General features: G+C 40.6%; 2 protein-coding genes and 1 long non-coding RNA gene across 4 annotated transcripts; 1 reads left to right on the forward strand and 2 right to left on the reverse strand.

Moving 5' to 3' along the window:
- Positions 1–2306: 2306 nt before the first annotated feature.
- dhx30 (DEAH (Asp-Glu-Ala-His) box helicase 30) lies at positions 2307–15293 on the reverse strand. Of its 2 annotated transcripts, none has more exons than XM_061979305.2 (18): positions 15086–15293; positions 14823–14959; positions 14643–14753; positions 12059–12304; positions 11841–11984; positions 11620–11772; positions 8480–8929; positions 7436–7871; positions 7261–7365; positions 7013–7188; positions 6725–6931; positions 6553–6634; positions 4830–5023; positions 4591–4750; positions 4351–4508; positions 3092–3195; positions 2881–3020; positions 2307–2810 (listed from the first exon to the last, which is right to left on the reverse strand). In XM_061979305.2, exons 1-18 carry the CDS (start codon positions 15279–15281, stop codon positions 2545–2547), a joined length of 3465 nt encoding a protein of 1154 aa, XP_061835289.1. In that variant the 5' UTR covers positions 15282–15293; the 3' UTR covers positions 2307–2544. The 2 variants fall into 2 exon arrangements, with proteins under 2 accessions (XP_061835289.1, XP_061835288.1); XM_061979304.2 differs by having other exon boundaries at positions 11841–11990; positions 15086–15292.
- A 17700-nt stretch (positions 15294–32993) lies between these two features.
- Positions 32994–177725, reverse strand: LOC133618706 (uncharacterized). Its single transcript, XR_009817329.1, has 4 exons — positions 177334–177725; positions 173577–173693; positions 54325–54423; positions 32994–33523 (listed from the first exon to the last, which is right to left on the reverse strand). It is a non-coding gene; the product is annotated as an uncharacterized lncRNA (long non-coding RNA).
- On the forward strand, positions 44694–102798 carry wnt9a (wingless-type MMTV integration site family, member 9A). Its single transcript, XM_061979303.2, has 4 exons — positions 44694–44824; positions 86789–87048; positions 89911–90173; positions 97579–102798. Exons 1-4 carry the CDS (start codon positions 44733–44735, stop codon positions 98104–98106), a joined length of 1143 nt encoding a protein of 380 aa, XP_061835287.1. The 5' UTR covers positions 44694–44732; the 3' UTR covers positions 98107–102798.
- Positions 177726–288358: the final 110633 nt, after the last annotated feature.

A 288358-nucleotide genomic window follows, 5' to 3' on the forward strand; every position in this document is an offset into this window, starting at 1 on the left:
ATACCACTGTTTGAATATAAGAAAATAAAACTAGTTTACTCAATTGATTATTTGGCGTACCACAAGATGGAGCCTGCATACTACCACAGTTTAAATATCATATTTAAACTGTGGTTTGGCGCCACAACCAAGTTGGTCGCAGAACTCGAGCAGAAGAGGGTAACCACCAATGCCTTGCCCATAAGTACTTAGGACACAGTTAACATCCTCCTTCATTCGGAAGGAGATAAACACGGGAACAACTGCTGACTCATGCACACATAACGCAGCGAGAGATTGGGAAATGCAAGTGGACCTAAGCCAGAGTCTTACATTCCCAACCGAAGTCGTAGTGACCAACATGCGGCCAGACTTGGTCCTCTGGTCCAATGCTTGTCAAGTGTCCTCATCGTTGAGTTAGCGGTCCATTGGGAAGATGCCATTGACGAGGCATACAAAAAGAAAAGGCTATGCCAACTTAGCAGCCGAAACAGAGAAGCGAGGCTGGAGCGTAAGGGTGCGCCCAGTATAGGTGGGCTGCAGAGGCTTTGTAGCCAGCTCCACCACAAGGCTCCTACAGGAGGTTGGAATCAAAGGCCAGGCCAAACGGAAGGCATCAAAGATATTGCCATTGTCGGAAAGAGACAGTATGGGCTGCGAAAAGACCACAGGGAGACACCAGTAAACACATACCCAGGCCTGATCAACCTGTGGAGGGTCAGCCTTGGATGAGGATGTATTGTGATAAAAGGCTAAAACACCCAATGAGTCAAAGGCACACAACTTATGATGTGTGGTTTGGCGACCCCCCTCGGGGTCAGTGCCAATCCCACTAAGAATATCACCAACCCCACTTAAAAAGATGTCCCTTCAGTATGTACTGATGTCATCAGGGATTGTAAGAATCAGTCAAATTAAGCAAAAAGCTGCTCTCGTCTGTAGACCCAAAACAAGAATATCAGTGTTTGTTTGTGGTGGCCTGCTATGAATAAATCTGGACCGCCAATAATAGATGTTTATGTGGACTCTTATTTTGAAACCTTTTACTTTAAGTGACACAACCGCTTCTGCCCATGTTACGATTTGCAGCTTGCTGTTGGTGCAAAAGTAATTTCGACTGAGTTTAAGAAATTTACCGTATTTTTCGTAGTATAAGTCGCCCCGGAGTATAAGTCGCACCGGCCGAAAATGCATAATAAAGAAGGAAAAAAACACACAAGTCGCACTGGAGTATAAGTCGCATTTTTTGGGGAAAACCCAACACCAAGAATAGACATTTGAAAGGCAATTTAAAATAAATAAAGAATAGTGAACAACAGGCTGAATAAGTGTACGTTATATGAGGCATGGTATGTTAACGTAACATATAATGGTAAGAGTCATTCAAATAACTATAACATATAGAACATGCTATACGTTTACCAAACAATCTGTCACTCCTAATCGCTAAATCCCATGAAATCTTATATGTCTAGTCTCTTACGTGAATGAGCTAAATATTATTTGATATTTTACGGTAATGTGTTAATAATTTCACACATAAATCGCTCCTGAGTATAAGTCGCACCCCCGGCCAAACTATGAAAAAAAACTGCGACTTATAGTCCGAAAAATACGGTATTTGAATTATAAAAAGTGTATGTGAGTTTTTTTTGAGGTTTTCATATCATTACAGTCAGATGACCGCTGTTTTTATTTAGTAGCTAGCATCGGTCTGCTAAATAGTTAGCTATTATGGCTAATTTGCACAGGCAGATCTAAGACTACAGTTTGACACAAATTATGTTATTTTAACAATACGTTGTACCGTATTTTTCGGAATATAAGTCACAGTTTTTTTCATAGTTTGGCTGTACACTTGTTCAGCCTGTTGTTCACTATTCTTTATTTATTTTAAATTGCCTTTCAAATGTCTATTCTTGGTGTTGGGTTTTATCAAATAAAATTTCCCCCAAAAATGCGACTTATATGTTTTTTTCCTTCTTTATTATGCATTTTCGGCAGGTGCGACTTATACTCCGGTGCGACTTATACTCCGAAAAATACGGTAGTTGTGTATTTCAGATACTAAAATGATTTTGAGTCAGTTATGTCCAGTTATCATAGTTTTCAGGGATCCCTGTCACACAGCCTGCAAGACGAGTACAGTCCTGTGGAGAAGACTGAAAATGATTAAAATGTTAGCTAATAAAACAGATTTTTGATTGATTCCCACTGTAAGAGAGGTATTAATAATATTATTATCGTGGTACACTGGCATTAGCTCTAAAACTGTTTCAGTGTACATAATGATATGATTATATTTAAATCATCATTTATTAACAATATTAGGTCAGTCAGATGTAATTTTATTTACAAATGAACATCAACACACTTCTGCTTCTAATAAAGCAATACATATGGGGCTGCATAACCCAAGTTCATGATTTTTTTTCTTCAGACTGGACAATGTGGAGCCCTGAATAGTTCAATATTTTAAGTACCCATCCAAAAGGGTACCGGTACTTGCATTATCTCAAAAGCTCAATAAATACGACGACGTCACCTTCTGTTGCCTGTCCGTCCTCAGTCCACCTCAGTGGACTGAGGACTGCTGTTATTATGAGCCCACGCGGTCTGGTCGGTGTTGTTGAGCAGATCCACCAGCAGTGAGACAAGCTTGCTGTCCTGGTTCTGGTGGGTGGCTGCGTTCCTGGGGTTGCTGAGGTTGCGCAGGAGCATGGCCTGAATAGACGTGCGCATCTCCCACAGAAGCTCCCACGTGTCGGCCGGCAGCTGACAGCGCACGAGCGAGCGCCCATAGAAGGACACCTCCACCGTGTTTCCACTTACTGCCATGTAGAAAAAAACAACATATTTAGGAGAAAATTGATAAGAGGATGGCATTCAAGCTGCGCTCACCTGTCTCATTGATGTCACAATCTGTGAGCAATAACAGGGCGAGTGGATGCACTGTGGACGAGTCGCGAATGAAAACGCAGTCGCTGGACTTGACAGCGCCAAAGAAGGTGAGCCATCGAGAAGGCAGCTCCTTGCTTCCTCTAAAAACCCACAAAAAACATGTTAGGGAATGGAACATTTAGTCTCAAATTTCTTTAAGAGCATGTCTCACTTGTTCACGGAGGAGCGGTGAAGCACGACTTGGCCACTAAGCGTGCGGAAAGACAGGCGGTTGGGACGGAAGCGCCCCCCTTGGTCCACAATGCCCTTCTTCACCTTCAAAGTTCACATTTTACACTTAATTCTGCATTTTGTCAATAACAGTTTTTAAATACCACTAAACCGCAATAAGTTGTTTATTTTTAGCTTGCAACTTTCACCTGACATCACAGTGTAAGCAGCTATCTTCTTTCAAGTTTTATTTTTAAATTGGTCTGTTTTTTGGTGTATTATTTAACGCTACAAACAATTGTGACAAAGTAGTACAGTAAGCTAACTTCACAAGAAGTTGTATTGCCTTTATGCTTGATTAGCTATGTCATTGTGCCTTTTCCAGGAATAGCTTTCTTCATGTAACTAATTGGTACTGCCTGATTCATCAGCGCATGTGATGCTGCAAACATAGCATGGACTTTCTGCCCCGCTACTACGGTTTTATGACTTTGAGTTGTAGAGAGTATTACAACAATACAAACATATGTGCAATTGAAGTGTTTGGACTTTGAAAATTATTTGTGAAAAATAATATAAGGGTACCTCAACTCGGAAAAAGAGGCTTATTTAGTTACGACTATGTAACCCTTAAATATGTCACCCAAGTTGCAAAGCTAAGATGAAAAGTGCAGCTTCAAATTTCAATAATGAACAATGTAGATGAATAAAATTTATTTTTAATGTGTTTTTAAATTAGAGGTGCCCAAAGTTGGGCTTGCGGGCCAACACCGGCCCGCCAAGTCGTTTTGTTTGGTCCGCCAAAGTTTATTACATATTCATACGCTTAAGCTCACACAATCATTTATTAGATGTCTGCAAGGCTAACAAGTTGCCATCTATCGAATGTGATGATCTCCACCACCTTAAATAATGGCTGTATGGGATTGAACTACTTATTGTGCAGCTGTACACTTAAGATCGCCGTGTTTGGCACATTTTCACTTTGGCCCTTGGAGGCAAAAAGTTTGGGCCCCCACAAAAATTGCCGTGAAGTAGGGAACCGAAGTGGCTGACTTGTGGCGCATGCGCTGACAGATCAGGAAGCTCTGGAAATTGGGCAGTAACAGGCCCCTTTACAGTTAAGAAATGCACGCGACAGCCTCTGTTTAAAAAATGCATGTTCACACATAGCCCAAACACTTCTATTCATATTTGTTCGTTATTTGCATTTAAGGCTATTAAGTAGGATATGATTTCATTCTACAAGGTTGTGGGTACCTGGATGAGGTTGGGGTAAAGTCCAGCCAGCAGCAGCGCTTTCAGAAGCTGCTCCTGCTTGCTGTGCTCGTTGAGGCGCGAAGAGTAACGCTGACACTCGTTAGCATGGGACACCAGCTGAGCCTCGCGGAGGTTGTCGCTGAACTGAGAAATCAAGCCTGCAGCACAGATAACAGAACATTTAATGCAACCTTTTGTGTGTGTGTGTGTTTGTCTGTATGCCGCATGATTTTCACTGACCATTGATGAATCGGAGGCTGGGCCTTGACAAGATGTTCATTTCTAGATAATCGTCTCTTTCCTCGCGGTCGCCCTCTTGCTGAAGCCGTCTCCATCCCAACACGGCTCGGCTGAACACTAAGTAGTCGCTACAGCTGGAGCCGCTCAGTTTGGCTTTGGCCTGATAAGAACCAAACCAATTGAGTAGTAGACAAAGACAACAATGTTTATGAGGTTGGATGTCTCCCTATGAACCTCACCTTGGTGACCAACGATCGGTTTTGCAGGCTGTTGTAGAAAGGATCCCGGGTCAGACAGGCGGCTATAGACAACATGGGTAGGACGCATCTGAACATTGTGCTCAGGACCAGAACTTTGCCCAGACGTGGGTCACATGACATGGAGGCCACACGCTCTCCTAAAGGTGTCAGCGTTTCGGACCTGTCAAGAACTCCTGAAGACAAAACATGAAAGAACCGTTTTAAATAAGTTCATACGTATTTGGGCTTTTTCGTCCATTTATAAAACGTGTTTTGGTTCGCTTTTAAGGGACTCAAGGATCACTTATCACACTTTTAAAGAATTATACAAATTGAAAAAAATATTGTGTTCATGATATTTCACAATCTAAAGTGTTGCACTTTTTAATCTAAAGTACTTACCATATTTTCCGGACTATAAGCAGGTAGGGCTGGGCGATATGGCCTTTTATTAATGTCTCTATATTTTTAGGCCATGTCACGATAGACGTGCTACGGTATTAGATGTAACAGCTAATTACAGCAAGAGTTAAGTTAGCTTTTACAACACCACTGTGATACGACACTAATTTGTACTGACTGAAAAACATTAACAATCATATTACAGTATCTGTAAAGTATTAGCCCACATTTCATGGTTTGTACACAGCTAAGGTAACCAGACAGCATATTGTAGTGGTACTAACACACATGGTGTGCTGCGTGTATCATGACCGATTTTAAAGCTACTCATTCGATGGACAGTTGTTCGTCTGGTTCAGCTGGCCTAGGATGTTGATTTTGTTTAAGCAATCCATTTATGTCAAAATAGTTTAGCTCCAAGTTCCATATTTGTAGAGTCAAAATCTCTTTCATTCCACTTTCCAGGCTTCCGTCTGCTCCAACGTCTCACTCTTCCTTCGTGCTTGCTTCTATAAGCAGCAGTATATTTAGCTTTAAAAGTATCAGGTTATAAATCCTCAATTGTTCAAAAATAGTTGTCTGTTACAAAGTCTGCCATTATTAGAAAAAACACTTGTTTGATTCCAGAAGTAGGAACACACACGTTGCCAGAAGTCTGATGTACGCTGCTATGGAAACAGAAATCAATGCACGTATAAAAATAATTCCCGGAAATGATCAAAATAATCCAAATACAGTACATATTGAACATGTTACATATTGTTATAAACGTGTCTGTTATAGACTTGCACTGTGTAAAACAATGCTGAAGGTTTTTGAAATTGTTTTAGAGGGCTTTGAAGGCTACAACGGTGACTCCAGTTAGCCTTGTCTTTCAAGCGTTTATCTTTAAAATCGTAAAAAAAAATAAAAAAAATACTTCTTGTCTCTAATGATTGTGAACGTTAGACAAAATAAAATAAATAGTAGTTCCCCTTTAAAAAAACGGTGCGCTCTATAGCTTGGGAAATACGATAATCTCAAAGATTTTTCTCCATCAATAAAATCTGACTATTAATGTTTTTTTCTTAAATTACATCTTTTTTACAGATTTATTTTGTCATTTTTTAATGTAATAATGAAATGCTTCTCATTAGAAATATGTTTCTTGTTTTATTTTCAAATATGCATTATTTTTAGTTAATCTACTTGGATTTTTTTATTATAAATGTATTTTTTTTTTTTACACTGAAACAGAAAAAATTATAATTTCAACATAAAAACTTTTAACTCAAGTACAATTCAGATGGATATTAATGACAAAACAATCGATAGCACTTACCGATGTCTTGCAGAGTTTGGACAGCGTCTGCCACCGCTCCCTTCTCTGGGCTGTCTAACACTTGCGATAAGAAGTCTACAGCCTCCAAAGACACAATAAGATGCATCAATCAGAGTCCATGATGGGCTAACGGTATTTAAAAAAAAAAAAATTAACAAGTCTCTTCAGGTACCTTGCATTTTGGACTGTGAATCTTGGCCTGAACCACCAGGTTCTCCAGGGGAATGCGCAGGATCTCCGGAATGGGGAAAAGGGTCATAGAGTCCAGATGTTTTCGTGGGAACAGATGATACGACTGCCCCGGTTGACAGCGCCCAGCTCTTCCTTTTCTTTGGGTGACATTGGATTGAGATATCCACACCGTGTCCAGACAAGACACCTAAAGGGTAATCAAGAAGAGTGATTTTACGAAATGAACCCAGCAAAGTCCAAAACAGCCATGCATTTTTGTAGGCTTTACTTTAGTGCGTGGGTCGTAACTATGCTCTTTGTGGGTTCCTGCATCCACAACATGCACAATATCATCTATGGTGATGGAGGTCTCGGCTATATTGGTGGCCAGAACAATTTTCCTTCGGCCATCTTGGGGGTGCTGGAACACCGCCTGCTGATCTGCCACTGATAAACTAGAGTGCACTGAAACAAAAAATTGTTAACGTGGAGGTCATTAAAATGTGTGTCTTCAAAGACAGATATTTGTGGTCTTACGCGGCAGGATCATCTGAGAGCCAAAGGAAAAGTGCGGCTTCATCTCGAGCAGCTGCTGAACGGTCCTAATGTCCTGCCACCCGGGCAGGAAACACAACACTGCACCTATAGAAGGGCGCACAGTTGTTATCTAAAATTTTAATGCAAGCGGAAAGCCAGAGAGTGACTTTGGTACCTGGTTGTCCATGTCTGTCAATGTGTTCAATGACATCAGCAACAAGATCCAGATCTGGAGAGGCCTCATCGCTCTTTTCAACAGGCAAGCGGCGCCCCATTTCTCTCAGGACGTCCTCCAAATATTTCTCTTGAACAGGATGCATGAATCCAGGAACCTTCACAATAACACAGTCCCCGAAATAGCGAGCCAGCCGCTGGTTGTCTCCGGTGGCGCTCATTAGCACCACGCGCAGGTCAGGGTTTTTTTTCATGCTAGAGCGCAACAGTGCCAGCAGCAGGTCTGTGTTGACGTCACGCTCGTGCACCTCGTCCACCACCACGTGGCTTATTCCCTTCAGAGTGGGGTTGGACCGCAGCTTCCTCAGCAGGACGCCGACTGTAAGGAAGAGCAAGGCTCCGGCGCTCTGTTCTGGTGGTCTGCTTTCCAGTCTCACCTATGAAATGGGATAATGTGTATTGATTATAGTTTAATTGGGACAATTGAGGCAAAATGGAGTGATCTGGTTAATTTAGGGCCAGTCTCATTACACCCATCGTTCTACTTTTTAACCCAAGTATCCCTACAATTTGCGCATGAGGGTAGTGGTGTCCCGATTACTCTTTGCATATAGCAGTAGTTGGCATAACGAGGACTAGGGGGTATGAATCTAGCCCTTCAGACCGAGGGATTCCAGATGCTGACTCACCCAGGTAGGGCCAGAGAAAATTCCCCAAATTCTGCATATGTTATAAAATACATTACATGTTAGTTTGTAACGTTAGCCAGCCACGCTAACTGAAATTAGGCTAAAAGAATGAAAAAGCTTGTAAATGTGAAAACATTGACGTTCCATGCCTTTATAAATTCACAATAGGCAACAGTAGTCAATGGCGGCTTCTTTGCCGTGTAGTTATTCATTTATTCATCAGCCGAAGCATGATGGAGTGAGTACTTGAAATAATTTAATAATCAGATAGAAATACAATTATTTCAAGTACTCACTCCAGAAACATGTGAAAACCTATATTAAAATCATAGGGAAGGATGTAAATTACTACCTACCTGATATCCCACAGAGCGTTGGAGAGCAGGGCCCATCTCCTGGACAACGCGATGGGCGACCGACACAGCACTGATCCGGCGAGGTTGGGTCACCAAGATGTTGCACTGGGCCCCCTGCCCTGCCATCACGCGCTCCTCCAGGAGGAATCGTGGGATCCGTGTGGTTTTGCCGCATCCGGTCTCTCCGGCAATCACTACCACCCTGGAAGATTGCACGGCCGAGATGACGCGCTGCCGATGGCTGTCGACTGGCAGCGCCACGCTCAGGCCGGGGGAGGCGCTCTTCCACTTGTCCTGCAGGTGGTCGTTGAGGTACTGGACCTCCTGTGGAGACAGCGGCCTGTATGGCTTTCCTGTGATGGCGTCTATCACCAAGTTGTCTTCCTCCTCTGCTACCAGCTCTTCTCTCTCTTCCTCACAGAGTTTCTGCACCTCTGCATCTACTGGGTACTGCCAAGAAGACATCACAAAAACATAATTAGGTTAAACTACCAGTAGAGTGGAAAACAAATTGCCTCTATATTGAAGCTATTATCATATATATCTGATTTATGACACCTAAAGACTTCCAAAGTTTACAAATAAATAGATTTGATCAAAATAATGTAAATCTCATAGAGGTTTCAAAGCTATTTTCAGAGATAGAGGAAGCTAATTAGTGATTGCGTGACGTCGCATTAGGAACCAAAGATCCCTTCCAAATCAAGAACAATGCTAATCAAGCAGACTTTGTGAGAGCCAACGATTACTTTGGGAAAATTATATTTTTGAGCCCGAACACAAAGAGGATGAGCAATAAGTTTTAGAAGCCGAATGCTACCCAGCGGATGCAACTTTATTGTGACACTAGCATCCGCAGCATTGCCCGGTGCTAAACATACAAACTAACAATTTTAAACCATAATAAAACAAACACTAATATTTCTTGCTGGGATGCCGACCAACAGGATGCTCACATAATCCTGTTTAGATGAAGAATTAATCGCAATCCTCACGGAGGGTTAAAAATAAGTTCCCGCAGGAATCGTCTTTTGAGGTCTTTTTCGTCATCTTGCGGGGATGTGAAAGTTGACCAACCTGTCAGACAATGGCCACATTTGTCTACTACCAGGTGAGAGATGCATGAATTATAATTTAGAATGTATTTTTAGTAAGTTTGAGTAGTAGAAGTAGAAGAAGCGCTCGGCTTACAGTGTGTCAACAACAACAGCGTAAGCTAACATTAGCTCACTGCTACCAATGCGCGGCTAAAATAGTCCATCTGCGTTGGCTCTCATAATAACAATATCACTCATATTTGGTTAATAATCAGGTCGCAACATGTAAATGGAGTATGGTTCGCGCTTTCTAGATGTTTTTTAGAGAAAGCGCAGCAGAGCACTTTCAATCTGTTGACTCAATTGTTAGCTATTAATCTTCAATTTTGAATGCATAAAAAAGCGAAGCACATGTGTTCTTGACTTACATAAGGATTGTGAATGATAAACACAACATCTCTTTCCATTTTTTGCGTGTTTCTAGTATGACTGATCTGATAACATGGTCAGAGTGCAGAAGTGTTACTCTAGTGATCTCCAAAAATAGCTGAAAGTATAGCATAATTTTAATGGCTAACTGAATTTGTGGCATTTTGTGATCTTTAAACAGTGTTTTCACATACTTTGACGGGTTGTAAATACAATTGGATATGGTTTAATGCAGTGGTCCCCAACCTTTTTGGAACTGCGGATCGGCCAATGCTTGACAATTTTACCACGGACCAAGGAGGGGGGGGTGTAATAATAAACGTGAATCCACTGTGTACTGAGCCCATTACATAAATAAAAAATCACGTGGAAAAAGAACCAGCAATTCCACACTTCTTTCTTTATGAATGTTATTTTTCAACACTTGAAATAAAGTTGCCAGTTTGAACCGTCAGATAAGCCTCCTGCATGTTTGTGTGCCCGAGACTCACAAGCTCTCCTCCTCTCCTCTCCCTCACCTCCCTTGGTTGGCGACCGCTGCCCTAACCTCGCTGATTTTGGTTGTTACGGTAACGTTTACATGCCTTCAAGATATAAGATGCAGATACAACATTAAAAACTACCGTAATATAAAGTGCACGAGAATTTTAACTCACCGTAACACTAAATCAATGGGAGCCCTGAGCTTGTTTCTCTGCAACGAGACGGTCCTAACTGGGTGTAAAGGGAGACAAAGACACCCGAAGTGTGTTGCTTATGTCTAGTCTGCTTCGTTGTTTTGTTTTGTTGGCTGTCACTGCAGAAAATCCCGCTTCACACAGATAGGATGTCGGAAATGGCGACAGGGTTTTCAGTGCTGTGGTGGCGATCTCGGGGTATTCTGCCATGACTTTAATCCAGAACATTGTTGTCGCAAACACACTTTTAAGGCGATCTCCAGCAGTTGATCTTCTTCTTTCAGACATGCTGGATTCAAATAGGTTTGTTGACAAATGGGTCGCTGATCCATTCCTCTGCAGTTTGTGGGTCCTTTGAAGTTGGGAAGTAGCGCTCGAACTCTTTTAAAAGCGCAGACAGGTGATCCTGCACCAGCTTGGTGAACGAAGGTGCAGGCTCAGTCTCACACAAAATCCCCGCTAATGTTTGAGAGCATGTTATGCAGAGCGGGTTTGGTGCGTGGGAATCACCTGTTGCGATAAATCCCTATTTCAAGTAGGACTCCTGGTATTGTCTGTTAAAAGCTTTCTTTTTGTTGAAAGACGTAGGCTGTTCTTCTTTCTCTTTACTGTGCCTTTTCCCCTTCACAAAAAAAACTTTCCAAAGACATCTGTTTTTTTTACTAATTTTGCTAGCTGGGTTACATTTTTGCGCTCGAGTTACCAAGATATAACCGAGAGAATCTGGTCATTTTTCAAAATAAAATACTTTTCAAAATAGAAGATCGTTCGGGCTCAGATTAAATAAAACAGAAATAACTAATTATTTATTGTGCGGCCTTGTACCAATCGATCCACGGACCGGCACCGGGCCGCGGCTTGGGGACTACTGGTTTAATGGATACAATGAATCACAATTAAGCATATAAAGTCTACTTGTTTTTCCACTCTACTGGTACTGACAAAATATTGGGGCTGCTATCGTTGCAGTGGAAATAAACAACTATCTTCAACATACCTGTGCGAGATAGTCTCTCATACGTTCCTTCAGGTAGTCCGGGACTTGCACCTGAAGAGGACGCCGCCCACTCTCTGCTGCTTCCCTCACCTTTCCCCTGTGGTACCCGGCATGAGTGAGTGGATTGTTGTTCTTATCTAGAAGCTGGAGCTCCTACACAGGATGACATGTGATGCAATCTACAGTTCCATCAAACGTGAGAGAAGACCGGGGCTCCTCACCTTCAGTTGCATGCAGGCAAGGGCCGCTGCCCGCTTCTTTGCTTCAAACTTGTTCCTCGCCCTTGCTGTGAAAGTCATTTCCTGCGGCCAGCGCAGGGTCAGCTCACAACTTTTGAGCTTCCCTCCTGTTATGTTGTACTCTATCTGCTCCTTTCATCAAAATATAATGAGTAACACAGCATTCATAAGCCGGATGGCTAGCTAGGAATGCTACATACTTTGGTTGTGTTACCGCCAATGGCCACCTGCACCACCTTGTTTAACAGATTTACGGGAGAAGGGAAGAGAGAAAGAGCTTTGGCAAAATCAGACGTGCTTTCGGGGAGAGGTGGCGCCAATTCTGTTGTAGAATCTTGGACCGAGCCAGTCCGGGGGTCTGCATCTACATCATAGAGAGATGATTTCACTCCTCGGCTGGAGCTCCTTCTGGGAAGCTGATTATTTGGGCCGATCACACCCATTTCCTGCGCAGGAACGTGATAGTTAATGGTGACGGCGCTATAAGGCATACTTGCCAACCCTCCCGATTTTCCCGGGAGACTCCCGAATTTCAGTGCCCCTCCCGAAAATCTCCCGGGGCAACCATTCTCCCGAATTTCTCCCGATATCCACCCGGACAACAATATTGGGGCCGTGCCTTAAAGGCACTGCCTTTAGCGTCCTCTCTCACTTGAAACATTCACCCCTTAATGCTGTCCAGGCATCCGCTTTTCCACCATATATACAGCGTGCCGGCCCAGTCACATAGTAATGTAGCGTTGGACGGGTTTAACAATGGTCTTTACTTGAAGATGTCAAGAAATGCTGACACGTTGTATGATCTTTTAACTGTTTTAATGATGACGCTAATTTCGCACGCACGCAAGGCATACTTGCTCAAGAGCCATACATGTCACACTGACGGTGGCCGTATAAACAACTTTAACACCGTTACTAATATGCGCCACACTGTCAACCCACACCAAACAAGAATGACAAACACATTTCGGGAGAACATCCGCACCGTAACACAACATAAACACAACAGAACAAATACCCAGAACCCCTTGCAGCACTAACTCTTCCGGGATGCTACAACATCATCTACGGCTTTTGGAGCTCAGTGCACAACTGCACACACAACAAGAAGGAGACGAAGCAGAAGAACGAAGAAGAGACATGGCGACGACGAGTAAGAAGAAATACGCTTGCAAGTAGGGCTGGGCGATATATCGATATACTCGATATATCGCGGGTTTGTCTCTGTGCGATATAGAAAATGACTATATTGTGATATTCGAGTATATGTTCTTACATAGTTGCTTTTAGCTGCGGGCGTAACACCACATGCCTTTCTCACTCTTTCTTGTCTCTCCTTCTCAGAGACTTAAAAAACAAGCGCACCTTCTTACATACCTCACGCGTGCAATGTCACACGCCCTCCCCGAGCAGAGAAGTAGCGACATGGGTAACATTAGCTGTGATGCTAACGGTGCGTTGAGAGTGGTAATACAAGAGAGAGAAGGTGCGAATCTGGTAACAAATGGAGGAATAATTAATTCCCAAGAAAAACAGCACAGGGTCCATCGTCTGGCGGTGGTTTGGCTTCAAGCGGGAATATGTTGAACAAGTATGCGGCAAAAGCGTTGCCACAAAAAGTAGCAGCACTGCTAATTTGTAGCATCATTTGAAAAGTCACCCGCTAGAGAATGAAGAGTGCTTGAAACTTTGCAGGTCAACATCTCCGTTCGGTGCCACACCCACCAAATGCCGAAGCAACTATTTCCAGATCAACACTGCATGAAAAAAAAAATCAACAACAGAAGGCAATAACGTTCGCAGGAACCTACCACAGAACGAAGGACATATACTATTTTAGTTCCTATTATGCAGCTCATTTTTATTCGACAGTTTTTGAAATATCTTGTGTGACATCATGCACAAAAGTGCACTTTATTTTTTTTAGGGACGGCGTGGCGCAGTGGAAGAATGGCCGTGCGCGACCCGAGGGTCAATCCCCACCTAGTACCAACCTCGTCATGTCCGTTGTGTCCTGAGCAAGACACTTCACCCTTGCTCCTGATGGGTGCTGGTTAGCGCCTTGCATGGCAGCTCCCTCCATCAGTGTGTGAATGTGTGTGTGAATGGGTAAATGTGGAAGTAGTGTCAAAGCGCTTTGAGTACCTTGAAGGTAGAAAAGCGCTATACAAGTACAACCCATTTATCATTTATCATTTAATCTATTGTAGTGGCGTTCTGTACAAAAAGTGCACTTTAATTTAGTGTTGTTTTGATATGTCATCTTAGTGACATCATGCACAAAAGTGCACTAATAGCTTGTTTTAAAATGTCTCTGACAATCCTGCACTTTGTTTTGGAAATGACATGAATGTTTGTGCCACTGCTTAATAACTGGTTAATAAATAGTTTTGCTAAATTGACTTGTGATTTCCCTCTCTGCATGAAAGCTTAAAATGAGCATATATTAATGCAGTATGAACAAGAATGTTTTAATGTAGACACATAGAATCATCCTACTGGTGTGATTATATGCATCAAGTGTTAATTCAAGGCTAAGGCAAAATATCGCAACATATATCGTGTATCGTGACATGGCCCAAAAATATCGAGATATTAATAAAAGGCCATATCGCCCAGCCCTATTTGCAAGTTCCAAAATAATTGGAAAAAATAATTGTATTTCATCCAGGACAGCTCGAAGGGGAAGGGGCATGCTGCCAACACCCCCACCCCTTCCCCCGAATTCGGAGGTCTCAAGGTTGGCAAGCATGCTATAAGGTGAACACTTTTATCAAATCTTACTTTGAGCTGTTGGCAAGCAGCAGCCGCAGCAAATCTCTCTGCATCTACTTTCCTGGAGGCGAAACCTTCTTTCTCAAACTCGCAGGGCCAAAGTACGGTAACAGTGGCTTTCTACACAAAAAAGCAACACCACATGTAACGCGACAATTCAACAGGCCAAGTTGTGGTTAGCGTTCTTGCCTTGACGCCCTGTTCCTCGGTGCAGGTGTACTGGATGAACTGAGACAGGTCGCTGACTCCCAATGAGCGAGAAACCGTGTTGTGTAGGAGACCTTTAGGGTCCGGAAAGTCATCCAGCAAGTTGGAGTTAATGTTCTCTAATGAGTAAACAGAAAGTCATACATATGACGTCAGAAAAACATTACGTCACGCAAATTAAGTTGCGATGATGCCCTTGACATGTGAAGCTAACAGATTGTAGCTAGCATGGCCCTCTCACTCACCTTGTTCATATTGGATATGTGACACGCTATAACCCCTAAAGCTCGCGGTAGGAGTCCGACACCACCGCATGTGCCTGCCCCAGTTTGAGGCCGTTGGTCCTCCCGTTTGAAGACATTTGCTGAGGCGACACAGCCCTCTCAAACACACGAGTAAAGCACCGGGTTGCGCCATCTTTGAATTACAAAATATCTTCATCGTCGGTGTGGCGGCAGCGGCGCCACGACGGTGCCAACAGCGCCTCCTCTGGCAGGAGATCAACATAACAACGCACTATAAAGCTGCCACGTGGACGTATTGTCATCTTTTTGGGATTGTTCGCAATATGTTAGGATGTTGATATTTAATCTGTGTCATTTATATTGCTAAACATGATGTGACTGACCAAGTTAAACTATTCAATAAAGGGAACATAAATGTGTTCCATTAAAAGTCAAACAGTACCACTAGATAGCAGCATTGTAGTTTTACAGCTGACCTGACTCCGCTCAAGATGGTCCCACTATGGACTGGACTCTCACTATTATGTTAGATCCACTATGGACTGGACTCTCACTATTATGTTAGATCCACTATGGACTGGACTCTCACTATTACGTTAGATCCACTATAGACTGGACTCTCACTATTATGTTAGATCCACTATGGACTGGACTCTCACTATTACGTTAGAACCATTATAGACTGGACTCTCACTATTATGTTAGATCCACTATGGACTGGACTCTCACTATTACGTTAGATCCACTATAGACTGGACTCTCACTATTATGTTAGATCCACTATGGACTGGGCTCTCACTATTATGTTAGATCCACTATTGACTGGACTCTCACTATTATGTTAGATCCACTATGGACTAGACTCTCACTATTATGTTAGATCCACTATGGACTGGACTCTCACTGTGGACTCTCACTATTATGTTAGATCCACTATGGACTGGACTCTCACTATTATGTTAGATCCACTATGGACTGGACTCTCACTATTATGTTAGATCCACCATGGACTGGACTCTCACTACTATGTTAGATCCACTATGGACTGGACTCTCACTATTATGTTAGATCCACTATGGACTAGACTCTCACTATTATGTTAGATCCACTATGGACTGGACTCTCACTATGGACTCTCACTATTATGTTAGATCCACTATGGACTGGACTCTCACTATTATGTTAGATCCACTATGGACTGGACTCTCACTATTATGTTAGATCCACTATGGACTAGACTCTCACTATTATGTCAGATCCACTAAGGACTGTACTCTCACTATTATGTCAGATCCACTATGGACTGGACTCTCACTATTATGTTAGATCCACTATGGACTGGACTCTCACTATTATGTTGGATCCACTATGGACTGGACTCTCACTATTATGTTAGAATCCACTATGGACTGGACTCTCACTATTATGTTGGATCCACTATGGACTGGACTCTCACTATTATGTTAGATCCACTATGGACTGGACTCTCACTATTATGTTGGATCCACTTTGGACTGGACTCTCACTATTATGTTAGATCCACTATGGACTGGACTCTCACTATTATGTTAGATCCACTATGGACTGGACTCTCACTATTATGTTAGATCCACTATGGACTGGACTCTCACTATTATGTTAGATCCACCATGGACTGGACTCTCACTATGGACTCTCACTACTATGTTAGATCCACTATGGACTGGACTCTCACTATTATGTTAGATCCACTATGGACTAGACTCTCACTATTATGTTAGATCCACTATGGACTGGACTCTCACTATGGACTCTCACTATTATGTTAGATCCACTATGGACTGGACTCTCACTATTATGTTAGATCCACTATGGACTAGACTCTCACTATTATGTCAGATCCACTATGGACTGTACTCTCACTATTATGTCAGATCCACTATGGACTGGACTCTCACTATTATGTTAGATCCACTATGGACTGGACTCTCACTATTATGTTGGATCCACTATGGACTGGACTCTCACTATTATGTTAGAATCCACTATGGACTGGACTCTCACTATTATGTTGGATCCACTATGGACTGGACTCTCACTATTATGTTAGATCCACTATGGACTGGACTCTCACTATTATGTTGGATCCACTTTGGACTGGACTCTCACTATTATGTTAGATCCACTATGGACTGGACTCTCACTATTATGTTGGATCCACTATGGACTGGACTCTCACTATTATGTTAGATCCACTATGGACTGGACTCTCACTATTATGTTAGATCCACTATGGACTGGACTCTCACTATTATGTTGGATCCACTATGGACTGGACTCTCACTATTATGTTAGATCCACTATGGACTGGACTCTCACTATTATGTTAGATCCACTATAGACTGGACTCTCACTATTATGTTAGATCCACTATGGACTGGACTCTCACTATTATGTTAGATCCACTATGGACTGGACTCTCGCTATTATGTTAGATCCACTATGGACTGGACTCTCACTATTATGTTAGATCCACCATGGACTGGACTCTCACTATGGACTCTCACTACTATGTTAGATCCACTATGGACTGGACTCTCACTATTATGTTAGATACACTATGGACTAGACTCTCACTATTATGTTAGATCCACTATGGACTGGACTCTCACTATGGACTCTCACTATTATGTTAGATCCACTATGGACTAGACTCTCACTATTATGTCAGATCCATTATGGACTGGACTCTCACTATTATGTTAGATCCACTATGGACTGGACTCTCACTATTATGTTGGATCCACTATGGACTGGACTCTCACTATTATGTTAGAATCCACTATGGACTGGACTCTCACTATTATGTTGGATCCACTATGGACTGGACTCTCACTATTATGTTAGATCCACTATGGACTGGACTCTCACTATTATGTTGGATCCACTTTGGACTGGACTCTCACTATTATGTTAGATCCACTATGGACTGGACTCTCACTATTATGTTGGATCCACTATGGACTGGACTCTCACTATTATGTTAGATCCACTATGGACTGGACTCTCACTATTATGTTAGATCCACTATGGACTGGACTCTCACTATTATGTTGGATCCACTATGGACTGGACTCTCACTATTATGTTAGATCCACTATGGACTGGACTCTCACTATTATGTTAGATCCACTATGGACTGGACTCTCACTATTATGTTGGATCCACTATGGACTGGACTCTCACTATTATGTTGGATCCACAATGGACTGGACTCTCACTATTATGTTGGATCCACTATGGACTGAACTCTCACTATTATGTTAGATCCACTGTGGACTGGACTCTCACTATTATGTTAGATCCACTGTGGACTGGACTCTCACTATTATGTTAGATCCACTCGACGTCCATTGCACCGGTCGCCCCTGGGGGGCACATCTGCGGTCCTCTCCAAGGTTTCTCATTGTCCCATTGGGTTGAGTTTTTCCTTGCCCTGATGTGGGATCTGAACCGAGGATGTCGTTGTGGCTTGTGCAGCCCTTTGAGACACTTGTGATTTAGGGCTATATAAATAAACATTGATTGACATTGATTGATACAGTATGTTACAACGAGGTATAATTATGGTAGTAGAATTGTCTCACATCAACTTATATATATCAATATGTGATTCGAAATATAAAATAAAAAGAACATATAAAACACATACAGAAGTAGTAAAATAAAATAAAACAACCTCAATGTAAATACTAATTTATAATAATAGTATTTTAAAATGATTTTGAGTTGAGTTTGAGTTTATTTGGAACATGCATGCATACAACATCACAATTTCCAGTTTCTCTAAGCAGAGCTTATTTAATCCTACCCCTTTTCCTTTGCATAAAAGTTGCTAAATCTTTTGTTCACTTCCTGTTCTCAATTTATTCACAACATACTCCATAAGTAATAACAATTTAAAAAAATAAAGAAATAAAGAATAATTAGTGAAGTAAGTTATATTTCATATGGTGAGATGAGATTTTAATGAAATGTATTTTATTAATTAATTTTATATTACAATATTTATTGTGACTATCCTAGATTTTGATTTGTTTAGCACTGATGAAGATTGTGTAAGTAGCTTGTGGTTAGTACATTTGTATTTGTCCGAATACATTTTTATAATGATATGAAATTGAAAAATAATATAGTTTAAAAAATGTTTTTTTTTCTTTTTTAGTTCCTAATAACTCCGGTGTTCCTGCATGTGTAGTACAAGCACGTTGACAACGAGAAAGGACTTCTAACAAAAGCTTGAGCACTATAGAAATTAATTAAGATTTTTTTTTAATTTAGATAAGTAAACATCTCTGAGAGAAGTCCAGCATGCCTTGAGGGTGACATGCTCTATTTCCTGCATGGGAAAAGAAGGAAAGGAGTTCACACCTGGAAATATCTCATCACTGTTCCTCATGCTGGCGGTCCATGCATGAGAACCAAAGGGTACGCCTTGGCTTTGACATTATCTTCAGGATGGGCATTACCAAAAGGCGTTGACACGTATATCTACCTCAGCCCTCCTGGCTAAGCAGGGTGTAAAAAGACTTGTGATAAGACAAATAATGGCAGACAAGGTCCAATCTTAATGTCGACTGTTTGTTGGCGTCTTTGGCCAGCAGTAGTCGGGGTGTAAAAACAAAAATTTGACTCACTTTAACTATATATTTTGTTGTTTTATACCTAAAAATGTACTGACAGTATTTGTCAGTACCATTCATAAAACACGCAGATGAGGTTACTTTGATCTAATGTCCAGTAGTCTGCTTTTATTTTGACAGTTTAGGACCACCATATTGTTTTACAGAACTGAAGTAAGAGTCAGGGTGTTGAATAAGAAATATTATTTTTGTTAGTGGTTGTCTGTCTATTTACATCTGCACTTAAATCATGTAAACGTTACCCCAGACCGGGGGTCAGCAACCCGCGGCTCTTAAGCCGCATGCAGCTCTTAAGCCGCATGCGGCTCTTTAGTGCCGCCCTAGTGGCTCCCTGGAGCATTTTTTAAAAAAGGATTGAAAATGGAAAAAGATGGGGGGGGGAATAATTGTTTTGCTTTAGTATGTTTTTTGTTTGAGGACAAACATGAGACAAACCTTCCCAATTGTTAGAACGCCCACTGTTTAATATGTTTGTGTGCATGCTTCACTGATGAGAGTATTTGGTGAATATCGTTTTGTCCTACTAATTTTGGCGGTTCTTGAACTCACCATAGTGTGGACTGTGACACAACAGTTTGTGTACATGTAAAATCTTCCACTCCTTTGTCTCATTTTGTCCACCAAAAGTTTTATACTGTGAGTGAATGCACAAAGGTGCGCTTTGTTGACGTCTTGATGACTTGTTGGAGAATCAGGCATATTTGGACTGCAAGCTAATCAATGCTAACATGCTATTTTGGTTAAAAGTTAAAATACCAATGATTGTCACACACACACTAAGTGCGGTGAAATTTGTCCTCTGCATTTGACCCATCCCCTTGTTCACCCCCTGGGAGGTGAGGGGAGCAGTGGGCGGCAGCGGTGGCCCCGCCCAGGAATCATTTTTGGTGATTTAAGCCCCAATTCCAACCCTTGATGCTGAGTGCCAAGGAGGGAGGTAATGGCTCCCATTTTTAGTCTTTGGTATGACTCGGCCTACCGATCTCTGGGCGGACACTCTAACCACAAGGCCACTGAGTAGGTTAATAGGCTAGCTACTTAGTATTATGTATGTACATATTGCATAATTATGCCTCATTTGGTATATTTGAGCTCATTTAATATCCTTTACTTTGATCCTCTTTGTATATAATTTAGTTTTGCATGTCTCATGACACATTATCTGTATGTAATATTGGCTGCATTTCAGATAGTTGTTTGTGGGTCATGTTGTTCCAGACCACAGCAAACATTACCTAGCTTGCCAAAGATTGTAATAAATCTATTAAAAGAATCAAATCAAATCAAATCAACTTTATTTATAAAGCACATTTAAAATTTACCACAGGGTTAGCCAAAGTGCTGTACAATGAACAGGTTAAAAGATAAAACGAGTACCGAGCAAACACAACACAACACAAACAGAACACGATAAAAAATAAATAATTAAAATAGAATTAATAAAAACATAAAAACATAAAAACAGGATCACAGCAGGTGTATTATGGGGCGCCATTGCTTGAAGACAGCTTGCTGTTTCCTTTAATTTGGACACATACATCTATACCTTTGGCCATTAAAAGCCAGTAATTTCCAGGAGTTATCTCACCCTCTGAGTAGCCTCTGATTTACTAATGTTTTCTAATGTTGTAAAAATGTGTAGAATAAATATTACATTTCAACATTTCTGTCAACGAAGATTTGCTTCAGCCTGCAACACATAGTCATTTTGATAGTAGGCTATTATAGCTAATATGGACACTTAAGTCATGTGTTGCCTTCAATATAACACTTATATACTGCTTTTCATTTTTTGCGGCTCCAGACAGATTTGTTTTTGGTATTTTTGGTCCAATTTGGCCCTTTGAACGTTTTGGGTTGCCGAACCCTGCCCTTGACAGATAGGGACAGGGCTATGAAGATGAGGCAACAAAAACAAAGACTGTTCCTACTTGGAGTCAAACTACTATAGAGGGTATTTTCTGAGTCCAAATTATATAAAATAAATTAAGTAATTAAATATGAGCAAATGAATTAAATTGTGCAACATGTATTCAACTATCCACTAATGCATTAGATAATGACATAAAATTGTTGTGAATGTTTTTATTTATTTCATGACCGATACATTATTTCATGCCTGATTTATTAATTAGATTTCAGATGTATTTATTTGGTTGCCCGTTCATTGATGATGAATGAACATATGTCGTTAACTCATTTATTTATTTCATGACTAATTTATCTATTTGACAATTCGTTACTATAAATTTTCATTTGGCCATGGCCAATTAATGGTAAATAGTAAATGGTCTGTATTTGTATAGCACTTTACTATATCTACAATGATACTCAAAGCGCTTTACATGATACATCACATTCACCCTTTCACACACTGATGGCAGAGGCGGAAATTGTCACGAGGCGCCAACCATGACCTATCAGGACAAACAATTTACTCCATTACAAGTTATCTACTGCTACATATTTACATATTGATTGATTTATTTTCTTACCAACTAACCAGTACGTTTATTTACATATTTAGTCGCATACTTATTTATTCACTTGCATATTTATATATTCCACAGACAATTTATTTATTTAATAACAAAATGTTGTTGATGTATTGTTAATGTATTTATTTATTTTATTCCCATTTATTTATTTTTTTCATGGCAGATGTATAAGTACTTTTACGACCAATTAATTTATTCAATGACCAAGTCTAATTATTTACTTTATCACAAACCAATTGACTAATTAATTCATTTATTTCATTGCAGATATATATTTATTCATTTCATGACCAATTTATTTATTTCATTTTTTATAATTATTGTATTTATTTATTTGATGACTTAGTTGTTCATTCATTTAATTACAGACATAATAATTACTTTTATGACCAAATAATTCACTCAGTTATTATTAATTAACTCTAATTATTTATTTTATCATATAACTAACTACCGGTAATCTATTTATTTGTTTAATTGCAGATGTATTTATTACTTATATAACTCAATGACCAAGTTTATATATTTCTTTTTATGACCAACTAACTAATCAATTAATTGATTTAATTGCAGATTGTGTCATTAATTTAATGACCAATGCATTTATTTGATGGTTGAGTTATTTATTTATTCATGCCAGATATATTTATTACAGTACTTCCTGATTTACTTTACTTGACCATTCATTTACTTCATGACCAAGTTAGCTGTAGTCCATATATCTATACCCTCGCCCCATCCTTGTTTGTGAATGACTGAGCATTTCATGGAAGCTGCTTTTATACTCAATCATGGCACCCACCTGTTCCCAATTAGCCTGTTCACCAGTGGGATGTTCAAATAAGTGTTTGATGAGCATTCCACAACTTTCGCAGTCTTTTTTTGCCACTTGTGCCAGCTTTTTTGAAACATTTTGCAGGCATCATATTCAAAATGAGCTAATATTTGCTAAAAAATAACAATATATATATATATATATATATATATATATATATATATATATATATATATACATACACACACACACATATATATATATACCGGTACACACACACAGTATTTATGCATTTATTCATGACTGATTCATTTACCGTATTTTTCGGACTATAAGTCGCAGTTTTTTTCATAGTTTGGCCGGGCTCCAGTGCGACTTACATATGTTTTTTTCTTTTTTAATTATGCAATTTCGGCAGGTGCGACCTATACTCCGGTGCAACTTATACTCCGAAAAATACGGTACTTCATAATCAATGAATGTCTTACTGTATGTATTTATACACCCAAATTGTTTTATATTAATTATTTTTTAATTACCAACAAAATTATTTATCTATTTAATTGAAGATGTACATACCTATTTCCTGACCAATTCATTTTCTTCATTACAAGTGTATTTACTTATGCATCTATTTCTATATTTACTGTTTATACATGTCACGACTGCTCAATATTTTCTTTTTAAATATATTTCTTATGCATACAGTTTTTATTGATACACAGTCATATTTTCTTTTTTCCCTGCAAGTGTGTTCAAAAGTAGACAAAAGTTGTGACCTCAATGCCATCTAGCACAGTAACCAGAGTAGCTTTGTTTCTGTAATATCATAGAGAGCAAATGTGTCCATATCATAGCAATTGTGTATTATGAATGTATGTAGGAATGTATATGTCATGTTTCTTGCAGCAGCAGTGCTACTTTCGATGACTCTACTTTAGGAGCAGACAAGCTGCTGCACGCTCACATGCAATACGTCTCACACGTGTCACAACACTTCACTAGAAAATGTGCACACCACCTTTAGGTTAAATGCCCTCAGTGAAGGTGGATTGAGTTGCACTAAAATGCTTTTTAATGTCCTCCAAACGCCACTGGAGTGTGCATTTTTCTATGCACTAAAAAGAATGCTTGATTAATAATCAATGCATAAAATTTGTCAGCTTATTCTATTGGAATGTATGATGTTGACATGCGGTTTAGTCCATGCGGTGCAATCAAACCTTTGCAGAGCTCGTGCTCTGATTTCCTCTCGGGGGTCCCTGCGATGGGACTTTTCCCGACTCTTGAGAAGTGCTGCACGTAGCGCGGCCGACGCCTGAAACAGCAGAGTGGCGCAGACGCACCGTCAGCCTCCAAAACCTTAAGCCGCAAATTATGTCTGGAACATGGAAAAGATCATGTGGCCCCGCCGAGCCGAGTAGGGGCGGTGAGAACGAGTCGTTTGGCGGTAACGGGGTTGGGATTGTACGGATACGATTTACATTCCTTCTTTTCCAAGGGTGTGATATCGAGACAAGGTCAGAGCGAGGCTAATGCACGAGACGCCGAGGAGGAGAAGGAGAAAGGAGGGACGTGAACCTGGCAGCGCTAAACTCAAAGAGTATTGACACTTTGACTTTGAAACCACGCAGTTGAAAACTTGAGTGCAAGACACAACCTGCATTGATAAGCCTATTAATCATAGACATGTTTACTTAGACGCAGTATTGAGCGCTAAATCATACATCAGTGTCGCCGCCATATGGGATGTGGCAAGAGCAAATGGAGAAGATGCCTCGTTCATGTTGGTGGAACTGTGCCGACCGCTTTACAGTCCAGACGTTAGTTTACGGGGAAGGATCTGCTAAATCCAACATGGCATACACCCCAACGTATCGCAGATCTGCCGCACCCAACATGGCGAATACACTAAAGTATCGCAGGTCTGCCGCATCCAACGTGGCGGACACGCTGAAGTATCGCAGGTCTGCTACATCCGACATGGCAGACACGCTGACGTATCGCAGATCTGCCACATCCAACATGGCGGACACGGTGACGTATCGCAGATCTGCCGCATTCAACATGGCGGACACGCTGACAGATCACAGATCTGCCACATCCAACATGGCGGACACACTGACATATAGCTAATGGTACTGTTACATACAGATAGGGAGTAGACGGCGGCACAGACACAAGGGGGCGTAATAGCACTATGATTTATTATCTATATAAACACTATATATATATATATATATATATATATATATATATATATATATATATATATATATATATATATAATAATAATAAACAATACTAATATGAACTAGAGAATGTAGTGTGACAAAAATCCAAAGGTGTGTATGATGTGTGGAATTAACTGTTGTGTGTTACCGTGAGTGTTGAGCGAGAGGCTGAAGTCCTGGAGGAGAAAGGCAAGCTTGAATGTCCGTGAGACAGGCAGGTTGTCAGGGGGGCTAGAGCAGGGCGTAGAAGGTCCGTGTCCAAGTGAGAGGACGAGATCCAAGGGGCAGCCAGAGAACAATGAGGAAGATGAGACGCACAGCTCGTCACGCAGGAACGGGGATTTGCTGCAGGAACGACACGACACAGGAAAACGCACAATGACACACGGAGGGGAAAACACAGAGAGAGCAGGATTGCATCAAGCAAGGATACAGCTTACTGTACGCGAACGGATGGTTATGTTCCGGCCCGGGATAGCAGGTTGTGCAGGCTTTTGAAGGCAGGACCTTGGATCAACTTCAGGTGTGCTGATAACCGGTGATTGCAGCAGGTCTGACACGCGCAGTTGCGCTCTTGGAGGCACAATCAGCAGAGCGCACAGATGAGGGCGCATTGTTATGCGCCCTGGCTGTTACAGGTACTGTACCATAACTCACAATTCACCAAACACAGTGGTGGGCCGTGCATTTCTCACCTAGGCCTTCAGTGATGTCCTACTTAGTCCGACTTCACCTCTCAAAATACCGTAATTTATGTCACCACATGGACCCGGCAGGAGATACTATACAGAAACACACTTGCACACTACTATGCATTGAATCCCCTCAACAGTGTACAAAACAGTCTATTTTTCGGCGCATTTAACATTCAATAAACCCGCAATTAAAACATATCTTACATGGTACTGTCAAAATTTTAAGAATTGTATAAAACAAATGAAACATGAAAAAATTAAGAAATAAAATATTTGAACTCACAATTTGTAGCACCCATTCGACGCTGTATAAGCCAGTGGTACCGCTTGTAGTAGGTAGTTGGTTGTAGTCGGTTGAGTCGTGTGAAAGTGGCGGGCAAACCTTTTCATCGCCGGGATAGCTTCCAGTGTCGACCGACCTTGTCTCACAAGATGTAGTTTCTCTTAAGTATCCTTCTTGAAAATGGCCTTGCAAATATATATCTGCCACCTAATCAACATTTTGCTGTCCTTCTTTGCGAGTACCGATGAGTTTTCTGTGGCTTTCTATGGCTCGTATGGCTCCAGTGTCACTTCCTGTTTTCGCAACTTGTGATTGGTATCCAATCACAGGCCGTCAAGTTCAACGTGAGGCCAGCTAGAAGGCCTTACTGACAACAACTCGTGATCTGATTGGCTATTGCAATTGTCTATCAACTATATGTGACCGTTCACTTACAGTGTACAAATGCCCACATTGTTGATTCTGAAGGCCCCGGGCAGATTTGGTACAGCATGGCAACATAAGCTAGCTGAATTCTGACTGGCTAAAAACTCTAACCTAAAAACAACAGCACTGGAAGGAGCATAATATAACATGAAGATAATATTAATATTTTTAGATATTTAGGGAAAGTAAATGAAAAAATAATTTTATCTTTAATTATGATCATGATTTCTGGTTATGTTCGGCCGACAGAGAAGGCCTTGCTGGCCCTGACAGCCCACCACTGACCAAACAGTACATTTCGGTTCGCCACAGTACCGGTAGATAGTGTTGGGGTGGCTAAGCGTCAGGAATCCCTGGCTGAATGAGCATGTATCGGACACTTCGGTGTGGACGGATTCCGGTTCATCCGCACGGACCGGACATTGGCCGAGAGCTGGTGGGCAGCCTAGGATTCCTTTGTTGGGTCTGTCTTGAGCACCGCAGAAATCGCTGAAATCGTGTTTTTGTTTTGTCGTTTTTCTACGCATGGTGCAATCGTATGTGTGCAATATGTATTCTTTATTGCTCGTTTTTTGGTTTTTCGTAGTGTTTTACTTTTGTAGAAGTGTGTAGAAATAGCAACACTGGTTCGTTGCATCAGCTCTGTGCTCTTTTTTTGTACTTGGTGTTTTTTGATGTATCCCTATTTTTTTCATGTGTTTTTTTACCTTTTTTTTGGTGGACTTTTTCTATTTGCAACCGCATAATTTCCCCATTGTTGGATGAATAAAGTTGATCCTATCCTAGCCTATAAGAAAATAAACTGAAACATACTGCTTGGCAGAGACCCAACTTTTAGCTTAAGTTTCAGATGTTTGGGTTGGTATCCAGGCTGGTCCACAGTTTTTTCACTTTCAGCTTTTCCCTGTCAGGTTGTTTCGACTTAGTTTTTACAATAGATGCTCTTCAAAACGCAACCCTGGCCATGAATTGAACCCATGCCTGTGTGTACGAGGTTGGGCCACATCCATCCATCTATCCATTTTCTACTGCTTGTCATGAAGCAATAACGAGATGCTATTTTCCTTATTACATTCTACTATATAGCCTAGTGGAGTGGACATTTGGGTTTTGCATAACAGGGCTACTTTATTCCAAAAATGTTTAACTTACACAAAATAAATTCACTGAAAACAAACGCTGGTTCTCAGGAAGCTATCTAGAGGTCAAGTAATTTCATATCTCTGCTTTAATTTGTCCCAGGTTGTGCAATATGGCTACAAAACAAGATTTTTGACGCCAGTAGACAAAGCAAAAATATTAAATTTCCTTGACAGAGGCAGCATAAAGTAAGAAGGCGTTGAAAAGTCAAATTTCTTTCAGCGTTTTCACATTAGTTTTTTATTTCTGTGCAATTACAGTGGGGGACCTTTGGGCTTTGAGGCTTCAGGGCCGCTCAAATGAGACGGAATGTGCAGTTGGATGTTGGGTGGTGGACCTGGAGGTATTTCACTTGAGAAGGGTAACAAATACTGTTTAAAAAAAAAAAAAATTTAAACTTTTGCACTGTGATCAAAGCATTTCCTCATAAACTTTTTAGAATTTATTAGTGCCCCGCGAGCCAAAACCGGCCCATGAATGAATCTTTGACTTGCATTTTTCAGTAGGTCGTTAAAAAGATCTGGCCACTCTCTCACATTGAGGAGCTTTGACTAGCGTTAAAAGGGTCAAATAGACAATATTTGTCTAGTTTTTTTTTTTAAAGAGCCTTAAAAATAACAGAGCGCTTTGACGTGTATTTTTGACAAAGATCTGAAAACCTATCAGAGTGCTCCATCTTTAAAAAGCACTTTTGCTGTAGATCAGGGGTGTCAAACGTATGGCCCGAGGGCCGGATCAGGCCTGCGAACAGGATTTATCCGGCTGGCGGGATTAGTTTGCTAAATATAAAAACGTTCCTGAAATTTTTGAATGAATGAAACAGCTGTTCTAAATGTGTCCACTGGATGACGCAAAAGCAATTCTTTGTATCTTTGAAGATGATGCTACATATGTACAAAATAAACCACATGATGTTAGTACATCAGTCGAGGAAAATGATCAAACTACATAAGTATTATCCTGTAATTTGATATTGATAAACATTTGTTATCTTGATAGATTGAAAATTGACACCAATGAGTTGACTGATGAACATTATCACATAATTTATTCAGAAAATATAAATAACGACAAATAAATTATTAACCGCAACATGTAAGTGTAAAAAAACCCCAATAACATTATGATTTGTACATTTGTTCTTGTTCTAGTTTTAAACAAAGAAAACAATCTGAAGTTGTCTTTATTTTTAAGTTATCGTGCCGTGATTTTACCAGTCCGGCCCACTTAGGAGTTGATTTTTTTCCATGTGGCCCCTGATCTGAAATTCGTTTTTTTTTGTTTTTTTGTCCTGTCCAGCTTCTCAGGCAAATCATATAGTTGATGTAGATGCCCATATCGGCTGTTCAGATTTACTTTACAAAAGAGAAGTGAAGGATACTTCTCTTGTTGCCTTATTTGTATTTGACTTTATTAAATGTATTTATATTATCATTTGGTGCAGCCGGGCCGGAGCAGGAGGGGATAGAAAGAGAGAAAAAAGAAGACAGAGGGGGAAATTGTGGGGACAAGAGGGGGATTAGACAGAGAGACGAAAACAACAACAGCAAACACAACAACAACAACAATAGAGCAACATCAGCGGTATAGCTCGGTTGGTAGAGCGGCCGTGCCAGCAACTTGAGGGTTGAAGGTTCGATCCCCGCTTCCGCCATCCTAGTCACTGCCGTTGTGTCCTTGGGCAAGACACTTTACTCACCTGCTCCCAGTGCCACCCACACTGGTTTAACTGTAACTTAGATATTGGGTTTCACTATGTAAAGCGCTTTGAGTCACTTGAGAAAAAGCGCTATATAAATGTAGTTCACTTCACTTCACAAATACGACATGTACAAATATGATGGTAAAAGTAATAGCAATTAAGCAGTTAGCGAAAATAAAAAATAATACAGAAATGACACTACAAATGGAGCAATACAAATACCAATAGAAATATCACTATTGATAATGAACAATACCGATACTTTACCTTTATTATCAACAATACAGTTGTTGAAATGCAACAATACATATACGTAATGATAACTTGAGATACGAAAGAATGCAGACAAATGGAGGGGGAGAAAGAGAAGCAACCTACATTAACCTTGTAGATTGTTATAGTAACAATAGGTTAAGCTTTGTCAGTGTGCCATGTGTTATACCCAGTTTACCCTAGGGCAACAACGTTAATATATGTTTGATGAAACGTGATTATGTGCATGAGTGTATGTATGCATATGTACTTGTATATGTACAGAATGTGTATATGTGTTTGTACAGTGAATGTATATGTACAGAAAGTGTATATGTGTTTGTACAGTATGTGTATGTGTATGTTTGTATATTGAATGTGCGTGTGGATGTACAAACTTTAAGTATGTAAATATGTACTGTATTTGTGTATGTATGTGGGAGTGTAGGTACCTATGTATGTATGTGAGTATATGTGAATTTGTATGTACAATATATTCGTTTTACACCCCTGCTGTAGATCTTAAAAACAGCAGTAGCAGTAGATCCTTAAAAAAATACATTTACGACTTTATTGCTTAATTCCAAGTTACCGCTCGCACTCCTCTACAGCCTCCTGGCTTTGGCCTGTTTACTTCATGACGCTACACCACTGCAACTCTCTCATGGTTGTGTTTCTAATGTGCCCGTGTGTTGTCATGAATAATTTGTGGGACTGTGAGAGTGAAGCGTAAGAAAGCGCGATGCGAGAGGAGGCTGGTATGTCATCAGTGAGGAGGGAGACACACTGGAGAGATTAGTGTCCATTACCAAAAGCCATTTCTGCTACAACACTTATGACAGCGCAGGAGCTCGTTAAGACCACACGCTTTTAACCCTCATCGCTGGCGTGGAGCGGAGACGGGGGTGAGCTGGAGGGACTGTTGTGCTGTAAGTAGGGTGTGGGAATCAATTATCCCACTCCAGAGACACGCAGGGCCCGTTGGGTATTGCCCTGGATTAGTGTCCATTCTTGTCATGTACTGACAAACCCTCCTGCTGATCTCCTTAGAAGCTGGCGTTATTAAGCAGCAAAGGCCCTTACTGGGCCCCCCCCCTCCCCCCCTTTTTTTTCAATCCCTGTGTGGGAGTGAGTGACAAGCTCATAATGTTGGAGGAGGGGAAGGTGCATTCCTGTGCCTTCAAGTGCTCACCTGTGTGAAATATCCAATGAGAAATCATGCAAATCAACAACTGATATGACCTTGACTGTTTTAAATAACTGCATGCCACATGTGTCCATGGAAAAGTTAGCTTCTTGATCCTCTACTGCAGAGATATTCAAATAAACTGCTTTGACAGCCACATTTTCAGGAAGCTTCTCCCTTAGTGAGGTGTGATACCACTATTTTCCTTTACTATTCGATAATGAGTAAAATTCAGGCAGGTATCGCCAATACCGATGAGATACTTACTACTCTGCACTAAATGCATTATCTTATTTATATTCAACTCGCTGTGTGTAGTGTCACTAAATAGCCTACAAGAAATGGATACATACGCTTGTTGTTTTATCGAATTGAGTGACTCATTTTGATTGTCAAAAATTTTCTTAGATAAACAAAGTTTGCAATGGCTGTTTTATTGCAATTGCTATATAATGGGTGTCAAACTCATTTTAGCTCAAGGGCCGCATGAAGGAAAATCTATTCTCACGCGGGCTGGACTAGTAAAATCATGGCATAATAACTTAAAAATAAAGACAACTTCAGAGTCTTTTCTTTGTCTTACTTTGGCCAAAAATAGAACAAGTACATTCTGAAAATGTACATTCTACAACTAATCCTCTTGGCAAATCACTAGATGTACGTTGAAAACTCTGAGGAAAAAAAATGGTGCAGTTTCAAAAACAACACGAAGAACACAATGAACTTAGTCTCAGTGTTTTTACAAAGCCATTAAACTTTAAGCACTTCCTGTTTAGCATTCTAACGTTGGCAGTTTATTAAAAATGTTTGGGGCGTAGTTGGTAGAGTGGCCGTGGCAGCAATCGGAGGGTTGCTGGTTACTGGGGTTCAATCCCCACCTTCTACCATCCTCGTCACGTCCGTTGTGTCCTTGGGCAAGACACTTCACCCGTTGCTCCTAATGGCTGCTGGTTAGCGCCTTGCATGGCAGCTCCCGCCATCAGTGTGTGAATGTGTGTGTGAATGGGTGAATGTGGAAATACTGTCAGAGCGCTTTGAGTACCTTGAAGGTAGAAAAGCGCTATACAAGTATAACCCATTTATCATTATTTATTTGGAAAAGCAACCGATTGTTTCCACAAATCGCCGCATTGGTGAAATCCGCATACTGCCACAACACATTCATTTATCATCCTTCAAATATTACAATTATAATTAAACATGGTGTCAGTTATCAAAAGGACACCATAGCTTTGTGATGTGGCTTTTGTGAACAGAGCCTGCCGAGACTTAAGACTTAAGGTTCCCGGAACCCTATCAGGGGCAGGCTGTGCTTTCGAACGCTGATTGGTTGAACACAGTTGGGGGAGTTCCTAAAACTTTTTTTTTTAAACACACGATTGCGAAGTATCTGCGGGGACTTCCATCCATCCATCCATCCATTTTCTACCACTTGTCCTTTTTGGAAGAATGAAAGCTACTTTCAAATTGCAGCAACGTTTGTGTGGCGTCTTGGTGCTGAAAATCGCTGATCAGTGAAACTATCTTGCAGTGTTTTTAATCAGCTGGAGTCTTTAAAGTAAATTGCGTTTTATTATTTTTTCAAACTTCATTTTGATAAGCGAAGTTACGAGAAGTGGACGGATTCTTGTAAACATATTTATGCTGGAATATGAAGCAAGACTCGAAGCAACGACCTCAGGTGCTTACTACTCTGACTTTGTTGGGTTAATGTGAAAAAAACCCAGAGTAAGTACAGGAGTGTAACGAAGGTAAATTACATCAAATACTAACAGTAATGTTTAGCCTCAACCCGAGTGAACAGGGTGCTAATGCTAACAAGCTAACGCTAAAGCGAATGTGTTTATGTTGCCGGCGTGAGATAAATACTGATATTTAGTCTTTATATATTGTTATTTAAATGATTTACTGAGAGGACGACTTTTGGACATTGCGGACAAAAGCCTGATTTTTTTATAAACAATTCAATACACTTTATTTTTTAAATTACATCGTTTTATATAAGATTGCTTTGTATTTCATTTACTAACTTTTTAGTAAAATAACTCTGACCTAATGTTGTCTGTTTATTTACGTGCTATCAGTGTAGAAATATACCAAGCCACTCTTCCATACGTCATCAGCATGATTTGAATAAACTACCTGAACCTATAGTTCCAGGAACTAGAGCTTCTATTGTGTTCCTACCTCTTCAGCTGAGACTCACGGGTACAAGCGGACAAAATGAATTTTCTCCGTCGGGTGGCGGGCCTCTCCCTTGAGAAACGGTGAGAAGCTCTGTCATTCGGGGGGAGCTCAGAGTAAAGCCGCTGCTCCTCCACATCGAGAGTAGCCATGTGAGGTGGTTCAGGCATCTGATCCGAATGTCCCTGGCTCCCTGGGAAGGTGTTTTGGGCACGTCCGACTGGTAGGAGTTCACGGGGAAGACCCAGGACACAATGGGGAGACTATGTCTCCTGGCTGGCCTGGTAACACCTCAGGATCCCCTGGGAAGAGCTGGACGAAGTGGCTGTGGAGAGGGAAGTCTGGGCTTCTCTGCTTAGGCTGCTGCCCCCGCAACCCGACCTTGGATAAGCGGAAGAAGATGGATATATAGACGGATTGTGTTTCTGTTAATGATATGCATTATCTCAAATAACAAAAATATCATAAGTATCAATATTTTGATTTCGGTATCAACTTTATCGATATTTCAGTATCGATCCGCCCATCACTACCCTTCACTATTATTCCTATGTTGTCTCTTCCTGAGAACCAGCGTCCTATAAAGTCAGGGGTGTCCAAATATTTGGACTGGGGGGCCGCATTGGGCTAAAACAATTTGGCCAGGCTTTTGCAGCCTGGCCAAATATATATATATATATATATATATATATATATATATATATATATATATATATATAATCCCCTGAAGAGCAGAGAAACTTGTGAAACAGGCTTGTATACTGTATATATAATACAGGCCAACAGTTTGGACACACCTTCTCATTTCAATGTGTTTTCTTTATTTTTATGATTATTTACATTTTAGATTGTCACTGAAGGCATCAAAATTAGGACCACTGTGAAGTGAAAGCCATTTCAGGTGACTACCTCTTGAAGATCATCGAGAGAATGCCAAGAGTGTGCAAAGCAGTAATCAGAGCAAAGGGTGGCTATTTTGAAGAAACTACAATATAAAACGTGTTTTCAGTGATTTCACCTTTTTTTGTTAAGAACATAACTCCACATGTGTTCGTTTATAGTTTTGATGCCTTCAGTGACAATCTACAATTTAAATACCATAGTCATGAAAATAAAGAAAACGCTTTGAATGAGAAGGTATGTCCAAACTTTTGGCCTGTATATATATATATATATATATATATATATATATATATATATATATATATATATATATATATATATATATATATATATATATATATATATAGTTACTGTGCATTCATGTACCGTTCATCATTTACGTAATGCAGTGTAAAAACAACAATCTTAGATTTTACGGGAAAAAATGAAAGCGCAGTTGCCACAATTTTACAGTAAACATAAGGATGGTACCGTTTTTCAATTTACAGTCATTCGGTGTAAAAATCACGGTACATTTTACGTTGAAATTCTGACGTCAAAATTATGTTTCTAATTGTAAAATCTGCTGTTTTTTTTTTTTTCCACGGTAGTAATTTTAGAAATATGCTGCAAAATGTTAGTCTCTCCCAGTTTCAACTGAACTCGCAGGCTGGTTCGGTGTCATTCCCGGGCCGGAATTGGGCCCGTTGAATAGCCCTCCTCTACTGCAACTTGTTCCATAAACGTAGATTTATGAGGGGGTGACAAGTATTGCAGTCAAGACCACATGAACCAAAACCAAGGCAATTTGAGAGGGAGTCAAAGACAAGGCAAATCCGGTTAAACATACCATAATATTATGTTTATTTTCAACAAAGTTAGTAGGTCTCAATAGTGTGTTGGAATTGTGTAGTCCAGAATCTAGCTTTGAAGTACTAACATTGTGGGAACAAGTTGTTTTGTGTGTCTGTAGCTTAAGCGCTAATGTGCGATTATTGCCCACCCTTGTCTCTAACAGTGTGTCTCCAAGAAGCGCCATGGTGAACTTGATCCACTTTTTACCTCTACCTGCTAACTCTGAAGTCATACAGTCATGCAGTTGTCAAAGTCAATCACACAGGAGACATAAATGAAACAAAATGGGAGTCCATAAGTGTGTGCAGATTTGAAAGCTACAGAGATACAATTTGTCACTCATCTGTGGTTGTGTTTTCTAATTTGGACAAAATGTGCATGACAAGTAGCGAATGTGTTTTTATGCGATCACCTTTTTCATAACATGTTATTCCAACAAATAACAGGAGTTAGAACAGAGGTGTCAAAGTCGTTTTCACTGATCGCAGTTATGTTTGACCCCAGAGGGTCGCTTCTAACAGTGAACACTATTATAACACAATTTGTTTATGCATTTTATTAGTAGATTAAAACTAAAATGAAAAAAATATATATGGTAAGTTGCAATAGTTTCATCTCAACATTTTGTGTATATTACTGTAAATGGAAAAAGAGCACTGCTGTTTTTATGGTGAAAAAAATAATTTTACTGTAAAATTTACATTACTTTTTTTTACTGTAAATCAAAAAAATGTTACAGTAATATTTTGGCACCTGAGCTGCCAGTTTGTTTGTTTTTCTTTAACTGCAAATCAACAACTGTAGATTTTTCGGTGTATTACTGTAAATGCCAAAACGGCACCACAGTTTATTACAGTAAAAAAAATACTGTTTTTTAGAGAAAAATGCTGTAAAAACCACAGTGAATTTCACAATTTTACCATGAAATCTATTGCTACTTTTACATTGCACAATTTTTTTGATGGATAACTTGCTTTAAAATCATTATTGTTAGTATTTATTTCTATTTGAAAAATGGTTTGAATGTTTGATGATATATTTGTGCATAATTAGACAATATTTAAGTCAACATCATTTGTGATTACATGGAGTACATATATATTTTTTCTCCCAAAATAGAAAGAAAGAATACATTATAACATAATACATAATAATGGGGGAGGGAGGTTTTTTGGGTTGATGCACTAATTGAAATTGCATCTTGTGTTTTTTTATGTTGATTTAATAAAAAAAAGAAAGAAAGAAAGTATACATTCAGTAAGAAAGTTACAGTACTTAATTGATGCATATTATTTCCAGGCTTTCGAGGGCCAAATTAAATCTGGCCCCCGGGCCTTGAGTTTGACACCCGTGAGTTAGAAACATTCTGGTCACAAAAGGTGTGCCATTTGTGCCATTTGTTTACAACTGAAGGGAATGCTAACTTGGGTGATTCCGACTATTTTGGACTGGTAGTAGTCGATCCACAGCGACCTTCCACAATACCTCGATGCTAACGAAGAGAAATCACCCTTCAACGACTGTCGTTGGCTTTGACAGTAGGATTGTTTGGTTAAATCAAAACAGTTGTTTTTTTCACTATGATAGGACAAAACCATCCTTGCCCAGGCACACCCTCCTGGTTTTGGAGTATAAATATTTGGGGTTTTGGCACCAGCCGCTTGACTAGATCTGACCAATCTAAGTCTAAAACAAGATCTGACCAATCTAAGTATAAGACTAGATCTGACCAATCTAAGTCTAAGACTAGATCTGACCAATCTAAGTCTAAGACTAGATCTGACCAATGTAAGTCTAAGACTAGATCTGACCAATCTAAGTCTAAGACTAGATCTGACCAATCTAAGTCTATGAGCATGAACTGATGAAGCCTACTCGGATTAGAGGCGAAACGTCTTCGAAAACAAACCAAACAGTCCAGTGGCCATCGATTGAATGCCCTGAGATGACAGTGACCTGGATGAATGAGAACATTCATAGACACTGGTGAAAAGGAAATGTTAATTTTTTTGAAAATATTAGTATTAATGTTCATTAATTTCTGCTTAGGAGTTCTATTTTACGACAGTCTGAGCTTGTAAATGCAACATGACTATACTACTATAGTACTGATAATAAAGTCAAGATGTTGGTAGACAACAGCAATTCCTGGGAGTCTTCCGCTGAATTGAGAAGAGTCTGAGAATGTGGCTGAGAAGCAAGTGTTTCCCAGAATGCCTTGGTCGTTTAATGATAATTTTTTTAACTGGGTTATCGTACATCCTTTTAATGCATTTTCTACAAAACAGGTTTAAATAGATAAAGTGGAGGTGTTTTTAGTCGTGTACCATTTTGGTGGTAATGTGACACTCTTAGTAAAAATGGTTAGTGCAATGCATCCTATTAATACAACTGTCAGTCTGCTGTGTATGGAATGGTGAGGCTTTTGGTGAGATGTACAGACTGGCAGAAACTGTTTGATTTTTAATGGGCCGGGAGTTTGACACATTACCTACAACAACGTAACATTAGCAACATTAACATAGCAATGTGAGCTACAATGCTAATGATAGTGTCACATTTTAACAGTAACATTATGTAAGTTTGGCCTGTTAGCTGCAGAAAGGCAAAATTACCAAAAAACTTACAGCTGTCCGGACTGCCAGCTTTTATTTTAGGATGTGTAGCGAAGCATGTTGTTTTACAAAGCTTTCCTCCGCAGAACGGTGGGAGCAATCACATCCGGGACGGTGCCATGTCTGTAAGAAGGGCAAAGTGTCTCCTTCTTGGGGTTATTTACAAAACTTGAAGGTTCAAAAAAGCGACCTTTTAAGAGGCTCTTCTCTCAAAAGTTTTTTTTTTTAAAAGGAAAAGCAAAATCATGTCAGCATTGGGAAGTCAAGCTACATCCATGCCGACCTCGGTTTGACAAATGTTCACTGCAACACTGTCATGGAAACAGGAGTTCAGAACCCTTACAGAAGGTAACCTGATGCCCAACACCGCATAAAAAGGACAAGACGAGTCGGTAGGTTGCCTTATACATATTATAAGGCAAGTGAATCACTAATGTGCATATACTGCACAGCTGTTTGGCCCGTCATTGTCATAAACTACAAATGGGCAATTGAACTCCTGAAGCCCTAATTGTGGCAGTCGAGCGCAGCCCAGGCGTGTCTGGAGCGCTTCCAAGTTTGCATACAACCTGCCTGTGTTTCCGCGCCAGAATTCAAGGTGTGGCCGCACACAAAAGATGTCAGGTGCAGGTTACTGAAAGGTGTTTACGCAGGAGGACATGAGGGGGTTGAATAAAGCTGGTGAATTCATGTACAAAACCCAAAACCAGTGAAGTTGGCACGTTGTGTAAATCGCAAATAAAAACAGAATACAATGATTTGCAAATCCTGTTCAACTTATATTCAATTGAATAGACTGCAAAGACAAGATATTTAATGTTCGAACTGAGAAACTAAAACTAAACTTTTTTTTGCAAATAATCATTAACTTAGAATTTAATGGCAGCAATACATTGCAAAAAAGTTGGCACAGGTGCATTTTTACCACTGTGTACATGGCCTTTCCTTTTAACAACACTCAGTAAATGTTTGGGAGCTGAGAAGACCAATTTTTTAAGCTTTTCAGGTGGAATTATTTCCCATTTTTGCCTGATGTACAGCTTAAGTTGTTCAGCAGTCCGGGGTCTCCGTTGTGGTACTTTAGGCTTCATAATGTGCCACACATTTTCAATGGGAGACAGGTCTGGACTACAGGCAGGCCAGTCTAGTACCCACACTATTTTACTATGAAGCCAAGCTGTTGCAACAAGTGGCTTGGCATTGTCTTGCTGAAATAAGCAGGGGCGTCCATGATAACGTTGCTTGGATGGCAACATATGTTGCTCCAAAACCTGTATGTACATTTCAGCATTAATGGTGCCTTCACAGATGTGTAAGTTACCCATGCCTTGGGCACGAATACACCCCCATACCATCACAGATGCTAGCTTTAGAACTTTGCGCCTATGGCAATCCGGATGGGTCTTTTCCTCTTTGGTCCGGAGGACACAACGTCCACAGGTTCCAAAAACAATTTGAAATGATTGTGTTATACCCAATCATGTCACCCACCTGTTCCCTATTAGCCTGTTCACCTGTGGGATGTTCCAAATGAGTGTTTGATGAGCATTCCTCAACTCTCTCAGTCTTTTTTGCCACTTGTGCCAGCTTTTTTGAAACATGTTCCAGGCATCAAATTCCAAATGAGCTAATATTTGCAAAAAATAACAAAGTTTTCCAGTTCGAACGTTAAGTACTTTGCAGTCTATTCAATTGAATATAGGTTGAAAAGGATTTGCAAATCATTGTATTTTGTTTGTATTTACGATTTACACAAAGTGCCAACATCACTGGTTTTGGGTTTTGTACATCATTAGTTAGTTCTCATTAGTTCCTCATAGTCTGTTTATTATGAAAGTAAATGAATAAAAAAGTAAATACGTGTTGCATTATTCATGCCTCAGAAGTTGCACGCATCATTCCGTTAATCCCCAAAATCGTATGTATTGAAAAGCAGTGGCAGAGGCTAAATATTTTTCATGAGCGGGCCTGCCAAAGTGTTCAGGTTACTCGCCAAGGATGATTGATAGCTGGCCAGTGGGTCTCAATGGCTCTCAGTGTGTGACAGCTTTGCAAAGTGATTACCAGCTTTTTGCTCTCTTGTGAAATTGACCTACAGTCGTATTTGCTGACAACATTTTAGCTCGTCTTTCCTCGCCGGGAATTGAATGTGAACCCGCCTCGTTCTCACTTGCTCACAGCGACAGGAGTGGACTGATATTTAACCTTCGCCGCCAATCTTTAACCAACATCAACAACAACAAAAAAATCCACCTCAACTCTCTGCAGCCTGTGATGTCTTTGGGAATGGCGACAAGGAGTTACAGGTGTTTGACATACAACTAGAGCGCAGCGAAGTGCAGGAAAAAGTCAGGCCCACGATGGTTCGAGTGGAGGTCCTGTCTGTGATACTGTAGTATAACAAATATTGAGGTGTACCTAATAGAGTGACCAATGACTCCCACATATATTAACTTTTGTTTTGATTTAACACACACATTTTGTCTAATAATTTAATTGTACATTACATTAATTGGGCTTCACTAAGAAAGCTGTCAGGCTTGCCCCTGACAGTTTGGTTGTGTTTTAGTTTTTCCTCTGTGTGTGTGTAGTATTTCCTGTCAGGGCTCTTGTTTTGGTTCTGTTTCCTGTTTGTCTCCCTGAGTGCTGTGGCTGATTGGCACCTGGCCACACCTGGTGTCAATCAGCCAGCTGCTATTTATACCTGCCCTACCCTCCAGTCACTGCTGGATTATTGTCATTGTCATTGTTGTTGTCACTACTACCTGTCATAATAATTGTTGTTGTAGCTCTGTCTACTTTTGTTCACTCTGCTCATGTCATAGTTCCTTCGTGTCACAGTAAGTGTTTTTGTTTCTTGTCCACAGTTAGCATTTTTGCTATTTTAGTTCATAGCCAAGTTTGTTCTCCGCCTTGTGCGCGCCTTTTGTTGTTACCCTTTTGTTTGTTTTTTTGCCATAGTGTTTAATTAAATCATGTTTTCTCGCTCAATGCCTGCCGTCATCTCTGCATCTTGGGGTTCGTCACCAACAAACTCTGACAAAAGCGTTTGTAACATGGCAGCAACATATTTATATATAGTTCAAACAAGAGTAATTATTATTTCCATCAAATTCCCACACATATACATCAGGGCTTTGAATCTTTGGGCATCACACGATTCGATTTGATTCGATTCTTGGGGGTAACAATTTGATTTGGAATCGATTCTCGATTCAAAGCAATTCTCGATTCAAAATCAATACTTTTTTAATAACATTTTGCGCCAGTTCTACGATTAAATTTCTCCTTTTTTATGGAGAAATTTGGAGAAAACTAATTTTGTTTAATAAAATTCGACTCAAAACATTTAATAAAGTCAAATACAAATAAAGCAACAAAAGAAGTATCCCATACTTCTCTTTTCTAAAGAAAATCTGTATAGCAGATATGGGTATCAACATCAACAATATAACTTACATGAGTGGCTAGATGAGACAGATCAATAAAAAAACAAAAAACTTTTTAAAACCAATTAAGAATCGAAAAATGATGACAAAAATTCGAAAATGTTATTTTTTTGGACACCCCTAATATACACGTATATATCAAAATAATATTTATTGGCCAAGTATATAATGTACAAAAAATTTGACTTGGTACAGTGCTCATTTTAAAAAGGCCCAGAGATGATGCAACGAACCTACACTTCAGAGGCACTATATATTCAGACAGCTACAAAACAAAAACACAACGAAAAACTATTTGCAATAACTAATACATGCTGTGCACATATGTTTGCACCATGCATTGACAGACAAAACCAAACAGCTACACCATTTCAACACCCACATACACCACGGTGGCCTCTACTGTGCTCCAGGCCATTGCCTGATATGGTCGGGGGGCAGCACGGCCAGAGGCAGGAACAGACACAACAAAGCAATCAAGACAGCTGACTCCATCCAAGGCTGCCCACCAGCTCTCAGCCAATGTCTAGTCCGCGCGGATGAGAGAGAATCCATCCAAGGAGACAGGCGTGTCCTATACATGCTCACTCAACCAGGGCTCCGCAAAGCTTATCCGTTCCGACGGCCAACGCTTATAGCTCCGCAGACCTATCTACTCCTCCACATCTACTCCAGTCTCTCCACACGGACTCCGGTGTGGCCGAGAGCCAGCAGCCAGTCTCTGGCGTAAGCATGACCATGGCACCCCCCCAAGGCAAATCCAAAAGTTCCTGAAAAAGCACCCCTTGTTGCGTAACCCCGAAGGGCGGATCCAAAAGGCAAAAAACACACGAAAACGAGGGAAACATCACAAACATAAAGGGGAAAACACAATATATATATATATTGTGTTTACACATACATATATATATATATATATATATATATATATATATATATATGTATATATATATATATATATATATATATATATATATATATATATATATATATATATATATATATATATCCAAAAGGCAAAAAAACTAACAAAAACAAGAGGGAGACATCACAAACATGAAGTGGAAAACACAATATATATATATATATATATATATATATATATATATATATATATATATATATATATATATATATATATATATATATATACATATATAATATATATATACATATACAGTATATAATATATATATGTATATATATACATACATACATACAATATATATATATATATATATATATATATATATATATACATATGTATATATATATATATATATATATATATATATATATATATATATATACATATGTATATATATATATATATATATATATATATATATATATATATATATATATATATATATATATATATATATATATATATATATATATATATAACTTTTTGGTGGCGCGTTGATTTCACAGAGCACACCAAAAGGTTCACTGTGTCCTTAAAAAACAACAACTACTGTTAATTATGGCAAACTTCATGAGAGCCAATAACTAATTTGGGACAAATGATGATCCAGAACCTTATATTATTGATCCATAATATAAAGAGGATGAGCTACAAGTTTTAGAAGCTGAGTGGGAGGCAGATCCAGCTCTAGTAAAACACTAAGCATCATGTATCAGTACTGCTAAGTGCTGAGAAAAAAAAATACAAACCATACTAAGATAATAAAACAATCACTTACTGCACAATGTCTAGATGATGAATTATCACAATTGTCACTCCTCAGGTGACAAATGCTGGGATCAATGGAGCAACTTGTCACGTCTACCTAGCAATGTCTTCGGGTCTAAATTGAATTTCAAAGTTGACCATTACAAGTGAGAAGCATGATTTATGATCCAGAATTAACTTTGACGAATTTAGAGGCGATGCAGCAGCAGCAGCTCAGTATATCAACAGTTTCAGTAGTTATGTTACCTCTGTGATCACGGCGCCGTGTTTCTAAAAGTAGTTCCTCCGTGTAAGCTCTAACAATAACAATGTCGCTAATACTTGGTTGATATGCAGGTCACGGCATAAAAATTGAGTATTCTCTGTGTTTTAAAAAAAAAAGTTTTTAGAGGGCTTTATAGTCGGAATAGATTAATCCCATTTACTACATTGTTAGCCACCTCTTGCTTGCAATTTTTTGCTGCAATAAGGAATGCATGAGACAGACGTGTGTTCTTGTCTCACATAGGATTTGTGAAAGATAGGCAACATTTTTTAAAAGTGCACTTCCCCTTTAAATATGCACACCTGTTGGCATGTTATATTTTGACTCCCTTCACACATATAAATGTGTCTACAGATTTTTTACTAGTTATATAATTAAGCATAAAGAATATATGGACATAGTCAAACTATTATTAAATAAACTGTATGTAATATATAACAAATAATCATATTAAATATAATTATAATACATTGAACATAATATGGCACAGGGGTTAGTATGTGTGCCTATGTGTGATCCTGGGCTCAGGATCTTTTTGTGTGGAGTTTGCATGTTCTCCCCGTGACTGCGTGGGTTCCCTTCGGGTACTCCGGCTTCCTCCCACCTCCAAAGACATGCACCTGGGGATAGGTTGATTGACAACACTAAATTGGCCCTAGTGTGTGAATGTGGGTTTGAAGTACCACCAGCGATGTCTCCGCAAGATCCTCAGGATCAGCTGGGAAGATAGGCGTACCAACATTAGTGTTCTGAAGGAAGCTAACATGCCCAGTATCACTACAACTGTCAGTCGGCACCAGCTGCGATGGACAGGCCATGTAATTCGCATGCCAGACAGTCGCCTTCCAAAACAGATGTTGTACGGACAACTGACGGAAGGACAACGCACCCAAGGGGGGCAGAAGAAGCGGTATAAAGATAACCTCAAAATCCATCTGAGGAAATGCTGCTTCAACCTCAACACCTGGGAGGAGACTGCCCACCAGAGGGTTTTGTGGAGAAGGATGGTCCATGAAGGCACAGCACGGTTAGAAAAGGACCTCCACCGTGCCGCGGAAACCAAGAGGCAACAAAGAAAGGAGAGATCCACTACCAAAACAGCTCCTCAGACCACCACCACAACCACCACTACTACCACGACAATCACGCACATATGCCCCCACTGCAATAGAGTCTGTGGATCACGGATTGGCCTCCACAACCACCTGAGGACCCACAGATGACTAGACTCACCAACAGGAGGACTATCATACTCGCGTCGAGTGATCGCCAATGAATGAATGAATGAATGTTGTCTATCTGTGTTGGCCCTGTGATGAGGGGGTGACTTGTCCAGGGTGTACCCCGCCTTCCGCCAGAATGTAGCTGGGATAGGCTCCAGCACCCCCGCAACCTCGAAAGGGATAAGCGGTAGAAAATGGATGGATGGAGATTTATTTGCATTATTATTTATTTTGTTGTTTTTTTAACTTGTCCGAAAATATACGACTACCATGTTGTAATATTTAGAAAATAAATAAATAAATAAACATGCCATTCAATTTATATTAGTGCTTATTTAAAAACTCTGTTTTGCTGTATTAGTAGGTGACGATGTGATCTGTGGAATAACTAAAAAGTGACATAATAATCTGTGGATGTTGCTCAGATATACTGCAGCTCTCTCTCTCTCTCTCCCTCGCCCTCTCTCTCTCTCTCTCTCTGCAGCTGGGAGGAGCGCGCCCCGCGCCTCGTCTCCTCTTAGTATAAGAAGCGTGGAGCGTCCAAGTTGGGACTCTGCGCAGCTACTCAGGAGCAACGAAATGATCTGCCCTGGAGCCGCAGCAAAATGCTGGATGGACACCTACTCCTGGGATGGTTATCGTTCACACTCCTAGTCTATGTCATCCACTTGCCGCCACCCAGCGCAGCCTACTTCGGGTAAGTCCACCCCCCCTGCTAGATGCATGCTGCTCTTAATTGACTTAATTGGAGTTAGGTGTGTGGATTAAGTGTTGTGGCCTAACTTGTTTTTGCAGGTTTTTAGCAATACTGTTGCTTTTAGTTTTGTTTGAGTGCATGGCAGAAAGTTATTTTAACTCCCAGAAAAAATAGCATATGATCATATCCTGAGTGCAGAAAGGTGAGTGTACATACATGGCCCACAAGCAACAGCTGGTAACAATAAAGCCATCTGACTGACTGGACTGGACTGGTGGCCCAAACGTCTGCTGCTGCTGGGCTTGCATTAAAAAAAGAGAAAGAGAGAGAACTCCCCCACCCAATTCAGCATAAACATCACACACCTCAGGCAGCAGAAACTATTATTTTCTTTTGTTTCCATCTCAAACTCTCGCGCGCACAAATGTAAAAATAACACCGGGAACACGTGCATTAATGTGGAAATTGTCAATGTTTGATCGGACGGAGGGGCAAAGGTGCGCGCCCGAGCAAGTGGAAAAGAGAAAGAGGTGTGACCCCCCGTGACCTTAAATCTAACACTGAAAAAGTACATGATTGTGTACTGTTACTACATCACTCAGACTTGAATTGTGGAAAAGGTACAATTATTAAAGAACGTGTGCTATTTCTCACCAGAAATCACCTAAATCCCTCCTTAAAGTAACAGCTAAACCCTCACACGTGTCAAAAAATACAAAATACAAATACCATTTTAACACTGGTTGTACGTGGGCTTCATCTTGTGCTACTCAGGAACACCAGAGATTACATTTTCTCAAAAAAATGAAATATAACAGACATTAACATATGCAATAACGGGACATATACACCATAATATAAGTTATTAACTATACGTTAGGTCAGGAAAAAACACAGAGGCTATTTCATCCCTACAAGCCTGTTTCGCAGGTTTCCCTGCTCTGCAGGGGATTTTATAATATAATCCCTTGAAGAGCAGGGAAACCTGCGAAACAGGCTTGTAGGGATGAAATAGCCTCTGTGTTTTTTTTCCTGACCTAACGTATATTCCGCTCTACCCCGGTATTGAGCACTCTATAATGGATAAACCACAGAAACCTCGACTATAAGTTATTAACTATATATTTATTACCTTAAGACTGGTGTTTAGGTAATTTAATAATTATTGGAAGCTAAACTGAGATAGTACTTGCAAATGAAGATATATAGTGCACCTCAGAAAATACCTGGCTCTCAAAGTACCACCATAATGACCAACAGTAAGATACAGGAGCTTAGTAGGTCTAAGTATTTGTTAAAAACAAGACATAGATTTTATTTAACAAGTATATTTATGTTTTGGCCACTGTAGCACTACACAAAGTTTGAATAGTTGCACTGTGTTTGAATATAGGAAAATAAAACACTGTACTTTCATCAAGTGATTCTTTGGCGTACCACTAGATGGAGCCCAGCCACAAGCCACCATAATGACCAACAGTAAAATATAGGAGCTTAGTAGGCCTAAGTATTCGTTAAAAACAAGACATAAGTTTTATTTGATAAGTATATTTAATATTTTTGGCCACTGTAACACTACACACAGTTTGGATAGTTACATTGTGTTTGAATATAGGAAAATAAAACACTGTAATTTCATCAAGCGATTCTTTGGCGTACCACTAGATGGAGCCCAGCCACAAGCCACCATAATGACCAACAGTAAAATATAGGAGCTTAGTAGGCCTAAGTATTCGTTAAAAACAAGACATAGGTTTTATTTGATAAGTTTATTTAATATTTTTGGCCACTGTAACACTACACACAGTTTGAATAGTTACATTGTGTTTGAATATAGGAAAATAAAACACTGTACTTTCATCAAGTGATTCTTTGGCGTACCACTAGATGGAGCCCTGCCACAGTTTGAGAACAACTGATCTAGAAGATGGAGACCTCAGTAATGTATCCCCTGTAGAGCATCCAGCAAAGTGTTTGGGTCAAAACAGTTACAGGTAGTTATTCAATGATGGGGTTTCCAAGCTGAGGTTCAGGGCCCAAAAAGGGTCACCAACTGTAAGAATAGAGTTTTCTTTGTCTTGACTGTCAATTTGGCAAATGTTGTTGCATTAACTTGTCTATAAAGTTATTTATCACTTATTTATAAGTATACATTAATGATAAGAGTGGTTGGTATTTTTGTCAGTTTGCATCCTGGATTTCTATTTCTAGTGACTTGCTTTATTGTGCCAACTTTCAAATTGGGCTGTGCAATCATTTATTGATTGTGAGGTAGGGAAAGCGGGAATGATAATTGATTAGTTGAATTTTCGATTAATCGTGTTAAGTGCTTGTTAAGAGCTAAAGAAGGGCAACGGTTTTGTAGTCAGCTATAGAATGTGAAGCTACATCCGCGTCTGGCACATTTGCATCACAACAGAAGTTCAGAATACTCAGAAATCAAGAAAAATGTCTTTAAGATTGATGCACTAACATGCCTGTTGTTTTCTTAAGCATGACATTTCGAAATATACATCCGTTTTACGGCAATATGTGATGTATGTTTGTCAGTTTGCATCCTGGATTGCACACAATATCATGTCTTCTGGCAGCCAACTTTGGAAATCGGCCAGCTTAATACTTCTTGGAAATTATGGGGGGAAAATGTCTGCATAATTATCAATTGATTTATCAATTAATTGTCGATTAATCGCAACTTGCAGCAAAAGCGTCATTACCAACCGAGCTCGGTATAGCTCGGTATAGCCAGCAACTTGAGGGTTCCAGGTTCGATCCCCGCTTCCGCCTTCTTAGTCACTGCCGTTGTGTCCTTGGGCAAGACACTTTACCCACCTGCTCCCAGTGCCACCCACACTGGCTTAAATGTAACTTAGATATTGGGTTTCACTATGTAAAAGTACTTTGAGTCACTATCAATCAATCAATCAATCAATCAATGTTTATTTATATAGCCCTAAATCACAAGTGTCTCAAAGGGCTGCACAAGCCACAACGACATTCTCGGTACAGAGCCCACTAGAGAAAAGCGCTATATAAATATAATTCACTTCACACTTCACTTCACTTTCCGCAACCAGCGATTACTTTGTCAGCTGTTGGATATTAAGCTACATTTATGCTTTGGCACAACATTTGCAATGAAAAAAAGACTTCAGAGTATTCAGAAATCGAGGGAATTTGGTCAATATTGATTTATCAACATTAGGGCGGCATGGATTAATCAATTATTCAATTAGAAAAAAAAGCTTTGATTTATATTTTGTTGCTTCGATTAATCGTTTAATGGAAAAAAACCCAATAAGAAATGACCAAATCTTGACCACATGGAGTACCTGGAACCTTAAATACGCAGAAATAGTTTCCCCACGGCTGGTACTGTGATCTCTGTGGCAGTGGACAGCATAGAGTTTTAAGACATGTGCACATGTTGAAAGTGCTGTTGATGATGTGAATTTATTAGAATTAAAAAAGAAACAAAGTTATGGCTAGCAGAACAATTGTTGTTTATTTGAACTATTTCCCCTAAAATACACGTCAAGGCTATCAAGTGTTTTTTTTTTAATCCGATTACACAAATAATCGAACAAACTGATCGATAGATTACTCAATTACTAAATTAATCGATAGATGCAGCTCTAACCAACATGTCCGTTGTCCTTTGTCGTTACCTTTAAAAGTATATGTCAGCGTCATGGTGATATGTTGTGGCTTATGCAGCCCTTTGAGACACTTGTGATTAAGGGCTATATAAATAAACTTTGATTGATTGATTGAAGTTTTCATCTGTTTGCGTCCTGGTTGACCCTCGAGTGAGTTGCTTTATTGAGAATTTCATGTCTTCTTGGGGACGTTTGTGAATAGTAGAGAATGGGAATAATCATTGATTAATTGATGAATTAACTCTCGATTAATTTGCATCTTGAAGCAATTGGGGCACTTTTGATATTGTCAGTTTCCGGTGTGAAGAAAGACAGCATGACGTCATCTATGGGGAGTTGGGGTACATCTACGCCAGAGGTGTCAAAGTTGTTTTCACTGAGGGCCACGTCGCAGTTATGTTTGGCCCCATAGGGCCGCTTTTAACAGCAAATACTATTATTACACAATTTTTCTATGTATTTTATTAGTAGATTTTTTCAAAACTAAAATGTAAAAAAAATATGGTATGTTTTTTTTACTGTAAATGAAAAAAACTGCAATTTTACAGTAAAATTTTGGCACCTGAGCTGCCAGTTGGTTTCTTAGTTGTTTTTTTTACCGCAAATCAACAACTGTGGATTTTTTGGTGTCCATCCATCCATCTTCTTCCGCTTATCCGAGGTCGGGTCGCGGGGGCAGCTTACAGTAAAATAAGTACTGTTTTTTTCATTTAGAAAATAATGCTGTAAAAACCACAGTAAATTTCACAATTTTACCATGAAATCTATTGCTACTTTTACATTGCACAATTTGATGGATAACTTGCTTTGAAAACATTATTATTAGTATTTATTTCTATTAAAAAAATGGTTTGAATGTTTGATAATATATTTTTTGCATAATTACACAATATTTAACATAATTTGCGATGACATGGAGTACATGTATTTTTTTTCTCCCAAAATAGAAATACATAATACATTTAGTAAAAAAAGTTACAGTACTTTATTGATACATATTACTTCCAGGCTTTGGATGGCCAAACAAAATGACGTGGCGGGCCACATCTTGCCCCCGGGCCTTGAGTTTGACACTCCTGATCCACGCTATGACACAACTATCGCATTGAAACAGGAGTTCAGAACATTCATACATCAGGGAAAAACATTGCATGGAATTGCTCTATTACGCTACGTCACTGTCTCAGAGGACAAATATGAACCCAGATTCCTGAAGCTTGGCTGGCAAGCTAGTTGGCACCTGCCTCACCACTGCTAATGCTAATGTATATTTACTTTCTCTCTCAGCGTTTGTTTTCAGAGTAGCTGTATCTGCACCACGTGGCGTTACAGCACTCCAGATTTACGGGTCGCGGCCCCGGGTGAGAGGAGAATATGAATGAGTTTTTCTTTTTTTTCCTGAGGGGGGGTGAATGATTGAGCCGGGCAGCCGAGGAACATGACGTTCACTAAAAGGTGACTCAGACTGAAAGAAACTCCACACTGGTGTCACTCCGGCTCAGACCTGCTGGAAAGTGGCAGCACAAACAACACAAACAAACCTGCCAGGATAAAGATACACACCAGGGCCCTGCCGGGGGCCTCCTGGGTATTGATTTACTCAAAATAAGAGGGTCGACGTTGCATACCCAATTTCCAGAGTGCGGTGGAGCGTAAGTGAAACATAAACACAATCGTCTCCCCGGCCCACGGTCTGCACGGCCGAGGGCGGGGTGGGATTCCTGGCGTAGCCGGGCGCCCGCTTAAATTGTCATCCTTCGCCACAAGAATGCAAGCCCTGCTTTTCCTTCCCTCCCGCCTGTTGTGGCAGGTGCTGCATCTTCGCGTTATCATTTCGCGTCAAGGATTGGGCCCAAAAGACGTCTGCTGCTGGCTTAAATGAGAGGAAGGTGTCTCATTCTGTGGTCTTGTGTCTCATTCTGTGGTCTTGTAAACGCTTGCCAGATTGCGAGGAGGCAACGGTTTGTTTTTATTGAGTTCATGTGAGAAGCAGCTGGAATCTCCAATCATGGTGCGCCAGGAGCAAAAACAGAGCCGTCTACAACGCTACAATGGATCTGTCGATTGATACTGGACACTATATGTACAAAGTATTTATTTTGACATTACGTCTGTTGAGGCTCGGAGTGCTCATAACATATTAGTATTTTGTTTTGTGTCTACAGAGAGATGTTCTCATCTTTGTCATATTCAAATAATGCACTGGTTTAAGCTGACCACAGTAAGGGACAGTGAGTTAAAGCAACAATAGTTAACATCCTGTCTTCTAAATACTACCAAGAAAGAGCTGGGATACACTAGCTTGCAACAAGGAGAATATCATCATCTCTGTCAGTATAGGTGGACCAGCCTGGATACATGTGTTGTTAGCATTAGCATCACTGCTACTGTTGTTGTGTGTACAGTTTTGTTCGCGTCTGGCACATATACCGTATTTTTCGGAGTATAAGTCGCTCCGGAGTATAAGCCGCTCCGGAGTATAAGTCGCACCGGCCGAAAATGCATAATAAAGAAGGAAAAAAACATACATAAGTCGCATTTTTTGGGGAAATTTATTTGATAAAACCCAACACCAAGAATAGACATTTGAAATGCAATTTAAAATAAATAAAGAATAGTGAACAACAGGCTGAATAAGTGTACGGTATATGAGGCATAAATAACCAACTGAGAACGTGCCTGGTATGTTAACGTAACATATTATGGTAAGAGTCATTCAAATAACTATAACATATAGAACATGCTATGCGTTTACCAAACAATCTGTCACTCCTAATCGCTAAATCCCATGAAATCTTATACGTCTAGTCTCTTGCGTGAATGAGCTAAATAATATTATTTGATATTTTATGGTAATGTGTTAATAATTTCACACATAAGTCGCTCCTGAGTATAAGTCGCACCCCCGGCCAAACTATGAAAAAAACTGCGACTTATAGTTCGAAAAATACGGTACTTATTATATTTTCTTTTTTACAATTTCACTTTTATCCATGACTCCACTTGCCATCGATGCATTTCCACTGGCCAAAGCAGGTATACTAGGCACCATTTCTACTGCCTGTCAGTGAGGATACATTGTGTGTTCGGTTTTGTAAAAAGAAAAGAGCTGGGTAAGCGTTTAGCGTGTATAGTCATTAGCTTTACTTTTTTTGAGCTGGTTACATTTCCCCATTTTTTTTCATGACTGATCGCCTTCAATGCGTATCCACTGGGAAAACGGGTTGTCCAAGGTACCACATTGCTACCTGTCAGTACGTCAACACTGCGAGAGTATATAATCCCGCCCGCCAAAAATTTCTGTAGGCTTCTATAGGCTGGATGAAACCATTAAAACTAAGGTTCCTCTTGTATGCAGCACTCCCGCCACCCCAAAGGGGGCAACAGCGAGGCGTTTGTGTCACAATGAAACAGCAGTGGAGTGAGTAGAAGTCAAAGTTAAAGTTAAAGTACTACTGATAGTCACACACACACACTAGGTGTGGTGAAATTACCCTCTGCATTTGACCCATCCACTTGTTCCACCCCCTGGGAGGTGAGTGGAGCAGTGAGCAACAGCGGGGGCTGCGCTCGGGAATCATTTTGGTGATTTAACCCCCAATTCCAACCCTTGATGCGGAGTGCCAAGAAAACTACTCATTTAACCCTGAAAAACAATCTAAATAAATTGCGAAAATCTGACTTATGACAACATGTTCTGCCCCGAGCAAGTGCTGTACCTGTGTGTGTACCTTTTAAGCGACCGATAAGGTGTTCTAAACAAGCAGCAACAACGGTAGAAATCCACTCGTGTAAGCTTTATTACCAAGCTTCTTTTAAAGTAGATATTGTACACAAAGATATTTAGTTGGTTTTCTATTGGAATTGCTGACTTCGTTATGTCTTTTGTATTCGTGGTTGTGCTGTTTTTGTCTGAGAGTAACCCTGTCAATCAAAGCTCATTTGATATTTGTAGTGCTAACTTCGACCTGTAGAGGGCGATAACCCTTCACCTTAGGTTTAGTTGTGATGCGTTACAGATACATACATTGCGTCCAATGTTTGATTTGGATGTTGTTTAATTTCTGTATGCGTGAACATCTGTAGTTTATTGAGTGAATGCATCAACATGAAACCTATTTTATTTATGTAAAATACACACTGGATATTATTTATGTAAAATATACAATTGACGTAATACTTTCATAATGTTTATGTTGATATGTTTAGTCTTACAAACCTAAATGAAGGAGGAAGTGTAAAGAAAAAAAAACTGAGGAAGAAAAATAATTTAAAGAAAAAGGAACATCAATCCTCAACAAAACTTCTGGAGCTTCTTTTTCTTCATGCTGTTAACTATCTCTCTAGCTGCACACGCTGGAAACGAGTAGTGAGGGCAGAATAATGAATTCATTGACAGTATAGTGTGAAAGCCGATGTGTTTACTTTGTAATTAAGTAAACGCAGTCTCAAAGGAATATTACCTGCGAAGGTACTTTCTGACAAAACATCCACATTTCGATGTCCGGCCCCTGAGCCCTTGGGCTCCTGAAACTGCAGCCCTCTATATCATATACCGTATTTTTCGGAGTATAAGTCGCACCGGAGTATAAGTCGCACCTGCCGAAAATGCATAATAAAGAAGGAAAAAAACATTATGCAACTTTCACAAACTATGAAAAAAACTGCGACTTATAGTCCGAAAAATACGGTAGTTGAATAGCCCTGGTCTATGCAATTTATAAAATACCTTGTACTGTTAGTGGGGATGGTGCGTATGATTTACTAAGACTGTGTGTACAACTGAAAAGTGGTGCAGACCGCCTTATTTAAATTAGGATTTTGTGTGCATGCGGGACTTTTACCAAAGAGACACTCTTATTTACTGCACATTCATGTTATCATGCTCTTACCTGCGGCGTTTTGCTATGTTTTCAAACATAGAGGAGACATTTACTACTTTTTATGGGCATTTTAGAAGCAGTCCTGCAGTGCATCTACATTGAAACCAAGTTTTTTTTTTTAATCGCTTGAGGTGAGTGAGGCTGCACTTAAGTAGTCCGCTCAAGACACACAAAAATGCATATTTAAGGAAGTTTTTTCATATAAGAAATATTCAAACAATATATATTTTATGTGGAAAAAATGAATGTCATTAAAAAAAATACTAAAAGACACCAAAACACATTAATTTGTTTTAATCAGCTTTTAACCTCGCAGCTATACCATTTTAAAATCATGTTGTTAAATAGACGACATGTCTAATATTTCTTATTTCAGACCATCTAAATATGTTGACACACACACACGTAGGACGGAGGATTCTCATTTGTCCATCGTCTGTCTGTGCAGCGCGAGCACTGATCCTGCAGCCGTGTGTGGAACTGTCAGTTTGCACGCCCACTTGACACTTGCTAAATAAAACGCAAATTAGTGCTAGCAAAACGGTGATGAGTGTTGATAAATTACATTGCATGCACTAAATAATAATATTTGCATATAGTCCTCCCAGCATTGTGGGTATTTTGATGATCAGCACATATTTTGCATCTCCATGAAGACAGCGACACAAAATGGATGCACGCCTTATTCTGCTCACTTAAAATACTCAATCCACTTTGCACGTGTTTTAGTACACGCAAACCTTTAGTAAATCAGGCCCTTTGTGTACTGTTTGGTAAATACAAATGAGCTACTGTAGGTTAGCGTATAGCATGTATTGTCATTAGCTGAACTGTTTCATAACGACTGCTTCCCATTAATGTATTTCCACTGGAAAAAGCAGGTACTACAGGGTACTACTACATGTCAGTGAATCAATACTGTGAGGATACATTGCTACAAATGACAAACATAGCTTACCTTGTTGCTACAGCATGTATACTCCACAGTCTCCAAATGGTTGCACTTTGCCCTCGGTCTCCTTCTGGATAACATGTGCCTCCTCAGTGTGGCAAACAGCTGTATAGTGAAACAAACACAAGGGACACATTACCCCATACTTGCCAACCCTCACGGATTTTCCGGGAAACTCCCGAAATTCAGCGCCTCTCCCGAAAACCTCCCGGAACAAATTTTCTCCCGAAAATCTCCCGAAATTCAGGCGGACCTGAATGACATGTCGACAGCCTGTTTTCACGTCCGCTTTCCCACAATATAAACAGCGTGCCTGCCCAAACACGTTATAACTGTAGAATGATCGAGGGCGAGTTCTTGGTTTCTTATGTGGGTTTATTGTTAGGCAGTTTCATTAACGTCCTCCCAGTGCGGTAACAACACACAACAACAGCAGTCACCTTTTCGTCTACCGTAAAGCAGTTTGTCTGCCGTAAACAGCAATGTTGTGACACCCTTAAACAGGACAATACTGCCATCTAGTGTACATGCATATGTAACAATAACATCTACGGCTTTTAGAGAGTGCAGTGCACAACTGCGCACACAACAAGGAGACGAAGCAGAATGCATCATCAGAGAGGGTGTTCAGCATGGTTAGAAAAATATTGACAGAGAATAGAACAAGGATGGACAATTCAACCCTTAACTCAACAATGAGTAGATGAGTGTTATGTGTGTGTATATGTGGAAATAAATGAACACTGACATTCAAGTATTTCTCTTATTTATATATATATATATATATATATATATATTATATATATATATAATAAAATAAATATAAATAAATATATATAGCTAGAATTCACTGAAAGTCAAGTATTTCTTATATATATATATATATATATATATATATATATATATATATATATATATATGAAATACTTGACTTTCAGTGAATTCTAGCTATATATATTTATTTATATTTATTTTATTATATATATATATATATATATATATATATATATATATATATATATATATATATATATATATATATATATATATATATATATATATATGAAATACTTGACTTGGTGAATTCTAATCGGAGGTCTCAAGGTTGGCAAGTATGCATTACCCGCAGTTTGTTAGCATGTTTATTCTGACTGATGCGTTTAAGGCAGCTTGGTTTTCAGAGTCTCCCTCTTGACGCTAAAACGCTTCTTTACTACTAATTTAAACCATCACTTGTTTCTGCCTTTGTTTGCCCGTTGTCACGTCAAATGAGGCATTTTGCTAAAAATACCACGCTAACAAATGGGTAAGAAGATGTTTTTTTGTGTTGCCATTTAGGAGCCTACATATAAACATTTCCCGGTGCCCTTGTGGCGGTGGTTTCACGGAGAGCTCCTGGATGATTACAACTCATTAGGAGTGTTGCCGGGCAGACGGTGGGTGCAGGCGGGCGTCCCTGATTGTCCCTGGCGGGGAGTAAAGATGATACGGAGACATTTCCACAACTTCATAGGATATCCTGTGACTCTGAGCCCCGCCTCGAAGGGATAGGATTCTCTCAGCACTTGACCTGAGAGCGTGTTTGCTTTTTATGATACATGATTTGGACGTGGCAGCCTGCCATACCTAAGGATGCCACTAGGCGAAGCAGCATTGGGTGCACCGGGTGACCTTTTGCAGTAACACAAGGAGAGTGGGAAGCAAAGTGTGAAAACAGCCAACCTAAAGGCAGCCAACGTTGTGTAAAAGCAATTAAGAAACCCTCAACTTCAACTTGCAAAGCACAAAAGAATCATGTGGGAGATGCTTTCCTGTTGAGTTTCAAGATTAAGTTATGTAAAAGTGTAAACATTGGTACACACTTTAATTTTTTTATGCGCCATGTTAAGAGGGAATAAATGGCGGAATATTTCTGACTCTATGACATGACTCGGGAGGGCTTGTAAAATGTGTTCACATCAGAGCAACACCAGCGTCATCGCTGCACCCAAGAGACTGCGGCGAGTACGTGTTTTCGCCTAGAAGCCGTCAGCGCCAGTTTTCAGCGGCGACGCGAAGAAACCTCTCGTTTGGTCCCACGTTGGACATTTGTTGGTCTTTGCTAGCCAAATACTAAGAGTTATGGGCAATTTGCACAACAGGATGACTAATGAAGACTAAGGATACTTTGAATTGTCAAAGATATGATGGTCGTTAGTGTTTTAATGGCTCGCTTTTCCTATTCGAAGAATTTGTACAGTGGAAATTTGAAGTGAAGAGAAGTGAATTATATTTATATAGCGCTTTTCTCTAGTGACTCAAAGCGCTTTACATAGTGAAACCCAATATCTAAGTTACATTTAAACCAGTGTGGGTGGCACTGGGAGCGGGTGGGTAAAGTGTCTTGCCCAAGGACACAACAGCAGTGACTAGGATGGCGGAAGCGATGATCGAACCTGCAACCCTCAAGTTGCTGGCACGGCCGCTCTACCAAACGAGTTATACCGAGGTTAGAACACAATCCACGCAGTCGACCTCGGATTTGTTTTCAAAATAATTTTCCTCATGAAAATAACGGAGGTAGTAGGAATAATATCAAACCGTAGCTGACAGGAATTTTTTTTTTAAAGTTTTAAATCACATTTTTAACATTTATAAAGGTGTAAAACATAAGTGAATTACTGTTTACATTGAAACATACAAAAATAGTCCAAAATTAACTGTATTTGCTGAACCAGATATCTATAATAAATACAAAACAAAAAATAATGATCATGAATTTTATACATATTGAATACAGACACTAAAAGTCACATTGAATTGACATTCAACATAGAAAGCTAATATTTGTATTTCCTGTAAGGCAGGGGTGTCCAAACTACCCCCCCCCCCCGCACCAGCGTCCAAAATCTGGCCCACGGGAAGTCCCAAGTAAAAAAAAAAACATCCATCCATTTTTTACCGCTTGTCCCTTTTGGGATCGCGGGGGGGTACTGGAGCCTATCTCAGCCGCATTCAGGCGGAAGGCGGGGTACACCCTGGACAAGTCGCCAACTCATCACAGGGCCAACACAGACAGACAGAAAGTTAAAGTTAAGGTTTAAGTACCAATGATTGTCACACACACTCGGTGTGGCAAAATTATTCTCTGCATTTGACCCATCACCCTTGATCACCCTCTGGGAGGTGAGGGGAGCAGTGTGAAAACATATATATATTTTTTTAATTATTATTTTTTTAAATCTGTCCTCTCTAATCCATTTTCTACCGCTTGTTACTCTCGGGGTCTCCTAGTCACTCAGGCAAATCATATTGTCTAAAAACGCCTTTTCCCATTGATAACGTGACATCGCGCTTGCGCCACGGTGTCGGGGCGAGCACGTGAGGAATATATATATAGGCCAAATTTTTTTAACCCAATGCGGCCCTCGAGTCAAAAAGTTTGGGGACCCCTGCTGTAAGGGGTCAATCGCAGGAATGGTTTAGACTTAGTTTTTACACCGGATGCCCTCTCTATCAAACCCTGGCTGAGAATCGAACCCAGGACCTCTCCATGAGATGAAGAAGTGTGTACCATTAGCCCACCCGTAATAACATAGGAGGCTACTGTTAAATTGGACACTTTTCTATTAAAACTACTCATAATCATGTAATTTCACACTATTTAATTAATTATAAGTTTTTAACTCATTCAAATGTTTTCATGTTTATTAGACTGGGAACACAATGTTGTGCATTTAAGGTACTACACATTGACCTTGTTCTCCTTACATTGTATTTCTCACCTAGGCCTTCAGTGATGTCCTACTTAGTTCGACTTTACCTCTCAAAATACCGTAATTTATGTCACCACATGGACACGGCTGGAGATACTATACAGAAACACACTTGCACACTACTAGTATTGAATCCCCTCAATAGTGTACAAAACGGTCTATTTTGGCACATTTGACATTCAATAAACCCGCTTCAGCAATTAAAACATATCTTACGTGGTACTGTCAAAATTAAAAGAATTGTATAAAACAAATGAAACATGAACAAATTAAGATATAAAATATTTGAACTCACAATTTGTAACACCCATTTGACGCCGTATAAGCCAGTGGTACCGCTCGTAGTAGGTAGTTGGTTGTAGTCGGTTGATTCGTGTGAAAGTCACAGGCAAACTATTTCACCGCTGAGATAGCTTCCCGTTTCGGCCGACCTCGTCTCACAAGATGTAGTTTCTCTTAAGTATCCTTCTTGAAAATGGCCTTGCAAATCTATATCTTCCACCTAATCAACATTTCGCTCTCCTTCTTTGTGAGTACCGGTGAGTTTTCTGTGGCTTTCTATGGCTCGTATGGCTCCGGTATCACTTCCTGTTTTCACAACTTGTGATTGGATACTCACTTGGGACTCCCAAGTGAGTATCCAATCACAGGACGCGTAAATGTCAGGGCCAGCTAGAAGGCCTTACTGAGAACAACTTGTGATCTGATTGGCTACGGCAATTGTCTATCACCTATATGTGTCTGTTCACTTACAGTGCACAGACATGACATGATTGTTGATTCTGAAGGCCCCAGGCAGATTTCGTACAGCATGGCAACATAAGCTAGCTGAATTCTGATTGGATACAAACTCTAACCTAAAAACAACAGCACTGGAAGGAACGTGGATCCCAAGTTGAAAAACGTATTCGGGTGTTACCATTTAGTGGTCAATTGTACGGAATATGTACTGTACTGTGCAATCTACTAATACAAGTTTCAATCAATCAATCAATTCAACATGACATGAAGAGATTATTAATACTTTTAGATATTTACGGAAAGTACATTAAAAATTACTTTTATCTGTGATTACGATCATGATTTCTGGTTATGTTAGGCCAGCAGAGAAGGAAGGCCTTGCTGGCCCTAACGGCACACCACTGCATTAACCAAATATTGCACATAAAAAGATCAACCTGAACTAATAGAAACAATAAAATCTTCAACATCTTAGTGCCTATGAATCAGTTTTAGTGCTCAAGAGTGGCATTTGATGTTACTTTTGTGTGGGTTCACCTATTAAAAAATGACTAAATCTTCAAAAAAAAAAAAAAAAGATAACACTAAGCTAATAATGACAAATGTGCTGTTCATTTTGTTTTCATACACATTTCAGTCTGATTTGCAAGTATGCATTCATTTCAGTTTGTTGTAGGTGTTTTGCTGTAGTCAGGAAGTAGTCTTTGCAATTAAGGTTGAATGTGCCAATCTAGTCTTTTGTTGAGTGCTACAAAGTGTTTGTACTGTAAGTATTGTACTTATTACTGGTGTCGGTAATAACGCTTTTTGGAGTATACTGGCTTTACTAACGCCATCATTTTTTTCAGTAACGAGTAATATAATTAATTACTGTTGCCATCGTTGCAAAGCCGTTGCCGTTACTGAGAAAGTGGAGTGACGCGTTACTATAGTTTGGTTGAAAGAAGCGCAAAGTGTTGGTTTCGGCACGCATTATCTGCATGCAGAGAGCAAGGGCGGGGATGACAAAATTATCGGCAATAGCGAAGAAATCCGCCACCCCTCAGTAAACCAGTGTCGACGAAAATGTTGACTTCCACGAAATACAATCATAGAACATGGATGGATAGAAATACGATCATATTTAATTTAATCTTATCGATAGGTGTGACAAATTCGGAATATATCCAATCACAACTCTTTAAATGATGAAGTAGTTTGAGAAGAATGTTTTTGTATTATTCATTAGACTACTACTTTTCAGTTTTGTAAATATTGATATGTGTTATTGTTAAATTCAATTTAAGAATTAGGCCATCAAGTTAAGATAAATGTTGTGATGGTTGATAAAATGTGAATGAAGGATACTTTATTTTATTAATTTTACTTGTATATTTTATTGCACTATTTAAAGACGAAATAGTCTTTTGTGTCTTTTTACCAAACTTTACCTAAAATATTTAATGTTGTTTCTTTACTTATTTAAAAAAAAAAAACATTTCTATTTCTATGCATATCAAATGGCACACTGCAATCTTTTGAGTTCAGGTAAATGCCGAATGTTCTAAAATACTGTACACAGTGTTTTTATTTTTCAATCAGTTAGTATAAACATATTTGACGGTAAAGATATCATCAAACGTAATAGCGTATAAAATAACGAAATGAAAAATAATGTCTCAGTTACTTTGCTGAGTAACTAGTTACAGTACTCTTACAATGAGGTAAGTGAGTTACTAACTCAATTACTTTTTGGGAGAAGTAATTTGTATCTATAACTAATTATTTTTTTAAGGTAAGATGAGCAACACTGCTTATTACACACCAGCTCTTTGATTGTAACGTGCATATACAGTAGTTGCCGTTTTGATTCCCAAATTTGGAGGTGTCAAATCGCCATGTAAAATCGCTAATGCTAATTAGTAGCATGTACAGCATATAGTATAGCAGAATCAGAACCAAAATCAGAATCAGCTGAATTGGCCAGGTATGTTTAACACACAAGAAATGTAAATTAGCATCAAACTAGCACATTTTAAAAAGTGGAGCCATACTTTTGAGCGCTTTACTAAATTGCAACATTACCTACAAAGCTGAAACTGTTAAATGATTCATTTGATTTGGAAAAGAGCTTTGATTTATATTGTATTGCTTGGATTCATCTTTTAATGAGTGCAACTAAGATGTAATAGCGCACATGAGAGGTGTGTGGGTGCCATGAACTGCAGAGAGTGTTTTTTATAAATTAATACACACATTTTAAAAGTGCAATTTTAATGTTGACGATGTGCATTTATGAGAAAACATTGCGAATTCATGGCAAGCAGCAAAAGTGTTGTTTATTTCAACTATTTTGCCTGAAACACACATTGAGGCTACAAAGTGTGTTTTGTGGGATTTCTCAGTTAATCGAACCAACTTATTGATAGATTACTCCCAGATAACTAGCTAAAAAGCTAGCTCAAAGCAGTTGTCTTGCAACATGAAGCTATACAGCGAGACTGAGAGTTTGGATACACTTAAAGAGTTTCTGATTGATTGATTGATTGAAACTTTTATTAGTAGATTGCACAGTACAGTACATATTCCGTACAATTGACCACTAAATGGTAACACCCGAATAAGTTTTTCAACTTGTTTAAGTCGGGGTCCACGTTAATCAATTCATGGTAAATTTCACACAAAGTGATCTCTAAGACTGACTGACACAGCTCTGACCGGCACTTCAAACATTGACAAAAATTGGAAAAAATCAAAAGTAGTACATTGAAGAAGCTCTGTTTTGGGTCATTTAGACCAGGGATGTCAAACTAATTTTTGTGCACACGTGGGCCGGACTATTAAAATCATGGCATTAAAACAAAAAATAAAGACAGACTCAGAATGTTTTGTTTGTCTTACTTTGGCCAAAAATAGAACAAACACATTCTGAAACTATTACAATAAAAATATAGAAAAAAATACAGGCAGCGGTAAAGTTTAGATCGATGAAGGATAGAAGAAAGTGAATGAATGTTTATAACTGAATACGTTTACATATGCATAAAAATGTGTTTTCTTTTGTATTATTATATTTAATTAATTAAGTAACGTTTATGACAACATTTTTCCAAAACACAATATAGAATGGGAGATATAACAGGATAATGCATACATTTATCATTTGTTTTCAAAACGGTTACAAAAAAGTAGGATCCCAAAAATGTTATGTGGGACCCCCTTTTTATGACTTGATGGGGTCCCTGGGACCCCATTTTGAAAATTTCTAGCGCCAACACTGATGGAGTATTGATGCGTGCAAAACAGCAGCAGGCAGCCTGCGGGCCGGTTCTAATACTAATCAAATATCATCCCGGGGGCCATAGATCATTCATTATTTTGACTTTCACACATAGGCTTTAGGGGTGTGACTCATGGAATTGTATTGCATTTATAAGTCAAATAATATTTTTTTCAGCAAAACCGGCCTAGTTCGGGTCTCGCGTGGGGCCCTGTTAGCGTCAGTGCCGTGGTATGCAGTGCATACAGGCCCGCCCCTGTGCCATGGCGTGCGCTAGAACACATCCCCGGGTGGGGGGCGGCGCTAGTCACGCGGGAAGCCATCGCTCGGCCAATCTGTGCCAGTCACACAGTGACCATAACAGAGCCGCTGACCTTCCAAGGCACAGCACTTAAACCTCTTACTATGCCACACACTCCCATTCCCGAACCACTCTCTGCTCTGGATTAAACAATTAGACTTTAAAATAATGAAAAATGGGTTGTCCAGCAGAGGTTTGTGGGGGGGCGTGGGAATTTCTCTATGTAGCATGAGTGGGTTTTTAAATGAGCAGATGACATAACGCCGGGTCGCATCCTGTTAAGTCACAGAAGATAGTGGACTTCCACCTCCCTCCTTAGTGACATCCTCACCATGACTCAACAAGTCACGGTGCTACTGTTCTGTGTCACTCCACAGCTCATTGCTTCATTTGTTCCCCTTCTTGCTCACTCACTTTGGAGGAAATCAATCAATTTGAGCCGCAGAGCCCACATTCCTACCACGCTGGCATGGCCTGTGTGGGCAGGGTGGTCTAAAGTTCAGGCATCATTCTTGTAGCCACCCAAAAGGAGTGTTTCGTCGCTACACATGAAGGAGCAGCGCAGCGGTTTGTTGAGTTAATGAATAGAAGCACAAGTAGTTTGTGTTCCAGGACGTCTGTCCTTGTTTTTGCAAAGACCACCTTTTTGGTTTTGTCTGGAAGGAGGCTTCGTGTGGAGCCGACAGCTGGGCGGAATGATTGGCATTCGTTTAGAGTAATTGACCAGAGGGAATGGGGGAGAGCAGGAGACGGAGGAGGAGGAGGGTGGTTACTTGTGATGAAATCTGATGGGGAGACTGGGGATTGTTTTTTTTTTTTTCAGTGTGCACGTGTGTGTTTGCTAAATTGGCCCGAGTGTGTGAATGTGAGAGTGAAGTGCAGCTGGGATAGGCTCCAGCACCCCCCGTGACCCCGAAAGGGACACAGCGGTAGTAAATGGATGGATGGATGGACGTGTGTGTTTATTGTGAACACAGTCATCAGACAATTCAGTTAGCGCCACCAAAATGTACAGCATGTTCAAAATAATAAAAAATCTTACGAATAGTTATTAAAACACAGTTATATTTTTTTAGTTTAACCAAAAAAATATTACGTTTATGCAAGAACATTTATATTATGTTCATTGGCTTGACCTATTGATTAATATTTTAATAATTTGTCCTTATTCACATAATTTTCTGTTATTTGTTTTTGTATTGGATACTGTATTGTTTATGATATAATATACATTATTACGTGTTTATTTTTTCACACATGCTAACTGTTAGCATACCAATGTTAGCATGCTAACATTAGTATGGTGGGTTTTGTAGCTAATTTTACAGGTATACAACTTAGAGTCATATATTTTGGTACTTGAGACATGCTAACTGTTAGCACTCTTACATTAGCATTAACTTGCTAACATTAACATGGTTGCTTTTTTTTTATCTGATTTTGCTGATATACAATTCAGAGTCAAATATTTTGGTACCCAACACATGCTACCTGTTAATATGCTACCGTGCCAACATAACATGCCAACAGTTTGCATACTTGCTTTTTTGGATAACTTAAGTTAAAGTTAAACTCAAACTTAAACAGTAAAGTTAACTTTACTGGTATACACCTCAGTCATATATTTTGGTACTTGACACGCGCTGACTGTTAGCATACTTACATTAGCATCTTAACTTGCTAACATTAACATGATTGCTTTTTTTTGCTGATATACAACTTAGAGTAAAATATTTTGGTATCCGACACATGCTACCTGTTAATATGCTATTGTTAGCATGCTACCATGCCATAGCATACTTGCTTTTTTGGATAATTTTACTGGTATACACCTCAGTCATATATTTTGGTACTTGACACGTGCTAACTGTTAATATGCTAATATTAGCATGCTTACATGCCAACATTAACATGCCAACAGTTGGCATACTTGCTTTTTTGGATAACTTTACTGGTATACACCTCAGAGTCATATATTTTGGTACTTGACATGTGCTAACTGTTAGCATACTTGCATTAGCATCTTAACTTGCTAACATTAACATGGTTGCTTTTTTTCGCTGATTTAGCTGATATACAACTTAAGAGTCAAATATTTTGGTACCCGACACATGCTACCTGTTAATATGCTAACGTTAGCATGCTACCATGCCATAACATACCGTATTTTTCAGATTTTAAGTCGCAGTTTTTTTCATAGTTTGGCCGTGGGTGCGACTTATACTCAGGAGCGACTTATATGTGAAATTATTAAAAACATTACCGTAAAATATCAAATAATATTATTTATCTCATTCGCGTAAGAGACGATGCAAATGGCAGCAATCGTCACTCACACGTCAACCAATAACAATTTGGCGGGGGAGGGTCATGGCAGAAGTGCATTGTGGGTCATGGGATGCTAACTGCTATATGCTACTGCCGTAGCTATTAAAATGGATCACATCAACATTGGCGGTAACTTATAAAAACTGAGAAGGGCTGAACAAAAATGGCACCGAAAAGGAAATCATATACTGCAGATTTCAAGCTGGACGTAGTGAAATATGCAGTAGAGAACGGCAATCGAGCAGCAGAAAGAAAGGACATACCAGAGGCGACACCGGGGAGGAAGATTTCATGGGATTTAGCGATTAGGAGTGACAGATTGTTTGGTAAACGTATAGCATGTTCTATATGTTATAGTTATTTGAATGACTCTTGCCATGATGTGTTGCGTTAACATACCAGGCATGTTCTCAGTTGGTTATTTATGCCTCATATAACGTACACTTATTCAGCCTGTTGTTCACTATTCTTTATATATTTTAAATTTCCTTTCAAATGTCTATTCTTGGTGTTGGGTTTTATCAAATACATTTTCCCCAAAAATGCGACTTATACTCCAGTGCGACGTATATATGTTTTTTTCCTTCTTTATTATGCATTTTCGGCCGGTGCGACGTATACTCCGGAGCGACTTATACTCCGAAAAATACTGTACTTGCTTTTTTTGAATAACTTTACTGGTATGCACCTCAGAGTCATATATTTTGGTACTTGACACGTGCTACCTGTTAATATGCTAATGTTAGCATGCTACCATGCAAACATTAACATGCCAACAGTTAGCATACTTGCTTTTTTGGATAACTTTACTGGTATACAACCTCAGAGTCATATATTTTGGGACTTGACACGTGCAAACTGTTAATGTTGTAATGTTAGTATGCTTACAATATTAATATTCTATGTTAATTACCCCCCCATATCCCACACCCCAGATTGTAAATAATGTAAATAATTAAATGTATATACTCGGATGATTATCTTGTGCGATGACTGTATTATGAATATAGTATATATCTGTATCATGAATCAATTTAAGTGGACCCCGACTTAAACAAGTTGAAAAACTTATTCGGGTGTTACCATTTAGTGGTCAATTGTATGGAATATGTACTTCACTGTACAATCTACTAATAAAAGTTTCAATCAATCAAAAAACATGGTACAATTGTCTCTACATTTTTATGGTCGGTTAGTTCGCCCTCCAATTTGTTTGGATTGACTCAGATGGCGAATCCGACTGGGTAAATAGTATGCATGTGTAAATTCAGCTTGGAATTCCACAATCTCCTTCAAATTGGCAGCAAGATCTATGTCATGTGTGCCCGCTAACAGCATGCATGCATGCACGGGGGTCCGAGGGCCCTTTCAGCGCTGCTTGCAGCTTTATTTATTATTATTCACATCATTTTGTGTTGTTCTTTGGTATATTTTTTATTATATACTGCAAGCTGGGATAGGCTCCAGTGCCCCCAAAAGGGACAGGCAATAGAAAATGGATGGTTGGATGTATTATATATGTCAGTGATTCTTAAACTGTGGTAGGTGTACTACAAGTGGTACACTATCTCCATCTAGTGGTACCCCAAAGTACCACCTACTTAAATATTCAAACACAGTGTTACTGTTCAAAATGTGTGTAATGTTACAATGGCCAAAAATATTGAATACTTGTTAAATAAAACCTCTGCCTTGTTTTAATTAATACTTAAGCCTACTGCGCTATTGTTGTTTTTTTTTTATTGGTGGCCCTTGCTTTGTGCACTGGTGCACAGTCATGTTGGAAGAGAAAGGGGTCCGCTCCAAACTGTTCCCACAAGGTTGGGAGCATGGAATTGTCCAAAATGTTTTGGTATCCTGGAGTATTCAAAGTTCCTTTCACTGGAACTAAGGAGCCAAGCCCAACTCCTGAAAAACAACCCCACATCATAATTCCTACTCCACCAAATTTCACACCGTTCTGGCAACCTCCAAACCCAGACTTGTCGATCAGATTGCCAGATGGAAAAGCGTGATTCGTCACTTCAGAGAACGCGTCTCCACTGCTCTAGAGTCCAGTGGCGACGTGCTTTACACCACTGCATCCGACGCTTTGCATTGGACCTGGTGATGTATGGCTTAGATGCAGCTGTCGGCCATGGAAACCCATTCCATGAAGCTCTCTGCGTACTGTACGTGGGCTAATTAGAAGGTCACATGAAGTTTGGGGCTCTGTAGCAACTGACTGTGCAGAAAGTCGGCGACCTCTTTGCATTATGCGCTTCAGCATCTGCTGACCCCTCTCTGTCAGTTTACCACTTCGTGGCTGAGTTGCTATTATTCCCAAACTCTTCCATTTTCTTATAATAAAGTCGACAGTTGACTTTGGAATATTTAGGAGCGAGGAAATTTTACGACTGGATTTGTTGCACAGGTGGAATCCTATGAAAGTTCCACGCTGGAAATCACTGAGCGGCCCATTCTTTCACAAATGTTTGTAGAAACAGTCTCCATGCCTAAGTGCTTGATTTTATACCCCTGTGGCCGGACCAAGTGATTAGGACACCTGATTCTGATCATTTGAATGGGTGGCCAAATACCTTTGACAATATAGTGTATATTGCATGTTCTGTTTGTTACATTACAATTTAGAAAATATGATATCGCAATGTTTTACAGCATATTCACATTTCATTAATAATAAACAAACATATATTCCTGTTATGGGTCTGTATGTGGCATGAACTACAGTCATCCCTCGTTTATCGCTGTTAATTGGTTCCGGACGTGACCGTGGCAAACTATTTATGGCAAAGTAGGAATGATCAATTATAAATGGAATATTTTCACAGATAAAGCAAACAAATAAAAAAATGCAACCTCTTAAATAGTTTGAAAGTCCTCTACATATGAAATAACCCCGGCATAGTCACCTTTCACTCGTTTAATCTAATATAGTTACAGTTATAGACTGTTATAGATAATCGTAAGGGAAGATTAGATGTTTATGATATTAGGGAATGTGATCATTAAGCTTTTATTTCAAGACAAACAGTTGAGCATCATTTCCAAAGAGGGAGTGATGATTGTTGAGGACAATGATTCTCACTCTTGAAGGATCGTCTTTGAGGGAGTGGAAATGGAAAATGTATATTAAGTAAACGTCATGGGCAATGGGAGGTGCTGACATGCGGCGAGAAAGAACCAAACAAACTGCACTGCTGTTGCGAGTGATGGGACAGAGGTGGGGCGTGAGAGCCTGTGTGTGTGTGTGTGTGTGTGTGTGTGTGTGTGTGTGTGTGTGTGTGTGTGAATGGAAAAACAAAGCTTCATGTAGCACAATCACAACTTTTATACGTCGGTGTTATATTCCGTGTCTGTGGAACTTGCGTTGCTGGGCCAACACCTCAAACAAAAACAACACCTTACGGGGAAAAACGGTCCAGGATGTGAAAACACTGTGAGATGTCGTGAAGAGCGAGCAAACAGACAGCACTCAGCTCTCCTCTAATCACATTAACATGTCTTGATGGAGGTTGTATATTGTACATTTCATTTTAGCTGTCAAGCATTGACGTGTGGTGGCCCGTTGCTCTTTGTCCTCATAATGGGAGTCCTGTGTGATGATTTGGTTTTATGGAAGCACGCCTGGAGAAGATGTTATTTTAAATGACACGCTTGTTTTTAGAAGTAAACTCACGTTTAGAGCATCCAATTACACCTTTTGGGCCTACATTTATATTTAGCAGTACGAGCTAGTCACAAGGGTGACGTTCTGCTGTTGTTGTACACTGGACTGTTCACTTTTACAGGTCAGGAACTTGCTTTTTCTGTGCCTAGAACAGATACAAATGTAATATTTTAGAACAATAAGGGTACATTAGTGTAAATCACCTAAATCGTTTTGGGCGCCAAATTCCAGAAAGCTAAGGACTTGAGGGCCAAACTTCTCCCTTCACTATTAGTTTTTATGTTGTATATTCCGTAGAACCAACCCAACAGACACAAGGCATTAAAACAACGTTGAGAACTTGTTGAATTAAGTCCTGACATTGAGAAACTCAAACATAACGTTGAAACAACATGCTTTTTGACGACATTTAATTAGTGTTGGGTTCTTACGTTGAATTTTGGTCATTTCCCAACCAATATTGTACAACACAAATACAACGTTGAAACAACATACTTTTTGACAACGTTTATTAGGGCTGTGAATCTTTGGGTGTCCCACGATTCGATTCAATATCAATTCTTGGGGTCACGATTCGATTCAAAATCGATTTTTTTTTCAATTCAACACAATTCTCGATTCAAAAACGATTTTTTTCCCGATTCAAAACGATTCTCCATTCATTCAATACATAGGATTTCAGCAGGATCTACCCCAGTCTGCTGACATGCAAGCAGAGTAGTAGATTTTTGTAAAAAGCTTTTATAATTGTAAAGGACATTGTTTTATCAACTGATTGCAATAATATAAATTTGTTTTAACTATTAAATGAACCAAAAATATGACTTATTTTATCTTTGTGAAAATATTGGACAGTGTGTTGTCAAGCCGGAAAAGGGTGGAGTGCCATCTCCGGGTTGGGGAGGAGATCTTGCCCCAAGTGGAGGAGTTCAAGTACCTCGGAGTCTTGTTCACGTGTGAGGGAAGAGTGGATCGTGAGATCGACAGGCGGATCGGTGCGGCGTCTTCAGTAATGCGGACGCTGTATCGATCCGTTGTGGTGAAGAAGGAGCTGAGCCGGAAGGCAAAGCTCTTAATTTACCGGTCGATCTACGTTCCCATCCTCACATATGGTCATGAGCTTTGGGTTATGACCGAAAGGACAAGATCACGGGTACAAGCGGCCGAAATGAGTTTCCTCTGCCGTGTGGCGGGGCTCTCCCTTAGAGATAGGGTGAGAAGCTCTGCCATCCGGGGGGAGCTCAAAGTAAAGCCGCTGCTTCTCCACATCGAGAGGAGCCAGATGAGGTGGTTCGGGCATCTGGTCAGGATGCCACCCGAACGCCTCCCTAGGGAGGTGTTTAGGGCACGTCCGACCGGTAGGAGGCCGCGGGGAAGACCCAGGACACGTTGGGAAGACTATGTCTCCCGGCTGGCCTGGGAACGCCTCGGGGTCCCACAGGAAGAGCTGGACGAAGTGGCTGGGGAGAGGGAAGTCTGGGCTTCCCTGCTTAGGTTGCTGCCCCCGCGACCCGACCTCGGATAAGCGGAAGAAGATGGATGGATGGATGGTAGTTGTCAAGCTTATGAGATGCGATGCAAGTGTAAGCCACTGTGACACTATTGTTCTTTTTTTTTATTTTTATAAAAGTCTAATGATAATGTCAATGAGGGATTTTTAATCACTGCTATGTTGAAATTGTAACTAATATTGATACTGTTGTTGATAATATTAATTTTTGTTTCACTACTTTTGGTTTGTTCTGTGTCGTGTTTGCGTCTCCTCTCAATTGCTCTGTTTATTGCAGTTCTGAGTGTTGCTGGGTCGGGTTTGGTTTTGGAATTGGATTGCATTGTTATGGTATTGCTGTGTATTGTTTTGTTGCATTGATTAATAAAAAAATTAAATAAAACATAAATAAATAAATAAATACATTTAAAAAAAAAAAAATCGATTTAAAAAAAATGAGAATCGATTCTGAATCGCACGTGAGAATCGCGATTCGAATTCGAATCGATTTTTTCTCACACCCCTGACGTTTATTCAATGTCAGGTTGTGACGTTGATTTGACCACAAGATTTTGGTCATTTCCCAAACAAAAACATGAATCCAAAGTTGGACATCATCGTCTCAATTTACAAATACAACTATTTTGCATCATTGTTTCAAAGTCACTTTTAAAGGACCTGTATGTATAATCAACGTTGTATCAATGTCTTGTGCCTGCTAGGAGAGTCCTCTCGAGCAGGGGTTCTTAACTTTTTTTACAGAGGGGAACATATTAACACTGAAATAGTAATCTTACTTTATAATTGAATCATATTCAATGATTATATCTAACCTTTATACAGTTTAACAGGTTAACTACTTTGTCAAATGATATGAAACCTTGAGTTAATCACTCCTTTTTTTTTAATACATACACCTTAGATTAGGTAAGGCTGATTCGAATAATAAATACAAACCAAGTATTATGCATTAGAAGAGACTAAAAAAAATGATGAAAAATACATTTATATACAATTAATTAGTGCTAAAATAAATCAACTAAATTATTAATACTATGCTTATTCACTAAACTGTCAACAAAAAGTCCATATAAAAATACTGTTTTACCACTATAGTCATATTTTTTGCACTTTAAAACACCTCTATGACTTTAGCTGCAGACTTTTTCTGTTTGTTTGAGATTGTCATGACTGTCACAAGTGGTAAAAAAGTGTATTACAACTGAGTTTGATATGTTTTGGCGGCCCTTTAGGGTGCGCTTGCGGACCAACAATGGGCCCCTTTGGTTAAGCAACACTGCTTATTTTTGTCAGTTACAGAAGCGCTCTGCTGTTTTTAAGGGACCTTCTACAAATATATTTTTCTCTCACAATTTTTTTAACTTAACTGCTGAATGCTCAAAATTCAATTTTTTAAAACCTAAAAACATAAGAACGCAACCACTGGTGACCGATAGTGGTTTAAGACAACAGATTTAACTAATAAATGTCTATATTTCTCGCTATTAGAAGTTTGTAGGTTAGTTCACGGCTGTCAAGCACAGCTGTCTCACGCTCACATATACAAAACAGATCTTTTATTAAAAATGATTTCAAAACGGATGCAATGATTTTTGCTATATTTCTGTTGAACCATTAAGTGACATAACAGTCTTTTCGAAACACTGCTGTTGTAACATAACGTTTTCGTTCTGTTGTGTGTGTTTGAGGGGCGTGGCTTACATTGTCGGAGCAGGAAGAGGTTCGGGATTGCAGCTCGTTCGAATGTGGCACTATCTGCATACTTAACTTTTGTCTGTTTGTTTGTCTGTAAGTTTGTTCGTTTGTTAGCAACATAACTCAATTATTTATAGGTGGATTTCAGGAAATGTCCACAATTGGATAAGGAACTGAATAGATTTTGGGCCTGATTTGGATAATTTCTATTATGTTACAAGCTTTAACTTTAGTGTGTGTTTGCTAGCATCCCCGTCTCCACCCACAGAGAAGAAGAAAGTGAATGACTGACAAAAGGCTTCACTCCATTGATTTTATTCCGCTATACATAGCTCAAAAAGTTCTAGGAATAATGTCAGAAATTACATAAGGGACAAGTGATTACATTTCTGTGATGATCTGGATCACCGTCTGGATTCAAGACTTTTACTACTGGGAGGTTGGGTCTTTTTAAGTTGTATTACTGAAAACCCACATGCAGAGGATGAATTTATGACAGGAGTCCTTCAATCCAATCATTTTCTTCAGTGAAGTGCCATCTCACAGTAGTGCAGGGGAGTCAAACTCATTTTGGATCGGGAACCACATGGAGATAGATTCAGATGGTAAAATCACGGCACGGTAACTTAAAAATAAAGACAACTTCAGATTGTTTTCCTTGTTTAAAAATAGAACAAGCACATTCTAAAAATGTACAAATCATAATGTTTTTTTTTGTTTTTTTACACTTACATGTCGGGGTTAATAGTATTCTATCTTTATTTGTCGTTATTCATTTTTTCTGAATAAATTATGTGATAATGTTCATCAGTCAACTCATTGGTGTTATTTTTCAATCTATCAAGATAAAAAAAATAATATCAAAATCCAATAGCTCATTTTCCTCAGCTGGTGCACTAACATCATATGGTTTATTTTTTGTACATATGTAGCATAATCTACAAAGATACAAATAATTGCTATTGCGACATCTAGTGGCCACATTTAGAACAGCAGCTTCTTTCATTCAATAATTTCGGCTCATTTTTATACTTAGCAAACTCATCCCGCGGACCGGATAAAACCTGTTCAGCCCGCGTGCCGTACGTTTGACACCCCTGCAGTAGTGTGTGACCAGCATGAGAGTCACTACAATGTTGTTGAGTATTTAACTCTGAGACTGGTTTGTTAGGATACTGACCACGTTGGGGTTCCGGTCAGAGAACACACGGTCATCAGTTGGACTCGTCAAGCTTTAACGGTGCATATTTGAGTATACACAGCGGTACTTTGGGTTAGGTTAGTATCTGTAATACACAAGTAAAATACTTATTAATATTTCTGTTATCTAATTAAACAACTAGCTGTGTCTTATGCCTATAGATACGTTTAAAGTATATATGTACTAGAGACATAATATAACGTTCAGAAAACATAAATGCTCAAACAAGCTGTCAATATATTTCAGTTTCACAATAGCATGTGTGAACTAGCCACATTAGCAGCAGCAACGCAATCCTTAACAGTGAGATGTTAGATGGTAGCTTCTTAACAACACAGCACCAGTAATGTTCCTAAAACACCACAAAACATTACACAAACACAGTAATGTATATTAATAATCTAAATGAGTCTTATACGATCATCAGTATACTCACATTGTCAAATACCAGAGCAGGGATCCCCAAACTTTTTGACTCGGGGGCCGCATTGGGTTAAAAAAAATGTGGCCGGGCTGTAATTTATATACATATACATATATACATACTGTACATATATATATATATATATATGTGAAGTGAAGTGAATTATATTTATATAGCGCTTTTCTCTAGTGACTCAAAGCGCTTTTACAGAGTGAAACCCAATATATAAGTTACATTTAAACCAGTGTGGGTGGGCACCGGGAGCAGGTGGGTAAAGTGTCTTGCCCAAGAACACAACGACAGTGATGGCGGAAGCGGGGATCGAACCTGCAACCCTCAAGTTGCTGGCACGGGCGCTCTACCAACCGAGCTATACCACCCCATATATATATTTATATATATATGATAATTAAATATATATATATATATATATATATATATATATATATATATATATATATATATATATATATATATATATATATATTTATGCATATATACATATATATGTATATATATATATTTATGCATATATACACATATATATGTGTATATATATATATATATATATATATATATATATATATATGTATAGATATTCCTCGCGCACTAATTGACTGAAAGAGCGCACACTTGCCCCGCGCTCGCCCAACACTGCAGCGCAAGCGCGATGATGTCACGTTATCATTGGGAAAATGCATTTTTAGACAATATGATTTGCCTGAGCGGCTAGCAGACACCGAGAGTAACAAGCGGTAGAAAATGGATTAGAAAGGACAGATTTAAAAAAAAATTATAATAAAAAACTTTTTTAAAACTTGGGACTTCCCGCGGACCGGAATTTGGGGGACCCCTGGACTAGAGCACCGATTGAACGTAGCAGAAAAGAAGAAGTTACCACACATTAACACAAGTCAAAAAGGAAGCGGAAGTGACACCTACAGGAAGCAAGCAGAAGTGACAACGTCAAGAAATGCTTCAAAATAAAAGTCTCTGGAAACGTACATAAAAACGGAGAATTCTTAACAGTTGTGTATGGTTCTTCCACACGCTACAGTTTGTTAAAAAATATATTATAATTTTCCAATAGGTCTAATATGTTTTGTAGGCAATGAAGATAAGGCACATTTGACATTGGTTTCGTACAAAAGGGGTATCATTTACATACAGTAAAAAGATATGGGCTCTGTACCGAGGATGTCGTTGTGGCCTGTGCAGCCCTTTGAGACACTTGTGATTTAGGGCTATACAAATAAACATTGATTGATTGATTGATTGAATACACAGACAACAAGATGAATTGTTATGTTACCCTGCAGAAATAATCGACCACAATACAATGTTTGTTGTTGAAATACGCCAAAGATGTGTTATATGGAACGTTTAGTTTTAGGTGAAAGTGCCCCTGCTTATTTTGATACATGCTTTTCCTAAGTATGCCGGGAGAGCGGCAAACGTCAACACACAGCTTGCCAGGTTTCCATTTCAAAAATCTATAGCTGTCAGACGAGTTAAAGAAAAGGCAAACAGGCATTGTAAAAAGGAAACCGTTTGACCCAATCTGAAAGCGGATCCTGATTCCTCCGCCACCGCGTTTGATTTGGACTGCTTGCATTCCCAGGCATGCGGCACACGCACCCTTAAGACAATATCACTGCTGCATATGGAAGCCATTAAGGCCGTCGGCATGAAAGCGAGGACTCCGGGGGAAACACTTCAGTCGGTTATTTGACTTAATAAAACAAATCTCTTGTTAAAGAAACCTGGTGACTCTTGCCCGAGTGCTGTTAGTCTTGTCTGAAAGGCGGTAATGACATTGGAAGTGGATGGTCAACATTTTGATCAATCAAAGTGTCTAGCTAGCAGAATTTTTGCTTAATATTTGCTGGTGATTGATTACAAAGATGATCCTTTGAGGAGATAGAGGTGGCAGTGAGGGGCATGGTTTAGATCAGGGGTCCCCAATATTCCGGGGCCGCATTGGGTTAAAAAAATTTGGCCAGGGGCCGGGCTATACATACATATACATATATATATATATATATATATATATATATATAATCTGTCTCATTGGAGATCACCTGACACTGCGTCGTGATCAAGATGACGTCACGCTATCAATGAGAAAATGCATTTTTCGACAACATGATTTGCCCGAGCAGCTAGGACAACCTGAGAGTAACAAGCGGTAGAAAATGGATTGATGGATTGGCTGGGAAGGATATATTAAAAAAATTATAATAAAAAAAAAAAAGTAAACAATTTTTTTTTTTTTTTTACTCGGGACTACCTGCGGCTCGGATTTTGGACGCTGGTGGGCCTTATCTGGCCCGCGGACCGTAGTTAAGGGACCACTGAAATAGCTTTAAAAAAGCATAAAAAAAACAACAACAAAAATTTTTTATTTTTTTTTTTACGTCGGGCCGTAGTTTGGGGACCACTGGTTTAAATAAACACCCCAAGATTATAAACAACTATGGCCATCAAAGAGATTAGCGGCAAGAGCAGCATTTTTATCAGAATAACATGTATTTGCTTCTAAATTTGCATAGAACATCTTTGAACTGCCTTCATGCATTGTGTTGATAATTGTTTTGTTAGGTAGTTAGCATGCTAACTTTTTTTTTTTTTTTTTTTTTTTTAAGCTAATTTTACAGTTATACAGCAAAGAGCCATATTTATTTTGTTAGTTGACGCTATCTTGGTAGCATGTTACCAATTAGCATGTTAGCGTCCTAAAGTGAACATGCTAACTCTTAACAAATTTTGCAGATGTACACCTAAGAGTCATATATTTTGTGACTTGAAGCTATCTCACTCGCATTTTCTCTATTAAAAGGGTCATATTTGTGATTTTTTTATTTCTATTTTTAAAACACCTCATTTTAGTCTACATAACATGTAATGATGGTTCTTTGGTCAAAAGTTTGCATATATTTTTGCTTTAAAGACCTATCTTTAAGCGACTTTTGGACTGTCTCTAAATCTGTTCGTTTTGAAAGGGGCAAATGAGTTTTGAGTTGTTATCTTTCCAATGCTAAATCCTAGACATATACATGTCTATATTGACCATGAAATGCTTTTCTATTCTATGTCATATCAATACTTATACAGTAAGCTATGCTACGATCTACATCGTGAACGTGATAACGGATTATAATTACGGATGGGAATTGATACGATTTTTCTGGTTCCAATTCCACTTACGATTCTGCTTAACGATTCGGTTTCTTAACGGTTCTCTTATCGATTCTTATTTGGCAAAAAAGAGAAAAAAAAGGGTGAAAGAGCGTCAATGTTGTTTGGTTTAGAGGTAACATAACCATAACAAGCCTACAAGCAAGGTTTCAAGAGGCAGCAGCATAGAAAAGCATGATAGCATAGAAAAAAAAACTTTTTGGAAACAAATATATAACAAATTAATATTTCATTGTGAAAATACTGTGGTTGAACCTACATAAATTAAAAATGGTTGACTGGCGGAAGAATGGTTGGGTACATTTCTACCATGTATGGATAATCCGCTGACAACGTCACAAAAGAGGCAAATTCCAAATGGACAGTTTGGCGGAAATAGGAAGGAAGGCAAGATTATTTTATAAATATCTCTGCAATCTTTCCACGGTTTCATTTAAAATTTTCTGGACTTATGCAGATCCCAAATACACATACACAGGTACCAATAGGTGAGAGAAGTTGGTTTTGCATAATAAGGCTCCTTTATCGTGTCAGCATGCTAATGTTAGCGTACTAACATTTTTAGCTAATTTTGCACATATACACCGAAGAGTCAAATATTTAGTGATATGCTATCTTGCTAATATGCCGTTTTGCTTGAATGCTAAGCTAACTTTTTAATCTAATTTAACAGATATACACCTAAGAGTAGTGTTGTCCTGATACCAATATTTTGGTACCGGTACGGTACCAAAATGTATTTCGATACTTTTCAGTAGTTTTCGATAGTTTTCAAAATAAAGGGGACCACAAAAAATGGCATTATTGGCTTTATTTTACCAAAAATCTTACGGTACAATAAACATATGTTTCTTAAATAAAATAGTGAACATACAAGGCAACTTGTCTTTTAGTAGTAGTAAGCAAACAAAGGCTCCTAATTAGTCTGCTGACATATGCAGTAACATATTGTGTCATTTTCTCATTCTATTATATTGTCAAAATTATGGTCAAGTGGTAGAAAATTAATTATTAATCTACTTGTTCATTTACTGTTAATATCTGCTTACTTTCTGTTTCAACATGTTCTATCTACACTTCTGTTAAAATGTAATAATCATTTATTCTTCTGTTGTTTGGATGCTTTACATTAGTTTTGGATAATACCACAAATGTAGGTATCAATCTGATACCAAGTAGTTAAAGGATCATACATTAGTCATATTCAAAGTCCTCATGTGTCCAGGGACATATTTCCTGAGTTTATAAACAGAATATATATATTTTTTAAATTAAAGAAGATGTAGCGATGCCAAAAAATATCGACGCAATCATAGTAGTATTGACTAGATACGCTCCTATACTTGGTATCAATACAGTGGATGTTAGGTGTAGATCCACCAATGGTGTTTGTTTACATTGTGACGCCGGTGAGCTACGGTGTGTAGTGAAGCATGTTTAGCTATTCCTCATCCTGCAGGGATGATACTTGTAAGAAACTTACTTTATTTGTCGCCATGGAGGCGAAGATTAGTGATTTAGAAGTAGCTAAAACACTGCCGACAGCGGCTAGACTTTAGCCGCTAGCTAGCTAGCCATGTCTTAAAGCACCTCTTCCTGAGGGCGTTTCAGTGTTATAACTTCACCTTTATCGTTAGTTTTTAAGCCGAAATTTGTCAATTATCCCTTTTCGGTCTACACATTGTGTCTGCTTGTAAGTACTCCATGATTGTGCGCTGCTGAACATGCTCCTATGCTAGTAAAACCAGCAATGACACGACGTGAGGACGACAGGGGGCGGGGGTTGGGGAACCGTTACTTTTTAGAGGCGGTATAGTACCGAATATGATTCATTAGTATCGCGTTACTATACCAATACCGGTATACCGTACAACCCTACCTAAGATTCATATATATTTGGTTAATTTAAACTATTCTAACACACATTTAACATTTCACGATTCATTCTGGATTTCAGTACAGATCCTGCTCTTCAACATCCAAACCATTTCTACATTCGTTCAACTTATTTCAACATGCGTTCAATATTTCACCATCATTTCAGTTCATCTTTAGCATTGGAGCGTTCACACGCAATTTCTACAGAAATTGCTTCATCTAGTTTGCAAAGGCTCTGTGACAATTTGACACATGAACAGGTTATTTCTGTATCCGTTATTTTAAATGGGGAACATCTGTAAATACAAACAGATGGGAACAGCCAATGGAACAGCTTGTTCCACTGAACAATGCGGATCATAAAACTTGTGTTTCCATAAAAACGTGTGCCTTTTGTGACTCCTCCGAATCAGTTTATTTTTTGGTTTCACTCTAAGGGTGCAAAAGGATGCCAGAGATTACACATAATAAGCAGCTCGGGTGCCAAGCCTGTCAGTCATCGTGACCAAAGTGGTCACAGGCTGACTGTCATGTCCCCTGTGTGTGTTTACGCAAGTAGCTCCGCACTCCCGGCATCGCACAGCCTCAGAACGCTGCTCTTCGGGGGGGGCCCTGCCAGTTCTGTGGCAGGGGCCTGGCTTGTTTGTTTTTGTATACGCTTCCCTTAAATAAACTGAGGAGAGACGAGTGTGAGTCCAACCACATGTTCACCATGCAGCTGTGAGCTAAGCGGCGTTAAAAACTCAAGTACCGTAAATACTCTGTGTTTGTATAGGGATATCTATAATGAGAGTGTAAATCCTGCGGTATGGTCTACACAACACAGCTGTAGTTCGATTTGCTCAACAGGTCAGTGTCAGAGTCGCGTATAAAGAGAGTGCGGCCAACACGGTTTCAGGCGATCTCCTCAATGATTGGTCAAAAGGCACTCATGTGACAACAGGGCAAGCCTGGGCAATTTTTTGACCCGGGGGCCAAATTTAGAGAAAAAAATGTGTTTGGGGGCCGGTATATCTATTTTTAGAAATACTAATACAAAACCTCACAATAATGTCTGATTGAATGCTAAAAACGTTTTTTAACTGAATGAGACACCCAGAATGTACATGAAAATAAAGAATGTGAGATTTACAATATTAACTATGAACCATAAAACACTGAATATTGACAACATATGAACAACACACCCCCTCTCGATCGACATATTTTAAAATCAAGCGAAACGCAACAAAAATGCAACAAACACAGCGAAATATGAACGCAAAGGGTAAAAAAAAACCCACCTAAAATCTGATACATCACTAAGCTTTAGAACTTTGTTGTAAAAATCTCCTTCCACGTCTGTCCCAGACACCTGCATTTCAGGCTGGCCGCCCTGGAAACATTCTGTGGAAACGCTCCCCACCCACACTGCTTGGTGCCTCGTCTGAGCTGCTGTGACTTATATTACCATAGTAACTAGTACATCATGCAAAAGCGCAGATTCCAACCATTGAAATACTTTGTATAGTTCAAGACTTACGGTCATTTAAAAACATCATTGCACATCATAATGGCAGCTACAGTTTCCATCTTAAAGATCTAAAAAATATATTTGGGAATGTCTGGCGGGTAAGATTGAAAAGTTTAACGGGCTGCATGCGGCCCCCGGGCCTTAATTTGCCCAGGTCTGCTATAGGGGAACCATGACTGCTGCCAACTTTAAGTTGATCTGATGTATTTGCGGTGCTTCCTTGTTAGTTTTTTCGATACATAGAAATGCCCTGTTGTGCAGCACAGGGCTGCTCCACCCGCAAGAATTGTGGAAAGCTTTTACATCGCCTTCCCAACAATCCGGAAAGAAGACAAGTATGGGAAGTGAAGGTTCGCCATCAACACTTAAGAGCCACTGATTGCAGCGTCTTGTGCGAGGTAAACACGCGACACAATGTCTGCGTTTTGTTCAAGAGAAAATACAGAAGATCATACCATTAATAACAGAAGAAATGAACAAATTAAAGAGATGGTTTGACAAAATCAGACTATCTTTGAATCTCAGTACACACTAAAAAATGCTGGGTTATTTTGATATCCCAATTTATGAGTTGGGTTATCATTTTGGAGTTATTTTTATGAAGAGCAATCCATTTTTTGGGTTATAAGGGTATCATTTTAACAACATTTCTGGGTTTTCCAAATTATGAACAATTTTTGGGTTGTTTTTCATCGAGTAACGTATTTTTGGGTAAAAGGCTTTTTTTAAAATTAAAAAGTTACTTTTTTCTTGAAGGGAATTTTATTATGGAGTATTCTCATTAACATTATTTTCAAACAACCAACATTGAGTTAGCATAACTCAACTTTTGGGTTGAATAATTCAACCCAATAGTTTGGTTGGGAATAACCCAACATTAAGTTATCATAACTCAACTTTTTGGTTAAATAATTCAACGCAAATGTTGGGTTGACAAAATTAACCCAAAATGTTGAGTTAAAGTAACTCAAATAAGGGGTTTGTCCTTTTCTGAACCAGCAGTTGGGTTAAAATTGGGTTATTTTTTTAACCCAACATTTTTAGTGTGTAAAACCAGAATAATTTAATTCGGTAACAATAAAAGAGAAAGTCAAACAAAAATAGACAGACATTAGAAGAGTAAGAGTAATTTTAGACTTAGACTTAGACTTAGACTTCCTTTCTATTGTCATTCAAATTTGAACTTTACAGTACAGATAAGAATGAAATGTTGTTGCATTAGCTCATGGTAGTGCAGGATAAAAAATCAATAAAGTGCAGATATAAATAAATAGATTACTGTACAGATAAATATATTGCACTTTTGCATATGCATCCACGTTTATGGATGCATGTTATATTGTCTTTATATTCCAGCGAGTTAATCCATTTTTGGGGGGAATGAGGGGATTATTATGATGCGTTCAAGAGTCTTACGGCCTGAGGGAAGAAGCTGTTACAGAACCTGGAGGTTCTGCTACGGAGGCTGCGGAACCTCTTTCTAGAGTCATGATTTGGATGTAATATTAGATGACAAAATGAACTGGAAATCTAAAAAAATATATAACATAAAGTGGCAAGAAATATGCCAATAATGAATAAAGCAAAATATGTTCCGGACCAAAAATGTTCTCTACTGAGCACCAGTGTTAACATATCTGAGTTATTGTGCAGAAATATGGGGAAATAACTGCAAAAATACAGTTATTCACTTAGCATGTTACAGAAAAGAAAGATCAGTTAGAACAAAACATAATGAGTGATTACAAATAGATTGGAGGCAGACACCACAGTTGACATACTTCACACAAAAGTCACATTTTCTCCATGATTGTTGGCCCAAAGCTAATGAAGATTTTGGCAAAATGAGGGTAATAAGTAATTTTTTTTAGTCGTTCTTTTTTTTATTTTTAACTTTTTTTGCGGGTGTGTTTTAGAGTGCCTGCTGGTCACGAAACGCTGCAGGAATGTAGCAGCAGAGCAAAATCGTACTTTCACGGGAAAAAAAGCATGTTTTTTTGTACGTTTATGAGCTGAAGTATGTTTAGAACTATATATCGACATATTATTTTTTGTTTATTTTATCAGAAAAACTAAACTTGGTAGCAATCATGGCGCCTGTTGTTTAGTCGGCCATACTCTCTTTATACACGGCTCTGGTCAGTGTGTCGGATGGGCGCCCCCTACTGACGGAATACTGACGCCAACACACTGTTTTCATTCTGTTAAATTCTTAAAGCTGCCATGATCATTATGAGCTGCTGTCTTCCTGATTCGAAACATCCAAGATACGCCACACCCGTGCTCAATTTGCAATATTTGAAGTGATTTATGGTCTCGCTCACCTGTTTAATAGCAGCACATTGCATCTGTTTTTTAATCCTTTTGTTTGCGAATATCTTTCCTGTGGGTGTTACAGCCTTGATTAACAGCTATGAAAGCCAATCATTTCATTTGGCCCGAACAGCAACGTTTACAAAGTTTAACTTCTCATTGTGACACATTTAAACATGTATGTGTTAAATTTGTTCTTTTAAAACACTATTGGTAACATATGTTGGTGGTGTTCTTATATTATTCGGCTTGAAAAAGTGTCATCTTGAGCCAGTGACATAAAGCATGTTTAATATTGAACATTATTAAATATAATGGATGGATGGACAGTACCACTAGGTCAAAAGTCTTAAAAGGGGAACTGTACTTCTTTTGGAATTTTGCCTATCATTCACAATCCTTATGTAAGACAAGAACATAAGTTTTTATTTTTTTGATGCATTTTAATTTGTAAAATACGGCAAGTAAGAGGCGTCTAGCAAAGAAGATAATGGGAGTACGCTAATGTGCCCATAAATCCCTCTAAAACATACAAAAACTATCAACAATTTACATGTCGTGACCTGAAAATTAACCAAATATTATCATTATGAATATGGGGAAATAATAACAAAAGCACACTTTATTCACTAACCATGTTAAAAAAGAGGTCAGTTAGAATAATACAAAATATTAGATATAGAGAACATGCATTCATTCATTGAATCAAAAATATTAAAATGTGATGATTTGCAAACAGCTAAAATTATGTACAAAGCAATCCTGCTAACTAAAAAATTACAACAATTCTTCTCAACAAAAGAAGATAAATATAACCTTAGAGGAAAATGTAATTAAAAAAATCTGGATGCATGTAGAACACTTAAGACCTGTAGTATATCAGTATGTTGAATTGAATTATGGAATTGATTAGGCAAAGTAGTCAAACAATGTACTAATATGATCCAGTTTAGGAAGTGTTCAAACTCAAAGTGTTTACAAAGTACAAAGAAGAAGAATATTGATGAACATCTTGAACCTCATTGAAATATGATATAATCCTATTCATACCATTATTTGAATCAACATTTTCCATAATTATATATTTATGAGAACTTTATCGTTTATTTATCCATCCATCCATTTTCTAGCATTTGATAATTATTTACTTACTAATGTTTCTATCTATTTATTTACTCATTTATTTATTCATTCACTGTTGTGTTACACACTGAGTACAAACAACATTTGTTAAAATCTGCTATGATACAAAAAGGGGTAGGATTAAATAAGACATGCTGTAATGGGAAACTGGAAATTTGTGATGATCATATTGTAGTTGTATGCATGTTCAAAATAAACAATAACCATAAACATATTGTTATTGTAAGCGCTAACGTAGACAAACTATTTTTAGCGGCGTCGTGATCACATGGAGGTAACTAGCTTATGCTGCTGTATTGATATACTGAGCCGGTGAGCTGCTGCATCGCCTCTGAGTTGGTCAAAATTAACGGGGAACTGCATTTTCCGTGTCGTCCTCACCAGTTTCGGGGCCTAAATGGCTGTCAAAGTGTACCAACTTGTCGAAACATCTACTCAGACCTCTTCTGTCCAGGTGAGATGCAAGATTTTATGATCTACAATAAACTTACAGGGAGCAAGGAAGCAGCAGACCACTCAATGATACAAGGCTGTGATCATGGCGCCTCTGTAAATAGTTTGTCTGAGTTAGGGCTTATAATAACAATATCAGAAATACTTGGTTAATATTTAAATCACAAACTGTAAATGGAGTGTTGTTGGTAGTTTTTCAACGGTTATTTATCGGATTTTATGGGCAAAATAGTGGAGCTCCCATTGGCTACGACTTTTATTTACGTTTATTTACAAGTTGGAATGCATTAAAAAAAATCCATCCGTCGTTATGTCTTTCAAAATGATTGTGAACGATAGGCAAAATTCCCAAAAAACTTGCATTCTTGATTATAAATCATGCTTCAACATTTTAAAGTAGAAGGTTTGGCCATAAACGGACAAGTTGGTCAACTTTGACATTCAACTTAGACCTGGAGATTGCAAGGAAAACACGAAAAAAAAACCCGCTTGTTTGCAGCCACCTTTTATGATTAATTCTTCATCTAAACAGAAAGATACGGATAGCCCATCAGTTGGCATCCCAGTGAGAGCAGATATTGTACAGTACGTGATTGTTTTATCATTTTCATACTTTGTAATTCTTATTCAGCGCTGAGCAAAACTGCTGCATGAGACATAGTGTTTCACTAAAGCAGGATCTGTATAGCACACAGTTTCTAAAACGTGTAGATCATCCTCCTTATGTTCAGGCTCAGAAATATAAGGTTCTGGATCATCCTTTGTCCAAAAGTAGTCGTTGTTGGTTCTCATGATGTCTGCCATGATTAGTGGTGTTTCTTATTGTTGAGGGAAATAGCAAACTTTGTCATGCGTCTGTGAAATAATATATCGCCTTATGCTTAAAATGGGCAAACTATGTAAATATAACACGTTATTATAAATGTGAACGTTATTTTGTGTATATATATATATATATATATATGTGTGTACTTACAGTATTTACAGTATATAAAACATTAATGGAGGTGTTTGGGTGTTTTGTACAGCGCTTTATAAGTGAAATATAGCGACTCCCATTGGCTCTGCAGTTAGCTGCATAAAAGAAAAACAATATATGTGTGCTTGTCTTACATAAGGATTGTGAATGACAGGCAATATAAAAAAAAGTGCAGTTGCCCTTTAAAGGGGACCTGTTCTGCAAAACTAACTTCTCTAACCTATTAATACCTGTTTTTGTATATTTGGAATCTGCATAAGTCCCAAAAATTTGAAATCAAACCATGAAGGCATTGCGGATATATTTATAAAACAATCTTGCCTTCCCACATTTGGAATTTGCCCAACTTGTTTTTCCATTGGTGATGTCAGCGGATATCTCCATATATGGCAAATATATATCTTTGCACGAGTCTGCCATTGTAGTCAATAAGCTCCATTTCCCTCTATCCTCTTGTTGTGGGGCAGACTAGCTCGTACATGCACATGCATCCTCCGCTGTTGCCATTTCTAACACTTAGCATCGTACAGTTGTAACTTATATCTGTCAGTAGACTCCATATGGACATGGTGCTGGTAGTGCAGGAACCGGCAGCATTGAGACTGGAAGGGCAGTACCCCACCATGTTTCTGTCTTTTATACTTAATACAGAACGTAATGAATGTGTATGAATGAAGTGTGGGATACTTCTCTTATTTGTATTTGACTTTAATAAATGGATTTATATTATTATTTGGCGCAGCCGGGCCGCAGCAGGAGGGGATAGAAAGAGAAAAAATGAAGACAGAGGGGGGAATTGCGGGGACAAGAGGAGGATAAAACAGAGAAACAACAACAACAGCAAACACAACAATAACAACAACAACAACAACAGAACAACATCAGCAAATACGATATGTACAAATATTATGGTAAAAGTGATCGCAAAGAAGCAGTTAGTGAAATGAATAATAATACAGAAATGACAATGAACATTATTACACTACAAATGGAGCAATACAAATACCAATAGAAATAGCACTATTGATAATGAATAATAACAATAATTACCTATATTATCAACAATACAATTGTTCAAATGCAATAATCCATCCATCCATTTTCTACCGCTTATTCCCTTTGGGGTCGCGGGGGGCACTAGAGCCTATCTCAGCTACAATCGGGCGGAAGGCGGGGTACACCCTGGACACCTTATCGCAGGGCCAAATGCAATAATACATATACATAATGATAACTTCAAATACAAAGGAAAGCAGATAAATGGAGGGAAAGAAAGAGAAGCCAACTATATTAACCTTGTAGATTGTTATAGTAACAATAGTCTTTCCACATTCTAATCGACATTGTATCGTAATGTTTGTTTGTTTCAGACTTAAATTACATCACGTGGTTACGTTTGCACAATTCAACATGTCTGCAAAATAGGAGGTAGAAGCACAGTTTGTTTAATTGTACTTCTCCTCCTGCATCTATTAATAATCATTCAATATTTTGTCTGTTTACGTTTTGACAATTCAGCTTTGTTCACTCCCTTTTTGGAAAGAAAAGAACGTGTTGGGGGAAATAAAACATCATTAAGCAATTGGGAGTTTAAAAAACTACATATTATATAGTTTATGCTGTGTTAAGGAAAACTATAACAAAAATTAATAATAAGGATAAAACAAGATAAAAGTTTTTTTTTATAATACTGTAAATAGAAAATTATTAAGTGGAGAGTGTAAACAAAATCCAAACAACATCAAAAACATTAGGATAAATATATAAATGCTAGAGTAACAATAAAAAAAACATATTGCATAATATTATTGAATGATGCGCGAATGATTGTCTCCCAGGAATTCTGCCTAGCAACAAGAGGGGGAAACTAATCCAAGCAATTCGGTTGATTTACGAAGCTGCATATGTGAGATGGTTAAAATTTTAGTTCGGTAGTGAACTTTTATATTGAATCTTGAATGATTTGTGTTGTTGGAAATAAAATACGCAGTAAGACTGTATTTCAGTATCCCTGGTCTGTTGCCCACCTATCATTTCTTGCATATAAAAGTGCCACTAACAGAGACTAGGCCTGCTCTAAATCATATCCGTGCTTTGTTGTTTCTTTAGGCTGACAGGTAATGAGCCGCTGTCTATCCTGCCACTGAACTCTCTACCGGATGAGAACGTGGGCCGGGCCCACTACAAGCTGTGCGACCGGCTCAAACTGGAAAAGAAGCAGCGCAGGATGTGCAGACGTGACCCGGGCGTGGCCGAGACCCTGCGAGAGGCCATCACCATGAGCGCCCTAGAATGCCAATACCAATTCCGCTTCGAGAGGTGGAACTGCACCTTGGAAGGGCGCCACCGAGCCAACATACTCAAGAGAGGTACGGAAAGGGTTCCTTCAAGGCCATGTTTTAGTTAGTAGAGACTGTCCTCGTGAGAATTTTGCAGGATTCTGCACAAAAGGTAATGTAATTAGTAAAAAAATATGACATTTTGGGATTACACCCTCACAGCTTTGTCATAATGTCAGATTGTAACATTTTCTTGGCAAAATATAACGTTTTCACAGCTGGATGTCCACCATGTTTCTGGAAATGTATTGCTGTACATGCAAAATGAAAAGGGAAATAGCTGTGTGATGTGTTTTGTATGATGCTAATCCAAAAACCAAAAACATGACATTATTAACTATTAGTTTAATGCTATTCTGAGCAATTAAACCTGCAAGTGTAGTCTTTTTTTTAAGGATTATTTGGGGTCAAAATTAACAGCAGAGGGCACATTTCCAAGACTCTTCCAGCTCAAGACAAAAAAAAAGAAATATTCAAACATAATTAAAAACTAAAATATACAATTTAGGGAGAAATTGCATGTGAATGCTGAAAATCTGAAGCTGAATTGACGTTAGCATGCCAACAGTTAACATGTGTCAAGTACCAAGTTATATGACTGAGTTGGAGGCTTGTAAAATGAACAAAAGAGTTAGCGTGCAAATGTTAGCATGCTAGCATGTTAACAGTTAGCATGTGTCAAGCACCAAATTGTGTGACTCTGAGGTGAAGACCTGCAAAATTTGTTATAAAAGTTAGCAATCTAATGTTTACATGCTAGCGTTAGCTAATATTAACAAGGAACTTTTTGACTTTGCAACAATTGAAATTGGGAAAACCGGGAATTTTAGGCAATATGGAAAATTGCCCAATTGCCCTAAATCAGCTAAATGGATCTGTGTTGAATTTTTTTTTTGACTTGTTTGAAAAATGTTGAAGTAGTAAAATTTTTTAGTGGAGAAAAAGTGTTTCGGAAAAGCGGGAAATCTGGGATTTTTTTTCCGGTATAAAAAATAAATAGCCTGTCCTGACCAAGTGGAATATATTGATGGTGGAACGGTTGATATAGGCTGAAAAATGTTGGAGTTTCGATCGGATGTAAACTGTGGAAGAAGAATGCGGACAGAAGAAATCACACTGAACAATAGTAATAAAAACTAGAAAATTCCTGCGGAAATTTTGATGGGCATGTTATCTGTGCCCTGGACCTCTGGCCGGGGGTCGCCGGAAGCCGCCATACTTTGAAAATGGTGCCGAGTGTCAGAATCCGTGAGTTTAAGGTATAACTGTACAAAAAGAGCTACAGAGCTAGCCTAAAACGTTAGCATGCTTACATTAAAATGCTAACTTTTACATGTGTGCTAATGACGGCGTGCAAACAGTTAGCATGTCTCACATTTCGAGTAACACGGCTGCAAGGTGTATGGCTGCGGAAATAGAGAAAAAAAGTGTAAAATTTGATTAAATAGTTAGCATGCTTAAGTTAGCTTGCTATCATGCTAACCGTTAACAGCTGTCTCATACCAAGTTATATGACTAATCACACTGAACAATAGTAATACCAATAAATAGATGAGTTGTTTTGCTCTTCAGCATTCACACAATATAACTGTAATATCAACATATACTGAACATAAACTACTCTAATGTTAACGAACACAACAGACCCGAAACAAAAAGACCTTACCGTATTTTCCGCACTATAAGGCGCACTGGATTATAAGGCGCACCTTCAATGAATGGCATATTTCAAAACGTTGTTCATATATAAGGCGCACCGGATTATAAGGCGCACCTATGCATCCATTTGATGGAGCTGCGCTAAAGGGAATGTCAACAAAACAGTCAGATAGGTCAGTCAAACTTTATTAATAGATTACAAACCAGCGTTCTGACAACTCTGTTCACTCCCAAAATGAATAAACAGCTGTTTTATTATTTTCCCCAAGGTAAATTCAGTGACGTGGTGTTTTGTTTATCTTTTAACAACAGCAAAGTATAACATGTAGTGCAACATTTATATCACATAATGGAGGGGAACTTTTCCCTGATTCAATAAACACGTAAAAAACAGTTACAGCCACTGTTACGGTAAATCAAACGTTAGTGCAATCACAATATAGTAACACTCGAAATAGTGCAGAGCAATAACAATATCAATAACTCAACGTTGCTCAAACGTTAATGTCACACAACACAACACACAAAATAAACATGTAAAGCTCACTTTATGAAGTTATTCCTCATCCACAAATCCCTTGAATTCTTCTTTTTCAGTGTCCGAATTAAACACCATTAATTTGTTTATGTTAAATTCTCTCGCTGCTGCTCTATTCCCGTGTTCTACTGCGTGACTGATCATCTTAAGTTTAAACTCTGCGTCGTAAGCGTGTCTCTAAATAGGAGCCATTTTTGGGTTAGAAGCGCTTCTTCTTCTACGGGGGAAAATGAAGTTGGCGGCTGCTTACCATAGAAGAAGAACTTCTTCTTCTACGGGGGAAAATGAAGTTGGCGGCTGCTTACCGTAGAAGAAGAAGCGCTTCTTCTACGGGGGAAAAAGAAGTTGGCGGCTGCTTACCGTAGTTGCGAGACCTAAACTTTATGAAAATGAAGTTTAGGTTTGTTGTGGCTCAATATTGGTCCATATATAAGGCGCACTGGATTATAAGGCGCACTGTCAGCTTTTGGGAAAATTTGAGGTTTTTAGGTGCGCCTTATAGTGCGGGAAATACGGTATTTCTTGATTATCAATACACACAAGCTGACATCATTTTACATTAAAACATTTAAAAAAAAATCCACGACTAATTTTAGGAATCCACCGTAGTTTGGAAAAGAACTGCCCCTAAAAGCTAGAAACATTCATTCAGTCCATTCTATATCCTTAATCTACAAAACTGTTTTAACTCCCAGGATTCAAAGAGACGTCTTTCTTGTACGCCATCTCCTCGGCGGGTCTGACCCACGCCATGGCCAAAGCTTGCAGCGCGGGGCGCATGGAGCGCTGCACGTGCGACGAGGCCCCCGACCTGGAGAACCGCAAAGCGTGGCAGTGGGGCGGCTGCGGGGATAACCTCAAATACGCCAACAAGTTTGTCAAGGACTTCCTGGGCAAACGCTCCAACAAGGACCTCCGCGCTCGCGTGGACATGCACAACACCAACGTCGGCCTGAAGGTGAGCTTCCATGCTGGTCTCACAAGCGCAAACCTTTCTCATGAATTGAGGTTACGGAGTTTAAACGCATCAGAAGACTGTAATCACTTGTTCCCATCTTGTTCTAATCCATCGTGTTTTTGAGTGTCGTAAACTCACACAGGCACACCCCTTCCATATGTTTCCCGGCAACAGTGATTTATTAGCTAATAAGATACACAATCATTATTCTGCTATGACTTAATTTAAGTGGCAGCAGATTCTATCTTTTGTTGAGGAATGCTTTAAATCAGCATAATGAAACAGTCAAACAACAATTTTACGACAATCTGTCTCACCTTGCGATTCATTAAAGAACATGATGAAATTAAATCCATCCATCCATCCATTTTCTACTGCTTGTCCCTTTTTGGGGTCAACATTCAACATTCACACTCACATTCACACACTACGGCCAATTTAGTGTTGCCAATCAACCTATCCCCAGGTGCATGTCTTTGGAGGTGGGAGGAAGCCGAAATACCCGGAGGGAACCCACGCAGTCACGGGGAGAACATACAAACTCCACACAGAAAGATCCTGAGCCCGGGATTGAACCCAGGACCAACGTTCCCTCTAAGGTGCGCGCCTGCGCAATTGCGCACTGCTCAAGCGTCCTCTGCGCACAGCAAATATATGCCGCGCACCAAATCAAATCTCATCTGAATTCTAAACAAAATAAACACATTTATCCTGTGTAATTTTGCAATGCAACCCTGAGTGACAGTGACAACAAGCGGCCCTAACGGTGTTCGTCAACACCGTTCAATTGAACACCGTTCAATTATTGTAACGTCTATCGAGATGCTTTGAGGACAGGAATTATATCGATCACTTTATTGAGCAAAATTGTATATATTCGGCCATAACCACACCAAAAACATGAATAAAAAACTTCTATCTCGAAATACTAGTAATTTTCTGCCGTACAAACCAGGCCAAAACCAACTTGTCATCTGTCATCAACACGCATACCACTAAGCCACTGGTGCGTTTATGGCCACACAAAAAGTCGGACAACTCAAACACCACACAAAGTTACACTATGACTCTTCAGTCATACGTGTGCTTATTCTACTGTCATTTATTATTAATGTTAATTTATTGATATTAATCATGGAATGCTGTTACTAGAGAAAGTTACAGGAATGCACACTCCATCTTATGCTTACATTTCATTGTGCAACATGAGGATGTTTAAGGGGAACTAAATGTGATCTCTGAAAGGGGTACAAATGATTTCCAAAGCAGGACCCCCACCCAGACATATTGTACAATACCAATCCATAGCTTATGAAAAACAAAATTTATTTCATTTTCATTACGTACAAGTGGGCCAAATCAGTAATATTACAAAATAATCTCAAGAAAATGACTCCTCTCATTTGAGTGTTATTATAAAAGATTGGTTTGAGACAGGTGTGCTGCTGGTATTGCCACGTGTGATGTTGCTCACATGTGCTCCACTAAATGCTCAGGGAGTTGTGTTTGCTCACACACATGAACAATTATAGGGAACATTGCTCAGGACTACTCAGGACCTTCGTATTGTGAGGCACATGCACTAACCCCTGTGTTCCACCGTGCTGCCCATGAAATTAAATACATAAATTAATACAATCTATGTCGCAGATACATTTGTTCACCCTATTTGTGAGGCTTTTGTAATACTGCAAGTAGGGTTGTATGGTATACCGGTATTAGTATAGTGCCGCGAAACTAATGAATAATATTCGGTACTATACCGCCTCTGAAAATACCGGTGCCAAAATGATTTAGATACTTTTGCGGTACTTTTCTAAATAAACGGGACCACAAAAAATTGCATCATCGGCTTTATTTTAACAACAAATCTTAGGATACATTAAACATATGTTCCTTATTACAAGTTTGTCCTTAAATAAAATAGTGAACATACAAGACAACTTGTCCTTTGGTAGTAAGTAAGCAAACAAAGGCTCCTAATTTAGTCTGCTGACATATGCAGTAACATATTGTGTCATTTATCATTCTATTATTTTGTCAACATATTAAAGGACAAGCTGTAAAAATGTATTATTAATCTACTTGTTCATTTACTGTTAATATCTGCTTACTTTCCCTTTTAACATGTTGTATAAACACTTCTGTTAAAATGTAAAAATCACTTATTCTTCTGTTGTTTGGATGCTTTACATTAGTTTTGGATGATACCGCACATTTTGGTATCAATCCGATACCAAGTACTTACATACATTGGTCATATTCAAAGTCCTCATGTGTCTGGCGGACATATTTCCTGAGTTTATAAACATAATATACATTTAAAAAAAATGAAAGAAGATGTTGTGATACCAAAAAATATTGACGCAATCATAGTAGTATCGACTAGATACGCTCCTATACTTGGTATCAATACAGTGGATGTTAGGTGTAGATCCACCTAGGGCGTTTGTTTACATTGTGACGCCGGTGAGCTACGGTGTGTAGTGAAGCATGTTTAGCTATTCGTCGTCCTGCAGGGATGATACTTGTAAGAAACTTACTTTATTTGTCGCCATGGAGGCGAGGATTAGTGATTTAGAAGTAGCTAAAACACTGCCGACAGCGGCTAGACTTTAGCCGCTAGCTAGCTAGCCATGTCTTAAAGCACTTCTTCCTGGGGGCGTTTCAGTGTTATAACTTCACCTTTATCGTTAGTTTTTAAGCCAAAATGCGTCCGTTCTTCCTTTTCTGTCTACACACTGTCTGCTTGTAAGTACTCCGTGATTGTGGGGTGGACCGGTACTTTTCAGAGGCGGTATAGTACCGAAAATGATTAATTAGTATCGCTGTACTATACTAATACCGGTATACTGTACAACCCTAATACAATCTATGTCGCAGATACATTTGTTCACCCTATTTGTGATGCTTTTGTAATAATGTAAGTGTAGAGTCCAAGTAAGACCAATGGTTATCATAGATCAGAGGCAGGCCAGCCAGAACATTTAAGGCAGGGATGTCAAACTGGTTTTCATTGAGGGCCATCTGAGGACTGCTTGTAACAGTGAATAATGTAAGAATTTGCCTCTGGATTTCATTATTAATTATACAAATTGTTTTATGTAGACTGTCCATTTTACAGTAAAAACTTTACATTTACAACATTTTACTGTAAAATATAGTGTTTTTTTTGTTTTGTTTTTTTTTTACAACATTTTACAGTAAATTGAAAAACAGTACTACTGTTTTTTGGGAGGGGGTTTATGGAAAAAGCTGGCAGCTTAGTTGCCAGAATTTTTGTGTTAAATTACAACACTATATTGTTAATGGAAAAACAGTTATTTTTTTATTCTGGCAACTTAGCTGCCAGTTTTTCTACCGTAAAAACAAATGTACCGTCTTTCTATTTACAGTAATACACCGTTGAAAACAACAACCGTAGATTTTACAGACAAAAACTGGCAGCTCAGTCAACAGAATTTTAATGCAAAAACATATTTTTTTTTCAATTTACAGTAATGTGCTGTAAAGAACACCGTAAAATGTATTGTCATTTTAATTAATTTGATGGGGAGTTTGCTGTTAAGTTAAGTATTTTTATTTAGACAAAAACATGTTTGGAAAGTATGATAATATACTGTAATATTTGTTGCAATATTGGATACTATTAAAGTTTAAAAGGTATGCAATTTCAAGCAGTACATATATTTTTTCTGTCAAAATGAAAAAAATCAATTTCATTTAGTGAGAAAATATTAAGTACTTTATTGACACATATAATTTCCAGGTGTTTGTGGGCCAGATACAATTATGTCGCGGGCCATATCTGGCCCCCGGGCCTTGAGTTTGACACCACTGATTTAAGGGGTGGAGCACATGGAGAAAAATAGAGAAAACAATCTTTTTCAAACCTGCTAAGCTCCCTTCAGCTCTGTAGTAGGCTAAATTAGTTAATTTTTTGTTCCCACAGAGTGATTAAACTAAGCACCAATCATATTATGTTATGTTTTGACATTTGAATTATTGATCAACAATACAACAGGTAAGTTAATTGGCAAAAAAGGTTAACTCTAGAGCCGATATTTGCCTTTTTTCTTTTGTAGCTTATCAGCAATCAGCTGTGTCTAAGTGTTTACGTTGCTAAATATTGTACTCACACAAAAAAGAGAGACACCATTATATTTCTGTATTCTTATAACACACGTGCAGGAGTTGCATGAATTCCAGGAGGGTGTGTGTCGTGCCAGAACACCGGCTGGAATTTGAGCGCAAGTTGCAAAGAATGTGTCGTCTATCTACAGTGCAAAGCAGCTTCTAAGATACTAATCCTCACCCCCATGGCGGTATAGAAGCCACACCCACCAAATTTGAAAAGAAAAAAATAAGTTTTGCATACATTAACCGCAGCGGACTATTAGCCGCAGATATATACGTTGTAAAATGAGTTATTTACACAGAAATATAATGTTTATTTACATATCTTAATTGTTTTCCAAACGGTGCCTGCCACACGGCAGTAAAGTTAAAGTTAAAGTTAAAGTTAAAGTACCAATGATTGTCACACACACACTAGGTGTGGCGAGATTATTCTCTGCATTTGACCCATCACCCTTGATCACCCCCTGGGAGGTGAGGGGAGCAGTGGGCAGCAGCGGTAGCCGCGCCCGGGAATCATTTTGGTGATTTAACCCCCAATTCCAACCCTTGATGCTGAGTGCCAAGCAGGGAGGTAATGGGTCCCATTTTTTTATAGTCTTTGGTATGACTCGGCCGGGGTTTTAACTCACAACCTACCGATCTCAGGGCGGACACTCTAACCACTAGGCCACTGAGTAGGTCAAGCGGCTGATCAAACAAAACAGAAGTCATTGCCATGGACCCACTAGCTGCGGAAGCTAGCTCTCCAATCAGCTAAACAGACTCAATAACTCCACGATGACGTCTTGGTGAATTTACTGAGGAATTTGTGAAACTGCAACCATACAAAAATAATACTAACATGGAAGCTTGTAAACATGTTAGCATCTTTGCTAACATGCTTGATTACATTACAATAGCACATACAAATATGCATGAAAACACTACGATCAAACGTGACAGTTTAGTACCGTAAATATAAATAATTTAAGTTATATTGTAAAACTTATAAACGTTGCTTGAAGAATGAGGAAACCATACGAGTACAAACGCTATGGATTACTAGTAGACTGAACAGCATAAAATACTGTACTGTGTGCAGTACTGTGTGCCACTAGTGAACAGTACCACAGTTTGAGAATCTCTGAGCTACAAAACACATATGTCAGAAAGTTGACAAAAAATGTATAGTTTTCACAGTAAAAGACAAAAACTGCTCAAGCTGTCGAGCCAAAACAGACGGTTTGGCACGTGTGTTTTATGTGTATTATGTTTTCACCCCATTTGGGGTTTCGGATGAACTATATACTCAAAACGTCGCCCAGAAGTTCATTCTCTGGGGAGATTCTATCTCTGACAAAAGATTTACAACATTGTTTTTTTAAATATACAGTATATGTTTGGCGTGTACAGCCTTTTGGGATCAATTCAAATGAGGACCAAGGTGGAATGTGCTGGCTCTCTCCCTCTGACATTTACTCAACAAAAAAAATGCTGACCTATTGTATTCTCTTGACCCGTTGCCGTGATGAATGTGCACTTCCTGATCTCTTTCACAGTCGGGAGAAAAGAAAGCGAGATGCTATCCGAAACCTACTCTAAGACAATGTGTTATTGTCATTGATTCTTGAGACGCTCATTGCTTTTGACGTTGCGGTCGATTTTTTCAGCTGACCGTTTCACTTCTTATAGATGAGACGGCTTTTTCTTCCAAGTCACTTCCAAGTTATGGAATGACTGACACTGGAGGCCAGCTCATATCGGGATTGTAAAAGCACACTTCAAGTCAAAAGCGCAGGTATAAGTGTCAGAAACATCTCCCTGAAAAGCTCCTTTATCATCCAGAGGATAAATCATGTCAACAACACCCCCCACCCCCCTCACATATCATAATAATAGTTATTGAATTTGATTAAAATTCCATGTGTGTACTTCAACATGAACCCTGAGACAAACCGCTAACCTTTCTTCTGATGACCAGCAATAACCTTCATCTTCTGAAATGACAACAGTCAACCCCCTAATACAACTAAGAGCTCACTAAATGAAATACCTGCTCATCCATCCGTATACAGCAATATCTCTATTGACATGCTTAATCGGTTCTGTGACAAAGCTCTTAACTCAAAACATTTGTATCTCAAATCACCGTCTTCCATTGAAAAGAATGGAAATGAATTTAATCAGCACAATTTTAACACGTAGTATTCCTTTTAAAAAGAAAAATTGACTTTTAGATAATACGTATTGCAGTGGCGGGCCGTGCGTTTCTCACCTAGGCTTACAGTGATGTCCTACTTAGTCCGACTTCACCTCTCAAAATACCGTCATTTTAAAGTTAAAGTACCAATGATTGTGGTGAAATTGCCCTCTGCATTTGACCCATCCCCTTGTTCACCTCCTGGGAGGTGAGGGGAGTAGTGAGCAGCAGCGGTGGCCGGAATCATTTTAGGTGATTTAACCCCCAATTCCAACCCTTGATGCTGAGTGCCAAGCAGGGAGGTAATGGGTCCCATTTTTATAGTCTTTGGTATGACTTGGGCGGGGTTTGAACTCACGACCTACCGATCTCAGGGCGGACAATTTATGTCACCACATGGACACGGCTGGAGATACTATACAGAAACACACTTGCACACTACTGTATTGAAACCCCTCAACATTGTACAAACGTTTTATTTTTTGGCGCATTTAACATTCAATAAACCCGCTTCAGCCATTAAAACATATCTTACGTGGTACTGTCAAAATTAAAAGAATTGTATAAAACAAATGAAACATGAAAAAATTAAGAAATAAAATATTTGAACTCACAATTTATAGCTACCCATTCGACGCCGTATAAACCAGTGGTACCGCTCGTAGTTGGTCGTAGTCGGTTGATTCGTGTGAAAGTCACGGGCAAACTATTTCACCATCGGGATAGCTTCCGGTGTCGACAGACCTCGTCTCACAAGATGTAGTTTCTCTTAAGTATCTTTCTTGAAAATGGCATAGCAAATATAAAGTATGTCTGCCACCTCATCAACATTTTGCTCTCCTTCTTTGTGAGTACCGGTGAGTTTTCTGTGGCTTTCTATGGCTCGTATGGCTCCGGTGCCACTTCCTGTTTTCGCAACTTGTGATTGGATACTCACTTGGGACTCCCAAGTGAGTATCCTTGACTTTGACAAATAAGGTCTGAAGAGATAGTGTGGACACTACAAAGAAACACTTGTGCCAAGATTTGAGCCTTGCTCGTATTCTCTCATCGACTGTTGTTCCTTATCCTTATCTGTCTATCTAGGTAATCAAGGCTGGTGTGGAGACCACCTGTAAATGCCACGGGGTCTCCGGATCCTGCACCGTCCAGACCTGCTGGAGGCAGCTGATGCCCTTCCACGAGATCGGCAAGCAGTTGAAGCAGCGCTATGAGACCTCAGTCAAGGTGGGGAGCTCCACCAATGAGGCCACGGGAGAGGGAGACATCTCCGCCTCAGGACGAGCTCAACACCAGCAGCAGCAGCAGCAGCAGCAAACCCCTCAGCATCCCCACCACCACATGTCCGGTCTTAGTGACCAGATCCCCCGCACCATGGACCTGCTCCACATCGAGGACTCACCCAGTTTCTGCCGGCCCAGCAAGTACTCGTCGGGCACAGCGGCTCGCAAGTGCTACAAGGACAAAAACTGCGACGCCATCTGCTGCGGGCGGGGCCACAACACCCAGAGCCGGGAGGTGACGCGGCCCTGCCAGTGCCAGGTGCGCTGGTGCTGCTACGTGGAGTGCAAGCAGTGCACGCAGAGGGAGGAGGTCTACACTTGCAAGGGCTAACATCGACACAAGGGAGAGGAAGTTGTGACACTGTTCTCTGACGCCATAAGCACTTTGAGGGATTTTTCTGTTTTGTTCGGGGGTTTTTTTTTGTTGTGGCTTTGCGAACTTCTCCTCAGACAACTGGGTAAACAGCTCAAGCCTTCCAGACGACAAATGTTCCTTATAAAAGAATGCAACCTTTTCACATGCGAGCATAGCCAAGGGACTCAAAGAAGAACGACGCGTGCGAAAAGGTCAGCTCCATCGACGACTTCTACGGAATATTCAGACAGGGTGTAAGAATTTACACGCACATCCTTTACACGCGCACACTTTGTGTGTTTGCATATGCATGTACAAAACTTCATATAGCGTTATATAAATATATTGTAAAGACATTATACAAGCCACTTATCTAACTTTACGTTAAGAGAAACCACTAACTGCACCGACGCTTTTGCCGTTTGTGTGACTGTTCCCGACTTATGCAGACGAGGATACTTTTTTTTTTAGGACTTCTCCCTTCCGCTTGGAGGGAAAACAAATGTTTTTGTTTTTTGAGTATTCAATACATTTGCAGATGTTAGGTTGCATATTTGCTGGACGCTATAGTAGGGACACCTGTACAAACTAATGAGATCCAATACAAGAGCGTCGTTCAAAAGTGGGGATTGTTATAAAATATTAGTATCAGCTTTCATGCGGTGCTGCAGATGTATGCCACTGCAGTCCATCCATCCATCTTCTTCCGCTTAGCCCAGGGGTGTCACACTCATTTTAGATCGGGGGCCACATAGAAAAAAAACCTAATCTCAAGTAGGCCAGACTGGTAAAATAACGGCACCATAACTTAAAAATAAAGACAACTTCAGATTGTTTTCTTTGTTTAAAAATAGAACAAGCCCGTACTGATATTGTACAAATCCTAATGTTTTGTTGTTTTTCTTTACACTTACATGTTGCGGTTAATAGTATTCTATCTTAATTTGTCGTTATTTACACTTTCTGAATAAATTATGTGATAATGTTCATCAGTCAACTCATTGGTGGTAATTTTCAATCTATCAAGATAAAAAAATAATATCAAAATCCAATTACAGTATGTTATTTATGTAGTTTGATCATTTTCCTCGACTGATGTACTAACATCATGTGGTTTATTTTGTACATATGTAGCATCATCTACAAAGATACAAAGAATTGCTATTTCGACATGCAGTGGACACATTTAGAACAGAAGTTTCTTTCATTCAAACATTTCAGGTTAATTTTTATACTTAGCAAACTCATCCCGTTCGCGCACCTGATCCGGGCCCCGGCCCGTACCGTTGACACCCCTGGCTTAGCCGAAGTCGGGTTGCGGGGTCAGCAGCTTAAGCAAAGAAGTCCAGACTTCCCTCTCCCCAGCTACTTCGTCCAGCACTTCCCGGGGGGATCCTGAGGCGTTCCCAGACCAGCTGGGCGACATAGTCTCTCCACTGAGTCCTAGGTCTTCCCCGTGGCCTCCAACCGGGTGCTCTACACACCTCTCTAAAATAAACTTCAACCATATTAAATATCTTATACATATCTTAAAATTAATACTCTCGGTTCTTTAAAGTGGGAACAATTTGAAGTAGGCATATTTTCTGTTCTCAGGTCACGAACAAGGTGCACCAGGGCATGCTTGGATGAGTTTAGGGTAAACTAGAACAAATATGTTGGGACAGGCGGCCCTTTGTTGGGTGCTTTTTGTGAAAAATGGACAAAGTCTACAGTCCAAAGTATTCTACAGCAGACTAGAAGCTTTTTTGGATTGGATCTCTTGGATTGTGCAGGTGTACATAATGTTGTTGCTGGTCAGTTTAGGTGTCTCTCGGCCTCCATCGAACCAATGTTCAGGGAATAACTCAAACCACTATGTTATGAAGACGACAGTGGCCATGTGTGATAAAACGTGGACGTACCCTACCGAGAAAACGGTGGAGAACACGGAAGAATGTAGCCGCTGTACAATTTAATGTCCTTCGCTTTCCAGCGACCTCCAATCCATTGAGCCATACTCCTCATGTCATTTACATTCATCCACCACACACCTTATAGGGTGGAGGAAGCTGTTTCCATAGTAACAAGATCATGACGATAAAGGCACGTGTATTGTCAGCACTTAGCTTCTGGTAGTTTAGGGCGCCTTCACACTTGTCATGTTTGGTTCAGTTAAAACCAACTCCAGTGCGTTTTGCTCTGCAAACCTCGGTGAGCCGAGGGCTTCAAAAATGGGTCTTGGCCTGTTTGCAAGTGAATTCTGGTGTTGGTCGGTTCACTTGAGCTCAAATGTAAACGCCACACAGACCGAAGACACAAAAAAAAGTACCAACGATAGCCACACACATACTAGGTGTGGTGAGATTATCCTCTGCATTTGACCCATCACCCTCACCCCCTAGGAGGTGAGGGGAGCAGTAAGCAGCAGCGGTGGCAGCACCCGGGAATAATTTTTGGTGATTTAACCCCCAATTCCAACCCTTGATGCTGAGTGCCAAGCAGGGAGGTAATGGGCCCCATTTTTATAGGAGCATGTCGGAATGGCAGAGAAAATGTGTTGAAAGTGCTGTCTGCTCACTCCTCTTTAAATGTATATTTAGGAACTTTTTGGGGAATCTAAAATGTTAACAAAGAATATTTGTATACAATATAAGATTATTCTACTTATTCAACTACAGCTGCAACGATTAATCAATTAATTTGATTAGAAAAAAGCTCAAATGTATATTCTGTTGCTTCGATTAAAACTTCAATAAGTTTTACAAGGACAGGTTGATTAAAAGCGGAACGCACTGAGTACCCGGAACTTTATATACACAGACTTAGCTTCAGCAGTGCCACTGCAATAGAGCGCACACAAGGGCGGTGGTGTGTATCTTTTTTTAAATGTTCATTAATGAACACATGTTAAAAGTGCCATCAATGTTGGTAATGTGAATGTATCAAAAAAAGAAAAAAAAGAATGAAGGTCACAGCAAGCAGAAAAATCTTTATTTCAAACTATTTTGCCTAAAATACGCTACAAAGTGTGTTTTAGCCCATTACTCGAACTAACTAATCAATAGATTACTCGATTACTAAAATGATCGATACGTGTAGCCCTATATTCAACCCAGCCAATGGCTTTTTGATTTGGAATATTTGAGTTGCATCAAGTAACTAAAGCTGCCCAATCAAGTCCTTACTTTACATTTTTACTGCACAGCCTTCGGCCCCATGGCCAAAACACCGCAATGAAAGCTAAAGGGAACTGCACCAAAGTATGAAACAAGTATCTTTTTTAATAAGTACTGAACCACAAGTGTGAATGCAGCCTTAAATCCTCCTAAGAACCAGCGTCCTTTGCAGTGGACATTTGTTTTTGGTCTATTTCTTTTGGCAAATTTCGGAAAAGAAATAGCCTTATTATGCAAAACGTCCACTGTAGATGACGCTAGCTCTCAGAGGGCTTTTCTATACAAATATCTGATACAGGATCTTTTTATATGTCTTGTTTTTTGACTACTGAGTGAGGCACCCAGCTTTGTATGTTAGCGTTCATTCCCACACTGAAGCCCCAAATTATTTAAAGAAAGACAAAATCTGTATTTATGTATGCAGTGAAGACTTTTTTCTAAAATGTTTTTATTGTTTTGTAAATAGGTTTCTTCTCCTGTGGTAAAAAGGCAAAAGTAAAGGCACATCTAATTGCTACAAACAACAGTTTTAGATTGTAAGCATAGATAATGCAGCATTCCTTTGTTTGATTAAACAGCAATTGCATGCTTAAGGAAGACATTTTTATGTCCTGAATTGGAAGCATTTTGATAAGCATGAGTCATGCCAAATAAAGCCCCGGTCAAAACATATACATAGAACTACTTTGCACGCTACATGGAAACCATAATAGCTATGCTGGGACATGCAGCTCAAATGCCTTCTTGCCACAGCCTTTTGGTATGTGTGCTCTCTCAACACACACAAAAACCAAAACAAGACGTTCTCCACTATTGAATGCATTGACAGGAATACCAAAAGGCCCACAGAGTTTGTTTATAGATTGTATATAGGCCGAAAGAGGAGAATGACGCAGCAGCGGATGATCATGATGTCAAACCACAACACCCAAAAACTCTGCACTGTTGAGTGAGCAGTGCATCATGTACAAAAAAAATATATTTTGTAGAAAAAAATTAAAGATAAATTATTTTTTGAAATATATTATAAGCATGTGTTTAGTGTAAATAACGTCAAAAGTTTAAATTGATTTTATATCCTGTATTTTTTTATATTTTGGGGGTGGAGGCTTCAAGAAGCAGTTCCATGTATTCATTTCATTTGTTTTTTGCAAGCACTAACAAATCCTAACAAATTTGTATCCATGTGCACCGTCTTCCGACTAAATCAGTCACCGACTGTTGGATCCGATCTGTTTGTATAATCTACGATTTTTGTGAAAAAAGCTATATGATGTTGTCACTTTTACACATTTACACTTTTTTTTTGTTAGGGTTTTTGCTGTGCATGTAAAACAAACAAACATGTACTGCATCAATGATACCATACAGCAACAATGTTTTGTCATGTCTTATGGGAAGCCTAAATTATTTTTTCCTCTACCTCATGTGTATAGCTTGTAGACGTAAACAGATCACAAATGACTGGTAAGAATGTATTTAAGTTATTTAACATCTTTGTGTAACAAAGGCGAACAGAAAATCTGAAATAATAAAATAATTTTTAAATTATTTCACATTGAGTCGTGAGTTTGATTGTTATCACTGTTTCACTACTATTTTGTTATTTAGCATGTTGGCACTGCAAAGGACTAACTGTCGAGTGATATACACACCTTCAGGGTACTGACAAGCAAAATTTGAGCAAACTTGGTTGAAAAACATAGCGGCCATTAAGTGTAAACGTCTCTGCAGGGGCACGGGCGGACTAAAAGGCCATAAGTCGTTGACCATTTGTCTAAAAATTATACAAATGTGAAATTACAGTAGTACCTCGGTTTTTCTACGCCACAATTTTCATATGATTCAATTTCAATCAATTTACTCGACAATTTTTTTAAATTAATTTAATTATCGTACGACCAAAAATTGCACGTAACTAATTAGCCCACGTATTATTCCGCTGAATCGACAGCCCAAACATAGAATGCCATTAGTGACTCAGTCTCTGACTGTTTTTTATAGAACAATACTGCAAAATAACTCACCATGGGCCAAAGAAAGTTGTGAGCGCCAAGCACGTTGCTTCGTATTATTTCTAGGAATTCAATAGTTATTCTTACTGTCTTTATCCAAGTACGTAATAAGGATGTAACAATATGAAAATACTAAAATTACCACAGTTATTATTATAGTTAAATGTGCTCAAAAGGGTACTTTACCACCCACTGAAATATTTTGACCAAGTTTAAATAAAAATTAAAAATCCTAAAATCAAGACACATTATTAGAAAGCTCACTATTTTGTGTTCTGGCGGATGTCGTGGCGTCCTACTCTGTGCAGCGACCCTTGAACGCACCGTAAAATCACTCCTGTCTCCAATTCCTCTGAGTACCGTATTTTTCGGACTATAAGTCGCAGTTTTTTTCATAGTTTGGCCGAGGGTGCGACTTATAATCAGGAGCGACTTATGTGTGAAATTATTAACACATTACCGTAAAATATCAAATATTATTATTTAGCTCATTCACTTAAGAGACTAAACGTATAAGATTTCATGGGATTTAGCGATTAGGAGTGACAGATTGTTTGGTAAACGTATAGCATGTTCTATATGTTATAGTTATTTGAATGACTCTTACCATAATATGTTACGTTAACATACCAGGCACGTTCTCAGTTGGTTATTTATGCGTCATATAACGTACACTTATTCAGCCTGTTGTTCACTATTCTTTATTTTAAATTACCTTTCAAATGTCTATTCTTGGTGTTGGGTTTTGTCAAATAAATTTCCCCAAAAAATGCGACTTATACTCCAGTGTGACTTATATATGTTTTTTCCCTTCTTTATTATGCATTTTCGGCCGGTGCGACTTATACTCCGGAGCGATTTATAGTCCGAAAAATACGGTATATATAAATCGATCACTCCGTCTCAGAGCAATTGAATAGCTTAGTTGCTTGGACAGGAATGTGTTTATATAAGTTTAGATTGGGGCTTATGGCTCTTGTATTCATGTTAGCATTTAAGCTAGCGCCATTCAGTCCGTGAGTTTATCAAAGTGCAGTTAACAATCACGGTTTTTCGATCATTTTTATTTGAAACTGTAATACCGACCGTCGGGAGTACAACGTTGGTGGAGCTCTCTCCTCCCCTCCTTGCAATCTTCTACAATACAAATCTTCAATAAAGGTAAAATGACGTTTAATGTTAATTCATCCATTTAATTCGATAATTATGTTTATTTTGTTCTCTACGCGTACCACTCAAATGATTCTATATAAAATGTCTTTATGTTCATATTTTTGAGTGTGGTGTTGCTTCCTTTTTTGTCAGACGTTTTGGAAAGGATTACTTATCAAAAATCGAGATATAGTACCATAAGGATGTTAGTTTTTTAATCCATTGGCAACAAAGGACCTCAACAATGATGGATGTCATACAGTGGACATAACAATATTGATAGCTTGAGATATCTGATGTTCTTATTAGCATCTTTAATCTTTAATATTCCACTCCTGTAATGTTAGTTGCATGTCTCTAAATCAGGGTGTCAAACTTGTTTCCACTGAGGGACTGAGGGTCGCTCGTAACAGTGAATAATATATGAATATAAATTCTAATGATTCGCCTCATGATATTTTTACACAATTGCCTATGCATATGATCATTATACAGTACATTATTTTATGTGCATTGTAAAAAAAATAATCTGAAGATTTTGTGGTCAAAAACTGGCAGCTCAGTCGCCAGAATTTTACAAATAAAATGAATGGTGTTTTTTTACAGCATATGATAGTAAATGGAAAAACTGTTTTTTCCAGTAAAATTTTGCTAATTGAGCTGCCATTTTATATTGTTTTTACGGAGCATTACTGTAAATGGAAAAACAATGACACTGTTTTTCACTGTAAAATTCTGCTGCCTGAGCTGCCAATTTTTATTTTTTTTACCATAAAATCTATTGTCATTTTAACAGTGTACAATTTGATGGATAACTTGCTTTGAAATCATAAGTCAAGCAGATATTCTTGGACAAATGAGGATTCACAACTTTATCTTTTTTGAAGCTAAATATACTGCCGCTTATAGAAGCGAGCACGAAGAAGAGGGTGAGACGTTGGAGCAGATGGAAGCCGGGAGAGTGAGGTGAAAGCGACAACTCTATAAATGTGGAACTTGGAGACAAGCTATTTCAACATAAATGGATTGCCTACCCAAAATCAACAGGAGCTGAACCAGACGAACAACTGTCCATCGAGTAAGTCACTTTAATATCAATCATGATACATGCAGCACGCCATGTGTGTTAGTACAACTACAGTACATACGCTGTCTGGCTAGCTTTCATACAAACGATGAAATGTAGGCTAATACTGTAATATGATTGTTCATGTTTTTCAGTCAGTACAAATTGGTGTTCTATCGCAGTGTCGTGCATTACAAACCCAAACGCGTTTCGTGTTGTTGTAGAAGCTAGCTTATCTCTTGCCGTAGTTAGCTTTTATGGCTAATATTGAAGCACGTCGATGTGTTACAACGCTAGGAAAAAAGTTCCTCTGTGCTGGCTCTTACAATAACAATGTCGCTGCAGCTTCGTTATTATACAGGTTACAGAATGTAAATGAGGTATTGGTGACGTTTTTCGAATAGATTTTTAAAGTGATTAGAAGTAGAATCGATTGCTCCCATTAGCTGCATTGCTAGCTACCGAGAACAAGTCAATTTTTACATGTGAGAAAGCCAAAAAACTTTTGTCTTCTTGTCTCTCATAATCATTTTGAACGATAGGCCCATCCATCCATCCATCCATCTTCTTCCGCTTATCCGAGGTCGGGTCGCGGGGGCAGCAGCCTAAGCAGGGAAGCCCAGACTTCCCTCTCCTCAGCCACTTCGTCCAGCTCCTCCCGGGGGATCCCGAGGCGTTCCCAGGCCAGCCGGGAGACATAGTCTTCCCAACGTGTCCTGGGTCTTCCTCGTGGCCTCCTACCGGTCGGACATGCCCTAAACACCTCCTTAGGGAGGCGCTCGGGTGGCATCCTGACCAGATGCCCGAACCACCTCATCTGGCTCCTCTCGATGTGGAGGAGCAGCGGCTTTACTTTGAGCTCCCCCCGGATGACAGAGCTTCTCACCCTATCTCTAAGGGAGAGCCCCGCCACCCGGTGGAGGAAACTCATTTCGGCCGCTTGTACCCGTGATCTTGTCCTTTCGGTCATAACCCAAAGCTCATGACCATAGGTGAGGATGGGAACGTAGATCGACCGGTAAATTGAGAGCTTTGCCTTCCGGCTCAGCTCCTTCTTCACCACAACGGATCGATACAGCGTCCGCATTACTGAAGACGCCGCGCCGATCCGCCTGTCGATCTCACGATCCACTCTTCCCTCACTCGTGAACAAGACTCCGAGGTACTTGAACTCCTCCACTTGGGGCAAGATCTCCTCCCCAACCCGGAGATGGCACTCCACCCTTTTCCGGGCGAGAACCATGGACTCGGACTTGGAGGTGCTGATTCTCATCCCAGTCGCTTCACACTCAGCTGCGAACCGATCCAGCGAACGATAGGCAAAATTAAAAAAAAAAAGTGCAGTTCATCATTAAGTATTCATTTTTATTTAGACAAAAAACAATTTTCGGAATGTATGATACTTATAATATGTGTTACATTATTAGACAATATTAAAGTTTAAAAGAAATAAACTTGCATGCAGTACAAGTATTATTATTTTTTTGTTAAAATAGAAAAAACAATTACATTTTCAGTCGTTTCCTGCCAAATTGCGCTTCATATATTGCAGAAGGGTTGCCGGTACCAAAATGTATTTCGATACTTTTCTAAATAAAGGGTACTACAAAAGAATGGTATTAGTGGCTTCTCATTGCAATCAAAGAAAAACATTGTCTTTAAATAAAATAGTGAACATACTCAACTTGTCTTTTAGTATTAAGTAATCAAACAAAGGCTCCTAATTTGTCTGCTGACATATGCAGTAACATATTGTGTCATTTATCATTCTATTATTTTGTCAACATTATAAAGGACAAGCTGTAAAAATTTATTATTTATCTACTTGTTCATTTACTGTTAATATCTTCTTATTTTCCGTTTCAACATGTTCTATCTACACTTCTGTTAAAATGTAATAATCACTTATTCTTCTGTTGTTTGATACTCTACATTAGTTTTGGATGATACCACACCTTTAGGTATCGATCCGATACCAAGTAGTTACAGGATCATACATTGGTCATAATTTAAGCTCTCATGTGTTCAGGGACGAATTTCCTGAGTTTATGAATATAATAAAAAAATAAAAATAAAATAAAAAAGATTTTGTGAAAATTAAAAATATAGATGTAATCATAGTAGTATCGACTAGATACACTCTTGTAATTGGTATCATTACAGTGGCTGTCAGGTGTAGATCCAGCCATGGCATTTGTTTACATTGTGACGCTGGTGAGCTATCGTATCCTCCTTCGGAGTGTAGTGAAGCATGTCTAGCTATTCCTCATCCTGCAGGGACAATACTTGTAAAAAACTCACTTTATTTGTCACCATGGAGGCGAGGATTAGTGATTTAGAAGTAGCTAAAACACTGCCAATTGCAGATGGACATTAGCCGCTAACTCGCTAGCCATGTCTTAAAGCACCTCTTCCTGAGGGCGTTTCAGTGTTATAACATCACCTTTATCTTTAGTTTTTAAGCCAAAATGCTTCCATTCTCCCTTTTCTGTCTACGCACTGTGTCTGCTTGTAAGTACTCCGTGATTGTGCGCTGCCGAACATGCTCCTCTGCTTGTAAAACCAGCAATGTCATGACGTGACGACGATGTGCCGTCATGCCTGTAAAAAAAAAAATATATATGGCAAACCGGTACTTTTCAAACAGAGTATAGTACCGTTTTTGATTCATTAGTACCGCGATACTATACTAGTACCGGTATACCGTACAACCCTATATTGCAGCTTCACAACATTGTAGATTTACAAACAATTTGTAAGCGTATTTTACAACATTTTTGCCATAAAATAAGCAATATCAAGCATAAATATATCAATATTACAGTAACATTGGCCACTAGTATTGTGGCCACTGATTGGCTCAGCCGAGGCAGCATTACAATATTGGATTAAAAGACTTTAAAGATGACAAAAGGGTGTTATTACATCTGTATATGGCTATCATAATGGTAAAACAAATACATTTAAAAAGTCATAAACATGTTTTTTCATGCTCTTTCTAAGAAAATATTGGACGTATAATGAATAATTCCTACTTTTCCGAAATTCGTGCATCACAGTCATGTCACGAACAAATTAACAGCGATAAACGAGGGATTATTGTAGTAAGTAAAGACCACATATTTTATTGACGCATAATATATCCAGGCTTTTGTGGGTTATACAAAATGATGTGGCGGGCCAGATCTGGCCCTTGGGTCGTGAGTTTGACACCATGGCTCTAAAGCAGGGGTGTCAAATAATAATAATAATGGATTAGATTTTATATCGCGCTTTTCTATTATTAGATACTCAAAGCGCTCACAGAGAAGTGGGAACTCAACATTCATTCACACCTGGTGATGGTAAGCTACATTTGTAGCCACAGCTGCCCTGGGGTAGACTGACGGAAGCAAGGCTGCCAGTTTGCGCCTACGGCCCCTCCGACCACCACCTATCATTCATTCATCATTCATTCACCAGTGTGAGCGGCACCGGGGGCAAGTGTGAAGTGTCCTGCCCAAGGACACAAAGGCAGCGATTTGGATGTCAAGAGGCGGAGAGCGAACCTGCAACCCTCAGGTTTCTGGCACGGCCGCTCTCCCCACTACGCCATACCGCCCCAAATCATGGCATAATAACTTAAAAATACAACTATGACAACTTCAAATTGTTTTCTTTGTTTCACTCTGGCCCAAAATAGAACAAGGACATTCTGAAAATGTACATACCACAAATAATCCTCTTGACAAAACACTTCAAGTTAGTAAAAAAATCTGAGGAAAAAAATTGGTGCAGTTTCAAAAACACCATGAAAAACACAATGAAATTAGACTTAATCTCAGTGTTTCTACAAACCAATTAAACTTTAAGTCACAGCCCATCTATGACTGAACAAAAACAAAATAAATAAAAACACTTCTATGTGGCGACTTGTCCAGGGTGTACCCCGCCTTCCGCCCGATTGTAGCTGAGATAGGCTCCAGCGCCCCCCGCGACCCCAAAGGGAATAAGCGGTAGAAAATGGATGGCACTTCTATGTATCAACTACCTCATTTGTTATTTCCACTGTTGACTTTCTTTAAATTTGCACTGAAGAAAATCATTTTCACAGAACTATATAAATGTGTCTAATCCAGCATCTTAAGTGAGGTTACCAATTGTTTATTTTACTCCTGTTTGTTTTACGTTGGGTTGAGGGGGAGGAGTCACAGCCTTGCTTTACCGTGTACCTCTTGCTTGGTATACTTGCTCGCCCCAATATAAACTATTTGCTTGCCTAACAGAATTGCTATTGTGACATCCAATAGACACTTAGAACAGCAGTTTCTTTCATTTAAAAATGCAGCTCAATTTTACACTTAGCAAACTCATCTCACGGGCCCGATTGAACCTGTTTGCGGGTCTGATCTGGCCCGCGGACCGCATGTTTGACATCCCTGCTTTAAAGGGATATGCCCTTTTCATGATTGTTGGGAGTCTCCTGCAGTATCACGTTGCCATGACGTCCTTCCCCGGAGTTAGAGTAAACTCATTATGTGGACCTCAATCATAGCACGCTGCATGCTGTACTGTACTCTACTGTACTGGACTGTACGCTCCGGTTTTGACCTGAGTGTCAAACAAAGTCACAATGAAATGCAACTCATGACTCAGATTTGGGTTTACACTGTTCAGACATACATTACGTGTTGGGGGAATTACCCTCCTCGCACTGCTATTATTAATCTCAAAGTTCCCCCCGGACCGGCGGGGGAGATTTCGGGAGAGTTTTCTCTCCCAACAAACCTCATCACACTCGCTCCAAAGCCCCAGTGCACATCCAAGACTGCAAAGAGGAATTTTACACTGAGCTTTGAAAGCAAAACATAATTATTGGATATCTGTTCTAATACCGGAATAGCAAATCCCTGACATGTGTAGATAAATTAGCAGCTCGGGAGCGTTGGCTACTCTTCCTCAGGGAGACTCCGGACTCCTCCTCGCTTCCTGCCCTGTACCAGGCTCTAATACGAGCTGTGACTTTGTGGTGCGCTGTAATCCGACAACGTTTTGACAGCTGTTACCATGAAGGAAGTGGGTGCACACACACACACACACACACGCACACACACTTAAACGTTCAAGAAAAAAAATGCAGGAATCGTCAACTCTTACTTATTTCTAACGACCCGACATCAGCGCTGCTCGAGATAGCTTTATGAAAAGTGGCTGAATATTGTTATTCTAGTGTCACCTGAGTGCACAAGACGTATGTGCGCTGTGTTGCTCTGCTGCGGTCTCCTTACTTCTGCGCTCAATCATGGCCGTATAACTTTGAATACCAAACACGCAGCTACGGACAGCATAGTTTAGCCCTTTGACAAATTACTTGAAGCTATACCAAAGCAAATGAGCAGGGTCTAATTATAAGGTGCATTAAAGAGGTCATATTATGATTTTTTCCCAAATTTAAAATATTTCCTTGTGGTGTACATAACATGTAATGGTGGTTCCTTGGTCAAAATGTTGCATAGATTATGTTTTACAGATCATCTTCAAGCCGCTTTCTGACAGTCGCTTTAGGATGCGCCGTTTTGTGGGCGGTCTTATTTACGTGGCTCACCTTTGGCATCGGTCTTTGTTGTAGCGGTGTAGCCTGCAAGGACGGGAGTGGAAGAAGTGTCAAAAGATGGAGCTAACTGTTTTAATGACATTCAAACTTTACGTAAATCAACAACGGAGCAGCATCTCCTCATCCGTGGTTCACTAGTGCAACAACGCACTAAAGTTCTGTGGGTGAATTATGTAAACCCACTACACTGGTAGTTTTTAGCGCTTCCATAGCAAGATATAAGTTAGAACTTTACGCTACTTTATATTACAAATGGCAACAGTGAAGGATAAATGTCCCATAACAAGAAGATAGTGAAAAAGAAGAAGCTTATCGACTACGGCTTTGGCACGGACTACAGTGGCGGACATGCGCACATTTTCAGGCCTTATGCAGATCTCAAATACACATCAGCAGGTACCAGAAGGTAAGTTGGTTTTGGATAATATTGTGAAACAAAACGCCAGATAATATTTCTGCTATTCGGTGCCATTTTGCGGTCCTTATACACACACCATAGTAATACTTGTATGTCTGACTACGGTAGCCGTAATGCGCCGACAATCCATCAAGCGGTGCGGCTTCAAAGTCATACCAAAACATTTTGACAGATTTTTGAGTGCCGTGTGTAATGTTCTCTATTTTCAATGGAACATTTAAAGTTTTGGTGTTGTTTACTAGCGTCATATTGCAGTCTACACATATCTCTTATATGTGACTACCATCTACTGGTCACACTTATCATTACACCATGTACCAAATAAAATTGCTTCGAGGTCGGCAAGAATTATTCCGTACATTAGGCGCACCGGGCTATAAGGCGCACTGTCAATTTTTGAGAAAATGAAAGGATTTTAAGTGCGCTTTATTGTCCCCAGAATACGGTAATACGTTACAGTAATCGAGACGAGACGTAACAAATGCATGAATAATAATCTCAGCGTCCGTGGTGGACAAAATGGGACACATTTTAGCAATGTTACAGAGATGAAAGAAGGCTGTTTTAGTAACACTCTTAATGTGTGACTCAAACGAGAGAGTTGGCTCGAAGATAATAACCAGATAATAATACGAGAGCTGTCCCAGTAGAGTGATTTTCCCTGAAGCCCGACTGAGACCGTTCACAAAGATTGTTAGACACCAAGTATACATGCGCTGCTCTATGCAAAACGAGGCTCCTATGTACAGCGTGTTTTGCCTATATGAAAGACAAATAAATGTAAATACAGGAATTATAAGGTGTAGTAACATTTCAGACCACATGCTAATAATGTACATACTAAAATGGACAACAAAGCATGTCTACATTAGCTTTGTTTATGTTAGCAAACTTCAAGAATTTACCTTTTCAACCCCAACCACAAAAATAGAAACCCATTGATGTGTTCATTTGCAATACAGTGCGATTATTTGGTCAATACAGTACAATATTCAGAAATTGTTCGAGATATTCTGCTTTCAGGAGAAATTTCCGGACGAACCTAAAATGTGTTATAAGCTTTCTCTGACCCGCATGATGGCCGAGTGGGTAACATGTTGCCTTCACTGTCGGGGGATCGAGGATTTGATTCTGCGCCCCCTGTAGGCATCTTCCTCTCACACCCCAAAAATATGCATGTTAAATAGTGAATCTGATTCTGTATTGTTTCCCTGCAGGTGGCTGGTGACCAGTCCAGGGTGTACCAAAATCAGCTGGGATAGGCTCCAGCTTACCTGCAACTCTAATGAGGACAAGCGGCATAGAGAAAAAGGATGTATGGACAGAAACTGTAGAAAAAGTTTATTTATTTTTGGCAAGTTTTAAGTTCAATAGACATTACAACTGCAGCTCATGTGAAGATATTTTTGTTCGGATTTTTACTTTGAAAGATAATCAATAACATGTCAACGTTTTCATCAAATAAGTTATAACTTGGGCTTCAGAGAGGAAATCCAAGCATTCGCTAAACTCGTAGGGAGGGTGAAACATATGTGCTGACCGCTATGAAAACACCTTAGCTCATGCTGTAAGTTTTAGGTCTGATATACTGTATATAGTTTTTCTTTTCTTCCAACATACTGTACATGGGAAAGAAGTGAAAGTTCCCCTCAGGAAAGTGTGCAAGGGACCTGATGGGTATGTCACTTCCTCACCTCCTTCCTGTGCCCTGCCCGAAAGTGTTCCGTGTTTAATGCTGTGCTTTTGATTGTTGTTAGGTGCCTAACAAAAATTCTGATTAAATACTTAAACATTCTATTGCAATAATGGAAAATAAAAACCATAGAACAGGAAATGGAGCTTACTGCAACATAGGAAAGTGTCTGGCAGCACAATACCAAGCTTCATACACGTAATTTTGATTTCATTTGTACATTTATTTTACCAACACAAATAAGTAGTATTAAACTCTTGTTGTGATTACTTTTTCAGAAAGTTGAGGCAAAAGTTGTGATGTTTTGAGGCTTTTTTTTTTCCAATAACATTGAATCAACTTGTAATTTTATGAATTTGTTATCAATGTATTATCTCTTTTTTGTAACCTAATTCTAAAAAATAAAAGGGAAACAACAAAAATTAAAAAAAATACTGTATTGATGTTTTACTCGTTTTGTGCCACAGACTAAAAAATATTACATTCGATGGTAATAAAAGCACATACTCAGAGCTCATTGCCAAATTACTGTCCTGTTTGAATTGATCACAGCCAATAGTAGCAATAATTAATTATAATTACAGAAAGAAACACTGTCAAGGGCTTCCTTAATGTCGGCTGTCTCCTCCGTCGTGCACAATTTGTAGACATTCTCTGTGCATGTTTGACGGTTAAAAAGTGTTTAGAAACATTTATTTATGTTCCAACACAAACTTCCCTTCGCACATTAAGAGCATTTGTGAACTGTTAAGAGCGATCTATTTTTGTTTTTAAATGAGAGACGATAAGAGACAGTCCTGTCTGTAAAGTGCGTTGAATGTCTAGAAAAGCGCTATATAAATGTATACCATTATTATTAATAATAATAGTAATATAAATGCTGATTATTATTATTACACTTCAAAATTTCGGTCACGTAAATGCCGCCTCTATGCCAGGTCAGCATTGCTAATTAGAATATGTTCTTAATTGCGTTATCTGCATAAATAAAGGTAATATAAATAAATAAAAAAAAGACTAGAAAGTGAGCATGTCGGTTGGTTGCTAAATGTTTACATACTACTGTAGAGGGCTTAGGGCCGTGGACGTTGGATATGATAATTGTGCCGTGTAAAACATAAAGAGTTGATATGAAAAGTTCAGACGCAAACACAGATATCTCCATTTTCCTTGTTCAGAGTAAATCAACGTATTTTGTGAAGCTTTTCATGAAACAGCCATCCTGCTGAAGTGGGTTGCAATTAAATTGTTTCTAACAATTAAAATGATAGTCTCAGTTTGGAAAATGCACATTTATTACAAAAACAGAATTTAAATTATTTTGTGCACATTTTGCAACAAAAGTTTTTTTGGTGAAGTTTTTTTTATTTTAATACATTTTTTAAATGTATTTATTTTTTATTATTTTATTTTAATTACATTTTTTTTTAATGTTTTTTTTTTGGGGAGGGGGGGCAGCGAAAAAAGTGTCTATTTTTTAGTACCTGTATAATGATTGCCCTATCAAATGAATGAATAAATATATTAAAAAAGAAATTGAGGGATCAGACAAATTGAGGGATCAGACAAAGAGCAGCTCGAAGACTTCTATGGAAATGCAAGAACCGAGACTCAGATTTCCCTCGCCCGGACGCGGGTCACCGGGGCCCCCCTCCGGAGCCAGGCCCGGAGTTGGGGCACGATGGCGAGCGCCTGGTGGCCGGGCCTGTCCCCATGGGGCCCGGCCGGGCACAGCCCGAAGAGGCAACGTGGGTCCCCCCTCCAATGGGCTCACCACCCATAGCAGGGGCCATAGAGGTCGGGTGCAATGTGAGCTGGGCGGTAGCCGAAGGCAGGGCACTTGGCGGTCCGATCCTCGGCTACAGAAGCTAGCTCTTGGGACGTGGAACGTCACCTCGCTGGGGGGGAAGGAGCCTGAGCTAGTGCGCGAGGTAGAGAAGTTCCGGTTGGATATAGTCGGACTCACCTCGACGCACGGCAAGGGCTCTGGAACCAGTTCTCTCGAGAGGGGCTGGACTCTCTTCCACTCTGGCGTTGCCAGCAGTGAGAGGCGACTACTGGGGTGGCAATTCTTGTTGCCCCCCGGCTCAGAGCCTGCATGTTGGAGTTCAACCCGGTGGACGAGAGGGTAGCTTCCCTCCGCCTTCGGGTGGGGGGACGGGTCCTGACTGTTGTTTGCGCTTACGCGCCAAACAGCAGCTCAGAGTACCCACCCTTTTTGGATTCACTCGAGGGAGTACTTGAGAGTGCTCCCCCGGGTGATTCCCTCGTTCTACTGGGGGACTTCAACGCTCATATTGGCAACGACAGTGAAACCTGGAGAGGTGTGATTGGGAAGAATGGCCGCCCGGATCTGAACCCAAGTGGTGTTTTGTTATTGGACTTTTGTGCCCGTCACGGATTGTCCATAACGAACACCATGTTCAAGCATAAGGGTGTCCATATGTGCACTTGGCACCAGGACACCCTAGGCCGCAGTTCTATGATCGACTTTGTAGTTGTGTCATCGGATTTGCGGCCTCATGTTTTGGACACTCGGGTGAAGAGAGGGGCGGAGCTTTCTACCGATCACCACCTGATGGTGAGTTGGCTGCGATGGTGGGGGAGGATGCCGGACAGACCTGGCAGGCCCAAACGCATTGTGAGGGTCTGCTGGGAACGTCTGGCAGAGTCTCCTGTCAGAGAGAGTTTCAATTCCCACCTCCGGAAGAACTTTGAACATGTCACGAGGGAGTTGCTGGACATTGAGTCCGAGTGGACCATGTTCCGCACCTCTATTGTCGAGGCGGCTGATTGGAGCTGTGGCCGCAAGGTAGTTGGTGCCTGTCGTGGCGGTAATCCTAGAACCCGTTGGTGGACACCGGCGGTGAGGGATGCCGTCAAGCTGAAGAAGGAGTCCTATCGGGTTCTTTTGGCTCATGGGACTCCTGAGGCAGCGGACAGGTACCGACAGGCCAAGCGGTGTGCGGCTTCAGCGGTCGCGGAGGCAAAAACTCGGACATGGGAGGAGTTCGGGGAAGCCATGGAAAACGACTTCCGGACGGCTTCGAAGCGATTCTGGACCACCATCCACCGCCTCAGGAAGGGGAAGCAGTGCACTACCAACACCGTGTATGGTGCGGATGGTGTTCTGCTGACCTCGACTGCGGAAGTTGTGGATCGGTGGAGGGAATACTTCGAAGACCTCCTCAATCCCACCAACACGTCTTCCTATGAGGAAGCAGTGCCTGAGGAATCTGTGGTGGGCTCTCCTATTTCTGGGGCTGAGGTTGCTGAGGTAGTTAAAAAGCTCCTCGGTGGCAAGGCCCCGGGGGTGGATGAGATCCGCCCGGAGTTCCTTAAGGCTCTGGATGCTGTAGGGCTGTCTTGGTTGACAAGACTCTGCAGCATCGCGTGGACATCGGGGGCAGTACCTCTGGATTGGCAGACCGGGGTGGTGGTTCCTCTCTTTAAAAAGGGGAACCGGAGGGTGTGTTCTAACTATCGTGGGATCACACTCCTCAGCCTTCCCGGTAAGGTCTATTCAGGTGTACTGGAGAGGAGGCTACGCCGGATAGTCGAACCTCGGATTCAGGAGGAACAGTGTGGTTTTCGTCCTGGTCGTGGAACTGTGGACCAGCTCTATACTCTCGGCAGGGTCCTTGAGGGTGCATGGGAGTTTGCCCAACCAGTCTACATGTGCTTTGTGGACTTGGAGAAGGCATTCGACCGTGTCCCTCGGGAAGTCCTGTGGGGAGTGCTCAGAGAGTATGGGGTTTCGGACTGTCTGATTGTGGCGGTCCGCTCCCTGTATGATCAGTGTCAGAGCTTGGTTCGCATTGCCGGCAGTAAGTCGGACACGTTTCCGGTGAGGGTTGGACTCCGCCAAGGCTGCCCTTTGTCACCGATTCTGTTCATAACTTTTATGGACAGAATTTCTAGGCGCAGTCAAGGCGTTGAGGGGATCCGGTTTGGTGGCTGCAGGATTAGGTCTCTGCTTTTTGCAGATGATTTGGTCCTGATGGCTTCATCTGGCCAGGATCTTCAGCTCTCACTGGATCGGTTCGCAGCTGAGTGTGAAGCGACTGGGATGAGAATCAGCACCTCCAAGTCCGAGTCCATGGTTCTCGCCTGGAAAAGGGTGGAGTGCCATCTCCGGGTTGGGGAGGAGATCTTGCCCCAAGTGGAGGAGTTCAAGTACCTCGGAGTCTTGTTCACGAGTGAGGGAAGAGTGGATCGTGAGATCGACAGGCGGATCGGTGCGGCGTCTTCAGTAATGCGGACGCTGTATCGATCCGTTGTGGTGAAGAAGGAGCTGAGCCGGAAGGCAAAGCTCTCAATTTACCGGTCGATCTACGTTCCCATCCTCACCTATGGTCATGAGCTTTGGGTTATGACCGAAAGGACAAGATCACGGGTACAAGCGGCCGAAATGAGTTTCCTCCGCCGGGTGGCGGGGCTCTCCCTTAGAGATAGGGTGAGAAGCTCTGTCATCCGGGGGGAGCTCAAAGTAAAGCCGCTGCTCCTCCGCATCGAGAGGAGCCAGATGAGGTGGTTCGGTCATCTGGTCAGGATGCCACCTGAGCGCCTCCCTAAGGAGGTGTTTAGGGCATGTCCGACCGGTAGGAGGCCACGGGGAAGACCCAGGACACGTTGGGAAGACTATGTCTCCCGGCTGGCCTGGGAACGCCTCGGGATCCCCCGGGAGGAGCTGGACGAAGTGGCTGGGGAGAGGGAAGTCTGGGCTTCCCTGCTTAGGCTGCTGCCCCCGCGACCCGACCTCGGATAAGCGGAAGAAGATGGATGGATGGATGGAAAAAAGAAATTTGGAATTCAGTCACTTTCAAAGAACAGGCTGTGTCCACTTTTGATGTTCCACTGTAAATATTGGGTAGCATGAATCTAATATCATCTGATAATGTTTATAGTGCTGTAAAAGAGTTTGATTATGAAACACCAGATGGGTGTGCTAAATCTTAAGCGCCCTGAGATACTACATGCCGTAAAAAACTACAAAAGAAAAACAAAACACTGGAAGAAAACTGCATCCATTTTGGACGGCACTCAACGACAAGGGACAGTGCCGTAAAGGCAAGTCAGGGATGGATAACGATAACTAGCGCGGGGAGGTTTTCAACACTCGCTCAGAGTCATAAAAATGTCCGCTTCGCATGACAAAGCTCATTTTTCAAAACGCTGCGTTCCAACTGACGAAGAGCTCACTCAGTACTGGCTCGTAAAGGGTGTGAGGGGAGTCTAAACACAACAAACAAACAAAAAGGATTCTATAAATAATAACAGAGCATGTGTTTCTTGCATTAGGAGAAGGCGGGTGGGAGCCCCAGAGACCCCATAGTGGGCTTTCTAAATTTGTGGGATGAGCAGAGATCAGCGTGGACGCCTGTGATTTTGGCAAGCATCTCGCTGCAGAAGCATTTGCCAGCAGAGGTGCGGGGTTAGAAACATTTGAGTCATAAGGAACTTCCTCCAACGACTCCATTATTCATGAAAACCTCCATGGAGACGGATGCTTTAACCGGAGATACGACGCCGCAGTACACGTCTCAAAGAAGATAAATCATCAGTCGGATGCATTTGATGGACATACTGTACACCTCTTGGTATATCAATTAACTTGGAGAGCGTGCACTTTGGGGATGACTTTAATAGCTATTTAATACCAAAGCTATGTCACGGTGACCTGCCATCAACAATTGTCAAAGTGACACTTCTCTCAGCACCCGCTTCATGCATCGGTGATGAACGACTCTTTAATTACCGGGATAAAGTCCTCCCACAATGTTGATGCTAAAACAGCACATGGGGGACAGTTGTACTGGCACCGGATGGACGATGGCCTGGAAGTTTCTATCAGCAGCTGCGATGACCTACACGCAAGCGCACATTTGTCTCTGTCTGCGTGGTGGCAGGGAAATAAGTTGTACTGTTAGAGGGGGCTGGTTGATGAAAGCGAAGGGAGTTTACAGAGATGGCCGACAAAGCCGACGTCCAACTCCATGCCTCAACTGTGCCGTAAAAGATTCCCCAGCTGTCCTCGGGATTAGTCTGTGTGCTTATGTGATTAGGATACATGGCACCGAGGCTAGACCCGGCGCCTCTGACTCAGGGAGAATGTAGAGTGTGGTAGGATGGGAGGACGAGGGAATGGCTGGTGATGCAGTGGTTACAACCACAACATAAAGCATGTCTCCATCCTGAAATGTATGTATTGTCTATTAGAATGTAAGCCACCTTCTGTCAATCGCTAGGCCACAGCTGCTCAACTGGTGGTCCACTGTACAAATCTGGCCCTTGAATGGTATCAGACCGGACCTCGAATTAAGTTCAAAATGTCAGAGGGACTAACACTTTTGCAGCAGATTCCTAAAATTGAGCATATCAGTCGTATAGAGCAGTGTTCCCCAACCACCCGGTCCATGGCCCGGTACCGGTCCGTGGATCGATTGGTACCGGGCCACACAAAAAAAATAAAATAAAATAAAATAAAATAAAAATATTTTTTAATTTTTTATTAAATCAACATAAAAAACACAAGATAAACTTACAATTAGTGCACCAACCCAAAAAACTCCCTCCCCCATTTACACTCATTCACACTCATTCGCACAAAAGGGTTGTTTCTCTCTGTTATTAATATTTCTGGTTCCTACATTATATATCAATATAGATCAATACAGTCTGCAAGGGATACAGTCCGTAAGCACACATGATTGTATTTCTTTATGACAAAAAAAATAAAAAAAATACCATCCCCCTCAACCCCCGGTCCGTGGGACAAATTTTCAAGCGTTGACCGGTCCGCAGCTACAAAAAGGTTGGGGACCACTGGTATAGAAGATCTTTGATTCACATTTTTGCAGGTAAATCTTAAGAAACAGCAGACGGCTCCTGTCATATGTAGGAATAGGGTGGGATGGGCACCAAACCCAGTACTTTTTTTGTTACCGATCGAATCCCACTGATCCACCAATTCATGTAAAATACAACGGTGCCATGTTACTGTACCGAGGTTGCACGGGGCGTCAGATTCAGTTTCAGGCTTAAACAGTATTAATGATAACCGCAGTAAAACTCCTGGCAGTTGGTATTACGATTTTAAATTAAAATAATTGGAAAACCATGATTGACACATTGATAAACTCACGGACTGACTAGCGGTAGTTCGCTAGCTTTAATGCTAACATGAAAACAAAATACATTATCATCTTTTCCCATTAACAAATGACTTACCTCAATCCAAACGTATACAAACACATCACAGTTTATACAAGTGAGATATTCAATTGTGCACAACGAACCTACAAGCTGCGCTGTCACAGCACGGAATGATCAATCCGAATACGAGGTGGTTTTACGGTGCGTTTAAAATGCTAAAAAAAGTAGGACAACTAAACACTAGACCGCCCACCAGAAATAAATAATAGATTGTATTTGCAATGCACTTTTCATTTAAATAAATCTTAAAGTGCTAAAGTACAAACCAATACTTAAAACAATAAAAGTGTAGCCATTTAAACAGATAACATACTAAAACACTATTAGTGTAGCATAGAGTAAACAACTAAACAGAAAAAAAACATACAAAATAGTGAGTTTTCTAACAGTATGTTTATTAATTTTATTTATTTAATAAAAATCTAAATATTTCAGTGTGTGTACAAGAACTTTTTGAGCACATTCAACAATATTTAACTTTTAATAACGTTGATAATTTTGGTTACAATAACCGTGGTATAAAATGTTAATTTCGCTAACACTTGGCCATCACTCCAGCAGCACTGAGAGCGGACTCAGTCACACTGCCTCAAAGCAATGTTGCAATTTTCAATGCAAACAAAGAAAATAACTCAAAAATGTATTTAAAAAAAAAACACTGGACAGAAGTTATCATAATCAGCCCATTTTTAAATGTTCTAATAAAAAATTTGATTTTATCATTAAAAACAAATAATATTTATTAACACACATAAATGTACAAAAAATTGGTACCGTTGAGTACCAGTATCGATTCCCAGGTACCGGGAATTGGTATTGTATTGGTTCAAATGTAAAAGGTTGTCATGTCGGGGTCGCATGTTAATGCGCGGATCGTTTTTCCAGGATGCAGACGTAATGCCGGAGGCAGCGTGCATGTAGGAGAATGATTTATTCTTCATAAATCAGGCAAAATACAAAAATACAGAAAAGTGTGTCGATTGCATGGGAAGCTAAGGAAATAGCTAATGGGAAAACTTAGCATAGAATCAGGAATCAAAGAGAAAACCCACATAACTAGTTGCGTAGCGCAAACAAGACAGCCAGACTGAGTGTGGCGAAAAGCAGGAATAAGTAGCTCTCTGATTAGTGCCTGGGAGCAGGTGAGCGTCCTGAACACTAATCAGAGGCTGGGGAAAATAATCAGCACCCATGGCAACCAAGAACACAAACCCGGGGGGGCTGAAACAGAACTAAGGGAGTCTTTAATTAAACAAAAACATGATCTGGGCAACGGATCATGACAAAGGTACCCATCCGTAGGAATAGGTAAATGACCGAAACTGGATTACGGAATGGCAAAGGTAGTAGTAACCAGACTAAAAAAATAAGTAGTTATTGGTCCCTGATTTTGGTGATAAATGAATGCATTGACACATTAGTGCAGCAATCTAGGGAGAGTCACGCAGAGTTTGACGTTCTTCTTTTTTTTTTAATTACATTTTCTTAACATGCCAACAGTGGTCACCAGATCCACCAACACACACACACACACACACACACACACACACACACACTATGCCGCAGCCAGCACTTGTCACAACAACAACACACAACTTTTTCATTATGCACCACTGCAATCACGGTTAAGGTGAGTGAGCTGCATTCACAAACCTCCAAATACTGAACTTCTTGTAAGATGACCGCTGAAGTTGTGCAGGCTTCATGTGAAGAAAGGACCTCAACAAGTACTTTTTATCTAAACACAGCCTCATCTATCGTCAAAATACTGCAGCCGTCAAAATCCCAAAGACCAACGGCACACTTACCGCCGTCACAATAAAATGAAAAATGTTTTGTTTTTAAACAACAACTGTATGTTTTCCATATCACCGTTTAAGCACCGACACTATCTCATAAGTACCAATTTGGTATAGTATCTGTAAAAATGTAGAGTCATATAGAGCCAAGGTTCCCAAATGGGAGTAGCCCAAATGTCATAGAGGGTACGTGAATAGAAATTAAAAGCAGTGTGACTACATTAATATCTGAACACTCATAGTTACGCAGTGCGCTTGAACGCCTCCTGTACACCACAGGAAGTACAGTACTTCTGATTTTGCTCAGACATAAAGAAAGGAGACAGACGCAACTTGTTTGTTTATTGTTAAATTAAACAAGTAAGCAGGGATGGGCAGTAACAAGCTACATGTAGCTGAGCTATGTAGTTTAACTACATTTTTCAGTAGCTTACTTTTTTAGCTTTTCCTGTAGCTTTGCTACTTTTAGAATCATGTATCTAGGTAGCTTACAGCAAAGCTACAAAGAGAGAAATCCAGGTCCAAAAAATATGGAGTAAATACAATGACCTGGATGAATGAGAACATCCATACTTACGAAGAAAATCCATGATGATTGGTTGGTGTTCGTATGATGAGTCACAAATGGCTAAGGTTAGGGCTAAACATTACGGAGTGGGCAATAAGACGGCTCACCAAAACTAGTAAGCATAATCATAACAGTTACGCACTCATGTCACATGACGACAAGGGATTCTGAGACAGAGGGACGCTTCAAGCTGACGACTCAAAAAAAGATATAAAACATACTCGAAAATGGCAGAGGAATTCTCTCCCGCAGATTAGATTTTTCCTTTAGTGATGAAGACGAAGTGCAGAAAACCCACAATAATGCGTGTTCTTAACCATATTTAGACAGATGTATACGTTTAGCGAAAACAATGCGTAAACCCTTAGTTTTTAATTGTTTACTCTGTAAACCAAAATCATAACTGCTCTATCATAACTGCTCTCTTCATCGAAGACGTCCAAAACAAATTTAGGAACACAAATTAAGGTGAGTTGAGGTCATGAAAAGTTTTACTGCACATAACCATTACCAACTGTTCCCAAACAACACACAAGTCTTTGTTGTTAGGGTTTTTTAAGATATAAGTAGAGGCTGTTTTTTTTACTGTAGTTAAAGAAAATGAATAACATTATAGGGGTGGGCCAAAGAAAAGGCAAACTAAATAAATAAATACAGTGGGGTGTGGGGACGGCTAGAGGTAGTTGTCAGGTGTCCCAAGATAAATAACAGATAGTTAATAGTAATGGATCCTTTTTGGGTCCATTTGTACACTCTCAGTTACATTAACATTGATATTACACAAGTGGGCCCATAGATGGAAATGCCGTTAAATGTAGCTTTTATGTAGTAAGCTACTTTTGCTATGTAGCTTGCTTCAATTCTCAGGGGATAGCTTCTCCTGTAGCTTAGTTACATTTAATCGACAGTAACCTGTAGCTTAGCTTACTACATTTTCCAGGTAGCTTGCCAATCACTGCAAGTAAGTTTGATGATGTGGTGTGCATTTGGTGTATTTAATCTTGAAGATTTATTGATAATAATTGCATATTCTCCCTGGGACTGCGTGGGTTCCCTCCGGGTACTCCGTCTTCCTTCCACCTCCAAAGACACGCACCTGGGGTTAGGCTGATTGGCAACACTCAATTGTGTGTGAATGTGAGTGTGAATGTTGTTTATCTGTGTTGGCCCTGCGATGAGGTGGCGACTTATCTCAAGGGTGTACCCAGCCTTCCGCCGAGAGCAGCTGGGATAGGCTCCAGCCCCCCCACGACCCCAAGAGGGACAAGCGGTAAAAAATTGATGGATGGAATACCGGTAATTAATATGAAGAGGTTCTCAGAGGGGTGAGAAAGCGCCTGAAAATTACTGGCTTAGAGTAGCTGTGTTCAAGTTAAAGGATACTGCAGGTTGTCTTCTGTTTGGTGGGTTTATTTACAGTCTTTGGTCAAGCAGTGTAAAATTTGCTGCGGTCTTAGTGCATTTGATAGACAAATTGGACAGAAAAAGAGCGGCATAAAACACACCTTTCTGTGGCAGCGTCGGTAAAACGTTACTGTATATACTGTACATGTAAATCAAACTGCTGCGTCACAGTGCCCACGACTACGGTGCGCTCAAGGACCGCTAAAAATAATAGGACAACACAGCGCCCGCCAAATAAACCTATCAGTGAAGCATACAAAACACAAACATGCAAAACAGTGGGCTTTCTTGACTTGATTTATAAATCACCTTTCTAGACATTTTACTGTGAAAGCTCTTTATTCTTTTATTTGCACATTCACATGTTGTTGCTGGTAAGCTACATTGTGGCTGCCAATTTGCCAGACAAACTCTACGACCACCGCCAATCATTTGTAACATTCATGTGAGTTGCATTGTTGGAAAGGTGGTTGAAGTGTCTTGCCCAAGGACACAACAGCAGTGACTGGGACGGAGGAAGCGGGATCTACTTCCTGTGTCACTGCTGCCCAATTTCTTTTATTTTGTGTGCTTAGCGAGAGCTTGTCTTCTTACGTGGTGCTGTGACAAATGTGAGCATTTTCTGAGCTACTAGTCTGTAATTTGTTTCTTGACTGAATACACTGAGTAGTATAAGGCAGCTTACTTGTTATGTCAGTTAATATATATATGTAATATAGGTGAGGAATAATTCTGAGCAAGATGTTTTATTGTGCAGGACTTGAGGTCAAATAACCGAAGGAACTGTGAAAAGTTTGGGAATCACTGATTTAGAAGATCTTTGACTAGCGTTTTTGCAGTTGGTTCTTGAAATCAGCAGAGGGCTCCATATTAAGGATTTGTGACTAATGTTTTTTCAGTAGGTCCTAAAAAATAGCAAACGCTCCTGTTGTATAGAAGACTTGACTAACATTTTTCAGTAGGTCCTTAAAATACCCGTGGGCTCCTGTCATATTAAGGATTTTTGACTAATATTTTTTAGTTGGTCCTTAAAAACTGCAGAAGGCTCCTATCATATTAAGGATCTTTGACTAATGTTTTTTTAGTTGGTCCTTAAAAACAGCAGAGGGCTCCTGTCATATTAAGGATCTTTGACTAATGTTTTTTCAGAAGGTCCTTAAAAACAGCAGAGCCCTCCTGTCACATAGCGAGAGAGGGCCTTTGACCCAAATTTTTGTAGAAAGCCCTTAAAAACAGCAGAACGCATCTGCCATATTTTTGGCTTTTTCTTTGTGCAGTACTTACGCCAAAATAAGAAACAACTTGAATAAGCGGTGTAATCACAATTTAATACACAGAAAGTTACATGACTAAGTTAACTTATTTTTACACTTAACACGTGACAAGGATAAATTAAATGTTTGAGGTGTATCTGCAAATCTACTCCATATCGCTAAACTAAGACTGTTTTAGATCTTATATTTATTGAGCAATTAAAGGAACCCTCTAATGATGACAACATTGGCACTTCGTAGTTCTGAGCCTAAAAATGATGTCTACAGGTAACATTCCAACAAATAGACATAGAAATGATCTTAGGGTGGTTTTCCAACAAGTTTCAGCACATTTTGGAGTGTCCACTTTTAGCTCCAATATGTGGGCGGGCCTGCATCAGCCTCCTAAAGTCACTTACAGAAGACTTGAGGCATTTTCATATTGCTTAGTTAGTATGTGCTTTGGTTGTATCTTCATCCTGAATCATGTTATTTTCGCACCCAATTTGAAAAACCAACCAAAATGCCCTCGATTTAGAGTCTGCGGAAAAATATTCTGTACATATTCTGTACAAGTTTTCAACATTTTTTGCCGTGGACTTTGCGGTTCCCTCTCGGAGCAGACACACCAGTGGCTACATATAAGTAGCTTAATAGTATGAATACTATTAATAGTATTCATATTGAAAACACAAAAGTGTAAGTCCGCTTCACGCTCTTAGCAGGAGACACAATTTGCGTCCTCCCTTGGTGCAATATTCAGAAAGCATGGCATCTTTTATAATTTTTATGCAGATGACCGCCAAATATATTTGCCAATTTCTAAAAATAATCGTACCACCCTGGCACCCCTACTTGACTTTAAGGCCTGGTTGGCGCATAATTTTTTAAAGCTAAACGAGGAAAAAAATGAAGTTGTGCTGCTGGAGGCTGTTGTTAAATCAAGTTTTTATCATCTTCGGCTTTTATCAAAGATTAAATATTTTTTATCTTTTAACAATTTGAACAGGTCATGCACGCTTTTATCTCATCACGTCTGGACTACTGTAATGCACTTTACACTGGAATACTGTATTATTCGGACTATAAGGCGCACTTAAAATCCTTTCATTTTCTCAAAAATCGACAGTGCGCCTTATAACCCGGTGCGCCTAATATACGTAATAATTCTGGTTGTGCTTACCGACCTCGAAGCAATTTTATTTGGTACATGGTGTTGTGATAAGTGTGACCAAAGCGCTGCTTCATTCGGCCTGCGCTAACAAAATAAAAGTCTCAGAAAGCTGGCGTGCACAAGCTAGCAAGCTACGGAGTTGGCCGCCAATGTATTTCTTGTAAAGTGTATAAAAAGGAGTATGGAAGCTGGACAAATAAGATACCAAAAACCAACCACTTTCATGTGGTATTGGACAGAAAGGAGGACTTTTTTTTCACCTCCATTTGAAAATGCGGACATTATCAGCACTACTGTCTGATTCCAATCAATGTAAAACATCAGAATCAGGTAATACGCCAACTTATATTCTGGTCTTCATGAAAGAAAGGAATCTATATGTGTTAAACATGCTTGTATTATCATTAAACACCTTTAACTTGTTAAACGTCTCTTTCATAAATAAATACATATAAATTATATATATGAATGAGGTAGATCCCTCGACTTGGTCAATTGAAAAGTAGCTCGCCTGCAGAAAAAGTGTGTGCACCCCTGATCTACACTGTGTATGCATATCGAGTCTGGCGATGGAAAGAGGGCGTTAGTTAGTCATCTACCGATTACTCAAAATGGGAAATGACTGCCGGATTAATTTTTTCAGGAGCAAAAAAAATACTTAAACAGAACTTGTCGGTTGAATATGGGTCATCTGGGGCACTCGGGGTCCTTGAACTTGTTTATTACACTTGGATGACATTGCCTGTACAGTTGATAAAGGTTCTGTACTTGCCATGAAGTGCTTCTACACTGCGTTCATGATGGCGCATTTGGACCACCAGGGAATGTTTTCCGGGAATACAAACACAAATACAGGAAGTGTATCTACTTTTTTTTGCATCTTCATCGTACAAAAATAAGCTCTTGCTGGCTTGGCAGCGCTCAATGTGACTGACATGTTGAATGACAAAGAGTGTGTCAGCGTGGTGTTTGTGCAGCCCTTGCACAGCTGCACATTTGCCTGCTTTGACTGTACCAGACGCCGTGGCAAAGGTTCAACAGTAACGCTGACCTCATATGTCACAAGCGCACGGCCTGCTAACTGGAAGGCACTGGAACTACTGCCCATAAATTAAGGCACAAATAAGCTCTAAGAGTCTTCGGACAAGTGGAAAAGTTCAACTGGCTCTTTCACTCGCCACCTCGACTGTTACAACGCCCGAGTTGAGTTTGCTGTGGGAACATGGGCGAAGTAGATAGTTTAATCCTCTCCTTAAATGCAGGAAAGTTTGCTTTAGCTCGATTCCCACCCTCACAGCCTTTGTGACAAGCATGTGCAGACTAAATTAAATCCGGGGTTTCGTTTAACGGTCGAGCCACTTGAAGATTCGTCAGCGCATTCTCCACATGTATGGGAGCCTCTCAGCGGGACATGGAATGACCGCATTGTCGGCGAGGACCCCCGTCACCATTTTGTGAGAATTTGTTGGCTGAAGTCACATCACTGAGATTAGGGTTTGGTAGCTGCGGCCGTGTTGCGTTGGAGTGAGTGTGAGTGTGTTTGTGTAGTGGGGCTGGACTAAATAGCTAATCCATTGATTTAGTTGGAGTTAACACACTGGCCAGGATCCAACAGAGACTTAAGTCACAATTGAGAGTCGGGCACATATATTGAAGGGAGGATGGTGGGAACGTTGGAATGCCTTCTTTTATTTGACAAAAGGGGACTTTGAAGAAGGAATTGAAATAACAGGCTATGGTAGGCTGGTCTTTATAACTTAGGTAGACAAGCTTTTGCAAATATTTGAGGACATCACAATTAAAGAATAGCAACACAATCCGTTCTGGGGACCAAATGTTTGTTTGCATTTTAAACAGCATAAAACCAGGATCAACTTGCCATCATTTAGAAACATTTCTGGTTGAAATAGAAGTGTGACAACAGAACCTATTTTTGCACGCCAAAGGTGCGCTCTGGCAGCAAGAAAATGCATACTGCAATACACTTTTTGTATAGGAGATATATAAATAATATACAAAATTAACACCATTAAAAAAACGCTAGCAGACACCAAAACGAACCAAGTGAATTTGTTTTAAACAGCTCCTTTAAGTCATCCAGCAGCTATAAATGTATACAATTATTTTACTGAACAGACGATATGCCTAATATTTTATTCCCAACAGACCAAATAGGTAGACGTACAAACAGATGGAATATTCTCTCTCTCCATTGTTTGCCTCCTTCCTCACACACATTTGTGCATAACTGTGTCAGTTTGCACGTACTATCTAGACCTGCTAAATATAGACGCAAATAAGCGGCTGCAGAGCAGTTTCGGTCTGGATGAATCACGCATAATAATTATATTTGCATCTCCCCCTAACATTTTCTGATATTCAGCATACATTCTGCGTATACATGAACATAGAAAAGCTGCAGTAAATAAATAAATGATAAATGGGTTGTACTTGTATAGCGCTTTTCTACCTTCAAGGTACTCAAAGTGCTTTGACACTACTTCCACATTTACCCATTCACACACACATTCACACACTGATGGAGGGAGCTGCCATGCAAGGCGCTAACCAGCACCCATCAGGAGCAAGGGTGAAGTGTCTTGCTCAGGACACAACGGACATGACGAGGTTGGTACTAGGTGGGGATTGAACCAGGGACCGTCGGGTCGCGCACGGCCACTCTTACACTGCGCCACGCCTACGCACGAGCTTAGCCAATCGGCTTTGTATGTGCCATCAAGTTTGCACCTGTTTTAATACAAGCAAAATTTTCAAAAATGGTCCCCTATGATTAATGTGGAGGTAATACGAGTCCACCGACTTGGGGTATTTAAATTTTGAGGCTGCTCCTTTTTTAGGAGTACCGTATTTTCCGGATCATTAGACGCACCGGATTATAAGATGCACTGCCGATGAATGGTCTATTTTCGATATTTTTTCATATATAAGGCGCACCAGATTATAGGGCGCATTAAAGGAGTCATATGATTATTATTTTTTTCTAAATTGAAAACACTTGTGGTCTACATAACATGTAATGGTGGTTATTTGGTCAAAATGTTGCATAGATTATGTTTTATAGATCATATTCAAGCCGCTTTCTGACAGTCACTTTAGGATGTGCCGTTTTGTGGGTGGTCTTATTTATGTGGCTCACCTTCGGCAGTATCTTCTCCCCGTCATCTTTGTTGTAGCGGTGTAGCGTGCAAGGACGGGAGTGGAAGAAGTGTCAAAAGATGGAGTTAACTGTTTTAATGACATTCCGACTTTACTTAAATCAATAACGGAGCAGCATCTCCTCATCCGTGGCTCACTAGTGCAATAACAACACCGGAAATGTCTCCCGTGAAAAACCGTTCGACCAGACCTCTCTAATGACTAAAGTTCCTTGGGTGAATAATGTTAACTCACTACACTAAACCCTAGAAATGGCCATAACAAGAAGATAGAGAAAAAGAAGAAGCTTAACGACTACGATGTCGTCACGGACTACAAAGGCAGATTTTTCAGGACTTATGCAGATCCCAAATACAGATCAGCAGGTACCAGAAGGTAAGAAAACTTGCTTTTGCATAATATTGCGAAACAAAACGCCAGATATTATGTCTTACCTTATACACACACCATAATAATACTTGTATGTTGAATCACAGTACAATCTATCATGCGGTGCTGCTTCATAGCTTACCAAAGTCGTACTAAAACATTTTGATAGTTTTTTGAGTGCCGTGTGTAGTAATGTTTTATATTTTCAATGGAACATATAAAATGTTGGTGTTGTTTACTTGAGTCTTATTGCAGTCTACACATATCTCTTATGGGGCGGTATAGCTCGGTTGGTAGAGTGGCCGTGCCAGCAACTTGAGGGTTCCAGGTTCGATCCCAGCTTCTGCCATCCTAGTCACTGCTGTTGTGTCCTTGGGCAAGACACTTTACCCACCTGCTACCAGTGCCACCCACATTGGTTTAAATGTAACTTAGGTATTGGGTTTCACTATGTAAAGCGCTTTGAGTCACTGGAGAAAAGCGCTATATAAATATAATTCACTTCACTTCACTTAGGTTTGACTGCCATGTACTGGTCACACTTATCATTTCACCATGTACCAAATAAAATAGCTTCTAGGTTGGTAAACTAAACCAGAATTATTCTGTACATTAGGCGCACCAGGTTATTGGGCGTACTGTCGAGTTTTGAGAAAAAAAAAAGATTTTAAGTGCACCTTATAGTCCGGAAAATACGGTAGGTCACGAAAAGCCAAACAAAAAACAAAACACACAGAGTTAAATATATTAGATGAGCTATTGCATGATGTGGCTGCATTTTAAACTGTTTTGTGACTTAACAAGAATATTTCCTGATATTTTTTGTTGAATTGAACATCCTCAGTGCTTTACGTCTTTAGGGGTTTCACGGCGTATAGAAAGCAGTCCTCTGTAACATTAGCTTTACACAATTTATCACAATGCACAATTTCAATAAAGTGCCTTCTTGCCGTATACAAAGACTATTAACACCAGTGATGAGCTCATGTTCAAGTTAATGAAACAAGGGTTTGCATTGTCAAATTGGTTGACCTGCAGACAAAATGGATAAATTCTTGGAACATGTTAAAACAGGACAGTGAAAGCGTAACCATGCGGGACAAAGGAACATTCCTTGTGTCAGTGATACTAGTGTTTTTTCAAGCCCATGTTTTCAATTATCTTAGCAGGCTTGTTGAGAGAGACAAGCAAGAATACCACACGGAGGGAGGGGAAAAGTACGCTCATCCTCATGCAGGACAACTGTTTGTAGCAGGAGTGGTCCTTCACCTCCACTTATTGAATTATGGACGAGCTGTCGACAGGTTAAGCAACCGTCGTCTTCGCTCTGTGTGTTTCCTTGCATTGGCTATAGTCAACACGCTGCAGCAGCTGTCAGTATGCGCTCCATTCCTTAGCTGCAACCAGCCGGTGTAGATGAGTGCACCTTGCAGGATCAGATCACCGCCCCCGCACCCCACCCAATTAGCCTGCACCTCAGACTTTGTAGCGTTTTTTTGCATGGGAAAATATTACACACGAGCAACTTGGCTGACAAATGACTGTGTGGTTGTTGTGTACAGTTGTGCGAGGACTACAAATGTACCTAAAACAACATATAACATGAACAGACCTTGTAGATCTAGTGGTACGTCAAACAGTCACTTAATTACATATTCAACACAGTGTTACTGTTCAAACTGTGTGTAATGTTACAGTGGCCCAAAATATTAAATGTACTTGTCAATTAAAACCTTCGCCTTGCTTTTAATGAATACTTAAGCCTATTACGCTACTGTATTTTAATGTTGGTCATTATGGGGATACTTGGAGAGCCAGGTGTTTTCTGAGGTGGTGCTTGTTGAAAAAAAGTTGGAGAACCACTGTTGTAGATAATTATTTGCTCAATACCTTATTAAAACCTCCCTCTTCGGTAGATACAACTGCACAGTAAAAAAAAAGCCAAAGAAAGAGCTGGATCAAACATTTAGAAATACAACGGTACCTCAGTTTTTGTTCCAAAACGCTTGAGAAAGACTGAATCGTACAAAAACCAAAGCATTTTTTTTTTATCACAAATAATGCAACTCCAAAATGTTAACAGGCAGACAGACTCTACTAGACTAGACAGACTACAGAAAAGTGAAGCGTACGAAAACCAAGGTACCCATCCATCCATCCATTTTCTACCACTTGTCCCTTTTGAGGTTGCGGGGGGTGCTGGAGCCTATCTCAGCTGCATTATAATCTAAAGAAAATAACGTGGAGAAAAAAAATCTAAAATATTTTTTTTCTTACAAAATGTGGTTAAAAAGGTTGTAATTTTGACTTAACAATAAATATCATTTGTAGTATATTGTCATGGTAGGTTAATATACAGTTATATTAAATTGTATTGTTGTTGTATTATGCTACGCTACAATTATTGCTGTCAAAGTTACCGAATGCGATTAATCCTGATTACATTATTTCATCGTTTGACAGCCCTTGTTATAATATGCCTGTATGTTTTGTCATGTAATTTTGTTCTAGACTGTGATGTCCTTTTGATATAGTATCCCCGGCAATTAGAGGATACTTGGCGGGCTACACTGCATCTACTGTATGACTATGGGATCTGAGCCGAGGATGTCGTGGTTTGTGTAGCCCTTTGGGACACTTTTGATTAAGGGCTATATAAATAAACTTTGATTGATTGATTGATATGCATTGCTAGTACTCCCTTGTACTTGTTAAGTGTTGATACAGTGTGCCTCGACGCAGAAGAATGTTACATTAAACATTTGAATCAACAATTTCTCATAAAGAGAAGTGACCCTCATGTTTTTAAGTGGCTGCAAATGAACAGAACACATACATACATACATACAGTATACATACACCTGATATGCCTGGATGTAAGTTAGAATTACTCCACTTGTCGGTGCAGCCAAAAAACACAATTCATTATAAAACAGGTGTGTTTTCCTCTAAAATGACCACACACACACACACACACACACACACACACACACACACACACACACACACACACACACACACACACACACACACACACACACACACACACACACACACACACACACACACACACACACACACACACACACACAGATTGCCTGGTGAAAAAGCGTGCACAGCTGCCCTCTGACATGCTTGCTTTCCTTTCTTGAGCAGTTTGTTGATACAGGTTTGTTGGTTGAAAAAGCAAGGGGCACTCCATTTCTGCAGAAAGTGTTTTTTTTTGTTTTTTTTAACAGCACAGCTGCTGTATTTGTCTTACTCATTGATACATACCTCTGATTTGTTAAATTTCTTCTTATAGGAAATAATGAAAATAGAACTACGACGATGTAAATAAAACAACTACTTACCAGAGTTAAACTGTTGCCATCATAGTATGTTTATACAATAATATGGATAGGCCGTGTTTTTAAGTAACATACCAGTGTAAAAAAAATACTTTGCCTTACTTTTAATGAATAAAATTAAGACATTTTCTAAAAGGGAAGCCATCTCCTGACAAGTAACTGTCACACAAGTGTAAAAAGTGATTAATGTGACTTAGCTTTAATCGCAGGTGACGATGAGCATAAAATGTGAGTATAGCCTACCTGTGTATAATTTTCTTTCCCTCTAAAACACCTTGTTGAAGTCCTTTTTTGGAATAAAGGTTGTAAAAAAGCCTCACAAAGCATATTTAATCCTTTGATGCTTTCTGAACATCGTACGATGAGGTATACAGTAGTACCTCAACTTACGAGCTTAATTGGTTTGGAGATGGAGTTCTTAACTCGAATCACTTGTATCTCAAATCAGCGTCGTTTCTTTTTCTCAGCACCGTCCTTCACACTCACTTTCTTCTTTCCAAAGGTTGGAAAAACAAAGTTATGTCCATTTCCATCTATATGCTAATGCTGAATTAGAGCGGATGTTGCAGGCGATCTTTCGGGGTTCACGGTGGCATTTGCTATGCCATTTGCTACGATGCTTGTATCTCAAATTTTTGCTTGCAATTTAAAGCATGACATTTATCAGCTTTTTTTCTCAGAACACTCTCAAAGGGGAACAGCACTTTTTTGGAATTTTTCTTGTCGTTCACAATCATTATGAAAAAACATGACGATGGATAGATTTTATTTAATGCATTCTAAATATTAAGTAAACGTATATAAAAGTCAGCTTACAGAGGAGCCAATGGGAACTCCACTATTTCACCCAAAAAATATAATAAATAACCATTGAAAAACCTCCAACTATACTCCATTTACATTTTGTGACTTGAATATTAACCAAGTATTAGTGAAATTGTTATTATAAGCGCTAATGCAGACAAATAATTTATAGCGGTGCCGTGATCACTCCCGTATGTCCCTATGTTTGCATCATCAAGTGGTCTGCTGTTTCCTCGCTTCTTTTCTCCCTGTAATTTTAGTCTAGATCATAAATCATGTATCTCACCTGGACAAGTTTGTACACTTTGACAGCCATTTAGGACCCGAAACTGCCGAGGATAACACGAAAAGCATGAAAATCATGAAGTCTGCAGTGAGTAATAAATAATCAGTGATGATAAAAAAAAAGCAAACGTCATGATGCGTTTTTGAAATGCTTAGAATTATCAAAATACGTAAATATTAAATGTTATTATTTATGTACCCGTTACTACATTACATATATACTTACATCGTGTATGCAAAACCTCAATGGAGGTGTTTGGATGTTTTTTTAAGGGTTTTGTAGGCGGAATTGTGCTCCTCCCATAGGCTCCATTGTAAGCAGACTTTTTGATCGCATTTATTTAATATTTAGAATGCAAAAAACAATAACATCCATTGTCATGTTTATCATAATGATTTTGAACAATAGGCAAAATTTAAAAAAAAGTGCAGTTTCCCTTTAAGTTGACGCACCACTGTACTTAGGTCTTGTGAAACGTATTTTGAATACAGCCAAAACATACACCCAGAGTTCACCCTTTGATGCTCGCATCTTCAAAAGATGCAAACAAGCTTTCTGCACTGACTTTTGGTGGTAATGATGTCACTGCGTGGCTCCTAGGGTCACATTTAAAGACACGGTTGCCTTTGCTGCACAAACGGCTCTGCCACCTTCCAGCCTGAAATGCTACACTTTGTGACAAGTGTCTCTTAAATAGAGGAGAGGTGTGGTGATACACTCTTTCCTTGTTAACTGCGAGTACTGGAGGCCATGCACTGAGTAGTGCAGGTGCATCTTGAGCTAGTGCTGGCATCTTGCTTGCGCCATGACATATCAAACTTTTTAGGCTTGGCCTATTATGTAAAACAGCCCAGAGCTGGAGCGAAAAGACACTGTACCTGATCAGGAATATCACTACGGACTTTTTTTGAAAAATGTAATTCCAAAGATTATGTTTTTGGCTTGTTGAAATGATATAGGATGACTTGGCAGGAACTCCTGACTTTGTTCTACTTAATCATAAAAAGCTGGAGGGCTTGGCTTCCTTTGTTGATATAGAGCACTGCTAGCCAAGAAACACAATGAAATATTCTTGAAGAAAGTCCACTCTTGGTGGGCAGGATGTCACCTGATATTCCACGATATCAGGATAATGGTTTAAGTCTGACATGATCTTATCCGGGCCTAGATGATAAAAATGTATTGAATGAATCTAACATTTGACACGAGATGGATTGATGTGTTTATGGACCAAACAAAGCGGATCAACGCGTGAGGCCTTTTAATTGTGATGTCTGTTTTACTCCTCAGCCCTGGCTGGAGGCCCTCGCTCGCTATCAGTGTCTGGGCCTGAGAGGATCATGTGTTAGCTGATATCTTAGCTCAGTGGGGTGCTGAAATGGGAAAAGAGGGAGTCCAGAGGAGGTAATGATGGACCACTTTCTCCTGAGAGGACAGGAATTCAGACCTGACAGGAAAGTACGGCTGTTTCCTGCAAGACAATGTTGTTTTAATCAACTTATATTTGGCCTATAGAGGCAATATCATTAGATTAAGATGTTTTTGAGGGTGGATGGGATGACAGTCATGGATCACAGGGTTAGAGAAGCAGCTAATAGCTCTCCCCAGCTCTCCACTAAAATTATTCCTTTGGGGAATCAATGGGTCCTTTCTCCTGCGGGCCGCAGTTTTCTCGATGGTCCTCGACCCTGATGTGAAACATTAGACGGCGATGAGGGAAAACATAAAACATAATACTTGTGTGACCAGTTTGTCAGTGGCTCTTCTAATGTCTGTTTGTACTCATTGATCATTTTCGTTAGTTTTCATGAGAAGGTCAAATTATTAGAAAAACACCAAACAACACTGAAACCGCAAGAACAATGACAAACATTGTTGTACCTATCTGACAGTGTCAATAAAAACAATCAGGATGCTTTTTAGAGGACAGGGCTGGCTCATTTGGCTTTGTTTGCTTTGTACTCGATGTGCTGCATAGCTTTACTTATACTTCTTGTGTACTTCCCTGCTGCACTATTTGTTTTTCCCCCCTAAAAATGGGGATGTACTTGCACGTCACACAAGACACCGAAAACGTAACATGCAGAATTTTGGATGCAACTGTTGTATTGGACCATCAGATTTTATGGGTATACTATTGGCTGGCTATAGTGCCGATAAATATAACGATTTAAAAGTGATAACTCAAAGCAAACACTAATAACCATTTTACTGCAGCTACATTGGAACTTTAGCTGCTATCTTGCTAGCAAATAGACAGCCAGATGGCAGAAGACAGACGATCAAAGCAAAAGGTTCACACAAAACGGCATGACAGTCACAACACCATAAGATGTGAAATTTAACTTTTCCATTATTTTGGTTTTGATCTGGTCTAAAAAATGTCTGCTGGCTAAACATTATACTTTGGGAAACATATCAGCCGATCATTTGCGGTAAAAACTGTTAACCTCACTGATCCACATGCGTGCTTGTCAACTCTTAAGTCTTTATTGAAATAGATCAAATCTTGTCTTTGCCTACAAATTATATGAGCTCTGGTATGAAGCACACCCATTTGGGTTAATTCAAATGATAGAATCAAAAACTTGAGCCAGCACCTTGGGCCCTTCATCAAAGACAAACCACAGTCATTTGTCTGCATCCTCATTTTGATGGAGCCCCACAAAAATGTTCTGCGTCTTAACACGCAGCCAAGCGTTTAGTGGAAAAACAAACGTCTCTGTTTCAACCGTTTACAACGCTCATGGTGCTTTCTCCTTTTTAATCTTCCAGTAATTGTTCTCTCAGGGAACCACACGGATGACTCCACTTCACCCTGAGATCACAGCCTCGTCCTTGGCCACAACATCTCCGCTGTCTGGCCACAATAACTTGGCATCAAGCACCCACTCGTCCATTACTCACAAGTGCAAGGAGTTCTCTGGTCTCAGGCTTCCCAAATCAATTATTACACTTCTTAGCTTCTTTCCAAAGTGATGACGGAAGGTGCCGGTTCTCAAGCCTCCTTCCGAACGCTGTGTGAAATTTGGCGAAACGGGCAGGCGTTGACGCAACAGTAGAAAAAGGTACTTATATTTAAAGGCGAGAGAATGTGAAAGTCGCGCGGGGTGGCACCGTACAAATTAAACAGATTGCGACTCAAGTGTTCATGGCACAGCAGCAGAGTAAAGTACCCAAATCAGCTTAATAGGGCTAAGCCTAAATATTTATAAAATCAGTTGTAATGGGCTTCTCCCCTGGCAGTACCATGTTGTCCACTCTGGGTTACAAAGTGGTGACTTTGAATATTAACATGCATGCTTCTAATTTTTACAAGCATTTCCTTCTAGAACCAAGCCTGTGTTTAGTTAGTCCGAATAGTTACTACCACTCCGTTTTTGTTTCTACTCCAGTGGAAGTCGATATGCGGTGTAATGGGAGCCTGTTACAACAAGAGTCCTTTGCAAAGGTCAAACATGACGGTTTGTTTTCTTTAGGATTCCTCTGGGATGCAAAGCAAATTAAGGCTGCATGGCTTTTTTACCTGCAAGCAGTGAGCAGCGATGGTAGTCCCAGCCACAACATCAATTAGGCCCAATCTGCGCAATGTAATGAGATCCAATACAAAGATAACTGAAATTGAGTCGTTTACAGCATAGGGCCTCACCAAGGCCAACTAATAAACAAACTACAGTAACTAACTATCACTTAGCAAAGAAAACCTAAAACTCTGTCTGACGTAATAATTTTCATTTTTCATTGGCACCCTCATAAAGACAATAATTTAACAGGACAATATGTTTATTGTCATGTTGTACTGCAACTTTGAGAAGTTTATAATATTTGCATTACCGTATTAAAATACTAATAAGGGGCAAAATGGTTTTATAGGACGGTGACGGGTCCCACAGGGTATACTACAGTTGTTTATGATAAGGTTTCAAGAATGTGTGAGCCTAAAATGAAACTGTTAACTATAAAAAATACCATATATTTAACATTTAATTTTTGGTCCGTGTTGTGAGGTCAACATTTTATCCATCCATCCATTTTCTGCCGCTTATCCCTTTAGGGGTCGCGGGGGGTGCTGGACGGAAGTCGGGGTACACCCTGGACAAGTCGCCACCTGATCATTTTATCCATCCATCCATTTTCTACCGCTTATCCCTTTTGGGGTCGCGGGGGGTGCTGGAGCCTATCTCAGCTGCAATCAGGCAGAAGGCCGGTACACCCTGGACAAGTCACCCAAATAAAATTAGGACCTTTGTTGGGTGCACAAAAATGTTTTGGATAATTAACTTCCAAGTGAATGTACTGTTGGACCTTAGACCTTGGAAATCTATTCACAAAAATAATGACCTAACATAAGAATATATATTATATTTGTAATATGAAGGTGTGGATATGGTTGCGCTGCCCAGGTCAAGAGTTCAATGACAAACCACAAGAAAGTCAACCACATACTTCAACATCGGCAAGCGAAGACATAATATCGTTGGACTACTGCTGGCAACAAGCCAAAAACACATGCCTTCTCCTCACCTCACCTACATTGGCGATGAGTGTGTGTTACCTGGGATGCGACTTATTTTGAAAGTCACGTAGGCGTGAAAGTGTCGAACGTACACATTGGAATGTTTAGAACAGAAGCCTTAAAAGAATGCCTCAGAGGGAAACCTATAAAATTAATGATCCGGATTGACTTTAGCACAAATCAAAGACATGAGAGAGAAGGGGCTACTGTATGAAAAACAACAAACTTCAAGTTTCTGTGTACATTTCTGCGCTCCACTAAACCATGATGTTTGAAAGCAGGTTTTGATATCCTGGCTGTGGCATCATCTAGGGAAGGATCTGGCTCGTAAGGTTAATAATTAACGGATATGTTGCGCATTATTTTAAAAGAATACCACAATATTGTGTTTGTCTTGAATGGTCTATCCAAACTGTTTTTGTTGAGACAGCCATAAAATACATTCACTTCATTTTTTTAATATTTACTGTCATGTGGGAATGCTCAAACATCCTCATCAACTTTAACCCTGTTCCCTAGGGTTAGCTTAGGTCTTAATGGTTCAAAGTCTGAGGAAAAACACATTTTCATTTGGTATAGCAGTTTATAAAGATATATTATAAACATGGGCAACTGATACTTTAAGAGTTTGCACAGGCAGGCCATATGAGTATACTATCTGCAAGAAAAAATGGTTCAATAGTTTGTGTCTGTGAATCAGTTGGTTCATTGGTTGGTTGGTAGGTCCTGGGCATGACATTAAAGTGCATCCGGCAGTGGAGGCTCCTCTATGGGGTCTTGGGGCACTGGGAGGTTAACCCCTTTACTACTGTTACCCCAGGTGGCCCTTGGCAAAGGCCTAGTACCTGACTTCCCCCTAGCCAGGGATACGGTGAAGACCTCAACGGCGGAGCAGGCGGAAGACGGCAGATGTATGAACCACCACGACGGCTGCGATGGCGGAAGAAGGCACCCCCACATCCATGTGGGCCCAGTTATGGGGAAATAACAACCTAAGACCTCAACGGTGGAACAGGCGGAGGATGACTGCTAACCCTATGGAGCGTCACAATGGCTGGGATGGCGGATGAAGGCTGCAGCAGAAAAGGGTCCCCAGTCGTCTTGGACTCCATGCCACTGGACCCTGACCCGGATCTGTCAAGGATTGTGTGGTGACTGTCTGTGCACCAGTCTCCCCACGTTAAACAAAGTCACGCCCAGGCATCCTCCATAAAGGGATACCCCCCTACCAGGAGGATCGTCATACTCGTTCGAGTGACCGCCGATGTTGATGGTAGGTCTTTGACTGGTTTGTTGATCAGTTGATTTGTCTGTTTGTTGCCGAGGTACTTTGCTTGTTAGTAGGCCCTTGATTAGTTTATGGGTCATCTGATAGATTTGCTCGTTGTCATTTGTCGGTTGGTAGTTTGTTAGTCGGTTGGTTGTTAGGACGTTCATTAGTTTGTTGGTGAGTTTGTTGTTTGGTTGGTAGGTCACTGGTTAGTTCGTTGGTCAGTAGGACTTTGATTGGATCACATAAGAACTAAGAGTTTCTACTTTGCTTTGACCAATGTAATGAAGTAATACATTGGGGGGAAATAAGAACAATGGTCAGTTTGTTAGTCGGTTGGTTGTTAAGACATTTATTAGTTTTTGGTCAGTTTTAGGGCTGCAACAACTAATCGATTAAATTCGATTATAAAAATAGTTGCCGATTAATTTAGTCATCGATTCGTTGGATCTATGCTATGCGCATGCGCAGAGGCAATTTATATATTTTTTATTTAAAAAAATAATAATAATAATACTTTTTTTATAAACCTTTATTTATAAACTGCAACATGTACAAACAGCTGAGAAACAATAATCAAAATAAGTATGGTGCCAGTATGCTGTTTTTTTTCTTCAATAAAATACTGGAAAGGATAGAAATGTAGTTTGTCTCTTTTATCCGATTATTAATCGATTAACCGAAGTAATAATCGACAGATTAATCGATGATCAAATTAATCGTTAGTTGCAGCCATAGTCAGTTTGTAAGTTAGTTTTTGTTTGGTAGGTAATTGGTAAGTTTGTTGGTCAGTTTGAAAGTCAGTCAATAGGTCTTTGATTGGATCACATGAAAGCAAAGAGTTTTTACTTTCCCACTGAACAATGCAATGAAGTAGCAAATGGGGAACATAAGAACAATGGTCTGTTTGCTAGTCGGTTGGTAGGTAGAACACTGTTAGTTTGTTGAGCAGTTCGTTTGCTTGTTTACTCGTTGTTTCAGTTGAAAATAACCAATAGCCTACCGAGCAAACAATGTATGGATTAGATCATTGGATAAAAAACAAGTATACCCACACATGCAAGAAAAACTAAATACATTCTTACAGCTATTATTTAGTTAGTACTCTGTTGATTAGTTACTGTAGTTGGTTCGTAGGTAATTTTGTTCCTTGGTTGAATTTTCTTTGGACCAGTTTGTTAATGGTTGGGTAAGTCGCTGGTCGCTGAGTTCATTGGCTGTTTGTTGTTTCTTCGTTTCTTAATGCTTACCAGTACCACCTGTAGGACCGGAGTGCAACAGAATTGGCATAAACAATCATTCAAACTTGTCAGAATTTTTTTTAAGATTGTTATGATGGATTGAGGAGGGTATGAGTAAAAATCTAATTTAGGAAGGCGTCAAAATCCAACGAGCCTTGCTGAAGGCTTCTCTGGTGCCCCAACGCCACTCCTGCCCACAGTGACAATCTCTGGCCACCGAGTGAGAGGGAAAAGCTGTTCCCTTGAGGGGGAACAAGCAGCAGTGCCACTGGCGCCTGCATTAGTGCGATATAAATCCCGCTTGCTTTGAAAACAATTAGTGTGAGGATCAAAACTAGCAGGGCAGTCTCCCCGGCCTGGCGCTGAAGAGAAGACAGGTGCCACCAGCGGACTAAGCCACTGGCGCTGCACCCTTATAGTGCGGAACGTGCAAAGGCTTGAAAACCAAAATTCCTAATAAAAATTGAATAAAATAAAGCGCTCCAAAAGGTTGTGTTCTTTGTATTTCTACAACTGCCATCTAAGACTTTGTGTGAAGTACATGTGATCCAGCTATGATGAAAACAAGTTATCTTTTCAATGTTATTTATCGTCAAAAAAATACTTTGAAAAATTGTAAAGGGGAATTTGTGTATAAGACAGAAATAAAGACACCAGCTGTGGGATGTCCAACTTAGTAAGTAGATTTTTGAAGATTTCCATGAGCTGATGCATACAAGCCAATAGGCCCTCCGCCATTTAGAGCAAATCCTGGTTCATCCTACAGTACAAGCCCTTGACACTGTTTGGATGATGTAATCAACACAGACACCTTGTTCAAATGTACAAACCCCGTTTCCATATGAGTTGGGAAATTGTGTTAGATGTAAATATAAACGGAATACAATGATTTGCAAATTCTTTTTAACCCATATTCAATTGAATGCACTACAAAAACAAGATATTTGATGTTCAAACTCATAAACTTTATTTTTATTTTTTGCAAATAATAATTAACTTAGAATTTCATGGCTGCAACATGTGCCAAAGTAGTTGGGAAAGGGCATGTTCACCACCGTGTTACATCACCTTTTCTTTTAACAGATGAGATAGTGACTTGTCCAGGGTGTACCCCGCCTTCCGCCCGATTATAGCTGAGATAGGCTCCAGCGCCCCCCGCGACCCCAAAAGGGAATAAACGGTAGAAAATGGATGGATGGAACACTCAATAAACGATTGGGAACTGAGGAAACTAATTGTTGAAGCTTTGAAAGTGGAATTCTTTCCCATTCTTGTTTTATGTAGAGCTTCAGTCGTTCAACAGTCCGGGGTCTCCGCTGTCGTATTTTACGCTTCATAATGCGCCACACATTTTCGATGGGAGACAGGTCTGGACTGCAAGTGGGCCAGGAAAGTACCCGCACTCTTTTTTTACGAAGCCACGCTGTTGTAACGCGTGCTGAATGTGGCTTGGCATTGTCTTGCTGAAATAAGCAGGGGCGTCCATGAAAAAGACGGCGCTTAGATGGCAGCATATGTTGTTCCAAAACCTGTATGTACCTTTCAGCATTAATGGTGCCTTCACAGATGTGTAAGTTACCCATGCCTTGGGCACTAATGCACCCCCATACCATCACAGATGCTGGCTTTTGAACTTTGCGTCGATAACAGTCTGGATGGTTCGCTTCCCCTTTGGTCCGGATGACACGATGTCGAATATTTCCAAAAACAATTTAAAATGTGGACTTGTCAGACCACAGAACACTTTTCCACTTTGCATGAGTCCATCTTAGATGATCTCGGGCCCAGAGAAGCCGGCTGCGTTACTGGATGTTGTTGATAAATGGCTTTTGCTTTGCATGGTAGAGCTTTAACTTGCACTTACAGATGTAGCGACGAACTGTATTTAGTGACAGTGGTTTTCTGAAGTGTTCCTGAGCCAGTGTGGTGATATCCTTTAAAGTTAAAGTTAAAGTACCAATGATTGTCACACACACACTAGGTGTGGCGAGATTATTCTCTGCATTTGACCCATCACCCTTGATCACCCCCTGGGAGGTGAGGGGAGCAGTGGGCAGCAGCGGTGGCCGCGCCCGGGAATCATTTTGGTGATTTAACCCCCAATTCCAACCCTTGATGCTGAGTGCCAAGCAGGAAGGTAATGGGTCCCATTTTTATAGTCTTTGGTATGACTCGGCCGGGATTTGAACTCACAACCTACCGATCTCAGGGCGGACACTCTAACCACTAGGCCACTGAGTAAGTAGAGATTGATGTCAGTTTTTGATACAGTGCCGTCTGAGGGATCGAAGGTCACGGTCATTCAATGTTGGTTTCCGGCTATGCCGCTTACGTGGAGTGATTTCTCCAGATTCTCTGAACCTTTTGATGATATTATGGACCGTAGATGTTGAAATCCCTAAATTTCTTGCAATTGCACTTTGAGAAACGTTGTTCTTAAACTGCTTGACTATTTGCTCACGCAGTTGTGGACAAAGGGGTGTACCTCGCCCCATCCTTTCTTTTGAAAGACTGAGCATTTTTTGGGAAGCTGTTTTTATACCCAATCATGGCACCCACCTGTTCCCAATTAGCCTGCACACCTGTGGGATGTTCCAAATAAGTGTTTGATGAGCATTCTTCAACTTTATCAGTATTTATTGCCACCTTTCCCAACTTCTTTGTCACGTGTTGCTGGCATCAAATTCTAAAATTAATGATTATTTGCAAAAAAAATTTTTTTTTATCAGTTTGAACATCAAATATGTTGTCTTTGTAGCATATTCAACTGAATATGGGTTGAAAATGATTTGCAAATCATTGTATTCCGTTTATATTTACATCAAACACAATTTCCCAACTCATATGGAAACAGGGTTTGTAATAGGAATAACTGAAAAATGAACTCCTCATTCCAAAAAGGTTGATCACCAAAAGATGGCAAAGATAAATAATACCTGGGTTAGTCAACAAGCCCAATGTTATTTTGTTATGTATTTTTGTTAATGTTATGCTAAGAAAATATGGTACAGCACTGTTATATATAGATATATTTTTAATGGTACCAAGTTAAAAAGGAGACAAGCCGAAATATGTTTGCATGCATGCAGAAGGTAAACAAATGTACTTGTTTGTGTAACCATGGTTACAAACTCATGCACATTGTCAGTGTTTTTTACAGGTTATTCCAACTCCAATTCCAGCTCCTAAATGATAAAGCAATACCATCTCCCTTATATTGACTCCAGCACGGCAACGGGGCTTCCCAAGTCTGCTTATTCTCAAGGAAAATAGTTTGTACACAAGCTGACATTGTATAGAATTATGATGCAGAAGCATCATTTTTCCACTTTGGAAAAGCTGGAGGGGGATCCTTGGTTGGGAGGTGTGCAGGAAAGAAATACAGGATGAGGGGCACTTCTCTTTTGTCGGCAGAAGCTCCCATAGGTTGGACTTGGGGATTCCCTCCCTTAACAGCAGTGCTACAGTGATGGAGAATAACGCTCAGCTTTGTTGAAATAAAAAAAATCCTTAAAGTAAGAGTTGCGAGGGCTTTCATTTACAGTTTGGTTTGCACAACAAACCTAAATCGGCTCATTTATAGCCATAGTGGTAACGCTATGATACATGTCAAAAAGGTTGTTTGCATGCGTAAAAAAGGACATCAAAAAAATTATAACATACCATATGGCTAAAGATCCATGCATTGTTCAATGGTGTTGTATTATATCAGGTTTATTGTTGTAAGGTAGCTCTCTGAGTGTCTAAATTGTTAAAAGGAGAGTCAGCTTTACAAAAGTTGACCTCCGTTGTAAAAGGTATTCAGTGTAATGGGCCACCTGTCTCATACATTTAGTGCAATTGGGATGCCTTTATCTAAAAAAGCTGACTGAAGGTATCACACAGACGAGCGGAACAATCTGTTTTGCTTAACAGCTTTTTTATCACGTTCATTATTAAGTCCATGACTCCAGACCGCAGTACACACAAATCATGATCAGTCGCTATTAGGTTAATTGGAACTGCCTAGGCTTATGCCAAGAACCATTCTTTGTCTCAGTAACAGACTACCGACATCTGGCGTATCCACGCTACACGCATGTGCCAAACACACTTTTCTCTCATTTGCCGTTGAAGGATTGTAGTACATTTTTGTTTATTGAAATAGTGAAGCTGGATTTATTATTTCCTTTCATGGAGGAAATGTGGACACTTGTTAAACACCTTATACTCAGGACATTTGCACAACAACGGAAGATGGAAAAAGGCAATAGAAAAGTGTGCAGGGTTTTTATCTGGAAACAACATGCGGGCTTTGCCAAAGGCTCCAATAAAGGTCAAGACTCTGACTTGATAGTGTGACAGGCCTACGGCCATTAAAACTAATGATATTAATAGAAAACATTCCATCAATAAGTGTTGCAGCCGCCCACAAAAGCAAGGTACATTTTTGCAGTTTTTCCAGGTATTTGTCTGGTAGGTTGTTCAAATCACCGGTCTGTAGCTCCGCAGCCAACACATTTTTGTCAAAACAAAATATTTCAAATGTTTGCCTGCAGTTGGGAGAGCACCTGCTGACAATTTTCTGCTGACCGGTTATTGTATTTTCAGGCACCAACAAGCCATTTGGCTTGGTTTCAGCATTGGACCAAGGACTTTTTGTCTGCAAACACTCCAAAAAAGGTTATTTACAACCTAGAGTGAAGATGGATGGACAAATAACCTGCTGATTTCTGGCAGCTCTGCAGGACATCTTCAGTTTTCAAGGTCTTCAATATGCTGCAATATGTTTTCATCTGTCAGTCTTATCTATTTCTATGAAAGATGCAAAAGCGGGATAACTACTTTTTGTGAAAGCGTGCCTAAATTTGGAGATACCGTATTTACATAACCATCCATCCATCCAATCTGCCCTTAATTAACTCTTCCAAACAAGAAAATCAGAGGGTAAGCTGTATTGTTTTGAATGCAGCTTGTTAAATTAGCAAAAAACTACACATTTATAATAATATTTGTAGAGGGGCGCCATCTGGTGAGCGAGAACCTATTAAATCCTGGTGTGGATACAAGATTCTTATTTCGGTTTACTTCCATCTTGGCCAAGTGGGGCAGTGACCAACCCAATCAATGAGAATGGAGCTAAAATTTTTCATCAAACAAGACAAGGTTGTTTAAGATTGTTTGGCCTTGGCGAAGGTCTACTGAATAGTATTTTAGGTACTTTTTTAGGGATGCACAATTTTTCTTTTTTTCAATTCAATACCGATAACTTCCTGCCCATAACTTATTTTAGCCATTAATATTTAAATTTAGATTTGACTGAAGTTTGTGCACACATGGTGATAAGAAAAACTCAAACAAAGGTCAATTTGACAAACTATACACGTATGTACATTTATCCTGACATACCAGTATACCTAACAATGCTAAATCTAGCGCCATCATTTCCAATCACAGATCGCTTTTGCCCCCAAGCACATTTTTTGCACTTATCAAACGCCGTGTAGAAAGGAACAAGCCCTCTGCGTTTCTTGGGACGGTATAGCTCGGTTGGTAGAGCGGCCGTGCCATCAACTTGAGGGTTGCAGGTTCGATCCCCGCTTCCGCCATCCTAGTCACTGCCGTTGTGTCCTTGGGCAAGACACTTTACCCACCTGCACCCAGTGTCACCCACACTGGTTTAAATGTAACTTAGATATTGGGTTTCACTATGTAAAGCGCTTTGAGTCACTTGAGAAAAAGCGCTATATAAATATACTTCACTTCACTTCACTTCACTTCTTTGTGGCTCGTTTTGGGGCAGCTTTTTCAGCATCAGGCGTCTTCTTACCCCTGGATTCCACAGGCTGCGGAACGCCAGCCAAACCTAATCGCCACGCTACGGCCCCACCATCTGTCTTCTGGCAATCCCGACCTCCGTTCTGTTGCAAAATTGCGTTGACTTTTATGAGATTTCTTGAATTCGCACATAATCATGTGATAAAATAAACACTGAATTAAACCCAGCGGAATGTCTCGAGCTTTGCTGCCCATCAATACCCACAGACGGCATTGACTTGACTCGTGGAAAAGACGACAGTTTTGTCTTGCAGAACGACAACTTTTATTTTTTCTGTAGCAAGCAACAGTAACATCATCCATGGTGAGCGCTGTAAACATACACACATTTCATTTAACTAACACAAACCACTCGCCTGCTCCCCCGGTCCCTGTATCAGCTGGTATTTGACATAGGCCCCCGTGAAGCTGCCCGGTAAATGCCTGTACTGTATATGCTTCTTAAATTTGAATCATCCTTAATCATTATGCCTTCATCCATTTGTGTCAATGAGGTGACATTACATCTGAAAACCTTTGTTAAGTTGACTTCATGTCCGTCCCCGCCCATCAGTACGTTACAAAGTGTCAAACACTTTGTAGCCTTGAAGACGGACTATTTTATTTTCAAAGTAAACCGGATCATTTATTTTGTGTTTCTCCATGACTTCCTTTTCAACACAAGCAGATATTAGCTAAATTGAACCGCCGTCTTGCGGCTACTGGTAAAAATAGAAGCCCTGCGTATATTTAGTACAGGGATGTGGAATGTCGCTACAGTTTCGCAAGCGGAGGAAATGGACACATTGACTTAAAGAAAAACGGAAAGAGTCCGCCGTCGCGATGACGCAGCCGTTTTGTAGCCGTTTCGCATTCTGTGGAAATCAGGGGTTAGGTTCAATACAAATACTGTTGTATAGATGCAGGAATTTCAGGTGGCTGATAAGGTTTGATGTGTTGAATCTTGATGTTTATATTTTCCAAATTTCTAAAAATGTTCTGCAAACAATTGGTATAAAAAGCCCACAAAAGGTCTTCCTCAGAAACAGCGAAGAAGTCCCTCACGATCAATGACTATACTGTGAGCACTGTGCTCAGGGAAAGTTTTGCAACATGCTTAGAGCACTCTCATAGCAAGATAGACAAATAGCTTCGAAAAAACTATACTTTTATTTGACCAAGTTTAACAGTTTGGCCTCCCCATCTAGATTGTGTGCATGCAAATCATATGACAAAATATGTTTTATTTGAAGTCCGTATTTAAAAATCACTAACTGCAGCGTTTTTACTTTATAGAAAATCTGCATTAACTTGAGCTTTTACATCATTTTATATTACTGAAACCAAATTTCTCACGAGTCAAAATTATTCCAGGCTCAGTGTAATGATTAAAAATTGGATGTCCTAGAGAAGTTCCACAATTGTTTACTGTGGGGTTTTGCAGTAGCTCCTTTTCACTGGTTTCCCTAGTTTCGAGAGTGGGCAAGACGATAGCCGCTAATTCCAAGTATGTTCTGACATCAGCCGCCGACCAAAGCTGTCAAACACTGACATCAAAACATGCACTTAGGCAAAGTGCACACTCCCTTTTCCCACATCCCATCCCAGAGACCTTTATGTTGTCCACACAATGGAAATCCAAACACACAAGAAAGATTTTTTTTTTTCGCCATGCAAATGTGAAATCCATACAGGAAAGAGAAAAATATGCAGTTCAAGATTCACCGTGCGCCCAAAGAAAACAACATTCTGTAAAGCGCTCGAGCCTCGACATCCTGCGGCCTTTCAAATTAGGCTTGCCAACAGTACATCATCTTGACAAATACTAAAGGATGTGACCTCCTGATCTGAACCCAAACTTACCTTTGGGAATGGCAAAAAAGCCTCATCATGAGGTTGTGGTTCAGTTCTAATGGATAAATAACAAAACCCCAATGCTTTACGGGGTTGATCAAACATTTAAAATATGATTTACTTAAAATTTAAAACCCTGGTATGTTGGGAAACCCGTGTGCAATTACATCCAATCACAGGGCGGGCCAGTGTTTGGATTAGCTCTATCAGTTTGTAGATAATGCAAACTTGTGTGGCATCTCACCATGGTCTCAAACTAATGTTAAGAGAAAAACACCTAAAGATGCGTGACAGGTGACACATAAAAGCTTAGCCATCACTCATCCGCATAGCTCACCCACGTCTTATATTCCCTCACGCTCGTCATCCTTCTAGTTTTCTTCTTGAAGTTTAATCTTTGTAACATTCGAGGTAAACAATTACCAGCAGATAGCATCGGCTGTCCCAGTGGGCAAGGGACAGGCTGTGGGAAAGTATATACAGTCCAAGTGGCACTCAAATGATGATCACCACTCAGATGGGGGTGGAATTGTTGCTTGTCTGAACACCTCCTTCCATCTTAAAAGACACTGTCGCATGAAGCCACTCTCTCTGAGATTCATTACACAGTAATTGGACAAACTGGTACAGGTAAGAGTCAAGGCTACACAAGCAGTATCATTTCAGGGCTGTTCAACTGGCGGCCTGTGGAATGACATTAGACCAGCTCACAAGTATTTCAAAACCTATTACAGCAACATTTCTAAAGATACCAAAGCACTGTCATATAGAGGATCTTTGACTCTTTTTTTGCAGTGGGTATTTAGAAACATAACACTTCTGTCAGGCCCTCCTGAGAACCAGGGTCATCTGCAGCGGAAATTAGTTTTGGGTCTATTTCTTTTGGTACTTACAAATCTTGCACAGAAAACAGCCGTTATGCAGAAGGCAAATGTCAAATACAGAAGACTACAGGTGAAACACAAAATATTAGAATACGGTGCGGAGATTCGTTTATTCCAGCAATTAGATTTACAAGGTGAAACTAATATATGACATAGTCTAAAATTGCAAGCTTTATTTTGATATAATTTTGATGATTATGACTTCCTCCCGAGCGCAGCTGGGATAAGCTCCAGCACCCCCGCGACCCGGAGAGGGGCAAGCGGTAGAAAATGGATGAATGGATAGACTTACAGTTTGTGAAAACCGAAAAATTAAAATCTCCCCGAAAATTTGGAGTATTCCAAAACTGTGAGCCATGATCATCAATATTATAATAAGGCTTGGCATATCTCACTTTGCTTGTAATGAGTTTATATCACATATTAGTTTCACATTTGAAGTTGAAATGCTGACAAGAATTAACTTTGGCATAGGGTTGTACCGTATACCGGTATTAGTATAGTACTGCAATACTAATGAATCAATATTCGGTACTATACCGCCTCTAAAAAATACCGGTCCCCCACGTCGTCACGTCGTATCATGCAGACGAGCATGTTCGCCACTGCACAATCACGGAGTAGTTACAAGCAGACACAGTGTAGACAGAAATGGGAGAATGGACTAATTTTGGCTTAATAACTAATGATAAAGGTGAAGTTATAACACTGAAACGCCCTCAGGAAGAGGTGCTTTAAGACATGGCTAGCTAGTTAGCGGGCTAATGTCTGTCGGCAGGCAGCAGTGTTTTAACAACTCCACAATCACTAATCCCTGTCTCCATGGAGACATATCAAGTACATTTATTTCAAATATCATCCCTGTAGGATGAGTGACAGCTATATATGCTTCACTACACACAAGTATCATGACAATGGATTTGTTAAAAATAGTCTATAATTAATAATGTCTAACCAAGACTTTGTGATGCCCGATCATGAACCATTCAAATGATCATCTTGACTTTCAACACAATACACACAAGTGAATGAAGGTCATACTTAATCAACAGCCATACATGTCACACTAAGGGTGGCTGTATGAACAATGCCAACACTGTCATAAATATGTGCCATATAGTGAAACCACACTAAACAACAATGACAAACACATTTTGGGAGAATATTTGCACCGCAACACGACATAAACACTACAGAACAAATTCCCAGAATTCCCTGCAGCACCAACCAGCCATTGGTGGATCTACACCTAACATCCACTGTAATGATACCAAGTACAGGAGTGTACTAAAAAATATAAGGTTGTGAATCCTCATTTGTCCAAAAGTAGTCTTTGTTGTTTGTTACCGAATCTGCCGTGATTAGAACACACGCGCGTGCTTGTATCCGGAAGGGGTTGTTGCCAGAAGCCAGACATGCGCTGGAAACGGAAATAAATGCGTTGAAGAATTAGTTCTGGCAATGATTAAAATGATTAAATACGGTAAATATTGTACATATTACATATTGTTATGAATGTGTCAGTTACTACATTATATATTGACTTGCAGTGTGTGTACAAAACTTTGGTGGAGGGTTTTAAAGTTGTTTTAGAAGGCTATGAAGGTTACAACGCTGACTCCCATTAGCCGCATCTAACAAGCGTTTTTTGTCATCTTTAAAATACTAAAAGAAAAAAAGATGTGGGTTCTTGTTTCTCATAATGATTGTGAACAATAGGCAAAATTCCCCCAAAAAAGTGCAGTTCCCCTTTAAGAATTTTTAAACTTAGTTAAAACATTGCTTGTACAGTCAATAAAACTTTTTTGATTCTGACATTGCCTTCAGAGCTTCCACTGTAGACATAAATGTATCCATCCATCCATCCATTTTCTACTGCTTATTCCCTTTTGGGGTCGCTGGAGCCTATCTCAGCTACAATCGGGCGGAAGGCGGGGTACACCCTGAACAAGTCGCCACCTCATCGCAGGGCCAACACAGATAGACAGACAACTTTCACACTCACATTCACACACTAGGGCCAATTTAGTGTTGCCAATCAACTTATCCCCAGGTGCATGTCTTTGGAGGTGGGAGGAAGCTGGAGTACTCGGAGGGAACCCACGCAGTCACGGGGAGAACATGCAAACTCCACACAGAAAGATCCCGAGCCCGGGATCGAACCCAAGACTACTCAGGACCTTCGTATTGTGAGGCAGATGCACTAACCCCTCTTACACCGTGCTGCCCCACATAAATTTATGTCAAACAAATAAATTAAAAAAATCTCCTTTTTGATAAAAAACTGACCTAAATTTGGGAAAGGCTGTAGCCGATTTTTAATAGCTCATCTCTTGATCATTGGGCAGACAGAAGAGTAGATGTTCTGAACAAAGTGAATAGGAAATTCAACAAAAAAAACAGCCATTTTCTCTAAAGAGATTTTAAGAGCGTGGCCTCAGAACTTGGCACCAAACCCGGCGGACAGTCACGAAGCCGATCACAGGGCAATAAACAACGAGTCACGCAAATGTACACTTCACATGCAATGCAGCCCGTGATTCACTTAAGCGCCTGGCTGACATTGTAGTCCCTTTGGCCCCCGCTTACATATGGCATCATTTCATGTTGCACCGACAAAGCACTTGACGAAGGCCCTAATGCATGTTATCAATATAACCCTCACAAATGACAACATGCTGGGTGGATCCAAGTAAACTATTCTAACTGCCAACGCCATTTGAGACAATGGAAACGTTTAAGTTCCCCTCCCTTCTGTGCCGTCAGACAACTGCTCCCTCTTTACGTCAGCGTCGTACCTCTATTAAAACAATCTACAAAGACAAAGCACATCACAGAGTGTGTGATTTCCCACATTGCCAGAGTTCTTTTATGGCCACCAGCTTTGTCACAGCAAAAATGTTAGGATCAATGCCTACTTTTTTTCTCCCTTTGTGATGGGATGCTTTTATTCAAACAATTACAAGTTCAATACAGCTAACCCGTTATGAGGAATGGGCGAGAAGCTGATAACATAAGTTCATACAGTGGACGTGAGCAAGTAACAAAATCTACCAAGTGTCAAATCACCCTTTTTTCGGGCCATTGTGGTTTCTTAGTGAAAATGTAAATAATACACAATCCACATATACAATTACAATTACAATCATGTATGTCACATGTATATGTCAAGGGTGCAATAAAACACATCACAGACGTCTGCTTTTAGCACCACAAACATATAAACTATATTGCCAAAAGTATTTGGCCACCTGCCTTGACTCGCATATAAACTTGAAGTGCCATCCCATTCCTAACCCATAGGGTTCAATATGATGTGGGTCCACCTTTTGCAGCTATTACAGCTTCAACTCTTCTGGGAAGGCTGTCCACAAGGTTGCGGAGTGTGTTTATAGGAATTTTAGACCATTCTTCCAAAAGCGCATTAGTGAGGTCACACACTGATGTTGGTCGAGAATGCCTGGCTCTCAGTCTCCGTTCTAATTCATCCCAAAGGTGTTCTATCGGGTTCAGGTCAGGACTCTGTGCAGGCCAGTCAAGTTCATACACACAAGACTCTGTCATCCATGTCTTTATGGACCTTGCTTTGTGCACTGGTGCACAGTCATGTTGGAAGTGGAAGGGCCCGCTCCAAACTGTTCCCACAAGGTTGAGAGCATGGAATTGTACAAAATGTTTTGGTATCCTGGAGCATTCAAAGTTTCTTTCCTGGAACTAAGGGGCCAAGCCAAACTCCTGAAAAACAACCCCACATCATAATTCCTCCTCCACCGAATTTCACACTCGGCACATTGCAGTTCGAAATGTACCGTTCTCCTGGCAACCTCCAAACCCAGACTCGTCCATCAGATTGCAAGATGGAAAAGCGTGATTCATCATTCCAGAGAAGGTGTCTCTACTGCTCTAGAGTCCAGTGGCGACATGCTTTACACCACTGCATCCAACGCTTTGCATTGGACTTGGTGATGTATGGCTTCAATGCAGCTGCTCTGCCATGGAAACCCATTCCATGAAGCTCTCTGCGTACTGTACGTGGGCTAATTGGAAGGTCACATGAAGTTTGGAGCTCTGTAGCAACTGACTGTGCAGAAAGTCGGCGACCTCTTTGCACTATGCGCTTCAGCATCCACTGACCCTTCTCTGTCAGTTTACGTGGCCTACCACTTTGTGACTGAGTTTCTGTTGTTCCCAAACCCATTTTCTTATAATAAAGCCGACAGTTGACTTTGGAATATTTAGGAGCGGGGAAATTTCACGACTGGATTTGTTGCACAAGTGGCATCCTATGACAGTTCCACGCTGGAAATCACTGAGCGGCCCATTCTTTCACAAATGTTTGTAGAAACTCTCCATGCCTAAGTGCTTGATTTTATACAACTGTGGCTGGGCCAAGTGATTAGGACACCTGATTCTGATCATTTGGATGGGTGGCCAAATACTTTTGGCAATATAGTGTATTTTAAAAAATTAAGACACCAAATTAGGTAAAGTGCCCTCTTTTGGTTGTGCTTAAAATGCTTTGGAAGGCATACATGTAATACAGATATACTCAAAGTTGTATAATCATTTGACAAAAAGGTCAATGAATTTTGGGAATATAGTGGCAATGTTGACGTATGATCTCAACACTCAATGCAGCATTTACGCATGTATGTCTATGTTTGAAGGGGCTCGGGTGTCACTTAGCCATCCATCCATCCATCCATCCATTTTCTACAGCTTATTCCCTTTTGGGGTCGCGGGGGGCGCTGGAGCCTATCTCAGCTACAATCGGGCGGAAGGCGGGGTACACCCTGGACAAGTCGCCACCTCATCGCAGGGCCAACACAGATAGACAGACAACATTCACACTCACGTTCACACACTAGGGCCCAAAGTCTAGTGTGTGAACGTGAGTGTGAATGTTGTCTGTCTATCTGTGTTGGCCCTGCGATGAGGTGGCGACTTGTCCAGGGTGTACCCCGCCTTCCGCCCGATTGTAGCTGAGATAGGCTCCAGCGCCCCCCGTGACCCCAAAAGGGAATAAGCGGTAGAAAATGGATGGATGGATGGATGGATGGCTAAGTCACACCCGAGCCCCTTCAAACATAGACATACATGCGTAAATGCTGCATTGAGTGTTGAGATCATACGTCAACATTGCCCCAATATTGAACGTAGTTGTGAGAGCGAAAGGCAAAGAAGCTTCATGCATGTGCTGCATGAAACTGTACCATCCAGTTTATCAAATCAAACTGTATTTATAAAGTGCTTTTCAATACATAAAATAATGCAACACAAAATGCTTTACAGACTTAAAAACAATGCTCTAATGACGCACCTTCCCCCATTATCAGTCACATACATTTACACACACACACACACACACACACACATACACATTCACACACACACACACACACACACACACACACACACACACACACACACACACACACACACACACACACATACACACACAAACAAACAAAGATGAATGCATGTCTGAGTACAGAGGAGCTTGGGGAAGAAACACTATCACAGGAGTCATCTGCATCAGGTCGTCATCAGACCACGGCCAACAGTTTACAGTCCAACAGGGATGACCTCTTACAGATAAAACTAGGGACAAGGGCAAATTAAATATTGACCTCAAATAATTTGTTTGCTGGCAATTTCAAAAGGAACTGCTTTGTTGGGATATTGTTTGTTTTATGTGACCAAGTTATATACACAGCACATGTTTGAAAAGTAGAAAAGAGCAAAACTACGAAACTAATCAAAATGTCGTAAACTGTCACTTGTAATTTGAACAAAATGTACTTCCACTTCCAAAGCGAATAAAAGGGTGCCTTAGTGACAGCTTTCTGGGCACCCTCGTCTCCTAAGCTGATAAAATGTGAATATTACACATTTGCCGTTCTTTGACCGCATACCAGAATCCCTAGAAAGATTGATGTAGTGTTTACAATGGTGTTAGTGTACCTCTGGACCGCTGCTTCAAAGAACCATCCTAAAACAAAAGTAAGATGGAAAACGACCTGACCCGACTCTGCGGTGTGAAATCACTGCAGAGTCACATGTGTTTTTGTTCATCAGTCTCACTTTGAGGCTTTAGAAAACAGAGTAGATAGCATGCAATGGTGCTGCAGACCTGCTTTGCAGGCCACCTTGCCAGCCCAGATGCAAACTTTGATCTTTCTCTTTTTAGAAGGCAAGTCGTGGTAATGATTTCTGCCCTGACAAAAAGCCTGCCTGTGATCCTAACATGCTGTTACTCAGGCTTATTATTCTCAAGCTGGAGAATATTTCATGGCTTGGTCAATAAAACATCCACACTGTTATTGACAGCTTCTCCACAGACAGCCAAGTGGTGCCTTTTTACACTTCGACATGCATAGCTATTGTGAAACTCTGTGCTCAAATCGTAAAATAGTTCTTTTAGGAGCTGACAGAAGACAGTCAGATGCAGGTCATTAATGTGCACAATTTTCAAGTTTTTTCGCGATAAGACTTTCAGAGTGAGGCTCTCCAGGCCAGAGCTGCCGTGCCTGCAGAGATAAAGGGCTTCCTCTCTTGAACGGTCCCACTCGTCATTTGGGTGAACTGCTTCGTCAGGAAAACACTTTTAAAAACTACCGTTCACCTTCAAATACTATACCTCCACTTTATTAGACGTTGTGTCTCAATTAATTGCCAAGTGTGCCGTCCAAACTAAATGCCAAGCAGTATAATTCAGTTTGGTACGCTGAAACCTGACATGGTTTGAGTTTCCCTCATGTTTTGGAGCATCCGCAAGCTGGAGTTAACAATGAAAACAGAAGAAAAAACCAATCACTTCATTAATAAAACATACGACATGCAAAATGCAATTTGGCTTGGTCTTATTGCCATGCAGCAAAGGCAAACTTGAATAAACTGTATGAGACGTTATCGGTATAACTATCAATGGTCTGACAAGCTACAACCCTTGGACAACCATTTATACAAATCCAAATAGATGCCTGGTACTCTGTGCAGGTCAGTAACCAACTGGGGTATAAGGGTACATGTATTCTTACACAGTCTCAATCATCCATCCAGCCATTTTCTACCACTTGTCCCTGTACACATTAAAATGAGGTACAGGGAGTGTGCCTCATGTCGGGCATCTACCCGGTAAACAAATGACTTGTAGGTACGTAAACAGACAAATACAAGTGAATAAGACGAAAGCAGTGTGTCACCATTGTTAAGTCGAGATGACTGCCAGACAAATAAGGTGAATGTAATGGTCGATTTACAGTGTTTAGGCTATGGTGAGGGTTCGGGTTAGGTTTAAGGTTAGGGGATGTGGGTTTGCATCGAAACACAACTATATTTAAAACAAAAAATATTCCAAAGTGTTTTATGACAGCATTACCAAAAGGAACATCACATCAGCAGATTGACTTTTTTTTAAACTCAATTATTCTTTAAATGTTCATTTGCATAACATTCAAGTCCCACAATAAACAGACCGACGTAGCAAGACGTCATTTTGAGTGAAAACAGAACGTAATAATGACTATGGAAAGCAGATGGTAGAGGAATGTCCAAATGCTGAACATGTCCATATTTAGTGAGAGCGGAGACCTCGGACGATCGCGATGACTTAAGAATATATAATTGATTTCAGTGATTTGGAATAATTGCAGGACATTTCCAATACATAAAAGGCATTATGTTTGGGTGTGTTTGGAGATAAAGTAAGTTTGGGTGGTTGTGATTGTTTTTTGTTTCACTTATGAGGACCTATTATGTCAAAATAAAAGCCCTTGACATCCTCAAAATGTTTGTAAGACAACACGTGCATCACTAAATTGAACCCTAACAATAATAAGCAGATGGGATGACTGGTCTAAACTTGTTGTTGATAGTGCAAATATGACTTGGGGAAACCTCCCTTTTTTGCTAATTATGAGAAAACTCCCTCGTGTTGCATTTAATATGTATTGACAACGCTACATAGCATCCAAACCAGACTCAGTATTGGAAACAGACGTAGACTCTATGGTTATGGTTTAAGTTTATTTCGAACAGGCATACAGTTACAATATGATACGTCACATTTTTTCAGTTTCTCATTACAGCGTGTCCGGAAAGGAGGAGGAAAAGGTTTATTATTTAATTCCACCCCATTTCATAACAATTACGAACACATTTGTTCACTTACTGTGTACACAATTTAAATACATAAATAATAACGTTCTTAATACATTCTCAAATAGTTGTAACTCCCATTATGAAATGAATAAGATTATCTTATTTTTCAAAAAGGTTCAAGATAGTTATGAAGATTATTCTTCTTTGTACTTTGTATACGAGTTTACAAGTATACGATATGAGTTTAAACGGTTGTTTGACTTCTTTGCTTTTAATCCATTCCATTATTTAATTCTACATACTGATATACTTAATGTTTTAAATGTTGTACGTACATTAGGGTTGGGCGATATATCGAATATACTCAATATATCGCGGGTCTGTCTCTGTGCGATATAGAAAATGACTATCGTGATATTCGAGTATACGTTCTCACGCAGTTGCTTTCAGCTGCGGGCATTACACTACAGGCGTTTGTCACTCTTTCTTGTCTCTCCTTCTCACAGAGACATAAAACAAGCGCACCTTACATACGTCACATACTGTCGCCCGTGGAACGTCATACGCCCTCGCGGAGCAGACAGGTAGCGGCATGGGTAAAGTTAGCTGTGATGCTAGCGGAGCGGTGCGAGTGGTTATACGAGAGAGAGAAGGTGCGAATCTGGTAACAAATGAAGGAAGAATTAATTCCCAAGAAAAACAGCACGGGGTCCATCATCTGGCGGTGGTTTTCGGCTTCAAGCGGGAATATGTTGAACAGACAACCGTAATATGTCAAGTATGCGCCAAAAGTGTTGCTACAAAAAGTAGCAGCTCTACTAATGTGTAGCATCATTTGAAAAGTCACCCGCTATAGAATGAAGAGTGCTTGAAACTCCGAATGTCAACATCTCCGGCCGGTGCCACACCAACAAAATGCCCAAGCAACCATTTCCACATCAACACTGTATGACAAAAATAGTCAACAACAGAAGTAGATAACGCCCGCAGTAACCTACCACATAGCGAAGGACATACACTATTTGATTTCCTATTATGCAGCTAATTTTTATTTGACAGTTATTGAAATATTTTGTGTGACATCATGCACAAAAGTGCACTTTATTTGTTTTAAACTATTGTAGTGGCGTTCTGTACAAAAAGTGCACTTTAATTTAGTGTTGTTTTGATATGTCATCTTAGTGACATGCAAAAAAGTACACTAATAGCTTGTTTTAAAATGTCTCTGACAATCTTGCACTTTCTGTTTTGGAAATTACATGAATGTTTGTGCCACTGCTTAATAACTGGTTAATAAATACAGTTTTGGTAAATTGACTTAGTTGTGATTTCCCTCTCTGCATGGAAGTTTACAATTACAGTGTTTCCCCCAGAAAATGTGTTAGTTAAGGTGGTGTCTCTCCGGCGGACAGACCGGGGAAGGGGGTGGGTGAGTCGCCATCACGTCTCCACCTCATCGCTGCTACCACAGCCTGGGGGGACAATAGACTACAGACTGCGGTGAAGTAGGCTGGCTTCGTCGCGTGAAGAAGCCTACAATTTTTGGTTGTGTTTTCCGCTCCATTTGCTGAATGGCAATATACGATATATATCTCGATATTTTTTCCGTAAAGTAAAAACAAAACAGTCCTATGTACCTGAGATACTAAGTATCAGAGGTGGGACCAAGTCATTGTTTTGCAAGTCACAAGTAAGTCTCAAGTCTTTGCCCTCAAGTCCGAGTCAAGTCCCGAGTCAAGACAGGCAAGCCCCGAGTCAAGTCCAAAGTCAAGACTGGAAAGTCTCAAGTCAAGTCCTAAGTCCTGCATTTTGAGTTTCGAGTCCTTTCAAGTCCTTTTAACCACAGACTAATATATTAACACAGATTGTGTATGCTTTTCAAACGCTGTATTTATTTATTAAAACAAGTGCATTTTAAATTGCAGGAAAGAAAATTGTGCTGACATTGCACTTTATAATAGCACTATTAACCAGTCATTTTAAACATTAACTCATTCCTTTACAGAACAAACACATTGAAAAATAAAGTGCAAATGTACTTATTTGTACAAAAGTGTTAACATTGAAAAAACATGACATATACGTGAACATAACAAAAAAGTTGTACTTTTTATATGTCAGGGCCCTATGCTGCATTGCATTTGCAAAAGACCAAATTAGCCAAGAGTCTGTCAGTCATTTGTGCACGATGGGGGCGTAGTATGATGCCACCATGGCTGAAAACTCGCTCCACTGGAGCACTGGAGGCAGGCACTGCCAAGACTCTCATGGCCACTCGGAACAGTGAAGGAAGAGTCTTCATGTTCAATGCCCAGAACAAAAGGGGGGAGAGAGTTGTTTTGGGTTGGTGCACTACTTGTAAGTGTATCTTGTGTTTTTTATGTTGATTTAATTAAAAAAAGAAGAAAAAAAAAAATTTTCTTGTGCGACCCGATACCAATCGATCCACGGACCAGTACCGGGCCGCGGCCCGGTGGTTGGGGACCACTGAGGTAAACAACCAACATTATGTCAGAAAGCTAGCTAAAACGGTACACATATTCATAATATAGTATACATTTTAACTGACCTTTATTTTACTATTTTTGTAGGTGGCTAAAATACGCGGTGCTGCTGACCGCCGTCTAACGTTACGTGTGATATATTGACTAACGTAACCCTGCTTAAAAAAATCACTGAACAAAAAGTATGAATAAGGTAGTGAACTGCAACAGATTCCCGTGTTTGCAATAACGTTATAACGTTAGCAGTGAGTTTACAGCCTCACTGATTTAACTACACAGCAAATAAAAGTCACGTTACTTAGCCAATAAACGTTATCTTACATTCAAAACTTACCGTTCTTTGTGCAACTTGAAATGCCGGACGAAGTTGGAAGTTGTTGCCTCTCCATCAGTAATTTTCGAAACACATGTGTTGCATACTGCAAACCGTTTTGTGTTGACCACCTCGTAATTTTTATACCCAAACAAAATTATTTTAGGTATCATTTTTTGTTCACTGGCGTGTGGTTGTCCTGCAATTTGATTGGATGAATGCTGTGTGATGAAAACAAAGTAGATCTAATTTGATTGGCTGTTGTACTGAGACCACACCAGCTGACACACGCAACGCTGATAGACAAGTACACAATGGAAAATACGGAGCGCTCCCGAATAACTTTTTCATCTTTGGGTTTTGGGGAAAGTAGCAAGTCATGTCAAGTCATGTCAATTCAAAAGGCTCAAGTCCAAGTGAAGTCACAAGTCATTGATGTTAAAGTCTAAGTCGAGTTGCAAGTCTTTTTACATTTTGTCAAGTCGAGTCTAAAGTCATCAAATTCATGACTCGAGTCTGACTCGAGTGCAAGTCATGTGACTCGAGTCCACACCTCTGCTAAGTATGTCATTATTATGCCACATGCTGACATATGTTCAACTCATCATGCTTAATTTATTACAGCATTTGGGAAGCCTGTAGTTGATTTTTATTATGTAAATGTTATATTTGTTGTTTTTTGCTGCTTCAACATAGCTCAATCAACACAGAAAAAGGTAAAGTGAAATAACGTATTTGTTATTTGTAGGTCAATAATGATTGTCTTTCTCTAAGACAGACAGGGCTTTGCTGTCCGTAACACACACACACATACGCACGCACACACCGCAAAATGAGCTAACGTTACGCTAAAAGCTAATTAGCCTTCACCTCAAGGACTGCGAGCGAGCTGAGCTGCCGCTTTTGTTTCTAGAACGTCAACGGGCTCATAGTGATGTTACTAGTAGTTGACTGGGATGTGTTTATTATAATTTGGGGAGAGTCCGCTGCCTTATGCTCACCTGCTAAACACCTATCTGCTCACCCCACCGTCTCTCCTCTCTGCCTGCCTCTGCCGTGAGCACTGACTCCATGCGCTCTGAATACGCACTGCTGATTGGCTGTTACATGCGCTCTGAATACGCACTGCTGATTGGCTGTTACCGCTCTGCGTGTAACCAATCAGATGGTTCTGTGGGTGGGACAATGCTGGGTGCTGCAGAGACGTACTGACAGAGGCAGAGGAAGAACTAAGCGGAGCAGCTTGTTAAGACTTTAGTTTAGGCTGTGGCTCTTTGTTGTTAAGGCAGCCGCCTTAACAACAAATAGCTGCGGGAAACCCTGAATTAGCATATATTAATGTAGCATGAACAAGAATGTTTTAATGTAGACACATAGAATCATCATACTGGTGTGATTATATGCATCAAGTGTTAATTCAAAGCTAAGGCAAAATATCGAGATATATATCGTGTATCGTGACATGGCCTAAAAATATCGTGATATTAATAAAAAGCCATATTGCCCAGCCCTAACGTACATAGACATGCTTTAAATTAGAATTTTCTCTGAGGTTATAGTTCTCCTTTTTTGTTGAGAATAATTGTTGTAAAATCTTGGGTAGCACATTAGAGTTTGCTTTGTACCGTATTTTCCGCACCATAAGGCGCCCTGGGTTAAAAGCCGCGCCTTCAATGAACGGCATATTTCAAAACTTTGTCCACCAATAAGCCGCCCCGTGTTGTAAGCCGCATCTAACTGCGCTAAAGGAATGTCAAAAAAACAGTCAGATAGGTCAGTCAAACTTTAATAATATATTAAAAACCAGCGTTCTAACAACTCTGTTCACTCCCAAAATGTACGCAAATGTGCAATCACAAACATACGTATATCAACATGGACAGAGCTGCGTGAAAAAAGCCACCCGGCCTCTTCGCGTAAACTTAAACTTACCTTAACCACTCGCTCATCTTTTCTTCATCCATCCCTTCGAGTTAGCTTTTATGATGACGCCGGCTGGAAAGGTCTCTTTTGGCAAGGTCTTCCTTTTGAATATCACCATGGGTGGAAGTTAGCATGGCAAGCTAGAACCACAGTGAAGGATGACTTCTCATTCCCTGTGGTGCGAATATTCACCGTACGTGCTCCCGTTCCACAGTGCGGTTCACAGGAATATCAGTTGCTGTGAAATACGGTAGTAATCCGTGTGCGGATGGAGAGATTGCGTCTTTTCATGAACCGGATCCTTGTCGCTTAGTAGGAGCCATTTTGTGGTCTTTACAGATGTAAACAGGAAATGAAACGTACGGTGATATCCGCGCGTTTTTTCTTCTTCTTCCGGTGGCGGGTGGTTGCTTACAGTAGAAGAAGAAGCGCTTCCTGTTCTATGGGGGCGGGTGCTTACCTTGGCGGTTGCTTGCGTAGAAGAAGAAGCGCTTCCTGTTCTACCGGGAAAAAAGATGGCGACTGTTTACCGAAGTTGCGAGACCGAAACTTTATGAAAATGAATCTTAATATTTATCCATATATAAAGCGCACCGGGTTAAAAGGCGCACTGTCAGCTTTTGAGTAAATTTGTGGTTTTTAGGTGCGGCTAATGGTGCGGAAAATACGGTACATAGTTTTAGCTGTTTGCAGATCCACCAAATCATTGAATTTCAATATTTCTGATTCAATAAATAAAGGGTTTAAGTGTTTAGTAAATCCAACATATGTATGGTTTCTAATCAACCTCTTTTGTAACACAAATTGTGAATGAAGCGTAATTTCGTAGTTATTGCTCCATATTTCTACACAATAACTCTGATATGGTAACACGAGCGACAAGGAGAGAATATGCAGTGATTTTTGGTCCAGTGCATATTTTGCTGTGTTCATTATGTTGTATATTTTTATATGACATTTCCAGTTAGGGTTATGGTTATGGTTAGGGTTCGTGTCGTCTATTGTTACACCCGAAAATGTTATTTATTTTATGTCAATATCTACTCCTTGGGGTCAGACAGGATGCGCGCACGTTAATTGCGTGTCAAAAAAATGTGTGCCGTTAAAGGTAATTATACTTATCGCATTTTTATCGTGTTAACTTTGACCGCCCTAAAAAATATACATGCTTTTTTTGTTGTTTTTTTCAAAATAAAAAAGCGAAAAGGGTATTTTGCTAAAGTATTCAGCCCTCCTGAGTCAATACTTTGTGGAACCACCTTTTGCTGCAATTACAGCTGCAAGTCTTTCAGGATAAGTGTCTACCGCAGCTTTGCACATCTATTGACTGAAATCGTTGCACATTCTTTTTTCCAAAACAGCTCATGCACCGTTAGATTAGATGGAGAGCGTTTGTGAACAACAGTTTTCAGATCTTGCAGGCACAGATTGTCGATTGGGTTTAGGTCTGGACGTTGACTGTGTCATTCTAACACATGACTATGTTTTTATTTTAAACTATTCCATCATAGCCCTGGCTTTATGTTTAGGGTTGTTGTCCTTCTGGAAGGTGAACCTTCATCACAGTCTCAAGTCTTTGGCAGACTCCAACATGTTTTCTTCCAAGATTGCCATGTATTTGGCTCCATCCATCTTCCCATCAACTCTGACCATCCTCCCTGTCCCTGCTGAAGAGAAGCACCCCAGAGCATGATGCTGCCACCACCATATTTGACAGTGGAGATGGTGTGTTCAGATTAATGTGCAGTGTTAGGTCTCTGCCCCACATAGCGTTTTACATTTTGACCAGTAAGTTCAATTTTGGTCTCATCTGACCAAAGCACATTCTTCCACGTTTGCTGTGTCCCCAACATGGACTCTGGCAAACTGCAAACAGGACTTTTTATAGTTTTTTTTTTAACAGTGGCTTTCTTCTTGCCACTCTTCCATAAGACTACATTTGTGCAGTGCACGACTACTAGTCTCCTCTCTGAGCTGCCACCTTAACGTGGTAGAGGAGTATGCGTGTCCCAATGATCCTAGGAGCTATGTTGTCCGGGGGCTTTATGCCCCCTGGTAGGGTCTCCCAAGGCAAACTGGTCCTAGGTGAGGGATCAGACAAAGAGCAGCTCGAAGATCTCTATGAGGAACACTGACAAGGAACCCAGATTTCCCTCGCCCGGACGCGGGTCACCGGGGCCCCCCTCTGGAGCCAGGCCCGGAGGTGGGGCACGATGGCGAGCGCCTGGTGGCCGGGCCTGCACCCATGGGGCCCGGCCGGGCACAGCCCGAAGAGGCAACGTGGGTCCCCCCTCCAATGGGCTCACCACCCATAGCAGGGGTCATAGAGGTCGGGTGCGATGTGAGCTGGGCGGCAGGGCACTTGGCGGTCCGATCCTCGGCTACAGAAGCTAGCTCTTGGGACGTGGAACGTCACCTCGCTGGGGGGGAAGGAGCCTGAGCTAGTGCGCGAGGTGGAGAAGTTCCGGCTAGATATAGTCGGACTCACTTCGACGCACAGCAAGGGCTCTGGAACCAGTTCTCTCGAGAGGGGCTGGACTCTCTTCCACTCTAGCGTTGCCGGCAGTGAGAGGCGACGGGCTGGGGTGGCAATTCTTGTTTCCCCCCGGCTCAGAGCCTGCACATTGGAGTTCAACCCGGTGGACGAGAGGGTAGCTTCCCTCCGCCTTCGGGTGGGGGAACAGGTCCTGACTGTGGTTTGCGCTTATGCGCCAAACCGCAGCTCAGAGTACCCACCCTTTTTGGATTCACTCGAGGGAGTACTTGAGAGTGCGCCCCCGGGTGATTCCCTCGTTCTACTGGGAGACTTCAATGCTCATGTTGGCAGCGACAGTGAAACCTGGAGAGGCGTGATTGGGAAGAATGGCCGCCCGGATCTGAATCCGAGTGGTGTTTTGTTATTGGACTTTTGTGCTCGTCACAGATTGTCAAACACAAACACCATGTTCAAACATAAGGGTGTCCATATGTGCACTTGGCACCAGGACACCCTAGGCCGCAGTTCCATGATCGACTTTGTAGTTGTGTCATCGGATTTGCGGCCTCATGTTTTGGACACTCGGGTGAAGAGAGGGGCGGAGCTTTCTACCGATCACCACCTGGTGGTGAGTTGGCTGCGATGGTGGGGGAGGATGCCGGACAGACCTGGCAGGCCCAAACGCATTGTGAGGGTTTGCTGGGAACGTCTGGCAGAGTCTCCTGTCAGGGAGAGTTTCAATTCCCACCTCCGGAAGAACTTTGAACATGTCACGAGGGAGGTGCTGGACATTGAGTCCGAATGGACCATGTTCCGCGCCTCTATTGTCGAGGCGGCTGATTGGAGCTGTGGCCGCAAGGTAGTTGGTGCTTGTCGTGGCGGTAATCCTAGAACCCGTTGGTGGACACCGGCGGTGAGGGATGCCGTCAAGCTGAAGAAGGAGTCCTATCGGGTTCTTTTGGCTCATAGGACTCCTGAGGCAGCGGACAAGTACCGACAGGCCAAGCGGTGTGCGGCTTCAGCGGTCGCAGAGGCAAAAACTCGGACATGGGAGGAGTTCGGTGAGGCCATGGAAAACGACTTCCGGACGGCTTCGAAGCAATTCTGGTCCACCATCCGCCGCCTCAGGAAGGGGAAGCAGTGCACTATCAACACCGTGTATGGTGAGGATGGTGTTCTGCTGACCTCGACTGCCCGCATGTTGTGGATCGGTGGAGGGAATACTTCGAAGACCTCCTCAATCCCACCAACACGTCTTCCTATGAGGAAGCAGTGCCTGGGGAGTCTGTGGTGGGCTCTCCTATTTCTGGGGCTGAGGTTGCTGAGGTAGTTAAAAAGCTCCTCGGTGGCAAGGCCCCGGGGGTAGATGAGATCCGCCCGGAGTTCCTTAAGGCTCTGGATGCTGTGGGGCTGTCTTGGTTGACAAGACTCTGCAGCATCGCGTGGACATCGGGGGCGGTACCACTGGATTGGCAGACCGGGGTGGTGGTTCCTCTCTTTAAGAAGGGGAACCGGAGGGTGTGTTCTAACTATCGTGGGATCACACTCCTCAGCCTTCCCGGTAAGGTCTATTCAGGTGTACTGGAGAGGAGGCTACGCCGGATAGTCGAACCTCGGATTCAGGAGGAACAGTGTGGTTTTCGTCCTGGTCGTGGAACTGTGGACCAGCTCTATACTCTCGGCAGGGTCCTTGAGGGTGCATGGGAGTTTGCCCAACCAGTCTACATGTGTTTTGTGAACTTGGAGAAGGCATTCGACCGTGTCCCTCGGGAAGTCCTGTGGGGAGTGCTCAGAGAGTACGGGGTATCGGACTGTCTGATTGTGGCAATCCGCTCCCTGTATGATCAGTGCCAGAGCTTGGTCCGCATTGCCGGCAGTAAGTCGGACACGTTTCCAGTGAGGGTTGGACTCCGCCAATGCTGCCCTTTGTCACCGATTCTGTTCATAACTTTTATGGACAGAATTTCTAGGCGCAGTCAAGGCGTTGAGGGGATTTGGTTTGGTGGCTGCAGGATTAGGTCTCTGCTTTTTGCAGATGATGTGGTCCTGATGGCTTCATCTGGCCAGGATCTTCAGCTCTCACTGGATCGGTTCGCAGCTGAGTGTGAAGCGACTGGGATGAGAATCAGCACCTCCAAGTCCGAGTCCATGGTTCTCGCCCGGAAAAGGGTGGAGTGCCATCTCCGGGTTGGGGAGGAGATCTTGCCCCAAGTGGAGGAGTTCAAGTACCTCGGAGTCTTGTTCACGAGTGGGGGAAGAGTGGATCGTGAGATCGACAGACGGATCGGTGCGGCGTCTTCAGTAATGCGGACGCTGTATCGATCCGTTGTGGTGAAGAAGGAGCTGAGCCGGAAGGCAAAGCTCTCAATTTACCGGTCGATCTACGTTCCCATCCTCACCTATGGTCATGAGCTTTGGGTTATGACCGAAAGGACAAGATCACGGGTACAAGCGGCCGAAATGAGTTTCCTCCGCCGGGTGGCGGGGCTCTCCCTTAGAGATAGGGTGAGAAGCTCTGCCATCCGGGAGGAGCTCAAAGTAAAGCCGCTGCTCCTCCACATCGAGAGGAGCCAGATGAGGTGGTTCGGGCATCTGGTCAGGATGCCACCCGAACGCCTCCCTAGGGAGGTGTTTAGGGCACGTTCCACCGGTAGGAGGCCGCGGGGAAGACCCAGGACACGTTGGGAAGACTATGTCTCCCGGCTGGCCTGGGAACGCCTCGGGGTCCCACAGGAAGAGCTGGACGAAGTGGCTGGGGAGAGGGAAGTCTGGGCTTCCCTGCTTATGCTGCTGCCCCCGCGACCCGACCTCGGATAAGCGGAAGAAGATGGATGGATGGATGGACGACTACTAGTTGACCTGTGGACAGATTCCCCCACCTGAGCTGTGGATCTCTGCAATTCGTCCAGAGTCACCTTGAGCCTCTTGGCTGCATCTGATCAGTGCTCTTCTTCTTCGGACTGTAAGTTTAGGTTTAAACTTCTTCATAACTTCATCCCTGACCTGTCTGGAATTCTTCAGACTTCATGATGCTGTTTTCTCCGAAATATTATTTTAACCAACCTCTAAAGCCTTCAAAGAGCAGCTCTATTTGTACTGAGATAAGATTACACACAGGTTGACAGTATTTAGTCATAAGCAATCATCAGGCAACTTCTGAAGGCAATTGGTTGAACTCAGAAAAGGGGGCTGAATAATTTTGCATACCACCCTTTTCACTTTATTTGTAAAAAAAAAAAAAAAAAAAAAAAGGAAATATTGAATATTGTATATCTTTTTTTCACATTAAATTCCAATAAAATATGTTATGTGTGTGGTTGTAATCTGTCAAACTTTGGAAAAGTTCAAGGGGTATGAATACTTTTGCAAGCCACTGTATTTAGTGGCTTTAAACATGTGTTCGCCAAGCTCACGTTAATTAGCTTCTTACCCAGTTTAGATTGCTTTTGTTAGATCCACAAACACTGCAGCTGCACACTGTTTACGATCTATTGCATAGGGTTATTTCCTATGTTATTTCCATTAATGCCATCAATGTTGAGATGTTAGCGCTGTATCCATATCGGTTCTCCGCGAGTGTTCCATTTTTATTGTGTCCAATCGGTCGTTACATTGTTTTTTCAATAAATTTAGACAACTGTGGAAGTAAGGACATTAGATTTTAAACTGGTGTTCATCTCCACTCTTATAAATCAGTACAACTTTTGTTATTTTCATTTTGTTTGGGAATTCACGTCTTTGAAATGATAGGTTATTGATATATGTTAAATGTTCTGAAATCTCTTCAATAACCTGTTTAACATTAGGCACAAACTCCCAGTGTCCTGTTAAAAATCAGAGATAAAAGAATAAGACTGGTGAATATCATAAGTCAGTCACTCCTTTGATAGGCAGAAATATTCTGCTGTTATACCAAATATGTATAGTATATATAGTATGTGTGTGTATACTTTATACCAACCAACGTGCCCCCCCTGAGTCAAAACAATTGCCTTGGTCTAGTGTAGATGAAGGTGCTCCTAAATCCAGGTCTTCCTGTTTGGTTCCTCGTGGTGTACGTGTTTGTTTTCCGTCAATCATCGTTGTTGTCGAAGCGCTGTCAACTGTAATATTTGTCCAGATCCTTGATGTCTTTGATAACAAGTACTCTTGCTTCTGGACCTCAATTCAGCTTGATGTAGATTTTGCAGTTGGCGTTCCAAGTTCCCTATATTGACCCTGCTTCCCCAAGTTGCGTACTTTCTTGGCGATGTAAGCATTGTGTTTGGTAAGGTGCTCATTCATGTACACATTTGTACCCTTCAGCTTCTTTTCCTGTTTCATCAGGGCGATTTTGGATTTCCCGTTGGCGAGTTTCACGAGGATGACCGTAGAGGTGTTGTTTTTTCTTCTATTCAGTTGGGTGCATGTGTTGATGGTGTTAATATCGACATCAATTTCCTTTTTTTGCAGAAGGTTTAGTACTCGTTGCTCTGCTGAAGCGACATTAAACTCTAATGTTTTTGTATTAATTATTGTGTTGTTTTCTATCTTAATTATTAATTGCACTACTATTATTCTCTCAATATTATGTTTTAATAATGTATTATTTATATTTGATTTGAAAATATATTTTATCATGTGTTACATACTATTTTTTAGATGGCATTCATTTTAGTTATTGTCCAGTGTGGACGCCTCAAAGGTGGCTTTTTGCCTCAAATCCTCAGTGCCATAGTGCTTTGCCATGTTTTATTTTTGTTTTGTTATTATCAATAACTGTGTGTGTGTGTGTGTGTGTGTGTGTGTGTGTGTGTGTGTGTGTGTGTGTGTGTGTGTGTTTTCTTCTCCTCTTCATTTTTTTTTTGTACAGCACTTTCTGTTTGCCACTTGCCTGTGTATGAAAAGTGTTATATAAATAAAGTTTGAATGATTGATTGATTTCATCTGATTTTCCTTATTAACCACGGCTTTGACGTAGGATCTGGGAACGATTCACAGCCCTGTAACAATTACATAATTCCTTTGTTTTTCCTGATCCATATCATCTATGATATTCCTCGGAGCGATGTTATCTTGTTGCAGAACCTTTATTTCTTGATGCATTGTATATTTTCCTCTCAGACATTCCTTTATCTCTTGTCGCATTTCTGTCTGCTTCTTTAGGAGATTCACGACATTATCTTTGAGATCATGAAGCTCACTTTTCAAGCTGTTATTCTAGGTTTGCAGGCATTTGCTTATAGGCATGCCATATCTGCACTATCTTAGACTTCCCACATCTGATATTATACTTGCCACGTCTGCTTTCACTGTTGAATTTATGTTGTCTATTTTTTGTAAAACCAATGTGATGTCTTGCTTTCCTTCGTATCCTGTTTGCAGGAAGTCATTTGATAAGCCCGAAGGTTGTAGGCTTTTAAGATAGGTTACATAGCATGGGTTTCGGCATCGTTGCTGTAGCAGCCTGCTGACGGTGGTTGCCTCTTTGGTAACTTGCGGTCCTGTTCACTATCTCCTTGGTGTACAAATATTACATGTTAAAGCTACACATTTTGGTTTTGGCGATGACAACCTTATACCGCAAGCAAAAGCATCTGATTAACTTTCCTTCATACCTAACCCCCACCCCTCTTTCAATGTACGCCATATAAGAGGGGTGATTGGATATATTCCGAATTTGTCCCACCCATCGACAAGACAAAATTAAATATGATTGGATTTTTTTCAGTCAACTTCTTTGTCTCGTATTTACACCTTTACTAACATGTCAGTTACTTGTTTCATCGTCTTAGTCAACGTGCCTTTGTTTTGATTACGGATCGTCTTATTTTTACTTGCTCCAAGGTAAAAAATAAATAAATAAAATAAAACAAACAGGGTCCAGCCCAGGGCAGGCACGTCTTGCTCTGAAAGCACGCCCAGGCCCGCCCATGACGCCGGGACTGATTCTCAGTAAGGAAGCCCAGACTTCCTGGTATCCCACCACCTTTTCCAGTGTCTTGCGGAAAAAATCAGTATAAACCATATTTCCATCAGGCCTACAGTACATACTTGTTTAAGCTCATTGAATGCACATCCTTTCAGCTCATGTACCTTTGAACGATCAAGTTAAACTTATTTTTAGGATGAATCACAAAAAAATATATAGCTGTAAAATCAAAGACAAAAGTCTAGTCAAGTGTCCATGATCACGATCATACTCGGCTTGCGTTGGACAGGAAGATAAATGTGGCTACTATGGGCAATTTTATTATTAACAGCAAAAAAAATGACATCACTATTGCGCTAGTCTGCTCGAGAGCAATCGGGTAGCTCAATGCAGTCCAGATGTGTGTTGGATTAAAGCTTTGAACAGGACGGGAGATGGTGAGAAGAAGGATGAGGAGATGGCGGCAGCACAGTGCAGGTCACGCTTTGGCTTAACCAACATTTCCAGGGAAAAGAGGCTTTGAAAGTCGCAGAAAACTTCACAGTTGTATTTGCTGCCATGCAAGTATTCATTAAATCTTGCAAGTATTCATTAAATCAGTTCAGGTGAGCTTTAAAGTATTTCAAAGTGTTATTCCAATCTGCTTAGTTGCTTATTTTAACACATGTACGACAGTTAAAAAGGTCTTTACAGTTCCTATAAGATACCCATGTCCTGTCTGGTCAGTTCTATCGCTGAACTGAATTTGCATCGGAATTTTATGGGGTCTTTCTTTTGTGTGATCTTGTTTTTGCCTAAATCCCCTTTAACAAAGATTAAAAACACATGATCTCCTTATACAGTATATACATCCTGCTATGGTATGAAACACATTCACTTATACGGATATTTTCAAAATCATGTTTACCAGACTCACAGGTGTGCACTTCATTCTCTAACAGTGCTACAAAAAAGATCAATTAGAATAATACATAATGTTGGATATAGAGAACATACAAACCCTTTATTTATTGAATCAAAAATCTTGAAATTCTACGATTTGGTGCATTTGCAAACAGCTAAAATTATGTAGAAAGCAAACTATAACCTGCGACCCAAGAATGTCCAAAAGTTCTCCGCAACAAAAGAGGAGAAATATAACCTTAGAGGAAAATCTAATTTAAAACATTTTTTTGCACGTACAACACTTAAAACCTTAGCATATCTGTATGTGGAGTAAATTATGGAACGGATTAACTGAAGAAATCAAACAAAGCACCAATATGATTCAGTTTAAGAGACTGTTCAAACTACAAGTGTTCACAAAGTGCACAGAACAATAATTATGATGAACATCTTGAACCCTTTTTTTTTTTTTTTTTGAGATAACAATTATTTATGTATTTAATATTTGTTTACTTACTATGGTATATTATTGATTTATTATTGATTTTTTCACTGTTCTGTTACAGAGAACAAGGAAATGGGATACAATTGCTATGGAATTGATAAGGGGTAGGATTAAATAAGCTCTGCTTCTTCCTACTCGGACGTGCTGTAATGAAACAATTGGAAAATATGTGATGCATTACATTGTATCGTATGCATGTTCGAAATAAAATGAAACTGAACAGGTAAACAAAAAACTTAAAAGTATTTTTTCCCCCCACTAAAAAGTAATTTGAGAGTCAATGCTCCAGCAACAGGTAATCTGTAAATGTATGTTGGGTATATGTGGATTTACGTATGAGCTGTTTGAATATAAAGTTAACTAAAAAAATAAAATGCAGTCATCTAGAATTTTGCTGGTGGACCAAAAATCAGTGTGTTCATGTGGACCTGGCCTACAGCACAGTAAGTGTCATGGTTGGCTCTCCACCAATGGACCCAACAGTTTGTTGACAGATACTGCAGGAATGTGTTGCTTTACAAGTTTAGACGACGTTACCTTGGTAAAATGGCTTATACATGTACTTTTTGGTGGCTATGAATACAGTACTGGTGATTCAGTGAGTCGTCTTAAAAATAATGCCCTCTGTGATTGTACAGTTTGAAATCTTCAAAAAAAGCTATGCCTTTAAACTCTTTTAAAAGTTTGAACAGTTGTCATACTTTCACAAGAGCTCAGTTCAGCAGCTAAAGGATTTACACTTTTTCTCTGTCTATTTTTGGCAACACTTACCTGAATTAAGAGGACCCAAAGCAGTATGACTCCAGCATCAGTACGGACACTTTCCTGCTATCCAAGACGGAGTGTTTGGTTGTTCTTTACATTTTCCATTGTTAACTTCTTGTTACACTTGAAAGAAAGACAAAAGAATGAAAAAATGTGAGACACTTCTGCAATGTGAACCAACTTCACATTATTATGCACACTCATCTTACGAGACGACACACAATGTTAAGTTCACGAGAACAAGACGGGATTTTAACATTCATTTTAAGCAAGGGCGCTGTGTAGGGTGGTAGAGTTGGGACAATTCCAAGGGCCCTTGACTGGCAGGTGGTAGGGGTTTGGGGGTCATGGGGCCCAGAATTCCTGACAGCACCCCTGCTTTTAAGAAAACTACTGTACTATGATAAGGTGTATATGATTGGACAAAAAAAAAACATTTTATTTGGTCGGGTCACAAAACAAAGCAGGTGCATTTTGTAGTATTTTTTAACTTTTCATGTGTGATCTACACACGAGCTTTACGGTTATACTAATTTCCACAAATAAAAACTAAAAGTAATTTATTTTTCAAGCTTTCTAGGGTCCTGATGTGATCTGTCAAGTCTATCATTGATTTGGCTGTATTGTTTTGTTACTGCTCTTGGGTACGGGACAGTGTGCCCGGAATGCTTTTCTGTCCCGTCTTGACGTCCATGATTGACAATTTAGCCTGCTTGCGACTTGTCCAGGGTGTACCCGCACCGTTTTGGCTGTAGAACTAAAAGAAGAAGGAGAAGGAGAGCGGCCACACATAGCCCCTGCTCTTGAAGGGGAAGCGCCGAGGATAGCTTTCTTTGCGAGCTGCCTGTTTGATGTGTGCAAAAAACATTAATTAGCGGTTCCAATCCCTTGCTCACAGCCAGATGGAAAAGCCTCTGGCTATTAAAAAGAATAATAAATAAAAAACTTCTGACTACATTTTCTGACTACAGGCTTTTTTTTTTTTAAACGTCTCACAAGACCATGAGATCTCATTAAAACCCTATTGAGACGCATCTGAATCAACTTTGTCATAAAACTTAAACGAGAACGGCAATTTTTTTCCCCTAACATTCACATTTGAGAAAAGAACACATATGTATTTCTCTTTTTGAGCAGTCTAAATTGTAAAAAACAGCTAGTACGCGACGGCTAACAACGTACCTAATGGAATCTAACTATTCCACCTATAGAGTATAAAGCGCTCTAAAATAACATCCAAAATATGCCAACAATGCTCCATTCACATGCTGTGACCTGCATATGAACCAAGTATTAGTGACCTTGTTAATTTATGAACAAACGCAGAGGAACAATTTTTTAGCAACACAGCGCCTTGATCCCAGAGGTAACGTAGATAGAGCAGCTCTTGACCTACGGAGCTGCTACATCGCCTCTGACTTGGTAAAATTTTGTGCAAAATCATGAATCATACCTCACACCTGTATAGTAGCACATTGTAGCCGTAAGTCGAGAAGTTGGTCACCTTTGAAATTTTGCTTAGACCAGAAGACATCGCTAGGAAGATGTGGCAACTTGCTTGTTTGCCCCCCGCATGTTTTGCCTGAGGATTATGATGAATTCATTCTCTAAATGGGGACCACAAGTCTTATAAACATCCCATCAGCTGGCATCTCAGTGAAAGCGGACATTGAACAGTAAGTGATTGTTTTTATTATGTTCGCAGTTTGTATTTGTTGTTTAACATTTCGCAATCCTGCTACATGATGCCTATTGTTTCACTAAAGCTTGATCTGCTTATCACTCAACTTATAAAACGTGTTGCTCATCCTCCTTATATTCAGGCTCAGAAATATAAGGTCGACGATCATTATTTATCCTAAAGTAGTCGTTGGCTCTCATGAAGTCTGTCATGATTAGTAATTGTTGTAAAAAGTTGTTGAGAAAAATAGCGAACGTGATGCGCTCTGTGAAATCAATGCGCCTGAATAGAAAGTTCTGGCAATGATTAAAATGACCAAAATACGGTAAATATTACATAGTATTATGAATGTGCCTACATGTTAATACATACCGTATTTTTCGGACTATAAGTCGCAGTTTTTTTTCATAGTTTGGCCGGGGGTGCGACTTATACTCAGGAGCGACTTAAGTGTGAAATTATTAACACATTACCGTAAAATATCAAATAATATTATTTAGCTCATTCACGTAAGAGACTAGACGTATAAGATTTCATGGGATTTAGCGATTAGGAGTGACAGATTGTTTGGTAAACATATAGCATGTTCTATATGTTATAGTTATTTAAATGACTCTTACCATAATATGTTACGTTAACATACCAGGCACGTTCTCAGTTGGTTATTTAAGCCTCATACATAACGTACACTTATTCAGCCTGTTGTTCACTATTCTTTATTTATTTTAAATTGCCTTTCAAATGTCTATTCTTGTTGTTGGGTTTTAACAAATACATTTCCCCCAAAAAATTGACTTATACTCCAGTGCGACTTATATATGATTTTTTCCTTCTTTATTATGCATTTTCGGCAGGTGCGACTTATACTCCGGAGCGACTTATACTCCGAAAAATACGGTAAGTACATTAATATTTACAATATGTATATAAACTTTGTTAGATGTTTTTGGTGGTTTTCATGGTGAAGTACATGCAAAATCCTCATTTAAAGAGGGCGGTCTGCAACACTTCTGCATTTGTTATCAATTTTATACGCAGTGTTATCAGATCACAGGCAACCAGCCCACTAACAGAACACACAATTTTATATTTTGCCCATGTTTAGTGCATGGTATTTGGATATTAGTAAATCCGGCACCAAGTGTTTTATTGTTTTCATTTCTTAATACTAACAGGGGTTAACTTAATTTTACATCCGTCTGACAGATTATGAAGGCTAAAATGTATCTTAAAACATGATTAAGCTTATTTTATCTTTGTTATGGGTAAAACAAAATTAAATACGACCAAATCCGTGGTCAAACGTATAATGTAAATAAATGTAAATAATTCAATGTACCGTATTTTTTGGAGTATAAGTCGCACCGGAGTACAAGTCGCACTTGCCGAAAATGCATAATAAAGAAGGAAAAAAACATATATAAGTCGCACTGGAGCCCGGCCAAACTATGAAAAAAACTGCAACTTATAGTCCGAAAAATACGGTATATACTCTGATGATTAACTTGTGTGATGACTGTATTATGCTGATAGTATATATTTGTACCATGAATTGATTTACGTGGACTTAAACAAGTTGAAAAACTTATTCGGGTGTTACCATTTAGTGGTCAATTGTACGGAATTAGTACTGTACTGTGCAATCTACTAATAAAAGTCTCAATCAATCAAAACATTATGCTGGCCATTGCTATGTGATGCTATGCTAATGTCCACCTCCTCCATTAAAAGAGTCATCACACTTTCAAAGTCTGAGTTAAACCCGAGTTGCGAAAAATCCCCGCTGGCTACTCAAAAGCAAGACGTTTTCATCCCAGCTCATTTTCTTTCAGAATAACATTTTGCTAGGTTGTCTTAAGCGTGCAATGAAGACATCTTGAATGCCTCACTGTGACAGGTGTGGCCTCTGAGTCTGCCAGGAGACATTTAGGTAGGGCTAAATATAAAAAAACACACTGTCACATGAGAATTAACGACATGTTTTTTTCCCCCCGTCTTGATCCACCAGAGTTTGACCTGAAGACGACAACGCGGGCGGTTTGGGCTGACTGCGATGTGAACTGCTGCATAAAAATGACTCACCTGATGCTGACTCGGCGCGAATGTCCTCAAATCACATTTTCCCTTCTGAGCTGGGTCAAAAAAACAAAAACACAACAATAATTATTTTTAGAAATTAGCGTTCATATAGGATGTTTAGAGGAGTGAAAAATGATATTTCCCTGTTTCACTTTGCAGTATCCCATCTTGTGTCGGGTTATTTATCACGTTGCCATGGTAACACCAAGGGCAACCCAGCCAGGTGATGTATTTTTTTGTCTATTTTGAGTGCACAGGTACCAAAGCAGACCAAGTGTGGAAACTCCCTCTTGCACCAAATGTGTCAAACGCTCCCATCCTAGTTGGGCCAAAAGTGTTGCTGAGGGGAACCATCGCTCACAGTCCAAACCGCCGTCAGCCATTTTGTCTATTCCACACACGCTGCGTGTTGGCCAAATGACCGGAGTTAAAAAAAATAAAAATAAATATTTGTTTTTCCCCTCAGTTCAGTCAGGAAACAAACTAAGTTTTAATACTAAAGCTGTTAGAATGACATTGATTTATTGCTAAAAAGATTTCCACAAATATAAGTAAAGTGGTTTGCTCACCAAGAAAGAAGTATCCGGCTAGGTTAACATTGTAAAAACAAAGCTATTGTGTCTTCTTCTACTTTACATAGTTTTTTTTAGGCTGTTGTTATACGCATTGTCGCCATCAGCAGTACAGGAATGGAACTACAGCAATCTCAGCTTAGCAATGGACTGTTAAACATTGGCAAAATGTTAAAGGATGTGAAAAAAATTATTGTAAATGAAACCTTTGGCAGCAAATTGTTAGCTTACTAACTAGCATAAGTTGATGAAATTGTAACATGTTACAGCTCTACAAATGCTTAATGTTAGCTTATGCGCGTCTTACCTTTGTAAATAAACACTAAACATAGTTTAGCACAGGGGGCCGCATTGGGCTAAAAAAATGTAATACATGCAGCCGACTGTATGTAAAGTAAGTATATATATATATATATATATATATATATATATATATATATATATATATATATATATGTATATATATATATATATATATATATATATATATATATATATATATATATATATATATATATATATATATATATATATATATATATATATATATATATATATATATATATACTACAGCTTGAAGCTCATACATACATAACTCCACATGTGTTCATTCATAGTTTTGATGCCTTCAGTGACAATGTACAATGTAAATAGTCATGAAAATAAAGAAAACGCATTGAATGAGAAGGTTTGTCCAAACAATTGGCCTGTACTCTATATGTATGTGTGTATATATATATATATATATATATATATATATATATATATATATATATATATATATATATATATATATATATATATATATATATATATATTTAATTTTTTTAATTAAATTTTTTTTTTTAATACAATGGAGATATAATTCATATAATTGGATATTAGGAGTACCGGTATGTGAAACTTCGACTCCTACCTTGTTTACTTCTGTGAGGACCTCCTTAAAGTTTTGTAATCAATCAGAAAAATCAAGCAGCTAAAATGTGTCAAACATGGTTAAGTGTAAAGAGAGTGTTTTGCACTTTTCCCATCAATCAATCAATCAATCAATCAATCAATCAATCAATCAATCACAGTTTACTTATATAGCCCTTAATCACAAATGTCTGAAAGGGCTGCACAAGCCACAATGACATCCTCGGCTCAGATCCCACATCAGGGGGAGAAAAAACTCAACCCAAACCTTGAAAGATACCGCAGATTGCGTTTGGCTGTTCTTTTTATAATATCTACACAGTTCAGTGAGCAGGTTGTGTTATACCGTATGTGACCGTGTTGACTTTTTGTGTTTGTTGCATTTTTTTTTTTTGCACTATGAGTAGGGAAGGTTGTTTGGATTTGGTCCTAAAACTAAATGCTGTGTAGTCATCTCTTCAAACCTTATTTCATGGTCACTGACCTTTTTTTACTCACATTGTCCATGAGATAGTGAAAAATTTATATCAATCACATTGTCAGTATTAAAAATGTATTTGGGAAAAACCCAGCAAGCAAGGTTCCTTAATAAACTCATGATGTCTCGTGGGCCAAACTTAAGTTGCAGATGGGTTGCACATGGCCCGTGAGCCGTAGTTTGGACATCCCTGGTTTCACAAGTTATTGTTTTACTATGGAGGATTGTTAGCTATCGTGCTTTATTAAAGTGTTATTCACAAGAATAACCTTTGTAAATGAAAAAAAAAAAAAAAGGTTAGCTTGCTGACTAGCATTAGCTGGCTATTATATGTTACTGTTTTACATTTGTACCAAGGCTAAATGTTGTCTTTCACACGTCTTACCTCTGTAAATAAACCATATTGTCTCACATTTTAGCATGCTACTATTATACCACGGAGGAATGTTAGCGAACATGCTAGCTACGTGTTATTCACAGGAATATCCTTTGTAATTAAATTGCAACTGACGCAGTAGTCAAAGTTAGAATTGCCACATTGTAAGATATTCGACACTCTACTGCCATCTGGCGACTAATGTGGATAGTCCACCCCATACTCCCACCCCGATTTATCAATCAATCAATCAATCAATCAATCTTTATTTATATAGCCCTAAATCACAAGTGTCTCAAAGGGCTGCACAAGCCACAACGACATCCTCGGTACAAAGCCCACATAAGGGGAAGGAAAAACTCACCCCAGTGGGACGTCGATGTGAATGACTATGAGAAACCTTGGAGAGGACCGCATATGTGGGTAACCCCCCCCCTCTAGGGGAGACCGAAAGCAATGGATGTCGAGTGGGTCTGACATAATATTGTGAGAGTCCAGTCCATAGTGGATCCAACATAATAGTAAGAGTCCAGTCCATAGTGGGGCCAGCAGGACACCATCCCGAGCGGAGACGGGTCAGCAGCGCAGAGATGTTCCCAGCCGATGCACAGGCGAGCGGTCCACCCCGGGTCCCGACTCTGGACAGCCAGCACTTCATCCATGGCCACCGGACCTGTGCCCCCCCCCCCCCCCCCCCAAGGAAAAGGGGAGCAGAGGAGAAAAGAAAAGAAACGGCAGATCAACTGGTCTAACAGGGGGGCTATTTAAAGGCTAGAGTATACAAATGAGTTTTAAGATGGGACTTAAATGCTTCTACTGAGGTAGCATCTCTAATTGTTACCGGGAGGGCATTCCATAGTACTGGAGCCCGAATAGAAAACGCTCTATAGCCCGCAGACTTTTTTTGGGCTCTGGGAATCACTAATAAGCCGGAGTTCTTTGAACGCAGATTTCTTGCCGGGACATATGGTACAATGCAATCGACAAGATAGGACGGAGCCAGACCGTGTAGTATTTTATACGTAAGTAGTAAAACCTTAAAGTCACATCTTAAGTGCACAGGAAGCCAGTGCAGGTGAGCCAATATAGGCGTAATATGATCAAACTTTCTTGTTCTTGTCAAAAGTCTAGCAGCCGCATTTTGTACCAACTGTAATTTTTTAATGCTAGACATAGGGAGACCCGAAAATAATACGTTACAGTAGTCGAGACGAGACGTAACGAACGCATGAATAATGATCTCAGCGTCGCTAGTGGATAAAATAGAACGGATTTTAGCGATATTACGGAGATGGAAGAAGGCCGTTTTAGTAACACTCTTAATGTGTGATTCAAACGAGAGAGTTGGGTCGAAGATAATACCCAGATTCTTTACTGATTCGCCTTGTGTAATTGTTTGGTTGTCAAATGTTAAGGTGGTATTATTAAATAAATGTCGGTGTTTAGCAGGACCGATAATCAGCATTTCCGTTTTCTTGGCGTTGAGTTGCAAGAAGTTAGCGGACATCCATTGTTTAATTTCATTAAGACACGCCTCCAGCTGACTACAATCCGGTGTGTTGGTCAGCTTTAGGGGCATGTAGAGTTGGGTGTCATCAGCATAACAATGAAAGCTAACACCGTATTTGCGTATGATGTCGCCTAGCGGCAGCATGTAAATACTAAAGAGTGCAGGGCCAAGAACCGAACCCTGAGGAACTCCGCACGTTACCTTAACATAGTCCGAGGTCACATTATTATGGGAGACGCATTGCATCCTGTCAGTAAGATAAGAGTTAAACCACGACAAAGCTAAGTCTGACATACCAATACGTGTTTTGATACGCTCTAATAAAATATTATGATCGACGGTATCGAAAGCAGCGCTAAGATCAAGAAGCAGCAACATAGATGACGCATCAGAATCCATCGTTAGCAGTAGATCATTAGTCATTTTTGCGAGGGCTTTATCACGTTTCATGTGTCAAGTAAACCATCTACTGTAATAATTCTTCAGTATGCTAGTGTTATACCATGGAGAAATGTTAGCAAACATGCTGTCTTATGTTATTCAGGAGAATAACCTTTGAAATAAATCATATCTAATCATTAGGAGTGTGGGGAAAATCGATTTTTTAAATTTTATTTTTTAATTTTTATTTTTGTATTAATCAATCCAACAAAACAATACACAGCAATACCTAACAATGCAGTCCAATTCCAAAACCAAACCCGACCCAGCAACACTCAGAACAGCAATAAACAGAGCAATTGAGAGGAGACACAAACACGACACAGAACAATCCAAAAGTAGTGAAACAAAAATTAATATTTTCAACAACAGTATCAATGTTAGTTACAATTTCAACATAGTAGTGATTAAACATCCCTCATTGACATTATCATTAGACATTTATAAAAAAAATACAAAAATAAAAAAGAATAGTGTCACAGTGGCTTACACTTGCATCGCATCTCATAAGCTTGACAACACACGGTATCCAATATTTTCACAAAGATAAAATAAGTAATATTTTTGATTCATTTAATAGTTAAAATAAATGTACATTATTGCAATCAGTTGATAAAACATTGTCCTTTACAATTATAAAAGCTTTTTACAAAAATCTACTACTCTGCTTGCATGTCAGCAGACTGGGGTAGATCCTGCTGAAATCCTATGTATTGAATGAATAGAGAATCCTTTTGAATCGGGAAAAATATCGTTTTTGAATTGAGAATCGCGTTGAATCGAAAAAAATCGATTTATAATCGAATCGTGACCCCAAGAAACGATATTGAATGGAATCGTGGGACACCCAAAGATTCGCAGCCCTACTAATCATTTTTCAGTATGTGTTATAGTATGGAGGAATACGTTGGCTAACATGGTGTCTTATGTGTTATATACAAGAATAACCTTTGCAAATAATTAGCTTGCTGGCTGGTGTTAGCTGGTCATTGCATGTTAGCATCGCAGACTTTGATTGATTTATTGATTGAGACTTTTATTAGTAGATTGCACAGTACAGTACAGTATATATTACGTACAATTGACCACTAAATGGTAACACCCGAATAAGTTTTTCAACTTGTTTAAGTCGGGGTCCACGTTAATCAATTCACGGTAAGGCTAAATCTTTGGCTTGCCTTTAAATCATATCGACTCATATTTTCGCATGTCTGTAGGAGGTCCTAGAACAATGTTGATATTTCCCCAAAATCTGATCATTTTAAGCTTCTAATAAGATAATTATAATTGCTATTTCCCAACTGACAAAGCTGAGCTAGCGTTAGTTGATATCACGTTTTTGCTAGACTGAACCAAGGCTAAACCAAGGCCAGTCCCAGGAAAACCTGGTGTAAATAAAGCTATCGCTAGCTAGCGTTAGCTTGCTATCAAGTTTTAGCTATTGTATATTAAACGTGCAGTTGTTCACTTCTCTAAAGACCATTTGCAAAGAAAAACACAAAAGCGTGTTCCTTTTAAAGTGGACAAAACATAAAACCATTGTACTTGGCTAAACTGGAAATGAAACTGAAGATAGCATAAAACATAGTAAGCGCAAGATGAATAGTTAGAACTGAAAACAGGTCGTCAATTCGGCGTGATAAATATTTGAACTGCTAGAGCGACTTTGAAAGGGACACAAAACCCACGAAACACAACAAATACTGTGCTTATCTGCGCTTACACATCTTTTAAACGTATCTTATCAGGGATGGACTTCTGCTTTCTAAACACAGACAAATCTCTTCTTTCCTCTCGGGGCCCAAAGAGACAACCAAAGTAGGATTCAGCTCTCGGGATGTCTGCTTGGGGTTTATATAAGGAGCATGTTTTTCCATTTAAAAACAGCGCTCAACACGATGCATTTCTTACAACAGGTGTACCCAATGAATTGTGCCACGAGTGTACGCCAAAGTCTTTTTACTATGATAAAAGTCTCCTCTTTGCTCCACTTTTTTACATCCCGTAGAGCATATTTTCCACATAAATGTCAAATTACTCCTTCAACACTTTGAAATATAATATCTGCAAAGCTGCAGCCAAGTGGTGGGCAGTATTCACAGGCCTGTGGGCTCTTGGAATGTGTAATGACAGAAATTATCAGTGGGGCAGAATGAAGAAAAAGAAGAATGGCCTTGGCTAATGCACAGAAACAAATGCGCTTAAATGGCATTAGTGGAAAAAAACCCTGAAAAATCCCAACGCAGAACACGCAGGTTTGATGCAACTTACTCTTGTAGCTGCCAAAAAGCTCATCTGGGAGATAAATGTCAGCGTTTGGATTGTTTCAAGTCTTCCACGGACACATTGTAGCTGCTTTTAAAGGCTTTGAGGTGCGCATATGGCTCTACCTACACCCAACCTTACACCGACTGATACATACCAGGTGTTACGCAGCACAGATAAAGCTCAAGATAAAACATAACTTGGTGAAAGGTTGCCCTTTTTTCTCTGCAGCAAAATCACATTTGAAGCTATTTCACGCACATAGCTCAGAATTAGCACAAATGTCATGCCTCGATAAGATACAAGAAATTTAAGAGTTTTATAAACTCTAATTAACTTCAAAGCCAAACAGGACATATAAGTCCTTAAGTTTTTGGAGAGCGTGAAAACATTTTGGATTTTTTTTGGTTCAAATTTCTCAAATAACTTCATAAAAATAAAAACATGTAAAGGTTTTTTTTTTTATTTTATTTTATTTTTTACCCATTTGTGGGTCTTTTGATCAGGTAATGTCACAGCTTTACTGTAAATTTGTAAAATAACTAGTGATTTGGAAACCAGGATGCAGAGACAGCAGGCGAAGTGCACGCAAAAACCCTTTTATTAGGGAACAACAAAAACAGTGCAGCAGGGGAGCGCACGAAAAGGAACCAGACACAGGAAGCATTGGGAAAGGTTTGCAGCAGGACAAGGTGCGAAACAAAACAATGATCCAGACCGACTGACGAGGCTAATTTAAAAGGCTTCCTGATTTCCAATTCAGGGGCAGGTGAGGTAGCCAGCGCTCAGACAAGATAAGGGGTGGCAAATGGAGGTGAACAGGAAGTGGAAACAAAAGTAATAGCGCTGGACAGGAAATAAAACATAGTGCAAGAAACTAATAATAACTGTTATGAGAGATACTGACATAATGTTGTGCACATTTATATTAATTGAAAACAGTGATATCATTTGATCAAAAGGCCTTCAAAAGTTTAAGATAAAAATAAAAAACATGTTAGTTTAGGGCTGAAGTTGATTGAGAGATTTGAGCAAAGAAAATAATACATCCATTCATCCATTTTCTACTGCTTGTCCCAGGGGGCAGGAGTCTATCCCAACTGCAATCGGGCGGAAGGCAAAGTATACACCCTGTACAAATCGCCACCTCATCGCAGGGCCAGCACAGATAAACAGACAACATTCACATACTAGGGCCAAATCAGTGTTGTTAATAGTATCCATCCATCCATCCATTTTCTACCGCTTGTCCCGTTCGGGATCGCGGGGCGTGCTGGAGCCTATCTCAGCTGTTTTGGGCGGAAGGCGGTGTACACCCTGGACAAGTCGCCACCTCATCACAGGGCCAACACAGATAAACAGACAACATTCACACTCACATTCCCACACTAGGGCCAATTTAGTGTTGCCAATCAACCTATCCCCAGGTGCATGTCTTTGGAGGTGGGAGGAAGCCGGACTACCCGGAGGGAACCCACTCAGTCACGGGGAGAACATGCAAACTCCACACAGAAAGATCCCGAGCCCAGGATTGAACCCAGGACCTTTGTATTGTGAGGCACACGCACTAACCTTTGTACCACCGTGCTGCCCTGTTAATAGTATATGAACACAAAATGTTGGTTTGCCCTTTGAAAAATTAAGGGCTTTTTTTTCCTATTTGGCTCTAGGGCAGGGGTCCCCAACCTTTTTTGTACCATGGACCAGTTTTATGTAGGGATTATTTTTAGGGACCGGCTTTCCACTTGTGCCAGATAAATACAGCGAAATAAATGCATGGAAAATACAACTCACTATAACGCTGAATTAGTGGGAGCCCTGGGCTTGTTTCTTTGCAATGAGATCCCCACCAGGTAACCATCAACCCGGATGGAAATCAGTCTTTGTCTACAATCTGTCACTTTTATATGTTCATTAATGTGCATTGTATCATGTCAAAAAGTTAAAACAAATATAACAAATGGCAACTTCCTATGAGGAGTTTTATTGTACATCTATAAACAAGCTTATTGGTATGTCTAGTGGGATAGGCGAAAGTTAAGTCGGAGAAAATGCAGTAATTTATAAATTATTTCATGTTTCTCTGTGGCCCGGGAGCAAATGCGTCACGGACTGGTCCCGGACCAGTGGTTGGGGACCACTGCTATAGGGTATTGTCCAATAACTGCCAGTGTATCGTACACCTGTAAAAGAATTGGACATTGAAACATGAAAAAAAAAATCCCCTTCGGAAAAATCATTTGTAATGGATTAACACAACAAAAATTATGGGCAAAAATACAGCAGAAATGTACTGTCTCCTGCGCTTTTTCAAAAAGCGTTTTTTGTCCCTTGCGCTTAAAAGAATTCCAAAAATAAGGTAGCTCTATCGAATAAAGACAAGTCAAACACTAGTGCCAGGAGGAAAGCGGCCACACAGGCTGAAACTTGTCCCTTTAGACCCCCTACAAGCTAATTTATTGGCTTTCTAAGGGCTGCCTTCTTGCCAAACATAATAAACAGAACACAACCATATCTAACTGTATTTACAATCAGCAAAGTATGTGAAAATAACGTCTAAACATCACAAAATGCCTAAAAAATTCAACCAATTTGAATATTCTGCTCCGAATACCTTCGGCTCTTTTCGGAGATTGACATCACGGTAGTAACACTTCTATCTGACCATATTATCTGATCAGTCATACTGGAATTATTTAAAAATTGGAAAAATGTACCAAGTTCCCGGGTTCGATCCTGCGCTCGGGATCTTTCTGTGAGGAGGTTGCATGTTCTCACCGTGACTGAGTGGGTTCCCTCTGGGAATTCCGGCTTCCTCCCACCTCCAAAGACATGCACCTGGGGATAAGTTGATTGGCAACACTAAATTGGCCCTAGTGTGTGAATGTGAGTGTGAATGTTGTCTGTCTATCTGTGTTGGCCCTGTGATGAGGTGGTGACTTGTCCAGGGTGTACCCCGACTTCCGCTCGAATGCAGCTGAGATAGGCTCCAGCACCCCCCCGCGACCCCGAAAGGGACAAGCGGTAGAAAATGGATGGATGGATGGATGTTGTATTTATCATTCTCAATCCTTATGTAAGTCAAGAACACATAGGATTAGCATTTTTTTATGTATTCGATATCGTAAATAAATAGCTAACAATTGAGTCAACATATGGAGAGTCCTCTGCTGCGCTCATTATACTCTGTCTAAAAACATTCAGAAACCGCCAACAATACTCCATTTACATGTCGTGACCTGAATATTAACCAGAAATGTGTGATATTTTTATTATAAGCGCCAACGCAGACGGACTATTTTAGCGGTGCATTGATAGCAATGTGCTAATGCTAGCTTACGCTGCTATTGTTGACACACTTAGCCGGCGGCTGCTTCTACTTTGTCTCAAACTTTCTAAAAGTAAATTCTAAATTATAATTAATGCATCTCTCACCTAATAGTAGACAAATATGGCCACGTCCCCAAGATGGCGAAATAGCAGAGGTGGGACCAAGTCATTGCTTTGCAAGTCACAAGTAAGTCTCAAGTCTTTGCCCTCAAGTCCGAGTCAAGTCCCGAGTCAAGACAGAGCAAGTCCGAGTCAAGTCCAAAGTCAAGACTGGAAAGTCTCAAGTCAAGTCCCAAGTCCTGCATTTTGAGTTTCGAGTCCTTTCAAGTCGTTTAACCACAGACTAATATATTTACACAGATTGTGTATGCTTTTAAAATGCTGTATTTATTTATTAAAACAAGTGCATTTGAAATTGCAGGGAAAAAGATAGTGCTGACATTGCACTTCAAAATAGCACTATTAACCAGTCATTTTAAACATGTAACTCATTCCTTTACAGAATAAACACATTTGAAAAAAACAAGTGCAACTGTACTTATTTGCACAAAAGTGTTAACATTGTATTTCAATGGCATATTGCATTGTAACTAGTTCCACAGCAGTTTCTATCCTGTTCTTACCTTATCTCATTGATCTCATCTCATACTGTATGTGTGTTTATGTGTGCATACACATGAAAAACATAACAAAAATATGAACATAACAATGAACAGAGTTGTACTTTTTAGATGTCAGGACCCTATGCAATATGTACACATATTCTTAATATAGTATACATTTTAACTGACCTTTATTTGACTATGTTTGTCTTTTTGTAGGTGGCTAAAATACGCGGTGCTGCTGACCACCGTCTAACTTTACGTTACTGTGTGTGATACATTGACTAACGTAATGTTACTGTGTGTGATACATTGACTAACGTAATGTTACTGTGTGTGATACATTGACTAACGTAATGTTACTGTGTGAGATACATTGACTAACGTAATGTTACTGTGTGTGATACATTGACTAACGTTACGTTACTGTGTGTGATACATTGACTAACGTTACGTTACTGTGTGTGATACATTGTCTAACGTAACGTTATGTGTAGGTACCTCATGCAACCCTGCTTAAAAAAAAATCACTTGACAAAAAGTATGAATAAGGTAGAAAACTGCAGTGGACGCAACAGATTGCCGTGTTTGCAATGACGTTGTAACCATAGACATCTTATAAGTAGACGCAGGTTGCTGTGACGTGAGCAATTTGGCCGCCATCTTGAAGTGGTGATGAGGAGCCGGCGAGCAGCCTAAACTGACAGTTGACAGGTAGAAAACAAAGATGCCGGGCTGGTGTTCAGCGTTTTCCTGCTCAAATGAGCGGACTGTTGAAAATAGGAATCGGGGGATTACTTTTCACAAGTAAGATTTAACATTAACGTACTATTGGTTGTATCTTATGAAAATAATATTACCACAGAGTTGAGAAGGATCAAAGATCTTCAATATTTGTATGTGAAAATCACAAATAAATCTTCTGGGGGAGGATGACGCCCCTACAGGGGTTTGGTTTACAAACTTTCAGCCCCACCTAAAACAAAATTCACCAGCCGCCACTGATTATGATGCATTCTCATTTTAGGCAAAGTATAAGACAATACTTTCTTAACAGTATAATTGTAACCAGGAATAAGTCTTCAAGTAACAATATTCAAATACTAACATTGTTGGGTAAAACAGAATTTGGTTTTATTCTGAATCCAGTGAAACAGATTGGTGGTTTTAGCTAATATGAAGACTTTCAGGTGTTTATATGTGTTTATGTTTAAGTATTTGGCAGACACTTTTATCCAAAGCGACTTACATAAAATAATACATATAAAACAATCACTGCAAATATTATCATTTAAGGGAAGAATGTAATAGAAAATATCAATACAAAGTGTCAAGACAGAATAAACTCTCTGCTGCTGCAGCAACAGAGATACAGTCTATAAGATATATAGATATCTAATGTATTCATACATTGTTTATGTAGGATATACGCATGTATATATAACCTAATCATATTGTTTCTTCAACTTAAAAATAGTTTACCGTTTTTTCCCCTTCTCTAGGATTATAATCCCAGTTTTGATCTCGGACGTACGTCTGGTCACTTATAGCATATAAGAATATTATATTACTGTTAAGCAAACTATGAATACTAAAACACGCCAAAACATGTGTCTGTTATCATAGCTACACGTATGACAAAAAAGGGGGGTGAAAATCAGTGGTATTCAGTGAGGTAAAATGAATTAAATGCGCTGACAGTTCATTGTTCCTGCCAAATGAATTGCACTGAGTGGAGCGGATCACCACTCCAAGATGGCGGCCCCGCGCCTCGTCTGCGCCAGTAGGCAGTAGCGCTCCATGCTGCGTCTACTTATACGATGTCTATGGTTATAACGTTAGCAGTGAGTTTGCAGCCTCACTGATTTAACTACACAGCAAATACAAGTCACGTAACTTAGCCAATAAACGTTATCTTACATTCAAAACTTACCCTTCTTTGTGCAACTTCAAATGTTGAACGTTGTTGCGTCTCCGTCTGTAATATTCGAACTGCGTGATTTCCATACGGCAATTCGTTTTTTGTTGACCAAGTCGTAGTTTTTATACCCGAACGAAACCAACTTTGGCATAATTGTTGCGTTGTTTGACAACTTGTTCGGTGGTTGTACTGCAATTTGATTGGATGAATGCTGCGTGATGAAAACAACGTAGATCTAATTTGATTGGCTGTTGTACTGACAGCACACCAGCTGACAGGAACAACACGCTGAGAGACACAGACGAAGAAAATGAAAAATACGGAGCGCTCCCAAATAACTTTTTAAGCGTTGGATTTTGGGGAAAGTAGCAAGTCATGTCAAGTCATGTCAAGTCAAAAGGCTCAAGTCCAAGTGAAGTCACAAGTCATTGATGTTAAAGTCTAAGTCGAGTTGCAAGTCTCTTTACATTTTGTCAAGTCGAGTCTAAAGTCATCAAATTCATGACTCGAGTCTGACTCGAGTCCAAGTCATGTGACTCGAGTCCACACCTCTGCGAAATAGACCCCAAAAGACGCTTCCAGCAGGACTTTTTTTTTAACCCTTCGTGAAGATTGCGATAAATTCTCCATCTAAACGGGATTATGTGAGCGTCCCGTCGATCGACATCCCAGCAAAAGTGGAAATAATACAGTAAGTGTTTTTTTGTTTTTGTTTTTGTCACGTGTGGGTTGCAACTTACTGCAGGGTCGTTCCTCCCAGATGCAGACGGACAACTCCGGACGACAGCGCGAGGTAGGGGATGATTTATTGCTCATAAATCATACACTGTAGATACAAACAGACAAAAACAAAACTAAAGGGATGCGTACCGATCGCACGGGAAGCTAAGGTAACCACTTAGCACAGGAATCACAGAAGTTAAGGTAACCATTTAGCACAGGAATCATAGAAGCTAAGGTAACCACTTAGCACAGGAATCATAAACTCGGAAACCAGAATACCAACGTAACTGTTGCAAATGCAAACAAAGAAGCCAGGCCGACTGACCGGCAAAGGCAGGCTTAAATGATGCCTCTGATTAGTGCTCGGGAAACAGGTGAGCGTCCCGAACACCAATCAGAGGCAGGTGGAAATAACCAGAGGTGGGACCAAGTCATTGTTTTGCAAGTCACAAGTAAGTCTCAAGTCTTTGCCCTCAAGTCCGAGTCAAGTCCCGAGTCAAGACAGGCAAGCCCCGAGTCAAGTCCAAAGTCAAGACTGGAAAGTCTCAAGTCAAGTCCTAAGTCCTGCATTTTGAGTTTCGAGTCCTTTCAAGTCCTTTTAACCACAGACTAATATATTAACACAGATTGTGTATGCTTTTCAAACGCTGTATTTATTTATTAAAACAAGTGCATTTTAAATTGCAGGAAAGAAAATTGTGCTGACATTGCACTTTATAATAGCACTATTAACCAGTCATTTTAAACATTAACTCATTCCTTTACAGAACAAACACATTGAAAAATAAAGTGCAAATGTACTTATTTGTACAAAAGTGTTAACATCGAAAAAACATGACATATACGTGAACATAACAAAAAAGTTGTACTTTTTATATGTCAGGGCCCTATGCTGCATTGCATTTGCAAAAGACCAAATTAGCCAAGAGTCTGTCAGTCATTTGTGCACGATGGGGGCGTAGTATGATGCCACCATGGCTGAAAACTCGCTCCACTGGAGCACTGGAGGCAGGCACTGCCAAGACTCTCATGGCCACTCGGAACAGTGAAGGAAGAGTCTTCATGTTCAATGCCCAGAACAAAAGGGGGGAGAGAGTTTTTTTGGGTTGGTGCACTACTTGTAAGTGTATCTTGTGTTTTTTATGTTGATTTACTTAAAAAAGGAAAAAAAAAAGAAAAAATTCTTGTGCGGCCCGATACCAATCGATCCACGGGCCAGTACCGGGCCGCGGCCCGGTGGTTGGGGACCACTGAGGTAAACAACCAACAGTATGTCAGAAAGCTAGCTAAAACGGTACACATATTCATAATATAGTATATTTTCCGCACTATTAGCCGCACCTAAAAACCACAAATTTACTCAAAAGCTGACAGTGCGGCTTATAACCCGGTGCGCTTTATATATGGATTAATATTAAGATTCATTTTCATAAAGTTTAGGTCTCGCAACTACGGTAAACAGCCGCCATCTTTTTTCCCCATAGAAGAGGAAGCACTTCTTCTTCTACTGTAAGCAACCACCCGCCCCCGTAGAAGAAGAAGAAGCGCGCGGATATTACGTTTCATTTCCTTTGTGTGTTTACATCTGTAAAGACCACAAAATGGCTCCTACTAAGCGACAGGTTTCCGGTTCATGAAAAGACGCAATCTCTCCATCCGCACATGGACTACTATTTCACAGCAACTGCCTAAAGACTTTCAAGAAAAGCTGGCTACTTTCCGTGCATATTGTAAAAACAAGATAGCTGAAAAAAAGATCCGGCCAGAGAACATTATCAACATGGACGAGGTTCCACTGACTTTTTATATTCCTGTGAACCGCACTGTGGATACAACGGGAGCACGTACGGTGAATATTCGCACCACAGGGAATGAGAAGTCATCCTTCACTGTGGTTCTAGCTTGCCATGCTAATGGCCAGAAACTTCCACCCATGGTGATATTCAAAAGGAAGACCTTGCCAAAAGAGACCTTTCCAGCCGGCGTCATCATAAAAGCTAACTCGAAGGGATGGATGGATGAAGAAAAGATGAGCGAGTGGTTAAGGGAAGTTTACGCGAAGAGGCCGGGTGGCTTTTTTCACGCAGCTCCGTCCATGTTGATATACGACTCCATGCGCGCCCACATCACGCTGGTTTTTAATATATTATTAAAGTTTGACTGACCTATCTGACTGTTTTTTTGACATTCCCTTTAGCGCAGTTAGATGCGGCTTATAACACGGGGCGGCTTATAGGTGGACAAAGTTTTGAAATATGCCGTTCATTGAAGGCGCGGCTTATAACCCAGGGCGGCTTATGGTGCGGAAAATACGGTATACATTTTAACTGACCTTTATTTTACTATTTTTGTCTTTTTTTAGGTGGCTAAAATACGCGGTGCTGCTGACCGCCGTCTAACGTTACGTGTGATATATTGACTAACGTAACCCTGCTTAAAAAAAAATCACTGAACAAAAAGTATGAATAAGGTAGTGAACTGCAACAGATTCCCGTGTTTGCAATAACGTTATAACGTTAGCAGTGAGTTTACAGCCTCACTGATTTAACTACACTGCAAATAAAAGTCACGTTACTTAGCCAATAAACGTTATCTTACATTCAAAACTTACCGTTCTTTGTGCAACTTCAAATGCCGGACGAAGTTGGAAGTTGTTGCCTCTCCATCAGTAATTTTCGAACCGCATGTGTTGCATACTGCAAACCGTTTTGTGTTGACCACCTCGTCATTTTTATACCCAAACAAAATTATTTTAGGTATCATTTTTTGTTCACTGGCGTGTGGTTTGGACATGTCTTCTTCCTGCAATTTGATTGGATGAATGCTGTGTGATGAAAACAAAGTAGATCTAATTTGATTGGCTGTTGTACTGAGAGCACACCAGCTGACACACGCAACGCTGATAGACGAGTACACAATGAAAAATACAGAGCGCTCCCGAATAACTTTTTCATCTTTGGGTTTTGGGGAAAGTAGCAAGTCATGTCAAGTCATGTCAATTCAAAAGGCTCAAGTCCAAGTGAAGTCACAAGTCATTGATGTTAAAGTCTAAGTCGAGTTGCAAGTCTTTTTACATTTTGTCAAGTCGAGTCTAAAGTCATCAAATTCATGACTCGAGTCTGACTCGAGTCCAAGTCATGTGACTCGAGTCCACACCTCTGCTAATTAGGAGCCTTTGTTTGTTTACTTACTACTAAAAAACAAGTTGTCTCGTGTGTTCACTATTTTATTTAAGGACTAAATTGCAATAAAAAAAACATATGTTTAATGTACCCTAAGATTTTTTGTTAAAATAAAGCCAATGCAATTTTTTTGGGGTCCCCTTTATTTAGAAAAGTACCGAAAAGTATCGAAATAATTTTGGTACCGGTACCGTTACCAAATAATTGGTATCGAGACAACACTACTCCCAAGTTTTGAAATGAACCTTCGGGCCGGTGTTGTGTCATTCCCAGGCCGGATTTGGCCTCAAGTCCAGTAGGATAGACCTGTTCTATAGCATTGTCGCTCCAAAATGTGTATTTATGTGCTTCTACTCAAGAATGTGGGTGTCTATTCATCCAGAAGAACATTTGTAAGGTCAGAGGTCATTGATGTTGAACCGGTGGGGCCTCATGGCTTAAAATCTCTGTCAGTCATAAGTAAGCATTATAATTTGTGGAAAGGCAGAATGTTTGTTGTGGATCTCATTATGTTGTGCAGGTAAAAATGCACAAAAGACAGCCTTGGCCTATCAGCAGGGTGCTTGGTGGACGTCAACATTCCTGTGAAGTCCGTGTCGCTCTTATTCCTAATCACATTTCAACTTTTAATCAGATTAAGCATGTACAATACAGGCTTACCCCTTGTGTGGTCTCTTGTGGTAAAACCGCCACCCAAATCCTATTAATACCCCTTTTTAATTACAGGATAATACCTGTGGGATATTGTATCATTATTGTTGCTAATATCATTAAAGTGTCATTGACTGACGCTCGTGTCACATGCTTTGGAGATGCCGTGTCGAGCCCGAATGCGGGGAAAAAACTGCGTCTCTCTCAAACAATTCTCGAATTTTACACATTCCACACCAGATTTTGCCAGTCAGATGTCATCGGAGGCTTACATGAGAAGATAGTGACTCTGCTGAGGTCATGTGAATTAGGTAATCACGCTACTGTAAAATATGTTGCCGTGTTAAGTGCTAATAAGCCGCTGTTATTCTAAATCACAGTGTTTCCACTCAGAGGGAAGTGAGAGCAGGGAGGTCTAAAAGGGGAAAGTGTGAAAGATGAGGACAGATGTTGTGTTGTCTCTGACGGTGAGGTCACTTTGATGGCGTTGACCTCACAGGCGGCCCTCACACAGCAGCCAAGTCGTCATGAATATATGGCTGGGAGGGGGTGGGAGGCAGACATGACCGACGTATGATGACATCACAATCTGGCAAGATGCAGAACAACATGGTGTTTTGTTTACACCAGTGGTGTCAAAGTCAAGGCCCTTGGGCCAGATCCGGCCCATGAATGAATTGTCTAAGGCCCCCGGGATGATATTTGATTAGTATTAGAACCTGCAATACTCCATCAGCGTTGGACCCCATCAAGTCATAAAAATGGGGTCCCACAGTAAATTATTGGGGTCCCACTTTTTTGTAACCGTTTTGAAAACAAATGATAAATGAATGCATTCATTGGCGGACACTCGAAGCGAGTATGACGGTCCTCCTGGTAGGGGGGTATCCCTTTATGGAGGATGCCTGTGCGTGACTTTGCGTAACGTGGGGAGACTGATGCACAGACAGTCACCACACGATCCTTGACAGATCCAGGTCAGGGTCCAGTGGCATGGAGTCCAAGACGACTGGGGACCCTTTCCTGCTGCAGCCTTCATCCGCCATCCCAGCCGTTGTGACGCTCCATAGGGTTAGTAATCATCCACCGTTGAGGTCTTGGGTTGTTATTTCCCCATAACTGGGCCCACATGGATGTGGGGGTGCCTTCTTCCGCCATCGCAGCCGTTGAGGTCTTCACCGTATCCCTGGCTAGGGGGCAGTCAGGTACTAGGCCTCTGCCAAAGGCCACCTGGGGTAACAGTAGTAAAGGGGTTAACCTTCCAGTGCCCCAAGACCCCATAGAGGAGCCTCCACTGCCGGATGCACTTTAACGTCATGCCCAGGACATATGTATGCATTATCCTGTTATATCTCACATTCTATATTGTGTTTTGGAAAAAGGTTGTCATAAACGTTACTTGATTCATTAAAAAAAGAATAATACAAAAGAAAACACATTTTTACGCATATGTAAATGTATTCAGTTATAAACATTAATTCACTTTCTTCTTTTCCGCATGGATCTAAACATTACTGCTGCCGTTATTTTTTTCTATATTTTTATTGTAATATTTTCAGAATGTGTTTGTTCTATTTTTGGCCAACGTAAGACAAAGAAAACAATCTGAAGTTGTCTTTATTTTTTAGTTTTAATGCCATGATTTTAATAGTCCGGCCCGCGTGTGCACAGATTTTCCTCCATGCGCCCCCTGAGCTAAAATTAGTTTGACACCCCTGCTTTAGGAAGTAGCCTGATGACTAAAATACATAAACAAATGTTTATCAAACATGATTTTTTTTTCTTTATTGTTAGACAAAATATTTCTTTTTAATATTCAAGTTATGAGCGAATGCATGATGAAACAGTTTCCCTTAACCCAGAGTCAAAAGTACTATGATTTTGGTTAGTTGGCGTCAGTTTATTTCAAACATGAAATTACGTATTACATCACAATGTAATACGTCTCCTTTTTCCAGTTTTTTTTCATTACAGCATGTTCCATAAGGAGTAGGAAGAAGCAGAGCTTATTTTTCACTCTTGGTGTGTCCATACCACTTTCAACAGCCTCTTACAATCGACTTATTGATTGCAAGGGTAAAAATACTCACGTTTACTATTGAAAATGTATAACAGATGAGACCAGAAATTTAGTTAAGTTAAAGTTAAAGTACCAATGATTGTCACACACACACACTAGGTGTGGCAAAATTATTCTCTGCATTTGACCCATCACCCTTGATCACCCCCTCGTAGGTGAGGGGAGCAGTGGGCAGCAGCGGTGGCCACGCCCGGGAATCATTTTTGGTGATTTAACCCCCAATTTCAACCCTTGATGCTGAGTGCCAAGCAGGGAGGTAATGGGTCCCATTTTTATAGTCTTTGGTATGACTCGGCCGGGGTTTGAACTCACAACCTACCGATCTCAGGGCAGGCACTCTAACCACTAGGCCACTGAGTATGGGTATTTGTCGGCTATTTCCAGAGGTGTGGACTCGAGTCACATGACTTGGACTCGAGTCAGACTCGAGTCATGAATTTGATGACTTTAGACTCGACTTGACAAAATGTAAAAAGACTTGCAACTCGACTTAGACTTTAACATCAATGACTTGTGACTTCACTTGGACTTGAGCCTTTTGAATTGACATGACTTGACATGACTTGCTACTTTCCCCAAAACCCAAAGATGAAAAAGTTATTCGGGAGCGCTCCGTATTTTTCATTGTGTACTTGTCTATCAGCGTTGCGTGTGTCAGCTGGTGTGGTCTCAGTACAACAGCCAATCAAATTAGATCTACTTTGTTTTCATCACACAGCATTCATCCAATCAAATTGCAGGACAACCAACGAAGAAGACATGTCCAAACCACACGCCAGTGAACAAAAAATGATACCTAAAATAATTTTGTTTGGGTATAAAAATTACGAGGTGGTCAACACAAAACGGTTTGCAGTATGCAACACATGCGGTTCGAAAATTACTGATGGAGAGGCAACAACTTCCAACTTCGTCCGGCATTTGAAGTTGCACAAAGAACGGTAAGTTTTGAATGTAAGATAACGTTTATTGGCTAAGTAACGTGACTTTTATTTGCTGTGTAGTTAAATCAGTGAGGCTGTAAACTCACTGCTAACGTTATAACGTTATTGCAAACACGGGAATCTGTTGCAGTTCACTACCTTATTCATACTTTTTGTTCAGTGATTTTTTTTAAGCAGGGTTAGTCAATATATCACACGTAACGTTAGACGGCGGTCAGCAGCACCGCGTATTTTAGCCACCTAAAAAAAGACAAAAATAGTAAAATAAAGGTTAGTTAAAATGTATACTATATTATGAATATGTGTACCGTTTTAGCTAGCTTTCTGACATAATGTTGGTTGTTTACCTCAGTGGTCCCCAACCACCGGGCCGCGGCCCGGTACTGGTACGTGGATCGATTGGTATCGGGCCGCACAAGAAATCATTTTTTTCTTTTCTTTTTTTAATTAAATCAACATAAAAAACACAAGATGCACTTACAAGTAGTGCACCAACCCAAAACAACTCTCTCCCCCCTTTTGTTCTGGGCATTGAACATGAAGACTCTTCCTTCACTGTACCGAGTGGCCATGAGAGTCTTGGCAGCGCCTGCCTCCAGTGCTCCAGTGGAGCGAGTTTTCAGCCATGGTGGCATCATACTACGCCCCCATCGTGCACAAATGACTGACAGACTCTTGGCTAATTTGGTCTTTTGCAAATGCAATGCAGCATAGGGCCCTGACATATAAAAAGTACAACTTTTTTGTTATGTTCACGTATATGTCATGTTTTTTCAATGTTAACACTTTTGTACAAATAAGTACATTTGCACTTTATTTTTCAATGTGTTTGTTCTGTAAAGGAATGAGTTAATGTTTAAAATGACTGGTTAATAGTGCTATTATAAAGTGCAATGTCAGCACAATTTTCTTTCTGCAATTTAAAATGCATTTGTTTTAATAAATAAATACAGCGTTTGAAAAGCATACACAATCTGTGTTAATATATTAGTCTGTGGTTAAAAGGACTTGAAAGGACTCGAAACTCAAAATGCAGGACTTAGGACTTGACTTGAGACTTTCCAGTCTTGACTTTGGACTTGACTCGGGGCTTGCCTGTCTTGACTCGGGACTTGACTCGGACTTGAGGGCAAAGACTTGAGACTTACTTGTGACTTGCAAAACAATGACTTGGTCCCACCTCTGGCTATTTCTGTCACGACTTGGACTTTGGCGTGTTTTGTTTTCCCATGGGGCAAATGATTTGGACCGCACATGGCGTGAAGGTAAATACATTTTTATTTTTACACTAACAAAAGAACAAAAAGCGCGCTCAAGGCGGAAGTACAAACTTGACTAATGAAACAAATACATGCACGTGGGCAAAAAACTATGGACATGAACAAAAGTCGCTAACTGTGGCATAAATAGAAAAAACTTACTTGACAGGACGTGAACAGGGCAGCATGGACTATGAACATGAAACAGAGTGTCAGGTGTGTGTCAAGAGTGATGTCGCCAGGCTGACTGCCTGGGAACTACAGGCTTAAATAGTATGTCCTGATTAGCGAGAGGTGTGATTTAAACAAATGAGACAGGTTCGTGAGTCCAAACGAGTACAGGTGAAACTAATGGGTCGTCATGGAAACAAACACAATGGAGCGTAAAAAGAAACTAAAGAGTCCAATAACTAAACAAAACAAAGACAAAAACAAAACATGATCACACAGACATGACAATTTCCAATGTATGATGTCACATTGTTAACTGTTTGATATCCTTGTTATAGTATATTTAATTATTTGTACATTTTAGTGTAGTATTTAAGAATAATTCTACTACACTATTAACATACCTGTTAACAATTAGCAATTTAAAATATGGTATATATTTCCTTGGGCAATATATGAAAATAAAAGATTTTCATTACCTGCCCCATTAAAAAAAATGACCTGCCAAACCGACCCATACTGTCAACATTCCTATATTATATAGCATAATTGAAAACATAAAGGGGTGTATAAGATATTTACACAAATGTTTGTACTTTTTTAAGGGATGCCCTCTACTTGCCAGGCTGCCTTTCATTAACCGGCCCCTGCGTCGCCATTGTCACCTTGGCTGCTAGTTCGAGGGTTTTTTCATGGAAGGTAATGGGAACTGGAAAGTATAGGGGATTACCCAACAGGCACAAGACATTAAAACAACGGTGATAACTTGTTGAATTAGGTCCTGACGTTGAGCAACTCAAACCTAACGTTGGAACAACATGCTATTGGACAACGTTTAATCAATGTTGGGTTCTGATGTTGATGTGACCATTGAATTTTGTTTCATTTTCCAACCAATATTTTACAAAACAAATACGTTGAAACAACATGCTTATTCAATGTCAGGTTGTGACGTTTCCCAACCAACAACGTTGATCCAATGCTACACAACAACGTTGTCTCAATTTACAAATACAACTATTTTGCAATGTTGTTTCAAGGACCTCTATGCATAACCAACGTTGTAGCAATGTCTCGTGCCTGCCGGGTAGTGCATGCTTTTGAATCCTTTTTTTTTTGGTTCAATCCACATGTTTTTCTTGTGTATTTTGCAGATAAATTTTTCACTATATCAGAATCAGAATCAGATTTACAGGCCAAGTATGTTCAACACACAAGGAATTTGACTTGGTAGGCTGTGTAATGTAAAAAAAATAATATTAACGATGATCTAAAAATATAAACTAAGAAACCATCCATCCATCCATCTTCTTCCGCTTATCCGAGGTCGGGTCGCGGGGGCAGCAGCCTAAGCAGAGAAGCCCAGACTTCCCTCTCCCCAGCCACTTCGTCCAGCTCTTCCTGTGGGACCCCGAGGCGTTCCCAGGCCAGCCGGGAGACATAGTCTTCCCAACGTGTCCTGGGTCTTCCCCGCGGCCTCCTACCGGTCGGACGTGCCCTAAACACCTCCCTAGGGAGGCGTTCGGGTGGCATCCTGACCAGATGCCCGAACCACCTCATCTGGCTCCTCTCGATGTGGAGGAGCAGCGGCTTTACTTTGAGCTCCCTCCCGGATGGCAGAGCTTCTCACCCTATCTCTAAGGGAGAGCCCCGCCACCCGGCGGAGGAAACTCATTTCAGCCGCTTGTACCCGTGATCTTGTCCTTTCGGTCATAACCCAAAGCTCATGACCATAGGTGAGGATGGGAACGTAGATCGACCGGTAAATTGAGAGCTTTGCCTTCCGGCTCAGCTCCTTCTTCACCACAACGGATCGATACAGCGTCCGCATTACTGAAGACGCCGCACCGATCCGCCTGTCGATCTCACGATCCACTCTTCCCTCACTCGTGAACAAGACTCCGAGGTACTTGAACTCCTCCACTCGGGGCAAGATCTCCTCCCCAACCCGGAGATGGCACTCCACCCTTTTCCGGGCGAGAACCATGGACTCGGACTTGGAGGTGCTGATTCTCATCCCAGTCGCTTCACACTCGGCTGCGAACCAATCCAGCGAGAGCTGAAGATCCTGGCCAGATGAAGCCATCAGGACCACATCATCTGCAAAAAGCAGAGACCTAATCCTACAGCCACCAAACCAGATCCCCTCAACGCCTTGACTGCGCCTAGAAATTCTGTCCATAAAAGTTATGAACAGAATCGGTGACAAAGGGCAGCCTTGGCGGAGTCCAACCCTCACTGGAAACGTGTCCGACTTACTACCGGCAATGCGGACCAAGCTCTGGCACTGAGCATACAGGGAGCGGACTGCCACAATCAGACAGTCCGATACCCCATACTCCCTGAGCACTCCCCACAGGACTTCCCGAGGGACACGGTCGAATGCCTTCTCCAAGTCCACAAAACACATGTAGACTGGTTGGGCAAACTCCCATGCACCCTCAAGGACCCTGCCGAGAGTATAGAGCTGGTCCACAGTTCCACGACCAGGACGAAAACCACACTGTTCCTCCTGAATCCGAGGTTCGACTATCCGGCGTAGCCTCCTCTCCAGTACACCTGAATAGACCTTACCGGGAAGGCTGAGGAGTGTGATCCCACGATAGTTAGAACACACCCTCCGGTTCCCCTTCTTAAAGAGAGGAACCACCACCCCGGTCTGCCAATCCAGTGGTACCGCCCCCGATGTCCACGAGATGCTGCAGAGTCTTGTCAACCAAGACAGCCCCACAACATCCAGAGCCTTAAGGAAGTCCGGGCGGATCTCATCCACCCCCGGGGCCTTGCCACCGAGGAGCTTTTTAACTACCTCAGCAACCTCAGCCCCAGAAATAGGAGAGCCCACCACAGACTCCCCAGGCACTGCTTCCTCATAGGAAGACGTGTTGGTGGGATTGAGGAGGTCTTCGAAGTATTCCCTCCACCGATCCACAACATCCGCAGTCGAGGTCAGCAGAACACCATCCTCGCCATACACGGTGTTGATAGTGCACTGCTTCCCCTTCCTGAGGCGGCGGATGGTGGTCCAGAATTGCTTCGAAGCCGTCCGGAAGTCGTTTTCCATGGCCTCACCGAACTCCTACTAAGTCCGAAGTTTTTGCCTCTGCGACCGCTGAAGCCGCACACCGCTTGGCCTGTCGGTACTTGTCCACTGCTTCAGGAGTCCTATGAGCCAAAAGAACCCGATAGGACTCCTTCTTCAGCTTGACGGCATCCCTCACCGCCGGTGTCCACCAACGGGTTCTAGGATTACCGCCACGACAAGCACCAACTACCTTGCGGCCACAGCTCCAATCAGCCGCCTCGACAATAGAGGCGCGGAACATGGTCCATTCGGACTCAATGTCCAGCACCTCCCTTGTGACATGTTCAAAGTTCTTCCGGCTCGAAGATCTCTATGAATAACACTGACAAGGAACCCAGATTTCCCTCGCCCGGACGCGGGTCACCGGGGCCCCCCTCTATAGCCAGGCCCGGAGGTGGGGCACGATGGCGAGCGCCTGTCCCCATGGGGCCCGGCCGGGCACAGCCCGAAGAGGCAACGTGGGTCCCCCCTCCAATGGGCTCACCACCCATAGCAGGGGTCATAGAGGTCGGGTGCGATGTGAGCTGGGCGGAGGCCGAAGGCAGGGCACTTGGCGGTCCGATCCTCGGCTACAGAAGCTAGCTCTTGGGACGTGGAACGTCACCTCGCTGGGGGGGAAGGAGCCTGAGCTAGTGCGCGAGGTGGAGAAGTTCCGGCTAGATATAGTCGGACTCACTTCGACGCACAGCAAGGGCTCTGGAACCAGTTCTCTCGAGAGGGGCTGGACTCTCTTCCACTCTGGCGTTGCCGGCAGTGAGAGGCGACGGGCTGGGGTGGCAATTCTTGTTTCCCCCCGGCTCAGAGCCTGTACGTTGGAGTTCAACCCGGTGGACGAGAGGGTAGCTTCCCTCCGCCTTCGGGTGGGGGAACGGGTCCTGACTGTGGTTTGCGCTTACGCGCCAAACCGCAGCTCAGAGTACCCACCCTTTTTGGATTCACTCGAGGGAGTACTTGAGAGTGCTCCCCCGGGTGATTCCCTCGTTCTACTGGGGGACTTCAATGCTCATGTTGGCAGCGACAGTGAAACCTGGAGAGGCGTGATTGGGAAGAATGGCTGCCCGGATCTGAACCCGAGCGGTGTTTTGTTATTGGACTTTTGTGCCCGTCACAGATTGTCCATAACGAACACCATGTTCAAACATAAGGGTGTCCATATGTGCACTTGGCACCAGGACACCCTAGGCCGCAGTTCCATGATCGACTTTGTAGTTGTGTCATCGGATTTGCGGCCTCATGTTTTGGACACTCGGGTGAAGAGAGGGGCGGAGCTTTCTACCGATCACCACCTGGTGGTGAGTTGGCTGCGATGGTGGGGGAGGATGCCGGACAGACCTGGCAGGCCCAAACGCATTGTGAGGGTTTGCTGGGAACGTCTAGCAGAGTCTCCTGTCAGAGAGAGTTTCAATTCCCACCTCCGGAAACTAAGAAACTTAAACTTAAATAACGAATATGTGCAAGGCTAATAAAAAATAGTGCTGAGGTGAATACAGCAAAGCAAAAAGATGATGACGCCAACATGATTTAGTACACTCACAGTGATGGATTAGTTTCAGAGTTTCAGAAAAAAACTGTTCTTATGACAGGTTGTTTTGGCATAGCCATGTACTGGAAATTGTAGGCCCTTTTCCTTGTTTTGTCATTGTTTTTTTTTTTACAAATAAGACTTTCTTGCACATTGTGGTTGGCTATAATAGCCTTACATTCAGGAGTTACAGCGCCACCTATAGCTTTGGCATGCACTCTACAGCCTACAGGTGTACAGCACACATTGGCGACCAAGTCTTTTCCACACATGACTTTCTTCCATCTTTTCTTCCAAAAAGATTGTATTGTAGATGCCTTAGTGCCATTTAATTCATTCCGTTTTAAAGTTTGATAAAAAAAAAACATCAAACCATTTTATCTGCAGCAAAAACATTTCAACTTTTCCTTTTGCCCCTCAATTTCCCATGGTTGTAGATGCGTCTTTTCCAGAAACGACCCTCAAATTTGTTAAAATAGTCCTATAGTAGTAAGAAAGCTATTGAACTATCTTTTGCCTTGGCACTTGGCAGCCTGCAAATGCAGAACTATCCATCCATCCATTTTCTACCGCTTGTCCCGTTCGGGGTCGGGGGGGTGCTGGAGCCTATCTCAGCTGCATTCGCAGGGAAGACGGGGTACACCCTGGACAAGTCGCCACCTCATCGCAGGGCCAACACAGATAGACAACATTCACACTCACATTCACACACTAGGGCCAATTTAGTGTTGCCAAATTGACTACGTGTAAACATGTTATACCAGGGGTCCCCAAAATACGGCCCGCCAGCGTCCAAAATACGCCCCGTGGGTAGTCCCGAGTAAAAAAAATATACATATAAATTTTTTTTTTTTTGGTAATCATAATTTTTTTAAATCTGTCCTTTTTCGCTCATCCATCAATCCATTTTCTACCGCTTCTTACTGGGTCTCCTAGGCAGATACGGCCCGCCAGCATCCAAAATCCGACCCGCAGGTAGTCCCAAGTAAAAAAAATAAAAAATAAAATAAAATATTTTTTATTATTATTTATTTTTTAATTATAATTTTTTTTAATCTGTCCTTTTCCCCCCATCCATCAATCCATTTTCTACCGCTTATTACCGGGTCTCCTAGCCGCTCAAGCAAATCATGCATCATGCAAAAAATGCATTTTCCCATCAATAACGTGACGTCATCGCGCTTGCGCCTCAAAGTCGGGGGAGAGCGCGGCAAGTACGCGCTCTTTCAGTCAATCAGTGCTCGAGGGAAAAAAATGGCGTAATCGTTGGACTCCAAGTGTAGAGTTTTTAAACATCAGTGGACATTTGATGTTTAGTTTAGTATATATATATATATATATATATATATATATATATACATATATATGTCTGTTCGCTTAAAAACAAAATCCTAATCTACGATTTGACTCCCTCGAATGGCCTTGATGCAACAACAGGAGCAGGCTGTTCTGAAAACATCCCCCTGAGGACTCCTCAACGACACCTGGAGTCGAACTTTTGCTTGCATGCAGAACGGCCCCAGGCCTATGGACACTACATCAACACACCCAAGACAATGGGCATATACACACACACACCCCACCCCCACCCCACACCTTCACCACCGCTTGATTCCCCTTCGGGGTGATGGACGGCTGGCAGCGCTTTATAGCAGCAGTCGACCTCCAGGACCCCAACTCCCCGCCCCTCTGTTGCAAGTTGTCGTGGTTATATGTTACATGTTTATGTGTGCATGGCATGGAGGTTTTTTCCCACTCCAGACTAGGCCCCCTTAGGAGCTCAGTCTAGATTGTATTTTTTTACTCATTTTCTTCCCCAGCGTTTTACCTTTTTCCCATCTTTTACGGGGCGCCTTGTGGCGACCCACCAGCATTCCTGTTCTGTAACCCTGTACACTGTTTGTTTGTCTAATCTTGAACGGGTTTGTGCTGAAAACATAGTTTCGTTGTACTATATATATATATATATATATATATATATATATATATATATATATATATAAATTTGGCCAGGGGCCGGGCTTTATGTACAGTCGTGGTCAAAAGTTTACATACATTTGTAAAGAACATAATGTCATGGCTGTCTTGAGTTTTCAATAATTTGTACAACTCTCTTTTTTTTTGTGAGAGAGTGATTGGAGCATATACTTGTTGGTCACAAAAAACATTCATGAAGTTTGGTTCTTTTGTGAATTTATTATGAGTCTACTGCAAATGTGACCAAATCTGCTGGGTCAAAAGTATACATACAGCAATGTTAATATCTGGTTACATGTGCCTTGGCAAGTTTCACAGCAATAAGGTGCTTTTGGTAGCCATCCACAAGCTTCTGGCTAGCTTCTGGTTTAATTTTTGACCATTCCTCTTGATAAAATTGGTGCAGTTCAGCTAAATGTGTTGGTTTTCTGACATGGACTTGTTTCTTCAGCATTGTCCACACGTTTAAGTCAGGACTTTGGGAAAGCCATTCTAAAACCTTCATTCTAGCCTGATTTAGCTATTCCTTTACCACTTTTGAAGTGTCTTTGGGGTTATTGTCCTGATGGAACACCCAACTGCGCCCAAGAACCAAGCCCGGAGGTTGGGTCTTGCAGTGCCTTATTGCAGTGAAACTTGCCAAGGTTTGGCATGTAACCAAATATTAACATTGTTGTATGTATACTTTTGACCCAGCAGATTTGGTCACATTTTCAGTAGACCCATAATAAATTCATAAAAGAACCTAATTTCATGAATGTTTTTTGTGACAAACAAGTAAGTGCTCCAATCACTTTATCACAAAAAAATAAGAGTTGCAGAAATTATTGGAAACTCAAGACAACCATGACATTATGTTCTTTACAAGTGTGTGTATACTGTGTATATATATATATATATATATATATATATATATATATATATATATATATATATATAGCCCGGCCCCTGGCCAAATTTTTTTAACCCAATGCGGCCCCCCCAAGGTCAAAAAGTTTGAGGATCCCTGTGTTACGTGGTTGAATCATACTAGAAATAGTACTCTTGCAGGACCAGTCGAAAAGCAACAATAGCGAGTTTAGCCATGGTGGGCAAAGAGGGGACCTTGCAGTTAAAAAAAAAGGGTCTTTGAAATGATCAAGAGTTAAAACATGTGAAACAGCCACAGCGCCCACCGCTGGCCAGTATCAGCAAGCACTCCTTCCCTGAACCCCCCCACCAGTGACTGTATCAGTGATGGAGTGCCCTAACAGGTCAGGCCTTTGCATTTGCGGAGCCACATGGAGGATTTATTAGAACCAGATGGCCTGTGCTGCCTTACAAGACGGGCCGAGGTGAAAAAAACACACTGGGCTGGCTTCTCTTTGGGCCTTGCTTGCGCTGGGGAACCAAGAGCGGCCGGTCCACCCATTTCCTTTCCTTGCCCTTCCCAGGCATGTCAGAGAGAAGCCAAGCCAAAAAAGAAGGGGGAAAAAAAGGCTCCAGTGGCTTTTGGACCTTATGGCAAGAGAGAAGGTGTGTGGTAAGTGAAAGAGGGGTGGTCTTGAGCCAAGACGTTAAAAAGAGCTGCGAATAAACAGAATGATAAAATATAACAACACTTCTGACATTCCCGTGACAGTCAGTGTGAGAGCTGAGGTCCAGCAGGCATCAGTGTCATTCCTTCACTGAAATCTTAAGCACTGCCACCACAGCCATTTTTTGACATTTTATTTACTTTTGCCTGGTAAACCAAGCATTGTTTTAATTACTATTTTGGTGCTTGGTTTATTAGTCAGCGGCATCACACAAAGCCATTAAAGTTTGGTGCAAATATACATATTAAAACAAAGGAATGTATCTCTGTCAGTATGGAACCATTTCCATCCGTATATTCCTATAAGACCTATGTGTCAGATCGGGCCAGATCCGAATAAATTATCTGTGGCTCCCGGGATGATATTTGATTAGTATTAGAACCGGCCCGCAGGCCACAGCCACCTGCTGCTGGTTTGCACGCACCAATACTCCATCAGTGTTGGCGTTAGGAATTTTTAAAATGGGGTTCCAAGGACCCGATCAAGTCATAAAAATGGGGTCCCACAGTAAATTTTTGGGGTCCCACTTTTTTGTAACCGTTTTAAAAACAAATGATAAATGTATGCATTATCCTGTTATATCTCACATTCTATCTTGTGTTTTGGACAAAGGTTGTCATAAACGTTACTTAATTCATTAAAAAAAATTATACAAAAGAAAACACATTTTTATGCCTATGTAAATGTATTCAGTTGTAAACATTCATTCACTTTCTTCTTTCCTTCATGGATCTAAACTTTTTCGCTGCAGGTATTTTTTTTCTATATTTTTATTGTAATATTTTCAGAATGTGTTTGATCTATTTTTGGCCAAAAAAACCAATCTGAAGTTGTCTTTATTTTTTAGTTTTAATGCCATGATTTTAATAATCTGGCACGTGTGTGCACAGATTTTCCTCCATGCGGCCCCTGAGCTAAAATTAGTTTGACACCCCTGCTATAGAAGGTAGCCTGATGACTAAAATACATAAACAAATGTTTATCAAACATGATGTTTTTTTCTTTATTGTTAGACAAAATATTTTCTTTTTATTATTCAAGTTATGAGCGAATGCATGATGAAACAGTTTCCCCTAACCCAGAGTCAAAAGTACTATGATTTTGGTTAGTTGGCGTCAGTTTATTTCAAACATGCATACAATCACAATGTAATACGTCACATATTTCCTTTTTTTTTTTCATTACAGCATGTTCCATAAGGAGTAGGAAGAAGCAGAGCTTATTTAATCATACCCCTTTTTGTATCATAGCCGGTTTAACACATTTGTTTGTACTCAATTTGTAACACAACAGTGAATAAATTCATAAATAGATGAGTAAATAAATACATTAATTTACATTGAGTGAGTTAATAATTAATAAATACATGAATAAACTATAATTAAAGTGTTGTGTTGTATGATCCTTCATGAACTAGCGAGTAACCTTCTACTCCTGACAAATTGATGAACAAACCAACACAAATTATTATAATTCTTGCTATTTTTTTGGCTTTCTGTCATTTGAATCACATTAAAATTGTTCCTCTTAGCCAAGAATGAAAAAAGTGTTTAATTCTAATCCAGTTTGTTGCTCTCTCTCAAATCCCCGCTGGTGTAGTACAGCCATGTAAACAAAAGCTTTAGCCAGCAAAATTGGCTACTGCGGTCCAACAACGCACCGCAAAATCAAGTGCCATCTGGAGCCCTTTTATGACACTTCACATTATTTAAAAGGTTGGTAGAGGATTGACTTTGTCACTTTGCGATATGAAGTAGCAATTAAACTACCGTATTTTCTGGACCATAGGGCGCACCGGATTATAAGGCGCAATGCCGACGAGCGGGTGAATTCAGGTCTTTTTTCATACAACAGGCGCACCGGATTATAGGGCGCATTAAAGGGGTCATATTATGATTTTTTTCTAAATGTAAAACACTTCCTTGTGGTCTACATAACATATGATGGTGGTTCTTTGGTCAAAATGTTGTATAGATGATGTTTTACAGATCATCTTCAAGCCGCTTTCTGACAGTTGCTTCAGAATGCGCCGTTTTGTGGGCGGTCTTATTTACGTGGCTCACCTTCGACAGCGTCTTCTCCTCGTCATCTTTGTTGTAGCGGTGTAGCGTGCAAGGAGGGGAGTCAAAAAAGTGTCAAAAGATGGAGTTAACTATTTTAATGACATTCAGACTTTACCTAAATCAATAACGGAGCAGCATCTCCTCATCCGTGGCTCACTAGTGCAACAACAATGCCGGAAATGTGTTCTGTGAAAAAACGTCCGACCGGAACTCTCTAATAACTAAAGTTCCTTGGGTGAATTATGTAAACTCACTACACCGGTAGTTTTTAGCGCTTTCATGGTGAGTTTACTGACAGATATAAGTAAGAACTATACACTACTTTGTATTAGAAATGGCAACAGCGGAGGATGAATGTCCCATAACAAGAAGATAGTGTAAAAGAAGAAACTTATCAACTACGGTGTCGGCACCGACTACAAAGGCGGACGCACGCAAATTTTCAGGACTTATGCAGATCCCAAATACAGATCAGCAGGTTCCAGAAGGTAAGAAAAGTGGCTTTTGCATAATATTGAGAAACAAAACGCCAGATAATATGCCTTACCTTATACACACACACCATAATAATACTGGTATGTTGAAGCACAGTACAATCCATCAACGGTGCGGCTTCATAGCTTACCAAAGTCGTACTAAAACATCCATTCAGCCATCCATTTTCTACCGCTTGTCCCTTTTTGGGGTTGCGGGGGGTGCTGGAGCCTATCTCAGCTGCATCCGGGCAGAAGGCGGGGTATACCCTGGACAAGTCGCCACCTCATCACAAGGCCAACACAGATAGACAGACAACATTCACACTCACATTCACACACTAGGGACCATTTAGTGTTGCCAATCAACCTATCCCCAGGTGCATGTCTTTGGAGGTGGGAGGAAGCCGGAGTACCCGGAAGGAACCCACGCAGTCACGAGGAGAACATGCAAACTCCACACAGAAAGATCCCGAGCCCGGGATTGAACTCAGGACTACTCAGGACCTTTGTATTGTGAGGCACATGCACTAACCCCTGTTCCACCGTGCTGCCCGTACTAAAACATTCTGATAGATTTTTTGAGTGTGTAATGTTCTAAATTTTCAATGGAACATATCAAATGTTGGTGTTGTTTACTTGAGTCATATTGCAGTCTACACATATCTCTTATGTGTGACTGCCATCTGAAATGTGTTACCACGGTCAACTCTAGAACCAATTGTCTGCAATAAACAAGAACGACTGTACTGTGTTTCTTCATCTTTGGGTCCATAAAAGACCTACCTAAGGTAAATATACCTTACAACTGGTTATATTGCCAAAGAACTACTTTCGCAAGCTGAAAAACAAGACAATCAACAGGGTGGAATGGGTCGGACCAGACTGGTGTCCACCAATGTTCCCTCGGATGTTCTTTCTCAACGTCTGAACCCCACAAACAAGGTGAAGTGTTACAGAAGCTGCATGTGTAGCATGATTCATTCCCTCCCCTGCTCATTAAGTCGCCTCACTTATGATCCTTCGCAGGGACCAGAAAGCACTGAGAGATCTTTCCAAACAGGTGGAGGAACTTATGAGCATGGGTGGACTTTTCTTGACGAGCAAAAGAATGCAGAGCAAGAAACGCCACACAGCTCTCTTATTTGCAGCATCTGGCATTCTCCGCTATTTGTAGTAAAGTAGTGAAATAATAATAACACTGTAGTATTAGTAATAATAATAATAATATTACACAAGTTAGTGTCGGGTGGCCTTGCATACCCCCTACCTTTAGGACAAAAAACATAAACAGAGGCTGCTCGGGGAATTCCCCTATGACATCACTCATATGCGTTAGTTCCGCCATGACGGACGCATAATAGATGATGCCCTGCTAAGTGGATTTACTCCTTGAGAATGAGAGGTTGAGAAGTCAGAATAACAGCCAGAAGAGAAAAAACGACCACCTCTTTGGCTACTGTTATGATGAACGGTTGTACTAAAGGCTAATAGGCTGGCATGGACACACCTGTCTAAGCCGGGCGCCGCAGGGGGTCTTGATGCACTTCTGTTATTTCCTCCTACAGCACAGGGGTCCAAGGAGTGTGGGGAAAAACACAGTGTGAAAGGGGAAGAAAGGAAGTGTGTATTTATTTCTATTGGTGGGGCAAGGGGCAGCACGGTGGAAGAGAGGTTAGTGCATGTGCCTCACAATACGAAGATCATGAGTAGTCCTGGGTTCAATCCCGGGCTCGGGATCTTTCTGTGTGGAGTTTGCATGTTCTCCCTGTGACTGCGTGGGTTCCCTCCGGGTACTCCGGCTTCCTCCCACCTCCAAAAACATGCACCTGGGGATAGGTTGATTGGCAACACTAAATTGGCCCTAGTGTGTGAATGTGAGTGTGAATGTTGTCTGTCTATCTGTGTTGGCCCTGTGATGAAGTGGCGACTTGTCCAGGGTGTACCCCGCCTTCCGCCCGAATGCAGCTGAGATAGGCTCCAGCACCCGCCGCGACCCCAAAAGGGACAAGCGGTAGAAAATGGATGGATGGATGGATGGTGGGGCAAGATTCCCATTTTGATTTGTGCCTATACTCTGTTAGGGTTAGTATGTCAGCAGAACACAGTCAAAGTAAAGGGCAAAAAAACCAAAAACTTTTGGGATAATTACTACACCACAATGTTAAACACGTCTATTGACTGTTCCACTCCAATCCTGTAGATCAGTGGTCCCCAACCGGGGGGTGGGGGGGGGTTTGTTTTTTTCATAAAAAAATACAATCAGGTGTGCTTACGGACTGTATCCCTGCAGACTGTATTGATCTATATTGATATATAATGTATATATTGTGTTTTTATGTTCATTTAATTAAAAAAAAAAAAAAAAAAAAAAAAAAATATATATATATATATATATATATATATATACCGTATTTTTCGGACTATAAGTCACAGTTATTTTCATAGTTTATGAAAGTTGCCTAATGTTTTTTTCCGTCTTTATTATGCATTTTCGGCAGGTGCGACTTATACTCCGGTGCGACTTATACTCCGAAAAATACGGTATATACGGTATATATTTTATTTTTTAATTACTTGTGCGGCCCGGTACCAATGCTGCTGTAGATGGCACGTAAATAAATAAATAAATAAAAAATAGACGGAAATAAAAGTCAGCTTACAGCGGCGCCAATGGGAGGTCCACTATTCCGCCCAAAATCCCCAATAAATAACCATTCAAAAAGCGCCAACATTACTCCATTTACATTTCGTGACTCGATTATTATTAAGCAAATATTAGTGATATTGTTATTATAAGCGCTATTTATGTCGGCGCCGTGATCACCAGTTTATGCTGCTATGTTTACATCATCGAGTGGTCAGCTGTTTCCTCACTTCCCTGCTCCTTGGAAGTTTATTGCAGATCATAAATCATGCATCTCACCTGGATAGAAGAAGGCTGAGGAAAATTCCAACAAGTTGGTACATTTTGACAGCCAATTTAGACCCGGTAATGGTGAGAATCACACGAAAAGACCTCCCTTTTCTTCGTGATGATTATGAGTCATTCTTCATCTAAATGGGAAAAAAACAAGATTCTATCAGTCGGCATCCTAATGACAGCAGACATTGTACAGTAAGTGATGTTTTATTATGTTTGTCAACTCTCATGAAGTCTGCAGTGAGCAGTAATCAGTTATGTTGTTGGGGGAAAAAAGCAAATGTCGTGATGCGTTTTTGAAATTAATTCACCTCGTATGCTTAAAATGATCAAAATAGGTAAATATTAAATGTTATTATAGATGTGCCCGTTACTACATTACATATATACGTACATCATGTTCTTTTGGCTCATGGAACTCCTGAGGCAGCGGACAGGTACCGACAGGCCAAGCGGTGTGCGGCTTCAGCGGTCGCGGAGGCAAAAACTCGGACATGGGAGGAGTTCGGGGAAGCCATGGAAAACGACTTCCGGACGGCTTCGAAGCGATTCTGGACCACCATCCGCCGCCTCGGGAAGGGGAAGCAGTGCACTACCAACACCGTGTATGGTGCGGATGGTGTTCTGCTGACCTCGACTGCGGAAGTTGTGGATCGGTGGAGGGAATACTTCGAAGACCTCCTCAATCCCACCAACACGTCTTCCTATGAGGAAGCAGTGCCTGGGGAGTCTGTGGTGGGCTCTCCTATTTCTGGGGCTGAGGTTGCTGAGGTAGTTAAAAAGCTCCTCGGTGGCAAGGCCCCGGGGGTGGATGAGATCCGCCCGGAGTTCCTTAAGGCTCTGGATGCTGTAGGGCTGTCTTGGTTGACAAGACTCTGCAGCATCGCGTGGACATCGGGGGCAGTACCTCTGGATTAGCAGACCGAGGTGGTGGTTCCTCTCTTTAAAAAGGGGAACCGGAGGGTGTGTTCTAACTATCGTGGGATCACACTCCTCAGCCTTCCCGGTAAGGTCTATTCAGGTGTACTGGAGAGGAGGCTACGCCGGATAGTCGAACCTCGGATTCAGGAGGAACAGTGTGGTTTTCGTCCTGGTCGTGGAACTGTGGACCAGCTCTATACTCTCGGCAGGGTCCTTGAGGGTGCATGGGAGTTTGCCCAACCAGTCTACATGTGCTTTGTGGACTTGGAGAAGGCATTCGACCGTGTCCCTCGGGAAGTCCTGTGGGGAGTGCTCAGAGAGTATGGGGTTTCGGACTGTCTGATTGTGGCGGTCCGCTCCCTGTATGATCAGTGTCAGAGCTTGGTTCGCATTGCCGGCAGTAAGTCGGACACGTTTCCGGTGAGGGTTGGACTCCGCCAAGGCTGCCCTTTGTCACCGATTCTGTTCATAACTTTTATGGACAGAATTTCTAGGCGCAGTCAAGGCGTTGAGGGGATCCGGTTTGGTGGCTGCAGGATTAGGTCTCTGCTTTTTGCAGATGATTTGGTCCTGATGGCTTCATCTGGCCAGGATCTTCAGCTCTCACTGGATCGGTTCGCAGCTGAGTGTGAAGCGACTGGGATGAGAATCAGCACCTCCAAGTCCGAGTCCATGGTTCTCGCCCGGAAAAGGGTGGAGTGCCATCTCCGGGTTGGGGAGGAGATCTTGCCCCAAGTGGAGGAGTTCAAGTACCTCGGGGTCTTGTTCACGAGTGAGGGAAGAGTGGATCGTGAGATCAACAGGCGGATCGGTGCGGCGTCTTCAGTAATGCGGACGCTGTATCGATCCGTTGTGGTGAAGAAGGAGCTGAGCCGGAAGGCAAAGCTCTCAATTTACCGGTCGATCTACGTTCCCATCCTCACCTATGGTCATGAGCTTTGGGTTATGACCGAAAGGACAAGATCACGGGTACAAGCGGCCGAAATGAGTTTCCTCCGCCGGGTGGCGGGGCTCTCCCTTAGAGATAGGGTGAGAAGCTCTGTCATCCGGGGGGAGCTCAAAGTAAAGCCGCTGCTCCTCCACATCGAGAGGAGCCAGATGAGGTGGTTCGGGCATCTGGTCAGGATGCCACCCGAGCGCCTCCCTAAGGAGGTGTTTAGGGCATGTCCGACCGGTAGGAGGCCACGAGGAAGACCCAGGACACGTTGGGAAGACTATGTCTCCCGGCTGGCCTGGGAACGCCTCGGGATCCCCCGGGAGGAGCTGGACGAAGTGGCTGAGGAGAGGGAAGTCTGGGCTTCCCTGCTTAGGCTGCTGCCCCCGCGACCCGACCTCGGATAAGCGGAAGAAGATGGATGGATGGATGGATGTATATAAAACCCTGATGGAGGTGTTTCGATGTTTTTAGGGGCTCTATGGGCAGAATTGAACGACTCACATAGGCTCCATTGCAAGCAGACTTTTGATCGCATTTATTTAATATTTAGATAACATTAAAAGAATACATCCGTCGTTTTTCTTTCCTAATGATTGTGAACGATAGGCAAAATTCTCCAAAAAGTGCACTTCCCCTTTAACAAACGCCACCTTTACATGAACGGAAATCAATAAAACAGAAAATTTTTAAAGTAAACATATTTTCCATGAAATTCCTCCCAAACTGCTACATTTTAAGTTCTTATATAGCAGGGGTGTCAAACTAATTTGAGATCGGGGGCCACATGGAGAAAAATCTACTCCCAAGTGAGCCGGACTGGTAAAATCACGGCACGATAAGTTAAAAATAAAGACCATTTCAGATTGTTTTCTTTGTTTAAAAATTAATGTGTTGTTTTTTACACTTACATGTTGTGGATAATAGTATTCTATCTTTATTTGTCGTTATTTATACTTTCTGAATAAATGATGTGATAATGTTCATCAGTCACCTCATTGGTGTTAATTTTCAATCTATCAAGATAAAAAAATTATATCAAAATGAAATTACAAGATGTTATTTATGTAGTTTGCTCATTTTCCTTGACTGGTGCACTAACATCATGTGGTTTATTTTGTACATATGTAGCATCATCTACAAAGATACAAAGAATTGCTATTGCGACATCTAGTGGACATATTTAGAACAACAGTTTCTTTCATTCCAAAATTTTGGCTAATTTTTATACTTAGCAAACTTATCCCCCGGGCCGGATAAAACCTGTCCGCGGGCCTGATCCGGCCCTTGGGCCGTACGTTTGACACCCCTGTTATACAGGTAATTATGTTAATGTTACTGAGAATGTACATATGGAACTAAATGGCCCCAATAAGGGTCGGTTACTGTTAACTGTCATTTAGCAGGGGACACCCTACAACTCCCTCTGGGGTTCCCCCCCTCCTATTTATTTTAGCGTGCATTTACTTTGGCCCAACCCACCCATCCATCCATTTTCTACCGCTTGTCCCTCTCAGGGTCGTGGGGGGTACTGGAGCCTATCCCAGCTGCACTCGGGCGGAAGGCAGGGTACACCCTGGACAAGTCGCCACCTCATCACAGGGCCAACACAGATAGACAACACATACTCACATTCACACACTAGAGCCAATTTAGTGTTGTCAATCAACCTATCCCCAGGTGCATGTCTTTGGAGGCGGGAGGAAACCGGAGTACCCGGAGGGAACCCACGCAGTCACAGGGAGAACATGCAAATGCCACACAGAAAGACCCAGACCCAGGACCTTCGTATTGTGAGGCACACGCACGAACCCCTGTTCCGACGTGCTGCCCTCTTTGGCCCAACCCTATAATGTTATTAATTTTCTCGACCTAGAGTAAATAAAAACAGCATATATCTACAAACGTATATTCTTGACATAAAAACAAAGACTTGCGTGTTGTTTGGGAACAGTTGATAATAGTTATGTGCAGTAAAACTTTGAACTCAACTCACCTTAATGAGGGAGGTGAAATAAAGAAGGCAGTGTGATGCAAGGCAAAAGCAGATGCAAACTAAAAGTGTGCATCAACTTAGAGAAAATACAAGTAATGCAAAGCAATGGACCAAGCAAGCAAGCAAAAAAAAACCTCCTGATTAGTGATCACAGGCAGGTGATCCCTCAGGAACAGGTGTGAAGAACAGTACTCCAACCACAGGTGACTTTGCGGAGTATGGAAGTGCACAGGAAGTAGAAACAAAAAAGTAAGAGAGCTGGAACAGAAATGAATACAAAACACAGGAATGTTTTGATTTTTGTGTCTCAAAGGGCTGCACAAGCCACAACGACATCCTCGGTACAGAGCCCACATGAGGGCAAGGAAAAACTCACCCCAGTGGGACGTCGATGTGAATGACTATGAGAAACCTTGGAAAGGACCGCATATGTGGGTAACCCCCCCCACCCCCCTTCTAGGGGAGACCGAATGCAATGGATGCCGAGTGGGTCTGACATAATATTGTGAGAGTCCAGTCCATAGTGGATCCAACATAATAGTAAGAGTCCAGTCCATAGTGGGACCAGCAGGAAACCATCCCGAGCGGAGACGGGTCAGCAGCGCAGAGATGTTCCCAACCGATGCACAGGCGAGTGGTCCACCCCGGGTCCCGAATCTGAACAGCCAGCACTTTATCCATGGCCACCGGACCTGTGTGTCTCCCCCTCCACAAGGGAGAGGGGGGAGCAGAGGAGAAAAGAAAAGAAACGGCAGATCAACTGGTCTAAAAAAGGGGGGCTATATAAAGGCTAGAGTATACAAATGAGTTTTAAGATGGGACTTAAATGCTTCTACTGAGGTAGCATCTCTAACTGTTACCGGGAGGGCATTCCATAGTACTGGAGCCCGAATAGAAAACGCTCTATAGCCCGCAGACTTTTTTTGGGCTCTAGGAATCACTAATAAGCCGGAGTTCTTTGAACGCAGATTTCTTGCCGGGACATAATGGTACAATACAATCGGCAAGATAGGCTGGAGCTAGACCGTGTAGTATTTTATACGTAAGTAGTAAAACCTTAAAGTCACATCTTAAGTGCACAGGAAGCCAGTGCAGGTGAGCCAGTATAGGCGTAATATGATCAAACTTTCTTGTTCTTGTCAAAAGTCTAGCAGCTGCATTTTGTACCAACTAACCAAATAACCAAATAACATCAACAAAGCGCACCTTTGTGCATTCACGCACAGTATAAAACTTTTGGTGGACAAAATGAGACAAAGAAGGAGTGGAAGAATTTACATGTAAACAAACTGTTTACAGACAAACAGTCCACACTATGGTGAGTTCAAGAACTGCCGAAATTAGCGGGCCAAAACAATGTTCACTCTCTCATCAGTGAAGCATACACACAAACATGTTAAACAGTGGGCTTTCTAACAATTGGGAAGGTTTGTGTCATGTTTGTCCTCAAACAAAAAACATACTAAAACAAAAAAATATTTTTTCTCCCATCTTTTTCCATTTTCAATCCTTTTATAAAAATGCTCCAGGGAGCCGCCAGGGCGGCACTAAAGAGCCGCGGGTTGCTGACCCCCCTGCTTTATAGTGTCGTGACAACATTGTCCTCCATGCACATTATTACATTTGATTCAGTGAACATGCAGCAGCATTTCAAAAGGAGAGAAAAGACATGCGGTGTTTAGCGCTAATGAATCATGACGAGTTTGATGCAGGAGCTTCACGGTGACGGAGATGAAATCATGGGGTTTGGTCCATCCATCTTCAATACATTTCCAAATCTTAGTCATTGAGCAAACAAAGCCTTTATTTGCTCGGGAGCGGCTCATTAAAGCAGATGTTTTTCCATTGTCGGGACAGGAGCGCTCTTAATTAAAGCGTAAGCTGCATGTCAACACGGCGAGTGAGATAAGGCAGGATTGTTCTCACGTCACGGTGGGCGAGACACATTTGGATTTCCCAGAGTTCACTTGCGTCGGAACCTTTTTTCTGTGTATATCTTCGCTCAGGGTTTCCAGCTGAGGGTGCCACCCACCTCTTCTTCCTTCTTCAGTTTACATGTGGAGGAAGCGGGTTGACCTGAGTGGCAGCTAGCGAGCAGATTAGCTGCTGCTGTGTATATCGGGCGCTGACAGTTCACACAGGCCTTTTTTTTCCACTGCCTCCGAGCTTATCAACACAGGGCTTCCCTTCTCAGGGGGCTCTATCTCTTTGCCTCAGGGGTAAAAAAAAAAAATGTACAGGAACAATATGTGCCGACAGTGTGAGCAGCGAAACGGCTCATGACATGTTTTATTTCTTCTTTGAAGTTGCTTCTTGAGGTCATCATCATCCATCATCCATCACTACTCCACCTGCAGTCATTGTATGCATGGATTAATGATCAAGTCAAAGTTCTGCTTATGTCTTACAAACATGTTTGTACTGTTTGGACAAATTATTATTTGTTGTAGTTTTATTTTTTCTAACCTCTGCTTGCTTAGTCCTGATATTTCCCTTGGGGTTGTGCATCAATATACCAAAACCAGTGAAGTTGGCACGTTGTGTAAATCGTAAATAAAAACAAAATACAATGATTTGCAAATCCTTTTCAACCTATATTCAATTGAATAGACTGCAAAGACAAGATACTTGACGTTCGAACTGGAAAACGTGGTTATTTTTTGCAAATATCAGCTATTTTGGAATTTGATGGCTGCAACGTGTTTCAAAAAACTGGCATAAGTGGCAAAAAAGACTGAGAAAGTTGAGGAATGCTCATCAAACACTTATTTGGAACATCCCACAGGTGAACGGGCTAACTGGGAACAGGTGGGTGCCATGATTGGGTATAAAAGCAGCTTCACAAACAAGGGGGAGGTGGGGGTCACCACTTTGTGAACAAATGCCTGAGCAAATTGTCCAAAAGTTTAAGAACAACATTTCTCAACGAGCTATTGCAAGGAATTTAGGGATTTCACCATCTACGGTCTGTAATATCATCGAAAGGTTCAGAGAATCTGGAGAAATCACTGCACGTAAGCGATGATATTACAGACCTTCGATCCCTCATTCCGCATCAAAAAGTGACATTAGTGTGTAAAGGATATCACCACATGGGCTCAGGAACACTTCAGAAAACCACTGTCAGCAACTACAGTTGGTCGCTACATCTGTAAGTGCAAGTTAAAACTCTACTATGCAAAGCCAAAGCCATTTATCAACAACACCCAGAAACACCACCAACTTCGCTGGGCCCGAACTCATCTAAGATGGACTGATGCAAAGTGGAAAAGTGTTCCGTGGTCTGACGAGTACACAATTAAAATTGTTTTTGGAAACTGTGGACGTTGTGTCCTCCAGAACAAAGAGGAAACGAACCATTCAGGTTGTTATAGGCGCAAAGTTCAAAAGCCAGCATGTGTATGTCAATACGTGGATCTTGGAGTTTGTTTTCCCGGAATGCAAAGGAAAGTTGGTGCAGGCAAGGCGTGAATGCAAGTACATAATTTATTAAAACACTAACAAACTACAAAAAAAAGGAAGAAAACAAAAGGCACTCACAGCGGAGGTACAAAACGTGGCTAGGAAAATAAAACACTAGCACAAAGGCAGAACAATGGACATAAAACAAAACTTGCTATCTATGGCCTGAATAAAGAGAACTTACTTGGAACGAGAAAAAGACATGAAAAAGAGCAGCATGGATCATCAACAAGGGTGTGTAGAGAATGGATGGATAGATAGGATAGTGTCACCAGGACGAACAACAGAAACAGACCGGCTTATATAGCAGTGACATGATCAGTGAAAACAGGTGCGTGACTCAAAATGTGAAACAGGTGCTTGACATGACAGGTGAAAACTAATGAGTTGCTATGGTGACAAAACAAACAAAAGTGCACAAAGAGTCCAAAAACAAAACCGAACATGACTAAAACAAAACATGATCACACAGACATGACAGTGTAATTGTATGGGGGTGTATTAGTGCCCAAGGCATGGGTAACTTGAAGGCACCATTAATGCTGAAAGGTACATACAGGTTTTGGAGCAATATATGTTGACATCCAAGCAACGTTATCATGGACGCCCCTGCTTATATCAGCAAGACAATGCCAAGCCACGTGTTGCAATAGCGTGGCTTCGCAGTAAAAGAGTGCGGGTACTAGACTGGCCTGCCTGTAGTCCAGACCTGTCTCTCATTGAAAATGTGTGGTGCATTATGAAGCCTAAAATACCACAAGGACCCCGAACTGTTGAACAACTTAAGCTGTATATCAAGCAAGAATGGGAAAGAATTCCACCTGAAAAGCTTAAAAAATTGGTCTCCTCAGTTCCCAAACATTTACTGAGTGTTGTTAAAAGGAAAGGCCATGTAACACAGTGGTAAAAATGCCTCTGTGCCAACTTTTTTGTAGCGTGTTGCGGCCATTAAATTCTAAGTTAGTGATTATTTGCAAAAAAAAATTACGTTTCTCAGTTCGAACATTAAATATCTTGTCTTTGCAGTCTATTAAACTGAATATAGGTTGAAAAGGGTTTGCAAATCATTGTATTCTGGGTTGGTTTTTTTTCGAATTACACAAATTGCCAACTTCACTGGTTTTGGGTTTTGTATTAAAAGACCCACATCCATGTGTGGGTCTTGACACACCAGTTGAAAACCACGTTGCAAGTTATTCTTGTAAAGTTGTTTAAATGAAAGTAATAATGTAACATAGAGGCAGTACTTCAAAATACCAGTAATGTGTAATGTATTACATTGCAAAAGTAACTTCCCTGACAGTAGCTGCAGATGTCATTTCAAGTTGTGATTATTAAGTGGCTGACAAACACCATCATTATTTGTCCTTGAAGGCCTCTCCGATACTCTAACCAGGGAAAAAGAGTGCAGCGACACGACAGCGTGGCTCAGCTGGCAGAGCGGCTGTGCCAGCAACCTGAGGGTTCTAGGTTTGATCCCCGCTTCAGCCATCCTAGTCACAGCTGTCGTGTCCTTGGGCAAGACACTTCACCCACTTGCTCCCAGTGCCTCCCACACTGGTTTAAAAAAATGTAACTTAAATCAGTGTTTTTCAACCTTTTTTGAGCCAAGGCACATTTTTTGCGTTGAAAAAATCCGGCGGCACACCACCAGCAGAAATCATTAAAAAATTAAACTCAGTCGACAGTAAAAAGTCGTTGTCGCAATTGTTGGATATGACTTTAAACCATAACCAACCATGCATCACTATAGCTCTTGTCTCAAAGTAGGTGTACTGTCACCACTTGTCACATCACACCCTGACTTATTTGGAGTTTTTTAGTGTTTTCTTGTGTGTAATGTTTTAGTTCTTGTCTTGCGCTCCTATTTTGGTGGCGTTTTCTCTTTTTTTTTTTGGTGTTTTCCTGTAGCAGTTTCATGTCTTCCTTTGAGCGATATTCCCCATATCTACTTTGTTTTAGCAATCAAGAATATTTCGGTTGTTTTTATCCTTCTTCGTGGGGACATTGTTGATTGTCATGTCATGTTTGGATGTACATTGTGGATGCCGTCTTTGCTCCACAGTAAGTCTTTGCTGTCATCCAGCATTCTGTTTTTGTTTACTTTGTAGCCAGTTCAGTTTGGCTTTCGTTCTGCATAGCCTTCCCTAACTTTGATTGCCTTTTCTTAAGGGCACTAACCTTTTTTTAATTTTTAGTTTAAGCATTAGGCATCTTTTTACCTGCACCCTGCCTCCCGCTGTTTCCGACATCTACAAAGCAATTAGCTACCGGCTGCCACCTACTGATATGGAAGGGTATTACACGGTTACTGTGCCGAGCTCTAGACAGCACAGACACTCAACAACAACACATCATTTGCAGACTATAATTACTGGTTTGCAAAAAATATTTTTAACCCAAATAGGTGAAATTAGATAATCTCCCACGGCACACCAGACTATATCTCATGGCACACTAGTGTGCCGCGGCACAGTGGTTGAAAACACTGACTTAGATAATGGGTTTCACTATGTAAAGCGCTTTGATTCACTAGAGAAAAGCGCTATGTAAATATAATTCACTTCACTTCATGTGCGTGACTGCGGATGGAAATCTTGCAGCCCACTGTGGCTGATCAGGTGCCTTATGTTAACATTTACCTTCCATTTATTTATGTTAATCAGTCACAAGCGGACCGTCTCCTGACAAAAGAGGCTGAATTTGATATGGAAATGATTGTAAAGCTTGGACGGTGTTGTTGGGAATTCTCCCCCCCCTGAGAAAAGGACCTCATTCCGTTGTAATGAATTCTCTACGCCTGGAACCCCCCAGCCATGCTCGCTACATCCTCTCATAATTCCCATTCAAGGTTTTTCCAAATAATGAGACACTCTCGCATCGAAATGGAGAACCCACAGACATTGGGTCTCTCCGCAGCACGGGGACCTCCGCACTTTGTCCTGATGTGTGAGACAGTCCAGATGGATCCCACACAGCGCGCTGTCCTAATGAGCGCCGCTATCAGCGCGCAACTCTCTGATGTGGACAGGAACCATTCATTAAGCCAACGGCGGACGCTCTAACGGGAGGAGGAGGTGGCGGTCAGGGATGACGACACAGGGTGTAGCGCGGCTGGCGGTCAGCGAGCGGATGCTTACTGTTCTGCTGTGTTTTTGACCTTGACGGCCCACAATAAACACGCGGCGGCCAAACGAGTCAGTGATTAGTTTCGGGCGAGCACGTCACTGTTTTCTGTCATTGATATGACAAGCAGTGGAAAGCACATTACATGATTTACTTTGTAATTTACACAAAGGAGACGTCAGCTCGGAATAAGATAAGGGCGGGTCGCAACAACAAAACTTTTTTTTTTATATGAAATTCTCTTTAATGCCAATTACCGACTCAAACTTCTCACCAAATGCGTTTCCTCTTTAGCCCATTGATGTTCAATTCTATCGGACTTAATATAAACATTGGAGTTGGGGTCAATGGTCATGATGGTACAAAGTCATTCTCGCTTTTGAACAGACACAATTCATGTTTGGTTTGGTTAAAGCCTGGGAATAATGTGGATACTTCATCTTTTTTACTAAATGTTTTCATTGTTTACATTTTGACAGAAAAAAAAGACATTTCATATAGAATAGAATATATCTTTTTTGTCATTGTACAACAAAATTGCAAGCAAAACTAATTCAGTGCAAATTCATAACACATAAAACCATAAGAACATAGATAAATAGATAAAAATACATAAAATACATAAAAATAGCAAGCACACAGCTCACATGCACAGTCATTATTGTCGTCTTGTGTTCAGCGACACTATTGCTCTCGGGTAAAAAGTGTTCTTAAGTATGTTTGTCCGGCATTTTATTGTCCTGTATCTCCTGCCCGAGGGCAGCAGTTCAAAAAGTTTATGTCCAGGGTGAGATGGGTCCCTTAAGATGTTTTGGGCCTTTTTGAGGCACCTGGCACTGTACACTGTATGTGTTTTAAACTTTGATATATATATAAATATTCAATTGTGATTGGTGTGAATCTTTGAGCACATCGCAATTTCATTCCGATTCTTGGGGTGAGGATTTGATTCATAATCGATACTCGATTCAACACAATTCTTGATTCAAACTGATTTTTGCAATGTATATTTTTGGTATAATAACAACAACACCTTAACAAAACAGCTTACAAGTTACAAAACCTCCTTTTGGTTGCTGACGTATGACACATACATACACCAAGTAAGCGTAGAGATTAGAAATGTCCGATAATGGCTTTTTTGCCGATATCCGATATGCCGATATTGTCCAACTCTTAATTACCGATTCCGATATCAACCGATACCGATATATACAGTCGTGGAATTAACACATTATTATACCTAATTTTGTTGTGACGCCCCGCTGGATGCATTAAACGATGTAACAAGGTTTTCCAAAATAAATCAACTCAAGTTATGGAAAAAAATGCCAACATGGCACTGCCATATTTATTATTGAAGTCACAAAGTGCATTATTTTTTTTAACATGCCTCAAAACAGCAGCTTGGAATTTGGGACATGCTCTCCCTGAGAGAGCATGAGGAGGTTGAGATGGGCGGGGATGGGGGTGAGGTGGGGGGTGGCGAGGGGTGTATATTGTCGCGGCCCGGAAGAGTTAGTGCTGCAAGGGGTTCTGGGTATTTGCTCTGTTGTGTTTATGTTGTGTTACAGTGCGGATGTTCTCCCGAAATGTGTTTGTCATTCTTGTTTGGTGTGGGTTCACAGTGTGGCGCATATTTGTAACAGTGTTAAAGTTGTTTATACGGCCACCCTCAGTGTGACCTGTATGGCTGTTGACCAAGTATGTGTGTGAAAAGCCGTAGATATTATGTGACTGGGCCGGCACGCAAAGGCAGTGTCTTTAAGGCACGCCCCCAATATTGTTGTCTGGGTGGACATCGGGAGAAATTCGGGAGAATGGTTGCCCCGGGAGATTTTTTGGGAGGGGCACTTGAAATTCGTGAGTCTCCCGGGAAAATCGTGAGGGTTGGCAAGTATGACTGGGAGATGCAACTGCTCTGTACTTCTCCCTACGTCCGTGTACCACTCCGTACAGCGGCGTTTTAAAAAGTCATAAATGTTACTTTTTGAAACCGATACCGATAATTTCCAATATTACATTTTAAAGCATTTATCGGCCGATAATATCGGCAGTCCGATATTATCGGACATCTCTAATAGAGATGCCTTAAAAAACGTTTTTTTTTAAATTTTTTTATTATTAATTCGTCCAAAAAAAAAAATTAATTGATTTTTGAAAATTACAAAAAAAATCGGGATTTGAATGTGATAAAAAATTGTTGGCAAGTTGATCCATCACCCCCTTCTTATGTTTATTTGATATACAGTGGCACTCAATATATATTGTTCTCAAAGTGTACAAACATTTACTAAAATATGTTGAGGCTGGGACCCATTATCCATGTTTACATTGTTTCTTTTGGAGAAGTTTGCTTCCTTATACAAACTTTTCTATTCACAAATTTTGCCCAAGAACCAATTAAGTTGGTAAATCCAGGTTCCACTGCACTTACATTCAAAGCAGGTGGACGTGTAAGAATTACAGCAGTTTGTATAAGTGCCTCCCACTTTTTAAGGGACCAAAAGGAATTGGACAATTGGCTGCTTGGTTGTTCCATGGCCAGGTGTGTGTTATTCCCCCCTCAGTATCCCATTTACAAGGAGCAGATAAGAGGTCTCGAGTTCATTTCACTATTACGTTCCGTATTTGTCTGGACCCCAGGAGCACAGGTTGGAAACAGTGTGAAAAGCCCTTTTATTAGGGAAGATGCAACAACAATAGTGCAACAGGGAAGTGTTCATGTTTTAATAAATGTTATTTGCTTAATAATGAAATGTATTTTTTTTTAACATTAATATGATAACTGTACTGTCCAGTTGTTATATCCTTTCTTCTTACACTACTGAGTCTCATTTGCAAGTATTATATAACAGACCTTGCATGCAGTTGCAATGCCAAGACATTAAATGGCAGTAATGTATAGGCTACAGAAGTAGCCTTTGCCATTAGGTTGAATGTGCCAGTCTAGTCTTATGTTGAGCCCCACAAAGTGTTTAAACTGTAAGTGTTGTACTTATTACACACCAGCTGCTTCATTGTAATGTGCATCTTGTAGTTTTCATTACCAAATTTGGAGGTGTTGAAATCGCCATGCAAAATCGCTAATGCTGGTCAGTAACATGTTAATGGCACATCCAATGTAAATTAGCATCAAGCGAGCACATGTTGTAAAAGTGGAGATATAGTTTATGTTTGAGTGTCTTCTATCAGGCGTACTTGCTTGTTGGCATAGAAAACTGCAACATGACATTAAGACAGGTTGGCTGAGTCCCCCCTGAGTGCCGCTTGAGTGGGAAACAAAGGTATTGAAACATGTTACCGCATACTTGCCAACCCTCCCGGATTTTCCGGGAGACTCCCGAAATTCAGCGCCTCTCCCGAAAACCTCCCGGGACAAATTTCCTCCCGAAAATCTCCTGAAATTCTGGCGGAGCTGGAGGCCACGCCCCCTCCAGGTTTATTGTTAGGCAGTTTCATTAATGTCCTCCCAGCGTGGCAACATCACATAACAACAGCAGTCACGTTTTGTCTACCATAAAGCAGTTCGTCTGCCGTAAACAGTAATGTTGTGACACTCTTAAACAGGACAATACTGCCCTCTACTGTACATGCATATGCATGATATATATATATATATGAAAATACTTGACTATATATATATATATGAAATACTTGACTTCACCAAGTCAAGTATTTCTCATATATATATATATATATATATATATATATATATATATATATATATATATATATATATATATATATATATATATATATATATATATATATATATGTATATATGTATATATATGTATATATATATATATGTATATATATATGTATATATATATGTATATATATATATATATATATATATATATATATATATATATATGTGTGAAATACTTGACTTGGTGAATCCTAGCTGTAAATATACTCCTCCCCTCTTAACCACGCCCCCAACCCCACCCCCGACCACGCCGCCGCCCCCCTCCACCCCCCACCTCCCGAAATCGGAGGTCTCAAGGTTGGCAAGTATGTGTTACCGTTTTATTTTACATAAATCTTACATAAATATTTTACCTGTAACTTATAAAATTTGAGAATTTGGTACCATCCCTATTTGCTTATCTTCAATATACTCAAATTTGAACTTTATCTTTTTAAGTAACTTGTCAATGTACAAATTAAGTAAAGTTTCTAATTTTGCTTAAATTATATACGTGTCCACTAGTGTTGTCCCGATACCAATATTTTGGTACCGGTACTAAAAAAATTTTGATACTTTTCGGTACTTTTTGATACTTTTCTAAATAAAGGGGACCGCAAAAAATTGCATTATTGGCTTTATTTTAACAAAAAATCTTAAGGTACATTAAACATATGTTTATTATTACAAGTTTGTCCTTACATAAAATAGTGAACATACAAGACAACTTGTCTTTTAGTAGTAAGTAAACAAACAAAGGCTTCTACTTTAGTCTGCTGACGTATGCAGTAACATATTGTGTTATTTTCCATTTTATTATTTTGTCAAAATTAATAAGGACAAGTGGTAGAAAATGAATTATTAATCTACTTGTTCATTTACTGTTACTGTCTGCTTACTTTCTCTTTTAACATGTTCTATCTACACTTCTGTTAAAATGTAATAATCACCTATTCTTCTGTTGTTTGGATACTTTACATTAGTTTTGGATGATACCACAAATTTAGATATCAATCCGATACCAAGTCGTTACCGGATCATACATTGGTCATATTCAAAGTCCTCATGTGTCCAGGGACATATTTCTTGAGTTTATAAACATAACATACATTTAAAAAATAACTAAAGAAGATGTTGTGATTAGGGTTTCAAAGGGGTGGAAAGTTTCCGGTAAATTTCCGAAAACTTTCCGGAAATTTACCACGGGAAATTAAGCTCGGGAAGTTTGGAAATATTGACCATTTTTTGATTATTCAAAGTTGGGAATGAATGGGAATACATGGGAATGAATGGTGAATTACAATAATTATATATTATAGGGCACTTGTCTATATGCTGCTGCATCTTTGTGGCATTTTTGACGTAGCTCTTTGCACAGTATTTTCAAATGTACACAACCTTTCCGCCTACATTGGTTGGGGTGAAATTTCTCCCCTCATTATTCTCTTTTTATATATTTATTCTTGTAAAACATAATGCAATGCCACACACAGATATAAATAGTCAGCTAAACAACTGGAGTAGTCTTTAAAAATATTTTACTGATGGACAAATGAATAGAAATAGACTAGATGAATAAATGAACACTCAATCAGCATGCTAAATCAAACTATAACCTACATTCTTGTATGACAACAGAATGGCTCGCACAGGGGTCGGCAACCCAAAATGTTGAAAGAGCCATATTGGACCAAAAATACAAAAAAAATCTGTCTGGAGCCGCAAAAAATTAAAAGCCATATTACATACAGATAGTGTACATGAGATATAAATTTAATTAAGAGGACTTAAAGGAAACTAAATGACCTCAAATATACCTACAAATGAGGCATTATGATGCAATATGTACATATAGCTAGCCTAAATAGCATGTTAGCATCGATTAGCTTGCAGCCATGCAGTGATTAGCACTCCAACAAGTCAATAACATCAACAAAACTCACCTTTCATGCACAACCTTAAAAGTTTGGTGGACAAAATGAGACAGAAAAAGAAGTGGCATAAAACACGTCCTAGAAAGTTATACATGTAAACAAACTACGGTGAGTTCAAGGACCGCCAAAATTAGTAGGACAAAACGGCGCTCGCCAAATACTCGAATCAGTGAAGCATGTTTAATATAAACAGTGTGCTTTATAACAATTAGGGAGGTTTGTGTCATGTTTGTCCTCCTACAGAAACCATATTAAAACAAAAAATAGATTGTTTTCCCCTCATCTTTTTCCATTTTTCATACATTTCTGAAAAAGCTCCAGAGAGCCACTAGGGCGGCGCTAAAGAGCCGCATGCGGCTCTAGAGCCGCGGGTTGCCGGCCCCTGGGCTAGCAGAACAGAAGGCAGAGGAAACTACACCTTTTGATTTAGTATTTGCTAGTTGAACTTTACAGATCACAAAAAAGGTAAATTCGGATTGCTAACGTTGTTAGCATAAATTAATGGGATTTAAAATAGAGAAAATTAGCATCACAGCTAACGGAGAAATATTTTTGGTTCATTGTGAGACTGTGGTGGTACATAAACCTAGCTAGTTAGAGATATTGGCCCCAAAATCATTTAACAAGTACAGGAACAGCTAGCTAGCTTGAATGTAAGTCTGTTGCAGTAGTCTACAGTCATACAGTAACAAGCAATTACACCTCTATTAAACTTAAATACCATAGATCAAATATATTTACTCCAGTAATATCATCAAAACTTACCTGACTGGATGAAGTCCTTTGGCTCAAATACTAGTGTGGCCTCAATAGCCCTGTTGTAGTGTGAAGCATGCTGGGAATTATCTGCACATGTGATGGAGGAATGAATTCTACTGAATTTGCATTAAATCAGGTTGTTTTTAGCTAATAATCATGTATATTCCCATTAATTTCCCATTAATTCCCGTTAATTCCCATTAATTCCCATATATTCCCGTTAATTCCCATGGAAATTTTCCAACTTTGAATATTCCCGTAATTTTGCAACCCTAGTTGTGTGATGCCAAAAAATATCGACGTAATCATAGTAGTATCGCTCCTGTACTTGGTATCATTACAGTGGATGTCAGGTGTAGATCCACCAATGGCGTTTGTTTACATTGTGACGCCGGTGAGCTACGGTGTGTAGTGAAGCATGTTTAGCTATTCCTCCTCCTGCAGGGATGATACTTGTAAGAAACGTACTTTATTTGTCGCCATGGAGACGAGGATTAGTGATTTAGAAGTAGCTACAACACTGGTGACAGCGGCTGGAGTTTAGCTGCTAGCTAGCTAGCCATGTCTTAAAACACCTTTTCCTGAGGGCGTTTCAGTGTTATAACTTCACCTTTATCGTTCGTTTTTAAGCCAAAATTTCACACATTGTCTGTACTCCGTGATTATGCGCTGCCGAACATGCTCGTCTGCTCGTAAGCCAGCAATGACACGACGTGACGACGACAGGGCGCGGGGTACTTTTCAGGGGCGGTATAGTAGCGAAAATGATTCATTAGTATCGCGGTACTATACTAATACCGGTATACCGTACAACCCTAGTGTCCACTTATGAAACCAATTGATGAAAAAAGTTCAAAACAGAGCACTTTGTCATGTTCAAGGCGCTAAGCAAAACTTATCTGAAGGTCCATCCAATAAAGCAAAATTAGAGTCATTGTCAAAACATGAAGTAAACAATTAACATAATTTCAAGATATGACTGAAAACTGTAACACAGGCGTCACGGCTCTGCTATGTGCTGATTGGTTGCCATGGCAGCAACTGTTTTTGTGTTAATCACTGTCAACTTACAGAGTTCCTCAAATCAAGGGCTTCTGTTCCAAAAGTGCAATTTCATTCCCGTTCCCGTCTCATTCCCCTATAATTCTGTCACCGGGGAGGAAATATCAGTACAATTATTGAAAACACAAGGAAGGTTTTCCACGTCTTTTTACGGGAGATGCCTTCAAATTGGGGGATGATAGATTAGTACGAGCTGGAACTTTTCAGCGCGTGCATTTAAGGGAAGGATGGGATCCTTAATTATTCCCTTCTAACGGGAAATTGCGGCGGTTGCTGAGATCATGAAGCACTCCTGACCTTAAACTCTGGCCTTTGTGTTGGTGCTGCTATTGCACGGCAGCTCAGCAGGGAGATGCAGTAGCACCACCTTGTGTGTGCGGGAGGTTAAAAGGTCTGCACGGGACATTTCTTTGCACACACAGAAAAGACGATATTCACTATTTACACTCACACTGATGGATTGTAAGTTACAACTTCCTGGAGCACTTATGAATTAAATGCAGGATGAAGCCGTGTGATGAAGGATCTGGGCAGTGTAAGGCATTCTCCTGGCTTGGTATGATGTTATGACGCTCAGACGAGTGCAGAATGGCTTGTGTTGGCCTGTGTGCTCGCCAAATGCAGTCAGACTCAGTTGACTTGTTCTGGCATAATTAGAACCCCGCTCGCAGATGTCTGGAGTATTACCTCACCGCGCAGAACACGGGTTCCCCCTGACCGGCAGCCGCCCCAGCTTGCTGGAGCTGTATGGTCTTTTGCTGCTGATTGATCCAGCGCCCTGCGCTTCCAGATCCACCCGTGATTTGGTCAAGTTGGAGGGGATAAGGAGTATCTTGAGTTGGTCAAAACACTGGTTGCCATTGTAACTCCCATCCATCCATTTTTTTCCGTTCCTGTTCAGTGTAAAATGTGATCTGGGTCCTATCCCAGCTGATTTGGGGAATATTTTTGATTCAATAAATAAAGGGTTTGAACGTTCTCGATATCCAACATTATGTATTATCCTAGCTGACCTTTTTTGTAGGGATGTCCAATAATGGCTTTTTTGCCGATATCCCATATTCCGATATTGTCCAACTCTTAATTACCGACACAATTAACCGATACCGATATATACAGTCGTAGAATAAACACATTATTATGCCTGATTTTGTTGTGATGCCCCGCTGGATGCATTAAACAATGTAACAAGGTTTTCCAAAATAAATCAAGTCAAGTTATGGAAAAAAAATGCCAACATGGCACTGCCATATTTATTATTGAAGTCAGAAAGTGCAATATTTTTTTTAGCATGTCTCAAAACAGCAGCTTGGAATTTGAGACATGCTCTCCCTGAGAGAGCATGAGGAGGTTGAGGTGGGCGGGGTTGGGCAGACGGGGTTGAGGTGTGGGGGGTTAGAGGGTAGCGGGGGGTGTATATTGTAGCGTCCCGGAAGAGTTAGTGCTGCAAGGGGTTCTGGGTATTTGTTCTGTTGTGTTTATGTTGTGTTACAGTGCGGATGTTCTCCCGAAATGTGTTCGTCATTCTTGTTTGGTGTGGGTTCACAGTGTGGCGCATGTTTGTAACAGTGTTAAAGTTGTTTATACCGCCACCCTCAGTGTGACCTGTATGGCTGTTGACCAAGTATGCTTTGCATTCACTTGTGTGTGAAAAGCCGTAGATATTATGTGACTAGGCCGGCATGCAAAGGCAGTGCCTTTAAGGTTTATTGGCGCTCTGTACTTTAAAAAGTAATACATTTTACTTTTTTTAAACCGACAATGATAATTTTGAAACCGATACCGATAATTTCCGATATTACATTTTAGAACATTTATCGGCTGATAATATCGGCAGTCCAATATTATCGGACATCTCTACTTTTTTGTAATATGACTAGTGAATGAGGTGTACATTTGTAGTTGTTTCTGTCACACCTGGGTGAAGTCTTCTCTGTGTTTTGTCTGGTTTCAGGTTGTCTTGTCACTTCCTGTTTTATTTTGAAAAGCTAGCTCTCCCTCTCGTTTCAGATCACTTGCCATTGATTGATTGACTGAAACATTTATTAGTAGATTGCAAAAGAAGAGAACACATTATATGGTACATATTCCGTACAATTGACCACTAAATGGTAACACCCGAATACGTTTTTCAACTTGTTTAAGTCGATCGGGGTCCACGTTAACCAATTCATAGTAAATTCATGTCCTTTCCTGGTGTGTCATCGTTTGTCCTGATTGATTTCACCTGTTCCCCCATGCCTAAATGTCTGGTCCTCTTTATGTTCTGTCATTTAATTATTTTAATTTTAATTTTAATTTATTTATTCATTTAAAAAAATATATTTTATTATTATTATTATTATTTTTATTTATTTTTTTCTTATTTTCTCTCCCCTTTTTTTATGTATGGTTTTGTGTAAATACATATTTGATATGTATATACCAACATAGTCTGTAACCTAAGTATTCACCCTGAGGATACACACTCCAGTACAGTAGGTGGCGGTATGCACCTATAACGTTGGTTGCGACCCGCCATAAATTGAAGAAGAATATGTCCTGTGCCAGAGTGTTTCGTATCTTCTTATGCGTACCTCCAGCGTTTCTTCGCCACAGTCTTGTCCACAGCCATAGCCACGTTTTCGTGTTACCTTTTGGATCCTCGGGAGAGTTTTTGGTTTGTAACGATTTCAAGTAAGGTTAACTTCCTAGTATCGCCTCCGTTGGAGAGCCTTTTGTTGTATTTAGTAGTTTTATTTCTTAGAACCTTTTTCCCTCCGTAGCTGGAGCGTTTTGTGTTTGTTAATATTTTTGTAAATTTAGTGGTCAGGTAAGATCTGTTTTTATAGCCTGTTTTGTTTCTCCCTTCCCTTGTCAAAATAAAGAACTGCTTTTGATAACCTGCGCCTGTGTTCAGAGTCCAATTCTGATCGTGACAATTTCCCCGTATTTCTACAATACAATAACTCAGATATGGTAACGCTAGTGAGCAGTATAGAATATGGGGTGATGTTTTTGTCTAATAAATATTTTGCTTTATTTATTATTGAAGTATTTATTGCCACTATATGTTGTAGATTTGTCGTATGAGATTTCCAGTTCATTTTATCAGCTATTGTTACACCAAAAAATTATATATATATATTTCAACCTTTCAATGTCAACTCCGTCTATTTGTATTTGTGTTTGACTTTCTCTTCTACTGTTACCAAAAGTTAAAGTTAAAGTACCACTGATAGTCACACACACACTAGGTGTGGAGAAATTAATCTCTGTATTTGACCCATCCCCTTGTTCCACCCCCTGGGAGGTGAGGGGAGCAGTGAGCAGCAGCGGTGGCCGCATTCGGGAATCATTTTGGTGATTCAACCCCCAATTCCAACCCTTGATGCTCAGTGCCAAGCAGGGAGGTGATGGATCCTATTTTTTATAGTCTTTGGTATGACTCGAACGGGGTTTGAACTCACGAGTCGCGACCTACCGATCTCAGGGCGGACACTTTAACCACAAACACCATTATTTTAGTTGTTACTGAGATTCAAGGATAGGTTTTTTTTGTCAAACCATCTGTTTATATTAATAATTTCTTCTGTTATTATTTGTATTAGCTTCTGTGTGTTCTCTTCTGAACAAAACACAGTCTTGTTGTCCACAAAGTAAGCATAGTACTAACTTTAAGTCTTTTGTAACTTTACAAATGTTGTTTGTGTAAAGATTGAACAGTTTTGGTCCCAGTATTGATCCCTGCGGTACGCCACAAGATTGGTATAATTAACGCTGTAGATGTGTGTTCGCCGATCTTCACGTATTGCCCCCTGTTGGTTAAGTAGCTATCTCAGGGCTTTCAATCGATTGGTACTGGACTGTTCGGTTTGTTTTAGAAGACGTTTTGCCTCTCATCCAAGTATGCTTCATCAGTTCATGCTCAAAGACCTTAGATTGGTCGGACCTAGTCTGACTAGACTAAAGAGAATCAAACAGTCTACAGATGTTTTAGATTCTCTGGACTTGACCATGGATGAAAACAAAGAGAACCAAACTCCAGACAGTATGGAAAAATGGATTACTATTGCAACAACACATCATCGGTAGGGTAAAACTAACCCGTCTCATGACGGTCTTGTCTGACTAGAGTCGATCTGACCAATCTAAATCCAGAACTAGGTCTGACCAATTTAAGTCTATAAGCATTAACTTATGAAGCCTATTTCTAAGACAAACCAAACAGTCCAGTTGCGATCAATTGAAAACCCTGAGATTACAATGACCTGGAGGAATGAAAACATTCATAGAGATGTTAAGTAGCTACTGACCCAGTTCAAGACCAACCCGCTGATGCAACACGGTTTTAATTTATTAATTAAGATACTATGATTAATTGTGCCGAATGTTTTTGTTAGATCTACAAACACTGCAACTGCACACTGTTTACCATCTATTGCATTGGCAATCTCTTTTGTAATGAGTGTCATAGATGTTGAGATGTTAGCTCTGTATCGGTATTGGTTGCCTGCGAGTGTTCCACTTTAATTTATTAATTTTTACAAACTGTTGTTGAATAATTTTTATATGAAAATTGTAGAAGTAAGGAAACCGGTCCATTGTTTGTGAACTGGTGTTCATCTCCAGTCTTATAAATCGGTACTTTTGCTATTTTCATTTTCGTTTGGGAATTTGCCTGTTTCAAATGATAGGTTACTGATATACCTTTAAGGCTCTGAAATCTCTTCCATAACCTTTTTTATCGTTTCCATAACAATTCTGTTGGATTTACATTTATTCACAAAATGTATTATTTCCTCTTCTGTAACCTCAGTGATGAACATTGAGTTGAGATTTCTCTCCCTATCAGTCAAGTCCTCAAATGACACAGGATCTGGAATACTTTTTTTCCCCATATTTGGTCCATTATTTACAAAGTGGTTATTGAAGCTTTCAACTATTTTGTTCATATTGTCATTTTTTTACATTTCCATCTAAGAAGTATTGAGGGAAATCTTTCTTAGCATAATTTTTTAATTAGTCTCTTTAGAATACCCCATGTTGCTCTCATGTTGTTTTTGTTCCTGTTTAATAATTGACATAATACAATATTTTTCTCCTACATGTTCGTAAGATGCTGGTTAGCTTGTTTTTGTACGTTTTGTACTTATTTTCTGCCTTTGTTGATCTTTGTGATATACATCTTTAATATCTAATTTTTTCTCGTTACATTTTTCAATCCCTTTGTCATCCATAGTTGATTATTCTTATTTTGCTTCTTACTAAGTTGTTTCCATGGACGATGTTTGTCATAAAGCATCATAAAAGTATTCAAAATATTACCATATGCTTCATCCACATCATTTTCACTGTACACATTGTTTGTTATTTTTGATCATTCTTCAAAGCAATCATACTTTTCACTGTGCGTAATCTTTGAAATTTCCAGCCATCCATTTCCTACCGCTTATTCCCTTCGGGGAATAAGCTACAATCGGGTGGAAGGCGGGTTACACCCTGGACAAGTCGCCACCTCATCGCAGGGCCAACACAGATAGACAGACAACATTCACACTCACATTCACACACTAGGGCCAATTTAATGTTGCCAATCAACCTATCCCCAGGTGCATGTCTTTGGAGGTGGGAGGAAGCCGGTACTGTTTCATATAATGTATTCTCTTCCTTTGCAATCTGCCAGTAAAAGTTTCAATCGATCAATCAAACAACCTGCAAATCAGATGGAAAATTAGAGGGAACATTGTTTGGGGGTATCCATAATACGCCGATAGGGAGAAGTTTTTATTTACACGATAAATCGGATGTGTCTTCACCTCCTGAGGCCGACTCACCGAACCCCTAGGGTTCGATCGAACCCAGGTTAAGAACCACTGTTTTAGAGCTTTGCACAGGAAAATGTTTTGCAGGTCTGCTTGTATCGGAGACTCTAGATGCAAGCCGATATAATTCAATACTTGTCTTTTTGCTGATATTCACGGAATTGAATTGGAATTCGGGAGACATTCTCAATTCATTTCAGAGTTTTGCACAAGCCATGCTGTACACCAGGGGTCACCAGCCTCTTTGAACCTAAGATCTCTGAACCAAGTCTAGATCAAGCCACCAGGACAATTGCACACTTTCTCCAATCCGAACTCTGCGAACAGAGCCACAACAAGGAGGCCGAAGAGGCACATGCGGCTCCGGAAATGCGGGTTGTCGACCCCTGGTCTAAGCTTTGGTTAATCAGTCATAAAATGAGTAATATAGTTCAGTGTGAGAGTGAAATCTTCCTGTGGACAGCCTCGTGATGGAGAATGTCTCCAAGGTCTCTAAGGCTAAACTAAAGTTCATTCCTCCGCTGCTTTGACCAATTAGCCCTGCAAACAGCTCTGCACAGTCTCAACTGTTCCAGGACATGTTCCTGTGAGTGTACAGTACACTGGAAACATGACTTATCGTCTTCCACGTGATTGATTTGTCACCAATTCAAGGACGATTCATTGTCTACAAGACGTTTGAATCATTTACCAAAAGGAAATTACAGCTGCCTACATTCTCCTAGAATTACTTTTAGGGAGTCATGGTGTCATTGACATGTGGCGCAAATAATTTTTTTCACGCTCGTGTTCCATAACCTCGAAGTCCCTGCAGAGAGTCTAATTACAAAGGGGGAAAAAAAACGCTTGCTGATTGTTTTGTTGTGATGGAAGGAAGACGCTAACTGTCAAAGGAAAGTCTGCAGAGTGTAAGTAATATTAATGACCAGCCACGCCGCGTTAGCCCTGACGTCAATCTCGCGCCGTTATCGTAAGAGGTTGTTTTTTTTTGTACTTTCCGTGCGTGATGGAGCCTTTTGGTGAGGTAAATATCAACTAAAGCGCACTCAGGTCACCAACAAGTCAAGTAACTTGATTGCAGAAGACAGCAACATCTGTGCTCCATAAGCTGAAATTTTTTGGAGCATAACAAATTTGATCGAAAACCCTTCACAAAGACAGAAGTCGAAGCTGTACAAACCACAAAGAAGTGGCTAAGAGAAGTGAATCACAGTATTGTCTCATGAAAATATAATAAAAAATAAGCCTGACAGACATAACGGCAAGGGTATAGGAATGTGTTTGCAGAGTATCGCTTATTTTACTAGTCTAGTTCTACGGTTATCATCACACTTTTCTTCTTTGTCATCACCGGTTCCCCTCTGTGGTGGCCGAAAAAAACACATAAACATAAACATAGGAGTTAATCACAAAAATACTGCAATAATCATGTATAAACGCAGATTAATCACACAGTCCTCTACCTTTACCGTGGATGTTAACTGAATGGCGGCACAAGTTGTTATGCGGTCAGTGATCAGGTCAATGCATTTGTCAGTTCAAAGATGAGTGAGGAGACTCCGACTGATTTCAAATTGAACTTCAAAATACACCAGGACGGGACTTAAGGTACAAAAACCCGAAACCAGTGAAGTTGGCACGTTGTGTAAATCGTAAATAAAAACAGAATACAATGATTTGCAAATCCTTTTCAACCTATATTCAATTGAATAGACTGCAAAGACAAGATACTTAACGTTCGAACTGGAAAACCTTGTTATTTTTTGCAAATATTAGCTCATTTGGAATTTGATGCCTGCAACATGTTTCAAAAAAGCTGGCACAAGTGGCAGAAAAGACTGAGAAAGTTGAGGAATGCTCATCAAACACTTATTTTGAACACCCAACGGGCTATACGGTACTGCATCAAAAACCGACATCAGTGTGTAAAGGATATCACCACATGGGCTCAGAAACACTTCAGAAAACCACTGTCAGTAACTACAGTTTGTAGCTACATCTATAATTGCAAGTTAAAAACTCTACTATGCAAAGCCAAAGCCATTTATCAACAACACCCAGAAACGCAGTCGTCTTCGCTGGGCCCAAGCTCATCTAAGATGGACTGATGCAAAGTGGAAAAGTGCTCTGTGGTCTAACAAGTCCACATTTCAAATTGTTTTTGGAAACTGTGGATGTCGTGTCTTCCAGACCAAAGAGGAAAAGAACCATCCGGACTGTTATAGGCGCAAAGTTCAAAAGCCAGCATCTGTGATTAGTGCCCAAAGCATGGGTAACTTACACATCTGCGAAGGCACCATTAATGCTGAAAGGTACATACAGGTTTTGGAGCAACAAATGTTGCCATTCAAGCAACGTTATCATGGACGCCCCTGCTTATTTCAGCAAGACAATGCCAAGCCACGTGTTACAACAGCATGGCTTCATAGTAAAAGAGTGTGGGTACTAGACTGGCCTGGCTGTAGTCCAGACCTGTCTCCCATTGAAAATGTGTAGCGCATTATGAAGCCTAAAATAAGACAACGGAGACCCCGGACTGTTGAACAACTTAAGCTGCACATCAAGCAAGAATGGGAAAGAATTCCACCTGAAATGCTTCAAAAATTGGTCTCCTCAGTTCCCAAATGTTTAGTGAGTGTTGTTAAAAGGAAAGGCCATGTAACATAGTGGTAAAAATGCCCCTATGCCAACTTCTTTGCAATGTGTTGCTGCCATTAAATTCTAAGTTAATGATTATTTGCACAAAAAATGTTTCCCAGTTCGAACATTAAATATCTTGTCTTTGCAGTCTATTCAATTGAATATAAGTTGAAAAGGATTTGCAAATCATTGTATAACTTCACTGGTTTTAGGTTTTGTACAACTGTTTCCAATGTTGGGCAAATAAATTACGTGCATTCAATAAAACAGTGAAAAAATATTACCGTAGGACATTCTGACAATAAAATTGCATTTGTGTCTGTCACCGTGTTGCGTGGTTGCGGTTGGCATGACCCCAGGAGGCAGAGACAGGAAAAGACGTGTAAGTAAAATCCTAATTTACTTGTTTTAGCAGCAAAAAAAAACATGCAAATACTTGCGTGCCATGCCAAACAAGGCAAAAGATAGCAATAGCAGTAGAATAAATGCAGAACATGAAATAGACACCAAGGTGTTGTATAATATTGTATTAATTATATTAATAGGATACAACTATGCATCAGCACTCGGATAGTGATTGTCAACAGGTGAGTGTGCTAATCACCAAAATAAGGCAGGTGTGTCAATCAGCGCTCCACACTGGCAGGGAAACTAACATAAAACACTGGAAAATAAGAAATGAAGCCAAGGCAGGTCATAACAGTCTCCAAATATCTGGGTCTATTTCAAGTTAATTTAAATGATGCAAGCAAGTTGTTTACTCCGATTATTGAAAATTCTAAAGTTTGATTAATCTAATAATTGTAATCATTTGACACAAAGCTGATAGAAATGTTTAAAGGTCTCAATTGTTGGTAGTATATTTCAACAATTTTAAATACTGTAAGTCTTGGAAGTCCCACAATAGGTGAATTGGAATTTAGACACTTTTAAAGTGCTTTTAGTAAGACTTACTGGGAATATGCCGTTGTGTGTGTCTGTAGCTTTAATGCTAATGAGCAGGATTTGTCTCCGCCTCTCTCAGGAAAGGTTATATACAGGATATACAATTTAACAGGTAGTAATCTCACCGGAAAACAAAAAGTAGCAATCGCTGCCTAATCCTGACCTGGTGCTAAATGAATACAAACTCGGCAACTTGCAACAAGTGCCTAGCGGTGATATAGTCTAAAAAAATGTTTTTTAAGCAATTAATTATCTATAAGTCATGCATCATCCCGACAGAAGCACACAGTCTGACACTCTTTTTAAACCTTAATGCCAACCTGAACAAGGAGAAACTGCATTGCTGTATTGCTGAAATAAGTATTACAATTTGTTGTGGTTTGTATTTCGAATTTGTGAATGTACTTTATTATTGAGTTGTCGTTTCATTTAAATAACGGGATATTTACTATACCATGACATTGAAAGTCATAAAAAATTTTTTTTTTATTTTTTACAAAAATGTGCATGTTTTCTATTTTTTCAATTACCGGTTAAGCAAAGGCACCAATTTTTTTTTAGTACTGATTTGGTCAGGGGTCGGCAACCCAAAATGTTGAAAGAGCCATATTGGACCAAAAATACAAAAACAAATCTGTCTGGAGCCGCAAAAAAATTAAAAGCCATATTACATACAGATAGTGTGTCATGAGATATAAATTGAATTAAGAGGACTTAAAGGAAACTAAATGAGCTCAAATATACCTACAAACGAGGCATAATGATGCAATATGTACATATAGCTAGCCTAAATAGCATGTTAGCATCGATTAGCTTGCAGTCATGCAGTGACCAAATATGCCCGATTAGCACTCCCCACAAGTCAATAACATCCACAAAACTCACCTTTGTGCATTCATGCACAACATTAAACGTTTGGTGGACAAAATGAGACGGAAAAAGAAGTGGCATAAAACACGTCCTAGAAAGTCGGAGAAAGTTATACATGTAAACAAACTACGGTGAGTTCAAGGACCGCCAAAATTAGTAGGACAAAACGGCGCTCGCCAAATACTCGAATCAGTGAAGCATGTTTAACAAGGAGGTTTGTGTCATGTTTGGCCTCCTACAGGAACCATATTAAAACAAAAAATAAATTATTTCCCCTCATCTTTTTCCATTTTTCATACATCTTTGGAAAAGCTCCAGGGAGCCACTAGGGCGGCGCTAAAGAGCCGCATGCGGCTCTAGAGCCGCGGGTTGCCGACCCCTGGATTTGGTAGTATGGGTTAAAATGTAAAGAGTACCCATCCCTACTAATCACAGGGAACTAATGGATAATAATAATAATAATAATACATTTTACTTATAAGGCGCCTTTCTGGGCACTCAAGGACACCGTACAAAATCTAAACAATAAAATCAATTGAATAAAAACAACAACAACAACAACAACAACAAAGATCGATAAGATTTACAATGAATAAGCAGTCAGGAATAGGTGTGTTTTGAGTCTTGATTTGAAGAGGGATATTGAGTCTAAGTTACGAAGGTCTGGTGGTAATGAGTTCCAAAGATGAGGGGGCAGAGCAGCTAAAAACTCGAGCACCCCTGGTGGGCAGTTTAAATAAGGGGACAGTGAGATGGATGGATGAAGAAGATCTTAATGCAGGATTTAGAGCTTCCACTACTGAAGCTGACTGAAGGATGGTTGGCATAACAAAATTTTAAGATGTAGCGAGAAGCCCCCTTTTTTTGTCTTACCTCGGTAAACTGATGGGTGTACGCATGTGACAGTCTTATCTGAGTAAGGGGAGGTTGTGTCCACAAGGAACACGGTTTTTCCTTCAGGATGTTATCGAAAAAACTTCAAAAGCCAGCGTTTGAGTGGCTCTATTTTCGCAAGGTAGATGATACACGCTGTGTACGCGTTGCTCACTAAAAAGTCTCTTTTGCATGACCATTGCATTGGTTCAAAGGGGACCTACTACGCAAAACCAACTTTTGGTACCTGTTGTGTATTTCTGATTGTGTATTTTTCTCTCGATGAGCTTCAAGCACACCTGTGAAGTGAAAACCATTTCAGGTGACGACCTCTTAAAGCTCATCGAGAGAATGCCAAGAGTGTGCAAAGCAGTATTCAGAGCAAAGGGTGGCTATTTTGAAGAAAGTACAATATAAAACATGTTTTAAAGTTTTTTCACCTTTTTTTGTTAAGTACATAACTCCACGTGTGTTCATTCATAGTTTTGATGGCTTCAGTGACAATCTACAATGTAAATAGTCATGAAAATAAAGAAAATGCATTGAATGAGGAGAAGGTGTGTCCAAACCTTTGGCCTGTACTGTATATATGATTTACCCGAAGAGCTTTGGACACGTCCGCTATTGTAGTCCGACGCTGTAGTCAGTAAGTTCCTTCTTTTTCTCTATCCTCCTGTTTGTGGGGCAGACTGGCTCGCACATGCACATGCAGCCTTCGCTGTTTCTATATTAATTTCTAATACAAAGTAGCGTATAGTTCTAACTTATATCTCACTAAAAACTAGAGGTACGTACATAAGCCCGCCCACAAAACTGTCAGAAAGTGGTTTGAAGACCATCTGTAAAACATAACCGTTGCAAAATTTTGACCAAAGACCCACTATTTCATGTTATGTAGACCACGAGGAAGTGTTTTAAATGGCGGAAAAAAAACTTTTAAGTGTCTGCTGAGGAATACAGTATTACTGTTTTTTGATTTTGAAGGTTCCCTTTTATTTATTTATGGGGTTTTTTTTCGCGACTTAAAGGGTATACTGACTCAGTAAACAAGTAGAAAACCCCTCACCCCTTCAGTGGTTCAAAAACCATGAAAATCGAGGTGGAAAGGTGAATGACTAGTCCTCACATAATTCGTCACGCGGGCGGAAATACGACCCAACGGAAAGCTGATGTGGAGCCATATCATCCTGTGTGGCCCTAATCCATCACATCACATGGAGGCGAAGAGGGAGGACATCATTAAAATAACAAGTTGCAGCTCTCCATCATAAAGGTGCCAATCATCCCAATACCGACACGTTAAACTTACATTATGCCTGTACGCCAAATGCTAAGAATACTTTTTCCTTGAGCATTTTCAAGACCAAGCAATAATTTGGTGATTTTGCCTTTTAATTTGGTGATTGTGATTATAATCAGAATAAAGCACAGATATAGTTTCACATTTCAGTTTTTGTTAAATAATTTGTATGGGTTGATGATATAAATAATTAATTAACTTATTTGTGGACAAAGATCTAAACAAATCAACAAAATAAAACGATTACTCCCTTTTATTACGTTCAGTAATAATTAATATTCAATAATAATAAAACAAAAGCAAAAAACGCTACTGGCGTTTATTCAAACCTAACGGCTTTTTGTCCAATGACTTATATTGTAAACGATATAAAATACAATACTAAATAGGGGTGTCTGGATCTGATATTGACATCGGTTAGCAGTTTGATATCAGCAAAAAAAGTATTGGATGATATCGACTTGCATACAAAATGTCTGATAAAGCTAATTTTCGTGTGCAAAGCTGTACATCCACTTAACATCCAAATGTCCTCCAATAGGTACACGCGGTTGGTCTTTTCTTGTGTTTTAGTCAAGTCCTTTACAAAAGGTAAACATGGTAGGCTATAGGCCATTAAGAACTAGCAGCTACACAGCAGCTAAGCAAACAATAGCACACAAGCTACACATACGTATCAAGTGTCTTTAATTTGGCAATGTTGCAGTCTAAAACACCACATTTGTCAATCAATCAATCAATCAATCAATCTTTATTTATATAGCCCTAAATCACAAGTGTCTCAAAGGGCTGCACAAGCCACAACGACATCCTCGGTACAAAGCCCACATACGGGCAAGGAAAAACTCACCCCAGTGGGACGTCGATATATATATATATTATATTTGTCAATATAAACAAGTATCAAGTAACTATAGTTGCATATTATTTACAGATACAACATCTCCAAGACAGGAGAAGCATAGTAGAACGGATCCAGTAACAAATGTGTCCGCATCATTCAACTTTTTGCGTCGCAAGCTTGATTTAATGGATTATTGTGGCCACAAGGTGTCGCCAAAACAATTAACACTCATACTCACTTACAGGCAGCATAAGTCAGTCATAAAGTTAATAATAAATAGGTTAGCGTTTTTCATAGCTAACATTGTTCTTTACCTTTTTTACCATTCTACACTAAAATAATAAAAGTATGATATTGTATCGGATTAATATCGGTACATCGGCCAATTCAATACAATTTCGGTCTCATATTGATTGACTGATTAAAACTTTTATTAGTAGATTGCACAGTACAGTACATATTCCATACAATTGACCACTAAATGGTAACCCCCGAATAAGTTTTTCGACTTGTTTAAGTCGGGGTCCACGTAAATCAATTCCTGGTATAAATATCGGAAGTCAAAAAGTCGTACTGGTACACCCATGATATTAAACATATATTTGAACCACAGAAAAAAGACAACAATATCTTAGAAAATTAACATAAGCCACTAGAAAATATCAATCTCGTCACACTACTATCGATCTGGTATTACCGTATTTGACTGTAAGGCGACTGTAAGGGGAACTTAAAATCCTTTTTTCCCTCAAAACTCGACAGTGCACCTTATAACCCGGTGCGCCTAATGCAGCGTTTCTCAAAGTGTGGGGCGCGCCCCACTGGTGGGGAATAGAGACATGACAGGTGGGGCGCGAGGAACGGGAGGACATTTCACTTTCATTATTTTTTTTTAAATTATATTCTTAGATTTTTTTTTTTTTTACTATGCTTTCATTTTCTATACACACTGTAAATCACTTTGTGATTCTGTCTGTGGAATCCGCTATATAAATAAATGCAAATTACTTATTTTTCCTGTAGGCTTTAAATGTCTCGGTAGGAGCGAAAGTTTGACAGACATAGCAACAGTAACTAATGGGGGCGGTGCTAAGCGGATCAAACTTTCGCGCGGATGGGTAGCAGGCTAATGTGTGAACCACAATTACACAAAATGGATACATTTGTGACTGGCACCTCAAAGGTCGTCGAGCCAGAGCCAGAGCCAGCGCCTGCAGAAAAACAAAAATCTGATGGGCCTAATCAACCATAAAGCCAACCGAAAAGAAAATATGATGAAGGGTATCTTAATGCTCTTGGACTCACGGCAGCGGTGGTGGAGGCAGAGAGACCCCTGTGTGTTCTGTGTCTAAAAACGCTAGCAGCAGACAGCATGAGACCCAACAAATTAAAGAGACACCTCGAGACCACACACCCCAATCACGTCAATAAGCCACTTGATTTCTTTCAAATAAAACTGACAGAGTACCGTCAACAGGAGAAGCGCCTGGTAAAAGCTACATCAGTAAACAGTAACGCTCAAATGGCTTCATATAGAGTTGCATACAGAATTGCACAATGCAAAAAAACATGCTATGTCCTCGGTTTCACCTATGTGCTTATTTAGGTGTCTTAATTTAATAATAATCAGGCAACACGTTTCAACTCAATGCCTCGGATCGCTCCCGTTTATTAACAACTTCGAGAGTCCAAACTCCAGAGGTGTGGACTCGAGTCACATGACTTGGACTCGAGTCAGACTCGAGTCATGAATTTGATGACTTTAGACTCGACTTGACAAAATGTAAAGAGACTTGCAACTCGACTTAGACTTTAACATCAATGACTTGTGACTTCACTTGGACTTGAGCCTTTTGACTTGACATGACTTGACATGACTTGCCACTTTCCCCAAAATCCAAAGCTTAAAAAGTTATTTGGGAGCGCTCCGTATTTTTCATTTTCTTCGTCTGTCTATCAGCGTGTTATTCCTGTCAGCTGGTGTGCTGTCAGTACAACAGCCAATCAAATTAGAACTACGTTGTTTTCATCACACAGCATTCATCCAATCAAATTGCAGGACAACCAATGACCAAGAGTTGTCCAACAACGTGCCAGTGATAAACAATTATGTTAAAGTTGGTTTCGTTCGGGTATAAAAACTACGACTTGGTCAACAAAAAACGAATTGCCGTATGCAATTCACACAGTTCGAATATTACAGACGGAGACGCAACAACTTCCAACTTCGTTCGACATTTGAAGTTGCACAAAGAAGGGTAAGTTTTGAATGTAAGATAACGTTTATTGGCTAAGTAACGTGACTTTTATTTGCTGTGTAGTTAAATCAGTGAGGCTGCAAACTCACTGCTAACGTTATAACCATAGACATCTTATAAGTAGACGCAGCATAGAGCGCTACTGTCTACTGGCGCAGACGAGGCGCGGGGCCGCCATCTTGGAGTGGTGATCCGCTCCACTCAGTGCAATTCATTTGGCAGGAGCAATGAACTGTCAGCGCATTTAATTAATTTTACCTCATTGAATACCACTGATTTTCACGCGCTTTTTTGTCATACGTGTGTAACAGACACATGTTTTGGCGTGTTTTATTATTCATAGTTTGCTTAACAGTAATATAATATTCTTATACGCTATAAGTGACCAGACGTCCGAGATCAAAACTGGGAATATAATCCCAGAGAAGGGGGAAAAAAACGGTAAACTATTTTTAAGTTGAAGAAACAATATGATTAGGTTATATATACATATGCGTGTATCCTACATAAACAATGTATGTATACATTAGATATCTATATATCTTAGGGACCTATAGACTGTATCTCTGTTGCTTCAGCAGCAGAGAGTTTATTCTGTCTTGACACTTTGTATTGATATTTTCTATTACATTCTTCCCTTAAATGATAATGTTTGCAGTGATTGTTTTATATGTATTATTTTATGTAAGTCGCTTTGGATAAAAGCGTCTGCCAAATACTTAAACATATATAAACACCTGAAAGTCTTCATATCAGCTAAACCACCAATCTGTTTCACTGGATTCAGAATAAAACCAAATTCTGTTTAACCCAACAATGTTAGTATTTGAATATTGTTACTTGAAGACTGATTCCTGGTTACAATTATACTGTTAAGAAAGTATTGTCTTATACTTTGCCTAAAATGAGAATGCATCATAATCAGTAGTGGCTGGTGAATTTTGTTTTAGGTGGGGCTGAAGTTTGTAAACCAAACCCCTGTAGGGGCGTCATCCTCCCCCAGAAGATTTCTTTGTGATTTTCACATACAAATATTGAAGATCTTTGATCCTTCTCAACTCTGTGGTAATATTATTTTCATAAAATACAACCAATAGTACGTTAATGTTAAATCTTACTTGTGAAAAGTAATCCCCCGATTCCTATTTTCAACAGTCTGCTCATTTGAGCAGGAAAACGCTGAACACCATCTTTGTTTTCTACCTTTCAACTGTCAGTTTAGGCTCCTCGCCGGCTCCTCATCAGCACTTCAAGATGGCGGGCAAATTGCTCACGTCACAGCAACCAATGCTGCGTCTACTTATAAGATGTCTATGGTTATAACGTAATTGCAAACACGGCAATCTGTTGCGTCCACTGCAGTTTGCTACCTTATTCATACTTTTTGTCAAGTGATTTTTTTTTTAAGCAGGGTTTCATGAGGTACCTATACATAACGTTACGTTAGTCAATGTATCACACACAGTAACGTAACGTTAGTCAATGTATCACACACAGTAACATTACGTTAATCAATGTATCACACACAGTAACACTCTAACCTACTCAGCGGCCTAGTGGTTAGAGTGTCCGCCCTGAGATCGGTAGGTTGTGAGTTCAAACCCCGGCCGAGTCATACCAAAGACTATAAAAAAAATGGGACCCATTACCTCCCTGCTTGGCACTCAGCATCAAGGGTTGGAATTGGGGGTTAAATCACCAAAAATGATTCCCGGGCGCGGCACCGCTGCTGCCCACTGCTCCCCTCACCTCCCAGGGGGTGAACAAGGGGATGGGTCAAATGCAGAGGACAAATTTCGCCACACCTAGTGTGTATGTGACAATCATTGGTACTTTAACTTTAACATTACGTTAGTCAATGTATCACACACAGTAACATTACGTTAGTCAATGTATCACACACAGTAACGTAAATACAATGTTAACACTTTTGTGCAAATAAGTACAGTTGCACTTGTTTTTTTCAAATGTGTTTATTCTGTAAAGGAATGAGTTACATGTTTAAAATGACTGGTTAATAGTGCTATTTTGAAGTGCAATGTCAGCACTATCTTTTTCCCTGCAATTTCAAATGCACTTGTTTTAATAAATAAATACAACGTTTTAAAAGCATACACAATCTGTGTAAATATATTAGTCTGTGGTTAAATGACTTGAAAGGACTCGAAACTCAAAATGCAGGACTTGGGACTTGACTTGAGACTTTCCAGTCTTGACTTTGGACTTGACTCGGACTTGCCCTGTCTTGACTCGGGACTTGACTCGAGACTTGAGGGTAAAGACTTGAGACTTACTTGTGACTTGCAAAGCAATGACTTGGTCCCACCTCTGCCAAACTCTCCCTCCCTCCCGTGACGTCACACACTGAACACATGCTACGGTGGCTCGGACATGACAAAACAGTACATGACACCTCACACAATTGCTGAGCAGCTCATTCTCCCCGCTGCAATAGACATGGTGTCAGTCATGCTTGACGAGACAAGCGCAGCAAAATTAAAAGCTGTCCCACTGTCAAACGACACAGTTGCGAGACGTATATGCGACATTGCAAGTGATCTTGAGGAACAACTCGTCGACACATTAAAAGAAAGTCGTTTTGCTTTACAAGTGGACGAAGCTACTGACAGCAATACTGTTCATCGCATACGTCCGCTTTGTGAATGGCGAGTCACTGCGAGGATTTGCTGTTTTGCAAATACATCAAAAATAGAGCCACTGCTGATGAGCTGTTCAAGATAATGGACAGTTTCATCAAAGAACACGACCTTTAAATGTGAAAACTGTGTGGGCTTTTGCTGTGATGGCGCACAGACCATGGCAGGGTCAAGAAACGGGCTGCAGGCTCTAATAAAGAGGGTTGCGCCAAATGCGCATTGGACACACTGTGTCATTCACCGGGAAGCACTTGCGTCAAGGCAGCTCAGCCCCGAACTCAATGAGGTTTTAACAGATGTTGTGAGCGCGGTAAATTTGATCAAAACACGACCACTGAAAGCGCGACTGTTCTCTGCACTGTGTGAGGAAATGGGAGCTGATCATACAGCGGTGCTGTTTCACAGTGAAGCAAGGTGGCTCTCCCGGGGCAAAGTGCTGTCACTTGCCCTGTCTTGCCAAATGCATAGCTCCTCCTTTTTTCGTTGTTGCAAAGATTGCAAAGTGGCACTTTTATTTTATTTATTATTGAACTTGATGCAAGTTATAATACTTTTTTTGATTTATTATTGAACTTGATGCTAGTTATAACACTTTTGTTTTATTTATTATTGAACTTGATGCAAGTTATTTTATTTATTATTGAACTTGATGCAAGTTATACCACAGCTGCACAGTTATTTTATTTATTATTGAACTTGATGTTATGTTATGTTATTGAGTTTGAATGTATACAACTTGATGTTACTTGATGTTCAATAAATTTGAAAATGTTAAGCTTGGCATTAGCGTTATGTTGGGGCGATGGGGGCAGGTGGGGCTTGAAAACTCCCCCTTGTCCAAAGTGGGGGATGACAAAAAAAGTTTGAGAACCACTGGCCTAATGTAAGGAATAAGTTTGGTTGAGCATACCCACCTCGAAGCTATTTTATTTGGTACATGGTGTAATGTTACCATGAATTGATTACGTGGACCCTGACTTAAACAAGTTGAAAAACTTATTCGGGTGTTACCACTTAGTGGTCAATTGTACAAAATATGTACTGAACTGTGCAATCTACTAATAAAAGTTTCAATCAATCAACCAATCAATGTTAAGTGTGACCAGTAGATGGCAGTCAAACATAAGAGATACGTGTAGACTGCACTATGATGGCAATATGACTCAAGAAAACAACACAAACATTTTACATGTTCCATTGAAAATATAGAACATTACACATGGCGCTCAAAAATCTATCAAAATATTTTAGTACGACTTTGGTAAGTTATGAAGCTGCACTGCTTGAAGTGCTTCAACATACCAGTATTATTATGGTGTGTGTATAAGGTAAGGCATATTATCTGGTGTTTTGTTTCGCAATATTATGCTAAAGCAACTTTTCTTACCTTCTGGTACCTGCTGATCTGTATTTGGGATCTGCATAAATCCTGAAAAATTGCGCGCTTCCGCCTTTTTAGTCCGTGGCGACGCCGTAGTCGATAAGCTTCTTCTTTTTCTCTATCTTCTTGTTATGGGACATTCATCCTCCGCTGTTGCCATTTCTAATATAAAGTAGTGTAAAGTTCTTACTTATATCTGTCAGTAAACTCCCCATGAAAGTGCTAAAACATACCGGTGTAGTGAGTTAACATTATTCACCCAAGGAACTTTAGTTATTAGAGTTCACGGGACACATTTCCGGCGTTGTTGTTATTTCAGGATGAGGAGATGCTGCTCTGTAATTGATTTAAATAAAGTTTGAATGTCATTAAAACAGTTAGCTCCATCTTTTGACACTTCTTCCACACCCGTCCTTGCACGCTACACCGCTACAACAAAGATGATGGGGAGAAGATGCTGCCGAAGGTGAGCCACGTAAATAAGACCGCCCACAAAACTGCGCATCCTGAAGCGACTGTCAGAAAGCGGCTTGAAGATGATCTGTAAAACATCATCTATGTAACATTTTGACCAAAAAACCACCATTACATGTTATGTAGACCACAAGGAAGTGTTTTATATTTAGAAAAAAATATATCAATATGACTCCTTTAATGAATCCGTGCCTTATATACAGTGTTGGGACTAACGCGTTACAAAGTAACGCGTTACTGTAACGCCGTTAGTTTCGGCGGTAACTAGTAATCTAACGCGTTATTTTTTATATTCAGTAACTCAGTTACCGTTACTACATGATGCGTTACTGCGTTATTTTACGTTATTTTTCATGTAGTATTGGCTAGAAACAGAAGATCTGAGTGTGTTTTATTGCAGCGCTTCGGTGGAAAAGAAGAGGCGTGCTTTGTGTGGGTGGGGGCGTGGTGGGGGGGACTCCCATACCGCAGTTGAGGAGCGCAGGGGAGACGTTCCTCCAGGGCCTATGTACGTCTTCGGCGCTAACAACCTTCACTTTACCCGGCAGTGGGTCTTTACAGCTGAGGGTGAATGACGAGACCGGCGGTTTGTTGCAACTTTGTGACTTTATTGGACGCAGCCATCCACCAAGCTAGAGCACCTGCACGCACTCACTGTCGCCGCTCGCTCACCTCCCTCGCCCACTCACTCACTGACGTCACTCACCTCACATGCTGTCATATCTTAAAGGGCCACACACACACACATACGCTACTCTCATAACAACTAACAAGACATCATGGCGAGGCCAGAAGTCGAGTTTTTTAACATGGAGACATTCTCAATACTTTTCTTTTGTCGAGCACAAAGAAAATAACATTTTAGTTAAATGTGAGTTGTGTCTTGGATCAAAGATCCTATCTACTTAAAGTTAAAGTGCCATTATGTTGCAGCTATTTAAAATAGTTTTGTCAATTTGTTCTGGCCTGAAATAAATTGGCCCTTTGAAACATATCTTTGTCTTTGTGTGTTGTATGTAGACCACATTGCTTTCTGAGTTCAGTGATGCAAATGCATGTCAAGTTGATCAACAGATTGTATGATTCTCCAGTGCAATAACAGTACTGAAATGAAGGCTAAAAGGGCATTAATGGGAGCTTTAAAAAAAAAAAAAGAAGAAAAAAATAAGTAACTAAATAGTTACTTTTCACAGTAACGCATTACTTTTTGGTGTAAGTAACTGAGTTAGTAACTAAGTTACTTTTGAAATAAAGTAACTAGTAACTGTAACTAGTTACTGGTTTTCAGTAACTAACCCAACACTGCTTATATATGAAAAAAGATCAAAAATAGACCATTCATCGGCAGTGCACTTTATAATTCGGTGCGCCCTATGGTCCGGAAAAAATGGTAATACAACTCCGATATATGGATTGATCCACCCACTCCTACTCAATTCTGAACCAAACTGTGAACATGGCAAAAACAGCGCTAATCTAATTAACTATCTTGACAACATGACAAGATTTTTTACATATTTTGATGAGGCAGCAATAACATAAGACATCCTTTGCAGGGCAGCACGGTGGAAGAGGGGTTAGTGCGTCTGCCTCACAATACAAAGGTTCGATCCTGCGCTCAGTATCTTTCTGTGTGGAGTTTGCATGTTCTCCCCGTGACTGCGTGGGTTCCCTCTGGGTACTCCGGCTTCCTCCCACCTCCAAAGACATGCACCTGGGGATAGGTTGATTGGCAACACTAAATTGGCCCTAGTGTGTGAATGTGAGTGTGAATGTTGTCTGTCTATCTGTGTTGGCCCTGCGATGAGGTGGCGACTTGTCCAGGGTGTACCCCGCCTTCCGCCAGACTGCAGCTGAGATAGGCTCCAGCACCCCGTAAGGGACAAGCGGTAGAAAAATGGATGGATGAAACCTTTGCAATGACTCCCTGACTTTTAATGTTACATAAGATTGACTTGTAAGCAGCGCCCAAACCCAAGTACAACGCCAAGTACAACTTCGCTTGTCAACGAGCCGTAAAAAGGCGACACGTGTCCCGCGAATTCACATCATCGGCCGTTATTGCCTCCCCGGGGACACCTCATGGGGAGCAGGTGTTATGTTGGAAAAGCATAACAAAAGCTTGTGACTTTTTGGAAAATAAGCATTTCAAAATAAACATATTTGACATCTGGCAACTATTGCAATAACACTACGCTGAAGGTAAATGACGCTAACCTCATCCGACCATCTACAGCCGTGAAGAGAACTCTCATAATAAAGCAGGTCATTCGGGTTTGCCGCGGCATCAGATAAGTCGTAACCATGACAACATCGATATTGATTGACGTCGGGCTGCTCGCGTTCCCATAACTTATTTGCACCATGACTTCCTGTCATAACAGGTTCAAAACGTGCTTTTTATGCTCCGTCGGCTCAGTAACACTCTAACCCGGCGTGAAACATGACATCAACATAAAACAAGGGCCTTGTCACGTTTGTTTAGCAGTCATTCAGCTGAAATGACGCGGAATAAACGCTTGACGCAAATTCACTGCGACAACAACGGGTAAATAATACAAAATGACAGATTACTGGTTTTAGATTGAAACCAATAAAACTATTGGCTCCGATGTTGTTTTACGGATCATACTTTAACTTCTCTGCCACGCCTTCATGTGCTCCTGGAAGGGTTCTTCCGGGATTCTTTGGTCACGGCCATCTTGATGTCATTTATGTCTTCAAAAACGGGTGACCTTGATGACCCCTTGGAGCTCATGTGAGTTGAGCGATTGCTTCAGCATGACAACGTTCTCCTCAGCCAGGAAGTTGTGGGTACAGTAGCCACGTTGCCACAACTATCGCCTCTACTTGTGCACTGAACGACATGTAACGGATGCAAGCTATTGTGGCTGTGTGACAATGCGTATGTGAATCTCACTCCCTAAAGGTCAAACTCTAACTTAATTGCATGTTTTTGTTGCCTTGGTCCATGATTACCATATTACCGTATTTTTCGGACTATAAGGCGCACTTAAAATCCTTTCATTTTCTCAAAACTCAACAGTGCGCCTTATAACCCGACCCGCCTAATGTACGGAATAATTTTGGTTGTGCTTGCCGACCTCGAAGCTATTTTATTTGGTACATGGTGAAATGATAAGTCTGACCAGTAGATGGCAGTCACACATAAGAGATATGTGTAGACTGCAATATGAATCAAGTAAACAACACCATTGAAAATATAGAACATTACACACGGCGCTCAAAAATCTATCAAAATGTTTTAGTACGACTTTGGTAAGGTATGAAGCCGCACCGATTAATGGATTGTACTGTGCTTCAACATAGGAGTATTATTATGGTGTGTGTATAAGGTAAGACATATTATCTGGCGTTTTGCTTCGCAATATTATGCAAAAGCAACTTTTCTTACCTTCTGGTACCTGCTGATCTGTATTAGGGATCTGCATAAGTCCCTGACACCTTACAAGTTGCCCTGGACATTAACCTGACAATTTGGGCTTTTAGCTCTTTGGGTCTCTTAATCAGAGGAGCAGGGTTTGACCAGTGATGTGCAGAAATCATGATCATGTCATGATCGCCATCAGTGTGTGAATGTGTGAATGTGTGTGTGTGAATGGGTGAATGTGGAAATAGTGTCAAAGCGCTTTGAGTTCCTTAAAAAAAAAGGTAGAAAAGCGCTATACAAGTACAACCTATTTACCATTTATTTTACCATAATCCGTGGCCCGGATCATGTTTTTGTTATGTTCTGTTAGTTTTGTACTCCCTTAGTTCCTGTTTTGTGCACCCTTGAGTTTGTTTTAGTTACCATGGTTACTTATTGTTTCCACCTGTCTCTGATTAGGGCTCGGGACGCTCACCTGTTTCCCGAGCACTAATCAGAGGGACTATTTAATCCTGCCTTTGCCGGTCAGTCGGCATGGCTTCATTGTTTGCTTCAAGCCTCTATTACGTGAGTATTGCCTGTCTCTAGTCCATGCTAAGTGGTAGCCCTAGCGTCCAGTGCGATCGGCACGTTTCTCCTCTGGCTTGTTTTCTGTTTTGGCACTTGTTCGAGTTTTTGAGAATAAATTATGAACCTACCTGCACGTCCTGTCCGGAGTGGCCAGTCTGCATCCCGGGGGAACGAAACCCGCACGTGACAGATCATAATTAAAGATACAGTTATTTTTAAATTGACTTTCCCTAAATATCTAAAAATATTCATATTCTCTTCATGTGCTCGTTCCAGTGTTGTGTTTTTAGTTTTAGTTTGTATCCAATCAGAATTCAGCTAGCTAATGATTCCGGGCGCGGACACCGCTGCTGCTCACTGCAGGTCCTACTAATTGTGAGTTCAAATATTTTATTCTTTCACTTCTTTTAATATGTTTTTTGCTATTTTAATTTTGACAGTACCATATAAGATAGGTTTTAATTGCTGATGCGTTTTAATTTTTTTTTTTATTGCGCCAGAAAATAACCCGTTTTGTACACTGTTGATGTGACCCAATACAAGGTAGGGCCTTGTATTCATATAACCCGCCAATACAACTCAAACTGCACAACACACTCAATCCCACAGCCCAAAGTACCGTTCACCTCCCCAAAGTTCATACAGCACATATATTTCCCCAAAGTCCCCAAAGTTACGTACGTGACGTGCACATAGCGGCACGCACGTACGGGCAAGCGATCAAATGTTTGGAAGCCGCAGCTGCATGCGTACTCACGGTGCCGCGTCTGCGTATCCAACTCAAAGTCCTCCTGGTAAGAGTCTCTGTTGTCCCAGTTCTCCACAGGCCAATGGTAAAGCTTGACTGTCATCTTCCGGGAATGTAAACAATGAAACACCGGCTGTGTTATCCGGCACAACAGTCAGGGGGTGCATTCTACGGCGGGGGTGCGTTATCCGGCACAACACCTGCCGCAATACATCGCTTCCCACCTACAGCTTTCTTCTTTGCTGTCTTCATTGTTCATTGAACAAATTGCAAAAGATTCACCAACACAGATGTCCAGAATACTGTGGAATTTTGCGATGAAAACAGACGACTTAATAGCTGGCCACCATGCTGTCCCAAAATGTCCTCTACAATCCGTGACATCACGCGCAGGCGTCATCATACCGAGACGTTTTCAGCAGGATATTTCGCGCGAAATTTAAAATTGCACTTTAGTAAGCCGTATTGGCATGTGTTGCAATGTTAAGATTTTATCATTGATATATAAACCATCAGACTGCGTGGTCGGTAGTAGTGGGTTTCAGTAGGCCTTTAAGAACCAACGTCCTCCGCAGGGCTATTTTTCTATTTCTAACTGTGACAAAAAGAAACAGACTGAAAAAAAATGTCCACTGTAGAGGACTCTGGCCCTCGGAAGGAGGTAAATGACTTGGGACCTCATGGAATGTTCCTGTTCCTGCACATGTGAGCAGTGCCTAATGATGGAGACTTATAATTAGAAAGATGAAAGCGCGCCACTAATGACAGAACAGCACGGCAACTTAAAGACGTGCCTCTCGTCCCCGAAAAACCACAGAGGAGGTGAGTGACGCACTTGGCCGTATATATAGATGCAGATACAGGCTCGGAGATCCCGCCACCTCTCTCTCTCTCGACAGGAGGGAATGTCATTATGGATCCGCCTCACATGCGATGTAAACGCACACATGGTCATAATGGGGGTGGACATTAGGCTTCATTTAGTGAATTTAGCGTTTGAAATCAAGGTGATACTTGGCTTTGAGTGGGAAAGGACGCTCAAACTGATTGGTTTATTGCTAGGGAGTTTTGCAGCTGCATGAGGGAAAACACTGCAGTTTATTTTGAAATGAGTCAACTAAGAGAACAACGAGGAGTGTCCGAGATGAAATGACTTCAAGGTCTGATTGAGATAAGAAATAAATTGCTTTTTCCAGCGACCTTCAGTTGAAACAAGCCATATTGTATTGGTAGACTCACAGTCTGTAATAGTGTTGTGCAGGTTTGCAAGTCCAGATGGAATGATTTCCCAAGACTTTGGCTGTGGAAGAGTTGGAATTTATGTTAGTGAAGTCACAAGGCAAGAAAAATAGTCTGTATAATAGTATAAATTATCCATCCATTTTTTGACCAACAAAACGGTTTAGTGCAGGACTGACAAGTGACCCCTGAGGAACGCCGTGTAATTTCCTCGACTAAATCAGTGGCAAATAGGCATTATTGGAATTATTAAGGATTTTAAATGACAATGATTGTGTTTATATTGATGAGTAATGTGAGGAAAAAGGTGCAGCTGCATAAAACACTCAAGTAAAAGGGAATGATATATGTGGAACGCCAACTGTACCATATGTGGACATTGAATTCCTCTAATAAAGGAATATGCTTCTGTTTACATGAGTGAATCTATAGCAGGGGTGTCAAACTCATTTTAGCTCATGGAGGAAAATCTGTGCACACGCGGGCCGGACTATTAAAATCATGGCATTAAAACAAAAAAATAAAGACAACTTCAGATTGTTTTCTTTGTCTTACTTTGGCCAAAAATAGAACAAACACATTCTAAATAAATATTACAATAAAAATGTAGAAAAAAATACAGACAGCGGTAAAGTTTAGATCCATGAAGGAAAGAAGAAAGTGAATGAATGTTTCCCGTCCATCCCATACATTTTATACCGCTTGTCCCTTTCGGGGTTGCAGAGGGTGCTGGAGCCTATCTCAGCTGCATTCGGGCAGAAGGCGGGGTACACCCTGGACAAGTCACCAGCTCATCACAGGGCCAACACAGATAGACAAACAACATTCACACTCACATTTTATTTAATTTTTTTATTTTATTTATTTTTTTATTTTTTATTTTTTTCACACTCACATTTTATAACTGAATACATTTACATATGCATAACAATGTGTTTTCTTTTGTATTTTTTTTTTTTTTATGAATTAAGTAACGTTTATGACAACCTTTTTCCAAAACACAATATAGAACAGTGGTTCTTAACCTTGTTGGAGGTACCGAACCCCACCAGTTTCATATGCGCATTCACCGAACCCTTCTTTAGTCAAAAATAAAATGTTGTTTTTTTCCAATTCAAGACAAAGTTATATGTTTTTTTTACTGGTGCACAAAATGAACCGTGCATGGACATCACCTTGTCCAAAGAACAAAACCAACACTGCATAAACTCACAACAAATTACACACCTGCAAATCAGATGGAAAATTAGAGGGAACATTGTTCGGGGGTATCCATAGTACGCCGATAGGGAGAAGTTTTTATTTACACGATGAGTCAGGTATGTCTTGACCTCCGCGGCGGAGGCTCCGCTGAACCCCTGAGGCCGACTCACCAAACCCCTAGGGTTTGATCGAACCCAGGTTAAGAACCACTGCCTTAGACGCATCCTCGCTCATCCATGCAGACTGGACACTGACTGAGAGTTAGTGGGCGGCCGAGGGTGGAGTCGGCTCTCTTGGTTGCTTTGTTGGGTCTGCTCCTTGGTTCTGGCCATGCTCCCCCCACCCCAGCAGACGATGGCGTGGAACACCGCAGAGACCACCACAGTGTATTTGTGGGTTTTTTTTTGTTTGTTTGTTTTACTTTTGTAGCAGTATGTAAAAAAAATGGCACTGCTGGAGTGGCAGCTGGTTGTATCAGCTCTGCTATTTTAATGTCTTTCATTTCTTTTGTGTTCTTTGATGTTTCCCTCTTGCACACATGTTGATGTGTGCTATGGCTATGAGTTTTTTTTTGTTTTTTTCCCTTGGCCTCAGTCTGGACCCCCTCTCTAGGGGCCCAGGCTTACACTGAATATGTTTTTCTTCTTAGTTATAATAACCTAAATTAATTAGTAAATAATCAAGAGATCACCCCTGAGAGAAGCCATATGTAAATTCCTCAAATAAAACGTTTGATTTATGTTATTATATTAAAATAAACAGGCAACTGTTTGTCTTACCGTAGTTCTCCTTAATATTAGGGCTGTCCCGTGATTTAGGGTCATATTTTTGGATTTATTTTGGCAGTATGGCCTCCAAATGCTCTGAGTAGCTGTCCATGAATGCAGTGCAACCAGCCTCATTAGCAATGCAAATGAGCAAAATGCTTGGCTGTCGCACGAGCGCATGACATCATCCATCGCAGAGCAGACATGACTACATTACAGCAACTGGTGCCACCGATATGAAAGGGGGGGAAAAAAGCCTTTTCGGTTGGTATCGAAGAGGGAATGCATGGTTAAAGGGTTCACGATGACTGACAAATTATATGAGCCTTTGAAATCCAATCCTGGAAAACTCCTAACCACCGCGCGGCCGTATTGTTCCAGAAAATCTTCCACATCACATGCCGTCTGGAATTGTTTTTCACACAAAGTCAGGCTCCTCACCGAAAGGACAGAACGCAAATATTCGACGCTTCTGACTTCTCAAAACATCGGTCTACCACAGGTGCAAGTTTCCCATACCAATTAGCAGAGGGCTCCACCCACAAATTCCTCATCCAAATAAACACGTAAAGAATGCAGATTAAAATGGGAGCGACGGCTTTGATATTCAATGCTTTAATTGGAAGCAGGCGGAGTGCATGGATTCCTACGTTAAAAGGGGATTGCTGATTGAGAGACGCAACGTTTTCCTGAAGGTGCGTGGGCTTCACGGTCGCCTCTCTACTGCGGCTGACGAGAGGTCAAAGGTTCACGCTCCTCAAACCAATCGGTGCCTACGTTCAGCGTGCGGTCCACATATGGCGGCCGGACCGGGTGAACATCTGGTAATCTTTGCTCGGGCCTCTCCATAACGCACCAGGCTAGCCTCTCTCTCTCTCTCGCTACATCGTCTCCTGTTACATATTTGCTGGCGGCTCACGCCTCATCCCCTCTCACCCCCCCCCTCGTTCCCCTCGAGGTTGCAAAGCATCTGGGATTGCGGAAGGAGTTTCCACAAAATAGGTGTTGTCCCAAAGAAAATCCTTGAAGTTTTAGAAAGAAAAAAAAGCCCATTCTAGCTGCTTGTCAAAGGGATGATGTAGTGGTACACACAGCACGCAGCCACTGTGGCATTGATTCCTACTCACTGACTGGAGGTGAGAATGGTTGTCGTCGGTTTACATTACTAATACTTTCCAAAAGGTCAGCCCAAGACAGAACAGTACAAAAACCAAAGCGATTTCTCCCATAAGAATATGATACACTGGCGAACAAACTACCGTATTTTCTGGACCATAGGGCGCACCGAATTATAAGGCGCACTGTCGACGAGCGGGTCTATTCAGGTCTATTTTCATATGTAAGGCGCACTGGATTATAAGGCGCATTAAAGGAGTCATATTATTGTTTTTTTTTCTAAATGTAAAACACTTCCTTGTGGTCTACATAACATGTAATGGTGGTTCTTTGGTCAAAATGTTGCATAGATGATGTTTTACAGATCATCTTCAAGCCGCTTTCTGACAGTCGCTTTAGGATGCGCCGTTTTGTGGGCGGTCTTATTTACGTGGCTCACTTTCTGTAGCGTCATTTCTCTGTCGTCTTTGTTGTAGCGGTGTAGCGTGCAAGGACGGGAGTGGAAGAAGTGTCAAAAGATGGAGCTAACTGTTTTAATGACATTCAGACTTTACTTAAATCAATAACGGAGCAGCATCTCCTCATCCGTGGCTCACTGGTGCTACAACAACGCCGGAATTAATAACTAAAGTTCCTTGGGTGAATAATGTAAACTCACTACACCGGTAGTTTTTAGCGTTTTCATGGCGAGTTTACTGACAGATATAAGTAAGAACTTTACACTACTTTATATTAGAAATGGCAACAGCGGAGGATGAATGTCCCATAACAAGAAGAGAGAGAAAAAGAAGAAGCTTATCGACTACGGCGTCGCCACGGACTACAAAGGCGGAGGTGCGCAAATGTTAATTTCTTATGCAAATCACAAATACAGATCAGCAGGTACCAGAAGGTAGGAAAAGTTGCTTTTGCATAATATTGCGAAACAAAACGCCAGATAATGTGTCTTACCTTATACACACACCATAATAAGATAGATAGATAGATAGATAAATAGATAGATAGATAGATAGAAAGATAGATAGATAGTACTTTATTGATTCCTTCAGGAGAGTTCCCTCAGGAAAATTAAAATTCCAGCAGCAGTGTACAGAATTGAGATCGAATTTAAAAAGTAAATAAGGGGGATATACCGTATTTTTCGGAGTATAAGTCGCACCGGAGTATAAGTCGCACATGCCGAAAATGCATAATAAAGAAGGAAAAAAACATATATAAGTTGCACTGGAGCCCGGCCAAACTATGAAAAAAACTGCGACTTATAGTCCGAACAATACGGTAAATGGAATAGAAAAATAGAAAAATATTACAATATAATAAAAATAAAAAGCAAAAATGAGAATCCAAATATAACAGTAAAATAAGAATATAACAAGAGAAACTAGACAGTCGTGACCATGTTATGAAAAAGTATTGCACTGTTATTGTTTTGCATCCCCTGTCATCCTAGTACCCCCCCTCCCTCCCAGAGAGGAGTTGTACAGTCTAATGACATGTGGGACAAAGGAGTTTATTAGTCTATCAGTCCTGCACTTGGGATGAAGCAGTCTAGCACTGAACAGGCTCCTCTGGCTACTGACAACGGTATGCAGAGGGTGACTGGCATCATCCAGGATGCTCACTAGTTTTTCCACAGTCCTCTTCTCTGCCACCGTCACCAGTGAGTCCAGTTTTATTCCGATTGTAGAACCGGCCCACCTGATCAGTTTCTCCAGTCTGGAGCTGTCCTTCTTAGATGTACTGCCCCCCCAGCACACTACGATGTAGTACAGAACACTGGCAACCACAGACTGGTAGTACATTCACAAGAGTTTTTTTTTACAGACGTTGAAGGAGTGCAGCCTCCTCAGGAAGTACAGCCTGCTCTGTCCTTTCCTGTACAAGTGGTCCGTGTTAACAGTCCAGTCCAGCTTATTGTCCACCCACACCCCGAGGTACTTGAATGAGTCCACGGTCTGTACCTCGACTCCCTCAATCACAATAGGTTGTGACCTTGGACGCCTATGCCATCATGGGCGGCATGGCGTAGTGGGTAGAGCAACCGTGCCAGAAACCTGAGGGTTGCAGGTTCGCTCCCCGCCTCTTCCATCCAAAAAAAAAATCGCTGCCGTTGTGTCCTTGGGCGGGACACTTCACCCTTTGCCCCCGGTGCCACTCACACCGGTGAACTGAATGATGAATGATAGGTGGTGGTCGGAGGGGCCGTTGGCGCAAATTGCAGCCACGCTTCTGTCAGTCAACCCCAGGGCAGCTGTGGCTATGAAAGTAGCTTACCACCACCAGGTGTGAATGAATGATGGGTTCCACATGTAAAGCGACTTTGGGTACTTAGAAAAGCGCTATATAAATCCCAGTTATTATTATTATTATTATTGGACTCGTCCTCCCAAAGTCAATGACCAGCTCCTTGGTCTTTGACGGATTGAGCTGCAAGAGGTTCCTGTGGCACCAGACAACAAAGTCCCTCACCAGCCTTCAAAACTCCTCCTCTCTGCCGTCCCTGATGCACCCGACGATGGCTGTGTCATATAATAATACTGGTATGTTGAAGCACAGTACAATCCATCTAGCGGTGCGGCTTCATAGCTTACCAAAGTTGTACTAAAACATTTTGATCGATTTTTGAACGCTGTGTGTAATGTTCTATATTTTCAATGGAACAAATAAAATGTTGGTGTTGTTTACTTGAGTCAAATTGCAGTCTACACGTATCTCTTATGTGTGACTGCCATCTACTGGTCACACTTATCATTTCACCATGTGCCAAATAATATAGCTTCGAGGTCGGTGAGCACAACCAAAATTATTCCGTACATTAGGCTCACCGGGTTACAAGGCGCACTGTCGTGTTTTGAGAAAATGAAAGGATTTTAAGTGCGCCTTATAGTCCGAAAAATACGGTAGTCTGTTCGGCGCAATGTTTGGCCATGTACAGGCAAACATTTAACAGAAATGTTCTATAAAAAACAAATGGTACGAAAGCCAAGGTACAGATTTTCATAAGATTTTGCGTTTTAATTGGTTTTAATCCAGTTTTTTACCTGTTACAATTATTTCATCACCATAGAGTGTGGTTTTTGTGTCAAATAACATTTTATAAAATGTTTGTTAATTTAATGCAAAAATCCTCCCATTTTTTGGTGCAATACATCTTTGGACAACTTTGACCAGTATTTTAGGTCAAAGCATAATAATTGCATAAATGTATCAATAAATGCTCTAAGGGTCACGGCTCGGGCACAATCCCGCATGTCATCTGCGGCAAGCTCTGCCGGCACCTCCGCTGGCAGCACGCCAGGACACGCCCCTGCTTGCTCTGGCCGCATCACGGCCACGCGCCGGCAAAGCTGCAGGCAATCACTAATCAGCGCACCTGGGACTAATGAGGGCAGGCAGCATAAAGACCAGTAGACCCGAAGATCCTTTGCCGGAACGTAGTTCACTCTCGCAGTAAGCATCCCGTCTCTGGCTTCCCTTCCTCGTACTTTCTTTCTTTCTCTGTGCCCTTCCCTGTTCCCCTGTTTATGTTCATTGTGTCTCCCGCAGTACATTCCCCGTCTTCCGTGATCGAGTTGTATATCTCGACCTCCCTCTGCCTTCCCCGGTCCTCGACCCCTGCTTGGACACGGACATCATTGCTTCTCTCCAGCCCCCAACTGCTTGCCTGCCCACAGACTGCCTTCCCGCCTTGCCCCTTTGGTCTGACGAAGGATACATTCAACACGCACAGACAACAAACCCTGGTAACATTTATATGGTTAATTCTACACATTGTCTTGCACCTATCACTTAAAGTAGCATACACCTCCCACACATTCATCAAGAAGTTCAATAAACCTGTTGAACTGATTCCTGCCGTGGTGCCGTCTCCTTCCCCCGTCGTACGTAACACTAAGTACAAACCCCGTTTCCATGTGAGTCGGGAAATTGTGTTAGATGTAAATATAAACGGAATGCTATGATTTGCAAATCCTTTTCAACCCATATTCAATTGAATGCACTACAAAGACAAGATATTTGATGTTCAAACTCATAAACTTTTTTTTTTTTTTGGCAAATATTAATTAATTTAGAATTTCATGGCTGCAACATGTGCCAAAGTAGTTGGGAAAGGGCATGTTCACCACTGTGTTACATGGCCTTTCCTTTTAACAACACTCAGTAAACGTTTGGGAACTGAGGAGACACATTTTTTAAGCTTCTCAGGTGGAATTATTTCCTATTCTTGCTTGATGTCCAGCTTAAGTTGTTCAACAGTCCGGGGGTCTCCGTTGTGGTATTTTAGGCTTCATAATGCGCCACACATTTTCAATGGGAGACAGGTCTGGGCTACAGGCAGGCCAGTCTAGTACCCGCACTCTTTTACTATGAAGCCACGTTGATGTAACACGTGGCTTGGCCTTGTCTTGCTGAAATAAGCAGGGGCGTCCATGGTAACGTTGCTTGGATGGCAACATATGTTGCTCCAAAACCTGTATGTACCTTTCAGCATTAATGGTGCCTTCACAGATGTGTAAGTTACTCATGTCTTGGGCACTAATACACCTCCATACCATCACAGATGCTGGCTTTTCAACTTTGCGCCTATAACAATCCGGATGGTTCTTTTCCTCTTTGGTCCGGAGGACACAACGTCCACAGTTTCCAAAAACAATTTGAAATGTGGACTTGTCAGACCGCAGAACACTTTTCTGCTTTGTATCAGTCCATCTTAGATGAGCTCAGGCCCAGCGAAGCCGACGGTGTCTCTGGGTGTTGTTGATAAACGGTTTTCGCCTTGCATAGGAGAGTTTTAACTTGCACTTACAGATGTAGCGACCAATTGTAATTACTGACAGTGGGTTTCTAAAGTGTTCTTGAGCCCATGTGGTGATATCCTTTACACACTGATGTCGCTTGTTGATACAGTACAGCCTGAGGGATCGAAGGTCACGGGCTTAGCTGCTTACGTGCAGTGATTTCTTCAGATTCTCTGAACCCTTTGATGATATTATGGACCGTAGATGGTGAAATCCCTAAATTCCTTGCAATAGCTGGTTGAGAAAGGTTTTTCTTAAACTGTTCAACAATTTACTCATGCATTTGTTGACAAAGTGGTGATCCTCGCCCCATCCTTGTTTGTGAATGACTGAGCATTTCATGGAATCTACTTTTATACCCAATCATGGCACCCACCTGTTCCCAATTTACCTGTTCACCTGTGGAATGTTCCAAATAAGTGTTTGATGAGTATTCCTCAACTTTATCAGTATTTATTGCCACCTTTCCCAACTTCTTTGTCACGTGTTGCTGGCATCAAATTCTAAAGTTAATGATTATTTGCAAAAAAAAAAAAATGTTTATCAGTTTGAACATCAAATATGCTGTCTTTGTAGCATATTCAACTGAATATGGGTTGAAAATGATTTGCAAATCATTGTATTCCGTTTATATTTACATCTAACACAATTTCCCAACTCATATGGAAACGGGGTTTGTACATTTTGCTTGTATGAGGCACTTTTCTGAAACCTTTATTTTGTTAGTGCAGTCAACCGGATGTTGCGCACAGCGCTGTTATTGTGAAGGAAGATATGTGCTTTTGTTCTGAGCTTGTCGTGTAGAGATGACCTGGAAAAATAAGCGTGAGCCTCAAGTTGCGACTGCTCTCTTTTGGACAATTCATACCGGTATTTTAGGTCAAAGCATAACAATTGTGTAAATGTATCAATAAGTGCTCTACGTACATTATTGTTCTGTAAGGTACTTTTTTTGAAACCTTTATAGTATTTTGTTAACACAGTCGGACCGGATGTGGTGCATTTTGGTTAATTGTACAGCCCTACTATGAGATTTGCACGTGTTTTAGCAAACCTTTAGTAAATCAGGCCCTTTAAGTGTCAGTTCATGTAGATCAGGGGTGCACACACTTTTTCTGCAGGCGAGCTACTTTTCAATTGATCAAGTCGAAGGGATTCATTTATATATATATATATATGTATATATAATTTACATTTATTTATTTATGTATGAAAGAGACATTTTTGTTAACAAGTTAAAAGGTGTTTAATGATAATACAAGCATGTTTAACACATATGGATTCCTTTCCCCGATGCAAGATGGCGCCAGTATGTGCTTTGGCTTGCCGTCTCTTGCTGTCAGCTCTGTTCGTTTTTGTGTTGTTTGCGTCTATTTTCGTCTCTGTCAGCTCACTGCTTGTGTATGACCGCCAAACACTGTTGGATCTTTGCCCCTCTCCCACTGATATGATCAACTTCGACGTTGGTTTTTCGACGTCCCAGTCAGCTTTTTCACCTGGCCGGATTCCTGCCTTCCTTTCCCGCCTCCTGGCTCCTCTCCCCCGGCGGAAGCGTCTCCGGCGCCGCGGTAAACGTGGCGGCCAGCTGGTGAAAGTTAGGGCACTCCTGGCCCGGCTTCCCGTGGCTCCCCGAAGGAGGAATGGTGCGGTATCCGGTCTCCTCCTGCACCCACGCTCGCTCGATCCCATCGGCTCCTGGCTGGTTCCTATCGTTGGTTTGGAGGAAGAAGCTTGCCGTCGTCGCTCCTGCTGTCCCCGCCCCCGGAGGCGCGGGGTGGATCACCGCCACCTGCGGGCTGTGTGTCGGGCCCCACCCGGATTAATTGCGGCCTTGGACGTGCTGGCCCCCGCCAGGTTCGGTCTTGTGAACGCAAGATCTTTGACAAACAAAACTTTTATCCTGAAGGATTTCTTCACTTCCCGCGGACTGGACTTCCTCTGTGTGACGGAGACATGGCTGAGAGCCGGTGAGTCCGCCCCTCTTAATGAACTTCTGCCTCCGGAGTGTTCCTACTTTAATTCCCCACGGCCGTCCGGTCGAAAAGGAGGAGGATTAGCAGTCGTTTTTAAAAATGACTTTAAATGCCGTCAGATCCGCCTACAATCCTCCTTTTCAAGCTTCGAACTGTGCATGTTTGAACTGGGTCTTTCTGATGTCGTCCTGTGTGCCGTCATCTATCGACCACCCAAGTACCACAAAGACTTTATAACTGACTTTTCTGAATTTCTGGCTGAAATCCTGCCCAAATATGATCGTGTCCTTATTGTGGGTGATTTTAATATTCACACCTGCTGTCCAGACGAGCCGCTTTCCAGGAGCTTCCTGAATATAATCGACTCATTTAACTTTGTACAGTCTGTGTGTGGTTCTACACATGAACGCGGGCATACACTCGATTTAGTGCTCTCGTATGGTTTGTGTGTTTTTAATTTGGACATTTGCGACGCTGTGTTCTCTGATCACATGCCGATCCTGTTTGATATTGCCACGCAGTGTCCAGTTAAATTGTGCGCACCGCCCCAACGCTCTCGCATGTTTAATTCTTCGTCTCCTGCTCGGTTCTCCTCTATTTTTTCGACTCTTTGTGATGATAATTCTGCAGCATCTGTGTGTCTGAATACTGAAGAGTTGGTTTCTGGGTTCAACTCTATTTGTTTCCAAACACTGGACACGATCGCGCCTTTCAAATGCCGCCGCTCTAAAGCTATGCCTCAGCCCTGGTTGAATGACGTCACTCGGGCTGCCAGGCGCGTATGTAGAAGAGCAGAGAGAAAATGGAAAAAAGACAGGCTGCATGTGTCCTTTGCCATTTTTAAAGAAAGCCTGTTTTCCTTTCAGATGACTGTAAAAGCAGAAATGAATATATATCTATCTCAGATTATATCTTCTAACTGTAACAACCCCAGAGTTCTGTTTAAAACTATTAACACTGTCATTGATGCTCCCAAATCTGCTGGTTTTGATGCTTCTTTTGAATTCTGTGAAAATTGTCTCCATTTTTTCACTGACAAAATTGTGTCAACTAGAGCCAGTCTATCTCAGCCTTCATATGACCCTTCTGTTCCCCTGCATTTCTCTTCTGTTTTCCATCAGTTTGAGCCGGTGTCCTTTTCTTTTTTAAGTGACACAGTTAGTCATATGAAGCCCTCTGGTTCTCCTGCAGATGCCCTCCCACCTCACCTGTTTAAGGAGGTACTTGCTACTATTGGATCAAGTGTCCTTAACATTATCAATAGTAGCCTCTCTTCTGGAATAGTTCCAGTAGAGTTTAAACATGCAGTGGTACGACCTCTACTTAAAAAACCCAGCCTCGACCCCTCTCTCCTCTCTAACTTCAGACCTATCTCTAATCTTCCATACATTTCCAAAATATTAGAGAAGGTTGTCTACAGTCAGTTGTTGCCCTTCTTAGAGGATAATGGTATCACTGAGCTGTTCCAGTCCGGTTTTAAAGCCCTCCACAGCACAGAGTCAGCGCTTCTAAAAGTTTTTAACGATATCCTCCTGTCCACTGATTCTGGTAAATATGTTGTCCTGGTGCTTTTAGATCTGTCTGCTGCGTTCGACACCGTCGACCACGCCACCTTAATCACTCGTCTTGAGAACTGTGTGGGCATTAAGGGCGCCGCCCTCAACTGGTTCCGGTCGTACCTAACCGACAGGAGTTTTTGTGTAAAAGTAGACAGTTTTATGTCGTCCACAGCTCCTTTACCACATGGGGTCCCCCAGGGCTCAATCCTTGCCCCAATTTTATTTGCGCTTTACCTTCTCCCCCTTGGTTCTATTTTTAGGAAGTACTGTATTGCATTTCATTTTTATGCCGATGATTGCCAGATTTATTTTCCCATGGCACAAAATAACACGGTTCAACGTCTTATTGACTGCCTGCACGACATCAAAGTCTGGCTTTCAGCTAATTTCCTGAGCCTAAATGAAGATAAAACAGAAGTTATGTTGTTCGGTCCAAGTCGCTCTCCCTCCCCCAACGTTGACCTCGGCACTCTGACCCCGTATCTCAGCGACTCTGTCACAAACCTGGGGGTAAAGTTTGACTCAGATTTTAAATTCTAAAAACAAATCAGCAGCGTCGTTCAAAAAAGCTTTTATCAATTACGCCAAATAGCGAAAGTGAAACCGCTTCTATCAAGACATGATCTTGAGAAATTAATCCACGCCTTTATCTCGACTCGTCTTGATTATTGTAATGCCCTGTATGTAGGCATTAGCCAGGCCTCCCTCGCCCGCCTGCAGCTCGTGCAGAACTCTGCTGCTCGTCTGCTAACACAGACCCGCAGACGTGAGCACATCACCCCTATTTTAGCGTCCCTTCACTGGCTCCCTGTGCGTTACCGAATCAATTTTAAACTCCTTCTATTTGTTTTTAAATGTCTAAACAACCTCGCGCCAACCTATCTCTCCGACCTCCTTCAGCCTTACTGCCCCACCCGATCCTTAAGATCAGCCGATCAGCTGCTGTTGACGGTCCCTGACACAAGGCTGAAGCTTAGAGGTGACAGAGCTTTCGCCGTTGCTGCTCCCAAGCTCTGGAACGACCTACCCCTGAGTGTTAGACAAGCCTCCTCTCTTCCTGTTTTTAAATCTCTCTTAAAAACATACTTTTATTCCATGGCTTTTAACACTGAGTGATATCCATCCTGCAATGGCGCCCCATAATACACCTGCTGTGATCCTGTTTTTATGTTTTTATGTTTTTATTAATTCTATTTTAATTATTTATTTTTTATCGTGTTCTGTTTGTGTTGTGTTGTGTTTGCTCGGTACTCGTTTTATCTTTTAACCTGTTCATTGTACAGCACTTTGGCTACCCCTGTGGTAAATTTTAAATGTGCTTTATAAATAAAGTTGATTTGATTTGATTTGATTTCTTTCATGAAGACAAGAATATAAGTTGGTGTATTACCTGATTCTTGTCAGGACGTGGACTATGGAGTGGTTGTTTTCCCGAGATGCAAGTGAACTTGGACCGGACATGGCGTGAAGGTAATGACATCTTTTAATATTAACACTCAAAAGGCGCTCACAGCGGAGGTACAACACGTGGCTATGAAAATAAAACACTAGCACGAAGTCAGAACTATGGAAAAAACAAAACTTGCAAACTATGGCCTGAATAAAGAGAACTTACTTGGAACGAGAAAAGGACATGAAAAAGAGCAGCATGGATATCAACAAGGGTGTGTAGAGAGTGATGTCGCCAGAAAGACAGCGTGGCAACTCGAAGCTTAAATAATAGTGACATGATTAGTGACAGCAGGTGCGTGACTCAAAATGTGAAAACGTGAGACAGGTGCGTGACATGAGGATGTGAACCAGGTGAAACTAATGGTTGCTATGGTGACAAAACAAACAAGAGTGCACAAAAAGTCCAAAAACAAAACCGAACATGACTAAAACAAAACATGATCACACAGACATGACAATTCTGATGACACTGATTGGAATCAGACAGTGCTGATAACGTCTGCTATTTGAAATGGAGGAGAAAAATCAATCAATGAATGTTTATTTATATAGCCCTCAATCACAAGTGTCTCAAAGGGCTGCACAAGTCACAACGACATCACATAAGGGCAAGGAAAAACTCACAACCCAGTGGGACGTCGATGAGAATGACTATGAGAAACCTTGGAGAGGACCGCAGATGTGAGTAACCCCCCCCAACCCCAATCTAGGGGAGACCGGATGCAATGGATGTCGAGTGGGTCGGACATAATATTGTGAAAGTCCAGTCCATAGCGGATCTAACATAATAGTCAGAGTCCAGTCCATAGTGGATCTAACATAATAGTGAGAGTCCAGTCCATAGTGGGGCCAGCAGGTGACCATCCCGAGCGGAGACGGGTCAGCAGCGCAGAGATGTTCCCAACCGATGCACAGGCGAGCGGTCCACCCCGGGTTTTGACTCTGGACAGCCAACACTTCATCCATGGCCACCGGACCTGTGTGTCTCCCCCTCCACAAGGGAGAGGGGGACAGAGGAGAAAAGAAAAGAAACAGCAGATCAACTGGTCTAAAAAGGGGGTCTATTTAAAGGCTAGAGTATACAAATGAGTTTTAAGATGGGACCAACTCAGTGGCCTAGTGGTTAGAGTGTCCGCCCTGAGATCGGTAGGTTGTGAGTTCAAACCCTGGCCGAGTCATGCCAAAGACTATAAAAATGGGACCTGTTACCTCCCTGCTTGGCACTCAGCATCAAGGGTTGGAATTGGGGGTTAAATCACCAAAAATGATTCCCGGGCGTGGCCACCGCTGCTGCCCACTTCTCCCCTCACCTCCCAGGGGGTGAACAAGGGGATGGGTCAAATGCAGAGGACACATTTCACCACACGTAGTGTGTGTGTGACAATCATTGGTACTTTAACTTAACTTTAACTTAAAGGCTTCTACTGAGGTAGCATCTCTAACTGTTACCGGGAGGGCATTCCAGAGTACTGTAGCCTGAATAGAAAACGCTCTATAGCCCGCAGACATTTTTTGGGCTCTGGGAATCACTAATAAGCCGGAGTTCTTTGAACGCAGATTTCTTGCCGGGACATATGGTACAATACAATCGACAAGATAGGCTAGAGCTAGACCCTTTAGTATTTTATACCTAAGTAGTAAAAAAAAGTCCTCCTTTCTGTCCAATACCACATGAAAGTGGTTGTTTTTGGCATCTTATTTGTCCAGCTTCCATACTCCTTTTTATACACTTTACAAGAAATACATTGGCGGCAAACCCCGTAGCTTGCAGGCCAGCTTTCTGAGACTTTTATTTTGTTAGCGCAAGCAGGATGAAGCAGCGCTTTTATTGTGAAGACAGGAACTCAGGAACGCAGTCGGTCTTTAGAGCTGTTTTTTTTTTTTAATTAATCATCCATCCATCCATTTTCTACCGCTTGTCCCTTTTGGGGTCGCAAGGGGTGCCGGAGCCTATCTCAAGCCAACAAAATAATACACAATAATACCAAAATAATACAATTCCAATTCCAAAACCAAACCCGGCCCAGCAACATTCAGAATAGCAAGCAACAGAGCAATTTAGAAGACACACAAACATGACACAAAACAATCCAAAAGTAGTCAAACAAAAATGAATAATATCAATGTGGAGGAGGGTGTGGTCGGCGCGCTTCCTGCAGGAATTGGGTGTGTATGGCCCGGCGTCGAAGCCAGCGGCAGGTGAGTAGATTGCCCCAGCTGGGGCTGGTTATCTAATCACCTGTCGCCTTTATTAGCAGCGGCCGGGGCCGTGACGCACAGAGAGAGAGAGAGAGAGAGAGAGAGAGAGAGAGAGAGAGAGAGAGAGAGAGAGAGAGAGAGAGAGAGAGAGAGAGAAAGCAAAAGCAAAAGCAATCCATACTTGTGTATGTCAATAAAAATTTGCTCAACCCTGTATCCCGGGCTCAAGACAGATCTATCGGGCTCCGGAGAACCCACCACAAGCAGAGACGTTCACAAGCAACAGCAGTATCAATATTAATAAGAATTCCAACATAGCAGTGATTAGAAATCCCTAATTTACATTATCATCACAGCCATTTATAAAAAAAAATTTAAAAACATTAAAAAAATGAACAATAGTGTCATGGTGGCTTACACTTGCATCACATCTCATAAGCTTGACAACACATGGTGTCCAATATTTTCCACAAAGATAAAATAAGTCATATTTTAGGTTCATTTAATAGTTAAAAAAAATTTCAATAATGGATCCCATATTCCAATATGTGACTCATTATTATCTAAACTAAATGCAGTTTTTTTTCTACTGATATCATCTCTATAGCTCGTGTGTACCAGTCAGTATGAGTTGGACTATCAACATATATCCATTTTTTTAATATTACCCTTTTTGTTATGATACATATTGAAAAAAGAAATGCATTTTTACTCTTTGATGACACGTTACTAAATTGATGCAGATCACCAAGAACACAAGTTTGCAGTGTCATTGGGGTGTTTATATTTAGGAATGTGATTGCTTATTTTGTTGTTTTCAACCATTACTCTTTTATTTTCTGACATTACCACAATAAATGAAAAAAGTCCTCTTTTCTGTCCAATACCACATGAAAGTGGTTGGTTTTTTGGCACCTTATTTGTCCAGCTTCCATACTTCTTTTTATACACTTTTATACACGTAGCTTGCCAGCTTGTGCACGGCAACTTTCTGAGACTCTTATTTTGTTAGCGCTGGCAGGATGAAGCAGCGCTTTTATTAGATAGTACTTTTATCAATCCTCGACGGGAAATTAGATTTTCAGCACAATCCCATTCAAGATTACAGGGAGACCGAAAAGGGATCCAGCACCCCTTTCAAAAAAAGGTGGGAAAGAGGTGATATTGGGGAAGGGGGGAAGAGTAAAAAAATATTCAGTCAAAGGCTGGACTCCTGGGACGGGGTCCAGACTGAGGCCAATAAAAAAAAAACTCATAGCCATAGCACACATAAACATGTTACATATTATCCCAAAAACTTGCAACAGAGGGGAGGTAGTGGGAGCCACGGGGGCCGGCTGCAGCTAAAAAGTGTTACTCAGCCATCCATCACCCCTAAGGGGAAATCAAGCTGTGGTGACGGCATTGGGAAGGTGAAGGTGAAGACAGGAACTGTGCAGTCGGTCTTCAGAGTTTTGACGGCAGCTACGGTGCGAGAGTCTTGTGAAATAAAAATTGTTTCTCGCCTTCCTGTTGGTCATTATTTCTTAACAATGAGCTCACAGCAGCCAGCGTCATCTCACAAGACCCTCGGGTGCCGTGAATGTCAATCAAGTGACGAAAGTGACGTCTTGGTTCTAGTATACATAAACGACTTGTCATCGGCCTGCGACTGTGAATTGTTCTTGTTTGCTGGTATCCGACAAGGACAAGTCACAGGTGCAGAAAATCCTCAGTGCTGAACTCTGTAGAACTTGCACCTGGTTCGCTGACAACAAGCTATCCATACACTTGGGTAAAACAGAATCCATCCTGTTTGGGTCCCACATCAACCTTAAGAAAGTCAATGACTTCACTATAAAAGTGGGTGACATTGTTATCACCAGGAAGGATGAGGTCACCTACCTAGGTTCCATTCTAGAGGCTAATCTTTCCTGTGATAAAATGGCAACCAAGGTAATCAAAAAGGTCAACCAACGAGCAAGATTTCTCTACAGAATCTCCTCTCTGGTCAACAAAAGCACCATGAGGATTCTAGCGGGAACTCTCGTTCAACCCTTTTTCGATTACGCATGCACCTCCTGGTACCCTAGCACCTCCAAAACCCTCAAATCTAAACTCCAAACATTCCAGAACAAGCTAGTCAGATTACTTCTAAACCTCCACCCCAGATCACACCTCACTCCTACCCACTTCTCCAAAGTGGGCTGGTTCAGGGTGGAGGACAGAGTAAAACAACTTGCACTGAGCCTAGTCTATAAAATCCGTTACACTGCCCTGATACCGAAGTACATGTCAAACTACTAATGACCGCCATAACCACAACACCAGGGGGAGCTCCACTAACCACGTTAAACCCAGATTCCGATCTAACAAAGGTCTTAACTCATTCTCTTTCTATGCCACATCAATGTGGAATGCGCTCCCAACAGGTATAAAAGAAAGGGCATCTCTATCCTTCTTCAAAACCGCAATAAAAGTACACCTCCAGGCAACTTCAACCCTAAACTAACACCCTCCCCGCATTGTTAATAATCAAATGTAAACAATCAAATGTAGATACTTTTCTTATGCCTTCTGATCTCTCTCTCTCTCTCTCTCTCTCTCTCTCTCTCTCTCTCTCTATGTCCACTACTTGCTGTCCATATCCTACCAAGTCAGACCTACACTGTTTCAATATCCATTTCTCTGTTCTCAATTGTTGATGACTGATGATAACAACCAAACCTAACACCCCCACCCCCCTCCACACCCCGAATTGTAAATAATGTAAATAATTCAATGTATACACCCTGATGATTATCTTGTGTGATGACTGTATTATGATGATAGTATATATGATAGTATATATCTGTATCATGAATCAATTTAAGTGGACCCCGACTTAAACAAGTTGAAAAACTGATTCGGGTGTTACCATTTAGTGGTCAATTGTACGGAATATGTACTTCACTGTGCAACCTACTAATAAAAGTCTCAATCAATCAATGGTGACGATCGACCGGTAGCTCGTGATGGACGTAATGTGCACCCCTGATGTAGGATGACTTGATGCACCATCCAGTCCTCCTACCAAGACGCTGTGTGTGCCTCTGTCCCCGTTGAAACCTTCCACAAACCCTCGGCTGAACACGTCATGTCGTCACGTCATAGCCGGGGCGACATTTCAACAGAAAATCTGTTCGGTCAGCTTCTCTCTCGCTCCTGAACTGAGAATGATAAATTGGGATTATTTCAACGATGTAAGATGGCCTCCTTAGTTTGCAAACATCATTCAGTGGGGAAGTTTACATGCGGGGCCTTTAATTATGTTTCCACAGTGTGACCCCACCTTGCTGGTTGAACACACAGGAACCGCTAACTCCCAATCCCCTCTTATCTCTTTTTAATTATCCAACATGTCCCCTAACAGTTGCCGTCCTCCAGATCACTGGCCTGCGTATTTACTTTGCACACAAAATGACTAACGGAGAACGGCTATTTTTACCCAGCGAGGTGGGAGGGGAGGAGGCACATCTTTAATTGTAATCAAACTGCAGAACGGCCGCCAGAGCAACAACCCTCTTTGTTTCCGAAAGTCCTGTCTTGGGGGTTCACGTAGTCCAAAGCTATTACCACATGACTCCAAGAGGATTGGATGTTTCAATTCTGACTCCGTAGTTTGTCTTCCAGCCGGAGGTCCGTGGACTGTGGCATCGGTTCGGGAGAGGCAAATTTATCGGGGGAGTTAAGTGTTTCCATTTGCAACGAGAGCCACTAAAAACAGACATTTCTGGGGGGGCCCGCTTGTAAAAGGAATGGCTCTAGGCCTGACAACCTGTTGGTGCAGCTTAATAGATGGCCTATTTAGGAATATATATACAGGGTGTCCAGAAAGATTTGACTTAATTTGAAAAGCAATTATTTTGGAAACTACTAAAGTCCATACTTGCCAACCTTGAGACCTCCGATTTCGGGAGGTGGGGGTGGTGGGGGGGCGTGGTTGGGGGCGTGGTTAAGAGGGGAGGAGTATATTTACAGCTAGAATTCACCAAGTCAAGTATTTCATATATATATATATATATATATATATAAATACTTGACTTTCAGTGAATTCTAGCTATGTATATATTTATTTTATTATATATATATATATATATATATATATATATATATATATATATATATATATATATATATAAATAAAATAAATACTTGAATTCCAGTGTTCATTTATTTACACATATACACACACATAACACTCATCTACTCATTGTTGAGTTAAGGGTTGAATTGTCCATCCTTGTTCTATTCTCTGTCACTATTTTTCTAACCATGCTGAACACCCTCTCTGATGATGCATTGCTGTGTGGCACGCACAAAAGTGCTTTCATCAAATGCACTAGAGTCTGGAATCTTCCATCTCTCCCTAGCATGGCCCAAAACTGGTCAATCTTTGCTTCCTGAGGAAGATCTTCACTGCCAAGCACTTGGTAGTCCACTACTTCTTCCCGGAGGCTATCCAGGTCCAATCGCAGCTGGAACTTACAAGCGTATTTCTTCATCTTACTCGTCGTCGGCGTCGCCATGGCTGTATCTTCCTCGTTCCTCTGCTTCGTCTCCTTGTTGTGTGCGCAGTTGTGCACTGCACTCTCTAAAAGCCCTAGATGTTATTGTCACATATGCATGTACAGTAGATGGCAGTATTGCCCTGTTTAAGAGTGTCACAACATTGCTGTTTACGGCAGACAAACTGCTTTACGGTAGACAAAAACGTGACTGCTGTTGTTGTGTGTTGTTACCGCGCTGGGAGGATGTTAATGAAACTGCCTAACAATAAACCCACATAAGAAACCAAGAACTCGCCCTCGATCATTCTACAGTTATGTCATTGGGCAGGCACGCTGTTTATATTGTGGGAAAGCGGACGTGAAAACAGGCTGTCCTCACTCAGGTCCGCATGGAGCTGGAGGGGGCGTGGCCTCCAGCTCCGCCTGAATTTCGGGAGATTTTTGGGAGAAAATTTGTCCCGGGAGGTTTTCGGTAGAGGCGCTGAATTTCGGGAGTCTCCCGGAAAATCCGGGATGGTTGGCAAGTATGCTAAAGTCTAGCTCAATGAAATTGAACAGTTCGGGTGTTGAACATCATACGCTTATTCGAACACTGATTTTGTAAGTGTTCAATATGTGTGACACGGCACACGTCAAGTCGGTAGTTAAGCTCCTGCCAAACACGTCTTTAGTAATTATAATCGGCGCGGAAGTGATTCTCTGCTGGAGTTCATCAATGCGAGCAGGAAGAGGGCGGGCGTATACCAAATCTTAATCTGTTTCTACATTCTGTGAACATTTGAGGTTATTTCAACAAGAATTGCCAAATTTATTGGCCTTCGAAATTATGCAAAAACATTTTTGGGACACCTTTGTTTAACCGCAAAAGAATACGTACTATGCATTTTAGATAGGGATGTCCGATAATGGCATTTTACCGATATCCGATATTCCGATATTGTCCAACTCTTTAATTACCGATACCGATATCAACCGATACCGATATCAACCGATACCGATATCAACCAATATATATAGTCGTGAAATTAACACATTGTTATGCCTAATTTGGACAACCAGGTATGGTGAAGATAAGGTACTTTTAAAAAAAAATTAGAAAATAAAATAAGATAAATAAATTAAAAACATTTTCTTGAATAAAAAAGAAAGCAAAACAATATAAAAACAGTTACATAGAAACTAGTAATTAATGAAAATGAGTCAAATTAACTATTAAAGGTTAGTACTATTAGTGGACCTGCAGCACGCACAATCATGTGTGCTTACGGACTGTATCCCTTGCAGACTGTATCGATATATATTGATATATAATGTAGGAACCAGAATATTAATAACAGAAAGAAACTACCCTTTTGTGTGAATGAGTGTGAATGAGTGTAAATGAGTGTGAATGGGGGAGGGAGGTTTTTTGGGTTGGTGCACTAATTGTAAGTCGTCAATGCGAGGACTTTAGGGTTTGTTTTCCTGGAATGCAAAGGAAAGTTGGCGCGGGCAAGGCGTGAAGGTGAGTACATATTTATTAAAATACAAACAAACAACAAAAAAGGAAGCAAACAAAAGGCGCGCACAATGGCGGAGAACAAACTTGACTAACGAAAACAAAAGACTAGCACAAAGGCAATTAACTATGAACACAAAACAAAAACACTTACTGTGGCATGGCATGAAGCATGAACTATAATAAACAGGAATCTCATGGGTAGCAGAGGTAGTATGGATGGATAGATAGGATAGATAGGATAGGTAATGTCACCAGGACGAACAACAGAAACAGACCGGCTTAAATAGCAGTGACATGATCAGTGAAAACAGGTGCGTGACTCAAAACGTGAAACAGGTGCGTGCATGACAGGTGAAAACTAATGGGTTGCTATGGTGACAAAACAAACAAAAGTGCACAAAGAGTCCAAAAACAAAACCGAACATGACTAAAACAAAACATGATCACACAGACATGACATAAGTGTATCTTGTGTTTTTTATGTTGATTTAATAAAAAAATAAAAATAAATACAAATAAAAAAAACGATACCGATAATAAAAAAGCGATACCGATAATTTCCGATATTACATTTTAACGCATTTATCGGCCGATAATATCGGCAGGCCGATATTATCGGACATCTCTAATTTTAGGGCCATAAAGTTTGCTACATAGATAGCGCACTGTAGATTTAGTACAGTGCAGTATGTATGTATATAATACACAGTATACCTACTATGCATCCATTGTCTATTACTATTTGACATTCATGTCAATTTAGTCAATTTACTATTTATTATTTGCATTTATTTACATTCATATTGTATTTACTCATTAATACTAAATACTCCATTAATATTATAAACATGTTTAACCTTGCACATGTTACACACAGGAAGTGAACAAACTACCAATCTGCTCCGCCGCTCCCAGTCTGTGGAACGCTCTCCCTGACCACCTGAGGGCACCACAGACCGTGGATGCTTTTTAAAAAGGCTTAAAAACCCTTCTTTTTTTTTAGATATATGCATACTAGTTTTAGCTATTTGGCTGTTCTAGTTTTTTTTCTGTTTTTTTTTTCTTATCTTTTTCTTTTTTATTTAATTTTTTTTAATACACTGTAGCACTTTGAGGTTGTTTACGCAATGTAAAGTGCTTATTACAAATAAAATCTATTATTATTATTATTATTACCAGGTCAGACATGGAGAAAAGCAAGAATTAGGGATGGGAACCGAATTTGGCACTTTTATGGATACCAACCCAAGTTTGTCAGTACTACCAGGTGCTGAGTCACGCAAAATCAAAATGGTGCCGTATTTTGATACCTTTGTTGCACGTGATGGCTCGTCCGGCTTAAGCAATTGGCCGGTAAACAAGCAGTCCATCACCCAACGCGAACTCAGCCCGACTGCCTCCAGTTGATGTTACAACACTACTTTTCAAAATGTGCTAGCTTGAAGCTTATTTATACTGGATTTTCATGCTAAAGATTAGCATTAGTGATTTTACATGGCAATTTCAACACATCCAAATATGGTAATCAGAACCAGAATGAAGATGCATGCTAGCTGGTGTGTAGTAAATACTTGTATATGTATATATACAGTACATGTGTGTGTGTGTGCATATATATATATATATATATATATATATATATATATATATATATATATATATATATATATATATATATATACATCACATAAATGTGTGTGTGTGAGTGTACATACTAGTGGTGTCAAATGATTTTTTTTATCATATTAATCACATATCACATATTGTAATTTTGATTAAACACAGGTGATTGCTAGCTTGCATAATTAAAATTTGCTTAAGAAAAGACCCCAATAGTTGTACACAAATGCAATTGTATTGTCAGAATGTCATCAAGAACGTGTTTAAGTGTTTTACTTGAATGCGTCTCATTTATTTGCACAAAACTTAGGAACAGTTTTATCTAAAGTTCTTTCAGGCTGTATTTTGGAGTGAAATTTGCCAACGAGCACATCGGTCGAAGTCTCTTCACTCATTTTTGTACTGACGTATGCATTGATCTGACCAGTGGCCGCAAAAGAGCTTAAATAAATAAACAATTATTCTCAGTGTGTTCATGATTAATGCGATATTTTTTTTTTGTGATTAACTCGTTAATTTTGACAGCCCTTGTATAAACACTTTGAAGGGCTCAACATTGACACTGGCCCATTCAACTTAATGGCAAAGACTACTTCCTGGCTACGGCAACACACCGTAGTTTATACACTACTGCCATCTAACGTCTTGAAATTGCAACTGGATACAAATACATATAATTTTTTTATTTTTAAATCTCTCCTTTCTAATCCATTTTCTACCGCCTGTTACTCTCGGTGTCTCCTAGCCACTCAGGCAAATCATATCGTCTAAAAATGTATTTTACCATCGATAACGTGACATCAGTGTCGGGCGAGCGCACGGCAAGTGCGCACTATTTCAGTCAATTAGTGCACGAGGAATTTATATATATATATATATATATATATATATATATATATATATATATATATATATATATATATATATATATATATATATATATATATATATATGGTAACACTTGCGTATGGGGAACATATTTACCTTTAATTAGTTGCTTATTAAAGTAATAAAGACTTAATTTAGAGTTATTTGGACACTAGGGGAACATATAAGGGTTAGGCTTGGGGTTAGGGTTAGGGTTAGGGTTACTAAAAAGAAATAATTCTGAGGTTATTGAGGGAAGACTTTTAGTTAATGGCTTACTGGTTGTATAATTAGGCCATGCAGAATAAGGCATTAATAAGTACTTAATAATGACTAATTAAGAGCCAATATGTTACTAATTTGCATGTTAATAAGCAACTAATTCATGGGGAATATGTGTTCCCCATACTAAAGTGTTACCATATATATATATATATATATATATATATATATATATATATACTGTATGTTTAACTTTAAATATATATATACAGCCCGGCCCCTGGCCAAATTGTTTAACCCAATGCGGCCCCCGTGTCAAAAAGTTTGGGGATCCCTGTCCTAGTCCATTGATTTTCAATGTGTGGGGGCTCTATCTAGTGGTACGCCAAATAATCACTTAACTAAATATGCCAACAAAGTGTTACTGTTTAAACTGTGTGTAATGTTGCAGTGGCCAAAAATATTAAATAATCTACTAAATAAAACATCTGCCTTGTTTTGTAATTAGGGATGTACGATAATATCGGCCGATAAATGCATTAAAATGTAATATCGGAAATTATCGGTATCGTTTTTTTTTTTATCGGCATCGTTTTTAAAAAAAAATGTTTTTATTAAATCAACATAAAAAACACAAGATACACTTACAATTAGTGCACCAAACCAAAAAACCTCCCTCCCCCATTTACACTCATTCACACAAAAGGGTTGTTTCTTTCTGTTATTAATATTCTGGTTCCTACATTATATATCAATATATATCAATACAGTCTGCAAGGGATACAGTCCGTAAGCACACATGATTGTGCGTGCTGCTGGTCCACTAATAGTACTAACCTCTAACAGTTAATTTTACTCATTTCCATTAATTACTAGTTTCAATGTAACTGTTTTTATATTGTTTTACTTTCTTTTTTATTCAAGAAAATGTTTTTAATTTATTTATCTTATTTTATTAATTTAAAAAAAAGTACCTTATCTTCACCATACCTGGTTGTCCAAATTAGGCATAATAATGTGTTGATTCCAAGACTGCATATATCTGTTGGTATCGGTTGATATTGGTATCGGTAATTAAAGAGTTGGACAATATCGGCGTATCGGATATCGGCAAAAAGCCATTATCGGACATCCCTATTTGTAATGAATACTTAGGCCTACTATGCTACTGTATTTTAAGGTTGGTCATTATTGTACTCGGAAAGCCGAGTGTTTTCTGAGGTGGTACTTGGTGATAAAACGTTTGAGAAGCACTGTCTGAGTCTATAGTTACTGTATTATTGTGCAAGTATGTTACTTTTAAGCACTACAGGGGGAGCTCAGGAGCAAAATAAAGAGAAAATGTTCCTGGTGTTGCTGGTGTGTGGTCACATGATGTCATCAATGGGCTCAGCACCTGTGAAAGTACACAGTCGCGTTGGACCAAAACAACATCCGACATCTCAATCCAAACAACAACAACAGGAACTAAAAAGACAAACGCAGTGCAGGTGTGTGTGTATTTGTGTGTATGTGTGCGTGCATGTGTGTTGTACAGTAGACCCCCACCACCACCACCCCCCACCCTCAGCTTGGACTCAAGCACCTTTGTTCCAGGAAGCTTTTCTCCCAGTTCTAACATTAACCAACAGGACATATTTCCTGAAACCAGAAACTCCCTCAGCAAATGGAAACCTCGACAACACCTGCGCTGGTGAGGACAGGCCAAAAAATCGGCCTAGACGTGTTCTAATCATCCCGAGGAGGGACAATCCGCAAGTGGAAGTGCCTTCAACTGGAGGACTGCGGGACAAATCTGCAAATCACAGCAAACCGCAAGTGCATTTCAAATTCGGAGCCGATTCCTAAAAAAACAGCTTTGCAGAGTGGTCGTATCACAGGGGCGTCACTAGGTTTGAAGAACAGGGGGGGCTTCGGACCCAGGAGGTTCCCTGATGGGAGCCAAACATTTTTGTACTTGCAAGATGTTTTTGCCTACAACTTGTTCCTGTATTAGAATTACACAACAAACACTAAATACATCTTATTTAGGCCTGGGCAATTATTTTGACTTGGAGGGCCACATTTAGAGAAAAAAATGTGTCTGGGGGCCGGTATATCTATCTGTGTATATATATAATGTATATATATACAGTCGTGGTCAAAAGTTGACATACACTTGTAAAGAACATAATGTCATGGCTGTCTTGAGTTTCCAATAATTTCTACAACTCTTAATTTTTTGTAAGAAATAGAGCAGAGTTGTCAAATTAATTTTTATTGGGGGCCACGTCGCAATAAAGGCTGCCCTCAGAAGACCACATGTAATTAGTAAATGAATATATATATAAATATGAATATTAGAGATGTCCGATAATATCGGACTGCCGATATTATCGGTCGATAAATGCTTTAAAATGTGATATCGGAAATTATCGGTATCGGTTTCAAACATTAAAATGTATGGCTTTTTAAAACGTCGCTGTACGGAGTGGTACACGGATGTAGGGAGAAGTACAGAGCGCCAATAAACCTTAAAGGCACTGCCTTTGCGTGTCGGCCCAGTCACATAACATCTACGGCTTTTCACACACACAAGTGAATGCAATTCATACTTGGTCAACAGCCATACAGGTCACACTGAGGGTGGCCGTATAATTATTTTTAACAAGATGATATGGCAAGATGGCGGCGCCCTGATGGCAGCGGCTTGCAGACGCTCTTGGAAGTGTAGAGCGATTTGGCAAAAATACCCGTCAATTCTGTCTATTTCATGGCTGGCTCACAGCGTGGACACTTCGTGATCAGATACGACCGACGGACGATTCTGGATGTGGATAGATCGGGCCGTTATAGGCTGAAAGATGCGGGTACTTTCGACCTCCTCGCTAGCATGGGGATTCTTCGCCGGCTACATCCAGCGGCCTCGAAAGCAGCGGAGTCAAGTGCCAGCAAGGACCGTCAACGGAAGACACGTAAGCGGTGTGAGCGGAAGCAGAAGCGGGGATGCTGAGCGGGGCTAACAACAAAGCGAAAGGCTAATCCTCAAAGAAGCGCTAGTCCGGTTGAGAAGTTAGTTAAAATAGAACTAGCCAGCGCCAGGCTGGATAATACCTGCACACATAGCAACTATTTTAGAACAATACACAACTCAAAAAATGTTTTTTCTGTGTCAGAAGTAGACATGCACTCTACTGAGGTGGCAAGTTATGATGCGTTCGGTTTATCACAACATCAAGCAAACAATCGGAAAATTCACGTCATATCAATTCCTAGATATGGTCGAAATTATTTAAATTACACTACACATAATAAACGCAACATTATTAATATTGCTACTACGGATAATTTCAACAAAAACTCCTCAAAACAGCCCACTACCTATAATATGGGCTTCTTAAACATAAGATCATTATCTTCCAAAACGTTATTAGTTAATGAGGTCATTAGAGACAATAATCTTGACGTTATTGGTCTCGCCGAGACCTGGCTCAAACCAGACGATTTCTTTGTGCTGGGTGAGGCGTCTCCTCCTGGCTATGCGGGAGCACATATTGCCCGTCCCATTAAAAGGGGTGGGGGAGTTGCACTCATCCACAATAAAAACTTTAATCTTACCCCGAACCTGAATAATAAATATAACTCGTTTGAGATGCTTACTATGAGGTTTGTCACACCGCTGCCTCTCCACCTGGCTGTTATCTACCGCCCCCCAGGACCCAATTCGGACTTCATCAGTGAATTTTCAGAGTTTGTTGCTGATTTAGTGACACACGCCGACAATATAATCATAATGGGGGACTTTAATATCCATATGAATACCCCATCGGACCCTCAGTGCATGGCGCTCCAGACTATAATTGATAGCTGTGGTCGTACACAAATAATAAATGAACCTACGCATCGCAACGGAAATACGATAGATCTAGTGCTGGTCAGGGGTGTCACCACCTCCAAAGTTACGATACTCCCGTATACTAAAGTAATGTCCGATCATTACCTTATAAAATTCGAAGTTCTGACTCATTGTCAACAAACTAATAATAATAATTACTATAGCAGCCGCAACATTAATGCTGCCACAACGATGACTCTTGCTGGCCTACTGCCTTCGGTAATGGCACCATTCCCAAATTATGTCGGCTCTATTGATAACCTCACTAACAACTTTAACGACGCCTTGCGCGACACCATTGATAGTATAGCACCGCTAAAGCTTAAAAGAGCCCCTAAAAGGTGCACCCCATGGTTTACAGAAGAAACTAGAGCCCATAAATTATCATGTAGAAAGCTGGAACGCAAATGGCGCGCTACTAAACTTGAGGTTTTCCATCAAGCATGGAGTGATAGTTTAATAACTTATAAACACATGCTTACCCTAGCTAAGGCTAAATATTACTCAAATCTCATCCACCTCAACAAAAATGATCCGAAATTTTTGTTTAGTACAGTAGCATCGCTAACCCAACAAGGGACTCCTCCCAGTAGCTCCACCCACTCAGCAGATGATTTTATGAATTTCTTTAATAAGAAAATTGAACTCATTAGAAAGGAGATTAAAGACAATGCATCGCAGCTACAACTGGGTTCTATTAACACAGATACGACTGTATCTACGAAGGATACCGCCCTCCAAAATAGTTTCTCTCTCTTTGATGAAATAACATTAGAGGAATTGTTAAGATGTGTTAAGGGGACAAAACAAACAACATGTTTACTTGACCCATTTCCTGGGAAACCTATTAAGGAGCTTTTTGTATTATTAGGTCCATCAGTGCTAAATATTATAAACTTATCACTTTCCTCTGGCACTGTTCCACTAGCATTCAAAAAAGCGGTTATTCATCCTCTGCTCAAAAGACCTAACCTCGATCCTGACCTCATGGTAAACTACCACCTTCCGTTTATCTCGAAAATCCTCGAAAAAATCGTCGCACAGCAGCTAAATGAACACTTAGTGTCTAACAATCTCTGTGAACCTTTTCAATCCGGTTTCAGGGCAAATCACTCTACGGAGACAGCCCTCGCAAAAATGACTAATGATCTACTGCTAACGATGGATTCTGATGCGTCATCTATGTTGCTGCTTCTTGATCTTAGCGCTGCTTTCGATACCGTCGATCATAACATTTTATTAGAGCGTATCAAAACACGTATTGGTATGTCAGACTTAGCTTTGTCGTGGTTTAACTCTTATCTTACTGACAGGATGCAGTGCGTCTCCCATAACAATGTGACCTCGGACTATGTTAAGGTAACGTGCGGAGTCCCCCAAGGTTCGGTTCTTGGCCCTGCACTCTTTAGTATTTACATGCTGCCACTAGGCGACATCATACGCAAATACGGTGTTAGCTTTCATTGTTATGCTGATGACACCCAACTCTACATGCCCCTAAAGCTGACCAACACGCCGGATTGTAGTCAGCTGGAGGCGTGTCTTAATGAAATTAAACAATGGATGTCCGCTAACGTCTTGCAACTCAACACTAAGAAAACGGAAATGCTGATTATCGGTCCTGCTAAACACCGACATTTATTTGATAATACCACCTTAACATTTGACAACCAAACAATTACACAAAGCGACTCAGTAAAGAATCTGGGTATTATCTTCGACCCAACTCTCTCCTTTGAGTCACACATTAAGAGTGTTACTAAAACGGCCTTCTTTCATCTCCGTAATATCGCTAAAATTCGTTCCATTTTGTCCACTAGCGACGCTGAGATCATTATTCATGCGTTCGTTACGTCTCGTCTCGATTACTGTAACGTATTATTTTCGGGTCTCCCTATGTCTAGCATTAAAAGATTACAGTTGGTACAAAATGCGGCTGCTAGACTTTTGACAAGAACAAGAAAGTTTGATCATATTACGCCTATACTGGCTCACCTGCACTGGCTTCCTGTGCACTTAAGATGCGACTTTAAGGTTTTACTACTTACGTATAAAATACTACACGGTCTAGCTCCAGCCTATCTTACCGATTGTATTGTACCATATGTCCCGGCAAGAAATCTGCGTTCAAAGAACTCCGGCTTATTAGTGATTCCCAGAGCCCAAAAAAAGTCTGCGGGCTGTAGAGCGTTTTCTATTCGGGCTCCAGCACTATGGAATGCCCTCCCGGTAACAGTTAGAGATGCTACCTCAGTAGAAACATTTAAGTCCCATCTCAAAACTCATTTGTATACTCTAGCCTTTGAATAGCCCCCCTTTTTTAGACCAGTTGATCTGCCGTTTCTTTTCTTTTCTCCTCTGCTCCCCCCTATCCCTTGTGGAAGGGGAGACACACAGATCCGGTGGCCATGGATGGGGTGCTGGCTGTCCGGGGTCGGGACCCGGGGTGGACCGCTCGCCTGTATATCGGTTGGGAACATCTCTGCGCTGCTGACCCGTCTCCGCTTGGGATGGTTTCCTGCTGACCCCACTGTGGACTGGACTCTTACTGTTATGCTGGATCCACTATGGACTGGACTCTCACAATATTATGTTAGACCCACTCGACATCCATTGCATTCGGTCTCCCTATAGGGGGGGGGGGGGTTACCCACATATGTGGTCCTCTCCAAGGATTCTCATAGTCATTCACATCGACGTCCCACTGGGGTGAGTTTTTCCTTGCCCTTATGTGGGCTATACCGAGGATGTCGTTGTGGCTTGTGCAGCCCTTTGAGACACTTGTGATTTAGGGCTATATAAATAAACATTGATTGATTGATTGATTGAACACTGTTACAAATAGGCGCCACACTGTAAATCCACACCAAACAAGAATGACAAACACATTTCGGGAGAACATCCGCACCGTAACACAACATAAACACAACAGAACAAATACCCAGAACCCCTTGCAGCACTAACTCTTCCGGGACGCTACAATATACACCCCCCGCCCCCCCCCCGCCCCCGCCCCCCCCCCCCCCGCCCCTACCTCAACCCCACCCACCTCAACCTCCTCATGCTCTCTCAGGGAGAGCATGTCCCAAATTCCAAGCTGCTGTTTTGAGGCATGTTAAAAAAAATAATGCACTTTGTGACTTCAATAATAAATATGGCAGTGCCATGTTGGCATTTTTTTCCATAACTTGAGTTGATTTATTTTAGAAAACCTTGTTACATTGTTTAATGCATCCAGCGGGGCATCACAACAAAATTAGGAATAATAATGTGTTAATTCCACGACTGTATATACCGGTATCGGTTGATCTCGGAATCGGTAATTAAGAGTTGGACAATATCGGATATCGGCAAAAAAGCCATTATCGGACAGCTCTAATAAATATAATATTAAAGTGTGGAACATAGTTTATGCAAATGTGCATGTGCAATATTTTTCTGTCAAAATTGAAAAACAAATATATTGGCCAGAAAGTGCTTTTTTTCCCATTTTCAGCCTTTCGCAGGCCACATAAATGATGTAGTGGGCCACTTAAAAAATGTGGTGGGCCACATAGATGGTGTCGTAGGCCACATGAATGATTTGGCCGGCCATACTAAAAAGAAGTGGCTTGCCACATTAAAAAGAGGTGGATGTCCAAACCTTGGAGGGGACTGCAGATGTGGGGACATTTAATTTGGCCCGCCGATTATCACACCCAAATAGGCTCGATGAAACCATTTAAACTAGAGTTGATCATGTATGCAGCACTCCCGTCAACCCACAGGGGGCAACAGCGAGGCATATGTGTCACAATGAAGCAGCAGTGGGGCGAGTAGAAGAAGACTACGCATTCAACCCTCAAAAATCTAAATTTCTTCAAACGACGACTAGATAAAGTATGAATGTTCTGCCACAAGCAAGTGCTCAAGTCATTGTTTCCTGTCGGACCTTTGATAACAATAATTTAATAATAATTCAAAAGAAGGAACATCAACCCTTAACAAAACTTCTGGAGCTTCTGTTTCTTCATACTGTTAACTAGCTGCAGATGCTGGAATTGAGTCAGAATAATGAATTGATTGACAATGCAGTGTCGATGGGCCCCATTCAGCAACCGTTATTAAGAACACATTTTGTGCTTAGGCCCACTTATGAAGTTTTTAAGGAGATTTTTGTATTCACCAATGTTTTCTTAGCTGGGATTTGTTCATAGGTAAGAACAAAATCTATGAGTGATCCAAAGCACTCTTAGGGTGGCCTATTTGTTCTTAAGTGTGACAAGTTCCCTTACTTCTATTGCCTAATGTTGAATTAATATCATAGATAGATAGATAGATAGATAGATAGATAACGCACGCACACACACACACACACACACACACACACACACACACACACACACACACACACACACACACACACTTGCTGTTACTGCAAGATGT

The sequence above is a fragment of the Nerophis lumbriciformis genome, linkage group LG19 (genome assembly GCF_033978685.3).
Source record: "Nerophis lumbriciformis linkage group LG19, RoL_Nlum_v2.1, whole genome shotgun sequence".
Lineage (NCBI taxonomy): Eukaryota > Metazoa > Chordata > Actinopteri > Syngnathiformes > Syngnathidae > Nerophis > Nerophis lumbriciformis.

What these genes read in the sequence shown, in the direction of transcription:
- dhx30 (XM_061979304.2), bottom strand. Translation starts at nt 15,281, where the DNA reads ATGAAGATATTTTGTAATTCAAAGATGGCGCAACCCGGTGCTTTACTC. An exon ending in TTGCCTGCATGCAACTGAAG is followed by an intron (nt 11,773 to 11,840) that starts GTGAGGAGCCCC and finishes CATCCTGTGTAG; the next exon opens with GAGCTCCAGCTTCTAGATAA. An exon ending in ACCGATCGTTGGTCACCAAG is followed by an intron (nt 4,751 to 4,829) that starts GTGAGGTTCATA and finishes GGTTCTTATCAG; the next exon opens with GCCAAAGCCAAACTGAGCGG.
- wnt9a (XM_061979303.2), top strand. Translation starts at nt 44,733, where the DNA reads ATGCTGGATGGACACCTACTCCTGGGATGGTTATCGTTCACACTCCTA. An exon ending in CCCAGCGCAGCCTACTTCGG is followed by an intron (nt 44,825 to 86,788) that starts GTAAGTCCACCC and finishes TTGTTTCTTTAG; the next exon opens with GCTGACAGGTAATGAGCCGC. An exon ending in ACACCAACGTCGGCCTGAAG is followed by an intron (nt 90,174 to 97,578) that starts GTGAGCTTCCAT and finishes CTGTCTATCTAG; the next exon opens with GTAATCAAGGCTGGTGTGGA.